Here is a 288,358-nt window from a genome sequence, read left to right on the forward strand (position 1 = left end):
GTTGTTGTAGCACCTCTAGTGTTAATTTCACCAGGAAACTGTGACAAAGCATAAAAAAGGTACGTAAATCTCAGTTTGCAAAAATTTTATTATAGTAACGTTCATTCTATTAGACTAGATTGGACTATCCTGAGCTGTGACTTCAATGGCAGCAGACAAATTTATTTGTCTGCTGGGCAAAGTCCAAAGTCCATTTCTCATATTTATGAACACTCACTCACTCACTCTCTCAAAATTAATCATTTGCAAAACATCTATTTCAATATAATGTAATATTTTTAGGTAATGAAAAAAATATTAGTTTTTTGGCCCAGATGGTGTAGTTAACGCATCTGCCAACAATGGATTACTGGACCATGCAAACCATCCAGACTTTGACAATTAACTTTTAAACTTGCATCTGCACTGCAGTTGTTTCAAAAACCTAGCAATGTATTTGCATACCTATCTTTGTTAAATAAAAACTTTAAGCTTGACTAAGTCAAAAAATTTTATTAAAATAATGGTGATGCTGGGACAGGAATTTCAAGTTTTACACATGTCCATAGTCCGCTCTCCAGTCCAGTGATATAACAAAATAAAAGATTTGCATATATATGATATACGTCCATTGACGTTAAGCTAAACTTTAGATTTATAAAAATTAGCTTAACTTGTGTTGAAAACATAATAATCATTTAAAACAAAGTGACACTTACTGTATTTGTTCAAGTAAATATTTTGCATTGTGATGGTAGTGTTTTGGAATTTTTTTAAATGTCAAAATTTTTATTTAAATTGTATTTCTTATATTGACTATGTTGCCCACTTCAAATGTCCAAATGCCCACCCCAGGATGGTATCCTGTAACAACTCTGTATTTTTAGTGTCCTGCATTTGCATGCATATCAAACAATCTGTCTTTGATTAGTGACTGCTACTTTTTTATTTTCTAGATGCCAAAGGGTGGAGAATTACAAAGAATTCCATGGCAACGTCTGCCCGATGTCACCTGAGAAACTTGAAGGTGAGCATTCCTCATATCATTTATGATACCTGCTAATAAACAAATACTTTGTTGCTACCTGATATTACAACTCTATTTCAGTTTGGGCTTGGCTTGTTTGTGTTTACATTGAGGGTTAATCCATTTCATGTGGTCCAACATAGGTTGCTTTAATAATCATTTTTATTTTCCTAATTTGTTTTTTGAGTGATTACCTTTATGTATTGGTATTGCAAAACCACCAGTTTTTATTTTACTTGGATTAACCACGGCGGCCGTCTATGTGTCATGGCACACGACAAATTTGGGTTCTACAGATGTTTATGAAAACCTCAATATCTCAAGTCTAGAGCACATTACAGGTACATATAAACATTTTGCAAATTTTTGTTCCTTAGACTTAAGTTCTAAGACATAATGTAATGAGATAGATCACTGAAAGTTCCACTTTTAGGGTCAATATATAATGGGAAGGGTTCCTGTCTCAGTCCTATTTATTTAGGTGGTACCTATATTTTCAGGTTTGAGACTGTGGTGTGGGACCAGATAGGAACCTGAAATTATTACAGATATAAGTCCTCTACGGTTGCATTCTGCTGAAAAACTTTTGAGTTTGAGATCCCACTGGTTACAGAGCTAGGGCTAGTTGAAATTTATGGAAAAAATCCTACTTTATTCATGCAATTTGATAAATGATTTGAAAAATATAAGCATAAAAATCAACAGTATTTTACAGTAATTATGTTTATGTTTGGAATACCACAATTTCAAGCTACATGTTTGATAAGAAGCTGTGAGATTTCCTCACTCAGTCTCTCGGAAATGTTGTGGGAGCATCCAAGTAGTCAACTTGGAAGGTGTCAGTTGTCTGAGAACATTGTTAACGGGAATCCACGTTTTGTCCACAGTAGATATCTTTTTTTTTTTTTTCTCCCCAATTTTGCATGCCCAATTCCCAATGCACTCTAAGTCCTTGTGGTGGCATAGTGACTCGCCTTAATCCAGGTGGCGGAGGACGAATCTCAGTTGCCTCTGCGTCTGAGACGTCAATTTGCTCATTTTATATCATGGCTTGTTGAGCACGTTATTGCGGAGACCTAGCGCTTGTGGAGGCTTCACGCTATTCTAACTCACCACGTGCCCCAACGAGAGCGAGAACCCCACATTATAGTGACCACGAGGAGGTTACCCCATGTGACTCTGCCCTCCCTTGCAACCGGTCCAATTTGGTTGCTTAGGAGACCTGGCTGAAGTCACTCAGCATGCCCTGGATTCGAACTCGCGACTCCTGGGGTGGTAGTCAGCGACTTTACTCGCTGAGTTACCCAGGCCCCCATCAATAGATATCTTGAATAATGTTCATGGTCCTTGGATAAGTTTTCCTCGCTGATGTCCTCAACCAAGCCTAACCCCCACTGGTCATCATAGACGCAAGCGACACAGTCAGTATTCCGTTGGATCGGGTGGACAGATTTCATTACTGCATGTTTTTCTTTTTCAGATTAACATTTTTATTGGTTGATTCACAATCATAACACAGAACAAAGCAAAATAAACATGAGCCGAGTCAACCATTTCCCCCTTAACCCCCATTTATTCCCTATGCACCTCCCAGTCCCCTATCCCACCCAACCCCCAACTAGCATTCATGTGGTCTAAGCCTGAGCATACACATATAAACATGAAGACAGAAAAAAAAAAGTTTCTCTCCACATGGCCCTCACTGAGGGCCTTCGAGAAATGTTGTGTATTTGTCCTATTTCTTACTATATGCATCTAATCTGCCAAGCTGTTTGTATGACATCTTTTCGATTTGCCGCTACCCTGCCTAATTTGGTGAACCATTCTTGAAATGTGGGAACGCCAAATTACTTCCATCCTCTAAGAATTATCAGTCTGCCAATCATTACACTAGTTTGGACCCAGCTTTTTGTATATGTGTCACCTACTTTAATAACCGTCTCATCACCCAATATACACTCACCTAAAGGATTATTAGGAACACCATACTAATACTGGGTTTGACCCCCTTTCGCCTTCAGAACTGCCTTAATTCTATGTGGCATTGATTCAACAAGGTGCTGAAAGCATTCTTTAGAAATGTTGGCCCATATTGATAGGATAGCATCTTGCAGTTGATGGAGATTTGTGGGATGCACATCCAGGGCACGAAGCTCCCGTTCCACCACATCCCAAAGATGCTCTATTGGGTTGAGATCTGGTGACTGTGGGGGCCATTTTAGTACAGTGAACTCATTGTCATGTTCAAGAAACCAATTTGAAATGATTCCAGCTTTGTGACATGGTGCATTATCCTGCTGGAAGTAGCCATCAGAGGATGGGTACATGGTGGCCATAAAGGGATGGACATGGTCAGAAACAATGCTCAGGTAGGCCGTGGCATTTAAACGATGCCCAGTTGGCACTAAGGGGCCTAAAGTGTGCCAAGAAAACATCCCTTACACCATTACACCACCACCACCAGCAGCCTGCACAGTGGTAACAAGGCATGATGGATCCATGTTCTCATTCTGTTTACGCCAAATTCTGACTCTACCATCTGAATGTCTCAACAGAAATCGAGACTCATCAGACCAGGCAACATTTTTCCAGTCTTCAACTGTCCAATTTTGGTGAGCTCTTGCAAATTGTAGCCTCTTTTTCCTATTTGTAGTGGAGATGAGTGGTACCAGGTTGGGTCTTCTGCTGTTGTAGCCCATCCGCCTCAAGGTTGTGCGTGTTGTGGCTTCACAAATGCTTTGCTGCATACCTCGGTTGTAACGAGTGGTTATTTCAGGCAAAGTTGCTCTTCTATCAGCTTGAATCAGTCGGCCCATTCTCCTCTGACCTCTAGCATCAACAAGGCATTTTCTCCCACAGGACTGCCGCATACTGGATGTTTTTCCCTTTTCACACCATTCTTTGTAAACCCTAGAAATGGTTGTGCGTGAAAATCCCAGTAACTGAGCAGATTGTGAAATACTCAGACCGGCCCGTCTGGCACCAACAACCATGCCACGCTCAAAATTGCTTAAATCACCTTTCTTTCCCATTCTGACATTCAGTTTGGAGTTCAGGAGATTGTCTTGACCAGGACCACACCCCTAAATGCATTGAAGCAACTGCCATGTGATTGGTTGATTAGATAATTGCATTAAAGAGAAATTGAACAGGTGTTCCTAATAATCCTTTAGGTGAGTGTATATATAACCCTGAAAACAAGGAGTAATAAATACAGATGTATGCAAGGAATTTGCTAACTTTAAAGTCACGAGCCAGGGCATTTGCATTTTTAGCAAAACTCATTTATACATGATGCAATAAACCTTGCAAATTTTAGCAGATCTAGCTATCATCTCTAGTACCTATTTAGCCTATTTTCAATCTGCTTTATTGTAAATTAACATAAGCACTCGACGAATCAATGAAAACTGTATACATCCGTACACAATGTGTGTCAAACTACACAAAAAAGCGTTTTAATGTATAGGTGTTAAAAGCATGCAATTTCAGATCTTTGAGCGCATCGAAGGCTGAGAGAAAAGTTAGAAATAATTATTTAGTTTACTATATAACTGACACATCATGGATGTATTTAAATTATTATTATAAGGTATATTATGTTCCATTATTTCATCAAAGTATGGTCCCATAGCCACAGAGGTCTGGGCTAAGCCCTGAATGTCCACTGACCCTAGCACCACCCCTGGATGTAAAGAAGCTCCTGATGGTACTCGATGAACGGTACAAAACTGACATTTTCTTGTACCTGGAATTCTCTCACACTTATCGACCTTGTCCTTGAGTTTTAGTTCATGAAGTTCAGTTATTTCCTCTCTTTTGACATAGATGTATGTAACTCCCTTAATCTTTTGTTGCAAATGTGGAACATATCTTCAGGGGTGAGGATTGTACCCTCTGTTTACATCAGAAAAATAGATAATCTTTTCTGTACTGGGGAGAGTCTCAGTGATGTGTTCCAAGAAATTATTTTGGAATGTGTGAACTGCAGCTGTGTTGTGTGTTAAATGTATTATTTGTAATGCTTATATTACATCTGTTCTTTTCTAAATACACATGAATAAAGTAGGCTTTTCCCCCTAGATTTCTAATAGACCTACCTCTGCAACCAGTGGAATTTCAAACTCAAACTTTTTACAGCACAATGCTACCATAGTCAACTTATCTGTGATCATTTTGGTTCTTATATGGTCTCCTACCAGATATAATCAATCTGAAATTTAAGGGAAATGTTAAGAAATTGCACTTACCCCCCATAAAAAAGAGAGGTCTCAAACCTGAAATGTTCTGCATGCACAATATTCTTACATCGGTAGCCCCTAAAAAATTTTGGACTGAGACTTAAACCCTTTTCATTATAAATTGACCCTAAAAGTGAAACTTTCAGCCATCTTGATCATTACATTAGGACTTAAGTTATAAGTCTAAGTAACAACAATGTGCAAAATGATTAAATGTATACATGAACTTTGTTATGTGATCTAGTGATCAGTTTTTGTTCCAAGGAGCTAGGACCATTGTAATGAATGCCAAGGTATGAAAGGTGGATCTAATCGCAGCGTTAGAACAGAGACTAAATCCTTCAAACTAAAATCTTAAACCTCCTAGCAACCTCTAGTGGCCACTAGGGTAAATTAGGGAAAAGGGGAAAAAATTGTTCATGTGACGAGCAGGAGGTGGAAGCTCAGTGGGTGGAGCCATAGGAGGCAGAGGCTCCAGGGTGCTGGCCACTGGACGGAGCAAAGGGCTGGTCGACGGCCTCTATGGACTGGAAAGGATAGTCATGGTCACAGGGGACTGGACAGAGCACTGGCAGCACCTGGGAAACAGCCTATGTGGCTGGGAGTGCTGGCAGCACCTGGGGAACGGCCTCCGTGGCCAGGAGCGCTGGCAGCACCTGGGGAACGGCCTCCTTGGCCAGGAGCGCTGGCAGTGACTGGAGAGCATGGGCCCTTCTCCTCCTCCTCCTCCTCTTTTGGATGGCTGGGAGCACTGCTGTGGGAATGACCTCCGAGTCCGAGGACCCTGGCACTGGCACTGGGATGAGGCTTTAGGTGCTGGCTCTGGGACAGATGAGACTTCAGGCGCTGGCTCTGGGATGGACAAAGCAGGCGTGAGCACTAGCTCGCTGACCGTGGCAGTCATGGGTGCTAACTCGTGGTCCATGGTGGTTGTGGTCAGCTGGACCACCGAGTTGGGGACCACTGAATTTGAGACCAGTGGAGCTGGGACCACTTGGTGGTCTGTTAAAGGAATCTGTAAGGAGAGTGTTATGAGAGCCGCATGGGGACTGGAGCAGTACCCCACTTTGTAAGGGGGGAACTTGGCAGTAGGGCATAATCTATACTGTTTCAAAGTAGAGTTAAAACTGTCTCCTTGCAGCCACAACTTGATGGGCTCATTGACGCCAAAATGGAACATGTCCTTAAGCTCCATGTCTCCTCCTCTTAGCATGTTGGTTAGCGCAAAAAACATTTCCACAAATTAGTTAATTGCCGAAGAGTTCTACGTCTTAAAGATCCATGGCTTGGTCAGTTCTTCTATAATGAATGCAAAGGTATGTAATGTGGATCTAATCGCAGCGTTTAATAAAACTCAAAACAGGGGAGTTGCGTGGCTCTATGTGATGTTCGGACTTGTGAACAGCGAGCTCTGCACACTTTGCTAGTTTTAATACTTGTGTCATAAACCGGTGAGAATTGATACACCCTGTTCCATAACTGTTCTTTGAAGACGATATGTCAAATAATTCAAAATCCTCAGGCTCTGGAGACATTAAAAGACACTCACGTGCTCAAGCCTCTGAGAAGCAGGCCGCAAACCCGGGACTCATTTTGGCCAGTGGGGTGAATGAGATTCAGTGTCAACTGTTGAACATATCAGCTAAGCTGACGAAGGTCATATATTTTTGTTATTTTGACATTTTTATGAAAAGGCACATTTTGTTCATTTTGTTCAGATGAAGTAACCCTAAGAAATCCTCTTGACATTGGTGTCTAAAATTGCATGATATTTGTAAAAAAAAAAATATATATATATATATATTTTTTACATATTTTCCCTCTCGTCGCACCACCATCCGCAATCGGCCTTTATCCCTCTAGGAGGCTTAATTAGCCTGATAAGGGACCGGGTGTGTATAATCACAAGGGGAGCCCCCGGCATGACGTACATCCTTCCCCTCTTTCCCTGGGGGTGGGCGTGCCATAAGCCCCTTCTGCCGGCAGGTCATCCCCGTCTACCTGGATGAGGGAGGGGACAAGGGGAGGGAAACAGAAATATTAAAAATGGGGGGGTTACTTCCTGTAATAGTGTAGTACTCCCCAAAAAACATTGTAAAATTTAAGCGAGAGGGAAAAGGCCAACGCGGATCGGCAGTGAAAGAGAGAGGAGAGAGAAGAAAAACACTTGCTCGCCAGTTCTCCGATACGCCGTAGCTTGTTCCTCGGCCACTCCTCTACCCTCTAACGGACGACAGCCGCGCCTCTCCAGGTGGATCGGAGGCAGTCCTCCAGCCCCTGGCGGATGGAACGCCCCGCTGCGTTCTCTGGGAACAGAAGGGGTCTCCCCCGCCCCTGGCAGTGGTTCTCCCGCTCCAGGCGGTCGGCAGTGAGACACTCCCCAATTGCAGTGAGCGGTCCAAGACCCTGCTACGTTTCAGCGGCTGGTAGGGGACTCCTCCGCCCCTGGCAGCGACCCTGACCGCTCCAGGCGGTCGGTTAGGAGCCCCTTCTCCCCTCGCGGTCGACGGCCATTCCTTTGCTTCCAAGCGGGCTCCTCTGTCCCCTGCAGACGGCCGTGGCTGCTCCGTTGGGGTGGATAGTAGTGGCAAGAACTCTACTACGGCGTATCCCTCTTCCTTCCCGGGTTTCGGTAACAGTGTAAAGCAGTTCAATGGAAAGGAGGAGGCGAGAACTGGCCTGTGGATATAACAAATATTTTAATGATGAACTTAAACATAAGACACAAACACATGACGGACATGTCCGTAAAAGATCTCTCGCTCGTCACACCACTGTCCGCAATTGGCCTTTATCCCTCTCGGAGGCTTATTTAGCCTGATAAGGGACCGGGTGTGTATAATCACGATCCGGCCTCCGCCCTGTCACGTTTTTTTTTTTTTACAGATATAAATTGCTTCCCAAAATGTATGAAGCCAACATTAACACACAAACTGCATTTCTACACACCTGTTTGCATTTTAAACAAGATTTTTTTTTAAGATTTTCATAATCTCGGACCAGTGTTATTATCATTAATGAAAACTAACACAACTAAATGAAGAATGAACATTTTCATTAACTAAAATAAAATAAAAAATAACTGAAAAGATTGTTAAAATGAATGAATGAAGTTGTTTTTTTATAAACAGTAGGGTGAATATGGGCAAAGTGGGACACTTTTGAAATTGTTAATTTTTGTCACTTTTAAATTATCCAAATACCTCATAACCTGACATTATCCCCGAATCTGCGATTCGTAAGCGAGGGTGATCGCATCAACAATCCAGTGAGAGAGCCTTTGTTTAGAGACGGACATTCCTTTTGTGCGTCCTCCATAACAAATAAAGAGCTGTTCCGTAGCCTAAACTGATGGGTGCACTCAGCATATGTATGCAATGCCCACACCAGGCATAACATATACATAGATTGTTCTTTATTCAAATTAATGGTGGGGCATAGAAGTCTTGTAAACGAACCACCTGAGCCCTGAAGGGCATTGATAAAACCTTAGTTAAGAAGCCTTTTCTAGGTTTAATGGTGAATTTTGACAGATCTGGACCAAATTCCAGGCATGAGCTGTGAATCGACAGTGCCTGCATGTCACCCACCCATTTAAATAAGGCCAAAGCCAATAGGAGTATGGTCTATAAGGAAAGCACCTGCAGCTCAACAGATTCCAGTAGCTCGAACAGGGAGTTTGTAATTGCCTTCAGCACCAGATTCAAATCCCAAGTCGGCCCCACAGCAGATGCCCAGGTGAGTTTAGAGATGTTACGAGAAAAATAAATCATAAAGTTGGTGCTATAACGTATTCCTTTTGCAAATCCTGAATTCCAACAAACATTAAAGGCTAAAATCAATGTTTATATGGAGACCAACTGGTCCACAGTATCTTCTGTGGGTGTGGCTAGGGAGGCACTTAAGGTGGTTCTTAGGCGTTGGATCAGACAGTATGCCTCATTCATCAAAAAATCCAAAGCACGAGAACTCGTGGAATTGGAAGGGAATATTAAAAGTGGAGAGGCAGAGCTGATGGTCTCAGAATTAACCCAATTGAAATACAGAAATAAAACTATTTTGTCACAGAAGGTGGAGCTTTGGCTATTCAGGGCAAGCTTTTGGCTAGATGTATAAAGCAGAGAGAGTCTTTTTGTACCATTCCCTAAGTGAAATCTGCTGTTGATGAAATTTTTACCTCAGCCATTATTATGATATTAATAATGCTTTTAAAGAATTCTATCTTGATCTTTATTGTTCCACATATTTGTCTACTGATGAAGATATTAGAAACTTTGTGGAACCATTAGAACTCCCTAAACTGACGACTGAGCAAAAACATTATCTTGATTCTGAGATACCCTTGGAGGAGCTTAACAAGGTAATTAAGGCCTTGCCTAAAGGCAAGTCTCAGGGGCCAACTGGCTTTGCTGCTGATTTTTTTAGATCCCTCCAAGACAACCTGAAAAATCTACCTGTGAGGTAAGACTCGAATCAGAGGAGGGTTGACGGTAGAATGCGGTGGTTTACTGTGTTGAAAGCAGCAGACAGATCCAGCAGAATGAGAGCTGATGATTTGGATGCAGCCCTTGCCCATCTTAGAGCTTCAATAAACAGACAGCAGAGACGTTTCCATAGTGTCCATAAAGTTTGAAGCCAGACTGGTTGCTGTCTAGCAGGTTGTTCAGGGAGAGAAAAGAAGACTCTTGGCTGAACATGATTAATTCAAGTGTTTTTGCTTTGAATGAGAGGAAAGAGATCGGCCTGTAGCTTTATAGGAGTGCAGCTTTATAGTAAGGGGTTTCTTAAGGAGGTCTCTTGAGCCTGCTTAAATATTTTAGGAAATCACTTGACTTTGATTTAACTGACAAAAGTTGTTCAAATAATAATGATAATAAAGAGTATTCTATAGTACTTATGCTAGCAAATATTTTTCATGAATTTCAGCTTTAAAAAGACTTTTGTATTTTTTTTACTATTTCGGATATTCACACAAAATAATTTATTGAATACACCTGTACTATGATGAACATGTTTTTTTTTAATATTTTTTCTGTGGACTAACCTTCCGTAGATAGTAATAAAATAAATTGAATTTAAATAATGTCTCATTAAAAGCTGAAATTCTTGAAAAAAAAAAATGTTGGCACTAGTTTGGAACACTCTTTTATTATTTCTTAAACAAAATGAGTATTGAAACAATAAAAAATATTGGATTTTTTAAAAGTTTTATTATATAAATAAAATATTAAATATTATCAATATATTTTTTTAATTGTCCACCAAATCAAGGTCAGTAAAAAGTAAGTCTTGTTATAAGCTGAAATGTTTGAAAAAATAAATGTTGAGATAAGTAGTTTGGAATAATCTTCCAATTAATATGTCTGAAAAATTAAGCAGTGAAACAAATTTGTTTTAAAATATTATTTAAGAAACTTTTGTCCACTAAACCAAATTCAGGTTGTACAACCATCAGTAGCCATTTTGTTGTTATGTGAAAGTAAAACAGGGACGACCCCTTCAGACCCTAATGACTGTGGGAAGTTTCTAAAATTATAAATATATATGTATATATATATTAATTAATATATATTTTAAGTGGAGTGCAGTATGTTCATATGTGACACAATATTTTTTATATATTGTTTTTAAATGAATAATGAAGTTACCCTTACATCTATTTAATGTGCATGGAATGCATTTAATACCTTTTATTAGATAGTTACGCTACTTGACATTTTTAGTGTCATTACATATTTTTTTTTGTAGAAAATGGATTAAATGTTTTAAAAAAAAATATGAAATCAACATGGCCTCAAAGATTATATTCCAACAAACTTGAAACATGTGTTGTAAAATAGAATTTTAAAACATTTCAAATTTTTTACCGATAAATTTACTACCGATATAGTACCAAAAGTGCCTTGAGAAACTATCTTTATAGGCACCTGTGGCAGCGGGGGCGTGGTCAAGCGCCCGTCCGGAAGAGAAAAGCCGTAAGGGCTCCTACACCTGAGCTAAATTATATCTAACACCTGTGTCTAATTTCAGTGAGCACAGGGAGAGCGGCATAAAAGGCAGCCAGAGGGCCTCCAGAGGGCGAGAGAGAAAGTCTGGCGCTAGAAGCGTGCTTCAGTGGCATATCTGTTTAGTGTCAATTCAAAATATATATTAAAAAGCCTCACCTTGAGCCTGGCCTCACGTGTCTTCCTTGGGACGAATACTGTCACAGCACCATATCAAATAATGTTTTATTATTAATATTATTATTGTCTTCTCAGTCTTTAAAATAATTCACTTTAATTCATATATATTTTACATCTGTATTCTGATAGCTTTTGTTCTCTTCTTGTGCTTGTAGGTGATGATGTTGGTGTTTGTGTGTATTCTGGGTCTGACTGATGGAAATTACTTGCAGGATGAGATGGAAGAACCCCACACCAGCATACTAAGACCAACTTCAACCTTTCCAGACCGACACACACTCCAGAAAAACTCAGAGCAGAGGCAGAGCAAAGCAACCTGGGCAGAACTGCATGGTCAGTACCCCATAGACACTGTATCTGAAAGCATATAAGGCCATTACACTTTTTACTCCTGTAAATATTTATTTGGAGAGTGTTGTTTTTGTATATGCACAACTTAAAGTATTGGCTATAAAAAAGCTCAGAAACATTTACACCATTATTGGCCAGGAAAAATATACAGTCTATTGAACACATCCAGTAGTGGGGCATGTTGTTACAATGGGAACCTGCTGTTGTTGACATTGATTTGAGACAAAAACCTTTTTTTTTTTTTTTTTTTTAAGAGTATGAAATACTATCTAAAGTAAAAAAATATATATAAAGTCTACCATCTAGCACAACATTTCTAACATGTATGATGGCTTTTGAATGGCATTTCAGCAATAAAACAATTATGGAACTAAAAAGAAAATTTAGAATCCGCAAAATGCTAGATTAATATAGGGTTTAAAATGAATAATTATATGATCATTACACCCCCCATATCTTAATTGAACTACTGTATGTGTTTGAAACCATCATGGATACCTACTGCTTAAAAAAAACAAGCATTTGTTCAATTGACTTAAATATAACCTTTTTGGCAACTGTCCCATGAGATAACTACCTTTCACTTAAAGGTGCAGTATGTAAGATTCAGAAACCTCTGTTATTAATGTAACTGTGGCCATTAAGTGAACTGCAGCTACCTACCTGTTGCCTGGGGTGTAAAGTAACAAATTACAAATACTCACATTACTGTAATTAACTACTTTTTCCCAAGAATTGTACTTTAAGTTTCAAAATGGTATACTTGAGTTCAAGTGCTGTAACTGTTCTTTTACTGCACTATTTTCCCACCATCTGTGTTTGCTACTTCACTGCTCTGATTTATTTTTATCTATCAACATGATTGGCTAGGGAGAGTCTCGTGACTCTCGTCAAATCAAATCACACATAAAAAAAACTTGAACTGCAGCTGCTGATCTGGCACCAAAGGTGGAGAATTCCTCAAGCACACTTCAACACCTGAACATAACCAGCCGCACCTGGAAGGGCTTTTCGCAGTGAAAAAGGCCAATTGCTTGATCGTGTCATGTGAGTTTATCTTGCTCAAGCCATATATCAACATTAATCCTACCTTTTAATTTTAAGAAACATATCAAGGTAAATTTCCTATTTCTGCTTATTAGATTCTGTGTGTCTGCAACGTAGCCTGTAATTTAACTATCTATCACTGAGATTATTGGGCTGCCGTGAGAGATTAATGCAATGTTATCAATAGGGCTGGGCAATAGAACGATCTAGATTTTTATTAGAAAAAAGAGAGATGTCCTTGATCAAACTTTTAAGTAGTTCTCTATATTTAGCCTATGATCTACATCTAGAACAGGGGTGTTGATTACATCAATCACGATGGCAAGAGCACCACTTGTTGATTTATCTTGATGAAATATAAAATATTAACTTTTTATTTCCTGACGTCTGTCGCTGCGTGCTGTTTGATTGACAGGCGTTTTAGCGCTAATGCGCCTAAATGATCAAATACACTTTATAATTCTGCCAATGCCTGTCTTGATGAGGATTTAATGTAAATGCCGTTGTTTATGTCTAAAGTGAACTTAAACAGTGGGACAAAAAGGGTATTTGCATCAAAATGTTGGACTTGAAGTGTACATGCAACTGAATTGCACACTGTCTAGAAGGCCATGTCATAAAAAAGGCTATTAATCAAACAACAAGGAAATGAGAAATCCAGTCACTACTTTGGCTGAATATCTTTAGTAGCTTTAAAAGTATTAATGTAATAGAATAAAACGGTGACATTTTTAATAATAATATTTTTTTTAAATATTGTTCATTTTTTTTATAATAATGACCCAGATATATAGAGTATAATAAATTACCAGGAAAGCAGAGATGATAAAATTATGTATCATTATTCTCAGCATTTATAAAGATAGAAAAGTATCAGCATTTGCATAGCAATACTTCAGTAGAGCATTCCACCAGTCACAAACTTTTGAAAATTGTGCATCATGCATTAGAATGAGAACACAACTATTTCTTGGCTTAAAAGATACAAGAAATAAATCAATGTGGAACGTATTTCAAAAGGATAATGTCCCCCCCCCCCCATGTGATACGATGTGAAATAATTCACACAAAAATTACATGGATTTACCACTGGAGGCACATGGATTAGACTACTATTATGCTGATTAATGTGATTTGTGGAGCTTCAATATTTTAGCACCGATTGAATTTCAATGTATGGACCAAAAGAGCTGAAATATTCTTCCAAAAATCTTAATTTGTATTCTGCAGAATAATGTCATACACATCCAGGATGGCATGAGGGTGAGTAAATGATGAGAATTTTCATTTTTGGTGAATTATTCCTTTTTAAGCATGATGTAGCCCCGGTTCCAAACAACTTTTCCAATGCCTGCTCTACCTCTATTGTGCAGGGCATGACGTGTGAAGTGATCCTGCTTATTTAGCATTTTTTTGCATTCTTTGCATTGTTTGACCATGTTTTATGTACCACAATAACACTCAGTCTGCATTAAGGGACATTTAGACCCTACACATAAACTGATTTTAATGTAATTGTATTGAAAATAACTTTTAATCTTTTCATTTGTTATCATGTCTCCCTTTTCTTTTTTTTCAGATTAATGTAGTGTTTATCATTGATAAGTGATGTATTTTAAAAGTTGGCATACCGTGTTCATTATAATGGGGCATAGGTTTTGCAACTCTGTACTCAATACTCACTACTCATGAGTACTTTTAAATTAGCTACTCTTTTACTCTTACTTGAGTAGTTTTTAGGATGGCTACTTTTACTCATACAAGTTTTTTTGGGAAGTAACAGTACTTCTACTTGAGTATGATTTTTCAGTACTCTTTCAACCCCTGCCTATTGCTCATGCACACACTCCATAGGGATGTGAGCGAGCGAGCATCCAAAACAGTGACGTAACGTACAAAGAGACTGAACATGATTCCCTGGCATCATGCTGACAGATGCGGTAGCATAATTAAAATTTCACAGTTATGATTGTTTTACTAAAAACGTTGAGACTAAACTAAAGCTACGTATCAGCTAACATAGCTTACTGATACACACATACAGCTACATACTACCAAACTATACCAGACAGTTTGCTGTTGCACTGCTGTTGTATGTTTTGTCATATACTGTATTATGATCAAGAAACCAGTGTATTTGCTTAAATTGATCCAGTATACCTTACTTATAGTATAAAGAGAATATTGTTGAAATTATTATTTGAAAGTTATGAAGCAAGGTAGCTTGCAATTCATCAGCGTTAGCAGGCAAGATCAAGTTAGTTAAAATTACACAGATCAGTCCTTATGGCACTATATTTCACATGCTTTGTAGTTATGTAAGCCTACCTATGCAGAGTTGTGGTGGTGTAGTGGGCTAAAGCACATATCTGTTAATCAGAAGGTCACTGGTTCGAGCCCCACGGCCACCACCATTGTGTCCTTGAGCAAGACACTTAACTCCAGGTTGCTCCGGGGGGATTGTCCATGTAATAAGTGCACTGTAAGTCGCTTTGGATAAAAGCGTCTGCCAAATGCATAAATGTTAAATGTATGTTACCTGTCCAAAAAGAAGAACGCCAATTGAAGGTCGGTTTTGATCCCCAAAACCGAACAAAGGTCCCTTCAGGAATCAAATGCTCTGCTGATGTTCACTCTAGTTTTCGCTCGACCACGATCATGTTCCCTCTTAGCCAGAAGGGATTCAGTAGATAAATGTTTTTTTTTGTTGTTGTTTTGTTTTTTTGGCTTTTTAGATTTTTTGTAAAGACTAATACAATAATTTTTAACCGTATGCGATGGGTAATAGGGAGTCAGTGCAATTGGTGAAGAATAGGAGTGATTTGAGATGATTTCTTGAAATGTATGAAAACATGAGTAGCAGAGTTTTTAACAAGTTGTAAGCAGTGAAGCACTTTCGCAGGTAAACCAGCAAACAGAGAGATACAGAAATCTAAACCATAGGTCATGAAAGCATGGATGACAGTTTCAGCATTTTTAAAGCTTAGTGAAGAACTTAGGCAAGCATTTAAAAGGATTTAACAAGTTGGCTAATATGGACCTCAAAACACAGTGTAGGGTCAAATTGTACACCCAGGTTTCGTATAGTGGGTGAAGACCTAACCAGAAAACCATTTTGGATTTTGGACCAACTAAACAAAATTTCTTTTTTTCTGTTTTCCGTTTTAGAAAGTTTGCTGCCAAGTTATGCCGATCGTGTCCCGGACCAAATCTGTTTTTCCACCGACTTCCATTACTGCTTGCCTCCAAGATCTTAAAGTTTAGATGGCTGCAAACTTTTTAAAACTGAACACAGACAAAACTGAAATTTTGATAGTTAAGTCCATGCTGATGGATGATCTAGATAGAAGCATGTAGATAACAAAAAGAAGGGGACCAAGAACTGATCCTTGAGGTACACCACATGAGACAGAGACGTAGCGAGATTTGTGTTCGTTAATACTGATGTATTGTTGAGATATGAAATTAGACACTGAAAGGCAGTACCAGTAATACAAATACCAGATAGGTGAGTAAGGAGCCCAAAATGGCAAACCATATCAAAGGCTGCGCTATGGTCTAAGAGGACTAGGAGACTGAGTGCACCAGAGTCAGATGAGATAACAATAATGTCACCAACAATAATGTAATGTCTCTTTTTTTTTTTTTTTTTTTTTTTTTTGATTTTGGGGCTAAATGTGTGCTGGATTTGTTTTCTTGACATTCACCCAACACATTAAAGTCACCATTTATCTTCTGAATTAGTTCTGTGTTAAGTCACTGTGACAGTTAGCACCTGTTTCAAGGCAAAATCCTTGCATATCTTCTGTTTTTACAGTATTTTATTTATAACGTTCTGTGCAAATGAAATGTCTGTGTACATTATAAAGCAAAAAAAAAAAAAAAAACGTGTGGAATGCAAAATGGGTTATCTTGTGAGGACATGCGATGATCTCTTTGCATTGAATGGAGTTTCATAACAAAAGTTCGGGAGGAGCGTGTTTGTAGCGCAAAGGTTGATTGGGGTAGGGGCGTGCCTCATTTCGACCCAGACCTGCCCTCCTCCGCACTACAATGCTCATTTAATCCGACCAGTCACATGCCAGAGTAAGCAGCTGCTTACACCCATGCTGCGACGATTCCTAATCTCAGCACACCTTTCTTATCAATTTAGTTGTCCACTTCAAATCATCTAAACTTACTCCATGCAGGTTTTTACGCAGCAAGTCAAGTCTCAAACCTCGAGCCCTCCTCCAGGGACAGCGAGCCAAACAGGTTTACACTATCCTCATTGCAGTATTACATTAACTTGCAAACTACTGAATGCATTACATTGTGACAGATCTACAAAACAATCTACACTCTAATGTGCCAGTCAAACTCTTATGATCAAACTGAAATGATCATGACCAAAGTTTAATTTGATCAAAGGAAAAATTTAAGTATGCCACTTGTTTCCAACATTGCAATTCTTCAGAAGGTTATGCAGAGCAGTAGGTGATACACAAAGTGTGAAACAGCACATGGTGTGAGAGAGTCATATGTAATTCTTATTAGTTCTTTTGGTGTTTAAGAAAAAGGGCATCTATTCTACTTATATTACCTCACCGTGGCTGGGGGAACCAGTTTTGGAACACTCTATAGGCATTGTTGACATGTAAATGTAGGCTGTTTTATTGATGTTTTGAGTTTCTGGACAAGTTATTTTTGCAGTTTTGATTTCGGAAAGTGACAGTATGTTTTCATAGAACATCAAGCTCTTTTATCTAAAAAAAAAAAATAAAATAGATTCCTTATTACTAATAAACGACATGCAGTGTTAACATGACTCCATCAGTTGTGTTATGCAATGCGGTAAACATGATCAGAATGTTTTTAAAACTTTCAGTAGATATACAGTATTTCGGCACAAATTGCATATGTTTGTTCCCAGCTCATGCATGCAATAGAATAGGAATTATCTCAGCACACCCTTCTTATCAATTTTGTGTTCCACTTCAAATAATCCAAACCTACTCCGTGCAGGTTTTGACACAGCAAATTGCTCTCTTGGAAGCTAATTACCCCAATCTTTGCCTGAAGAAAATTTTAATTCATATTCCTAGTTTCTCCTTACTTAGTGACTTGAAGATAAAAACTCTTTAAACGAGATGTAACATGTCAGGGGATGTTCTCAAAGCGGTATACTTCTGCAGCATGAGTTATACAGGATGATAACAGACAAGAGTCATGGCGATATAGTGTCCTGCAAATAACGGCAAGAATTTCACACTGGTGTGAACTCAGTTGAGAGGCATTCGCTGTTACATGATTAGCTATTGAGATGTGAACCAGGGCCACTAATGTTATCACCCTTTTAAATGTCAGTGTTGCATTGCAGTGGGCGGATGTGCTTTATGCAGTGAAAAAGGCTATTTTAATGCTTTAGAGACACCAACTGGAGATGAACTTTTAAAGGAATAGTTCACCCAAAGATTTCCATTTTATCATCAATTACTCATATTTGTGTTGTTTCCAACCTTTCTTTCTTTTGGAAACAACAATACTGTATATCTTTTACAAAATAAAAATTAATTGGGATTGGGGTTATCAAGTTCTAAAAATGACACACACAAAAATAAATAAAATAAAACAACCTATTATTTCTTGTGCATTATATATTGATGTGGTTTGATGGGTTTGTGTGATGAACAGACTGAAATGTAAGTAATTATTCACTGAAAATATAGTGTTGTGTCAGGTTTGACAACAATGATGTTTGGTCACGAGAAAACCAATGACACTAGATATCTTTAGTCAGGTTTTGAACTTATGCAGTATGAGTTTCCATCCATCATTTTTTATGAAATACTGCACAATTTGCAATCAAATCTGTGGATAAAAACCCAACTACTGACACCAAACCTGACTGTGGCAGCGGGGGCGTGGTCAAGCGCCCGTCCAGGAGAGGAAAGCGGTAACGGCGCTTACACCTGAGCTAAATTATGCCTAACACCTGTCTCTAATTCCAGTGAGCACGAGGAGAGCGGCATAAAAGCGGACTCCGAGCCTCCAGTGAGAGAGAGAGAGAAAGCCTAAAAAAGCAACCCAGTGTGCTGCATGTTGTGTTGTGTTAAGAGAAATTAAAAAGCCTACCTTCAGTCCAACCCCGTTTCCTGTGTCCTCCTTGATCGCCCTTCCCGTAACTTTGTTACACTAGTGCCGAAACCCGGGAAAATTACTCTCCAAGCATGGAGCAAGTCGCCCCATAGAGTCCTCCCAGCTGGCGGAAGTCCTCCAGTCCCTCGCGACGTTACATCAAAGCCACCAGCAATCCTTGCTTGAGCTCCGCCAGGACCAAGATCGACGGTTTTTCGAGATCATGCGGGCTCAGGCAGAGGACCGGCTCGCCATCCGGAGCCTCCTCAGCCAGGAGACTGCGTCGGCTACAGCCGCGACCCCGGACACCCGCGCTACGCTACCCCCGCCCATGTTACAGAAGATGGGGGCAGCAGATGATCCTGAGGCCTTCCTCGACTTGTTCGAGCGGACGGCAGAAATCTGGGGCTGGCCGCCCGAACAGTGGGCAGCCCGCCTAATTCCTCTCCTGTCCGGGGAAGCTCAAATCGCGGCACAACAACTGCCGGCGACAAACCTCCCGGCTTACTCTGACCTGAAGAGGGCCATTCTGCAACGGGTCAGTCGGAGCCCGGAAGAGAATCGCCAGCTCTTCCGGGGCATGAAGCTAGAGAAGTCCGATCGCCCGTTCGCGTTTGCTCAACGGCTCCGGGACGCCTGTCTGCGGTAGCTGCTCCATGAAGGATACTAATGCCCGGATCACCCGTTGGTATCTGGCTCTCCAGCCCTTTAAATTCAAGGTGGTCCACAGACCGGGGGTGCAGATGGCTGTCGCTGACTTTCTCTCCAGGAATGGGGGGGAGTGGTAGACAGGCCGGATGGCGCCCCGGCCTGAGTCGGGCGGTGGGGGTATGTGGCAGCGGGGGCGTGGTCAAGCGCCCGTCCGGGAGAGGAAAGCGGTAAGGGCGCTTGCACCTGAGCTAAATTATGCCTAACACCTGTCTCTAATTACAGTAACTTTGTTACACTGACGTAATGTGAATTTTTGTTGAATAACAATTAACATTTTGGTTATGGAGAAATGAACTGTATAACAACTAACAAGTATTTAAACATGCATCAGACATATTAAAGATTATTATGTATTAATATGTAAGATTAACAACATTAGAAACATGAGCTCTTGAAAAAATAGCATAATTCATATACTGAAGTAGCTACCAATATTAGAGTAATTAGAAGTTACTATGTTGTGAATTCCTCATGTTTAGACAGTTTAGGATATTGCGTTACTTGTAAGTTCACCTGTTCATTCCCTTTATTGTCTGTGCAGATGTAAGTTGTAATATTATGTTTATGTTGCAGATATAGCTTATTAATGCCACATATATAGGATGTGTTTGAGTGAGGTAATTAACCCGTTAGTAAAATTCATTGTGCAGGTGTTCAGATCTTGCAGCCCCAACACACAATGACTGGAGGATTTGAATAAATTCTTTCTAGATTTTGTTAAATAAATATTAATCTTTAAATAAATAAACCATGTTAGAGCTTTGTTAATATCTTGCAATATTATTTTTTTTTCTAAATATTTTTGTCAACAGGATGTTTTACATTAAAAACCATCTGATTATTGTCACGTTGCATCTTTTTTTTTTTTTGTCTTGCCTTGGTTATCCGTTCATCAACGAACATTTTTGTCAGTTGTACCATGACGAGATTAACACTGCCCATAGTCACTTCAGTTTGCATGTTTTCTGTCTCATTAGACTCATCCCTGGCTGAGGAGGGTGAGGGACATCGAATCCGGTGGCAGCGTTCCTCTACAAATACCTCCAGTTCAAGGAAATCCCCTAAGAACCGCAAGGAACGTCGTAACCGGACACAAGGTCGCAGCAGCCAGGACTGTCGTTTGGAGAGGAAGGAGATGAGGGTGCGTGACCTTGGGCTTGGATATGACTCGGAAGAAATCGTGATGTTCAAGTACTGTGTGGGGACATGCATGAGTGCCCGCAAGAACTACGACTTGGCCCTGAAAGTGCTGACAGATAATGGCAGTGTTCCAAGCCGCAAGGTGAGCACCCATCCCTGCTGCAGACCAACGCGCTTTGAGACCATCTCGTTCATGGATGCCCAGACAAGTTGGCAGACCATCAAATGGCTTTCAGCAGCGAACTGTAGCTGTGTGGGATGAGAGAGGTAGAGGAAACGCAACCGTTAAAGTCAATCCAAAGTTATGCTTCAATCCAAAGTGGTTCCTTGGATGTTCCTTGGAATTACTCAGAAAGGAAACAGCGATGCTGTGCTCCTGGTGATGCCTGGATGGATGGTGTGGAAGTAGCTAGTGTGGATAGGGTGCAAACACAGCGGGTCTTGTACCATGAGGAACCACTGGAAAAAGGGATGACCTGCAGGGTAGAGGTCATTTGCACTGGTTTTTGAGACTGTAGAGGAGATGCCACATCTTCTCTGACCTCAGCATCTCCATTAGAGAGCCGATAAACATTGATAGAGTCCTCAGATATCTGCTCCGAACTGGAGTTTTATAATTGAAGTAACTTGAAGGGCAACATTTCACATTTCTGCTTTTATAAGGCATTATGAGATTTTAAGAATATCGTGGATACCATGAAGGTTCATTTTAACAGAGCAGAAGGTACTCATCATTTATGGTTTATCAAGAAACATTGTGTCAAAACCAGGCACGATGCAATAAGTTTCCAGCAAATTTCCTGTACATGCTGAACGCGAAGCTACTGCTCAACTTGACACAATTGCAGTCAGTCAGAAGGCGTTTGATGTTTAGAGGTCAACGGTGCCTACCAACTTTTTCATTTGTTTCGGCTCCGGAAGTATTTTTCCCGTTCAATTTTTCATAAGAATTTCAAAAAAATTAAATAGTTATAAGCCATCACCCAAACCAACCAGCTCCAAGGTGAATCACAACATTACAAGCTTCGATTTTAAGTAAACAAGTATTTGAAAATCAGACAAAAAGACAAAGGTACAAGTCTGTGTACTTGATGTTTTTCATGAGGGAATGAACTACAATCCCATGAAGCATTGCGAATGATGTTATTGATTCGAAAATGATTGAAATATATAAAACTATTGATTTAAAGTTGTATATCATAAGTGAAGAAACAATATATTTTAATTTTATGGCAAAATATTCTAATATTTATTCATATTTAAGTAGGTTGAGAGTGTACGGATAGCAATTTGATTGCATAATTCTCAGTTTGTTATGGGAATGAGCGGTCACTGCAGAGCTCTTTTTGCCTGCTTTGCAACGACTCTCTGATTGGTGAATTTAACCCCTCAGGATCATGGCTTGCACTGCTCTTAGTCTGGAATTCTGCTATTAAACATGAATTTAAAAAGTTGAGATGACATGGACTAATGGCTTTAACAGAAGTATATAGCATTGATTAACAACCTTGGAGCTCACAGTAGGTCTGTCTTTAAAGATTTATAAGTTATTGTTAAAATGTGTTTGTCTATGAAGAATATTCATGAGATTTAACTCCCAGCTGTTGATCTCTTGATACAGCTATATGAGCAGGATTTTGGACCAAAAAGATTTATTTGGGCAGGGCTACTGACAGAATGTTCTGTCACTCATTAGAGTTGCAGCTGTTTAGGACACAAATTCAGATTTACATGAAAGACATTTTCTTGATTGCTGTTTTATTGTGTCACGCCTAGTTCTAAGAGTGTCGCAAACTTTTTATTTCTTGCACACTCACAAAACACACACATGCCCAACTAGCTAGGGATCTGGATGTCATATCCATTAACCTCTATTGATGAAATTTGAAGAAATACCTCCTTAACATATGGTGTACTGAACACATCGAACAGTGTCCTGAAAAAAAATATTTTTCAAAGCATTGATCAGCATTGTTATTTTTTAGCAATCACTGCACAAGGAGTTTTCTGTGCATTTTCTATTAGAATGGACCTTAGTCAGAGTAGACAATACTTCACACTTGCATGTGAAACACGTCATCAAAGTGTGAAAAGGGAAACATTTTTTGTTGAAAAACATTTTAACTTCTAAAACTTAATGTAAAACTGAAACTAAATAAAAAATTCAGAAAAAAAAAAAATCAGAAAAAAGCTCAAATAAAATAATGTAATCATAAATAATGAATATATATATATAGTATGTATACTGTGTGTGTGTGTGTGTGTGTGTGTGTGTGTGTGTGTGTATATATATATATATATATATATATATCACAAAAGTGACACTGAAGAAATGACACTTTGCTACAATGTAAAGTAGTGAGTGTAGAGCTTGTATAACTGTCCCCTTGAAATAAGTCAACACACAGCCATTAATGTCTAAACCGCTGGTTACAGAAGTGAGTACACCCCTAAGTGAAAATGTCCAAATTTGTCCCAAAGTGTCAATATTTTGTGTGGCCACCATTATTTTCCTGCACTGCTTTAACCCTCTTGGGCATGGAGTTCACCAGAGCTTCACAGGTTGCCTCTGGAGTCCTCTTCCACTCCTCCATGACGACATCACTGTGCTGGTGGATGTTAGAGACCTTGTGCTCCACCACTTTCCATTTGAGGATGCCCCACAGATGCTCAATATGGTTTAGGTCTGGAGAAATAATAATAATAATAATAATAATAATAAATTTTATTTGTGATCGCTTTTCTGAATACTCAAAGACACTTTACATAAAATCATAAAAGCAGCAAAAACAACATCAAATGGTAAAAACACATCAAACTTAACTACACATTAAAAGCAATTTAAAAAGGTGAGTTTTAGTCAATGATTTGAACGCTAGAAGGTCGGTGCAGTCACAGATTTGTTTTGGGAAAGAGTTCCAAAGTGAGGGGGCAGCTATAGAGAAGGCTCTGTCACCCCAGGTTCGATGCTTTGTCCTGAGAGGTGGAGTCAGGAGGTTGGCGTCAGATGAGCGAAGGCTACGGGATGGGTTGTGGCGGTTAAGCAGGTCAGTGAGGTAGGAAGGGACCTGGTTATGAAGGGCTTTATGTGTGAGGAGGATTTTGAATTGAATTCGTTGTGGGACCGGAAGCCAATGGAGGTTCTGGAGGACAGGGGAAATGTGGTCACCAGTGCGGGTGTGAGTGAGCAGACGAGCAGCAGAATTCTGGATGTACTGGAGTTTATTTAATGTTTTGGTTGAGGTACCGTATAGGATGCTGTTGCAGTAATCGATTCTGGAGGTGATGAAGGCGTGGATGAGGATTTCTGCAGCGGAGAAAGAGAGTGTTGGGCGAAGTCTGGAGATGTTTTTGAGGTGAAAAAAGGCAGTTTTGGTGATTTGTTTTATGTGGTGTCCAAAGGAGAGGTTATTGTCAAAAATAACTCCAAGGTCGTGACTTTGAAGGGATGGAGACACTGTACTGGTGTCAACAGTGACGGAGAAACTGTGAATGGATTCAGTGATAGATTTGGGACCGATGATTATCATATCAGTTTTGTCACAGTTAAGTTTAAGGAAATTGGTTTGCATCCACGAATTAATATCATCGAGACAGTTAGAGAGAGTGGAGTGGGTGGCAGAAGTGATGGATTTGGTGGAGATGTAGAGCTGGATATCATTGCATAGCAGTGAAAGTTAAGACCATGGTGGCGAATGACGTTGCCAAGGGGAAGCAGGTATAATATGAAGAGCAAAGAACCAAGCACTGAGCCCTGGGGGACACCTTGGGACAACGGAGCGGTGGAGGAGGCGCAGCTGTTGATGTGGATGAACTGTTTTCTGTTGGTGAGAAATGCTTGACATGTCGATCACCTTCACCCTCAGCTTCTTTAGCAAGGCAATGGTCGTCTTGGAGTTGTGTTTGTTGTCATTATCATGCTGAAATACTGCCCTGCAGTCCAGTCTCTGAAGGGAGGGGATCATGCTCTGCTTCAGTATGTTACAGTACATGTTGGCATTCATGGTTCCCTCAATGAACTGTAGCTCCCCAGTTCTGGCAACACTCATGCAGCCCCAGACCATGACACTCCCACCACCATGCTTGACTGTAGGCAAGACAAACTTGTCTTTGTACTCCTCACCTGGTTGCTGCCACACACGCTTGACACCATCTGAACCAAATAAGTTTATCTTGGTCTCATCAGACCACAGGACATGGTTCCAGTAATCCATGTCCTTAGTCTGCTTGTCTTCAGCAAACTGTTTTTCGGGCTATCTTGTGCATAATCTTTAGAAGAGGCTTCCTTCTGGGACGACACCCATGCAGACCAATTTGATGCAGTGTGCGGCATATGGTCTGAGCACTGACAGGCTGACCCCCAACCCCTTCAACCTCTGCAGCAATGCTGACAGCACTCATACGTCTATTTCCCAAAGACATCCTCTGGATATGATGCTGAGCACGTGCACTCAACTTCTTTGGTCGACCATTGCGAGGCCTGTTCTGATTGGAACCTGTCCTGTTAAACTGCTGTATGGTCTTGGCCACCGTGCTGCAGCTCAGTGTCAGGGTCTTGGTAATCTTCTTATAGCCTAGGCCATCTTTATGAACAGCAGCCATTCTTTTTTTCAGATCCTCAGAGAGTTCTTTGCCATGAGGTGCCATGTTGAACTTCCAGTGACCAGTATGAGGAAGTGTGAGAGCGATAACACCAAATTTAACACACCTGCTCCCCATTCACACTTGAGACCTTGTAACACTAACAGAGTCACATGACACCGGGGAGGGAAAATGGCTGATTGGGCCCAGTTTGGACATTTTCACTTAGGGGTGTACTCACTTTTGTTGCCAGCAGTTTAGACATTAATGGCTGTGTGTTGAGTTATTTTGAGGGGACAGCAAATTTACACTGTTATACAAGCTGTACACTCACTACTTTACATTGTAGCAAAGTGTCATTTCTTCAGTGTTGTCACATGAAAAGGTATAATCAAATATTTACAAAAATGTAAGGGGTGTACTCACTTTTGATAGATACTGTATATACACACACATACTGTATAAATATACTGTAATATATTTTGTTCCTGTATACAACTTTTACCAAAAACTTTAGTTTAAAAAGTCTATAGTAGTTGATAGTTGACATTTGGCTCCAAAAGACAATTTGAGATGAACATCAAAACTTTCCAATAGAAAATTTTAAAAAATCCTTTTAAAACGTTGATCCCCTTGAAAGTATATTTTGCATCCTGGTCTATCCTGACTTAGGTCCATGGCACTGTAGTGTACCACTTGAACAAACTGTATGTTCTTACAGAGAAAATGTCAACTGTTTTCAAACTATGGTTTCTGGTATTAAGTTCAATGATATACCAAAGCACAGATCACCTCAGGTAGGGAAAGAGGTCAGCAGTAATCCAGCTGTGGCTGGAAATTAAACCTGTGTGGTAAACAAAAGCAAAGATTTCTTCTTTAAAATGTGGTATTGTTAGTTTACACCTCTGCAATCTAAATTGTTCCATTGGGAAGGTCACTCGTCTATTCCGTTTCTCACTGTTACTGATTTAATCACATGGTTTACGTTAAGGTTTACACTTATATAACTTGTAACTCTCTCAGAGACACTATTACTACCTGTTTGCTATAACACGATTACACTAATTCATTAGTGAATCTCAAGAAACCAAAAAAAATAAGATGAAAGGAATTAAAAATTATACTTAATGAAAACAAGCCTATTTATTTATTTTTACATTTTTGGTACAGTTGTTTTGCATCATGACATTTATTTTCATGATATTTAAGCACCCTCCATTCTTGTTACTATAATGAAATCATAATAATAATTATTAAAAATATTATTTAATTTGTAAAGTATTTATACATCATGGTAGGATTTGTTGTATTTCCTTAAATTTCTGCTGATTTAAATTATACAAATCATTGTACTACATTGTTGTTAGAGGAGTATTCCAGGTTCAATATAAGTTAAGCTCAATCGCCCAAAATAAAAAGAGGCGAAAATCAAGGTTACAGTAAGGCACTTGCAATGGAAATGAATGGGTCACATATTTGGAGGGTTTAAAGGCAGAAATATGAAGTTTTATAATTTTGTAAAAGCACTTACATTAATTCTTCTGTCAAAACGCATGTATTATTTGTGCTGTAAAGTTGTTTAAATTGTCATTTTTACAGTCATTTTAGGGTTTTAGGTTTGTTGACATTATATCGTCATGGTAATGAAGTTGTAAAATTGGTTATAACATTACACAGAATTATGTTTACACATATGTCTTTTGGCTATATTTTTGAAAAAGTGAGTATTATAAGTGCCTCGCTGTCACCCAGATTTTTTTTTATAAAAGGAGGGGCAAGTAAAAATTATTTGTTCAATCAACTTTATGCCAACAATGCTGCTGATTGAGCTTAATTTATTGAACCAGGAATATTCCTTTAACCGTACTACAGTTAGTAAATTTACAACAATGAGAATCACCATTGAGAATAATGGTAAATGTAAATTCTTTATATATATATAACTGGATGCATTACAGTAATAAGAATCAGAATCAGCTTTATTGCCAAGTATGCGTAAACATACAAGGAATTTGTCTTGGTGACAGGAGCTTCCAGTGTACAACAATACCAAAAACAGCAGCAAGACATAGGTAATTAAAACAAAAAAGAATAAAAAATAAATAATTATACATATACGTAGATACACTCGCCTTCATACATACCCACATACACACACGTAGTGCAAATGTATTACAATCTGTTATATAAAGAACAGAAATACAGTATATTATGTACAGAGCAATGTAAGTAATGGCAGAAGTGGATATGTTGGGTAATATAAATACATTATTGCACATAATTTAGGGAGAAAATCTGCTTAATTGTTTAAAAATGATTGAGAGATAATAAAACTCACAAATTTTGTTTCCCCCATTGTGTATATTTGGACATTAATCAGAGTAATTGAAAACATTATTCAACAGATTTTGTTTTGAAATTATCTTTTTATTTTCTTGCAGTGTTTTGTTCTCTGTTCTGTGTCTGATAATAATAGATTAAATGTTGAGCTCTTTTCCCAACCTTTTAATAATGTTCGACAGGATATTCATTATATAATTTCTTTATTAAGACACCTCTCACTTTTATATCAAAAGCAATAATGTTGTTTTGATAATTTGGGACGTTTTGGTCAGTTTTGAGGCTTGATCCATTGAGAACTGAGGAAACAGGATTTTATTGTTTGTTGCTGTAGTCTCGAAATCTCATTTTGTTTCCCAGTGACAAAGTACATTTTTTTCCTTAAGGATCCTTTTGAAATATGACATCACTTAACTCTTTGGATGCTATGCATCCCCAGCTTTATTTACAGGAAATGACTGCTATTGTTTGATATATGTATTTATTATAATGTTTTGTGTACATGTTATTATAATTATATTTGTATTATTTATAAAGTGTACAAACCTGGAATTTATTGCTCAGATTTTTTACAAATTATGGATTTAAATAAAAATACAGAGCACCATTTGCGTGAACCAGGTGTTTAACTTTGTTTCATAAACTGTAAGACTTAAGGAAAAGTTCACCCCCAAAATGAAAAATCTTGCGTCACTTTCTCACCCTCATTCCAGATGTGAAGAATATCTCAGTTCTGTAGGTCCATACAATGCAAGTGATTGGTGGCCAGAAATTTGAAGCTCATAAAGCAGATGAAGGCAGCAGAAAAGTAATGCATAAGACTCCAGTGGTTAAATATTGGGCTGAAATATTCTTCTATTACACTATTTGTGTTCAGCAGAAGAAAGAAAGTCATACCCTTCTGGGATGGCATGAGGTGAGTAAATTATGTGAGAATATTAATTTTAGGGTGAACTATCCTTTTCATGTTTATTTGGTTTTCTGGCTAAGAGACATAACAGTTTAGATTGTATTTCAATTGATTCAGTGGAAGTAATTAACATAAATGTATGACAAACTGTTCATTTTACATGGTTAGAAAAACAATATGCCTTATACAGGTAAAAAATGCCCTGAAAATCATTTCAGGGGGCAATGGCAGTGAGGGAACTAATAACAAACTTCCAGTCAAACTTCCCTGACTTATTCTGTCTTCAGGAGTTGATTGACTTCAGTAACAACTGCAATTTATAGCTGTACTGTGCCATCTGCTGGCCGGTTTGTGAAATTGACTCCACGGATTTGAAAAGCTAAGTGGCCTTGAAGGAAAATTTCACCCAAAATGAAAAGTCTCCTAGCTTCCCAGATGTGTATGACTTAATTTCTTCTGCAAAGCACAAACAAAGATTTTTAGAAGAATATCTCAGCTCTGTTGATCCATTCAATGGAAGTGAATGGGTGTGGAAATTTTGAAGCTTGAAAAAGCACATAAATGCAGCATAAAAGTAATCAAAATGACAAGTGGTTAAATCCATGTCTTCTGATCAATATGACAGGTGTGGGTGAGAGAGCTTAATATTTAAGTCCTTTTTTACTATTAGTCTTCAATATCACTTTCACATTTTCTTTTGTGTTTAGCAATTTACATTCTTCATGCATATCGCCACCTATTGGGCAGGGAGGAGAATGTGTAATAAAAAAGGTCTTGAACATTGATCCATTTCTCACCCTCACTTATATCACTGCTGAAGACATGCATTTAACCACTGTATACTTATGGATTACTTTTATGTTACTTTTATGTGATTTGGAGCTGCAAAGTAATGGTACCCATTCACTTGCATCTTATAGACCTATAGAGCTGAGGTATTATTCTAAAAATCTTTTTTTGTATTCTGCAGAAGAAGGAAAGTCATTTACATCTGGGATGGCATGAAGGTGAGTAAATCATGAGAGAATTTTTATTTTTGGGTGAACTTTCCTTGTAAAGATGTTTAAAAGGCTCATTGGTACACTGTAGTCTCTAATAGTAAATCCCATTGGGAATTAATGATTACTTAAATATTTAGCAGCTGTAAAGACAATAAATTCTAGAGAAACTTTAGAAGCAAGAAGCATCTGAGAATGGAATGTATAGCTCTACTTCAAAGTGTTCTCATCAAAAAAATCCTTCTCCTCCATGTCTAGCAATAACAGCTTTGCAGATCCTTGGCATTCTAGCTGTCAGTTTGTCCAGATATTCAGGTGACATTTCACCCCATGCTTCCTGTAGCACTTGCCATAGATGTGGCAGTCTTGTCGGACACTTCTCACACACCTTACAGTCTAGCTGATCTCACAAAAACTCAATGGGGTTAAGATCCATAACACTCTTTTTCAATTATCTGTTGTCCAATGTCTGTGTTTCTTTGCCCACTCTAACCTTTTCTTTTAGTTTTTCTGTTTCAAAAGTGGCTTTTTCTTTGCAATTCTTATCATAAGACATGCACCCCTGAGCCTTCTCTTTACTGTTGTACATGAATCTGGTGTTGAGCTTGTAGAATTCAATGAAGCTGTCAGCTGAGGACATGTGAGGCGTCTATTTCTCAAACTAGAGACTCTGATGTATTATCCTCTTGTTTAGTTGTACATCTGGACTTCCACATCTCATTCTGCCTTTGCTAGTGCCAGTTGTTTCTTTTCGGCAATTTCAAGCATTATAGACATCATTCCTCAAAACAATGATTGACTGACAAGTTTCTAGAGAAAGCTGTTTCTTTTTCTTTTCTTTTTCTTTTCTTTTTCTTTTCTTTTCTTTTTTTTTTTTTTTTTTTTTGCCATTTTAGACCTAATATTGACATTAAGACATGCCAGTCTATTGCATACAGTGGCAACTCAAAAACAAACACGAAGACAATGTTAAGCTTTATGTAATGAATCAAATAGCTTTCAATTGTGTTTGATTTAATGACAAGTGATTTTTGAGTACAAAATTAGTAATTTAACATGATTACTCAAGGATAAGTTGTTGGAGTGACGGCTGCTGGAATGGGGCCTGTCTAGATTTGAAGAAAAAAAATATATATATAACAGCAATGTAATCCAATTGAAATCAGTTAAGTCATTTATTTATTTATAATGTATACAAATTCGTAATATTTATTGAATACTTTTAATTTAAATTTTTTTTTTTTTTTTGCCAACAGTAAAATACAGCCTAAGAAGTTATGGAGGCTGCTTTGGACAAACCAAAGCATATTTTCCTAAATAGATATTCATTATTATTTATAATTAATAGTAAGTTATAATAAATTATTTAAATGATAATTAATCAATAACAAAATATGTATTTATTCAGCTTTTGTTAATGTTTTGTCATGTAATTATTGAAATCAGCTAAACATATAACAAGCTATAAGCCTGTTCTTAAGCTTTATTTTCTTCTTTTGGTGCCATTGGTGACTTAAAAAGTTTTGGCAAATACTATGTAATACAAATACAAATGTGTTAAAATAAAACAAACATTATACTGGCTTCATGTTATTTGTTCTTCCTTTTCTCGTTGTCAGCTGATGACAGAACGTAATTTCTGAAACGCATAAAGTGCAGTTTGCTTCCTGCTCGCCATAGAGGGGTGTATTCTAATCAACGCGCGGGTTTATGAAATACACTATGCAAGTGTTTAAATGTAACCTGATGCATTTTTTAAAATCTATTTTCATCCATTCAGCGTGTGATGATACATTTTAACCATTATAGTTACATTTTACCCTTAGTCATAATTCTGTATGACAGTCGTCTTCATAGCACGTATATGGATTTTTATATGTGTTTTTTATTTAAGACAAATTTAAAATGAAAGATAAAAGTGGAAAAGCTTCAAGTACCTTTTGGAATATTTACCTTTCTCTTCGGTTGCAGAAGACTAATTTGTAACGCTCTCAAACTGCATCATAAAAAAAGATATTACGAATGATTATGTTCTTATTTTGAATTAAACGGAAACATTATTTGTTAGATTTGTGATTTAAATGGATAGTTCACCAAAAATGAAAAATTATCTCATCATTTACTCACCCTCAGGCCATTCCAGATGTGTATGACTTTTCTTCTGCTGTCACAAATTAAGACTTCTAGAAGAATATTTCAGCTCTGTTGGTTCATACAATGCAGGTGAATTGTGACCAGAACTTTGATGCTCCAAAAAGCACAAAGGCAGCATAAAAGTAATCCATACAACTCCAGTAGTTTAATACATGTCTACAGAAGTGATATGAAAAGTGTGGGTAAGAAACAGGTTAATATTTAAGTCCCTTTTTCCTTTTTTCTTCTTTTTTTTAATTTGTACTATCAATCTCCACTTTCACGTTCTTTTGTATTTAGCAATTCACATTCTTCGTGCATATCATCACCTTCTGTTCAGGGCTGGTTAAAGGTGGAGATTTATAGTAATAAAGCAGGGTTCCCGTGCGCCCTGGAAAACCTGAAAACCTGGAATTTTGCAATGCAGTTTTCCAGTCATGGAAAATTAAAAGATTTCATAAATGTCCTGGAAAATAATGATTTGTCCTGGAAAAATTTATTATAACTGTTTGACTGTGTCGCTAACAATGTTTTTGTTACATGTAGTAATGATCGGGATTCGGGATAGGTGTCAAATGCACAAATTTGCATTGCTTTGTCATTGCTGCCAGCTGCGCATTGTGAAGCAACGTCAGGGGTTGATTGTCCTGTCGGGTACATTCTCTGCATATCTGTGACATCTCTGCTTTGCTCTTACAAAATAATTTTATTGATAAAATGCAAAATATGATATTTTTGTTCCAACACATTGTGTTAATGACAAAAGCATTTTTGTATGTTTTAAAGTTGTTAACTTTAGACACTGAAGGTTGTAACGCTGATTTAAAAAAATAAAATAAATTCACACACCAAGGTGGTAGCATGGCGGGTGAAGCAGCCTTTACACGTGTGAATTAATTTTCAATAATTCAACGATTGGAGTCTGCTTATACCGCAATTACCACATTTCCGCAAGGTGGAAAACCTGGACAGAATCAATTAATCCAGTAAAAATTTACATTAGCTCTAAAATGCTGTATGTCATGAAATTTGACATAATTAGGACGAAAATTAATGTTTGAATGCATATTTAATCAAATAAAATTATTAAATGTTTTAAGATTTAATTAAAGCGCAAATGGGTGAGATTTAATTAAATAAACATATAATCTGCATGCGCTGCATGCTTCAAAATAAAATTTTGAAGCCGGCAGCTCAAACAATGAAAACACAGAATTATGAACATCATGTGCACTGTGTGTGTATGTTTGTGGTAGATGCAGGGCTTTACAGTGTGACTGTTTTGCTCGCATTTGCATTTTAATAAAATATATAATGTGCAAATATAAATATTAACCCATTTGCACATGTGCAACAAGTTTAGCTATTGGAAATTCCACAAATGACAGCTATTAACAGCACTGCAACAAAGAACATTTAAAATAAGTCTGATGTCGACTGTGTTATTGCGAAATCTCAAAAGCTCGAACTGCAGCACATGACCTTGGATGAGTTTTCAGGGTCAAGAGAATGTTCCCTCTGTGGCACAATAACCAAAAGATACATCATTAATTTTTAATTAAACTGTTTCTCACCCACATTTATCATATCACTTTTGAAGACTTCGATTTAACCACTGGAGTAATATGGTTACTTTAATGCTGCCTTTATGTGCTTTTTGGAGCTTAAAGGTTTTTGTACACATTCACTTGCATTGTATGGACCTACAGAGCTAAAAAACATCTTCAACATTCTTCAAAAAATCTTTGTGTTTTGAAGAAGAAAGTCATACACATATTGGATGGTATTAGGTTGAGTAAATGATCCGAGAATTGTTTTTTTTTTTGGGTGAACTATCACTTTAATAATTCAAACTGTTGAAGTATCATCACAAACATGTATAATCATAAATATAAGATGTGATGGACTGTATTCACTCCTGCAGATGTCAGATAGGAAGAGAGACTGTCGAGAAAACTACATCTCTCCTTACAGAAAACCCCTGACTCAACTCACATACAGGCCTGTGTGCGTGGATGGAAACGAGCATGTGAGTTTTTTTTTTAGAAAAACAAAAACACTTCAGTTAAAGTCTATTTGAAATGCTGTTTGCAATTTACTTCCATAATGCATTTTCAGATTAAAATGAATATTCAAGGAATTCAAATGTAAATTTAATGCAAGTAAAAACGATATTAGTACTTGCATCTCCCTTAGATTTGAATGTATAAACTGTAATATGGTAATTGACTGACTGATTAATTGTGTCTTGTACAGGAAGCCTTCATTCGCAAGATCTTGTCAAAGCCGTTCAAGGTTCCCATCCCAAATTACACTGGTAAACACAGAACCATGTTATATTCATGGATGCTCTAATGATCTTGGCTTGGCAAATGATCGTTTGCTGGTTTAAGAATGGATCATTCTGTACTTTGTGTGATGGTTATAAAGATGCTTGCGTTGTTTGTGTTTAGGCTTGTTGGGTCTGCGGGCTCTGGGTCTAAGGCGGGCCGGTGTGAGGAAAGCCCTTCATGACCCATTTGAAGATGGAGCTTTGGTTCTATTTGAACCGCCTGCTGTCAGCGCTCATGAGCTCATCAAAGCAGACAAGTCAGTGACATTCTGATGATTTTCATTTGTATTTTTCTACAGGGTTCCTGTTGATTCTTAAGTCTCAATGTCTTAAATTCAGTTTTCCAAAATTTAAGGTCATAAAAAGTCTTTATCTTAAATTATACAACACAATTCTTAATTTTTATTGAAAGAGGTCTTAAATTTGGCGGCGGAATGATGGGAATCGTGATATGACCTAATGTGATTATCAAACTTCAAAAGAATACGATTTAATTACTGATTAACAATTTTTCAATTCACATATTAAACACAGAAAAACAAAACGTATATACACAGAATCAACAATTAACCCCCACTATTACTCCTCCCAACCCCACCCTGGCCCCCAACAATATCCCAGTGGTCATACATGAATATAGATGCACACAAAAAATATAATAATCACACATTGACAACTACACCTCTCTCTCCACTGCCCCTCCATGAGAGCCCTCCAGAAACACCAGATATCCACCCCATTTCCCCACAAATTCTCCAGTCTTCTAAATGACCCTTCTTCAAAGGCTGCCACCCTCCCCATCTCCGAGCACCACTCCTGAAATTAGTGCGCTCCAGCCGACCTCCATCCCCTTAAAACTATCTGTCTGGCAATCATGACACTGGTTGGGACCCAACTCCTGATGTTTCTGTTCTCTACATCGATAACCGTCTCATCGTCCAAAATACAGAGTCTGGGACAAAATGAAACCCGAGTGCCAAATACTCTTAACACACCACCAATGGTTTGGGTCTCCATTCTCTGATTGGCATCGCCAGCAGGTGGGTGTGTCTTTAAGTCTAAGCCTATAAAATCTAGAGGGGGTCCAATAGAATTGATGTAAAATCTTGAATTACATTTATTCATTTGGCAGATGCTTTTATCAAAAGCTGAAAACATAAGCGAATCATCTTATGTAGCGAGACATATGTACGAAAAGTGCCATACTACAAAGCTTTTCTAGCATCAGAATAGCATTCAAAACAGATTTAAGTGCAACAAGTGTTTTTTTTTTTACATAAGAATTACATAAGGCACACCCTTGCATCTCTAGATGCAGACTTGACATTTTTTAGAATCCTAGCCCACACTCCCTCCTTCAATACCAAGTTTAAATCTTTCTCCCATAGTCTCTTGATAGAAGTTAGAGCTCTGTCCCCCAGACTCTGAATGTGTAAATCACTGATTTACAAAAGCAGAAATCACCTCTTTACAAAAGCAGTAATCTCAGAATTTCCTGTTCAATACAAAACCAGGGAGGGGCTCTCTCAGGTGGAAGTGACCAATGAGCCAAATGTCTGCGACCATAATAATGAATGCATAATAATAAAAAAAAAAAATCTTGTGTAGGCCAAGCCCACCTTTGTCAGTCGGCCTATGTAACATAATCTAGGATGCTTACCATTCCAAATGAAGGACATCGCTTTGCTATCAAATAGCTTGAAATAAGAGAAGGGGACATCTAAAGTACAGGGAGAGATTGTAGCAGGTAATTACATTTTGGAAAACAATTCATTTTAATAACATTAACCTTCCCAATCATAGATAAATGTAATGAAGCCCACCTGCCCACATCGCTCAAACCTTTTTATTAAGGGGTCAAAATGAACTCTTAACTAAATCAGACAAATTTGCTGGGAATAAAATGCCCAAGTACTTAATGCCCTGTTTGGGCTGCTAGAAGGCACCCGGCTGGAAAGCTGTTACTGGGCATTATGCTGGCAGAGCCAAAGCTTCAGATTTAGAACAATTTAATCTGTATCCTGAGAATTTAGAAAAGGAATGAATAATTCTGTGGAGGCAAGGCACAGATCTAATGGGGTCAGAGACAAATAAAAACATATCATCTGCGAAAAGCAAAAGCTTACCTCCCGCCACCACCCTTGGAAAATCATCTTCCTTTTTATCGCGGCTGCGAGTTCCAGGGCAAGACAGAACAATAATTGGGAAACAGGGCAACCCTGCCAGGTGCCCCTATCCAGAGTAAAATAATCTGAAATGAATCAATTTGTTTGTACCGCCGCTAACAGGTGTCTATAAAGTAACTTAATCCATCCAATAAAAGTACAGTGCATCCGGAAAGTATTCACAGCGCTTCACTTTTTCCAAATTTTTTTATGTTACAGCCTTATTTCAAAATGGATTAAATTTAATTTTTTTCCTCAAAATTCTACAAACAATATCCCATAATGACAATGTGAAAGAAGTGTGTTTGAAATCTTTGCAAATTTATTAAAATAAAAACAATCACATGTACATAAGTATTTGCTCAATAATTTGTTGAAGCACCTTTGGCACCAATTACAGCCTCAAGTTTTTTTTGAGTATGATGCTACAAGCTTGGCACACCTATTTTTGGGCAGTTTCTCCCATTCTTCTTTGCAGGACATCTCAAGCTCCATCAGGTTGGATGGGAGTGTCGGTGCACAGCCATTTTCAGATCTCTCCAGAGATGTTCAATCGGGTTGAAGTCTGGGCTCTGGCTGGGCCACTCAAGGACATTTACAGAGTTGTCCCGTAGCCACTCCTTTGTTATCTTGGCTGTGTGATTGGGGTCGTTGTCCTGTTGGAAGATGAACCTTGGCCCCAGTCTGAGGTCCAGAGCGCTCTGGAGCAGGTTTTCATCAAGGATATCTCTGTACATTTTGGTTTTCATCAAGGATATCTCTGTACATTGCTGCATTCATCTTTCTCTTGATCCTGACTAGTCACACTGCTGCAGAAAAACATCCCCACAGCATGATGCTGCCACCACCATGCTTCACTGTAGGGATGGTATTGGCCAGGTGATGAGCAGTGTGTGGTTTCCTTCAGACATGACGTTTGGCTTTCAGGCCAAAGAATTCAATATTTGTTTCATCAGACCAGAGAATTTTGTTTCTCATAGTCCTTCAGGTGCCTTTTGGCAAACTCCAGGTAGGCTTTCATGTGCCTTTTACTGAGGAGTAGCTTCCGTCTGGCCACTCTACCATACAGGCCTTATTGGTGGAGTGCTGCAGAGAAGGTTGTTCTTCTGGAAGGTTCTCCTCTCTCCACAGAAAAATACTGGAGCTCTGTCAGAGTGACCATCGGGTTCTTGGTCACCTCCCTGACTAAGGCCCTTCACCCTCGATCACTCAGTTTGGCTGGGCGGCTAGCTGTAGGAGGAGTCCTGGTGGTTCCAAACTTCCATTTACGGGTGATGGAGGCCACTGTGCTCATTGGGACCTCCAATGCTGCAGAATCTTTTCTGTACCCTTCCCCAGATCTGTGCCTCGATACAATCCTGTCTCAGAGGTCTAAAGACAATTCCTTGGACTTCATGGCTTTGTTTATGCTCTGACATGCACCGTTAACTGTGGGACCTTATATAGACAGGTGTGTGCCTTTACATATCATGTCCAATCAACTGAATTTACCACATGTGGACTCTAATCAAGTTGTAGAAACATCTCAAGGATGATCAGTGGAAACAGGATGCACCTGAGCTCAATTTTGAGTGTCATGGCAAAGGCTGTGAACACTTATGTACATGTGATTTTATTTTATTCTTTTAGAAGATTTCAAACAAACTTCTTTCACGTTGACATTATGGAGTATTCTTTGTAGAATTTTGAGGAAAATAATGAATTTAATCAATTTTGGACTAAGGCTGTAACACAACAAAATGTGGAAAAAGTGAAGTGCTGGGAATACTTTCCGGATGCACTGTATTCCTAAAATCTTAAAAAGTTAAATATCAAACACCTTTTCAACGTCAAGTGAGATAGCAGTGACCAGAGTCTGATCATGATATTGATGAAATGCCTAATGTTACCAGAAGAGCTGTGGTCCAGAATAAACGGCATCTTATCTATGTATAAGAGATCGCATAACTATTCTTAATCAGTTAGCCAGAATTTTTGACAATATTTTTACGTCTAGCTGGATCAGAGAAATTGGATGGTAACTCTTACACTCGCTTGGATCTTTGTCCTTTTTAAAAATCATACTGATCCGAAGCTTTCCATTCTTTAATGATTCCGTATAAACTTCTAACAAAAGAGGAGCTAGTTCTGTAGCATAAGATCTAAAAAATTCAGCAGCAAAGCCATCTGGCCCCGGAGACTTGCAAGACCTTAATTACCTCACGAAGCTCTTCCAAGATTATCTCTGAATCAAGAAATCTTTTTTGCTCCGTTGTCAGTTTAGGGAGTTCTAATGGTTCTACAAAATTTCTAATATCTTCATCAGAAGATGAAGATGTGGAACTATAAAGATCAAGATTCTTTAAAAGCATTATTAATATCCATGGCTGCTCCACGAGTTCTTGTGGTTTTGGATTATTTAATGAATGAGGCATACTGTATGATCCGACCCCTAAAAAGCCAGCACTAAAGAAAACCATATCTTCCCAAATTTTTCAGCTTTCTGCTTGGAAAGATGCATTTCTTGAATAAACACCATCATATTTCTTACATTTTAAGAAAATAAATAACCTTCCTTTTTATGGGGTGCCCCAACCAATTCACATTCCACATGGAGGGAGACAATCCACTCATACTAACATTTGACATTTTGACATATAAGAAAAAATAGATTGTGTTTCAAAAACAATTATAAAGGCCACATTCCAACATTAGTGCAACAATAAAACACTAAACTTCCCCCAGAACCAAAAAAAAAAAACAGAAAAAAGAAAACATGCACATTAACTCCGTGCATGACGGCACCAGCCAGCGTCCATCCCTCTAATCTCAAACCGTCTATGTACACCTACGAGAGCCCCCGTGACAACCGTTGGATTGTTCAATTCCAGTGATTCTATACAAATTTTGTAAGACAGAATGACATCTATAAAGAAAGAAAATCTATAAAACAAACTCCAAACAATAGGCGGGATAAAAACAATGAACGTGTTCCTCCATAAAACAAGCTTTAGCTGTTAGCGGAACCAGCACAAAAAATGCTGTTCAGTTTCCTAAGGCAGTCAGATGAATGTTCAGTGAGCCGGCCTTCGACTGTTACGTGAGTGCAACAAATCACCTAATCACTCCATTTTCCTGCAAGTAATACTCCACAAAACAAACTCCAACAAATAGGGGCATAGGCACAATGAATGTGCAGATTCATCCACAACACCGTCTCGAAGGAGTGTTACTAGACAAAACAAACTCTAGCCGTTAGGCAGAACCATTACAAAAAGAAACAAAAAAGGTGCCCAGTTTCCTCTGACTGAATGTCCAGTGAGTCAGGCCCACTCGGCTGCAACATATCACACAATTACTTACTCACTCCACGATGCTTGTGGGGGACATGTAAATTCTTTGCGGCCATCCTTAGCATCTGTTCTCAATTTGGCCGGGAACATCAGTGCAAAAGTGATCTTCCTTTGATGTAAGAGTTTCTTGCTTTCCTTGAATCAATCACGTTTCTCTCTTGTCGAATTCGCAAAGTCTGGGAACAAGAAAATGTTGTGGTTCTTCCAAGAAAGCCTTCCTTTACTCCTCGCCTTGCATAACACAAGATCTTTATTGGATGATCTCCCAGAAATTTGGCCAGAATTTATCGAATTGACTGAGCCGGTACTCTTGAGCTTGCTCGATTTCCATCTTATGGCCTGTTATGTCGAGCAGACTCTGAAAGAGTTCTTCCAGAAATTCCACCATATTCTGAACCTCTGCTCGCTCAGGATTTCTAACAATTTGGACATTATTCCGCCGGTTATGATTCTCCTTATCTTCCTACTTTTCCCAAATGTACTCCAAGTCCACCTTGCTCTTGGTCGCTAGCGGATTAGTAGCTAATTACCTCTGATGACTCCAGATTTCTCAACATCCGCCTCTCTTGTAACCATCTCAGTGAATTTCATCTCCATGGAGTGGCAAAATCGACGTATTACAGCAAGCTCCTCAAAGTCAGCAATGAAGTTCATCAGCATTGCCAACACATTCATCAATTGTTGCCGAATTTCCTTCACCTCACTGGCCACATTGACTCCTGGGCTTGTGGCCTGCTGTTCGGGGGCTTCAGCTAGAGCATGTTTCTTTTAATATTTCCAGAGCCAGTGGATTTGGAATTGTATGAGATTGTCTTCCTTCAAGAATCTGGGTGTATCGAGTCTCACCGGTTTATGACACAATGTATTAAAACTAGCAAAGTGCACAGAGATCGCTGTTCACATGTCTGAACCTCACATGGTGCCATGTGACTCAATATGATTTAATTAACTAAATGCATGCACTGCGTACTTCAGTGTAAAAACGTGGCACTGTATTTTATCCACGCACACGAGGGCTTGTGATTTTCAGCTGTTGCAGAGCAGTTCTCAATCAACAAACCAATTACTAATGATCATCTGTTGATGTACTGTTGATGAAATAGGACAATGTTTACTTTTAATTGTTTATATTGTAATATGTTGTAGTTTAATGTAGGAGTGCACATATATATATCCCTTATTTCAGTAGTTATCAAAGCGTGGGACATATTGCAAGGGGGGCATGGAAGACTGACCTGTCCTCAAATCTCATTCACTTTCACACATTAAAAAAAAATTGGAAAATGCACTAGAATTGATGTGCGCGGGGGCCTGGGTAGCTCGGCGAGTAAAGTTACGAGTTCGAATCCAGGGTGTGCTGAGTAACTCCAGCCTTATCTCCTAAGCAACCAAATTGGCCCGGTTGCTAGGGAGCGTAGAGTCACATGGGGTAACCTCCTCGTGATCGCTATAATGTAGTTCTCGCTCTTGGTGGGGCGCTTGGTGAGTTGTGCATGGATGGACTGTGGAGACATCGCGCATGTGGAGGCTTCACACTATTCTCTGTGGTAACGCTCTCAAAAAGCTGATAAGATGCTCGGATTGACCGTCTCAGTCGCTGAGACAACTGAGACTCCTCCTCCGCCACCCGGATTGAATCACTACACTACCACGAGGACTTGGAGCGCATTGGGAATTGGGGAGAAAAAATTATAAGAACCGATGTGCGCGATTTCATTTCCTCTGCCTTTTCTCCTGCCTTGCTTCTCGCCTGGCACTGGCAGCACGTCCTGCATGCAACTCTTGACAGCCCAAAGTATTGATGTCAGGTTCGCTCATGTAAACAAGGTCATTCATGCATGCGCGCCACTTTCAAATGAGTGAATTGATGCTTAAATTTTGGTCTGTTCCTCACACAACACTATTATATGGATTCAGAAGAATTTAAATCTAAGGCACGAGCGATATAGACAACTTTAATGGCGCTTTTATGTGTGCTTTCGGAGCTTGGACAGCCACACAAACAATCCTCTCTTCCCTCAATCTTGTGTTTCATGGATGGAAAAATACTGATTTTGAATGACGAGGGTGAGTAAATGATGGAAGAATGGTCAGTTTTGTTAAAGTTTCAGTATCATTAATAAGGTGCAATTTATTTTCTAGAGGTCCTCACCGCTACTGAAACAGCGCGTAGACGGCACTGTCACATGATACTTACTTTTTTCAGTGCTGACTAGGATGCAACAAGTGTTTCAAAGGGGGGCGTGACCCGAAAAATTTGAGAATTGGTCGTCTTTGTTTGAATGAGAAGCTGGAAGCAGTGAAGTGCAAACATTTCAAAATAAAAGTCCTCTGTGTATTTCATAGTTAAAGTGCTTTTAAAGTTAAAAGAGCTACGCTATGAATCAAATCCCATAAATCGCATCTTCAATTGAATTCAGTTTGGACTCTTGTAGCCTCTGTGTGGTCCTCCCCATCACAGGAAGGAAAGACTAAGAACATTTAATATAGGCTACCAATTTTAAAAACTATTGGTAGATTAACTGGCTTACTTTCAACACATTATCGAGTAATTACAAAATACAAAATACATTTTAATTTATTTATATAATGGTACATAAACCAATTTTAATGTGATTATATACACTACCGGTCAAAAGTTTTGAAACACTTGACTGAAATGTTTCTCATGATCTTAAAAATCTTTTGATCTGAAGGCGTATGCTTTAATGTTTGAAATTAGTTTTGAAGACAAAAATATAATTGTGCCACCATATTAATGTATTTCATTATAAAACAAAAATATAAAGGTTTTGAAATTGATGTCTTGGACCAAATAATACAGAAAAGCAGCCAATAAGTGCCCAACATAGATGGGAACTACTTCAGTACCGTTTAAAAAACATCCCAGGGTGATGCTTCAAGAAAATGTCAAGATTACATATCTGCAAATTCTAGGCAAAGGGTGACGACTTTGAAGAGGCTAAAATATAACACAGTTTGAATTTATTTTGGAATTCAAAATATAATACCCATAGTTCCCATTTATGTTATTATTCCATAGTTTTGATGACTTTACTATTATTCTAAAATGTGAAGAAAAAAATTATAATTATGAATGAGTACATTTTTCAAAACTTTTGACCGGTAGTGTATGTAGGCCCATGTGTCCCCCTGCCTGTTTAAGAGTCTGTGATTCATGATTTATTTTGAGATTGTGTGGGTTTGTTTTTGCATGGGAATACAGTATTAATTTTATTTGTTCAGGTTTTGGAAAAAGGTCTTAAAAGTATTAAATTTGATTTTAAATACTGTGCTGCAACCCTGCTCTAGTCACGCAACAATGACATGAATCACTTTGTTTTGTCCCGTTTGCAGGGATAAATTACCAGTTCATGTGGTTGTGGACCCAGTTCTCAGCAAAGTGCTTCGCCCCCATCAAAGAGAAGTATGATCTCATTACATACAAATAGTAACCACATTTACATGCAAACCAGAAAGCTGTTTATTGGGAGATAGCTGCTTTTCACCCAAAAATTTAAATTCACATTTTTACTCGACCTCATGATATCCCAGTTGTGTATGACTTTCTTCAGCAGAACACATTTTAAGAAAAATATCTAAGCTCTGTATGCCCTTAAATTGCAAGGTGCTGGTGATCAGATTTTTGAAGCTCCAAAAAGAACATAGTCAGCATAAACGTCATCCATACGATTTCAGCTTCTAAAGCTGCACGATTGCTTTGGTGCGAAAAAGATCAGTATTTAAGTACATTTTAGCTATAATCCATCGTTTCCGGTCAGCAGCAGGAAGCGTGTGTGACAATCTCATTGGCATGTTCACTTTTTACAAGTGAGTAGGAGGAACGCTGTACAGCATCTTAGTTGATTTTGGTATAGATCTGTATTTGTATCTGTTTGTTTATTCGCAATTGTTCGTTTGTGTGCTTATCCTCAATAAACGTGAGATTACGTGCATAACATGCCAACGCAAATACATCAAATAAGAGACTGGGTGAACTCTGCGCTTGCACACTGCTGCTGATCGGAAGTGATGATTTATAGTTAAAAAGGATCTTTTTTTGCACCAAAAGCAATCGTGCATCTTTAGAAGACCTTAATTTCACAGCTGAAATCGTATGGATGATGTTTATGCTGACTGTCTGTGATTTTTGGAGCTTCAAATGTCGGATCACCATCCACTTGCATTTTAAGGGCCTACTGAGCTAAGATACAGTATTTCTAATATATATATATTAGATAATATATTATCTAATATATATATTAGCAAAGCATATTTCCTTGATTTAAATAAACTAGACCAAACATTTTATTAAAGTTCAAAAATGTAATTGATAAAAATAAACACTGTCTCCTACAAATTCAATACATTTAACCTACAATTTTAAGATTTCAATGAAAAGAAAGTTAATATGTTATGCTTTAACTTCCCATGGAACTAATTAAAACATAACTTTTTGTGGAGATAATCACTACTTAAAATGATTTGTATGAATATATTGTCTTGTGTTTTCGTGTAGGGTGTAAAGTTTCTGTGGGACTGTGTGACGGGCAGAAGGATCGTTAACTCATACGGCTGTATTATGGCAGATGAGATGGGACTGGGCAAGACACTGCAGTGCATCGCTCTCATGTGGACTTTACTGAGACAGAGTCCTGATTTCAAACCTGAGATCAACAAGGCTATCGTGGTTTCTCCCTCCAGCCTCGTGCGCAACTGGTACAATGAAGTGGGCAAGTGGCTCGGTGAACGCTTGCAGCCTGTCGCTATCGATGGTGGCTCCAAGGAGGAAATCGACCGTAAACTTGGTATTTAAGTACAATCCCATGAAGCTTTTTAAATGATGTAAGTGAATGAAAAACAAAGGGAATATCAAACTATTAATTTTAGGTTGTTGAATATAATTATAGAAATCATATATTGTATGCTTATTGCAGAATATTCCTGTGCAGAGATAGATAAGTAGTTTAAGTGTAAAGGGAGACCAACTCGAATACTTCACTCACAGTACGTCATGGGAGACGGTCAAACCGTGGCAAATTCGTGGTTCTTTGATTGGTGAAGCATTCTCTGCTGTACCATGGGTAATGTAGTTGTTTACCAGGAATTCCGCTCTCAAACACGCAATTTAAACAATGAATTTGAAATAACCCAGATGGATGTACCATCAATAAATAATCTTGGAGCTCAAAGTAGGTCTGTCTTAAGCTATCGTTGAAAATCAATTAGTCTATGGAAAAATTTAATTGGTTTGTACTTCCGGAACCAGACTGTTGTGCTCTATCAGAATGGTTTTGGCTAAGCTGCTTGCTCATTGTTTTGTTGAGGCGCGTTGCCTGTACAGCTGTAGCGTTGACTGCCCCCTACTGAATAAAGGTGAAACTTCAAGCTTCATTTGCGTATTTTTTACGCATGATTTTTCAAATAATGTATTGCACAAAATGAACCGATTAAATTGACTGGTCTAGAAATTCTTTTTTTTATATATCAAATTAAACTTGTATAATTTCAAAACAAGTATTTTGCTGCTCAAATTAAATGAATATATTTTTACTGGATAATTACACAAAAATACAGATTTTGTATTTATTTTTTTAATTGAATCTTTGTAATGTTGTAGCAGAATTAATATGCCAGTATTTGGCCATTTTGATATTATCAGCATTGGCCAATAACCTTTGTATGCTTGCCAGATTAACAGATGTATAAATGCATGTTTTCCTGTTCAAGTGAATAAATGGTTATTTTTGGAGGATACATAAATGTTCATGTAATTTCAGCATTTTCTCACAGATAGAATCAACATAGGCTATTGAAAAACCCATATTGATCAACCATCAGCCTGCCTCTTCTGACTACTGTTGTTGAATGTCTTCTCATTGCATGTTTATATAAATGTGTTTTTTCTTTCAGAACACTTCATCTCCCAGCATGGTTTGAGGGTACCCACTCCAATTCTGATCATATCCTATGAAACATTCTGTCTGCATGCTGAAGTCCTGCACAAAGGCAAAGTTGGACTGGTTATTTGTGATGAGGTAGCTATTTAAAAAATAATGAATCACATGAGGTTTCTGACGTCATGGACTACTTTATAACTACTTTATTTTAAGAATGTGAAATGTCAGAATAATAGTAGAGAGAATTATTTATTTCAGCTTTTATTTCTTTCATCACATTCCCAGTGAGTCAGAAGGTTACATACACTGTTAGTATTTGGTAGCATTGCCTTTGTTGATATGCAATTTAACCACACTCGGGAGTGATGTCACTCTGTTTACATTTAAATATATAATTTACCCTCTATATATGTAATCAATGTTAACAAATTATACAGCTTTTCAAAGGTCTAAGGGTTCAACATTGATATCTGATCTCTGTTTCAAGATAGCAATACTCCAGAAACAGCAATTTAGTTATTTGTCCCAGGAGTACAAATGAAAACATGCAATATCAAAACGGGACTTCATATATTTGTTATGAAAATGCGATCGCCAAATGAATCCAGTTCGCCACACTTGGGTCATTAAAAAAAACATACAATAGCATTTTTGTCCATTAAAGTGATAAATCTGAGAAATATTGATATATTCTCCATTGTTTACATGAGATCTCGCCTGAAAGAATTACCCTTCGTCATCGTTCTTCAACAAACTGTGCAATCTGAGCAGCATTTATGTTGTAAAACTGTATATTGTCTTGTATATTAGAGTCTCATAAACAAAATGAGCGTGTCTCCAAAGTCTATTTTTTAAAATGCGGTGTAGTTTTATTCAGAATAGCCGAGAAGTGCAGTCAAATTTTGTGCCATCTTGAAAGGCGGAGCCTTAATTTTACTCTGTATACCAGCAGCGATTTTACAGAGAAAAAAAGCTCACAGGAACCTAATTTTTTGTTAGATCATCTTCAAATTTGAAACATTGAAACGGTTGTCTTGGCACTTTTATTATTGTTTTTTTAGATTATAAAAACATGTTCAGCACAAAATATTTCCAATACTATAAACTTCAGCTTCTCTAACTATAAAAAATAACAACATATATTAATTCTGAAACTTGGGAAATAAAGCTCAAAGTGTCTTTCAAAAGATACTACAACTGTGTCCATACTCCAAAGGGTCCAGTAAATACAACCATTAAGTTCAGGTATGTCATTTTCATGGTTTGTGCTCAAAAAGGGTGTGCGTATCAACAGGTTAAATTGTTTAACGTTTTGGGTAATTGTCTATAGGCTTGACATTATTTTCTGGAATTTTCCAAGCAGCTTAAAGGCACAGTTAACTCAGTGTATGTAGACTTCTGACCAACTAGAATTGTGATTATAGTCAATTAAAAGTGAAAATCTGTCTGTAAACAATTGTTGGAAAAATGACTTGTGTCATGCACAAAGTAGATGTCCTGCACGACTTGTCAAAACTATACTTTGCTAATATTAAATCTGTGGAGTGGTTAATTGTTTTAATTGTGATTAGTTTTAATGACTTCATCCTATATGCATGTAAACTTCTGACTTCAACTGTAAGTCTTCAAAAGTCATGGAAATGTCTGTAGTCAATAAAAGTGTCCTAGTTATGCTCAGTGCTACAATATTTAATTTATTAACTATTATTGTTAATTTATTTTTATATATCCTGATTAATTAGTTAAAAGCTGTGGGATTCCTGAAATATTTGTCTTGGACTTCCATTTGGTTTGCCCCATAGTGTGGTGTCTGTTATTTGTTTAGGGTCACAGTCTGAAAAACTCAGACAATCAGACTCAGGCGCTGAATTCTATGAATGCCCAGAGACGGGTGCTGATATCTGGAACTCCCATACAAAACGATTTACTGGAGTATTTCAGTTTGGTGCACTTTGTCAATTCTGGTATACTCGGTAAGATACACCTTGTTGCTGTTTTATGATCCTGTGGAGAATGGAGTTGAAATCCACATTTGTAATTTTTTAATCCTAAATTATATTTTCAGCATAGCAATGCATGAAAGGTTGAATTGAAAAATGTATATGATTTGAAAATATCTTATGATTTCTTTGTATTTGATTTGCATGCAACTTTGCTTTAATAATAGCATGCACTCAAGCTGGCAAGAACAAAACCCCGTCAATCATGTTGTCCAGCATGATTCATGAATGTTCCAAAAAGCCGGATTAAATTTAGAATTTTATTCTCATTTTCAATGAAGGATCAGATTTTGGACCGCACTGTATACTTATGCCACACTGAAGTTGTTGTGTTACTTTGTTTTGATGTCACGTTGTAAGATATTTACTTAATTTAAATGTGTTACACTGTATTCCTTTTGTAAGACTAATGAAATGTATCACTTCTCTCAGGCACAGCTCAGGAGTTCAAGAAACGGTTTGAGATTCCTATACTGAAAGGTCGTGATGCTGATGCCAGCGATAAAGACCGAGCAGCTGGAGAGGAGAAACTTCAAGAACTCATCAGCATTGTGAACAGGTGAGTGCTGCTGAAAACCTTTAATAAAAGATGCCTCTTTACCACACTATACAAATCATTTGAATTATGAAGTGTTTGTCCCGTTAAGGTGTTTGATTCGACGAACGTCAGACATTCTTTCTAAGTATCTGCCTGTGAAGATTGAACAGGTCGTCTGCTGCCGGTAAGTGACTGAAACGATGCTCAAGTTTCTGAAGTAGCACGTAGATCTCAGTTGAAGTGTTGTATTGTATTTCTCTGTCATTGTGTAGTTCATGTCCTCTGTGTGCTGTCAAAGTTTGCTGTAATGTATTATTTTTGTTTCATTTTGTTTTATATTAGCGAGTCTTTGTGAATTTTTCTGCATTGGAAGGTTGAATGAATGGTTGTTTTTTTTGCGTTTTTGTTTGTCAGACTGACTCCTCTGCGGAAAGAGTTGTATAAGTTATTCCTGAAACAGGCCAAACCTGTTGACAGTCTGCAGACTGGCAAAATCAGCGTGTCTTCTCTGTCCTCCATTACATCACTAAAGAAACTCTGCAACCATGAGCGTGGAACTCTTTACCTCTGACCTATTCATCAGTATAAATCTCTTGATTTACTTTTATGACAGTGTTCCAAAAATTGACACTTTAAACATACAAACATGGAACTCTAGCTTCACTGTCTGTGAGTCATAAAGTACTCGTCATGCTCCTTTATTAAATAAAAATCTGATTGGTTGTCTCCCTTTTAGATCCTGCCTTGATTTATGAGAAATGTTTGACAGGAGAGGAGGGTTTTGATGGAGCAGTGGATCTTTTCCCCCAAAATTATTCAACTAAAGCAGTTGAACTCTCTGGTAAGTGGTGTTTGCTTGAGTTTACTGACTTGTTTCTACTATGTTAATGAGCTTGACATTTATATTTTATATATATATATATATATATATATATATATATATATATATAATTTTTTTTTTTTTGTACATCACATAATATTCCTAAATTAATGAAAGAAAATCACACGTGTTGTTCATTTTAGTCAAATACTTCAGTTTAAAAAATACATGGAAATTAAGTCTATAGCTGAAGAATTATGACCGTTACTGACAAAAATAAAACAACATGATATTCAAAATGAAATTACCTGGGCTGCATTTCCCAAAAGCATTGTAAGCCTAATTTGATCGTAGAAGCCATCCGATGCTTTTGGGAAACACAAGCCCTGTAGAGTAACACCGTGCAAGAACTACAAAGGTACATTTGAAATTGGATGCACCATGGACCCCACTGAGCCCAGAGTTGGGGCTGCACCATGGGCTCAGTCCAGAGGTGTAGTGCACCATTGGGCCACTGAGCCAGAGCATAAGCAGCATCATGAGGACCATTAAGCCCAGAGGTGGAGCTGCACAATGGGACCTAGTGCTTCTGTATAATCATGTCCACATATTATTCTTCAATGTCTGGCTATATAGGACATCTCCAGAATGCCTCAGTTTTTGGTACCAAGTCAGTCCATCTTTGCTAGCTTGTTTTGATAGTGGACATTTTCACTCTTGGATTTGATCATTTCAAAATTGGACTGTTTTTGTCTCATTCACTGAATGAGACAAAACAGTCCAATTTAAGCAACTATTTAAAATAGTGTACATAAATAAACAGCAAAATTCATAATAGGGACATTTTCACCCCCACATTTTAAGCTGCTTTAGCATTTTTGCCATATTCAGTGGCATTTTTGGCCCCAAGCCCTTAAAGGGATAGTTTACACCAAAATTAAAATGCAGTTAATAGTTTACTGACCCTTACTGTGTTGTTATAACCCCATATTACTTTTTTTTTTTTTTTCTTGACACACAGGGAGAAATTGTGAAAAAAACATTTTCTCAGTGATGTCATACAGCAGTTTATTGTGACCACCTCTTCAAGCTTCAAAAGCACACAAAAGTATAATTCAGAAGTCTAATAAATGATTCCATGAGACTCATGGTTATAAAACCATTCGTTAAGGTTTGTTGACAAACAAAATGAAATCTAATGTATTTTTTTGTGAAACTGTTGACTGACCATTGCTCTCCTATGCGCGTTCATGAGACTGCAGGAGAGCAGTATCTGTCACGAAACGGAACGCTCAAGTGAAAACTTCTTTATGTAAAAATGGGTCAGCCACAGCAATAGAAACAACAGACCACAACACCACTGCACACAAACCAGAGAACAGAACATACTAAATATGTCTGTTGAGAGAGTTTCTAGTCAGAGAAGAGATGCATTTCTATGCCCAGCCTTATTTGTTACCGAGGGGGGCTGAAGGCGGCTACAGTCACACGGTGTCCTAACCTGATGGAAAATGACACATGATTAAAAATAATATTTTCTATTTTGATCGGAGTTTTGGTCTTAACCAGCCGTGTCCAGTGACGGTATATTCTGTTGATCGCTTGGTTTCTTTTTTCGGCATTGCGCGATTCGCACCAAGCAGCCCTGCCTGCTGTGAAATGGCACCGTTCCAAAAACTTTCTCATAACAGTATATTGAAGGTAGCATCTCACTAGCCATTAAAAAACAACTTTATTTTGGCCAAGAATGTCACACCTGAATGTTTTCGCTGAGGTATGGCTCCCTTCAGTCCAAGGTCTGTCACAAATGCTCAACCATTCAGAATGGAGAAAAGACATTCCCGCCACTATCTCGGTTTGATTGAGTACTCCGTTTAAACAACTGAGGTTGGGCATAGAAATGCATCTATTCTCTGACAGCAAACTCATCAGACAAATTTAGTCATTTCTGTTCTCTGTTTTGTGTTAAGCTGTGTTGTGTCTATTGCTATGGTGGACATGTTTTTAGATAAACAAAATGTGTTTTTGCTTAAACGCCCCCTCTCACGACCAATACTGCTCTCGTGCAGTCTCATGAACACGCAGAGTAGGGCTACAGTCGGTAACAGTTTCACTAAATAATTTTGTTTCTCACCAAAATTCAAGTATGCTTTTATAACAATCATGAGTCTCATGGAATAATTTATTAGATTTCTGAATGAATACTTTTGCATTCTTTTGAAGCTTGAAGAGGTTGTTACCATAAACTGCCACTGTATGACATCACTGAGCACAACATTTTCACAATTTCTCCCATTATTGTAAAAAAAAAAAAAAAAAAAAAATGCCATATGGGTTATAACACAGGGGTGAGTTATTATGACTGACCCCTGTTAATATTTTCAGTGTAACAAGCTGTGTCTTATTTCAGGGAAAATGCTGGTACTGGACTATATCCTAGCGATGACCAGGAGTACAACAAGTGACAAAGTAGTTCTGGTTTCCAACTACACACAGACTTTAGATCTTTTTGAAAAGCTGTGCCGGACCCGGAGGTGAGTGTTTGAACTATAAATCCAACATCTGTATTGTGTCTTTATGCTGTAATGTAGGTGTTGATGTTAAATATTTGTGTCTTAAAATATCAGGTACCTATATGTGAGACTCGATGGAAGAGAGCCAAGATTGTGGAGCGATTCAACAGTCCCTCTGTAAGTCTATTTACTGTTCATACAAGTTATTTTCAGCCTGTGTTATTAGGGAACACAAACACTTTAATTCCTGCCTTACAGAATCCAGAGTTCATTTTCATGCTTAGCAGTAAGGCTGGAGGTTGTGGCCTTAATCTAATTGGTGCAAATCGTTTGGTTATGTTTGATCCTGACTGGAATCCAGCCAATGACGAGCAGGCGATGGCCAGAGTGTGGAGAGACGGACACAAGAAAACCTGCTACATCTACAGACTGCTGTCGGTGAGTTACTGGAGAGCATCCATCATGGGTGGGAGAGATATTTCTTTAGCATTTTAAAGGGGTCATATCATTGCTTATTATACATTTTTCTCTTTGTTCATTCAAGTTTTGTTTTATTTTTTATTTGTGCCACAAACCTTATGACATTCCTCAAATACTTTTTTTTTTTTTGCAAAGTATGCATTCCAAAAGTTAAAAAAGAAAGCTGCAATGAATGCTTAACAAGAAACATACTGCTCATTTTTTTGAACAAGGATAATCACTGTCATGCCTATTATTTAAAACGTGAACAGTAGCCCACTGTAAGTGTTTATGTTATTGATTATTTCCTCTTTCAGACAGGGACCATTGAGGAAAAGATCTTGCAGAGACAGGCTCATAAGAAAGCCTTGAGCAGCTGTGTTGTAGATGAGGAGCAGGATGTGGAAAGACATTTCTCTCTTGGAGAGCTACGAGAGCTTTTCTCACTAAATGAGGACACCATGAGCGACACACACGACAGGTAAAAAAAACATTGATCAACTTAAAGGGATAATTAACATTTTTAGAAGAATATCTCAGCTCTGTAGGTCCATACAATGCAAGTGAATTGTGGCCAAAACTTTGAAGCTCTAATAAGCATAAAAGTAATAATTCAACTGGTTTAACCCATGTCTTCAGAAGAAATATGATAGGTGTGGTGAGAAACAGATCAATATTTACTCCTTATTTACTATGCATTTATCTCCATGCCCTGTAAGTGGCAATATGCAAGAGTAATGCAAATCACCAAAAGAGATTTATATTTAAATGAGATTTATAGATAAAGGACTTAAATATTCATACGTTTCTCACCCACACCTATCATATCGTTTCTGAAGACATGGATTGAACCACTGGAGTTGTATGGATTACATTCATGTTGCCTTTATGTGCTTTGAGCTTCAAAGTTCTCCACCGTTCACTTGCATTCTACAGACCTAAAGAGCTGAAATAGTCTTCTAAAAATATCTTAAGCATTTAAAATGCTTTTTAAAAAATAGGCTTGCTACTGACATGAAGACTGTTCCAAAAGGTTCATATTTATCATGCTGAATATCCTTTTTCCACTCCGAATATACAAATAAATTGGGTTGAGGAACTGTATTTCATGTTAACGGAGTATAATTGCTGTTGATATCAAAGTAATGTGAAACCAATGTTTCACATTTAAAAAGTCTAAGTTCTAAATGTAAATTTTTGGTCAGGTTCCGCTGCAGGCGCTGTGTGAACGGTCGACAGGTACGTCTTCCTCCAGAAGACTCCGACTGCACCAGCGACCTGTCCAACTGGCAGCACTGTGCAGATAAGAGAGGACTGAGAGACCCTGTGCTTCAGGCATCCTGGGACGTGGCCGTCTCGTTTGTCTTTCACCAGCGATCACACGAGGACCAAAGAGGAGTCATCTGAGCATTAAAGTACTGATCTGATCAATTAATACTGAAGACTGTGGATCTGGGAACTTGAGCATGAAAAGAAAACTTCTCTGCTGTACGTTGGGGTCACTTCAGAAGTTCTTGTGTACACAGAGTTATTTTATTTATTCAGTGAACTTTATATTACAAATTTAACAATATGTCATATAATCAGCATCATTAAAAGAGAACTATACGAAACTCTGTATGCTTGTACATTTTAAGTGAAATCAAATTTGTATGTGCTTAAATGTTAATTATCTTGCAAAGGAATCGTTCACCCAAAAATGAAAATTGTCATTCAAAATGTGACCACATCCGTCAAGCTCCGAAAAGGAAGGACATATTTTAACTTTAATTACATACTACTTTTTTTGTTCCAAACCTGTATTTTTCCTTTCGTGAAATACACAAGATTAATTTGTAAAACGTCTACCTATGTTTACTTGCACTATCATGAAAGTGAATAGTTACTGGTCTGTCAAGCTCCAAAAGAAAAACATAAAACCAATCATTGTGACTTGTACACTATATTCCATGTCGAAAGAAGCTATGTAATCACTGCACAAAGAACAGAATAAAATTTAAGTCGTTATTCACTCTCAAATATTAAGCGTTGAATTCAAATACGGCAACTATGCTTACAGATAAAAACTCATTGGTTCTTGTGCCATAACTTAAAATGAATGGTTCACCCAAAATGAAAATTCTCTCATGATTGAAACCCCAGAAATCACTCAAAAGCAAAGTTTTGATCATCGATTTATTGCATTGTATGGACCAAAAGAGATTAAATATTCTTTTAAAAATGAGTAAATGTGAATTTTCATTTTGGAATGAAATATCCCTTTAATGATGCTTTTTCATGGATCCTATTCACTTTTAATATTTGGTAAATTAATAACCCAGTGAAGACTTTTGGAAAAACTCACCTTTTATGTTCCATAAAAGAAAGGCAGTCATATGGGATTGGAGCAACATTAGTGTGAGTACATAATGACAGAATTGTCCTTTTTGGGGTAACCTATTCCTTTAAAGCAGGGGTTTGCAACATTTTTGACATGGTCACATCACACTGATGTGATCGGCCATAGTAGTTCTGGAGTCCCAGTCATCTGTTAATATATTACAGTAAGGGAGGAGCTTTCGCAGAGCTTGACCTTTGACCTCTGGGTCCCGATCCAGTGGATTAAACCGCAGATCCAGCATCAGTCGCTGAACTGGCCTATATGCTTCCAACAGCTGTCCGAACTCCAGAAGTTCAGCAGGCAGAATAAAATTTGAGCTGTATAGACAGATTCAACATTTTAGTACCATGTTTATGGCACTTTTCCACTGCACGTTATGGTTCGACTCGACTTGCCTTACTTTTCGGAGCTTTCTTTTCCACTGCTGTTTAGTGCCGCCTCAACGTGGGTGAGATTATAGGCTGATCGTCAAAGTTGCGCCACCTCTACTGTCGTGACATCATCTTAAACGCGACACTAAAATAAAAATAAACAATAACACGACTGCTAGCTCTTAACTGTTAGCTACTAGCTCATTGTGTTGCATAAAGCAGTTGTTGCATGGTGATTTTACACAAGTGTAACATTTAAATTGGCCTGGTTGTTTTAGAAGCAAGCTTTCCAGTATCTGATCAACTAAATAAAGTGAAGCTTTCAAGCAGAGTATAGAGGCAATGTACCATCCTCCACCACTCTCCCTCCCATTGCTCGCTGGTCTAGATAGCATCCATTTGGTCGAACCACTTCTTTGATGGGTCTGTAGTCACTTTTAAGTTTTTTTTTATTATTTATTTATTTATTTTTTTACTTTTCCCCTACACTGTTGGTAGGTCCGGTGGTAGCCATGTGCGGCCAAAAGCGGAGACACTTCCTGAAAGACTTTTACGTTTTTTTCGTTGATAACGAGAGGAATGTCTGCACCTCGTTTATTGACAACGGTGTGGTTTTGCACACAGCCATTTTCGTATTTTTTTAACACGGAATTTGTGTGAACAAATGATACTGCTATCGCTGTAGCCAACTTAAAAACTAGCGGGTTGATGTACCGTGTTGAAAATCCAGTGACGCTGGTAGTGATGATTCTCTCTGACAAATCAGTGATTTGACGTCACATTTATTATCGGCTTGGCTCACTTGGAACCTCAACCGAGGTGGTACTGAAAAAGTACCAGGTACTATCCACAGTGGAAAATCCCCAAAAAGCGAGCAGAGTCGAGTCAAGTTGTGCAGTGGAAAAGCCCCATTAGTGTGTATGTGCATAGAAATATACAAAAAGGCTTGCAAACCAAAACAGTATTACTGTACCTAAGGTCTAATTTAGCGATTTTGCTGGGGCAACTTCCAGAGAACAGATCAGCAATCTCTATGGCACTTGTTGCTGATGGAAGAAGCACAAAAATGAAAACATGAACATTGTGTCATCATTTACTCACACTCATGTTGTTCCAAATGCCAACAACATTTCTTGTGTGGAACAAAAAATAAGACAGTGGTTTCACATTCATTGTATATTTCTTCCATACAATGAAAGTGAATGGTGACTGAGGCTGTCATTCTGTCTAACATCTGTGTTCCGAGGACAAAGTCGTACGGGTTTGAAACAACATGAGTGATTCAATTATGTCAATTAAAATTTTTGGGTGAACTATCCCTTTATAGGATACTTTAAACCATTATAATATGCAAGTAGCCAGTTATTAAGTTATTATTACTGAGCGAGTTACACAATCTTACTTAGTCGGTTCTGCGCAAGTGTCAGGCTCTGGAGAGAAGAGACCCCTTTTAGCGCCTTTACAAATGGCACCAGGAATTCCTTCTTCACTGTACATTTATCCAGCAGTCTACAGTCTTTAAAGGACAACTCTGTTATAAAACAACAGAGCAAACATTAATTATTACTTTAAAACACGGGTTATCTGTTTTCACTGTATTATGTTTTACCTTCTAACACAGAATTTTCCAGAAGATGAAGAATCTCGTGGTGACACTCAGCCAGGTTTACATCCTCCAGCTTTAATACTTTGAGCACTGGATTAGATTCTGTGAAGAAAAAGAGACATGACCTTAGTGTAACACATAATAATCACTTAACATCAAAATGTGTAGCTTAAAAGCTATTTAGGTTGCAAAACACTTTGTCATACAACATAGCATAGTAATCAGTATACTATCACAAATATTCATTTAATCATTTTCAAATACTATGTGCAAAAAAATATGTCTCTGTGTGAAGTGAAAAATTGAATTTTATCAGGCTCTTCCTCACTTAACGAAGTGTTTGATAAAATTCCATAACTAGCTGGAATGTATGAAGGATGAAATCTTCAAAAACAATAAATAAATATTTAATAAATGCATAAATCCACAAATTCCTGCATTAAAAAAATATATAATTGAATGTGCAAGTTGATATACTGTACAAATAATTACATCTATATACATCAATAAATGCACCCATCAATGTGAAAATAATACAAAGTAAAACATAAATAAATGGTTGGGGAATTTCAAAAATGTTGAAGGAAATTCTAAATTGAAAGTTGTCAAGCGCAGAACTTTTACATTGATCAGCAAATGGTGACATACATTTGTCCTACAGATCTAGAATAAAAAAATCAAGTTTCAACCATTTATGTTTTATATTGTATTATTTTTTTTGCATTGATGGGGTGCATTTGTTTGTATATCTCCTTGCACAATTATTTTTGCATTTATTTATTATTTGTATAGCTTCTCGCACATTTATTTATATATATTTTTATGCATGAATATATGGATTTATTTATTTACCAACATATTTTTGCAGGTTTTTGATTTCCATTGAGGGATATTTATTATGTCAGCAAAGAAACTGTTCTATGTTGATCTTTTTTTTTTTTTCAATTGAAAGTCAAGATTTGATAAAAGCCTGGCTAAAGGTAGGAACTTCTCAAATGTCAGAGCACCTGCTAATGTGTGAAGCAATGGACGCGCATGATGAATTCCAGTGATATGAAGACTACTGAGCTTTGGAGCCCATTTCAGCACCATCAGAAAACTCTCCACTGTCATTGGAACTTCAGTGGATTTGACTGTAAGCTTTTCCAGGCAGAGCACTAGAAACAACAGAGAAATAAAATAATCCTCAAATATATCTGGAAGTGGGGTCTAGGCTCATAACCAAATTTGAAAGATTTGATCCTGCAGATATAGTTTTGGAGTGCAATTGCAACTTCTTTGTCCACAGTTGCACAATTAGGATTTTAAGTTATAGCACGCTGTAGCATCGGAAATTGAGGAAATTTGGCATGTGGCCTCAGAATGTCCTGTTGTCAATTTGTATCAAGTTTGGTTAAGCTTAAATATTGTGCTCACAGGCTAATTAGTCAATCTGGGCCACACCAAATAATGTACTGGCTCGTAATTTCTAAACTATTAAATGAATCGGTTTTCTTTTTACACTTGTTTTTGTCAGGATCATTTCCAAAAGATACATACAAAACTTTATGAAAATTAGACTGATGGCCTGGGACGAGATAAAAACACTGGTAGAAAAATTCTAGCACAAATCAAAATCTGCATGACCAATTGTTTTGGAGGCACACAGAAAATGCTAATTTTATTCTAGCCCTTACAGTTCTGGAGTTTTTAGCAAAAATGTCACCTTGGGAAAAATTCGCAAAATTTGGTACACAGCTGCATCTAAACACCACAAATTTCATGGTCAGCAACACCACAAATACAAACAAAATTTGATAGGCTGCTGGAGGCTGGTTTGTCGAATTAATATTTTCAATATATGTTAATGCATGAATCAAAGAAATTTAAGATGCCAACTTCCTTGATGAAACTGTTGTGGCATAACATGTTGTTGCCCTTTGGGAAGAATTTGATTAAATTTGGCATGCTTTCTCAAAATGTCTTTGTCAAATTTTAACAAGTTTCGACATTGTGTTTAGAAGATATAGGTTGATAAGTGAATGTGTGCCACGCCCAAACATTTCATTGGCTTGTAACTCTAAGTGCTTTGATGAATCAAATTTCTTTTGATAACTTTTTGTCAGGAGGGTCTGTAGATAATTTATACCAAATGGGTTGCACACAAAAATGGTGCATTTAAACATCTCACCCAAATACCTAGTACTTCCTATAGATTTAGATGCAAAACAAATATATGAATTAGCTCCTAGTGAGCTGAGGAGAAAATCACCTGTGTTTGCAGTGAAATGCGACTGCTGCCTCCATGCATTTCTGTCCAGAGGGGGGCAGATCTCCAGTGAAAAGTTCTGAAGGGTCGGACACACGCTCAGCACACTGATAAGGGGAGTGTGACCACATACAAGACTTATACTGAGATCCTTGAGCGAGCAGCCGGGGTTTACAAACAACCGTCTAAGAGACTCCACCAACACTGACATCTCCTTCTCTCTAATGAGCCCTGTACACACAACACAGCTGTTTTGTTTTCATTTTGCATAGGTACAAGACAGTAGCGATTTCTCTGTGTATGCATGTAAAATATTATGAAATGTGAGCTCAAACAATATGTATAGCAGTCATATTTTTAAAGAAACTTGTGTCAAACAGCGACACCCAGAGGATGAAGTATTAGAGGCAGGCAGCATCTCACAAGCCAACCTTAAGTTCATTGCAATATTTGAGCTCCTAAAGCATGGCGTAAATGTGCAAACTATACTGTTGGCGAAAAGTAAAGGGAGGAGAGACATTGGCTCTATTACCGCCGAATCATTCAATTTGCTGTCAATCAATCAATACGATAATCCCCGACTCCAATGCACTCATTCCTTGCAGTAGGTCTCCGGAGATCGCTATGAATGGGACGAACTGATGTAAGTGGAGAAACTACAGTATTTGCACAGTAAACAACTAGCCGAAACAGACGTCACCACTTTTGGTCACATCCAAATCAAAATTAATTTAAAATGACATGAAATGTTGTGCTACTGAACCCCTAGAGCACTTGCTCTTAAATGTGGCAGCTCGTGCCATTACAAAACCGGCAGTGTTTACCAAAGAGTAATGTCAAATGATCAAAAAAGCTTGTAGCTATATTCTTGTAGGAATTGTTTTAAAGTAATTTAAAAACAATAATTATAATACAATGCATACACTTGATGAGTCTTTGATTTGACTTGATTTAATAAACAGTGTTAATATTAACTTACAAAAATACAAGTATTTCATGCTTATTTACAGTGCAAGTTAAAAGGTTGTTCATACAGTATGCCTTCTCATACAGCAATCTGATACATGGCAATTACATATAGACTATATACTAGTTAATTTTGTTTGGGCATATATGTAGGCTACATAGCCTATTCAGATTATAGGAGAATAAACTATGATTTAAGTAAAACGTGTGTTACAAATAGGAAAACAGCCATTTGTAGTAGTTTGTTATTATGTTGTTGCATTTCTGAGCAAGTATGTGACTTTTTTACGTTATATATTTTAATGGAGGCCTTCTTTTATATATCACATGTTGTGATAAATCAGATTTCAGATTTGTATGAGTTTAACCTGAAATCTATGGTAAATGTCAACTGGAACTGAAACAGGAATTTACATTGGACTTCCAAATTGTTGTTTGCGGTTTTTAAATGTTGACCTTTTGAAACATTGCTTTGACATACATGCATACGAGATCAGATGAAGCAGTTTTTATTGGTTGATATTTGGGTTGTTGATTTAACACGTTAATTTAGGGTGGCTGATTATACAAAATATAATTTAAAATAACGCAATTAATAATGTCCTCAGACCGTAATAAGGAATATTCCTACCATTGGTACATTGTGTGTACATTGACACATCCTTAGAAAAACCTTTATGATAAATCTGTCTTGGACAGATTGACAAATTCATTTGCAAAATGGTTTGCTGTGGACTGCAGGCCAATGATAGGCTGATGTTCAATAATAAGCAAATAAACAATATATTGTCTTCTAAAGCCACTCTTTGTATTGTCTTATAAATGCTTTACTCATCTGCCACAATAATGTAATACATTTTAATTATAAGAATATTTTTTTTATTATATTCATTTATAATCGTTTAAATATAACTATTGATATTATTTATTTATTTCAATATTTATTTATTATTATATATTGAATTATTTGAGTTTCTTAGAAAACATTTATATTTGCAGATTAATTCGATTAATTAATCAAAGACTTTTGCACAGTACTCTGTGTGGAGTGCACCTGGCAGTTTAGACTGTCAGATCAACTCTTCTTTTTTTATGGAGGATGCACAAAAGGCATGTCTGTCTCAAAGCAAAGGCTCTCTCACTGTATCGTTCAAACGATCTCCCTCGCTTATGAATCACAGGGCACGAGATGCCCTATTGCCATGAAAGCACATTCAACTAGAAGCATGGCCTCTTCATGGGCATGGACAAACGGTGTGTCCCTTTAGGACATATGCCTTGCAGCAGAATGGACTTCGCAGAACAAGTTCGGAAGGTTTTATAACCTAGACTTGCCGTCCATCGGTTCGCGAGTCCTCTGACTAGAGAGCTTACTATTCCAACACCCAGTGGGTGAGCGCAAGCTCCTTATTACAGGCAGGCTACCTGTTAGAATTTTAATACAACTGCCTGCGCAGGATGCTATCCATTTCACTTCCAATAGAAGTCACAAGCACTTCCAAAAATATATAAACCTCTCTCCCCAACTTCTAGTTACGAAGGGGCTAAATTTATACTGTGTGTTTTATAGGACTCATATAGATCCCTCGACTAAGATTAACTTCCCATCTGGTTTTCACCATGTGGGGTTATTATCCTATACACTTGAGGACATGTTATTATAAATCACCAACCAGCAGGGCCGTAACCTCATATATATATTAGTAATCTAAGTATTTATACCCTGGTGCATCTCGGGGTATGACATCATGTAGTACAAGCACTTGTCACAAAGTTGAGTGAACTGAATATATAGGGAACATCTCGGTTCACTGAGATGAAGGGAACGAGACATTTCGAAACCTGGCAACACTACTACTACAGAGTTGAGGTACGAGCGATTCATTCTTGTCATTCAGTCAGAAACTTCTGAAGAAATGGTGATTTTGTACCCGCTTATATAGGACAAATGCACAATAGCACAAAAAAAATCAGGGCTCAAAACGCTATTACCAATAATAATATTGCCATTATTATACAAGGGCTTCAATTAGGTAATCGGATAAGGAATTCCCAAGCGTTTGTCACAATTTCTCATTCCTTTCATCTCAGGGAACCGAGGTTACACATGTAACCGGAGTAAACATAAATGAGGAAAACCATAATTGTGAACGTGACATCTATTCCTTGGATTTTTTTTTTAAGGAAATGCCAACATTTTCAAGCTATATTTTATCACTGCAAAAGAGAGACTGATGGACTATTTATTTTTAATTTTATGTTAACAATAATACAATTTCCAGAGAGATTAGGAATTACCTGAAAAATATGCACACTTTGTCATAACAGCGCTTTTTTTACATTGTAAGAGTCACATTTATGATACTGTTGTGTTTCAGCGCTGTCACGTCCGTTACATTTTCGAGGTTAAGATTACATCACTAAAACAATATTCATTCAAATAGGTTGATACTTTTTGTACCAAGCTAACTTTTGTTGATGTTGTGTACAAATGGTCTCAATTTTAACACCAATGTTGATGCATTACGGATGTGACCATAGATGCATCATATCAAATCATATGTAATGCATGTCAATGAATCACAAACATCTGCACTTCTTTTTTACTATGATTATTCAGATAGATGACTGACTATTGCTTTGATCTGTGACTTGTTCCAAACTACTGCATTTATAACCAGCATTTGGGAAGGGACCATATTGACAAGCTTTTCAATTTGAACTATAATATGATATACATAATTGCTGCGCTAATCTGTGTATTCCGCTTTGTATTTACTCCAGCCAGAGGGAGAACCACTAAATCGCGACCACGAGGTGGTTACCCCATGTGACTCTACCCTCCCTAGCATCCGGGCCAATCTGGTTGCTTAGGAGACCTGGCTGGAGTCACTCAGCACACCCTGGATTCGAACTTGCGACTCCAGGGGTGGTATAGTCAACGTCAGTACTTGCTGAGCTACCCATGCTCCCAGGAACCTGGAAGCTTGACCTCTGGCCTACTTTCTATAAGACTTGAATTTTGCTAATTTCACCTCTAAAATTTCAGAAAAGAATCTGCCCTTTAAAAATACAGAAAAGAATCTGCCATTTAAAAATACAAATCTATAAAATATACCACAAAAATAATCCAATTTTGTTACATACCATGTCTAGAATTTAAATTCCGAAATTCAAATTCAAAACTATAAAATACACCATGGAAAATGTAATTTTGTTAAATGCCACATGTCTAAAATTCTAATTTAAATCTTTTAGCCATAAATCTAGTTTAATACATGCACTTATTATTTGGAGTCCTAATAATAAGAGTGCATTTCGCAGTTTTTAACATTAGCGATTAATTGATCGGTAATTTCCACAACAATCGATTATGAAAATTGACAGCCCCATTACAGACTGTATAACATTTTGTTATTATTACATGTTATATACGTAGTACAAAACACAAATAATATGTAATTAGAGATCATCAATACAAAATGTGTTTTGCTTTTTTTTAAATGATAATTAATTGCACAAATTCAAAAGAAATTTAAATAACTTAATTCACTATGTTTCTAAATGTTTTCAATGTTTCAGGGTAGCTGGTCTCACAGAACAAATAGCTGGCTTGAGCTATTTATGCTTAAGTGCAATTAGCCATTATTAATGATTAAGGACCATAATTAAAAACCATTTCAAATATTTTGTTTGGAGGTCAATACATACTTACAGTCACTGTGAAGATGTAGTTTGTGAAGGCACAACCACGAAGGCAGAATATGAGACACTGTGGCAAGGACTTCACATTTAGACACTTCAAAATCCAGCGAGTAGATGTGACCTTCAGGACAGCGGCCAGCAGTGATGTTTGAGGATGAAAATGTGCTACATAAAAACTCTGGGTGCTCCTCCATTTCTGACGCTAAACTTTGACGACAACGTTTAGCTGTAGGTTCCTCCTGCACTGTACCACACCTAATGTCAAAGCCCTCTCCTACCGAACAAGGGGCCTCAGCGTGAGATGTCTCTGGTGCCACAGAACGCTGAGAGACCCTGCACCTGGATGTGATCCAGCTTAGAATGGATGGATCTGGACTTCTCCTCAAAACAACTTCACTCACAGACCCATGGTCCATCAGTCGGTGGAGAATAAACAAGACATATCTCCGTCCATGTTTGAGTAGAGAATTAGCATCCAGCAATTTGATGGAAGTCACCCCCTTTTCAAGTGTGGTCAGGATTGGCCGCAGTTCTCCTGATGCAAGTCGGCAGATGTTTCTGGTAGACCCGTGGAGAGAGAGGACTCTCACGTGCTTTGCAGTCATGGAGAGAATAGATGAATCGCTGAGGTTGGAAAGGTATGATCTGCCTTGTCTGATGTGCGTAAACATGACAATGTGAAAGAGTCTCTCCAAACACCTCTGTTTCCAGTCTTGATCAGGCAAAGAAAACTGAAAAACATTAAACTCAAATCAGAATTCACGTTTACTCAAGTAAGTTGCACTTACAAAGAAATTACTTGGGTAGTTTGCTCTGCAGTAAACATATATATATATATATATATATATATATACACAGATTTCCCAATTCAATTTGATTCAGATTTGATTCCATATCAATTCATTCAAGTATATTTCAGTTATAATGTGTATTTTGCTTACATACACACACACATATATATATATATATATATATATATATATATATATATATTTTATATATATATATATATATTTATATATATATATATATATATATATATATATATATATATATATATATATATATATATATATAAAATAATTAATTAATTATACAGGGGACCTTCAAAACTTGGTACATTACTAAAATACTAATTTTACAAATTATATTTGATTTGTTTTTCATAATTTTGGTCACATTTAAGCCTTTTTTAAATGTAAATCCAAGTATTACATCAATAAATGTGTTATTATATTACATATATTATTTTATATGTATATATAGGTTTATTGTTAATACATAATTTATATGAACAAGTATTCACATGATTTGTAGAACACATGCTAAAAATGGTACTGTCGAAAGTTTCCCGAAAGATCACAGAAGTGTGATTTACCACCTTACAACAAATACTGGGTCAAATACTGCATTAGCATAATTAGCCATAATACCAAGTGACTGATAAATCTGAGCCAAAATACAGTAAATCTGATGCCTAACCTTTGACATTAACATATGGCAAGCAGTTTCCCCTCCATTTAAAAAGTTATGCTTTCCCAAATATGCATGCTTATATGGTTAGAAGCATTTTATTATTTGATTTTAGAATTGTTTTTTCCCTGCTGTCCACAGCCACAGAACCATTGTGACAAACTATACTGATAGAGAGTATGTACTTCATATGAACAGAAAGGCCTAAAAACATTTTAATCGGTAATGATTGCAAGAACATAACACTGTACCTTTGATCTGCAGCGCCATGTCTGATCCAAATCTCTCCATATTGATGCCCAAATAGCAGAGGTGGAGATTCCTAAAAATGGTATTAGGACTCAGTGTTATAGTGAGTGTGAAACTCAAACTTGGACTCTGTATACTGTGTCTGTAGAATGAAATATTTGTCTCTGTGTATATGTCAAAGTCCCTTATAAGTCAAGTCAGTCCATACGGCAGCCATCTTTGGCACTCCAGGGAAGCTATTTTCTATGTAAACAAGTGGCATAAAAGTGCAGCTCCAATCAACTTGAATGGGAAAAGACTGAAATCTCCAAAACGGTTGGTCAAGATTACGATCAAAGAACATATTTGAAATCAAAGGTTACATCTGAAAACTATGGTATTATTTTATGCAAACTATAAAAGATAATTTACCCTCACTGGGCAAACAGGCTTCACTTAGTTTGCTTACAAATGATGACGAAATGCAGTGACATTTTTGTTCTACCAATGTGTTCATTTGGTGATATTTCCATGTTCACGCACATCTTTGAAATTCTTGACCTAGGAGAACTCGGCTGGTCGAAGAGCGTTGATGACAGGTTAAAACTAATCGTGGGTGGTGTTTGGATGTGACATTTTTTATTTACAATCACGCATTCCAGCTGAGGAGTTAACTGTCGTTAAAATGGATAACTCTGAAGCCAGTCTCTCAGAGATTGCATGTATGTTTGATGTATACTTTTATTTATATATATATATATATATATATATATATATATATATATATATATATTATACACACACCTAAAGGATTATTAGGAACACCTGTTCAATTTCTCATTAATGCAATTATCTAATCAACCAATCACATGGCAGTTGCTTCAATGCATTTAGGGGTGTGGTCCTGGTCAAGACAATCTCCTGAACTCCAAACTGAATGTCAGAATGGGAAAGAAAGGTGATTTAAGCAATTTTGAGCGTGGCATGGTTGTTGGTGCCAGACGGCCCGGTCTGAGTATTTCACAATCTGCTCAGTTACTGGGATTTTCACGCACAACCATTTCTAGGGTTTACAAAGAATGGTGTGAAAAGGAAAAACATCCAGTATGCGGCAGTCCTGTGGGCTGAAAATGCCTTGTTGATGCTAGAGGTCAGAGGAGAATGGGCCGACTGATTCAAGCTGATAGAAGAGCAACTTTGCCTGAAATAACCACTCATTACAACCGAGGTATGCAGCAAAGCATTTGTGAAGCCACAACACCTACAACCTTGAGGTGGATGGGCTACAACAGCAGAAGACCCCACCGGGTACCACTCATCTCCACTACAAATAGGAAAAAGAGGCTACAATTTGCAAGAGCTCACCAAAATTGGACAGTTGAAGACTGGAAAAATGTTGCCTGGTCTGATGAGTCTCTATTTCAGGGGTTTTCATAAGCTGTAAGCCATAATCATCAAAATTATATCAAATAAAGGCTTGAAATATCTTACTTTGCTTGTAATGAGTCTATATAATATATTAGTTTCACCTTTTAAGTTGAATTACTGAAATTAATGAACTTTTGCACGATATTCTAATTTTTCGAGTTTCACCTGTATATGATTTGCAACACAAACTCTACAAACACAGCGTGGCCAGTCGGCCATGACAAATGAGTAGAGAGAGATTGAAACAGTGGTCCATGGAAAGAAAAACCTGCATTATAGAGCGCAACAGTGACCGCCCACTTTTTCAGCCGTCTGGTTTTGGAAGCATTATCCCCATTCATTTCTTCCATAGACTTTTAATAAAATCCTTCATAAAAGAGTTGTGAGCCATGAACCAAACCAACCAGAGGTGGATCACAAGATTTTTTTTTTTTAAGCAAACACTTATAACACTTAAATTTAAGCCACCTTTGTCATATGACTAAACCATATCAGTTTTCTTGATAAAATGAGATTTGTTCTTCCAAATAAAATTTTATAAAGCTCGATTAATTAATTTGGATACAGAGGAAGATGGGGCTAATGCAATTGCTGGAAAAATAGAAAGGTCTTCTATAAACATGGTTGTTTACCATGAATTACGATATCAAACATGATTTTTAAACAATAAAGTTGAGATAATGCAGACGGATGGCTTCAATGGAAGCATACACCATAGATGAACAACCTCTGAGCATATGGTAGGTTTGTTTTAAAAGGTTTATAAGTTATCATTGAAAATCAATTAGTCTATGGGATAAATTAATGGGATTTTTACTTCCAGAACCAGACTGTTGCACTCTATTGGCTTTACGTGTGTCTGGAGCAGTATGTTAAACACTGTGACATCACCCTCAACAACCTCATTTTGAAACGACATCAAGCGTAGTATAAACGCCGGCTTCATTCGCATAGGTTGCTTTCTAGTTGGGATGGGCGGATCGATCCTAAAATATCGATACTTTCGATACTGATGTCGTATCAATCCTCTCACAAAAACATTGATTCTAACATTTTAAAAAAATAGGGATATTATTATTTGGTTACCATGAACATGAACAATAATAACATGCTTCAAAGTGAAATAAAAGATTAGGCTCTATTAGCAAATACTTGTGCATGATGGGATCTATTTCTTTTTCCGCTCATCTTAACATGCATGGCTGCATTCCATTTCAAATACAGTATGTATCCCCTTCCCTGGCAAACTTCACTCCATCTCATGGACTCGGTTGTACTTCACTGCTTACGTTGCACGAGTGTCCACTACTGTCGGAAGATGTCCAATGTGTTTAACTGGAACCCTTGATCACTTGGAGCATGTTGAAGACTGATGTCAATTTGTGGAATTATTTAGTGATTTTTGCACATGAGAAAACTATTTTTCCAGAGATTGATTTCAGAGGCTTATGTATAAATCTCGTAAATTACATTTTTACAGATTTACACAAACAAAAATAACAAAGTATACATGGGTTATAACTGTATAAACAGTACAAGGTAGTATTATGCAGTTAAATCTAAATATAACTTTTCTAAACTGCTTAATTGACCTAACTTCACTTCCATCATACATTAGAGTTGTGTGGGGGTAGAGTTTATGAAGTGTAATCTGCTGTCACGTCACAATAGAGTTGCATTGTGGGATATAGAGTGGTGGCGGTGTAGTGGTCTAAAGCACAACTGGTAAACTGGTAATCATAAGATCGCTGGTTTGATCCCCACAGCCACCACCATTGTGTCCTTGAGACCAGGTTGCTCCAGGGGGATTGTCCCTGTAATAAGGGCTCTGTAAGTCGCTTTGGATAAAAGCGTCTACCAAATGCATAAATGTAAATGTAAATATAGAGCTGCCTGAAGTGTACATTAGAGTATGCTCGCTCACTCCCTCGTTCAAAATCGAGGGGTTTGAGTTAGGGATGCACCGAAATTTCGGCCGCCGAAAATTTTCGGGCGAAAATGGCACTTTCGGTTTTTGGCCGAAAGAGAGAAAAGGCCGAAAATATGAGCCGAAAATATATACCTCCTCGCCCCGCCCCTCAGTGCTCTGATTTCACTCTGGATCGATCTAGCCTTTATCACGGCGCTACCAAACAAAGGCCGATCATGTCAGCGGTGTGGAAATTCTTCAAAGTTTCTGATAAGGACATCACATTTGCGATCTGCAGTGTTTGTTCAGCAGAACTTTCAAGATTTATATATACACAGAGTACAGCAAGAGATTCTACAGGAAAGCGCCCCGATCCACAGCAGTGCCACAACTAGCGCTGCTACACCACAACTTGAGACGTATCTAGCTGAACTACGCCAGAAGCGACAATCCCCTTGACTACGGTCGCATAAACAAAGACCGCTTTCCTTTGCTTGCGCGGATTGCGCACAGGTATTTATCTGCCCAAGCACTAGCACAGAGAGTGAGAGACTGTTCTGTGCAGAATCTCATGTTCTTGATGAGCTTTCTGACAGGAGAGACTGTCAGAAAGTTTAGCAACTTTTGTTCTTGAAGAGAAACCTGTCACTTGTAGTTAAATAGAAAGCGGTCCAATTTGATGTGTATAGCAATTACATTACACTTGTTCTTCACTTGAGGATACAGCTGTCGTTTACAGTAGAGGTTGGATTTAGTTCAATTACTGCTGTTTTGCACTGTTGTTTTGCACAATAATGTTCACTTAAAGTGTACATATGTTTACATAAACAGAATAGAGCACTGATCTATACATATATTATAGTTAAATATAGATTAGTGGAATAGTGGCTCTCTGCCATTCTGTGTTCTGCCTTTTTGTTTCAATTAAAATTACTGTTGCATATTTAAACTTTTTCAAAGATGCTAGCTAAGTTCATTACTTGACTGTTGTTTTGCATAAAATAGTTTTCTAAAACTTTACATTATTTGGATAATTGTTAATAAAATCTGTAAAATTTGATTTTTACAGAACTGAATGAATAATAATATTTAATAATGTTTTCATATATTTTTTGTCCAATATTGGTGTGTTACTTTCAATAAAAGTGTGATTTATTTTATTGGTTTGTAGTTTTTCAATTCAGATTCATTAAATTCATGAAATTATTGAAAAAGTATAATATTAATACAATTATACACCAAAAAAATAGGTAAAAAAAAAAAGTAGGTCCTAAGTTTCGGTTTTCGGCCAAGTGCATCCTGGATTTTCGGTTTCGGTCCAGAATTTTAATTTCGGTGCATCCCTAGTTTGAGGGTTTGTCAACAGAAACTTCCCTTGCTCAACAGACTTAAAAAATGGCAGTGGGGATTCCCCCAAAGGGAAGTGCTTAGGGGAGTTAGCAAGTGGATGTTAAAAGTGAAGTGGAACACCGATGTTGATGCTGCTCCTAGCCCTCGACTTGTAATTTTTTAAAATGTGTTTGTTTTGTTTATATTCATCTGACCTTTTTCTCTTGATCTGTTTCTCAGCCGTTTGTCTTCCTTGGAGTTTAGAAAGTTTGCATCAGCCAGATTTGCCCTTGCTCTTCTAATTCATTTCCTTCTGGCTCTGCCCCACCCACCATCCTGTGCACGCGCAAGAACCACCCCCTGTTGCTGATTGGCTGGAGTAGTGTTATGTGGATTGGTCTAATCCAATTTGTTTTTGTTCCATAGTATTGAAAACTTGAGTGATGCGTTTTTAAAAAGAAGACAAGAGTTAAATAAAATGTATGAGAATGTTTGTAAGAAAAAACAAGAAATTGATAGTAACATGGATGATGATTTTAATCTCTTTGAGCTAAAAATTGCTATTAGTAATTCAAAGGATACAACACCAGGGAGAGACATGATAAGCTATAGTATGTTAAAAAACTTACCGGATGTAGCCATTAAAGTAATACTGGATGTGTATAACCAGATATGGAGTGAAGGCACCTTACCCAAAGAGTGGAAAAATGCAATAGTGATACCAGTAGCAAAACCAGGTAAAGATGCAACAAAATCTAGTAGTTATAGGCCAATTGCTCTTACATCTACATTATGTAAGGTGATAGAAAAAATGATAGTAAGAAGATTCAATTATTTTTTGGAGAAAAATGAGATTTTGTCATCAGCCCAAAGTGGGTTTAGGAGGAAAAGATCTACAATGGATGCTTTGTTATTATTCGAAAGTGAGGTTAAAAAAGCTTTAACAATGAAAGAATTTCTTGTTGCTGTTTTCTTCGATATTGAAAAGGCATATGACACTTTATGGAGGGAGGGACTATTAATTAAGCTAGATAAAATCGGAGTAGGGGGGAGAATGTACAACTGGATATTGGATTTCTTGTTTAAACGTACATTTCAGGTTAGGATAGGGGAAGAAATCTCAACAATGCATGATATTCTAAATGGGACTCCTCAAGGAAGTGTAATCAGTCCAATTTTATTTAACATAATGATTAATGATATTTATGAAAGAGTTAAACCAAGTATAGGGAAGGCACTGTATGCAGATGATGGTGCAGTGTGGAAAAGAGGTAGGAACTTAGGGAATGTAGTCAAAGGAATACAAGAATCAATAAACGAAGTTGAAAGGTGGTCAGTGGAATGGGGTCTAAAATTTTCAGTATTAAAGACCCAATATATGGTTTTTACTAAGAAAAGAAAAATGGAACAATTGACTTTGGAATTATATGGTCAATTATTAGAAAGAGTGACAGAATTTAAATACCTTGGACTAATATTTGATGGAAAATTAACATGGAATAGACATATTAAGAAAATTGAGAACAAGTGCAAAAGAGTAATAAATTGCATGACTTCAATAGCCAAATATGAGTGGGGAGCAAGGAAAAGCGACTACTACATGTATATCAAGCCTTAATACGGTCTAGTTTAGATTATGGGTGTGCAGTGTATGGTGGTGCAGCAAAATCAGAGCTAAAGAAGTTGGACAACGTACAGGCTAGGGCACTTAGAATCTGTTGTGGAGCAATAAGATCAACCCCTCTAGATGCCATCAGGGTTGAAATGGGGGAGATGCCACTAGATTTAAGAAGGGAAAAGCTTACAATGATGTACTGGGTTAATTTGCAGGGTTGTAATAAGAGTCATTGTACACAAGCAATTTTAAATGACTGTTGGGAATATAAGAAGAATAATGGGAATAGTTTTGGATGGAAGTATAAACAATGGGTTAAGGAATGTGGTCTGGAAAATGTAGTTATTTGTCCCAATATGCCATTAAAAGGGGTATCAATGTGGAATATTCCTGAACCTAATGTTGAAATGAGATTGCTGGAGGATCGGGAGAAAGCAGAAGGAAGATATACTAATAGTTATGAAATCAATGGTTTTATGAGAGAACATTTTTATTCTTGTATACAGATCTATACAGATGGATCTAAAGACCCAGTCGAACAAAAAGTTGGAGTAGGAGTATATATTTCAAAATTTGAGACAAAAATAAGTTTAAGGTTGAGTGATAAAATGTCTGTATATTCAGCAGAACTAACAGCTGTAATAGTAGGACTGCAGTGGTTAGAGCAGACTAAGCCAAATAGGATGGCGACTGCAATTTGCTCAGATTCTGCATCAGCACTTAAAAGTATATTGTCAACAAAAACTGACAGAGAAGACCTGATAGTAGAAATTTATACATTATTATATAGGCTGAACATAGAGGGTATAATTGTATACTTTTGTTGGGTGCCGCACATATTGGGATAGTAGGAAATGAAATTATGGATAAATTAGCAAAAGAAGCGTTAAGGAAAGACTTGGTAGATATTAAGATACCTTTAGGAAGAAATGAAGTTAGATCAATAATTAATAGAGAAATAATAAGATTATGGCAACAAAGATGGGAAAGTAGCAGTACAGGTAGGTGGTATTATAGTATTGTAAAATCAGTAGGGAAAAAAAGGATCGTGCTATGGAAGACATAGAAAGGAAGAGGTAATGATTTCTAGACTAAGGACGGGTCATACAGGGTTAAAATCAACACTGGCATTAATGGGAAAGCATGGAAATGGTATGTGTGATGAATGTGGTATTATTGAAACAGTAGAACATGTGTTTTTTAACTGTAGTAAATATGAAGAACAGCGTAGTGGTCTTTTTAGTAATATAAAGAACAGGCCAGTGAGTATCATGGACCTATTGGGAAAGGGTTTGAGTGATAGACAGAGGTTTAAGGACGTGATAACATTTTTAGAGCTTACAGGTCTAGATCACAGGATCTAGAGCCTGAGGAGGAAGAGCAAGCTCAGATCATCCTGGAGATTGAGGAGCTCAGTGTGGAAGCTGGAGGAGCTGAACACGCAGCGTCAGCTGAAGCTCGGGCTCTGATACTCTGGGATGGTAAAAGTTTTTTTTTTTTTTTTTTTAAATCAGATCCATTACTCATGTGCGCAAAGTATACAGTAGGTGGCGGTAATACTCCAAAGGAGTGAACGGCCATAAAACGAAGAAGAAGAAGAAGAAGAAGAATTTGTTTTTGTCCCATTTACAGAGCCAGGGCTGTGTACAATTACTAGATTTTTCAGCCCACCCACAGAACGGACAGCTAGCAGACTGTGAGGAGATATTTGCAGAATTAAAAAAATATATATATATTGGATTAGAATTACTGAATGCACCTTTAAGGCGGGACTTAATTTTATACATCCTCCATTTTGGAAATTTCGATTTTTCTCATTCAATTTAATAAAAGTATTCTGTCTCGGGCTAAATATTCTCTGGTAAATGTGTATATTGTTGACAATGTAGATTGAGTAAGTGTTAATATATGTATCCTTACCTTTGGTGACAGCAGTTGTTTCAATCTTATCCAGATAATAAATGTTTAGATGTGGCAGTAACTCTTTTAAGAGCGAGACAGGCAGATCTAGATAAGCAAAGTTGGGGAGAAGAATATTATTATTAATACCAAACTCCATTCATGCCATTACATTAAATAATGTTTATAAGTAAAACACTCTTGGTTAGCAAGAACTGCTTCTTGCTATTTTAAAAACCTACCCAAAACCTTTCTCGCCACGATATCCATGTTTTGAGCAACCTTTGCGATGCACATTTGCACCAGCGTTGAACTTCCATGTGAAACTTCCATTTTTACACTGGAGACGGCTGAAATAACCCCTCTTTTTTAATTTTTACCCCTCTGTCTGTGTTTGTTTCCCCGTGATCATGTCCTCATGTGCTTCTGAACTCGTTGGGAGGAGCCACTGGCGTCAAAAAACTATTTCTTCCTCTAGAGGGCGCTTGGCGGCTCACAAAGCCAATTTTCCTATGAGTCGTAATGAAATCTCAACACGCTTTTTGTCTCATTGGATATGTATTTCTGCACTTTACAGAATAATCGTTTCTTATATTAATATCAAGAATTTGCACCTCACATAGAACTGGAAATTTCCCCATAAATCTTTATAAACTGACTTTTTTTTTTTATTATCTAGTGGCCAGCACTATAAAAAATAAATGTGCATGTACCATGAAAAATGTACTAAGCCAGCTTCTTTTTTTAAAAGGACAATTCAAAGTGTACTCGTCCTCCATAAAAAAAAAAGAGTACATGTAACAATTTAAAAAACATTGCAATAAAATTAACATGTCATGGGTATATGGAAAAGGATTATATGAAAATGAAAGTGTAGCATCACAAATAATATTATAGAAAACATTGTACATAGTGCAACAGTTGCATAGTTTGTAATGCTTTCAGATTTTTATTTTTATATATCGTTTTTAATGTCAATTTAAAAAATTTCAAATATGTTTTTTAGTCAATTAAATATATATATATATATATATGATATTTAAATGTGATTAAATAAATAAATCACATACACAATACATCACAATCATGCTACATTTCATTATTATAAATTGAAATACACTTTACAATTACATCAGTTTCTTAAAAATTACAACAACGCCTTGCACCTTTTTCCCATCGCGCTTCATCAGCAGTAAGGACAATTAATTTACACCTAAATAAGGGTAGTATTATAATTGTAAAAGCCGTTGAAGTGAGCATTTTCTCAAATATCATTTAGACACGCCCAAGCAAACACAGAACGTTCCCCTAACATTCTAAGAACATACATTTTAGTTATTTTTTCATAACCACAAATATACGTCCTACATATTTTATATATATTATTTTTAATTTATGCTGCGTGTTCTATATTGTGTGTATTGTATTCTGTACATTGTATATTTTTATTTGCATGTGCATATTAGATATGTAAATTGTGTTGTGTAAATCTGATTTTTATTGTAAATCGTTGTCTCATCACGGTCATGACTGCTATGTTGCTCGACCAATTAGAGATAACTTCCGGATCGCTAAACACCGCCTACTCAGGTCTTCTAACCGCTTCTTTTCTATTACTACGAAAGAAACGGGCATGTTGACTCTTAACTTCCGGGCGGTGATAAAACTGTACAGTAGGACATGTTGCATGCCAATTAAAAAAATACATATCTTAATAATACATATTGCAAGATTATCTAAACATTGTCAACTGACATGTACATTATTCCAATTGCAATAATGTTTTTAATTAAATGTGTTGCCTTTTAGTATAATAGACTAATAATGGATTAGTATACTATTTTAATGCTTTGCTGCTGTGTTCCTCTTGCACACTGAAATAAGTTTAACTAACTTATGGCTAATAAATCTTGAAATTACAGCAGAATTCTTTAGTTTTTTTTTCCCCATTGATATTTAACAATAAGTGCAAATTCTGTGCTGACAACACCTCTTTATTGATCTCCCCAACAGAGGATACGTTATCAGTTATTTCACACAAGAGATTAAAACAGTACAGTTACATACTCATTAACAATTTGGAAAAATGGACAAGTTGAACAACCTATTGGTTACAGTGAATTATGGAATCTAAATCACATTTAAATAATAGAGCACTGTATTTTTTTATTGGCAGACATCATCTATGATGAACAGCATTGAAGATTTCCATTTATTTGATTGATTGGAAGACTTTGTGGGCCACCTGAAGAAAACAAAATGATAAAGATGTTAACCACTTATCACATTTTTTTTTTTCCAAGTATGAATATTTAAAGGACTATTCCAATGTCAATACAAGTTAAGCTTAATTATACAGCAATTGTGGCATAATGTTGATTCCAAAAAAATATTTTGACTTGCCCCTCCTTTTCTTAAAAAAAATAAAAATTAAATTTGAGGTGACAAGTTATAACGGAAGTGGATGGGGGCCAAGTTTAGAATGTCAAAATACTCACTTTTTCAAAAGTATAGCCACAAGACAAACAATGTGTGTATAAACATGATTTTACTTTGATAAAATAACTTACTAACATTTTCTGTTTAAAGTTATAGACAATTTTACAACTTTGCTGCCATGAAAATGTATTGTCAAAAAACCCTAAAATGACAATTTAAACAACTTCACAGCACAAATCATACACAAGTTTTACCAGATGATTTTTAATAAAATGATAAGATTCACATTCATGCCTTTGAACCCTCCAAAAATTGGGCCCTTTCACTTCCATTGTAAGTGCCTCACTATAATCTTGATTTTAAATACATTTTTGTGTTAATAAATATTATGTCACACATGCTGTCAATTGAACTTAACTTATTGAACAAGGAACATTCCTTTAAAGGAGTAGTTTACCCAAAAATGAAAATTCTGTAATTATTTACTTTCATTACTTGTCAGTGAGGTAAATAAAGTAACATCTCAGACTGAAGTGTTTTTGATTTATTAAAAATAACCAGCTCATAAGTCATTAGTCCGGAAATTGGACTACACTGGTTGCGCTGTTCATGCAATTGTTTCAAAAGAATCTGCTCATAAAAGTCATTCATTTAGGAATCAGACTACACTTGTAGTGCTGTAGATTCAAAAGAACCAGCTTACAAGAGTCATTCATTTAGTAATAGGACTACATTTGTAGTAATGTAAATTCAAAAGAATCATCCCTTCCTGAATCGGACTGCAGTGGTCACATTGTATGTTTCGTGCTATAGATTCGAAAAACAGGCTCAAAAGAGTCATTTGTTCAGGGATTAGACAACACAAAGTTGTGCTGTATGTTTCACGCAATAGATTCAAAAGAACCGGCTTACAAGAGTCTTTCGTTTGGGAATTGAACTACATTGTTTTACGCTGTAGATTCAGTGGGGGCAGTGCTGCCACTGAATAGTGCAGCAGAAAACACTGTCAGAATATTTTAATACTGTGCTCTGTCCGAATTGGTGGAACATGCTCATTCAAAAACCATGAACAGAACTAAAAATCATAAAAATCAAATAGTATTGGTATATTTCAAAATTGGAACTAGTTCTTGGTTTCCCAAGCCCACTCAAAACAAATAAAGAATTTCAGTCAAATCAAATGTTTGGTTTCAGAAGACTTGAATACATCTGTCAAGTTGTACTGACTACTTTTGTGGTGTTATTTTTGTCCCCGTGTTAACTTAAATGCTCTTTTTTTATTCCACAGAAAAAAATTATAACTGTGTACAGGTCAGAAAAATTTCCATTTTTGGGTGAAATATTCCTTTAAGTATTTTTTCTTGAGATGCCCTTGTATTGTATGAGTGCTATATGAAGTGTTAAAATGCACCCGACCTGAGGTTAACAGTCTTGTTAAACCCCCCCTTGTGGGTTTTAAACCTATAACCTTTTAGTTACCAGCCTTCGATTTAACCACTAGGCTTACAAGCACCATCACTCACACAGTGGTCGCGAGCGTGCAGGAAGTCAAAGAGCTCCTCTGTGCAATCTTCAGCTGTCTCTGAACGTGAGCCCACCCGTGACTCACAAGCCTCGAGCCGCTCGCGGGCATGAAGGCAATGCTCCGACTGCTCGCACTTCTGCCTCACGGTCTCTAAAGGGTCCTACATGTGAAACAACATTACTACACAAGATTAATTCTCTCATTGCACTGCACAAGAATATTGCACTTTTTGCACCATTTATTCACTTTTTATTTTTGTTGTATATTATTTATTGCACTTCTTTCTATGTAACTTTACCTGAAATTCTTACATTTCCAGAAATTACTGCTAAATGAGTACTACTACTCACTTATAATATGAATTATATTTCAACCCAAAATCAAAAGAAATTATATTTTGGATGAATTAAAATAAAGCCATTTTTGGATTATTAATGTTTCTAGCTTTGTACATTTTTGTTTCATGACATGAGCCAATTTTCCACTCAAACTCTCATTACTGTACAGTAAAAACATACACACATATACACAGTATACACACACACACACACATATATATGAATACTAATATATATATATATATATATATATATATATATACACACACACACACACACACACACACACATACACTCACCTAAAGGATTATTAGGAACACCTGTTCAATTTCTCATTAATGCAATTATCTAATCAACCAATCACATGGCAGTTGCTTCAATGCATTTAGGGGTGTGGTCCTGGTCAAGACAATCTCCTGAACTCCAAACTGAATGTCAGAATGGGAAAGAAAGGTGATTTAAGCAATTTTGAGCGTGGCATGGTTGTTGGTGCCAGACGGGCCGGTCTGAGTATTTCACAATCTGCTCAGTTACTGGGATTTTCACGCACAACCATTTCTAGGGTTTACAAAGAACGGTGTGAAAAGGGAAAAACATCCAGTATGCGGCAGTCCTGTGGGAGAAAATGCCTTGTTGATGCTAGAGGTCAGAGAAGAATGGGCCGACTGATTCAAGCTGATAGAAGAGCAACTTTGCCTGAAATAACCACTCGTTACAACCGAGGTATGCAGCAAGCATTTGTGAAGCCACAACACGCACAACCTTGAGGCGGATGGGCTACAACAGCAGAAGACCCCACCTGGTACCACTCATCTCCACTACAAATAGGAAAAAGAGGCTACAATTTGCAAGAGCTCACCAAAATTGGACAGTTGAAGACTGGAAAAATGTTGCCTGGTCTGATGAGTCTCGATTTCTGTTGAGACATTCAGATGGTAGAGTCAGAATTTGGCGTAAACAGAATGAGAACATGGATCCATCATGCCTTGTTACCACTGTGCAGGCTGCTGGTGGTGGTGGTGTAATTGTGTGGGGGATGTTTTCTTGGCACACTTTAGGCCCCTTAGTGCCAATTGGGCATCGTTTAAATGCCACGGCCTACCTGAGCATTGTTTCTGACCATGTCCATCCCTTTATGGCCACCATGTACCATCCTCTGATGGCTACTTCCAGCAGGATAATGCACCATGTCACAAAGCTGGAATCATTTCAAATTGGTTTCTTGAACATGACAATGAGTTCACTGTACTAAAATGGCCCCCACAGTCACCAGATCTAAACCCAATAGAGCATCTTTGGGATGTGGTGGAACGAGAGCTTCGTGCCCTGGATGTGCATCCCACAAATCTCCATCAACTGCAAGATGCTATCCTATCAATATGGGCCAACATTTCTAAAGAATGCTTTCAGCACCTTGTTGAATCAATGCCACATAGAATTAAGGCAGTTCTGAAGGCGAAAGGGGGTCAACAACAGTATTAGTATGGTGTTCCTAATAATCCTTTAGGTGAGTGTACACTGATCAGCCACAACATTAAAACCATTGACAGGTGAAGCGAATAACATTTATTATCTCATTAAAATTATTATCTCGTTACAATGGCACCTGTCAAGGGGAGGGATATATTAGGCAGCAAGTGAATAGTCAGTTCTTGAATTTCATGAGTTGGAAGCAGGAAAAATGGGCAAGTGTAAGATCTAAGTGACTCTGACAATGGCTAAATTGTGATGGCTAGATGACTGGGTCAGAGCATCTCCAAAATGGCAGGTCATGTGGGGTGTTCCTGGTATGCAGTGCTTAGTACCCACCAAAAGTGTTCATTCTCTTAAAGCAAGTCTAAATATATTATATGTTATTCTCAAGTAAATGTATCTTATTTTAAGGATTTTTGATAAACAAGACAAAAACACTTGATAACAATAGGATTTGTTGCCGTGAATTTCTTTACTGAATTAAATTCTTCCCTTTAATTCATTGAATGTTATTTAAAGGTATTTTTAAAAGAAGATTGTGTCCTCTTTATTGTTAGTAAGCACGTTTAATACAACCTTTAAGTCTGGGCGCAAGCTGAATAATCGGTTAAGAGCTATTGATTAATCATTGCAATAATAGCAGAATAGTTGATTAATCACTCTAGTAATCGTTAGATTAATCAACTATCAAAATAATAGTTAGTTGCAGCCCTACTCTAGAATGTACTCAGAATGGTGCCAAAAACAAAAAGCATCCAGTGAGTGGCAGTTCTGTGTACGGAAATGCCTTGTTGATGAGTTCAACAGAGAATGACCAGACTGGTTCGAACTGACAAAGTCTACAGTAACTCCGATAACCACTCCGTACAGAAGAATAGCACGAGGGGGACCTGTATAATATTAGGTGTATATATATGTGTATATATATATATATATATATATATATATATATAAAATAAATATATATATATATATAAAATAAATATATATAAAAAAATATATATATATATATATATATATATATATATATATATATATATATATATATATATATTATATATATATATATATATATAAATAAATATATATATAAAATAAATATATATATATATTTTTTTTTTTTTTTTTTTATTGGGTCCAGACTGGATGATTTTCAAAACTGTATAATTAATATATATGATAATCCTTAATGCACTCATGAATACCTACATGTACATACAGTTGGTATTAACATGATTAACATAAATTTGCCCATAAAGTTGTATTTATGAAGTATTAATAATAATTTAAGTACACTGACTACAGGGTCAGTCAGGACAAAACCTAAAAGTGAGTGTCTTGATCAAGGGCACAATAGTTATAGTCCTCAAAACATGCACAACGACAAGCTGTGTCGTAAAACATATCAGACACATACCACCATATCTTCCTCTTCTTCTTCTTCCTCCTCATCCTAAACAGAACACAGCATATATATATGAGTGGATATATAGGATATGAGTGTTTACACACACGCAAAAATAAAAGCATATTATCCAACAGTTTGTATAAGCGTCAACGTTGAACCTATGGATTGGGTTTGGCCTCATTAACCATAAACATTTCGAGGTAAAGCGGCTACTTTCCTTAAATCACATTTAAACTTCTTAGCAAGGTTTAATATGCAATTATACCTCGTCTGGCTCTCCGTTCATGATCATTTTGTCCTCAAAAACCATGATTTCAGCCTAGTTTTCCTGAAATAGCCCACTATCCACTGAGACAAGCGCCGCTGGAGGACAGCGTGACACTTTCCGGAAGTTGTTAAAGATGTTCATGCAATGGAGACTGTCCACTTCGACAAACTTCCGGTTCACAGTGTTTGGTCCACCTGAGCGGTAAATGAAAGCGTGTCATGTTCTGCCCGCATCAATATATGTATAGCGTTGCCTATATGTTATAATACTGAATTATACGGAATATTATGGAGAAAGCATTGGAAGGCATTGCATTTGTATTACAGCTTTACTGCCAGAGAAGATTTGCAGAGACGGGCCACTTCTATTTAAATGAAAGGGGAAAAATGGGAATGCCCAGCCATGCAGCCAAGAAGCACTAGCGAGTCTATCAGTGGTCGTGTCCCCTTTTCGTCAATCTCGCGAGATTCTACAGTTCTACAGATTATACAAGGCGTTTTAAATCGCACAGCAACGATGAACGCTAGTAAAATATTATTTTAAATAGTCTATTTTGATAAATAGTCATTCTTGATGATCAATTCAAACTCTAAAATAAATATTTCACATAATAAATTTGATAACTTCATCTTTATTTGTGCTACTGTCAGTCATGAGATATATTAATTATATCTCGACCTTAAAAGAGTGCGAGCTGCGGAACTCGCTTCAACGAGAAGCACTTGCCGCCCATTCTCAAGGTCGTGTCTAGAAGTGAGCCTCTTTCGTCAAATTCTCGCACATTCGCAATCTGTAATAGTCTAAGTATGTGTAACTACGTTCATCAAGTATGTCTGTCAGAAGAATGACCCATAAAGTTAAAGATCAGTTCAAGATGTAATAATGCAAAAGTGCAAAATAAATAAGGAATGCTCATGAGCTATTAATTTTAAACAACATAAGCGTTAATTACATGGTATTAATAAGATAGCAACATATGTTCCCCAGTGTAGCCTGCTATCGATAATGGGCGACGAGCGCTTCGCTTTGCTGCGAGTTAAGTGGTTTGCGCTCTTTTCCAGTAAAATCCCATAGAAAAATGCATACAAATGTGTCCCCACTCAGGATATACACCCACTGAGGTGCGGATGCAATCTTTGTTTATTATTTGTAATTAAAATATAACAATGCATATGGGTGGGTTTGAACCCTAAACCTCTTATGCAACAATTTCTGTACCTCTAAACCACGCAGTAAGATTCCAACTATTGCCGCTGATTGATGTAGTTCTCCACTGACATACAATGACCAACAGTAGCACAAATATAGATGAAGTTATCAAATTTATTATGTGAAAATAAATATATATAAATACAATTCACGCTCTAATATATATATATATATATTAAAGCGTGAATTGATCATCGGAAATGACTATTTATCAAAACAGACTATTTAAAATAATGCTTTACTAACGATCAATGTTGCTGTGCCGACTTCACATGCCATATATAATCTGTAGAATTGTAGAATCTCGCGAGATTGACGAAAGAGGGATCCCTTCTAGATACGACCGCATTGGTAAGCATACCATTTTAAACGCTTTACTGCCCTCTGTTGACGTGGGCCATGAAAAAAAGTATACAGTACGAGTATACAACTTTCTTTTTTGTAATATTTTTTTATATTTATTTATGAGATTTTTTTTATTTAAAATATTCATTTCTTACACCATGATGATTTTAAAATGGAGTGAAAACAGAAAAGCAATTTGTAGTTTTATAATTTCCCAACTGTATATTTTTTTATTCTACTGTTTTTCTTTGGATACTATTTGGGACTATTGTTTTTATTCAAATTTCTTTTGAATGACATTTTGTATAACAATCACATATTCTATGCTGTCTATGATATTCCATTCTGTGCTTGCTGTTCGGCAGTTGTTGGAAAGCATAAAAATAGTGTCTGAAGGAGCGGTTAAAATTAGATTTATTTTTTTAAAATTTAACATTTCTTTGAGTGTTATTGTATGTCCCATCTTGTTGCAACTGTGAGATCCAAATAATAAAAAAAGAAAATTAGATGAACACATAATGCGTGTGTTTTCCCCATCAGAGGGCGTCTCTACAAACAGACAGTTAGAATGCCAAGGATCTGCAAAGCTGTCATTGCTGCACGTGGAGGATTTTTATGATGAGAACTCTTAAGAAGTTCTGACATTTTTTTCAAATTGTAATAATAATACAGTTTCACGTTATTATTGTCCTGGCTGACTACAATGTGATCAGTTGAATGCCACTTTGGTGAATAAAAGTACCAATTTCTTTCCATAAGGGCAAAATCTGTACATAGTTTACATATTTGTTAGTATTTGGTAGTATTGTCTTTAAATTGTTTAACTTCTCACAATAAGTTGCATGAATTTTGTCCCATATTTTCAGACAGAACTGCTGTAACTGAGTCAGGTTTGTAGGTCTCCTTGCTCGCATATGCTTTTTCTGTTCTTTTGCTGTCGATTGAGCTTAACTAGTATTGAACCCGGAATATTCCTTTTAAAGTGTTGTGGACAAGGAATGGACATTTCTATGGTTAATATGTATTTTAATAATTATGCACAGCTCTAAAATGTTGCATTGGTTATAAAAAAAAATCCTTATCTAGAAATCAAGAATGACTGCAATGGTCATGGAAAAAAATCATGCTCATTTACTGGAGCTTTGGCTGTGAAAGTTGCCAATTTAGTTAATGTGGCAAACAGTACGTTGACAAGCCAGACCAAATAAAAGTCAGTACATTTTGGATGGAAATATGTGAAATGATATGGATGTTAACCTGTTATAATCATATGGAAATTTCTCCTTGGAATTTGCCTGTTCGCTTCACAAAGCTGCTATTTATTTGGTACTATTTGAAACCACTCTCTATCCAAGGAACAAGTCGTGGCAAAGGGAAAACACCTAATATTAAATAGTACTGTTTCTAAAATTAGTTTGGTCAGATGAAATAGCTTGAACTCTGTCCTATAGACCTTTACAATAATGTGCAGAAGCCCTTCATCTAAATAGCTTTACAACTCTAATAATTTTATGAACAGCTATTTTTGATTTTCTCAGTGCTTTGCATGATTATATGAAATGCAGCCATTGTGTAAAATCAGGTGTACACCAAGCCTGACCTTTATATAGTTTGCAAAACAAAATGTTTTGACACTACTCATAAACACTTGGATGATACCAAACACCTTTAGCTCCTCAACCAATAAACATTTATGAGAGGTGTCAGTTGACTATCACCTTGTTTACCTCTCTAAGAAAGAGACTTTCCTCATAGTCTATATTTGTAAATGGTGTTGAGCAACGTTTTGAATTCAAAGGAATATTCTGGGTTCAGTAGAATTTAAGCTCAATCGACAGCATTTGTGGCATAATGTTGATTAACACAAAAATGTATTTCGACTCGTCACTCGTTTTTTTAAAGCAAAATCAAGGTTACAGTGAGGCACCTACATAGGAAGTGAATGTGGTAAATTTTTGGAGGGTTTAAACAGAAACGTGAAGCTTAGAAATGTATTAAAGCACTTGCATTAATTCTTCTGTTAACACATGTATTATTTGAGCTGTATAGTTGTTTAAATTGTAATTATTACAGTCATTTAGGGTTTGTAGACATAACATCGTCATGGTACTGAAGTTATAAAATTGGCTATAACTTTACACAGAAAAGGTTATTAAGTGATTTTATCACACTAAAATCATGTTTACACACACATTGTTTATGTCTTGTGGCTATAATTTTGAAAAAGTGAGAATTTTATCATTAAAAAATTGGCCCCCATTCACTTCCATTGTGCCTCACTTTAACCTGGATTTTTGCTTTTTTATTTAAAGAAAAGGAGGGATTCAAATTAAAATTTTGTTGTAATCAATATTATGCCAGAAATGCTGCCAATTGAGCTTAACTTGTATTGAAACCGGAATATTCCTTTAAGAATTGTCTGTTTTTCAATTATTGAGTAAGAATTTGAATTGGCCCCACAGGATGTTGAATAGGTGCAAATTTGGTTCCGGAATTAATTTTCACCATAGGGGAATTGATTTTTAAAGATTACTTTTTAAAGATAAACCTTTAAAAGACAGACAGTCCTACTGTGAGCTCCAAGGTTGTTAATGGATGGTGTATGCTTCTGTTGAAGCCATCAGTCTTATTACCAAAATTTGTGAATGATCCAGTTGAGTTTGTCTCTCTACACTCTCAAATTACTATTTGTATACACTGATAATGATATTTGTATATACCTAATTATTTTGCAATAAACTTAAAATAAATAGTTTCTAAACTTACAATGAACGTTAAGGACATCTTGTACTTTTTGTCTTTTTGTCCAATTTTAAAAGATTTTTTGCTTTGAATTAAAGTATAAAGTGCTTATTAAAATGCTGTGATTCACTTTGAAGATGGTTTGTTTGAGTCATGGCTTAGAAGTCTTTTTAAAAGTATTTTGAGAAACACCAATGAAAAAAATGAATTGGAAAAATAGTTCCAGAGCCAATTAAAAATGGCTTATAAAAGTGGGCAGGCACTATTGCGCTTTATTGGAACTTAAATTGAATTGGCCATGGGATGTCGAAATGGAGTGACATCAAGAGGAATTTATTTAATTACAATTCAAAGAAATTCAACAAAATAAACATGCTTTAGTTTGTTTGGCTCCATTGTAAAGACTTCATGGGAAATTAACCTACACTAAACTACGCTACACTATACTTTTTTGTATTTCATTCCATTTTACTCCCTTGAATTCAAAATGTTTATTTTTATTCGCCATCCAGTTTCCTACCTCAAATTAAATGCAGTTCAAATTCCAGAATCAAATTGTATTTTTAAAAGCCAATATGAATTCAAACCCTACTGTATAACATACACTGCCTGGCTAAAGAAAAATTCATACACTACTGTGGTCAAAAGTATTGGCAGTGACACAAATTTTGTGTTTCGCAAATTTTTATGCTTCAGTTATTGTGATGTTGATTCACACTGTTCATTGTTGGATTATTGTGCGGAGTGATCAGATGCATTTTAATTAATTGCAAAAAGCGTCATTGGCCAAAAAAATTAACTTTATCACAAAAACCCAAATTTCACTGTTTTTGTGGTCCTGGCACAAAATGACCAGCCAACATAATTTCACTAATCATAACAGCATCACCTAGGAGTGTGAATGAGTACTAGTCAGGTGAAATTACTCTATAATTCTGACTGGATTATAAGAGCAGACTGATTGCTATAAAAGGAGGGAAGAAGTGCTTCCAATCATTGTGTTCTTGTTAGCAACGGTTTCCTCTAAAGAAAGATGTGCAGCCATGATCGCTTTGCATCAAAATGGCCATTTACTAGATCATCAAGAACTTCAAGGAGAGATGTTCAACTGCAGTGAAGAAGGCTTCAGGACGTCCCAGAGTGTCCAGCAAGTGCCAGGACCATCTCCTCCTGAGGTGTCAGCTATGATATTGCTCAATATCGGCAGCAGGCTGGTGTGAGTGCATCTGCACACACTGTGAGGCGAAGAGTTTTGGACAATGGCCTGGTGTCAAGAAGGGCAGCAAAGAAGCCACTTCTCTTCAAGAAAAACATAAAGGACAGACTGAAATTCTGCAGGAAATACAAGGATTGGACAGCAGAAGACTGGTGCAAAGATATTTTCTCTAATGAAGTCCCCTTCTGACTGTTTGGGACATCTGGAAAATCGATAGTCGATAGAGTAGAAAAGGTGAACGCTACCATGAGTCCTGTGTCATGCCAACAGTGAAGCATCCTGAGACCATCCATGTGTGGGGTTGCTTTTCATCCAAGGGCGTGGGCTCTCTCACAATTCTGCCCAAAAACATTGCCATGGTATCAAAACATCCTGCAAGAGCAACTTCTCCCAACAATCCTGGAGCAATTCGGTGATTATCTGTGCATTTTCAAGCATTATGGAGCACCATGTCACAAGGCAAGAGTGATAATGAAGTGGCTCGGAGATCATTACATTGACATTTTGGATCCATGGCCAGGCAACTCCCTGGATCTTAATCCCATAGAGAACCTGTGGTCAATCCTCAAAAGGTTAGTGGAAAAGCAGAAGCCCACAAATTGTGATCAACTCCGAACACTAATAAGGCAAGAATGGATCGCCATCAGTCAGGATTCGGACAAGACGCTGATATCCAGCATACCAGAGGGAATTGCAGAGGTTATGAAGAACAAGGGTCAACACTGTAAATATAGACTCTTTGCATAAATTGAATGTTTTTGCAAATAAAAGCCTTTAATACTTATGAAACGCTTATCATTGTTTTCCAGTATACCATAGAAACATTTGAAAAAATTACCTACAAATACTGAAGCAGCAAACTTTGCAAAACACAAAATTTATGTCACTGCCAATTAGGGTTGCAGCGGTATACCGGTTTCACAGTATACCACAGTTTGAAAATTGACAGTTATCATACCATGTACATTTGCTTGTCTTCGGTATTGAGAAATAAATGCAACCGGACGGAGATTCTCACATGCGCGTGCGCATCTCCTTTCCTTCTCGACTGTCTGGCAGACTCATCAACTTGCTCCACACACACATGCAGCAGATGTCAGAGAGAAGCGAGGGGATGGGGTCTGACATGAGTGTGTGAGTTAAAGCAGTGTTTCTCAACTGGTCTGGACTGGGTCGCGGACAGCAGGGCAACAATGCCATGGTAACTTCTCCCATTGAAGATATTTCGGCGGCCACCGGCCGCCCAAGTGATCAACTATTTCAGACTGTGATTTACAGGTGAAACTCGAAAAATTAGAATATCGTGCAAAAGTTCATTAATTTCAGTAATTCAACTTAAAGGGTGAAACTAATATATTATATAGACTCATTACAAGAAAAGTAAGATATTTCAAGCCTTTATTTGATATCATTTTGATGATTATGTCTTACAGCTTATGAAAACCCCAAATTCAGAATCTCAGAAAATTAGAATATTGTGAAAAGGTTCAGTATTGTAGGCTCAAAGTGTCACACTCTAATCAGCTAAACACCTACAAAGGGTTCCTGAGCCTTTAAATGGTCTCTCAGTCTGGTTCAGTTGAATTCACAATCATGGGGAAGACTGCTGACCTGACAGTTGTGCAGAAAACCATCATTGACACCCTCCACAAGGAGGGAAAGCCTCAAAAGGTAATTGCAAAAGAAGTTGGATGTTCTCAAAGTGCTGTATCAAAGCACATTAATAGAAAGTTATGTGGAAGGGAAAAGTGTGGAAGAAAAAGGTGCACAAGCAGCAGGGATGAACGTAGCCTGGAGAGGATTGTCAGGAAAAGGCCATTCAAATGTGTGGGGAGCTTCACAAGGAGTGGACTGAGGCTGGAGTTACTGCATCAAGAGCCACCACACACAGACGGGTCCTGGACATGGGCTTCAAATGTCAAACGTCTTACCTGGGCTAAAGAAAAAAGAACTGGTCTGTTGCTCAGTGGTCCAAAGTCCTCTTTTCTGATGAGAGCAAATTTTGCATCTCATTTGGAAACCAAGGTCCCAGAGTCTGGAGAAAGAGAGGAGAGGCACACAATCCAAGATGCTTGAAGTCCATTGTGAAGTTTCCACAGTCTGTGTTGGTTTGGGGAGCCATGTCATCGGCTGGTGTTGGTCCACTGTGCTTTATTAAGTCCAGAGTCAACGCAGCCGTCTACCGGGACATTTTAGAGCACTTCATGCTTCCTTCAGCAGACAAGCTTTATGGAGATGCTGACTTCATTTTCCAGCAGGACTTGGCACCTGCCCACACTGCCAAAAGTACCAAAACCTGGTTCAATGACCATGGTATTACTGTGCTTGATTGGCCAGCAAACTCGCCTGACCTGAACCCCATAGAGAATCTATGGGGCATTGCCAAGAGAAAGATGAGAGACATGAGACCAAACAATGCAGAAGAGCTGAAGGCCGCTATTGAAGCATCTTGGTCTTCCATAACACCTCAGCAGTGCCACAGGCTGATAGCATCCATGCCACGCCGCATTGAGGCAGTAATTAATGCAAAAGGGGCCCAAACCAAGTACTGAGTACATATGCATGATTATACTTTTCAGAGGGCCGACATTTCTGTATTTAAAATCTTTTTGTTTTATTGATTTCATGTAATATTCAAATTTTCTGAGATTCTGAATTTGGGGTTTTCATAAACTGTAAGCCATAATCATCAAAATTATATCAAATAAAGGCTTGAAATATCTTACTTTGCTTGTAATGAGTCTATATAATATATTAGTTTCACCTTTTAAGTTGAATTACTGAAATTAATGAACTTTTGCACGATATTCTAATTTTTCGAGTTTCACCTGTAATGATAATCTCGCAAACAGCTAAAGACTTCTCATCTGCACTTTCGCGAGTGTAAAGAGCTCGCGCTAATTATCTGCTTTTCTCTCTGGCGCGCGCGTTCAACAACTGAGCTTCCCTCGATATTGCGGAGCGCAGACATCAAAACTGTGACCAATTTCAATTCTAGCGAGACTTTTCTAGTTTAAAGTGTTACGGAGATTGTCAATTCGAACCTCTCAAACAGTAGCAGCCCTGACATGCCAAACAGCACTGAGGAGGAAAAGAGCGCCAAAAATATTAAAAATATATACACACCATCACCTTCACAAATGTGTTTCAGGATTTTACATGAGTAAAAGTAACTGTTATATTTTGACAAAATGTTATAGTTTCATATGAAATAATCTAAAGGTAGAATCTATTAGACCTCATTTTATATCAACAGTGGCAGTTGTAGTTAAAGTTTCAAGATTTGTTTCAGCTAGTATTTATTTTTCACAAATACTGTAATTTATTATTATTATTACTATTATTTAAGACTAGCACACTGACCTAACCATGGTAATGAGGAGCCTTTCCTTTTGTGTAATATAAATATTTAATAGGTAGCCTAACAAACGGGATAATAATGGGCCCATATAAGTAAATATGCTCTTCAATTTTTAAAAGGGGGAGAGAAAACTTCCTTTTGACATCAACAACAAAAATAATGTCACTTGATGCATGTCCTTGTACTAGAAAACCACGAAAGGAAATGGAAATACAACCCATGATACATTAAATACAGGTTATGTTTAATCTATGACAGGTCAACACTTGATTTCCAATGTTTCCTGAAGCAAAACCAGTTGATAAGCACTGAGATAAAGGTACAGACAGGAGCAGTCTGACTGTGTTGTCACGCACCTACAGTATATGTTAACTTTTAATAACCGTATAGGACATTAGCCTACTTCAAAAGCTCACACAGCTGATGTTATTTTTCATTTAGTAGTTCATTTAACATGTAAACGAACATGTTTTAGTTATATAACATGTTATAGTTACATGCAATTTATTTATCATGTTTATAGTTCTGTTAGTTTTCTTATTTTTCTATTTATTTTATTTTCAAAAGGGAGACTTTTTTTTACACATACTTCAATAAAATAAATGGTTTCAAGTTTCAATTATAATAAAGTGTTTGCTCAAAAATAAATAGATAAATAAAATAACCCTTCTGTTTTCACTGATAATAGTAATTGTGTAATACCGTGAAACCGTGATATTTTCTGAGACGGTTATCATACCGTGAAAATCTCAAACCGTTGCAACCCTACTACCAATACCTTTGGCCATGGCTGTACTGTTTCGTTAGACTGCCTTTAGCTTAGATTACGGCGTGTATTTGTCGTAGTATTGTTTTGACAACCATGTGCAACGTGCACGCTGCTGCGGGCTGTGGGAAAGGGGCCCCACTGCGCTGGCATATCAATTACCTAGAGTTGCTGACTGTTTTCTTTGCCCTGCGGAAGTTCCTCCCGTTAGTTCGGGACAAACATGCCCTAGTCAGGTCAGACAGCACCACTGTGGTAGTGTACATAAATCGCCAAGGATATGTTGCGACTTGCCCGTCGTCTCCTCCTTTGGAGCCTCAGGTCGCTGCGTGCCACTCACATCCCCGGCAACCTCAATGTGATATCAAAGACAAGCTTGCCCAGCGGAGAGTGGAGGCTTCACCACAAGTCAATCCAGCTGATTTGGGAACAGTTCGGCAAGGCCCAGGTAGACCTGTTTGCCTCCCGAGAGACCAACCGCTGCCCGCTCTGGTATGCCCGAACAGAGGCTCCCCTCAGGCAGACACACTGGCATCACAGCTGGCCTGTGGGGCTGCGCAAGTACGCATTTCCCCCAGTGAGCCTTCTTGCACAGGTGCTGTGCAAGGTCAGGGAGGACGAGGAACAAGTCACACTAGTGGCTCCCTATTGGCCCACCCGGGCCTGGTTCTCGGACCTCGTACTCCTCGCAACAGCCCCTCCCTGGCGAATCCCCCTGAGGATTCTTTCTCAGGGGCAGGGCACGCTCTGGCACCTGCACCCAGACTCTGTTTACAGTATCCACAGATGTCTGCGTGCATGGATGCAATTTGTGGAGTAGGGTAAGCCACGTAGATGTACCTTTGCCACTATTTTTCATTATATCCTGTTAAATTATATTGGTATTTAAAGGAACAGTTCACCCTTAAAAGAAAATTTTATAATTTGCATAAAAATAAGTGGATGGAAACCCAGCTAATAATGTAAAATCTAACCCAACACTTTTAAAGGTACATTTCTTTTAATTTAAAAAAGCACAAATTAGTTTTGAGAGCTCCAGCGGAGGTTAACAGCTTAAACTTTGGTCTGTTTCTCACGCTAAGCTACCGTATGGCTTCAGAAGACTCTGAATATTTCACACAAGTAGTATCGACAACATTCTTGGTGCTATTCTGGTGCTATTTTTTCTGACACTATGAACAGTTGTTGTATGGAAAAGTGTAACATTTCTGCCTAACATTTTTGTGCTCCACATTTGTGTTCCAACACGAGGATGAGAAAAAATACCTATCTAATTTTCATATTTTGGGTGAACAATTACTTTAATGGCTTATTTATATAATAGAAATTGTCTTTTTTTAAGGTCCATACCAGAATTATGGAATCAACATACAAAAATTGAGGTAGGCTAATTTTAGTGTGTGGTTCATATGAATGCATACATGTTGGAAATGGAGGGAAATATAAATAATGATTGACTGTCTTGTTTTAAATTTGTAGGAATATATTCATGAGGTGCTGGCAGAATGGAGAAGATTGAATGTGGACATTGTGCTTTGCCCGATGCTTGGACCAGCCTACAATTTCTCATACTGTGGCAAACTTTAATTTAACCTAAGTTTACATAATAATTGATCATTAAATCTCTTGATGAATGTATTTTGATGCACAACATTATTACACGCAGTCTGGACAGACAAATTGCTACTCGTTGGAATCTTATCGCATCGCGTTTGGTTATCAAATAAATAAAAAAAAGGTTTGTGCCAATGTTGCAATACATTAATCATGTTCAAACGTTACCTAAAATTACCTGCTAATGTGTTATAAGTGTGAATGTTCAACACAAAGGTAAAACACGTTCTAACAAACATAAATAATAAATATTTAATTTACATTTCTCTAATAATGTGAGTTATAATGCTAGGATCTGCTGTGTCAGTCCTATTCAATCCTTTCTATTCACCTGATTTCACAATTTTGGATAATGCACCTGTGCAGCAATAAAAATTTTAATGCACAATCCACTAGAAAAGTTCTGCACGGTTAAGCTAGACAGTGCAAAATAAAGGTTTTTATATAAGGTTAAAAATCGCAGTGTGACTCAGTGTGATAATCGAACCGTGAGGGCTCCAATTTAATTAAATTGCCTGCTGTGCTGCACTTTTATGCGCTGCTGTTTTGTCTGTAGAGTGTAGTGCTTTCTTAAATACATGTAAACGGGGTCAGTGTTTCACAGTGTTTCTGTACTTGATAAACACAAATTCTATCTATCTGGTGCCCTGAGTGACAGATGTGCTCTGAGTTTGTGTGCTTATGTGCATTATATTTAAAGCAGCTAGGATTTACTTTAATTGCACATTTACGAAATTTCAAATATGTTTGGCTGCTACAAATACAAATCTAAAATAACCCATGACACTGGGTTTTTAGGGACCGAAAGGGAGATGAGAGCATTTTACTGCATTAAAAGCCTGTTGTCAACTCATCTTTAAACAACAGAAACGTCAGTTCCTTAAGTTGGCCTCCAAAACAAAGGCTTGAGGGTTCAACCGGACTGCATAGAAATGCCAGAAGAAAATTTAATTAATAATTATGATATTACAATAAAATAATATTCAAGTTGACTGGGTTTAAAATATATATATATATTTTCATAAAATAATAATGAAAGTTTTGCTGACCCTTTCACAAACTGGACAAAATAAAAATGTACATTGCTGACAGATTCAATGTGATTGTGATGTTTACTCTGTGCTTCAAGTCAAGTGTGAATATTCTTTGTAGAACTGTATTTTTGGTCGGCAGTAGAGAATGGTTAAAACATTATTTCATTTTGTTTAAAATAAAAACTTACAGTTTTTAAAATGTATCATATCACAGCTCAAATATATATCACAGTCGCTATATTTTTCAAAATTGTCGCAATTCGATTTTTTTGTCCAAATTTGTTTAACTCTAGCTAAAATGTGCATGAAAGAAAAAAATGTATTTCTTTATAAAGATTTGGATACATTTAACCTGGAAAACTTTGGCAAATCCAGTAATTATTTGATCCTTAAAAGTACTTGTTGCCTTTGTTTCCTGGCGGAGTGATAAAAAAAAAAACCTGCGTGCGTGGTGGGGGGCCTGAGTAAAGACGCTGACTACCACCCCTGGAGTCGCGAGTTCGAATCCAGGGCATGCTGAGTGACTCCAGTCAGGTCTCCTAAGCAACCAAATTGGCCCGGTTGCTAGGGAAGGTAGCGTTACATGTGGTAACCGTGGGGGAACGTGGTTCGCTCTCGGTGGGACGCATGGTGAGTTGTGCATGGATGCCGCGGAGAATAGCGTAAAGCCTTCACACGCACCATGTTTCAGCAGTAACGCTCTCAACAAGCCAAGTGATATGATTCGCGGATTGACGGTCTCAGACGCGGAGTCAACTGAGATTCGTCCTCCATCACCCGGATTGAGGTAAGTCACTACACCATCATGAGGTCTTAGAGCAAGCGGACAAGCCCCAGACTGCTCCATGCCATGTCAAGCTTCAGTCTGCTCCATGCCATGTCTCAGCCAAGCCCCAGACTGCTCCATACCATGTTACAAGCAAGCCACGGTCCAAGCCCGCCTCTGCTCCACGGTCCAGGCCCCGACTCTGCTTTGTTTATCATCCCCATCAGCTCCGCTCCTCAAGCCTCTCAGGGACCCAACTTTCCATTGGCTATTCCCTGTCCTATGCTCCACACCCTGTCTCACCAGGCCATGTCCCAAGCCCTGTTATTTTGTTTTGGTGCATTGGGAGCCGCCCATAGAGGGGGGGATATGACATGTCTTCATGTCTTTTATTTATTTTTTTATCTAGTTCCTGTTTTATGTCATGTGTTCCCTAGTCATGTGATTCCCTTTTCCCTCATTTGACCTTGTCATGTGTTTCCCCTGTTCATGTGTCTTGTTTTCATTGGTTCATTGGTTGATTACTTCGTTATTAGTATTGTCTTTTCATTGGTTTAAGTTTATTTAGTCTTGTTTATAGTTTAGTCTTGTGATTGGTTGTCTTGTTTACTTGTTAACCATGTCCTTGTATTTAAGCCATCATGTCTTTTGTCAGGTATTTTGAATGTAACTTTGATGTTTTGTGTCAAGTCAAGTTATGTTTTTATTTTATAGTCTAACCAAGTCATGTCAAGTTTAGTTTGGTCAAGTTCTTGTTTATGTTTTGTTCACATTTAGGGTTAGGGTTTCTAGACTTCACAATTCATAATAAACTGCACTTGGGTTCATCTTCACACCATTGTCTCTTCGTCTGCCTGTTGCCAACATCATTACAAATATGCTTATATCTACACATTATCATATGAATGACCAACCACTTGCACATATTTCACTTGAAGCGTGTTCTGAAATCATCCCAGCAGTTGCTTATTACTGATTAACTGTCTGCTTTGTGGCAGAAGGGATTTTGTCACGTCAACAACACTTACATAATAGTGAGGGAAGCTGTCAACTGTCACCTAGAGGCAGTAAATTATCAAAGCCTGACCAATCCAGTTGTGACCCGCACAAGAAGAGACAGTCACAATGTCGAATACAAACAGCTTTATTACATAACAAAGCGTGCAAAGTACAAAAAGGGCAAATCCAGTGAAGAATGGTCAGGGTGAGCGTTAGGTCAAAAGCCGGGGAATCAAGATATAAACAAGGGGGGCAAATCCAAAGAGAGAGGTCGAGGAAGGCGTGGGGTCAAAGCCGGGGTAATCAGAATCAAAACAACGAGTAACACTAAACAGGGGAGCTAGGGGAACACTAGAGTTGGCAAGCTAAGGGGTAAACAAGAGGAGTTCAAAACTAGACGAGACTAGCGGGGGGCAAAGACACGGGAAACTAAACACAATAACCAACCAGCGGGAGACGAATGTGCTGTGATATTTATAGAGACGAGTGCAGGTGTAAACAATGACAGGTGATAGGGACGAGTGCAGGTGTATACAATGAACAGGAGTGCAGATGACGCGAGTGCAGGTGTACATAATGTTCTGGCGATAGAAGTGGGCATGTGAGCCCGAGGGGGGGGGGTAGTGTACGAGCATGTGAGCTCGTAGGAGTAAAACGAGCGTGCAAGCTCGAGCGAGCAAAACGAGCGTAGAAGCTCGAGGGGGCGGAGCGAGGGAGCTGGAAGCGAGCGAGTACGCTCGCGGAGTGCGTGTGTGTGCTCGGTGAAGCAGAGCGTGCGCGTGAGCTGGACGAAGGGGAGCGCGTGTGCGTGCTCGAGGAAGCGGGGATGGGGCAGAGGAGCGGGGTTCGTGACACCAGTAATAGACCTGTTGTCACTCACAATAGCACTCGTCTCTGAATGCCTTTTGCAATGGAAACTTAAATTAATCCGTTTGGTGCAGATATTTTACATTTGTTTTGCAGATGGTATTATTTACTCACCCTCATGTTGAAAATTGTATTTCTTCCTCTTTCCATACAAATAAAAGCAGTTGCCTATGGCTGTTAAGCTGCAAAAATGATAAAAATGCACCGTAGAGGCACAGATCAAGTAGTCCATTAAACTTGTTTGCTGATTTCAAAGTCTTTTGAAGCCATATGTTAGCTTTGTGCAACAAACAGACCAAAATGTAGGAAGATTATCAGACAATAATGGCATTCATTTTGGTATTTTTCTAACACAAAGTTATTGTATGGTTTCAGAACACTCCAGAATCTAACGCACAAATCATGGACTACTTTAATTGCACTTTTTATCATTTTTGTAGATTGAGCATGGAATATAAAAGTCCTATAGGTTTGGAACGACAAGTGTGTGAGTAAATTAAGACTTCATGTCTTGCTGAACTATCCCCTTTAAATCATTAATTTGGTATTTAATGAACCACTGAACTCTCTTTTCTCTCCTCCGCTACTAAAGGTGCTCTCAGTTATACTGTCCTTTTCAACCTGCTGAACTTCCCTGCAGAGGTTGTGCCCATCTCCACAGTAACTGAAGAGGATGAAGCACAACACCATCAGTACAAGAGCAACTTTGTTGATGCGTGGGACAAAGATTTTGTTAAGGTAGGTTTAAAACAATCAAGGCATATTGCTGATGTAACATAAAAGGCATGTAGTATTTTAAGTCTTGTCTGTTTCGACATCCTTTACAATAAAATATGAGTTGCATGCATGAAGGGTGCCACAAGGAGGCAGCATATTCACAGTTACGTAGAGGGGTGTTGGAAGACTGACGTTTATGTTTTATAATATGTTTGATAAAGGGTAGGGGAGCTGTCACGCTCTTCATTCCAGTGAATATTTATCAGAGTGTAGGTTTATTTTTTTAATTAAATTTCTGTATAGGAACATACCTTAAAAGTCTTGACTATAATACATCTAATGAACATTTTCAACATTATCGCCCCCAAAACGTGTGCATTGACCATTTGTGACCAAATAGGGCGGAAAGTTGTCATAATGGCACCTGTCCTTAAACAGCATATTATAGGCTTTTAATTACAATGTAAGAGTGTTTCTTCAAATTCGGGTCATATGTCCCCTGGGATGATTCTTTATTTAAAACACTTTTTTTTTTTCTCATCAAAACTGACTTTATACCAGGCTTTCATCATTTATTTTTGGTGCTTTTTTTCTAATGCCTATTATGTATAGATTTTATTGTTTTAGCCTTGCCGCAGACCCAAGCTTTCAATATTAAACTATGAAAATCCATTATAAGAATACAAATGATTATGTTTAAAACTAATAATAAAAAAAATAGGCAAACATGCACCATTTCAATATTTTGTGTGAAAATAATTTCTTTCAATTGTTGCTAGCACTTTATTTTACAGTACTGTTTTTACGTCCTATATATTACAACAACTACTGTATAGTAATTACTAGGTACTAACAAAACCTAACCCTAACCTTAACCCATAATTAGTACATGTGGTTAGTACACTCAGTACTTTCTTGGGTAAGAACACTGTAAGTATACTAAAAGTACACATACTGGAAAATAAAGTGCAACCCAATTGTTCAAAGATTATGACTGTCCCACAGCTGTGGTGTCATTTCCGCCACAACAAATAATTTTGTCCCTAATAAAGTTTTGTTATTGTACTTGTTAAACAATTGGATGAAAGTGTGCTTCAGGTGAAATAAGGGATATTCTAAGAAAACAGAAAAATCAAGGGAAATATCACTTGTGAGCAGAAAAGTTTTATTGGCCGTTATTTCAAATCAAACTGTAATTTTGCCTAATTAAGCAAAAAGTGTGAAAGTATTATTTAACTATGTGTCCTTAAGAAATTTTTTATTTTAGCTATGAAATTAGTCTTGGTAAGACAAAAGAGTAAGCCATTTTATTTCAAAAGCTTTAAAAATGTAATTTCCATCAGTGTCATTTCCAGCACAGAAAACTACTAAAAAAAAATACAGAATTTGAGAGAAAATTATATAAATCTCTGGTGCTGCATGTACATACACTGTTTTACATACACTGTTGGACATTGTCAGAAAGTAAATAAACTAGCAAGAGAGTTAAAAATGTTTTAACAAGACTTTCTAGAAGTCTACAACACTAAAAGTGCCCGATGTTGAACAAATCCAGAAGTGGTTAAACAATTATGAAACACAAAACAATTCATGAAATTAGTAAAAGTTACTGAAATTCACAAATATATCTGACCATTGTTTTAGCCAACATATTGAAATTAATAAATGAATAACAATTAAAACATATATGACATGCAAAATAACATTGTCCTCTTAATATAATTTACACTTGCTTTAATGTGTCTCAGTGTGTTTTTTCTTGTGTTCACTTGTTTAACCAATAGGTATTTAGGTAATAGGTCATTGCTGTGGCTGGATGAAATGTGTCTGCACTTTATGAGAGAAGTTGAACAACTCACAGCCAAGAACAAACTCTCCAGGCCACATTAATGACGAAACACATACGAGATCTAATATGCCATTCGTTTGTGTATTGATTAAGCATTTGGGTTACAAATACTACGGTTGATGGTTTAATCCCAAACCAGTTATAAACTGATGAGTTGCTCCTTTGGGATTGTTAGAATACTAGAAATCTAACTGGCATCTTTTGATATAAGAAACGTGTGTGTGTGTGTGTGTGTGTGCCTACAGTAATATTATTATGACATCTTTACATTGATCATAATTTAGAATTTAATGTAAGAAGTCAACATTTTATAATTGCCCTATGGTGGTTCATTATAACAGTGTTTGGGAGCAAGTGAAACATATTAACCAGTGTTAGAAATTAACTCCTGCATGAAGGCGCAATATTTGCTCCTTGGTTTTGTTTTGTTTTTTCCCCCATTTTTGGACTCACATCATTGGCATATAATCCAACAAGGGGTGCTGAATTCAAATAATTTTAGTAATAGACCTGTTTTTGTCTGTGTGAAAATAAAATAATGATGCTGGCACCTTTCTAAGTTTTTTATTTATGTATTACCTGTAGTTTTGCTCCAAACCCATAGGTGAAAATTGCCATTTTTGTCCACTCTACAAAAAAAAAATGGATTTCATAATGGATTAGTCCACTGCAATAACAGGTAGGCCTACAGGTTGATAAAATTGACATACTGTTGTCTCTCAAACACAACCCTCACTGGGACACTGGTTTTGTCTGATAATGCATGTACAGTTTGCCATTCAACAGTCAAGTTTTGGTGGCTTTCGTGCTCTCATTCCAAAAACAGGAAGTAGTATAGCCTCTGGACAAGATTCTCTTTTCTCCTGCACCATTCTGCTGCTTTGATTCTTTTCTTTCTGTGTCTCTTTTTGTTCAAGACTCCCCAATACATCACAACCCCCCACCTCGCTTCTGCTACGTTTGAGTTTTCCTTTCTCTCCTTTCTCTCCTTCCTTGGTGAGCTTGCCCCGAGATCCTTATAGCCAAATTGGTTTACATTGGGAAGATATATGCTGTGCAAATGTGCTTAAACACATACAGTAAAAATGCAGTCAGCGCGTATCAGGATTACAGACCAAGTCAGAGGCGGAAAAGAGAGCTGCTGCACGCTGAGTCTGTCTCATCCACTTTCAGGAAGAGCAGAAGAGGATTTAGCATATCCTTGCTTGGCAGTAATTCCTGGAATGATATAATTCTACAGCAACAATAAAAGCCCAGCAGTATTGTGAAACTATTGTTTTGCAGAGTGAGACGTCGGACGGGGTCAGATGGAAGGAGTGCGGCTTTGCAGAGTTTTCAAGTGAGGATTCTCTGGAGTGGAATTATGGGAAATCAGGTTTAAATCTCAGATGTGAGGAATGAATTTGTGCTGAGCGGTTTCTCCTCTTGTCTAAGTGCAGAGTATTCATTTGATGTGTTTAAAGTTTCATGTCACTCATGGCTGGTTTTGAAGGATGCGGCAGCGCAAACTACATTGGACCTGACAGCAAACCCGCACCTCGCAAGTTAAAGTGCAGCAAGGCACACAAGGAGCATTTACATCCTTAAAGACACAACAGCAAAAAACACAGATGAGCAACAACTTGTTTTCTTTTTGATTCGCTACCATGTACTATGAAGGCCAATATCGTCGATATTGATATGTAAGGATAGTCGATATTCGGTAAATAGAGTGTAACATTAAATTATGTAGTCGTAGCCATCTTATGAAACAAAAATTGGTGAGATTTGTGTTAAACTATCTAAAGGTCATGGCTTATTTTATTATTATTATTATTATTATTATTATGTTTAAGTTGGAGAGGATAAAATGTTTGGATTTGGTATATGATGATATTTTATTTTGATCATTTCATTATTTTGAATATACTTCTGTTTCGTTTGAAGTGTAAGTTAAATTTAGAAATCTTTTTTGGTAAAATTTTATCATGTTTCAATAAATGTATTTAATTGTTCAAATTCGACCAGTAGAAGTGAAGTGTGAACCAAAACAATCCCTGTTAATACCAGCCAAACCTACCTTACAAAAATACCAAAACTACATAGCCATGCCCACTGGCCTTACGCATATGACTTATGGCATAGTGCTGCGCTTAACGCTAGCACTTTTAAAGGTGCACTCAGTGTGTGCCATCTTGGACTTACAGTTACACTTAATGGTGTGGATGCGGCATCATTCAAAATCAATAGTTTCAGTTACAGATGCCATTTGTAGAAATTCACTATTCACAATCAGCCATGATTAATTTAGTTGAAGAGTTAAAGTGTCCAATAACAAGACAGTTACTGAGATTAGGCTATTCAGCTGGTCAAGTGATTCTAAAATTTCAGCCCCCATGAGGGCACCCCTGCCCCATGTAGAATAAAATGGCTTTTATAATGTTAATGATATAACTAGAGCCCTCGTCTCTTGTGAGTGGTCATGATTTTATACATATTTTTCAAAATTTCTATAAAGTTCTTTAGGAGTAAAACTTTTAATGGGGAAAAATACTGAATGCACTTTTAAAATAGGAACCCTCTTCTGATTACGAGATTTATTTCACTCACTTTTGGCACCCCCAGCTGGACATTTCACTTCTAAGCTGCAGCAAAACATGTAAAAGGCATGTTATTTTGCAAAAATGGTGCAACGGTCACGTAATGTTCATGAGATTGGGCTGAAAACACCTTAAAGCTAATACGCTAAAAGCCACTAAACTCCAATTTTGATAAGATTTTTTTGTATCTTTGAAGTGTAAATACCTGTTTTTATGCTTCATCTTGCAAAATCTCAATGCCTCCAAAGTGTTAAAAGTCAGACTCTCCCCTTTAATACTTCCCCATTTTACACTCATCCCTGAAGGCTAAAACAAAACTCATACCATGCCATTCAAACAGCCCCTTTTTCACACTCCTTTATGGTTCCACTAAAGGTCTTAGCTGTGCCGCAAAGGAGTGCTGTCACTGTGGAACCTGAGCCCATTGATGAAATGACAGCCAGTGCCAGAATATGATCCTAATCCTGTTCCCAGCATTCTTTATCACACTGCCATCGCAATAACGGCACATATTCAAGCAGCTGTCAACTCACCAAATCCCTATGACGGTGAGCAACCCTGATAGACATCATAGAGCTCAAGAGGACATTAACAGCTTAACAACACACACACACATAGGCAATGCACCCAACCAAAAAAACTGCTCACAACATGTTGGATAAAACTGTGACAGCAGAAATTCACATCTGATCCTCCTGTTTTAGGGTCATTGTTGACCCGGGACAGGTAAAGAATACATTATAAATACAACATAGATTTTGATACTGGAACCAAATGCTGTGACTTTGTCAAGACCATCAAAAAATTTTAATAAAAATACAATTATTTTTTGTAGATAATAGTTTAAGAGAAATAACAATTTAAAACAAATTGTTCTTTCCATTGTCTTAACGGGTCAATATTGACCTGTATGTGAGGAACCAGTTGTGACCTTTTTGACAGACTTTCTGGGTGTAATACAGCTTTAAATATTTTTTTTTCTATAAATCAAATGTGACCTAAAAATATTTGACATTTTCTCAAATGTATCCCCTAGCCCCACACTGTTCTCTAGCTCTCCTACCTGCTCCCCTGTGTAGTGCATCTTTCCCACTCAAACAGGGTTTCTGCTCACATGCACGTCCACACAACGTAAACCCACAGAGAGAGATTTTTTTTTATTTTTTTTACTACAGTAATATTCAGTATATCTCATTGTGGCAGGGCGGAGGGCGGGGCCGGGTCGTTATCCTACACACCCGGTCCCGTATTAGGCTAATTATGCCTCCGTGAGGGTTAAAGGTCAACTGCAGGGGATCGCCACACACATTTTTTACCCTATCATTATACACTTTGGTACCACAGTATAACATATTTTATTAAGAAGGGTGCTGTTGTACACAAATCAAGAATTTATATATATTGAATGGTTTTCAATATGGGTCAAAAATTGATTAATTATCACTAGAACAGTAGTTCCCACAACCTGGTCTCATACAAACACGCTAATACTATTCATACATTTTTTGCGAAATGACTTTTATGTGACTTGTTGTGTGTATCGTGGTATTTTGCTGTACTGAACACTAGAGTCGCTAAAACAATAATTACTTTTATTCACTTTCACACAAATTACGATTAAAACGACAGATTATCAGTAAACATTTACTTTTCTTCCTCTTCCTCACACAATGCTATCTTATGACATCTAAACACTTTTAATATAGCAATGTAACGTAATGTAACGCGGTACATTTTAACGTTTGCATTACATAACCAACTACATTCACAAGCTTGTTCATGTGCGGGCAAATTACACAGTAGTTCAACTGATAGAGCGTTGCATTTGCGATACAAATTATCTAAAATAATGTAAATAATATAAATAAAATGTACTGCATTTAAATGCTATAATGCCAAAAAATGTCGAGTCTGTGACAGGATTGTCCAAACTGAGAGGAAACCGTTCTGTCCATGAGGTTTTCATTGTGGAGGAAAAAAGTAACTATGGTGACGCCTTGCTTCCTTGTTGCAAGTAAATCCTTATTTAATGTAGGCTCTAGTCTGGTCCGAATTTTCTTTTACCTTGCGTTTGTGTTGGCATCTAAGGCTTTGTTCACACAGGCAGAAAAAAATCAGATTTTTTTGGCCAATCTTACTCAAATCCATTTAGGTTTTTGTAGTAGGAAAAAGACACAAAAAATCTGATTTTTACAAGCCTGATCCAAACCACATTCGAAGGTGGTTTGGAATCCGATTAAAATCAGATTTTTCTTAATGCTTCTCAGTCAGATTTCATGTGTTTTTTTCCATCATTTGCTGTGCACGACAGGTTGGTTCATCAGGTGTTGCGATGAGAAGACATGTACTGTTTTCCAAATGGCATAAATGATGCCTTCACAGTGCACTTTGAAGGGAAAACTATAACTATTGCCACACTGTAGGATCGTTACAAGATTACATAAAAAGTAAGTTCAGACTGACAGCTATATTAAACCTTTCAGTCCTCCGACAGTGGAAGAGAAGCTCTTCTGATTGGAACGCACCCGTCATATATACTGTACGATACAGGACAGCAAAGCAGTGCAAACCTCTTTTATAATAATACAGACATTGGCTTTACTTACTGAGAGCCACCAAAGCACGATGAGGTTGTCTCAATGTCTCATGCGAATACGGCACGCTTGAGCATTTTGAGCGTTTTAATACAGGACAGGGGTCCTCTACACTAAACCTAACCAAAATGTCTTAAAAAGCTCTGAAATTAAATATGGAACCTCGTTATTTACTTTGTGGTGCTTCTATAACACTTTCGGCTCACATGTCGTCTCCTGTGCTCTTCAGGACTCCTACCCCATGTCTGTTTCATTGCAAGTGCAATGCTCTGTCAGTTGAGTTACCACGCAATTCAATTGCACTTGAACAAGCTTGTAAATGTAGTCGGTTATGTAAGCTAATGCAAATGTTAAAATGCATCATGCACAGTGGTGGAAAGAGTACTGATGAGACTCCTCACAGTATTTAGTGAGAAATATGATTGATTCAAACACTAAAAGTGGTCATTCTGTATATGTATCATTGTATTATAGTTGTAATAAAGTATTTTTTAACTTTATGGTTATTTAATATATTGAGATATTATTATTATTATTATTAAGTAAATTGTAGCATTTGGTTACATTATGTTTTGTGATTTCTCATACCTTCTTTATATAACATCCATCTCTTGCACACATTTGGCCTCTAGCGGTTGAGGCTTTTCAGACAGATAAACAGCAACACAAGGCAGGGAAGTACAGTACAGCACTGTGAGTGAAAGTGTTACCCTCTAGGAAAGTTTATTTTGAACAAGAGGGGTGAAGCGGTTACGGAATTTAATGCGGGAGTACAATACCGGATATAGCCCGTCTGTGTGCGCGATGGTGCGATGAACCAGACAGCGGGGGAAAAAAACTTTCAGTGAAAAGTCAATAGAAGATCGCAATGTATGTAATTGTAACTATATTATTAATAAAATATGGAAACTCATGGCGTGGACATTTTTTGCCTCCCTATTTTGAATTTCTGGGGTATTTTTGATACTTTTGTTCAGTGGCATTTTTGCCACGAGTCCCCGTTTATTTCCGACACTATTGGCCTTGTATCTTTCTAAGGTATTTAAAGATTGTTTTAGACATATAGTAGCCAGTCCACAAGATATCCCCACATACAGTATATGTGAAAGTACATTGTGTTAATGTTTGACATTTAAAACATTGCCTACCTTAAAAACAAGTGAAGTTTGATCAGACGGTTCCCTCGTACCTGAATGAACGGCACCTTTCCAAAATAAAGTCCAAAAAACAGATTTAGCACTTTTAACTTTCTTCTTCCCAAATACTGAAATATTATGCATTGTTTTTGTACTTTGTAATTGTGGCGAAAAATAAATGTATGAAGTTGAATACTTCTTACTTACTAAACTTAATAAAAAGTAGCCTATAATTATTTATTCTTAAAAAAAAAAGTAGAAAAATGTACTCGAGTAACCTACTGTATTGAGAGTAGTTGTAATTTGTTACTTTTCACGCTATAGTAGGCTAAATGTGTTTCGATGTCATAAGATAGCATTGTGTGTGGTTTTACTTGCGATTTTTGTATGAAAGTGAAAAATGTCATTGTTGTTGTAGCGCTTCTAGTGGTAGATTCACCTGGAAGCTACAGCAATGTGTACAATGAGCCACGAAAAAATCCACTGGCAAAATGATAGGTATAGTAATGTGATTCTAGGCTGAGAAATGGCATAGGAGAAAAGTATTTTAACATTAAAAAAAATAAAGAAAACACATCATATATACTTTTCCTCGATTTTCTTTCTGGAATGTGGATGAAATTAATCTTTTAGAACAACAGCATATAAAGTGAAGTATGGGCTGTTAACAGGTGTTTGAACATGGCCGCTTTTCTCACTCTATTCCTGTGTTTTTGCTCAATTTAATCCTCTGGTATCCTGACCCATGCTAATCTCTTACAGCAGAGAGCCTCTGAGTCACCTGCCAAACCTCTGACAGGTGGGTGGTGACGGTCTCGCTCAAGGTGACCTGGGTGATGGACTCATTTTCTGCCAATGTGTTTTAAGCTCTTCACTGGATCACTTATCAAGATTAACATGTTAAAGATGTGTATGTTTGAAAGACATAGAGAAGGTACATATGTAGAAAACATTTCTCTGTAGCAACCATGTAATGTTTGCTATTGATTTTGTAAATGCTGTACAGGCAATCGAGTGAAAATAGATTAAAAATGCCAATGTTGATCTAAATCTGAGGTTAAATGTGAAGTCCATCAAAGTACCTTAAACAAATATTTACTTAATGCTCTCTAATCCCTCGGCTCTGTGGAATATTGTCTGGTCAATGGTGGTCATTATCACAAAATAAATCCTGACCGGGTGAACAGGACCGATGGGAATGATCAGCTGACTACATTATCACAGTAGTGTGAGAAGACAAAATGTGGGGTAATACGAGAGACATGAAACTAGCACAACTATGTAGGAAATAAGTAGCCTGCTGAAACAACAGTTTAGTGGATCATTAAACTAAAATATTTGATGTCACAATTGACCAGAGAATCAAGTATTCCATTACGAGGGACAACAAAGCATTAAGTCAAAATTTATTTCAGGTACTTTGATGGATTTCACATTTACCCTCAGATTTAGATTGAGCATGCTCCACATGTAAACATTTTTTACATTTCCTTCCTTGCAGTGTTGGGTTAATCTAATTACCCTTTTAATCAATAGTAGTGTAACGCATTACATTTTAAATTCTTGTTATCAGTTACTGACTTTAAATAAAGGTAATCACTTTACTTGGGTTACATTTACTCAAAAATATTATTTATGTATATTACATTCAGAATATGAATTCATATGTTCATATGTATGTCTGTTTGTGTTTCTGTAACAGCTGAAGTATGTGTGACAATAAACAAGGAGGAAAAGTAGACATTATTTTGAATACGTTGAGTGAATTTTTTGAAAAACTGGAAGATCTTGAGAATAGGAGCCGCCGGAATAACATCCGAATTGTTCAATCCTGAGCATGAAGAAGACAGAGATATGGTGAAATTCCTAGACAAACTCTTCCTGAGTCTGCTAGACATAACAGGCCACAAGCTGGAAATCGAGCGAGCTCACGGAGTCCCGGCTCGCAGATATGCTGAGGGAGACAGGCCCCGATCAATTCTGGCCAAATTTCTGAGATCATCCAATAAAGATCTAGTGAAGCAAAGGAAAGCTTTCTTGGAAGAATTACAACATTTTCTTGTTCCGCGAATTTGACAAGAGAAACGTGATTGATTCAAGGAATGCAAGAAACTCTTACATCAATGGAAGATTGCTTTTGCTCTGATGTTCCAGGCCAAATTGAGAATAGATACTAAGGATGGCCGCAAAGTATTTACATGCCCACAACAAGCGATGTCCTTAATAAAGTCAATGAGGTGAGTAAGCCAATTTGGTTTTTCTCATATGGCCTCAAGTGGATCGAATCTGCTCTCTGAGGAGGCTGGGTGTCATTTCGTTTCTTTTTGTGTTGTTCTGCCTAGTGGCTGGAGTATGTTTTAAGAAAAAAGGGTCGCTTTTACACTGAAGTTCCCGGCTAAATTGAGAATAGATTCTAAGGATGGCCGCAAAATATTTCTATGCCTACAACTAGCGATGCCTTTCATAAAATCAGTGGATGGAGGAAGTCATGGTGTGTTACTTCATCTGCTGAACTCTTGGAACAGCAGGCACAGTGATCATTCATTGACTGTCCAAGAAAACTGAACGACTTTATTATACATTTTTATTTTATGTATTTTTTTGTGCTGGTTCCGCTAGTGGATGGAATTTCTTTTGTGGATGAACACACCTTCGAGACAGTTTTGTGAATGAACCTACACGTTCTTTGTGCCTATTTTGCCTATTGGCTGGAGTTTGTTTTATAGATTATTTTCTGTTATGTATTTCTGTCTCACACAATTTATACAGAAACACTGGTCTTTGCAATCTGATGGCAAAGTTGTCGCGGGGACTCTCGTAGGTGTACGTGGACTCTTTGAGTTTATATGGATGGAAGCCAGTTGGTGCTGTTGTGCACACGTTTTTTCTGTTTTTTTCCTGGGAAAGTTTGGGGTGATAGTTGCACTAATGTTGGAATGTTTATAATTTTATTTCTGACACAAAATTTAATTTTTTCTAATATGTCAAAATGTCAAATGTTTACATGAGTGGATTGTCTCTCTCCATGTGGAATGTGAACGGGTTGGGGCACCCCATTAAAAGGAAGGTTATTTATTTTCTTCAACGTAAGAAATATAATATAGTGTTTCCTCAAGAAACGCATCTTTCCCCACAGGAAGAAAATTTGGGAAGATATGGGGTGGACATATTTACTTTAGTGCTGGCACAAGTAAGAGCAGGGCAGTCATTACATAGATAAGTAAACATCTATAATTCAAATGTCTCAAACAGATTAAAGATAAATTAGGTAGAGGCATTATTGTTGTAGCTGAAATTCAGGGGCAAAGGTTGATTTTGGCTAATATTTATGCACTTAACGCTGATGATCAGGGTTTTTTTTTATAGATCTTGAAGGGATGCTGCAAGCCGCTGGTACCCCTCATTATATAATATTGGGAGGAGACTTTAATCTGTTGATGGACTCAGTTCTTGATCATAGTGAAGCAAAAGTGCGCAATCCCCCTAGAGCAACAGTGACGCTTCACAGGATGTATAAAAATCATGGTCTTGCAGATATTTGGAGAATATCTTGTAGGGACTATACATTTTCTTCATCAGTCCATAATATTTATTCTAGAATAGATTTTTTTATAGATTTTTTAAGTCCCTCATTTCATCTGTTGTTGATTACTCAATTGGAACATTTTAATCTCAGATCATGCCCTGATGTGTTTAGAAGTGTTGCCACAGATGGAGAAAAAGAAATCATGTAGTTGGTGCTTTAATTTATCCCTTTTGCAAAATTCTGAATTCCAACAAATGTTAAAGGCTGAAATCAATGTTTATTTGGAGACCAACTGGTCCTCAGTATCCTCTGTGGTTGTGGCTTGGGAGGCACTTAAGACGGTTCTTAGGGGCCAGATCATACAGTATGCCTCATTCATCAAAAAATCCAAAGGACGAGAACTCGTGGAATTACAAAGGAATATTAAAAGTGCCGAGGCACAGCTGAAGTGCTAAATGTCGCCTGATGGCCTAAGACAATTGACCCGATTGAAATACAGATATAATGCTATTTTCTCGTGGAAGGCTGAGTTTTGGGTATTCGGGGCAAGACAGTCATACTTTGAGTCGGGGGACTAAGCAGGGAAGCATTTGGCTAAGTAAATAAAGCAGAGAGTCTTTTTCTACCATTCCCTCAGTGAAATCTGCTGGTGATAAAATATTTACCTCAGCCATTGATATTAATAATGCTTTTAAAGAATTCTATCTTGAGCTCTATAGTTCCACGTCTTCGTCTACAGATGAAGATATTAGAAATTTGTGGAACCATTAGAACTCTCTGAATTGACGATGGAGCAAAAAATGGATTCTGAGATAAACTTGGAGGGGCTTGACGAGGTAATTAAGGCCTGGCCTTCAGGCAAAACTCTGGGGCCAGATGGCTTTGCCACCAAGTTTTTTAGATCTTATGCTACAGAACTTGCTCCACTTTTGTTTGAAGTTTATACAGAATCATTAAAGAATGGAAAGCTTCCGCCAACCATGACACAAGCCTGGATCAGTCTGATTCTTAATAAAGACAAAGATCCAAGCAAGTGTAAAAGTTACCATCCAATTTCCCTGATAGAGCTAGATGTTAAAATATCGTTAAAGATTTTGGCTAACCGATTAAGTAAAGTTATAACATCTCTTAAACATACAGACCAGGTAGGGTTTATTCTGGGCCACAGCTCTTCTGATAACATTAGGCGTCTCATCAATATTATGTGGTCAGTGTTAAATGATCAGACTCTGCCACCACACCTGACGTGAAAAGGCGTTTGATATGGTAGAATGGGATTATTTTACGATTTAAACTTGTTATTGGAGGAGGAAGTGTGGGCTAGTATTCTAAAAAAGGCAAGCCTGCATCTAGAGATGCAATAGTGCGCATTATGCAATTTAAGATTTATTGGACCCCTTCTAAATTGTATAGGCTTGGTCTTAAAGACACACCCACTTGCTGGCGATGCCATTCAGAAGATAGAGATGCACCCATGTTTTTTGGGGGTACTCAATTACTCAAAGTACTCAAATTTCATTCTTCCCCAGACTCTGCATTTTGGGAGATGGGGAGTCATAAATTTGGAGGATAAGTACATACGAAATTGGGTTTTGACCAGTGCAATGATTGGTCGGCAGGTAATTTTAAGTGAATGGAAGTCAGAGGGAGCAGCCTCATTCCCAGAGTGGTGTGAGGAGATTGGGAGGGTGGCTGCTTTCGAGAAGGGGTCGAACAGAAGGATGGGAGTTGGGAATTTTTTCAATAGGAAATGGGGCAACTATTTCGTTTTTAAATTATACTTGATTATTATATTTTCTTTTTTGTTGTTTTAGTTTTGTGTGTGTGTGTGTCTGTGTGTGTGTTTGTCTATATTCTATTGACCAAAGGAGTGTTCGTGGAGGGTCAGGGTGGGGTGGGAGATTGGTAGGGGGAGGGGATATAGTGTGGGTTTAATGTTAAAAGTGATTGATACATTATAATATGTTTTTTCTTTGTGCTAACTTATGAAACAATAAACATTTATAACAATTACATCACTAACGTACGTTCATTCTTCTGTTAAAAATTGTATATCATATAAACTGTAAAGTTGTTTAAATCATATTTTTTTGTTAAATTTAAAATTGTACATATCTTTACACAGAAATGTTTAGTATGGGATTTTATCACAATAAAATCATGTTAACACACAAATTGTTTACTTCTTTTGAAAGTGAGTGTTTTAACGTTTACTGGTTGCCCCATTCACTTCCATTGTAAATGTTTCAATGTAAACCAGATTTTTGCTCTTTTAATAAAAAAGCAGGGTCAAGTCAAAACCAATTTTTGTGGGAACCAACCAACATTATGCCACAAATGCTGTTACTTGTACTGATCCTGGAATATTTCTTTAAAGTCAGAAGTACAGACTTCTGTACTAAAACAAGAAAGCTCTGAGAACATCCACTTATTACTGATACACATTCAGTTAATATATGTGATTTATTCCTTTTCATCTCACTAATAAGTTATTCACATTTATGTATTTAAACAATTCAGAGGAAACCAATAGAATCTAACAAATCACTTGACATGGTTTCAGGAGCATCAGTCCAGGTGCTGCAGAAGTCTCTCATCCATGTGCTTTATATCCCTTTGTAGCAGCCACAGATGCTGAAAACATTTAAACATCTCTTCAAATATACAAACCTTCTAATGAGTTTGTGGACCTGAAACAGCTTAAATGGATGTGAAACAGATGTGCTCTTTTTTATGTTTCCAAGTGTTCTGACCTCTGCCATGCAGCCAGACCAGGAGGAATTTCAAAATGTTTATCTTAACACTTAAAACTTGTCCATTTTCCAAACAGTTTCAAATACTCCATGCTGTATTATAATGAAATAGCTCCATTTTAGGGTGATTTCAGCATGGTAATATGATGTAGATCCTGGACACAAAACGTTCACACGTAGTTCAATCAGAGCTTGTTTCTTCCCCAGTGATTGCATGAAGCTGTGCATTTCTTCTCATCTGAGGTCAATTTGGTAGCATATCCAAGCCTAGTGAGGCAGCATGCTGCTTTGCCCTCAGTCGAAGGTTTTCAATGCTTGTAGCTTTGCTATTTAGGGCCGGAAGAGCCCCGGAGGCCTGCAGCAGTGGACTGCTCCACATTTGCTGGGCTTGAGACAGGGACTGGTAGTAAGACTGACAAGTCAGTGATCCCAGCGGAGACGCCATGTTCACGTTTACGCCCAGGTAGGGTAAGGAAGAGGGTGTGGTCATGTCGAAGGGAGGATAGTGAACGAGGTTGTTGGTGGCAGCCATGTGCTGGCGAAACTGTTCCTGCAGACGGAAAAGACTGAGAGGGGATGATGCATAGGAATTCGTCTGAGCCACCCCGCCGCTGACGCCACTGGAGGAGGGTAAAGCCAGAGAATCAAGCACCACATCTGGGGCAGAAAGGAAGATGACAAGCTGTAATATTGTATACATTTAATTCTAACGTTCTTAAAGGAATAGTTCACCAAAAATGTTAATCCTGACATCATTAAAAGAATATTTCATTTACAAACCCTCATATTTTCTCAAACTTGTTTGATTTCTAAACAATGCAAATGAATGGTGACCACATTTTTAAACTCCAAAACAGCACTAACTCCAAAGGCTGAAAAGATAATCCAAAAAACTCTATGGAACTCCATGTCTTCTGAAGTAACCAATCAATTGGGTGATAGCAGACCAAAATGTAACTCTTTTTTTCACATTACATTTTGACAATTCATTCTCTAGGCACAATCATGATTTCAAGCTCTATTACATTTCCTAGTGGTTGACACATGCGCAGAGCACTAGATGCTAGGAAGTGTAATCAAGCTTAAAATCATGATTGCCAAGGAGGCTGCTGATGTCAAGATATAAAGTGAAAAAGGAGTTATATTTTGGTCTGTTCTCACTGAAAATTTATTAGATTGCTTCAAATAACATGGATTTAGAGTCTTTCTTTGAAATGACAAAAAAAGCATGATAAAAATGTCAAGAAAAAATTTAAGAGTGGACAACAGAGGGCAAGATTTTCAGTAAATTACTTACATTTCAGTCAGTGGGACATAAAACATTTATAGCATTTTTTTGTTCTTGTGGAACCATCCACTTGCACATTAATTAAATGTACGGAGTCAACAAGTGGACAGGGAGAGAATTTAAAAAATAAATTTAAATGTATGATCAATCTTGTGATAACTACGGTTTAACCAAAAATACCATAGTTCAGCTATGGTTACAGTAAAACCTTGGTTAATTTAATTAATCTGGGATGAATAAAGGTAGTGCAAGGGAATCCATAATATCTGTGAGGGAACAATTATTGCAATGGAACGGAACACAAAACCACTTCAGAAGAAATGGATTAAAACACTTCAAGGTTTTAGACCCAGTTGACCTGCATTGTATGGACTTACAGAGCTGAAATATTGTTCTAAAAATCTTCATTTGAGTTCAGCAAAAGTAAATGTCATACACATCTGGGATGGCATGAGAGTGAGTAAATGATGAGACTTTTAATTTTGGGGTCAACTATCCCTTTATCGAGGTTTTAAGTAGATGATTTTACTTTGGGATGTGTGGCAGAGCTCATTTCATGACCACTGGTGGGAAAAGCAATGATAAAGAAAATGACAGAAATTTTAGATAAACATTGTTAAGGTTATATAAAAAAGTAAAAGTTAACAATGTTTTGATGTGAAAGTGTATAATAAAATATAAAACTTAATTCCAAATACTTATAGAGATATTTTCTAGAGAATAATTTTCAATCTGTTTGAAAAACTCTGGGATTTGGTCAAAAGAGGGTCTTCAAATGTTTTACTTCCCAGTTTTGAATATGTTTTGCTTTTAACTAAGGTAGAAGACACCTTTGTTCAAAGGTATAATGTGCCTAGTTTTGTCATCTGTTTTTAAACCCAGTCTTTTCAGTTGTTATTTGCTCAGTTTTCTGTTGAAGTAAGTCAACCTCAGTTCTTTCCCTGTGCTATATGCCTGTATGTTCTTATACTTTTGAGATTATCTGACTTTTCTAACTTCTGGAATTTGTCCCTTATTTTGGTGCCTCTCCATATGGATTGTATACCTTTCTTGTAGTTTTGGAATTGCCTTTTCCCCTAAGACTGATTTGTGCCTTTGTATCTCCTGTTGGATTACCTTTTGTGTTCAGTAAAGACAACCTTTTGAACAACACACTGTCTCTATTTGCATTTGGGTCCAAGAGTTAATGTGTTAATGTGCTAGAGACCTGGGTTTAAGCATCAACTTGGCATCCGTTATAACAAAGTATCATACTTTGCCCATATTCACTCTAATATAACATATATACTTAAAAGAATTTGAGATCTATTATATTTTATTTAGTTTTGGAGTTATGAAAAAGTATTTTAGTTTGTTTTAGTTTTTCCAATAATGTAAGTTTTTATTTTAGTAAATGAAAATCATTTTTGTTTTCGTTAACTATAATAACACCGTTGCAAAACTTATTGCGAGGGAACATAAAACTTTTGTGATGGTATGCAAACTATTGTGAGGGAATGTAAAACTATTGCGAGGGAAAGAAAACTATTGTGAGGGAATGTAAAACTATTGTGAGAGAATGCAAAACTTTTGCGAGGGGAACAACTTATAGTGAGTGAATGCAAAGATATTACAAGGGAACACAATTTGCGAGTGGATGTAAAATTAAATGCAAGGGAGCGTAAACTTTTACAAGGAAATGCAAAACATCATGTGAGGGAACGCAAAATTATTATGAGGGAACGCAAAACTTATTGTGGAGCGCAAAATGTATTCCAAGGATACGCAAAACATATTGTGAGGGAATGCAAAACTATATCAGAAAATAAATTCCCTCACTGTCCTCTAAGGGTTTCCATTGAAATTTTGGTGACATAGTGGATGTTTTGGTTCTCTTACGAGAGGTTCTCTCGTATTGCGTAAGCTAGCTTACGCTACGGGAAAGATTCATCTTTTCTGAGATATTGAAGCCAAAAAATTATCCTTAATTTTTGTATCCATTGTCAACGCAGTGCGGCAGCTGCAGACCTTGAGCGGGCTATCTAGCGAGCTCATAGGTTGCTCTGCGGCAACTGCTGCAGCCTATAGACGAGCTTGGGTGAACTCGCATCCAATGAGAGGCGTCCGCGCGCTCACTGCATCAAAGCCCGCCAAAATGGGCGTGACTAGAGTGCATATAAGCGTAGTTCGTAGGCTGGAACCCTGATTTTCATCTCTTCAGCGAAGCTCTTCGCATCACTGAACTGGAAGCCGCGTCGCCGTTCGAGGGGCATCAAGCAAGCGTGGACAGCGCTCGAAGAAGCCGGCTGTCTTCGCCACCTTCAGCCGTCCTGCGAGCTACGCCATCCGGCGACGTATCCTTTTTAAAAGCAAGCTAGTTCTTAAGAACTTCACAAAAGAGTACGAGCGTCTTTTTTAAGATGCCTCGCTCCACTTGCGCCTCATGCCGCGCTCCTCTCAGCACCGGAGACCGCCACATCATCTGCGCTCTCTGCCTGGGACTGGGGCATGCAGAGCTCGCCCTCGCCGAAGGCGGATGTGATCTCTGCGAGGAGCTGCCGATGTCGACCCTGCGGGCTCGACTCAAAGCGCTCAGGACCGAAGCCGCCGCGCCGCCTTCCGTTCAGCCACGCAGAAAAAAGCACCGCTCTCAAAGGCTGCCGGAAACAATGGTAGAAGCGATTGCCTCGCCGGAGCCCATCCCTCGAGCATCGCCTTCACCCTCCCCACCCACCCGGGACGCGCAGTTGCCGCCGAGCGGCTGCTCTGCTGCCATCTCGGACGAAGAAGCGGAGGATAAGGGCTGTTCCATCATGGCTTCGGACAGCGAGTGGTCAGGCTCCACCGGCCCAGGAATCCAGCAGGACCCGTCGAGTCGGGAACTACACGCCTCACACAGGCGTCGACCGCTCGGCTCAGTGGTCACGCCACTGAGCAGGCACCAACAGACTGACGCTGCTTACAGAGCGCCGCACCGCTACCGGCGTCCTTCCGCGAACTCCGCGAGCTCAAATCATGGAACGCCTCGCCAGGGTCATCCACGCTCCACCTCTTGCTCGTGACGCCACTGAGAAGGCTACTTTCCATCCTCCGTCGAGATGCGTAGCACACCTTTGCCCGCCTCGCGAGATGGCGGTCTAAACCAGTGCTCCCGTCTAAGGCCCGCAGAACAACTTCCGCCTGTGTTGGCTGCGCCTATTCCGCCGCCGGCCAAGCTGCATCTGCTCTGCACTCTATGGCCGTCCTACAGATCCTCCAAGCGGACCTTCTGCGGGAGTGGGATGAGGAAAGTAGGCATCCAGAGGCGGTTGCAGACATACGGAGTGCTACGGACCTCGACCTCCGCGCTACCAAAGCTAAAACCCAAGCTATAGGGAAGTGCATGGCCGTGCTGACTGTGACCGAGAGATATCTGTGGTTAACGCCAGCCGACATGGGAGAAGCAGAGCGCTCTACGTTCCTCAACGCACCGCTCTCTCCATCCGGTCTCTTCGGCTCCGCGGTGAGTGGTATCATTGACCGGTTTCAGAGGTCCAAAAAGCCACACAAGCCATGAATCTCTTTCTGCCTCGTCGCGCTAGCTCCTCTGCAGGCCGCTCACGTGATCAGCCTCCTGCACGAGCCTCTTCACAGCGCCCAGCTCAACAAACTCAGACTTCTCAGCGTCGACAGGGCGGCCGCCCTCGATCGCGCTCAGACAGCCGCCGCAGACCGCCGCCCCCCCGCGGGCCTCGATTTAAGGTAACGCTGAAACCAGAGCAACCGAAGTCTTCCTAACTTTGTTGAACAAACGACGGCTCAGTCCCGCCGCGGCCGGACCACCGTCAAAGCTTTGCCCCCTGTCAGTCCCCTTCTCTCAGGCTACTACAGTGGTGAATTTAGCAGCCAACAAGCCGGTGACACTGCCCGCTTGCCTGCACTCAAACGCCGTTTTCACGGCGACCCAAATAAATCTTGTAAAGAGCAAACATGTCTTATGTGTAGAAAATGTGCCCACAACCCAGTGTTCGCCCCTACACACAAGCATAACACATCCCGTGCCCCTATCAGAGCATGCTCTCATAAAGCGGTTACTGAACCGCTCGAGCGTCAGAGTCAATGAAGGCGCCCACAAATGCGTCTGGCGTGCCCATTCTATGGCCGCTCTGTCACACGACCAGCCCTATGTGTACAAAATGTGCCCACAATCCAGTGTTCACTTCTGCACACAAGCACTGCATGTCTCGTGTCCCCACCAGAGCACGCTCACATAAAGCGGTTACGAACCGCTCGAGCGCTAGAGTCAATAAATGCGCCCACGAATACGTGCGCGCGCCCATTCTCTGCCCGCTCTGTTACACGGCCAGCAAACATTCCTCTGTGTGTAAGTGCTTGCGCATCACGTAACAGATGTGACTCTTTCCCCATTCATTCCAATCGGGAAGTCACTCACAAAACAGCCTGTTCATGCTGTCTCGCGAGCAATCATGCATGAACACACTAAACGATGCTCACACATTTTGTTCAGCTCTGTGTGCGGCAATCAGAGCGAATTGGCCATTCACCCTCTAGCGTTACGCTTCAAAGCGTGGGAAGCTATTCCAGGGATATCAAGCGGGTGTTAAGCACAATACAACAGGGCTATTTGCTACAGTTCGATCGCCGCCCTCCTCGCTTCAGAGCGGCTCGAAACCACTGTGAACACGGAAGCAGCGTGCATGCTTCGTTCAGAAATAGCAAGCCTTCTGTGCAAAAGGGCCATGAGAAAGTGCCACCCTCTCTGAGCGAGTCGGGGCTTTACAGCCGTTATTTTCTTGTTCCCAAGAAAGACGGCGGCCTCAGACCCATATTAGATCTCAGGGTTTTGAACAAGGTGTTTGCAAAAAGACCGTTCAAAATGCTTACAATCAGGAAACTCCTCGCGCATGTGCGCCAGAGGGACTGGTTTATTTCTCTCGATCAGAAAGATGCATACTTTCAGATTCAGATAAATCCCCGTCACAGGCCATTCTTGAGATTCGCCTTCGACGGCCAGGTTTATCAATACACCGTCCTCCCGTTCGGCCTGTCCTTAGCACCCCGTACTTTCACGAAGTGCATGGATGCGGCGCTCGCAACCCTGTGGAGTCAGGCTTTGCGAATTTTGAACTATTTGGACGACTGGCTGATTATGGCACAGTCACATATGGAGCTTCTGTCTCACAGAGCAGTTCTCCTCAGCCATCTGAACAGTTTGGGTCTTGCAGTCAATTGGACCAAGAGCTCACTACAGCCCAGTCAGACAATTTCCTTCCTTGGAATAGAACTAGACTCCGTGGCAATGACGGCTCGCTTATCTAAACAGCGCGCACGCCGTGTTCAGCGACTAGCCGCATCCTTTCAGATGAACAGCCTCACGCCTCTGAAGAAATTCCAGAGAGTGCTAGGTTACATGGCCTCAGCCGCAGCAGTACTTCAGCTGGGTTTACTGCACATGCGCCCGCTTCAGCATTGGCTAAACACCCGGCGTCTCGCCGGGCTTGGGCCACAGGCCGCCAGCCCATCAAGGTGACTCAGACCTGTATATCAGCTCTGCAGCCCTGGACAGTGGCCGAATGGTATCAGCGGGGAGTGACAATGGGAGCTGTATCTCGCCGAAAAGTCATCTCGACAGACGCGTCCAACACGGGTTGGGGCGCGGTCTCGCGAGGGCTCTCCGGTTTTCGGCCTATGGTCAGTTCAGGAAAAGCTTCACATAAATTGTCTGGAAATGATAGCGGTCGAGTACGCGCCGTGCGCTTTCTCCCGGTCATTCAGGGTCACCACGTCCTGGTCCGTTCGGACAACAGATCTGTGGTATCCTACCTAAACCGTCAGGGCGGTGTCAGATCCAGGAACCTCTTCCATCTGACGAAACGCATACTGAGTTGGTCCCAGTGCCACCTGCGCTCGCTGAGGGCGACGCACGTGCCAGGCCACCTGAACGACGGCCCGGACAGACTGTCCAGAGACAATATTCCCCCAGGGGAATGGTCCCTGCACGCTCAAACAGTCCAGACGTTATGGCACCTATTCGGCAGAGCAGAGATAGACCTCTTTGCGTCCAAAGAGAACTCTCACTGCCTAATATTTTTCTCGAAAAGCGAGGACGCGCTGGCCCAGGACTGGCCCAGACGCCCGCTTTACGCCTTCCCTCCCGTCTCGCTATTGCCACAGGTAATGCAGAGGATCAGGGAAACGCGTCACTCGGTGCTCCTCATAGCCCCGCATTGGGAGAATCAGACATGGTTCCCGGAGCTTACGCAGCTGTCACTGACAGCGCTGTGGCCCATCTCAGTGAGAGCAGATCTCCTCTCTCAAGCTCGCGGCACAATCTGGCATCCCCACCCAGAGCGCTGGGCGCTGCATGCGTGGGTGATCAACGACTACCCGTCGCTCTGCCAGAAGGAGTAATAAACACCATCATACACGCTAGAGCCCCTTCCACGAGAAGACTCTATGCGTCAAAATTGTCTGTGTTCTCAAAATGGTGCACCGACAGAGAACTGGACCCGCGGACATGTGGGGTGTCGTCGCTGCTCGTATTCCTACAAGAGCTGCTGGATAAGGGCAGATCCCCATCCACGCTCAAAGTGTATGTGGCGGACGTTGTGGCGTTCGCTGAACCCCTGCACGGCCAGTCATGGGGTAAAAACGAGCTGGTCATCCGCTTCCTCAGGGGAGCTAGAAGGATGAACCCCCGCGCCCCCATCGGTTCCTATCTGGGATCTTTCTATAGTTCTCGAAACTATGAAAGCCCCCCTTTCGAACCACTTCAATCCGTGGATTTGAAATACCTTTCACTCAAAACCGTTTTTCTGACTGCCCTGTCATCATCAGTCAAACGTCTGGGAGACCTTCAAGCGCTGTCTGTCAGTGCTGCGTGTCTTGAGTTTGGACCAAGTGACTCCAAGGTCATTTCAAAGCCTAGACACGGCTATGTTCCCAAGGTGATCGGTACTCCTTTTCAGAGCACAGGTCATTTCCCTATCGGCGCTGCCAGCACCCGATAGCGAACGCGACGCCAATCTCCTTTGCCCGGTCAGAGCACTGAGATTGTATACTGCGCTCCGCCGCTTTCAGACGCTCTGAGCAGCTTTTTGTTTCGCTCGAGGGCGCACCAAAGGTCTCGCCGCCTCGAAACAGACACTATCTAGATGGATAGTGGACGCTATTGCTGCTACATACGCGTCAAAAGGTTTAATTTTTTTAATTAAATTTAATACGCTACAGCTCCCCTGATGAGCTGCACTGATGGGTCACATTCCACACAGACAGGCACCGCCGCTCTGTCGTTCCCTTCCCACTATGTGCTTATGTATTACACAATCAATGACCCGCATTCTTGCCGGCCAAATATTATTTCCCCACTCATAAGGGCTCCCCCGGGTCCCTCCTTAATTCCCTGGGGCTCATACAGTGGATGCTTGGCGCGACGGCGTTGACAATGGGTTCCCGTAGCGTAAGCTAGCTTATGCAATACGAGAGAACCTCTCGTAAGAGAACGTGATCGTTTACCTAACGTAACCTCGGTTCTCTCTAGATGAGGGAACGAGTATTGCGTGGCCGGCCGTGCTTCGCGCCACGGCGACTTTTCGCTTCAGTCAATGAAAACCAGGGTTCCAGCCTACGAACTACGCTTATATGCACTCTAGTCACGCCCATTTTGGCGGGCTTTGATGCAGTGAGCGCGCGGACGCCTCTCATTGGATGCGAGTTCAACCAAGCTCGTCTATAGGCTGCAGCAGTTGCCGCAGAGCAACCTATGAGCTCGCTAGATAGCCCGCTCAAGGTCTGCAGCTGCCGTACTGCGTTGACAATGGATACAAAAATTAAGGATAATTTTTTGGCTTCAATATCTCAGAAAAGATGAATCTTTCCCGTAGTGTAAGCTAGCTTACGCAATACTCGTTCCCTCATCTAGAGAGAACCGAGGTTACGTTAGGTAACCGATACGTTTTTATGTGTTACACTGAGTACATTAGTACTTAGTATTAAAGTAGTTTACTGAGACATTTGTTTAATATAGCTTAGCTTTAAAAATGGTCATAACCATGGATTTCGTAAATTTATTTACATATTTTTTCTCTTCACCCACAGAAAACAAATATATAAATTAAGCAATATAGTCCTCCTATAATAGGTTTCATTTGAATTAATGTGTAATTTATTGAGAGATTATTGAATGGGACTTTTAGAGCAGAAGTTCACACATTCCCTCACAATAGTTTGCTTTCCCTTGAGTGATGATACTGTCACTCAAGTCATCAATGCAGCGGCATCAAACTCTTCAAAGTGAAACACTTTCTTCGCTCCATACAGTGAAAAAAAAAAAAGAATAGTTCCATCATGCAATGTCTTCTTTTAACACCAAGACAAGCTGATAGTTCAAGATTAAAGTCACAGCTCCAACTTCAGGCAGCACGCTGAGGTAAGTTTTGGCTCTAATTCTAACGCAGGCTTTTCTGTGTTATGAGATGGATTGGGCCCTGCAATGGATTGGCGACCTGTCCAGGGTGTCCCCTGCCTTTCGCCCAATGTTAGCTGGGATAGGCTCCAGCCCCCCGCGACCCTGTACACAGGATAAGCGGTTGACGATAGATGGATGGATGGATGGATGGAGATGGATTGGATCTCTCATTATGCCTACAGTCTCTACTCTGGAGCAAGCAGCAGACTTAAAATGAATGGACTGACCACATCTCCATTTGTTTTTATTTAAAAGTTTTGTAATATTATTATGAATATGATATCTTTTGAATATTTTCAGGGTGATTCTGTAACTGGGCTCTTATGCCATAATTTTTAAGTGTACATTTTTAAATCAGTGCGCAATATATCAGTGTGCTTTGTCCCGCATGTCATAAGCAATATTTATGCATTTACTCCGCGCACTCGCGGGGGTACGGAAACTAGCTATATCAGGCATATTAACTGTATAAAGCCATATAAACAACCAAGTTAAGTGTAAATTTCTGCCATTCACGTGATCGTCAACTGGAGTGCAAACAGACAGCATTTCTGTGTGTGCACAGCGAGGTGCGTGAGGCGATCGTATGGCAAAGAAAATGGCTGTGTCCACAATCGTTCACTCATTCACAATTTCCTATATAGTGAATGGCAGTTATTGCACTATATCTCAGCAGTAACTGAACAAAATGAGGGAATTTGGACGAGAGTGTCGGCGATATGGGGGCTGGTGCAGAAACGTAACATATGAAATTTTTAAATACTTATTTGTTATTCTTATTAAATAATATATTAATACAATAAATCTTCATTCTGTTTGTCATTTTTAATATATACTGTGTTAATATAAAGAGTACACACATTTGATGAAATAAAGAGTACATTTTAAAATGTATCTGTATGTTTGGTCTCTCTATATGTTATTTTTATCCAGTAATGATTTGTCAAAAAGTTATTTACTACATTCAGCATGAACTAAAACATTGCAGGAATGAAGAAAGCAGTACACTCCCAGCTCGTACATCTTCCCCATGGTGGACTGTGGGAAATTAGTGGTGGTGGGAGTTGTGGTGGCGTAGTGGGCTAAAGCACATAACTGTTAATCAGAAGGTCGCTGGTTTGATCCCCACGGCCACCACATAGGATTGTCCCTGTAATAAGTGCACTGTAAGTCGCTTTGGATAAAAGCATCAGCCAAACGCATAAATGTAATGTAAATGTAATTAACCGTCATCGAGTGTACTTGAAATGTACACTTGAAATTAGAGTGCATTGTGGGTAAGAATGAGTGAACACAAGTAGGGAAAGAGTCGCTCACTCAGAATTCCGACACTCCTACAAAATGGATAGTGGTGGTTTCAGACACAGCGAGTGTTCCACAATCAGGGTTGGTGCCCTATGTAGGCTACGTACTCTGCATTTATAGAGCGGTGGTACTGCTGTACAGCACTAATTATCTAAATACTTACGAGACTGAAAACTGTTAGTACACTGAAATAAGAATCCACACAGGACTTTAAAAGCTATGAAATAGCAAATGAAGGCAATATATTTCAGCATTATATCAAATGTCTTTGGACATTTTAAAATTTTCACTGTAATAATTACTAGAAATGTTCTCTTCTTATTGACAAATTCATCCAGATCTGACAAGAGCCCTTAAAGGGTTAGTTCAGCCAAAAATTAAAATTCTCATTATTTACTCACCCTCATGCAGCCCCAGATGTGTATGACTTTCTTTCTTCTGCTGAACTCAAATGAAGATTTTTAGAAGAATTTCTCAGCTCTGTAGGTCCATACAATGCAAGTGAAAGGGTGGCAACATTTTAAAGCTAAACAAACAAACACAAGTCAGCATAAAATAATCCATAAAAATCCAATGGTTAAATCAATATCTTCAGAAGTGATGTGATAGGTGTGGATAAGCAGAGAACAGATCACATTCACATTCTTCTTGTGTTTTTGGTGATTCACATTCTTCTCTGTATATCCCCTGCTGTCTAGCAAAAAATGACAAATATTGATCTGTTTCTCACCCACACCTTATCATATCTCTTCTGAAGACATGGATTAAACCACTGGAGTCTTATGGATTACTTTAATACTGCCTTTAAAATTTGGCCTACACAGCTAAAATAATCTTTTAAAAATCTGAATTTGTGTTCTGCAGAAGAAAGGAAGTCATACTCATCTGGGATGGCATGAGTGTGAGTAAATGATGAGAGAATTTTCATTTTTGGGTAAGCTATCTCTTTAAAGTGATAGCTCAGCCATAATTTAATATTCTGTCATAATTTATCTACCCTCATGGTGTTCCAAACCAGTGTGAGGCATTGTATAATGTGGAACACAAAATATGTTATACAGAATGTTAGGGACTAACAGTCTCTGTCACCATTCAATTTCAAAATATATATATTAAAAAAACATTCACTGAATTACTGTAAATAGTGACTATTAGTGAGCATTCTGTCTAATATCTCCTTATTGTGTTGCATAGAAAAAAGAAAGTCATACAAGTTTGAAACAACATGATTGTGAATGATGACAGAATTTCCATTAATAATAATCAAAATTCTGTTGTATATGTTCATTGTGTATTATGTAATGGAATATTGGGGAGTTAACGTCTATTATGTCATTTGTGAAAGAAACTACTTGTGTACTCTATTAATTGGATACTTTCTTACACTTACTCAAGTAATTATTTATGTTAGTACTTTTACTTCAACTTGAGTAATTATTTTTTGGAAGTAATTGTACTTTTACTTGAGTACAGTTTGCCTACTCTACCCACCTCTGCCGACAAATGTGACCTCAGGAGGATGCATTCTTCGAAATGAGACACAGCCAACGTCTGGTTAAAAAAATAAATGCAACCAGATTTGAGGTTGTCACAATCAGTCTTAAGACTCGTGAGCACCAATGGCATAATCGCTGAGTCTCTGATGTCAAACTCGTGTCATTATGTTTGAGGCACTACATTTTTAATGTGTTACAATGGCTGTGTCTCGTTTGGAAGGCTTTATCCTCCGGAGGTCGCATTTGTCGGATGCATACGTCATTGAGGCTGTCTCGTTTCAGAAAAGCATGTAGGACTCTTCAAATGCATCCTTCGAATGCAACCTTCTTTCATGGGAATTTGGAGGATGCATGAGGTGTGTCCTTCGTGGGAACGCACAACCCACAATTCTTTGCTTCAACGGAAATACGGCAATTTGCCAGTAAATATGATGTTCAAATGCAAGGAATGTTAATTCACAAGTTGAAGTACCTCAGTAGATGGGGGCAGAGTATATAATATGTATAATTATATTAATATATAATTAAAATAAAGTATTAGACTAAAAGTAAACCTGTAAAATCTATTTTCTTTTCTATTTACATCATTACATCTCCTAAAATGTACCTTGTGCATTCCCTTCCATAGAGACTTTGTTCACTTCTCACTCAAAGTGCTCTCACTTAGTAAAGAGTGGCATGCTGTCATAGCAACCATGTTACATTCCATTTCCTTTTGTCCTACGAAACCCGTCTCATTTAAACAAGGCTTGTTTAAAGGAAGACACAGCATACTGCAGCCTTCAAAGGTTTCATCCTACCTAGCACGCAGCCTTCGAAAGGAGACTCAGCCAATTAAACTTGCGCTGGATGTGTTACAGTGGTGACCATGATCGATGACTAAAAACGTACATTTAGGTTTGTTCTTCACATAAAATGATTGTAAGACCTGGAATGAAACAGGTCACTTCAGCAGTGCAGGATGTGTACAGACAGATTAAATAGACAGATAAACAACAGATCAAATATTAACCACTGTGAATAAATGTTGCTGATTTCAAATTAAATGAAAATCACACCCCCATCATATCTCACAAGGACAAAATTGTACACCAACATTGTGGCAGCGGGGGCGTGGTCAAGCGCCCGTCCGGGAGAGAAAAGCGGTAAGGGCGCTCACACCTGAGCTAAATGATGACTAACACCTGTCTCTAATTTCAGTAACATGAGGAGAGCGGCATAAAAGGGCAGGAGTGACAGAGCACGAGAGGGAGAACCCGACCCAGAAAGCTGAACCCTTGCACGTTGTCAAACAAAAGAGAGAAAAATAAACTTACCCCTTAAGTTGACGCTTGTGTCTGTCCCGCCCTTGAACAGTGCTACAGTGGTGCAGAAACCCGGACTATTTTTTTTTTTTTGTGATGGAACCAAGTCAGCCCGTAGAGTCCTCCCAGCTGGCGGAAATCCTCCAGTCCCTCGCTAATCTCCATCAGGGCCACCAACAAACCCTGCTTGAGCTCCGCAGGATCAAGATCGGCGGTTCTTTGAGGTCATGCGGGCTCAGGCAGAGGACCGACTCGCTATCCGGAGCCTCCTCAGCCAGGAGGCTGCGCCAGCATCAGCCGCGACCCGACACCAGCGCCACGCTGCCCCCGCCCATGTTACAGAAGATGGGGGTGGCAGATGATCCAGAGGCCTTCCTCGACTTGTTCGAGAGGACGGCTGACATCTGGGGCTGGCCGCCCGAACAGTGGGCAGCCCGCCTAATTCCTCTCCTGTCCGGGAAGCACAGCTCGCGGCGCAACAACTGCCAACGACGAGCCTCCTGGCTTACTCCAACCTAAAGAGGGCCATCCTGCAGCGGGTTGGTCGGAGCCCGGAAGAGAATCGCCAGCTCTTCCGAGCATGAAGATGGAGAAGTCCGACCGCCCGCTTGCGCTTGTTCAACGGCTCCGGACGCCTGTCGGCGGTGGCTGCTCGCGGGGACCGCGACGTCGAGGGAGTCATCGATCAGGTGGTACTGGAGCAATTCACGCAAAACCTGCCCAGGAGAACGGCGGAATGGGTCCAGTGCCACCGCCCGGCGCCGCTGGAGGCAGCTGTTCAGCTCATGGAGGACCACCTGGCGGCGATACCAAGGACAGATGAGCCCTCCCCTCTCTCCCCTTCCCCTGTGTCTTCCCCTGTTTTCCCCCTGTTCCCTCTCGCTCTGCTCTCTCCCCAGGTCCCGCTCCTGCCCCCGCCAGGCGTGGAGGATACAGTCGACCTGCTTCCCGGTCGTGGGAGAACCCGAGCAACCCTTCCCCGCCTTTCAGTCGCTCTCCTCCTCAGGTGGTGGCGCTCGCCAGCACGGGTGCGGCCGTGGCGCCTGGGCCGGTCTGCTGGAGGTGCGGGGACCCGACCACTTCCGGATCAGTGTCCGCTGATGGAGGTGGGGACGGTGGTGCGGGTCTCCGATGTCCCGCAGGCTGCCCCGGTCGGGCTGGAGCGCATCGGATCCCGGTAAGGATCCAGGGGGTACATACCAAGCTTTGATGGATACCGGCTGTAATCAGACCACCATCCACCAACGCTTGGTTCAACCCGGGCTTTGGGCACAGCTAAACGAGTGAGGGTGAGGTGTGTGCATGGGGATGTTCACAAGTATCCCTTGGTGACTCTGGCGATTAAATTCGGGAGAAAAGCATAGTGTGGAGGCAGCGGTTAGTTCCGCCTCACCCATCCGCTAATCTTGGGTACTGATTGGCCAAATTTTAGAAATGTATTAGAGGGAGTCTGTGCGGATGGGTCCTGCATGAAAGTAAAGAGATGTGTGATGTGCGATGCTTTGGCGGGGAGGCGGAGCTGGGCCGCCCTCGGCTGCTCCGAAGTGACGAGGGAAGGGGCTGAGGGTCACCCTCCCTCAGGGAGTTCCCTGAGGGGACTTCCCCTGGAGCAGTCGCCGATGAAACCCTTAAACACGCTTTGACCAAGTGAGAGTAATCGATGGTCAACAACTCCGCCGGGTGTCGCCATTTCATATCCGTATTTTTCAGTTATTAAAGATCGGTTGTATAGAGTGACGTAGGACGCTCAAACAAAGGAGGAGGTGACACAATTGTTGATTCCACGGAGCCGCCGAAATGGTTTTCCAGGCGCTCACTATAATCCTATGGCCGGTCACCTGGGGAACGGAAAACACTTTTCCGCCTAATAGCCCGCTTCTATTGGCCGGGCATTGGCGGCGACGCCCGCAGGTGGTGTGCGGCGCGTCGCGAATGTCAGCTGGTAAACCCACCGCCACCCCAAAAGCGCTTTGCGCTCTTCCATTGATCGAGGTTCCTTCGAGAGAATTGGAATGGACCTCGCCGGGCCATTAGAACGGACGCCACGCGGACATCGCTTTGTGTTAGTCCTGGTGGATTACGCAACGCTGTATCCGGAAGCAGTGCCTCTGAGCAACATCTCAGCACGCAGTGTTGCAGGGGCACTCTTCAAGATAATCTCCGGTGGGGGTTCCGAAACAAATCCTCACCGATCAAGGCACTACATTTATGTCACGTAACACTTCGCGAACTTTACGAATTGTTGGGCATTAAGTCGATTCACGACTAGCGTGTACCATCCTCAGACGGATGGGCTGGTGGAACGATTTAATAAAACGCTAAAAAATATGATTCAGTAAATTGCGCACGCAAGACGCTTAGGAATTGGGATAAGTGGCTGGACCCCTGTTATTTGCAGTACGAGAGGTTCCGCAAGCCTCCACGGGATTTTCCCCATTTGAGCTGCTATACGGACGACGCTCACGCTGGGTCCTCGACGCCATCCGTGAAACTTGGGAGGAGGGACCTTCCAATGCCAAAAATGAAATTCAATACGTTCTTGATCTTAGAGCAAAACTCCATACACTGGGGCAATTAACACAGGAGAATTTGCTCCAGGCTCAAGAACGCCAACGCCGGCTGTATGACAGGGGTGCTCAGCTACGGAATTTGCACCGGAGATAAAGTGCTTGTATTACTCCCAACATCGAAGCTCAAAATTACTCGCCAAGTGGCAAGGACCCTTTGAGGTCACACGACGAGTAGGGGACCTCGATTATGAAGTTAAGCTGCATCGATAGAGGGGCGCTAGCCAAATATATCACCTCAACCTCCTAAAATTGTGGAGGGAAGAGGCGGCCTCTGTGACGCTGGCAACGGTAGTTCCGAGAGGGCGGAGCTCGGACCGGAGGTAAACAAAGCCTGCGATCCTAACACCCCGGTTCCGTGTGGAGACCACCTCTCACCACGCCAACTCGCAGAGGTTTCCGAACTGCAAAAGGAGTTTGCGGACGTGTTCTCTCCTCTACCGGGCCGCATAGACATCATACAACACCACATCGAGACCGAGCCGGGCGTAGTGGTACGCTGTCGCTCTTATCGCTTGCCCGAACATAAAAAAAATAGTTCGAAGAATTGGACGCGATGCTGGACATGGGAGTAATAGAAGAATCTCACAGCGATTGGTCCAGTCCGGTTGTCCTTGTTCCCAAGAGCGACGGGTCTGTCCGCTTCTGTGTGGATTATAGAAAAGTCAACGCGGTGTCTAAATTTGACGCCGCACTCCAATGCCCCGTGGTTGATGAACTGCTCGATCGGTTAGGTTCTGCTCGGTTTTATTCGACCTTGGATCTAACGAAGGGTTATTGGCAGATCCCCTTGACACCAATATCCCGCGGAAAAACGGCCTTCACCACGCCGCTCGGATTACACCAATTCGCGGACGCTTCCTTTCGGTTTGTTCGGGCACCAGCCACGCTTTCAGCGTCTCATGGATAGGATCCTCAGACCGCATACTGCTTACGCCGCTGCTTATCTAGATGATATCATCATTTATAGCAATGATTGGCAGCGCACATGCAACATCTGAGGGCCGCCCTGAGATCGCTACGGCAGGCGGGCTCACGGCAAACCCAAAAAAGTGCGCGGTTGGGCGTGTGAAGGTACGGTATCTGGGGTTCCACTTGGGTCATGGCCAGGTGCGACCCCAAATTGACAAGACCATGGGCGATTGCGACTTGCCCTAGACCCAAGACCAAAAAGGGGGTGAGGCAGTTCCTGGGGCTGGCTGGCTATTACAGAAGATTTGTGCCTAATTATTCGGATGTCACCAGCCCGCTGACTGACCTTACTAAAAAGGGGGCTCCAGATCCGGTCCAATGGTCGGAGCAGTGCCAACAGGCGCTTATACAGATTAAAGCTGCACTTTGTGGGGGCCGCTTTGCATGCACCTGACTTCTCTCTCCTTTTGTTTTACAGACGGACGCTTCAGACAGAGGGCTGGGGGCCGTACTCGCAGGTGGTGGAGGGAGAGGAGCTCGGTGCTGTACATTAGCCGAAACTCTCCTTGAGGGAGACTAAGTACAGCACCGTGAGAGAAGGAGTGTCTGGCCATCAAGTGGGCGGTCCTCACCCTCCGATACTACCTGCTGGGGCGGGCCTTCACCCTCTGCTCGGATCACGCCCCACTCCAGTGGCTCCACCGCATGAAGGATACTAACGCCCGGATCACCCGTTGGTATCTGGCTCTCCAGCCCTTTAAATTTAAGGTGGTCCACAGGCCGGGGTGCAGATGGCTGCCGCTGACTTCCTCTCCAGAAATGGGGAGTGGTAGGCAGGTCGGATGACGCCCCGCCTGAGTCGGGCGGTGGGGGTATGTGGCAGCGGGGCGTGGTCAAGCGCCCGTCCGGGAGAGAAAGCGGTAAGGGCGCCACACCTGAGCTAAATGATGACTAACACCTGTCTCTAATTTCAGTAACATGAGGAGAGCGGCATAAAAGGGCAGGAGTGACAGAGCACGAGAGGGAGAACCCGACCCAGAAAGCGTAACCCTTGCACGTTGTCAAACAAAAGAGAGAAAAATAAACTTACCCCTTAAGTTGACGTTTGTGTCTGTCCCGTCCTTGAACAGTGCTACAAACATATAATTAAACAATGCTAAAATGCCCATTGTGTCAGTCAGCTGACATCAAAGGTTTCACGTTGAAAAGAACGTATTTGCCGGATGCATTGTCAAACTGACGCCATAGGGCGCTTTTGACGTATGTAGATTGACGTGCTGGGCTTTTGCACAAGTGTCAGTCTTTGACGCCTTGGAAGTGAAAACGTGTTGTTGAAATGGGTGGCCAGTACATTCTTCCTTTTTGCGTTTGATGGATGAAAGAAATTTAAACAGGTTTGAAACAACAGGAGGCTGAGTCAATGATGACAGAATTAACATTTATGGGTAAACTGCTCCCTTTTTAGTATTGTGAAGGAAAATGTACATAAATATATATATACCTGATTTGGGGCTGAGTGTTTTGCAGGATGGCGAACTTCCGTCTGTCACCAGGGGTGGACCAGCCACTTTTGGTTCTTCTTTGACAGACAATGATTCATCTTCTTTGTCAATAATGTCCTCAGCTCCTGACTCCGCCCCTGACTGTTCCGGTGAGGTGACATTAACCTCCTCATTCAGCTCACAGGAAGGGGGACATGTGAGGCCACTCCCCTCTGAAGGGGAGGGCGGAGCTTGAGATTCAATGAGCAGAGCATCTCCATTCCCATCTTCTGGAGTGCCCTCTGCCCCAGCTTCCTTCAACCGCTGAAGCTGCTCTTTCTGCAAGCTGCGTTGCTTCTTGCGGAACTTTGCACGCCGGTTTTTAAACCAAACCTGTTAGAAATTAGAAGAAATTTTCATTTGTGAATGTTTGGTCAGCTCAGCTATAATTAAAACAATAAGGGAAATCAACCTGCGAATTGCTTACTTATCATTTTCTCTGCTTATGAAGACAGAACTGGAGAAAGTGTTGTAATTTCTAATACTTGTGATTGGCTATCATCAGGTGTATGTCTGTGACCTCACTCCAGGTGGTGGGTGGGTTTATGTTTCTGTGAACTCACCTGGACTCGAGCTTCAGGTAGGTTGGTGCACATGGCCAGGCGTTCACGCATGACCACGTCAGGGTAGTGAGACTTCTGGAAGGTTTTTTCCAGAGCCTCCAACTGCTGGGCGGTAAAGGCCGTGCGGCTGCGACGCTGTTTCCTGTGATGAGAGCCGTACCGCGCCTCCAAGATGATATCTGAAAATATGTAGCAATTGAGGGTGATGAATATCTATCTATCTATCTACAGAGTTCCCACTCTTTTCAACCAATGAATTTCCATGAATTTCCCATGAATTAAAGATAATTTCCATGCCCAAACATTTTAGCCTTCCATTCTGGGAATGGCACCAAAATCACATAATTGCAAATTTGTAAACAACAACAAAAGAAAGAAAACACACACACACACACACACACACACACACACACACACACACCATTGTTTGATAAAAGCTAAACTGAAAACCTTTCATTTTAAATTGAATCCATACAAACACATTGCGTGAATCCTAAAATGGGTGGGGATTAGCGACACATCATTGTCTCTAATGGTGCTTTCACGCTTGGTTCGATTGCTTGGACCACACCCAAGTTTGTTTCCTTGTCTCTCCCTCTGGCGCCGCTGTGAGTAGCAACAAATGGCAGCTGTTTACCATTGTAACTAGGCAACAACTCAAGAAGACATCAGTTTAGCTGTGTTATTAAAGTATTCATCTCTTTGGATTAACCACCAAAACTTTACATGCACAAAGCAACACTTGTGTTTGTCTCCTGTGAATGCATTGAATGTGCAATAATGTTCTGAAAATTAGCGTTTGTCTACCGTGAGCTCGCGTGGATGCATTGCAAGAGCTATGTGAGCAAGAATAATGTGAGCTGCTCTCTGAAGGGGATTTGTTTAGACACAGGCAGGTGAGAGAAATGCATTATACCATAATAATTGCGATCGAGAGCCTGCAAAGATGCAAAGTATACATCATCGCAAGCGGTTTACCTTAGGGCTGGGCGATAGGACAATGTTATCGCATATCGACGATATCTTACAAAGAACCCGATGCTGATTGTGACACTCAATTGACCGAAGATGATCGACAATATCGGGAAATGAAAAACGTCTCGGTTACCTACGTACCCTTGGTTCCCTGAGACGAAGGGAATGAGACATTGCGTAGTAATGCATATGGGGAGGTCCTTCATACACGACCATTTTTAAACCCCTCTATAATAACGCCAATATTCTAATATTGGCTATGGTGTTTGAGCCTGTTTTGGTGTGAAACTGACCGCTATAAAAACAGGCGCACAGACACCATTTCCTCAGAAAATCTGACTGAGAACAAGGAGCGCATCGCTTATGCCTCAAGAACTCTGAGTCTTGTAGTGCGGCTAGTGTTCACAATGTCTCGTTCCCTTCATCTCAGGGAACCGAGGTTACGTATGTAACCGAGACGTTCCCTTACGACTCAGTCCACTTGACATTGCGTAGCAACACATATGAGGAACAGAATCCCATCATGCTGCACTACACAACATAACTTCCCCGAGAGGAAACATGGCAGCACAGTCTTATGGGATGACGACCGACATGAGCATGCCGTAGTGAGTGATCCTTGTGATGACCAGGAGAAGAGTGCTCATAACAAATATATTAACTATAGTCATATAGTATAATTAAGGGCATAAGTATATATATTATTCATTTGGCTAATGAATAGCAAGTGCTCTAAACAGAAAGGACTTGTGAAGAAAGACACATTATGTCTAGGTTGTAAAACCTCGCTAATGTGTTTTGAGAGCACCATCCTGCTGCAAAACATATGTCTTGTAAGGACACACAATTCGTCCATGCCGATGAGGAGGCCATGCCTCTTGGTGTGCTTTAACACCAATTCGTCAGAAGGTGCACCACCTACGCTTTGAAGGGTGTTGTCAGGACCTTGGGTACATAGTCTTTCCTGGGTTTAACAGTGGCTCTTGAAAGACCAGGGCCAAACTCGACATGAATTGTCGACTGATAATACATGAATGTCACCTACCCGTTTTACTGAGGCCAGAGCCAGCAGTAGTGCTGTCTTAACGGAGAGCATGAACAAATCAACATAGTCCAAAGCCTCGAATTGTGGCCCTGCAAGAGCATTTAGGACTAAAGTTAAGTCCCAAGTTGGGAATGTAGCCGGCCGAGGTGGGTTTAATCATCTTGCTCCTTTTAGGTACTTTATGATTAAATCATGCTTGCCTATTGAGGTGCCGGTTTCATGTGCGTGATACGCAGATATAGTTGCCACATACACTTTGAGCGTTGACGGGGTGAGTCCAGTGCATACCTGTCAACATTTGGTTTTCAAAATCTCTTCATGCTGTAAGAGGTAGGCTCATGCTGTTAAGTGTACTGCACGTGTTAAGTGTATTATTTACACTGCAATACCCATAAATGAAAACATAACTTAATTTATTAATATTTCTTAATTTTTTTATTTGTCATTTTATTACAACAAAACATCACAGTTTTTAACACTGGTACAAACACATAACACTGTGGTACAAACTAATTTAACACATTTATTTACAGTTCATTCCTTGAGCATCAATAACTGTCTCTCTTTTGTAAACATAAGTACAGTATGTTTTGTAAACATGAATATGTGCTCACTTCTTTTTTGAAGTGTTGTAATTGTATGTGGCAGATTTAGCTGCTCTCACTGCCCTCTTGGACAGAGTGTATTTTGAAACCAAACCGGTGTGGTTTATTTTGCAGGATAGGAGAGAGCAAAGAGTGCTGTTATTCATGCTCATGCGATTTTCTGTAACTCTCTGTCTGTCCTTTCGTGATGAAGGATGAGATGGCCTGTGTGCCCTTACTTGCCTCTTCTGCGCGATGGTGCCGCTGTGTTTTAATGTGCTGGCTAATGTCATTTTTCCCGCCGTGGCCTACATTAAAATCAATGCGACATACCTTACAAAAAGCGTGGAGGTTGTCTATATGACTGGGTAAGATGCACGTAAATTGTTGCGTCCAACATTGTTGAAATTTACAACTGTACTTCAGTTTCTTTGCGGGGACACCGCCTTCATCTGCCATCATGTCTATCGGCTCGCTTTCGGGTTAAACTTTCAGCGACTGCGCAACTGGGTTATACTAGGTTGCCAGGTTGAGGTGACAAATGGGTTGAAGTTGTAAATGGTGTGTGGATTGTGTGAATATAATGCATTTAATACAATCTGGCAACTGATCAACATTAGACAAACATATTGGTCCGATTAATAATAATAATTGGCGATTATTCATAAAGGAGTTTGGGCCATGCAAATTACGGGAGTTTCTCGGGAGAAATAACAAACTGGGAGGGGTCCGGGAGATAGGGCTAAAAAACGGGAGAAACCCGAGAAAAACGGGAGTGTTGACAGGTATGGTCCAGCGTCAAATCGCTCTTGAAGAAATATTCGAATTTCATGTATGGGGCAGTTTACTGGGTCCTTGCTGTGTAAGAGACACCAATCAAGGAACACCTTCCATTATTGTGCATAGGGGCGTCTAGTGGACGGTGCTCTGGCTTGTAAAATGGTGTTTATCACTGAACGTGTCATTTCTGGTACATGTAGTGCACTCCATTCAGGGGCCACACATGCGTGTTCCACAGCTGGGGCTGGGGATGCCAGATCGTACATTGCTACTGAGAGAGGAGATCCTTCCACAGGTCGCGCGCCAGGACTTGAATAGTTCGTTTTGAACTTCGGGGAACAATTGTGTGGGATGCTGCCGTTTGATGGCGTTCGGACTGCTGGAAACATTCATCGAGGCGAGACTGTTCAGGTTCCTCTGGGGGAAACCAGTCAGGGTGAAGCTCTTCATCTGCCCTTGTAAGGACGCGGAGCATCTCTCTGTCAGTGGCGTGTGCGCGTTCCTCGTCCTCGATGGGGGGGAGGGACAGTAGCATCATCCACTGACTATTTGCCTGATGCAGCGAGAGACATGACATTGTCAACTTCCCCAGCATCAGATCTGCCAAACAAGACAAGGCCGCATGCTCCTTCAGAGGGCCGGAGCTCGTCTCGCTCATAGCGTACTGGGAAACATGTGCTTCATGGAGATTGAGGGGATTGTGGGGCCCCTCAAATTAATTCTGCTCGACCTTGTGGCCCCGCCGTGCCTCCTCATGTGAACCATCGGGTATCACAGAAGAGGCGGGTGGGAGGGTGCAAGATGCTGAATTATCCCTCAGAAGCGATTGCGATTCATGAGCAAAGCGACTTGAGACTCATGTCCTCACAGTGAGGACAGTCTTTCTCCATGAGAGCTGACTCTGTGTGGGTGCAGCCTAGACAGATAACACAGCTCTCATGCTTTTCTGATGGCGGGATGTGTCTCTTGCATAAGGAACACTTACGGAACGGCATCTTGAAAAATACACAAATACGTAAGTGACTCTTTTAGATATTATATAAATATCACACAAATACAATTGCTTTTTAAAGGATACTCTACACCTGCCGACATGCTGCAGAGGATCAGGATGCTGAGGTCCGTTCACCAGCGAAGCGTCAAGCGGCGAGGTGGAGAGATGTTCGCCTGAGCATTGCAGGGGAGCAGAGAGTCTTCTCGCTGCCGTGAAGATTCCGTCCGCTGACGTGTGTGTATCGATGGCAAAGGGTAGAGGGCTTCGAGACAAGAGATGATCGCTGTCTTGAAGGAAGAAATTCTGAGGAAATGTTTTTCTGTTTTTATAGTGGTCGGTTTCGCACCAAAACAGACCGGGCTCAAACACCATAGCCAATATTAGAATATTGGTGTTATTATAGAGAGGTTTTAAATAGGTTGTGTATGAAGGCACTCCCCATATGCGTTACTACGCAATGTCAAGTGGACTGAGTCGTAAGGGAACCAAGGATCTAGGAAGTCAGCAAATATATTAAACAGTAGCCCAGGTTGTGAAACTAGCATCCGCTACTTGCAAAATGCGATGAGGCTGAATCCAGTTCATGCGCAAGTAATTTTACTCATCTACCCGCAACAGGCGGGCAACCTGTAAGACGTCTCGGAGTGTCACATGACAAGGAATGCTGTTAGAAACAAAGACGCACGCTTGAAGAAACACACTTATTATATTTTTAAGAACAGTCTAAGATAAGCCTTCAGTGCTTGTGTCTGATTCGATGTTTGTTCAGAGGAGTGCAGCACGAGCCTGTCTCGTGGAACAAGCACACGTAAAGAGTTTTCACATTTTTTTTCTGTTTCATTCCTCTGAAAACTGTTTGCAATAATAATGTCCTCTATAAGAATGCTGCAAATGATCTAAGATCATCTCAGGAGGTGCTGTGAGTTTAGTTTGCTTTATTTCCACAGACCAGTTTGCGCTTAACATGCATTGTAAACGCAACTATACAGGTTCAGTAATATATTTCTTTGTATTAAAGAAACAAAGACGAAAGTGATTAAATCATATAATAATACAAATATAAATTTAGCAGCATTATTTTGGGAACACAAGGGAATTTATTAGGCTTTATTATTATGACTGTAATTATCTTTACATTTATAATTTTCTTTAGTTCTTAATCTTTAGGCTATTAGTAATTTCCACCTGTTGTCATTGAGGTATACTTGCCTGATGGCAAATATGGCAGTTGGAGACAGTGAATGTTTGGATTTGGGGAGGTGGTTACGATTTTTATAGTTATTTTATATTATTATTTTAATTTAGTTTAAAGTGCAATTTGAATTTAGATATGTCTTTTGTTTATGTTTTTTGTGTTTTGATAAATTAATTTAAAATTAATTTTCACCAACCCTCAGCAGGGGGGTTGATGATATAATCATATAGTTATATCTTTGAGGCGCTTATCACTAAAATATGTTTTACATATCGCCCAGCCCTAGTTCACTTCTATCATTTGGTATGACTACAATCATATAAGCAGGGAATTGTACTGGAGTTCACATGAACTGTACCCCAGGCCACTTTTTCAAGTAGACTCAGGTGCAGTTCCCGGGTGTGCGGAAAACAGTGTTCACATTATCCAAACGAACCAAACTTTAATGTCATTCGAACCCAGGTGTGCACAAAATGTGCTGTCATGTATTCTAAATAACATGATATTTTTTAAACTCTTCACCACGTGTTTTTAATCCAGTGCAACGTAACACCCTGGTTAAATATTTTAGAGCAATAAATAAAAATATGTTAACTATAAAAAAACTAAATCCAGGCCAGGAAATCACAATTTCAAAATTCCCTGATACTTCCAGGTTTTCCATGACCATGGGAACCCTGTATCTATCCATTCATCCATCCATCCATCCATCCATCCATCCATCCATCCTTCCATCCATCCATTTATCTGTGTTTTCAAAAGTATGACATAACACAAATGGAAGTGGAGTGTGACTGGTTGTGTACAGTCAGTCATAATGCTTATTTTTTTATTTTAACTTGGGTGAATATGGGTAAATTGGGACAGTTTTAGAAATGTTGTCATATGACCATTTTGTCAATGCCATATGACCTGGTGTTTTACCTTGAAATCTTGGGATGTATCTTACCTTAGTCAAAAGCAAAAAAATAAGAAATAGGCTACTAGCCTAAATATTAGAAATAACCTTTAAATACTTTCTTTTGACAAATCCCCTGAACTTTTAAGGCAATACTGATTAAGTGGGACACTTCATTTTCCATTTTAAATAAGCTAGACCTGTAAATAGCCTATTGTTAAGTTTACAAAATAGTTATTTAAAAAATAAACCAGTTTAACTCTCCCACTAATCCCATATTCACCCTCTTTTTGTCAAGATGTCAAAGTTGCCTTATATTTGTTATTACCCCCTTTTTACATCGTCAAATCATTTTTTTTTTTTTTACAACAGCGACAAAATTATTTAGTCTAAAAAAGGATGCTATCCTCACCTGCCAGTCTCTCCGCGAGCGTGAGCGCGTGCACGGAGGGCCGGTATTCGGGAGCGTGCTGCGCGTGCTGTGAGGCCTGTTGATGCAGGTTGTACATGGCGCTCAGAGAGTTCATGGCGTGCAGAGAGTAGCCGTTTACCCCGTAGTGCTGCATCACGTCCCTCTGATAACTACAGATGAGTCAGAAAATTACTGACGTGTCTAAAATAATAATTTAACGTCAAACTTTATGAGTTCACGGTGTTTTTGAGGTTGCAGTTTGGTTTTCATGTTAGCGGCGCTCCACATAGGATTTTGATGGTCATGTTCCTAACACATAGGTCTATAATGCTCATAAGATAACTACATTTAGAAAAAGAAAAAAAAAAAAAACGAATAACCATATCTATCTGGCCCAAAAAGTTATTATTATTTTTTTTTAGCCTTAATAAGTGCTCAACTTCTAAAGTTTGTCTATTAATATGAATAATTTATTTCTTAATAAATCAATATATATAGGCCTATATGTTACAAAATAATAAGGAAAATTTAAATATATTTCTAAATATTTCACCTTCATATTAATATATTTGTTGATACACAGCATTTAGCCTACGCATTTCAATTTCTTAACAAAATTAATTGAACATTTATTAATCTTTAATAAACAAATGAAAGTTCAATAATTTATTTTGTTAAACATTATCAATTTTATGGAATTTTATTAGGAAATTGAAATGCATAAATTTTAAAATGATAAAATATTTTTTGAGTGTACAATTGTCTTTATAATGTCTAACTCAGATTTTTCTTGCGAACACTCAAAAAATCCTATATTAATAGATCTGAATTTTTATTTATTAAAAAAAAATGATGCCATTGAATACAAAAAGGCCTAACTGTTTTTATCTGTCCTCTTTTTAAGCAAATATCACATAATAATATATTTGCCTTTTGACATTCACATCTTTATCAAACAGAAAAAAAATTATCTGGCACTATATTTTTTAAATTCTGTAATTTTATTTTAAATTAAATTTTTATTGACGCATGTTTTTGTTCAGTTTACAAGCAGCCATGACGATCACTGGATTGGGGTTTGTCCAATTCAATATGTAGTAGATGTTGATAATTCATTTGAGGAATGTAACAAATATTTGCCAATTATATTCATTTCTACGCATTCTCTTTAACAAGGACGAAGTGCCTAGGGCATATATGGTTAGATGTCAGTCTTTCAAATAATGAGAACTGCCTCCCTTATAATGGGATGCGATAAACAACAATATAGATAATATAACATTAATATTAGGATATAAAAATGCTATTACACATGCACTATAACTTATTTATGACTAATAGTGGTTGCATGCAAGTTTGTTGTTGTATAACTCACTTTAATGATATACGGCACATTTTAATCTGAAACCTTGAATTTTAGGGTTATTTGCTCATTTCTCTGAGCCTACACAAGAAAGATGTATAAGGAATTGACCCTTGTCAAGCAGTGATCTCCATTTAATCGCTCAATGGCTACAGTGGGAATAATCTCTTTATTGGTCATTAGTATTATTTGAGGCAAGAATAATTCTAAGCAGCCTGAGGGTTTTGGATTTAGTGTTCACTAAAGAGCCCGTTGGCATTTGTGTCACTGACACCATCTCGTCCCCAAGACAATTCCCCAATGTCATCATATTCCAGCCACATGGGAATATTTTAATTCGGCTGAACAAAAAGTGCTTTGCTAAACATTTACTTAGCCCTCCCAGCGTTAAACTCAATTGGTGCGCGGTCTCGGTGGCGTTTTCTTCCATCGTCTCGGGGCTGCTGTTGGCGGAGATGTAGGCTATGCATGCTGGTCCCATTGTGCCGCGTCTGAAGTCGGCTGTCATGTCCGGTCTGACATGGGACGACAGTTAGTTTGCGTTTGTACCCGTATAAAATAAGAAAGACTTGGTTTGACGACATGGTGAATGATGATGTTGATGATGATGATGATTATTATTATTATTATTATCAAGATTTAACAATCCGTCACAATTTCTCTCAACCTGGCATTGCTGACACAGCAACATGCCTTTTAGTAAGTTATATACATTATTACACAGAGAAAGATTACGCCTAAAATATACAGCAACATTTTTTTTTATAAAGGTTTTGAATTAAAAGCTAAATATTCGGGTAACACATTAGTATTAAATAGGCTAACTTTCAATCAGAAGTCATAAACAAAATGTATTTCTTGGCATTACTTAAATGTGCGTTCAAAAGTAAATATAGAATAAAATCATGAGATTTTACGAATCAAACTTTATGATGTGCTCATGCAACATCCAAATAAACTAGTTTGATTCAAGCCAGAAATATTAGGCTATTTAAATTCACTGATTCAACCAGACTACATTATATACCTAAATTATGTGAAATGTGCGTATAACTATAGGCCTAAAATTGAATAGCAAGAAATAAATCATCCATTTATTATGGGGACATTTTTCCCCAATATTTTGAATTTTGGGGGCATTTTGGTCACGTTTGGTGAGCCCTGGTTATTTTCCGAGCTTGCATGCTCGGTGGCACATTTTTTTTATTCTTATAGTTTCCTAATAGCGTTGTTTAAAGCCTTTTAAACATTCTCACTTTTTATTAGACTTTTTAACACGCAATATTTCAACAGGCCTCAAATCTAATTCTAAAAAACTCTTGAATTTGTCCTGTTATACGTTAACACAGGCAAAACAGTCTATTTTAACATTTGAAAACAGCTTTTAAGATTTTTTTTACAGACTCATATGAATATTAAAAATGCAGTTACTCACCTCTATGAGAAGTTTTCCCCTTCTAAAAAATTTCAGTCGCAATGCAACTAACAATTTTGCGAAATTGAACAGAAGTGATTGTTTCACAGTTTCCAGACAGATCAGAATCCTGTTGGAACTCAAAAGTATCCGCGACTGTTTACAACTAGGCTACTCTGTTCTGAAGAATTTTTCATGTTAGTCCACAAAAATATCACTGCCGCCTCCGGTCAGAGCACGAAGAACTCCCGCCCATCCAACCAATGAGGAAGAATATGAGATCACGGTAGAATCTTAGTGGCCAATTTCACTGTCAGTCAGAGTTTTTACAGTCTCCATGAGCTTATCTTACAGTCTTCATCAGGCATCTTCTGTCTTATGTTATAAAATATGAGTGACCCAATCAATCAATAAGACATTAGGAATTATAACCTTATATCATAATTTTTTTTTAGATATTTTAATAGCTAACCTTTTTACTGCCTTAACTAGGCATAACATGCCTATAATAGTTAATATATTAACATATTAATATATAATAGTAACATATACATAATAGTTAACATATTAATTCAATTTTATGATCTGTAAGAATTTTGTCATGTGGATATTATAGCCGATTTTTAAACAATAAAATACGCGGTAAAACCAAATTTACCACTTAGAAACAGGGCCAGTTGTGCTACTTAGAAAAAGAAAAAACTTAAACATTATACATTTCAGGCTGTAATGTTAAGTATAAAATATAATGCCTTAAGACGAAGCTGGGGCGGGAAAAACGAATTCAGCGTGTATTATTTGCATTACATCTCTGACAAGCTGTTTTCAAGAGGGACCGAAGGAAAGAAGGTGGAGAGAAAAAGAGATCTCTAATAGATGGCAGAATTTTTCCCGGCCTGGAGGATTTAGAGAGACAAGACGCCATCTCAGCCTTTAAAAAAAGTCTTAAAATGACGGATGGTAAGAGGATTAAAACAATAATGCCCTCTCCTTCAAGGTTTTTTTTTTATTTTTTATTTTTTTATTTTTTTAAGATTTCTTCTTCCAAAGAAAAAACATTAAGGCTAGAATTAAGAAGTGGTGCTTTAATGTAAAGCTTGCATATTTTGTTGAAATGCTGGAAAAAAAATTGTCTTGGGGAAATGGAAATGGTCACATTTTGCTGTGATTTTAAAACTTACATGCCGCTTGTTGATGGCTGAAGCGCAGACCTGAAAAAAGTAGGCTATAGGCTATCACTTTTTGATGTTTTGAATTCTTCCTTTTACCTGTAAACGAATCGCAAAAAAGATGAGCTACAATAATAACAATAATAATAATACTAATAATAATGTTGTACACATCTGTATGCGAGTATGTTCTGATGAACTTTTGAATCGAGAGAAGTTAAATAGCAAATGGGGGTAGGCCTATATTTGATATGTGTATCTTAGTAAGGACCGTTTCAAACTATTTTAAAAACGTGTTTAAAAGTTTAAATTGTCTACTGGTTAATGGGTTCATGTAGCGCTATAGTCGGCTACTCCGGCTATGGCCAAGAAGTCTCACTTTTCCCGCCAAAATAGTTTTCGTCAGAAATTTTCTTCAGACCTTTCGTTATATGCCAACCGCCATACATTTTCAGAAGAAGAAGGGTAAGAAGACTCGTCGTCAGTTGTACAGCCTTCAATATTGTCCTAAGTGACATCTGGCCTCCTGACCAACAAAACTGAATGCACGTAAGTTAAGTAAGTTTCGTGCTCTGGGGTGCCTCACAGTTTTTAGTTGCTGGGTAGCAAGCAACAAAAATAAACAAAATATTGTTAACAATCTAGATTATGTATGATGTGAAGTGAACACACAAGCGAGAAAATGAAGCAGGGATTTGTCTATTAATACTGTAGATTTTGAGAAATATTGGAACCTAAATGTAATTTTTGCGTGGACTGATGTGGTCAATTGCGTATGTTTTGCCAATTGCTTGTAGTATATTCGTTATGATCAGTAATACAAAATGAGGCTACTAGTTGATATGAACCTTTGAGAGTTGAATAGTAGCTAATGATAAACAAGATTTTTTTTTTACATTTTCTGAAGAAAACTGTGCTTGAAAAGTGGTGCTTGTTCAAACAAAACTTGTCAACATGATGCTAGTGAATGTGTTGTGGGTGGTTGCCAAGGCATTGCTAGATTTTTTTAGCACCTTGGGGTTGTTAAGATGTTCTGAATGGTTGTAAGGCCATTGCTAGCTAGTTGCCACACGATTGAAGATACCATTCCTGTCCAGAGCACACACGTGGGATGTGTTTATACCCAGATCTCACAGTGAAATCAGAAACAGTAGATTGACCTTTCTTTAGCCAAAATTGGTATGCGCTTACTGAAATGTGAAACACTGCCCCCAGTGGCCAAAGCAGTATGTGTTGTTGGGCGTAGGTGTGAGCTCCATTTTCCAGGTGAAATGTCCACAAGGAGTGACAAAAGTGAGTTGTGAAGTTAGTTGTTTTCAGTAATACAGTGAGGAGGAATGCATATTTTTATAAACTGTACCCCCAAACCAAACCAAACACCAAACTGAAACCTAACCATCAGTGGAGTAAGTGTAATGTTAGAGTGAAAAATCCAATCTCAGAATCACACTTGTCACTGATTATGCAAATGATATTAGTTTCTGGTTTCAATGCAGGATTGAACCAGGTCTCCCATGCTGCTGACATGTTGTGCTTCTGGTAGTACCACAGGGGTAGATAAACTTGCTGGAGCCAATGCAAAAATGTCTGATAGGAGATGAGGCTTGTCAATGAGTCGGCATAATGTGGCCGATCCTAGGGTACCGGGACTCTCGGAAACAACATGCAGACTTTCCGTGTGATCATGTTAGTGTTAATGCACTGAGGATGACACTTTCCATTCTTTAACACATTATTACTTGATTTGATGGAGGAAGTGGTTTTAAAATGTGGCTCTTGTTAACAAAAGGAATTTGTCTTGACTCCTGAATTGGCTTAGGTTGAGTACTAGGGGTGTGATGAGATCTCGTGCTACGAGATCTCATCGTGCTTGGGGGTAAGAGCACGCTGCTCTCGCGTTGCAGCAGGGTTGGTGCGAGCACCGCGATTTGCTTTAACAGGCAAAGTGCTTTGCGCTCGCATCGCTTGCTTCTGGGAGTCAGCACTCACGGAAAAAAAAAAAGATAGTTCGTGGGGCTCTTGCATGGATTTGGCTGAGGAGCAAGAGACGGGTTGATCCCTTTCTCTCGCTCTCTCCCCAAACCCAGCTGGTCCTTCACATGATCTCGAAGCGCGTTCCGACACTTCTTCGGATCATGAGGAGGATCGCGATTCTCTTTCTGCCTCCGAGCTTTCCGTCCATGATAAAAATTCTGCGGAGGAATTGCTCGATGTTGTTACTCGTGCGGTTGCCAGATTGGACTGGCCACGTGAAAAAGAGACCCCCAAACCCTCCAAATTAGGGGATAGATTTTATCTTCCAGTCTAAGAATAGGAACGCCTCATGAGTCCCTTCCCTTCTTTGATAACCTCCATTCAGTGATGCCTAAGATCGGAGAGACGCTTGCGGGCTATCTCTCGCCGGGCTCGGCATCGTCACTTAAGAAGCCCTGTCTCCTCTCAAAGCCTTGTAGGACAACCTCCACTTTAGTGGGAAGGGTTTATCAAGCAGCAGGTCAGGCTGGTGCTGCTCTGCAGACTATGCTGTTTTACAGGCGTACCAGGCTGACCTCCTAGATGACCTGAGTGTGGGTTCTGCGCTTGACGAGCAAGCCTCAGACCCGCCTCGGTCTTGTCTGAAGTGAGGCTCAAAAGCAAAGCGTGGCGAGTCGTGCTCCTCCTCCCAGGGATTGGGGACAGTCTCGCCACCTTCACCAGCCCCTGAAGCAAGATCTCAGGACAATATTTTCTAGTAAGAGAAAACCCTGACGGTCTTGCGCCTAGATTAGGGGGTAGCTCCCCTCGGGACAGGGCGCGTGCTTCACTTCCCCCCTCCCGGTACCCCCTCGAAGCCCCTTCATTCCCGCCACCTCTTGGTGTTTCGGGTTGCAGAGGCTTCCATCAAAATTGGGTGTTTTCGCTGTTCCTAAATTTTATTCAGGATGCGAAACACTCGACAACCCCTCAACAGGAAGTGTTAAAATCTATACCATCTCAGAGATCCTGGCAGCGTGGAAACTTCTGCCAGATATATTCTTCTCTGTGGGGCGTCAGGATTTAAATCTCTCGCCGCTTTTCCGTGTTTCAACAGCGTGTTCTCACTACCATAAACCAGATTTATTTTTTATGTAAAAAAAAAAAAAATGTCCTGGTTAAAGGGGCCATGGTATGTGTTCCCCTTCCAGAGAGAGAGTTAGGTTATTACACTAAATACTTCCCGTATCCCATGGAGGGTGGGGTGTGGCGTCTGGCTTAGATCTTAAAGCTTGAACTACCCGTGGGTGTTCAAGTCCTAGATGATGCCTATCAAGACGGTTGTGTCTCAAGCCCTACAACTCGTTTGGCTGGTCACCATCGATCTTATGACGCACTTCTATACTTCATTTAGAAGTTCTGCCACAACATGGAAAGTTCCTGAGGTTCACTTCTGGGGGCGAAGTCTTCCAGTGTCAGGTTCATTCACTCGGCCTAGCCCTTTTTACCTGCACATTCACAATGCATGATGTAGCGCTGGCTCCTTGTGACTCCAGGGCATCTGCATTCTGAATTATGTAGACGACTGGCTGATCCTAGCGCAGTTCCAGGAACTGGCAGTTCAGCACAGGGACATCGTCTTAGCTCATCTGTTTCTCTGGGGTTGAGGCTCAATGCCAAGAAAAGCATCCTCTCTCCCACTCAGAACACTGTCTATCGGGGCATTGTATGGAGTTCAATCACAATGCGGGCACAACTGTCTCCCGCTAGGATTGAGTCCATTCTGATCACCCTGAGCAAAGTCAGGCTAGGTCAAGGTTGCACTGTTATCAGTATCAACGATTTCCGGGTCTCAGGACGACTGCGTCTTCGGTGATCCCTCTGGACCTTCTGCTCATGAGACCGTTTTTGTTGTGGCCCAAAGCCAGGGGATTTCTTCCAAGGGCCAAAACACCTAGGCTAATAAGGGTTACGTGCCTCAGGCTTCGTTCCCTTTCTATGTGGTTCAGACCAGTCACTCAGGTCAGTTATATCCCTGGATGCCCGTATGTGGGAGCAGATTTACTGTCCAGACAGAAAATACCAACGGGGGAGTTAAGAACTCCACCCTAAGGTAGTAGTTGCCCAGAGTTCGCCAGCAAGGGTTTTTGCCTCTTACTGATAACACTGTGCTGGCCGAACAGGGCTTGGTTCTCGGAGCTAATTTCTTCCCTCGACGGCTCGCCTTGGGCGATTCCGAACAGGAAGGATCTTCTATCTCAGGCACAGGGCAATATTTCATCCCTGCCCCGAATTGTGGAGTCTTTCATGTTTGGCCCCTAAGGGTACCAACTGAGGGACACAGGGCTGTCTCCTGAGGTTATCGAGACCTTTTTAAATGTCGGGCTTTTTCCACTTGGAACAAGTTTGGGTGAGATCTTAGGGCAGAAGAGGACCTCTTTATGAATAACGCAATGTCTCCTCTACTTCTTCCTAAAATTACCCAGCCCCCTTGAGTCTGGACGTTAAGACACATACATGACCCAGAATGCGTCTGTATGCATTTCTTTCCCCGGTTTCTCTGCTCCCGGGAGTCTTGGCAATGTTCACCAGCAAGGGTCTCCTATTAATGGCGCTGCACTGGCCGAACAGGATATGTTTATTTGAGTTAATACCTCTCCTCGACGGCTCGCCTTGGGCGATTCCGAACAGGGAGGACCTTCTCATCCTTGGCCCGAATTGTGAAACCTTTCATGTCTGGCCCCTAAGGGTACCAAATGAGATTCACAGGGTTTTCTCTTGAGGTTATCAAGACCATTTCAAGTGCTAGGGCTCCCTCCACTTGGAACTGATCTGGGTAGATTTTACAGGGCAGAAGAGGACCTCTTCGCCTCTGTTGATAGCGCAATGTCTCCGCTACTTCTCCCCAAGTCGCCCAGCCCCCCCCCCCAGTAGTGAGTGCTGATCGTAGTAACTCATACATAGCACAAATGCACCTGCATGCGTTTCCTTCTACTAAAGTTAAATTAAAGAACCAGCTAACTGCCAGTTTGCTTCAGTTCTGGATTTTCTGTAGAAAGAACTGTCAGTGGGCACTTCACGGTTCTATGTGGCCACTGCGGTTTGCCTCGGCTTGGTGGGCGGGGTGCCCTCAAAGAGGCATCCTCATTATTGCCCGGACCTACGAGGCACGCAGTCAAGCTTCACCAGTAGGTTTTAGGGCGCACTCTACCAGAGGGCTCTCCTCCTCTAAAACCTTGGCTAGAGGTCTCCCTCTGCAGCAAGTTTGTGATGCGGCAGGTTGTCCTCGCTGCACACATTCATTAGATTTTTATAGTTTGGATGTTCTGCCACTCCGGGCTCTTATGCCCTTGAGTTGACATGTCAAGCTCATGTCTGGACAAGTTTGTGATGTGGCAGGCTGGTCCTCTCCGCTCACATTCATCAGTTTTTATAGCAAGTTTGTGTTGCGATAGGGTTCTCTTCGCACACATTCATCGAACTTTATGGGTTAGATGCTTTGCTACTCCGGACTCTTATGTCCTTGAGTTGACATCTCAGCCCATGCCTAAACAAGTTTGTGATGCGGCAGGTTGTCCTCCCCGCACACATTCATTGGACTTTTTTAGTTTGGATGTTCTGCACTCCGGGCTCTTATGCCCTTGAGTCGACATCTCAGCTCATGCCTGAACAAGTTTGTGATGCGGCAGGCTGGTCCTCTCCGCTCATATTCATCAGTTTTTATGACAAGTTTGTGGTGTGATAGGGTTCTCTTCGCACACATTCATCGAACCTTATTTGTTAGATGCTTTGCTACTCCGGACTCTTATGTCCTTGAGTCGACATCTCAGCCCATGCCTAAACAAGTTTGTGATGCGGCAGGTTGTCCTCTCCGCACACATTTATTGGACTTTTATAGTTTGGATGTTCTGCACTCCGGGCTCTTATGCCCTTGAGTCGACATCTCAGCTCATGCCTGAACAAGTTTGTGATGTGGCAGGCTGGTCGTCTCCGCACACATTCATCAAAATGTAATGGTTTAGATGTTTATGCTACTCCGGGCTTTTATACCCTTGAGTCGACATCTCAAGCTCATGTCTGAGACCTCTCGCATTTTTGTGAGTACACTGCACAACTGTAGTGGTCCGGACAGCCCCCAGTGCGGTGGCGTAGGTATTGCGTTCCCCATAGCACTTAGGAAAAGCGCAGCATCATAGTGAAGCTTTTTGTAAAGGGAACGTCTGGTGTTACATGTGTAACCCTTGTTCCCTGAAAAAAGCGAAACGATATGCTGCGATTCTTTGCCGCACTGGGACGTCCCAGGACTGCTCTTCAAAAAGAAGTATCTGACGACACCTGGTGACGTATCCATTTATAGCCTGGCCACAGGTGCATCTAATGATTACATCAGCTGAGGCTATAAATTCCGGTCAATGTTCACTGACGTGTTACACACATTATTTCAGCTCGGTCACAACTAGGATTGTTCCCCATAGCGCTTAGCAAAAGCGCAGCATCTCGTTCCGCTTTTTTCAGGGAACAAGGGTTACACATGTAACCCGAGACGTTTCATGTGCATTTATTTATTTAGCCTATTTGGAAAGTAGTCTTGTTATAAGATGCATAATGAGCAGTCAGACAGTCATTAATTATAATATAAACAACAACAGAACTTTGCGTCTGGGTTTATTTTGCAAAAACATTACATTATCCCTTATTTATAACTCTAAAATCATGTGAACACACATATTGTTTACGTCTTGTGGCTATACTTTTGAAACAGTGGTATATTAACAATTACGGATTGGCCCCATTCACTTCCATTGCAAGTGCCTCACTGTAATCCAGATAATCACAGCATTTTTTATAGAAAAAGAGGGAGTTCTACATAAAAGGTCCCGAAGCAAAACCAGTTGAGAACGGCTGTACTAAACAACCTGGTGGGTCAGTGACTGCATTTCTGCTGCATTTGAGGACTAATACTATGTCTAGTTTAGGCCATGAATTTTGCACCTGTTCCATTCCTGAGATGTATTTCTGCAACCAATATAAATCTTAAATATGATTTCCTCCTAAATCTCCCCCTCAGTGACCACTTTAAAAATCTAGCAATGATGGTTCCCATTTTCTCCCACACACAAAATATTCCACGAGAGAGCCATTATGTTCCTGATTCTTTCCTTCAGAAGCATATTGAGGTAAAGATTGAGCTGATGGAGACCAACTGAGGCCATGCAATGACTCTGGAGTCTAAACACAGCCAAACTTACAGTCCAATACCTCAAGCAAGCAGCTTCAACTGAACTCTTTGTTTTCAGTTTTCTATAAAACAGGTCTAAGTCTAATTAGCACAAACCCATCAGCATACTACTTACTCGAGAGCTTATCCAAATAATCATCTGAAGCACTTGATATTATTTTTTTATAATTGTTTCAATGTTTTACACCTCAATGGCTTGCACCTCCATAAATTGAACATCTGAGAATATAACATTAAATCTGTGTGGTTTAGGATTCAGAATTAGTCTGTGCACAAATTAGGGGATAATGGTCTTGAGAAGCTGGTCTTTATGCTTTGATTAGAAATTGATTACAGAGGTTAAGCACAGAGGAGAGGAGAGCAGTCTAGCCAGACCAGCAAGCCTTTGTGATATAATCCCTGAGGGAACATTTTAATATTTAAGAGTTATATAACATAAGTGACGTGTTTGTCTCAGAAGCTTTTAAATTACTTCAAAATGTGAAGTTCCAGACTGATCGCACTGTCACTTCAGCAACTTGAGATTGTAAATTCGTTAGCTGAAATGCCCCAGTGGCCAAAGCTGGAAGTGTTGTCGAATGTATGAGCAAATGTGAGCTTCAGTTTCTAGGTGAAATGTCTTGGGGAATTAGCTGGAATTAAATAAGTATTTTCGTAATTATGTAGTCACATTTCATGGCTCCATCCAAAACTAGGGAAATGCTGCCACCGGAGGCTATATACGGAGGATGGAAGGGATCAAGGCATGTCCGAATCCAATGTTTGATTCACATCCAGCCTACTGAGATTCCGCTGGAATGAAGGTCACAACGAAAGACTTCATTCTGTTGTAGCCTAATTAATTATTTCACTCATAGTACAAGAAATATTCAAACACGAGTCTGAGTTTCACTCATACCATTGATTACTAGCCGTATATTGTGTGTGAATGTGTATAACTGACTACAGGGATTCTGTAGTGGCATCAGTGCAGTCAAGGCTGTCAAACCACTGATCAAGTGTGTCTAAATCCATCACAGATGCAAACATAGATTGAACCTCCAACTAGGGCCCTCGTTGGGTTCAACTAAGCATGTAATGAGTGAGAGCGACCTGTTATCCAGTGGACCACCGGAGAACACACACACACACACACACACACACACACACACACACACACACACACACACACACACACACACACGTTGTGTTTCCATGTTTTATGGGGACTTTCCATAGATATAATGGTTTTTATACTGTACAAACTTTATATTCTATCCCCTAAACCTAACCCCTAAACCTAACCCTCACAGAAAACTTTCTGCATTATTACATTTTCAAAAAACATAATTTAGAATGATTTATTAGCTGTTTTCCTCATGGGGACCGACAAAATGTCCCCACAAGGTCAAACATTTCGGGTTTTACTATCCTTATGAGGACATTTGGTCCCCACAAAGTGATAAATACACGCTCACACGTACACACACACAAACACACACACACACATGCTTGCCTAAACACAGATAATCCCTGTAGCTCACTGTGGCAGTAGGGTGTGAGTGAACAGAAAAGTGATGGATGGGTTTGTCTACTTAATTTTCCCCCAATGATCAATTGATTTGCTGCCCGGAGCAGCTCCACAGTCCAGCTTTTGACCGAGACGGTGGTCCCAATATTATTACTAATGAATGAAACCCATCTGAGGTCAGTACAAATTATTTCCACATGCAATGCTCTCATGTGCTGTTTTTCTTCCATTCAAAAGTTTCAAAATAATTTTTGATGGAAGCAATTGTTCAGGACAAGCACAGCATGATAGTATGCCATTCCATAAAACACATTCCAGCGGTCAACATTTACAAGGGTGTCTAGTTTTTAGGAGCTCTTAGAAAACAGTATGTGATGCATGTAGATACTGTTGGACAATGTTAGAAGATACATTTTTAAAAATGATTGAGAATATGAAATTATTTTAATGAGACTTTAAATTCTAGAAGTCCATAGTGCACTGTTATAGTGCCTGAAGTTGAAGAAACATCCTTATATATTCAGCTAAAGCTAACTGTTTTTCCAAATAATATCACTTTATAGTCCTATAAGTACTTAGTTGGTCAATAGTGTGTGGCAACCACTGAAACACTGAATAGGGCAGGAAATATTGAAGGGCCTGTCATTTTTTTTTTTTTAAAGCTAATAGCCTTTAATGTAAGTATACCTGCCACAAACAGGATTTGCTGTTGCTATGTTGTTAGGGGGTGGGACTCTCACAAGTTTTATTAAATCAAATTATGAATAATTGACAAATAATTGGAATGCATAAATCTTAAAAACAGGCTAAAATATTTGCGTGTAGAGGCCTCAATAGACATAAACTTAAAGCAAAAAAAAAAACTGTGGAGCTAGACACTGACCTTAACCAAAAGGAATCAGTCTCGGCATGGTTAGGGATAACTGAATATTTGAACAATTAACCAAGAATCAATTTGAGGACCAGATCAGATACATTGACTTTTCTTTAGGTTTATGCAGTGTCTGGTCAGTCACTTTCAGACTAAATGTCAATTTGTCAAAATCCCCTTTTCTCCCAATTTGGAATGCCCAACTATCCCACTACTTAGTAGGTCTTCGTGGTACGGTTACTCACTTCAATCCGGGTGGTGAAGGACAAGTCTCAGTTGCCTCTGCATCTGAGACAGTCAATAAGCACATCTTATCATGTGGCTCGCTGTGCATGACTCCACGGAGACTCACAGAACGGGAGGCTCATGCTACTCTCCGCAATCCACGCACTACTTACCACAAGCCCCACTGAGAGCGAGAACCCCTAATCACGACCACGACAAGCTTATCCCATGTGACTCTACCCTCCCTAGCAACTGGGCCAATTTGGTTGCTTAGGAGACCTGGCTGGAGTCACTCAGCACGGCCTGATTCGAACTTAAGACTCCAGGGGTGGTAGTCAGAGTCAATACTTGCTGAGCTACCCAGGCCCCCTATGGTATTTTTCTTGAATTACATTACTTTTTTTGCATTTGTATTCACACATGCATTTCAACACTGTAATTCTCAGGATTACACATAATGTTACGTTTATACATTTGGCAGATGCGTTTAATTAACTTACAATGCATTCAAGATATTCATTTAATCAGTATCTGTTCTCTTGGAATTTAACTCACAACCTTGGGGTTTCTAGCACTACCACAAATGTGTGTGTGTGTATATATATATATATATATATATATATATATATATATATATATATATATATATATATATATATATATATGTGTGTGTGTGTGTGTGTGTGTGTGTGTGTGTGTGTGTGTGTGTACCCCCCAGTTTGAACAAGCCACAGCTTTTTAAATAAGGCAGGGAATAATCTGTTTCCACTGTGCTGCGAGATCCTGCAGGGATTTGCAGAATCATTCACCCGTGACACAGATCTACATAATTTTAACTTTCTCCCCATTCCTTCCCATGATTCTCCTGCTGTCAATTTAGATACTGTTAAAACTGATTTGGGTTCCCTAATCTGACGGTATTTCTTACACAAATCTCTAATATTCTAAGCAGATTATTTCATTTGTAATTGATTGAGTGCATTTCCTGGTGTGCCACATCAAAGTTGCTGAATTGAAGATGCATTTAATAGCAAGAGCATGCAGAAAAGAGAAGAGAGAGCCAAGAGCTTGACTCCCATGGTGTGGGAAATGAAGCTCACAGTCTTTTCTTAAGAAATCAAGAAGCAATAATGACCTATGAAATCACAAAGGGGCACTGACATTGGGCCGGCAGCGACAGTGCACTTCTTGTGGATTAAGTATAGTTATGATATAATCCAGTTTATGCAATACATGATCTACTAAACCCATATAATGAAAACAAAGAAAAAAAAAAAAAGAAAAAGGAAAGTCTGTACAAATAAGTAAAAAAATATTTCTGGTTCAATACAAGTTAAGCAAATGACAGCATTTGTGGCATAATGTTGATTATCACAAATTTGTTTTCCAATTTGTTACACTTACGATCACTTACAAAGCACTTATTGTACATCTCTGGAGGCAGCAGGCTCTATGGAGGTAGAAAAGGATCAAGCCACTTCCGAATCCTATGTTCATGTCACATCCTGTCTACTGAGATACCTTCATCTGATCGATTTTTGAAGGCAGAATGCAGTGCTGTGAAAAAGTCAGCACCCCATCCTGATTTCTTCTGTTTTTGTGTATATCTCATGTAAATTCTTTAAAACATTCAACACAAACAAAGGTAATCTGAGAAAAAATACAGTTTTCAAATGATAATGTTATTTAATGAAGCAAAAAGTTATCCATTATCAACTGGGCATGTGTGAAAAAGTATTTTTCACAGCCACAACATTAAAACCACCTGCCTAATATTGTGTAGGTCTACCTCGTGCCGCAAAACAGTGCCAATCTGCATCTCAGAATAGCATCTCACATCTCACAATGCACACACTCATTCTACGAGCACACTTTTCAAGGATTGCCCCGCGCCAATGGCGAGCATGCTTCTCAATCATACATTCCCGCTGCTGCAGCCAGTGCCAGGATCCTCGACATCCACTGTGACTGCTCCTATTATTTGTATTTATTTATTTATTTTATATTTCTCCCCTTTTCTCCCCAATTTGGAATGCCCAATTCCCAATGTGCTCTAAGACCTCTTGGTGGCGTAGTGACTTGCCTCAATCCGGGTTGAGGAGGACGAATCTCAGTTGCCTCCGCGTCTGAGACTGTCAATCCACGCATCTCATCACGTGGCTTGTTGAGTGAGTTACCGCTGAGACCTAGCACGTGTGGAAGCTTCATGCTATTCTCCGTGGCATCCACGCACAATCCACCATGTGCCCCACTGAGAGCAAGAACCACATTATAGCAACCACGTGGAGGTTAACCCAACATGACTCACCCTAGCAACAGGGCCAATTGATTGCTTATGAATCATGACCGGAGTCACTTAGCATGCCCTGAAATCTCAGTTGGGATATTACGATGTCTAGGCAAGACTTGAATACATTTAACTTCAAGTTACTTTCATCATCTGCCAAACGCACATCCTGACAGATTTCATTGAAATGGTGCATTGTCCTTCTTATTCTTTCATCCTCAAAGCTTTGATTAATTCCACATCAGCGATGGCAATGTCAAGTAATTCTGTAGCTTTGCCTGCAGCATTTTTGAAATGACATTGATCTGTGAACTATGATAAAAACAAAGTCAAACCTTTCCATCAGCCTTCTTAAAGGCATGGCCTTGTTGCACTCATCTGCCTTTTTTCTGGTAAGTGAAATCTTGGTCAGGGCATTCATCACATCAACATCTGATTGCAGAAACATCGTTATCGCATGATGCCCATCTAGTAGCATACAGTCTCTTCAGCATGACACTGCAGGTGGGTTTCTCCGCCATCTCATGCTGTAAATTCTACCTCTTTATGCTGTGCCTAAAGAAAACATAACATTTTTCCATGGTGTCATAAAACTTTGTCAGCTCAGTTACTGACTTAAGTGAATCATTGAGGATAATTTTTAAATTATGGGCAGCGCAATGTACATACGTGGCATTTGGCTGTCTCTCTTGTTTCCTTGCCTGAACTCCTATGCAAATACCACTTATATTCGAGACCCCATCAAACCCTTGGCCATGGCATTTTGCAATGTCCAGACCCTTTTTCTCAACAGAAGTATAATTTCTTTGGCTATTGTGCAGGCGGATGAGTCAGGTATTTGTCAGAATCCCATTGAAAAAAAATTGAAAAAAAAGAGATCTGAATCCTTTCAAGTCCAGATGTAAGTTATAAAAAATAAAACATTGGTTTCTTTTCTACTGAAGACTTGAAGACTGGAATTACTGTTAATTTTGCTGCTACATTATTCAGTATACTAGTTAATAATAAATTGTTTCTTAATAAGCTATACATTTATATTGAAATAATGTGTTGTTCAAGGTTTTAAAGAATACTTCCAATTAGTTCCACACAATAATGAAAGATATTCTAAACAGATTATGCAAAAAACAACACTGGGATCGGTATCGGCTGATACTGAGATTTCCGGTATTGGAATCGGATCGGTAGAGAAAAAGTAGTATCGGAGCATCCCTACATTAAATGTTGTTTTTTCATTCAGTATCGGCTTGCTTTCCCAACTTAGTTACCGTTATTGGCAAAATCCTATATCAGTCGACCTCTACTTTAAATACATCATGGGTGGTATCCATAATCACTGCGTAAAATGGCATAGACTTGATTTCACTGATAATTTCTTTCTGAACAGACTCTAAGAGAATATTTCTCAGTTCATTCTAGATTTCTGGGCTGAGATGCTTCATGGACCCAGTAGGACGATTGAGGAGCTCCTTCAACAAGGGATCATACTTAGCAAGTAAATCAGTGATGGAAATAAAATTATCTTTGTTGTCCCATTAACTGTTTTTGAAGTATCCCCGAAATGCAAGGTTGATTGATTTGAGAGTTAAAGTGACTTTAATGATTCTGTCAAGAAAACTTCCTGATGGATTTGCTTGTCTGACTCCTCGTCAATAGTGCCATGCAATCGTCACTGATCATAAATGCAGCAAGTCATTTTATTTGACAGGGTCTGCCATGTTCTTATTCCTTGCATCCATGCAGCACTGTAACTTTAATGAGAACGGTCTGCAAATGGCCAGCATGGTTCACATTAAGCTGCATCTTGTGTAGGCGAGTAACACAGCCAGAATCGTGGTAGATGAATGCCAGCTTTTGTTGTGATGGATTAAAACTAGTCGAAAAGTACCGGCCTCCTTGTAGTGGATCTCTAGGGAAAGGGCGAGAGGGTTTGCATGAACCTTGGGACACAATAAAATGCTTTACTTGCCCATCTCTCAGTATTTCTGGATAATTTCCTTTATCTGTTGGAAAGTCCACTTACGAGTTTGCCCAGAGTATCCAGCTCTGGTCTCTTCAGCAGCTACTTCATTGTTCCCTGACACCTGGAATTCCACCGTGCAGCCAACTACATTGTTGTTCTCATCTGAAGCACTGCAACGGCTAATATTAGCTGGCAAAACATCCCTCTCACCTTCTAAATTAGTGTCACTGGGGCGAGGACGACACAAAAAAACAATACATTTTGGGTAGTTTTTGTGTCACAGCTACCTTCTCCGCCCTATTTTTCCTCTTTATGGCCCCGCTTTTATGTTTATATTTATTATCCATTCTTAATGACTTTCTTTTCAACTAGCTAGCTACCAACCTCTCGCAACGTAATTTTTTTAAATGTATTTGGCGTAACCATGTAAACGTGGCTTCAAAAAACATGCCACTGCAAATAACCTCAAATCTACGGTGGCTCAGGGCTGCACAAAAATGTATAACGCAAAGGACATATACCACTGCACAAGGAAATTTACAGAAAACAAATATTTTTAATCAATGAATTTTAATTCTTGTGTCTAACTCAATGCAGGGGAGATGATGAGTCAACTGAGCTGGTTCCGGTACGCTGCTTTGGCAATGATGAAAAAATTATGTCACTGCCCCATTAGTGCGGGCCCCAATCCACATGGGCCGTATGCACCTGCATACCATGCATATTTAGATGCTACAACGCTGCCTATGATACTTTTCACACCGGGTGTGACAAATCATCCAAAGACAATCTGAAAAGTTTTCTTATGGAGAGCAGTCTGATTTTGTTTTCTTTGTACTGCGAAGAAAACTGAACGACCAATGAGAAAAGTGCTTTTAGTCATGTGTCCTGAGAAGTTGCAGCCACAAAAGAATGTTGGTGGAGCCACTGAACTAAAAATTACTTAGCAAACCAACATTAAACACCTAAAGAACAACTAGGAACCAAAGTGTTTTAAAATGGCCAGCACACTCTCATGGCAAAATCGTCAGGATTCGTATGACTTTTCTAAATTTGGCTAATCCGTATGATATCGTGCAACTGCACTCATTTAAATTCCTACGACTTTCACTACAGCCAATGACGTTGAAGGACATCGTTTCTATCTAATACCTGACAATTACTTGCTTCTGTCACACACAACAGCTTCCTATCATGTTCACACACGCTACTGATTGGTTAAGTTTGGATAAGGGGTTTGGGTAAGGGCATAATATTAATAAGTATGTCCTTAACGCCTCGTGCACAGAACTCGCACATCTGCATTAGACATCTGGGAATTTGCACGTGATGAAGTCATATGAGTTATGCAAACAACATCGTGCGAGACATACAAAATAGCCAACTCGTAAATTATGTAAGAATTTTCATGAAATCGCGTTGTAAATGGCACAGCTGCTATAAAAATGTGGAGAGGTATAATGGCAAGGAATTGCAGAAAAAAATCTGAATCAATGGTGAGTTTGAATTAAATGTAGGCTATTTTAAGTAGTCTTGTGATTATAAAATTGTAAGCAGGCTTTTTAATAACATTTTCATTAACTAATGTGTTGTGCAGTGGAGGACGTGAAATTAAATTGGATAAAATTGCACTGTACTTTAATACAAATTGTTTTCCATTAAATGCTACCTATTGTTCCGGTGTGAATTTGCTGAATATACCTTTTGTCGGCATTGTATCTCATAAATTCGTTCCAGATCTGGTTTGAATAGGCCTGAACTGTTAAATACTCATCCAGTGTCACCTCTGTCTTCAGAGCACATGCACAATACTGAGACCAATTTTCGTCCGATTACCAAATACACGTGCTGGATAAAGACAAGCTACAATCACATTACTTAGAACTGTTTGTCGACTTTGCAAAAATTGGACTGACGAATTCAGACTGACTTTTTAACATTACATTTTTAAAAGACAAATTATTGTTGAAGTCCGACTGAAATCATTCTATCTGCCCCCATACATGAGTAGCACGCTCTGGGTCTTCATTAACTCAGTAAAGAGAGGAGACTGGAACACATTTTCAGAATATGGTAGTCAATTTGCTGATCAGTTCTGAGGGAAATTAGTTTTGACAGTGAGAAGGATCCCCCCATTTCAACAGGGCCATGGCCATATGGGATCATAATCCTCTTAGTGCCTATCCTTATTTAACACCTCTCCAAATGACATGAATGCTTTAAAAAAAATATATATATATATATATATATATATATATATATATATATATATATTATCAACCAAATAGAATCCTGGGCCCTTTACTGTACAGAATGTGTATTTAACATCTGGTTTTGTGACAATTGTGTCTAAGACTTTTTTAAACTAAAATACGTGTGTAAAATGTGCACGACGGAATCCCGCAGGGCGCAGCATCATGAGAGCTTGCATAAACTGCCGCCGGTGTCCCCTCTAATCTAGCTTCTTCTAGACTTTCTGCCCTGTCACTATACAAGAACTGTAATACTGTGATTTTTTTTGCTTATTTCATTTTATTCTGGAAAGGAGCCATTCATTCAGGTACGAGGGAACCATCTGAACATGTTTATCCACTGCTCAAACTTCACTTTTTTAAAGGTAGGCAATGTTTTAAATGTGTCAAACATTAATACAATGTAGTTTGACATATATGTGGGGATATCTTGTTTACTAGCTACTATATGTGTAAAACAACCTTTTAAATACCTTAGAAGGATTCAATGCCAATAGTGTCAGAAATGAACCACCATTTCCACCGGAATTAACAAAAATATCCCCGAAATTCAAAATATGGAGGTAAAAAATGCCCACACCACAAGTTCCTGTATTTTATTAATAATATTTGATATAGTTACAATTACATACATTGTGATCTTCTTTTGACTTTTCACTGAACATAATTTTTTTCCGCTGTCTGGTTCCTCGTACCACCGCGCATCAGTCCGCATCAGTTCCGTATTGTACTCCCGTGTTAAATTCCGTAACCCCTCTTGTTCAAAATAAACTGTCCTAGCGGGTAACACTTTCACTCACAGTGCTGTAATGTACTTCCCTGCCTTGTGTTGCTGTTTATCTGTCTGAAAAGCCTCACCCGTTAGAGGCCAAAAGTGTGCAAGTGATGGTTTTTATATAAAGAATGTATGAGAAATCACAAAACATAATGTAACCAAGTGCTACAATTTACTTAATAATATCTCAAAATATTAAATAACCATAATGTAAAAAATACTTTATTACAACTGTAATACAATAATACATATACAGAACAACCACTTTTAGTGTTTGAATCAAACCTATTTCTCACTAAACACTGTATGAAATTTTAATTTTTGCCTTATTTTATTCAGTTGGCATGTAGGAGTTGATAAAAGTTTGCTTAATAATCTCATTCCATATCTGGATAATTGCTGCTATAACATAGATGATACATTTCCTTCTCTGTGATATTGCATTAAATTATTTTTGTACAGTACTGTATGAAAACTTTATAGCCAAAATACTTGGACATACATGAATGAGAATAAATCTGAAATAGGAATGTGTTTCAGTCACAATGCACATTATGTCGTTTAGAGACGATTTAGAAACATTTAGAATGTTACATATGGCCATTACTATTTAAATATATTTTGTATTCTTAAAATGTTCTGTTTGTCCAAGAATCCTCTTGCAGCAATGCAGGTCTTTGGCATTTAAAAGCTGCTAGTTTAGGACCTGTGAGGAGTCTGTTTCTCAAACTAAAGACTGTGATTTACTTGTCTTTTTGTTGTGCATCTGGGCCGTCCACTTTCCACTCTATCCTGGTTAGAGATAATTTTTTCAAAACAGTAATGCATGGAATAGTCGTCATCTCTCTAAAACAATAAACTTTAAGAGAAAATAGAATTTCAAGAGAAATGTTTTTCTTTTAGCCTATTTTAAATTTGACTTTCAAGTGTAAAGCAACTTGTGAAACTCAATACCTCAGCAAATGGGGTTCCACATGGTAGCGCAACCATTTTCTATTGTTCTAATAATAAGAAAATCTTTAGTACCAAATTAGCAATTTACAATGCTTTTGTAAGGAATAGGTGACACAGTATATTTTTGTCATCATGGGTAAAGGAAAAATGTAATAAATACCACTTTAAACAGTTATTTCAAACCATAAAAATAATTTGCAATTAATGATTTTGGCGGTATTGTTTATCAATTTAATACAACCTTGGCGAAAGAATGCATAAATGTATTTTAAGAACAAAAATGTCTATGTTCTAAAAATGGAAGCATATACACTATATAACATAAATTTCATAAAGAAACTTGTAACATAATTACTTTTTGTTTACTCTTACTTGAGTCATAATATTTCGCAGTACTTCTACTTGTACTCAAGTGAATTAATTCTTCAGAAGCAGTACTTTTACTTAAGTTAAAAAAGTCAGGACTCTTTCCACCACTAATACTGTATATACCTGTACTTCAGTTTACCCACTGAACGAATATGCCCCTTCACTGAACTAGTCGGCAATTTTGTTCATGTCATGAATGAACTGAATATACTGGTAAACTTGTTTGTGACCGACATGAATGAATCAGTCATCATTAATGATGATCTGCATGGAGCTGGTTGTCGTTCGTTCATATCCTGAATGAAAAGAGGCCGGATGAATTATGATTAAAATTGAGTGATGACCACACATTACAATGATATAAGAACATTATTGAAACTCATAATTATTTTTAGGCTAGTATTGTCATCCTTTTTTTAAATAGCTTGATAAAAATGTGTGCTCAGCAGTTCACAGATATTATATGCTTTGTTGCCATTAGTAGGGAAAGGCTTATGATGCTTTAGTTCTCTGCAGTGCTGAAGTCTCTTAACAGAATTTTAATAAAGGATATTTAGACTTGTTCTGGTTGAGAATGACTGCATTCAATTCAATACAATTACTTGATGATCATTTGGCATCATCTGTAGGCACAAAGGCGAAATTGACAATATGGTGAGTGAACAAATCAATGAACAAATCGTAACTATTTTTTTTGGTGAACAAAAATCAAAAGAATCGAGTCACTGGAATGAATAAAATTCACTACCTCTAGTCCAACTTGACCAAAGGGGACACAGATCACACTAATGGTGACATCACACGAAACAACGGTTTGCAACAAAACAACATAATCCTGCAAAAGAACTAAAACCTCTACGAATTCTTAATAACAACTATTTAAATTCCCCCATATGTTGCCTTTGATCAATGAAACATAATTAAATAATTGAAGTACAAGGCATTGTATGTGTTCTCCACAGCCTCAATTCTGGACCCAATAGTTTGAGTTATTAACACATAAAATCTTAAATCAATAGATTTTTATGAAAAATAAGTCCAAGGAACTTAGATATTTATGTTACACAGTTTATGCAAAACTGGACATTTCAAGTCATGTTTAATCAAGACAACACTGCACCTAAACCTAACCATTTTAATAATGTAAATAAACGTAACAGGCAGATACATTTTTAAGATCTGTAATTTATTAATTAGTGTCAAAAAAACAGTTCAAAAGTATTCCAAACGACAATGTGGTGCATTCGAAGTGCTCTCTGACGCATACAATAGCTTTTAAATATCTCATTCAAACAAATACATCACCCGGGATACGCATGTCGCAATGTGTCACAAGATGTAACACTTCTTGAGGTGCCAATTTTTTATCCTTTTGTGTGGGATTTCACTCTTTCATCAGATGGAGATGAAGATCACTGAATAAAGATTACAATTTTGTTCTGTTCCTCACACTATCAGATGGCTTCTGAAAACTTGGATTAAAATGCATGAATAGAATGGATTAGTTTTATGGTGCTTTTGTGGTAAAAATAATTTGAGCCACAGCATATTCTGAATACTCCTTTTGTGTCCCAAGACAAACATAATACAAATTAAATGATTAAATACTGATCAAAAGATGACAAAATTTTTATTCATTTTAACATTTTGAAGTTTAGGCTTTGTTAAAGTTATAAAAACCTTTGAAACTAGCCAAATATGGTACCAGAAATCACACCATCAAAACAGAATGAAATCGACATAATGTCAAATTAGCTAAATGTGTCAACTGTAATGTTATTGCATTGACCATTTCATTAATCTCATTTATTATGAATACAATAAAATGAACAGATTAATTTAACAAATTCAATATTCATGGATTCAATAAGGATTCGTAAACATTTGTATGTCTCTAAAGTTGTTCAAATGTAAAATGATTTATGTTTTAGATGCAGTCATAAGCAAATGTTCATGTGCTAGAACCACATTTCACTTGGTTCTACTTTATTCCTACTTTAAGAATTTATACAAATACTCATGAGATCACATTGGTTTTGCTGAGCAATTGTAGACAGGGGAGCATTTGGGAAGTCTTTATTTTTGCACAAGCGTAGCAGGAATCCTTCAAAGAGGATTTTGTTTTCCTCATAAAAAGTTTTTAATAACAATTAACTGATAAACATACAATAAATGTATTATTTTTGCAGTGAAATGTCCCTCAGTGATCCTGGTAGAGCTGTCAGAACTGTTTCTTAAGGCCTCGATATACTTCCTACGAAATTGAAGAATGAATGGGTGTGACGTCATATAGAGCAAAATCTGTCCAAAAAGAACATGTTTTTGCATTTGTTTCGGTGGTTTGAAACAGCTCGCTGGGGTGAACTTTTACGAAAAATTCTTATCGGCTGCTAAACATCTTACTGCCATTGGTCCACGGCATCAGTAGGTGTGACCTGGAGCTCCTCCTACATTGAGGCCAGTGGCTAATTTTGTTTACGTTGTTCAGTGAGTCAAAATATTTCAACATGAACACATCGATGTGCAGTGTTATTAGCGTGCTGGTGCAAATTTACCTATAGTACATCTGTACGATCATTTGCTTAAGAGACATTTCAAGAACAAGTCATGTGATTTATTTTATTTTTTGTCATGAATCAAATCTTCTCAAATACTCTCAAATGACCATTCACCAGTAGCGATTTCTCAGTGCCAGCAAAGCCTTCTCTGCTGGAATAACATGCCAAAAAAAATCACCTTTTTGCCTATACATTTTTAATTGCTTTCCACTCTTAATTAATCTACAAACAATAAAGACAAACAAAAAGTTTATACAGTCAGAATTCATTCCTTGATGCTTACAAGGGAAGTGTGACAATTGTTTCACAAATTACATGCCTGAAGCAACATGTGAGTCTGAGCTCCACACTTTCAGGCCTTCAGAATTTCTGCAGAATCCCTCTACAGTGTAAATGAATAGGCATCTAAAGTCAGATTGTCAGATTCATCAGCCAATCAGATTGATTTGTTTGTTATTGGTGGGTGTGGTCTTTAGGATATGTCTTGATCGAGGCTGGCTTTGAGTGATGCAATCATGCTTTAAGTGCATAATTTGAAAGCGAAGAGCGTGAGATCTTGCTGACGAGTCAGCTGTCATCACTGCTGGTATTGCCATAGAAAAAGAGATTCTTATGGATTTAAAAACACAAGATGTTGTGCATGATTGTGCGATTTATAAATTAAACAGGAAAGGAGGACTGATTTTCACTTTAAGCTAATTGGTAACTGCTTTTTGCATTGTTATAGCAACATCAGGAGTTTTCTAAGTGTAATTTAGGCTGCTGGTGCATTCTGTGTCAGATTAAGTTTTGAAAAGTAAGTTGTAAAGGATTTTACAACTTCCAAGTGCAATGGAATGCATCTTTAAGTCAGAATTACAACTTATAGGCTCGTGCAGAAATTCTCAACTCTGATTTCACAGAGATGCAGGTGCATGATGTCACATAAACATGTCGACACTATAAAATTAAGTGACAAAGTAAGTGATAAACATTCACTTTATTAAGTAAAATCGATAAATGATTTTGTTTCCCAAGCTTGTTTAACAAACGCTTACAGAAACAGGTGTATAAAACATGGTAAATAATAATCTCTTCTGCATAGCAGAATTGTTTATCAGTTGGGTTGCTAGGAGACATCTCTAATGAGAGTCAAAACCCTGCTAAACTAAAGCATAAAGTCATTGATAAAACATTTTGAAGGTGTTACATGTAGCATCCTCATATTTAAATGTACTTCTAAATGCCTCCCACATCGGTGTGGCAGGTGTCTGAACCTTCGGAAACATTATATATACCATTGCTCGGCTGTTTAGAACTTCTTTTTATCTCTGAACAAAGAACGAAGAATAACTTCTACGGAAGTATATCGAGGCCTTTAGGGTTAATTCTGTTGGTGTTAAATTCCTTATATACTTCCTGCCCATCCTAAGCTAGTGTGAGGACTGTATTATCAGGGTCTTGTCAGAATGTCACACCTTCACTAAAAATAACTGCAGTTTGCCTTCACTTTGACCTGCAATGGCATCATCTAGAAGCACGCTCTCATTCTCACACACACACTTGCTTGAAGAATTATTGCATTGCCACTTTGATATTCACCCAGAAGACCTTGAGAAGTCTTGAGTTTTGAGCGACCACGGCATGTTATACAGAAGAACTAACAAGGGTTTTAAGTTACTGTAAATGGCAGTAAAGGTTAAAATACACAAGAAAATGTGAAAGTCTTTTGTCTCATCCTCACAGGAATCTCTGGTTTTGTAATCTCTCACACCTTCTTTTCATAAAAGCGCCTGAGATTTTCGCACTGTTCTGTTTGAGTTCATATTTACTGAACCTCTCGTACGGAGCGAGAGAGACATGCACTTTCTTTGTATCTGTCAGAGACAAACACCTCTTTTTTCACCTGTTTTGCTGTCTTTTTACCTCTTTCTGTTTTTACTGATGTCTGTTTTACTGATGATTTTTACTTATTTCATTGTAGATTGGAAAGTACATATTTTTGAGTCTGTAGTAAGACAGTATGGTAGTACTGGGACGTAAAACTATGATGTAAATTGGGTCTGGAACCACAAAGCCCTTTGTTGCATACAGTTTTGTAACAATTATGGAAAGGAGGAAGCTGGGGCTGGCTTGACAAAACATGTAGACATTTATTGTTGCACTCTTCAGTCGCACACAATAAGGCCACATTTCAGCAGTACACAAAAGGACACGCAGATACACACAGACAGCTTCTCTCCTCAAATACTCCCGCTGCCCCTCACTGGAATGCTAGACCATTGTGGCACACAGATGGAGCTCATTCACCCCTTATCCTTCCGGCCTCACTCTGCCCAGATGCCGCTCAGCCCCGCCCTGCTCGCACTAGTATATTTCTTGTATACAAGTGTTAGCATCTAGCTAAATTGATTTCCTTAACAGTCAGTTGCTTACCATCAACATTACACAGCATTCACAATCCATTTCACTTATTTACTGTGATATGGCATATTTCTAAAACCTTAATCTTATCAGGAATTTACTGGATCAAAGAGGTCAAAGTATAGCTAGTTAGCGTTGTGCACTTATCCTCTGTTGATAGATGTTATAACTCAATATTTTGAATATGCATGATATTATTGCAAATATTTTCTGTCGATATCAAATTTGATGTAGGTGATTTATATTGGTGATTTTAAAACGCTATTTATGTGGCCACTTAATTTGCTAAAGAGAGTGTCATTAGACTGATTTCACAATCCTTCAGTGCTGCACAATTAATCAAAATAACTTCAAAATCACAACATGGCCATACAGTATATGATTAATAAACTGCAAAAGGCAGCAATTTAATTAAATGAATACAAGGACTGTATGTGCTTCTGAATGATTGAGTGATGAATGAGTGATGCTCTGTTCCTTCACTGGGCTCATCATGATACACTGTTTTTTAGCACTCCCTGAGTGGTTTGTATTGTGAAAGCAAAGAACCGTAGGTTAAATAATTTGCACAATTCCAAATGTTTGTAACCGCTTTAAGTTGTTGCACAAATCTTAAATCACAACAATCACAGAAAAGGAGATGACAGTGTTTCACTAGATCATTGAAAGGTTCAGTAGCGCTCTTCAGGATGTAGTCCAAAAACTGGGAAGTGAGTTAGCATCGTCAATCCATGGGTCTCCTAAGATTTTCTTCTATGGGTTTTTAAAGGATAGTTTTGAGTTCTTGAGTAAAATTAGGTTCTTGGTAAACATTACTTGAAGATACTTGGATGTTTTGTTCTACAGAATAAATGACAAATATTCATACCCCAAAAGTACAATAGAAGCCACCATGTTCATTTTTAAATATGTTGCTAACCAGAGACCAACTTTATATTAGGTGTCTTTAACTACTATGTACTCTAGAATTTGAGACCATGTACCTATTTTATATATACAGAACGTGTTGTTGCATTGTACTTGCTGTTAACCTTACTGTACCTGTATTTAATTACATCTGTGATGACAATGTTATATGTTTCACCCTAACCCTACCACAACCCTTATCCTAATTCTAAACCTACCCGTACCTCAACCTCAGTAGCAGCAAATGTGAATCTTTTGAGAATTTTGTAGAAAAACACGTAGTTACACAATAAATACATTGCATTGTATTCAATGTTAGTACATAGTTGTTAGAGACATCTAATAGACCCTAACCAGATTACTAGATTAGGACTTCAGTGGCTTTCTGTTTCATCAGCGATGTTCCCTCACATGCTTGTGGTAAATTGTAGTCCTTATTTAGTAACTTTGTTGTATTGAACTTGTATAATTTTTCTGGCTAGGTTGCAAATTAGTGAGTGCTATAATCTCTATGTGCAATGCATCTTTTTTTTAGTCTTTTAACTGAAATTATGTATTTTGTACTATCCCTCTACATATAAACTCATTCAAGACAACAGTGAAGTATTTGGAAATATTTTAATATTTAAAAAAAAATTTTCATGGCATTTTATCCCTGTGCAATATTTTATAAAGGTTTTAAAGCATTAAATGGAGTCATACATTCATATTTTATTATATGATTCCGAGTTAAATACACTTGTAAATAAATATTTGCATATAGCAAAATTCCATCAAATTTGAGTAATCTTTAACAATAGAAAACTAAATATTTTAAGATTTATTTATTTAATTTTCTTAAAAATGACACAATTAAATAGATGGAAGTTTGTTTGAAAATGAAATGCATAAATCTTAAAATAAGCTAAAATATTTTTTTTTTTTTGGAGTTAAATTAATAAATGAGAAAAAGTTGTATGTTGTGGCAGTGGGGGCGTGGTCAAGCGCCCGTCTGGGAGAGAAAAGTGGTAAGGGCGCTTACACCTGAGCTAAATTATTTCTAACACCTGTGTCTAATTGCAGTAGCATGAGGAGAGCGGCATAAAAAGCAGCAAACGGAGAGCCTCGAGAGGGAGAGCCCGACACCAAGCCCAGAAAAACGAACTGTGTTATATTATTGTGTGAAAGTGAAAAAAGATTAAAGAAACCTTACTTTTGATGCTGTTTCCTGTCCCTTCCTTAGTGGAAAGTCTTACACTGGTGCCGAAACCCGGAAAAAAGGAATTTTTTTTTTCAAGCTATGGAAAAGAGTCGCCCCATAGAGTCCTCCCAGCTGGCGGAAGTCCTCCAGTCCCTCGCTACACTCCATCAAAGACACCAACAATCCCTGCTTGAGCTCCGGCAAGACCAGGATCGTCGGTTCTTCGAAATCATGCGGGCTCAAGCAGAGGACCGGAGCCTCCTCAGCCAGGAGGCCGCTCCAGCCGCAGCCGCGACACCGGACACCTGCGCCACACTGCCCCCGCCCGTGTTACAGAAGTTGGGGCCGGCAGATGATCCAGAGGCGTTCGTCGGTTTATTTGAACGCACGGCGGAAATTTTGGGTTGGCCACAAGACCAGTGGGCAGCCCGCCTAGTCCCTCTCTTGTCCGGGGAAGCACAACTCCCGTGCAACAACTGCCGGCAACAAGCCTCCTGGCCTATGCAGACCTGAGGAAAGCCATCCTGCAACGGGTTGGTCGGAGCCCAGAAGAAAATCGCCAGCTCTTCCGGGCTATGAAACTGGATAAGTCCGACCGGCCGTTTGCGTTCGCCCAGCGGCTCCGTGATGCCTGTCGGAGGTGGCTGCTTGCGGGGGACCGCGACGTCGAGGGACTTGTCGATCAGGTGGTACTGGAGCAGTTTGTTCAGCGCTTGCCCAGGAGAACGGCGGAGTGGGTCCAGTGCCACCGCCCGGCGTCGCTGGAGGAGGCCGTTCGTCTGGCGGAGGACCACATGGCGGCGATTCCGAGAGCGGATGAGCTCTCTCTCTCTCTCTCCCTTCCCCGTGTCTTCCCCTGTTTTTTCCCTCCCCTGTGCCCTCTTGCTCTGCTCTCTCCCCAGGGCCCGTTCCTGCCCCACGCAGGCGTGGAGGATTCCCGAGATCAACTTCCCGGCCTTGGGAGAACCCGCCTACCCCTTCTCCGTCCTTCAGCTGCTCTCCTCCTCAGGTGGGGGCGCCCGCCAGCACGGGTGCGGCCGTGGCGCCTGGGCCGGCCTGCTGGAGGTGCGGAGACCCGGACCACTTCCAGGATCAGTGTCCGCTGATGGAGGTGGGGACGGTGGTGCGGGTCTCCGACGTCCCGCAGGCTGCCCCCGATCGGGCTGGAGCGTACCGTATTCCAGTAAGGATCCAGGGGGGTACATACCAAGCATTGCTGGATACAGGCTGTAATCAGACCACCATCCACCAACGCTTGGTTCAACCCGGGGCTTTGGGCTCAGCTAAACAGGTGAGGGTGAGGTGTGTGCATGGGGATGTTCACAAGTATCCCATGGTGACTTTGGCGATCAAATTCCGGGGAGAAAAACATAGTGTAGAGGCAGCGGTTAGTTCCCGCCTCACCCATCCGCTAATCTTGGGTACTGATTGGCCGAATTTTAGAAATTTATTGGAGGGAGTTTGTGCGGATGGGTCCTGCATGAAAGTGAAGAGATGTGTGATGTGTGATGCTTTGGCGGGGGAGGCGGAGCCGGGGCCGTCCTCGGCTGCTCCGAATGACGAGGGAAGGGGCGAGGTTGTCACCCCTCCTCTCAGGGAATTCCCGGAGGGGGACTTCCCCTTGGAGCAGTCGCGGGATGAAACCCTTAAGCACGCTTTTGACCAAGTGAGAGTAATCGATGGTCAACAACTCCGGCCGGGCGTTGCCGTTTCATATCCATATTTTTTGGTTATTAAAGATCGGTTGTACAGAGTGACGCAGGACGCTCAAACAAAGGAGGAGGTGACACAATTATTGATTCCATGGAGCTGCCGGGAAATGGTTTTCCAGGCGGCTCACTATAATCCTATGGCCGGTCACCTAGGGGAAAGGAAGACACTTCTCCGTCTAATAGCCCGTTTCTATTGGCCGGGCATTGGCGGCGACATCCGCAGGTGGTGTGCGGCGTGCCGCGAATATCAGCTGGTAAACCCACCGGCCACCCCAAAAGCGCCTTTGCGCCCCTTCCATTGATTGAGGTTCCCTTTGAGAGAATTGGAATGGACCTCGTCGGGCCATTAGAACGGACGGCACGCGGACATCGCTTTGTGTTAGTCCTGGTGGATTACGCAACGCGATATCCGGAAGCAGTGCCTTTGAGCAACATCTCAGCACGTAGTGTTGCCGGGGCACTCTTCAAGATAATCTCCCGGGTGGGGGTTCCGAAAGAAATCCTCACCGACCAAGGCACTACTTTTATGTCATGAACACTTCGCAAACTTTACGAACTCTTGGGCATTAAGTCTATTCGCACTAGCGTGTACCATCCTCAGACAGATGGACTAGTGGAACGATTTAATAAAACGCTCAAAAATATGATTCGTAAATTCGTACACGAAGACGCTAGGAATTGGGATAAGTGGCTGGACCCCCTGTTATTCGCAGTACGAGAGGTCCCGCAAGCCTCCACAGGGTTTTCCCCATTCGAGCTGCTGTACGGACGATGCCCACGCGGGGTCCTCGACGTCATCCGTGAAGCTTGGGAGGAGGGACCTTCTAATAGTAAAAATGAAATTCAATACGTTCTTGATCTTCGGGCAAAGCTCCATACACTGGGGCGACTAACACAGGAGAATTTGCTCCAGGCTCAAGAACGCAAATGCCGGCTGTATGACAGGGGTGCTCAGCTACGGGAATTTGCGCCGGGAGATAAAGTCCCAACATCGAGTAAAGAGTATTACTCCCAACATCGAGCTCGAAATTACTCGCCAAGTGGCAAGGACCCTTTGAGGTCACACGACGAGTAGGGGATCTCGATTATGAGGTTAAACGTACCGATAGATTGGGGCGCGCGTCAAATATATCACCTCAACCTCCTGAAATTGTGGAGAGAAGAGGCGGCCTCTGTGATGTTGGCAACGGTAGTTCCGGAGAGGGCGGAGCTCGGACCGGAGGTAAACAAAGCCTGCAATCCTAACACTCTGGTTCCTTGTGGAGACCACCTCTCGCCGCGCCAACTCGCAGAGGTTTCCGAACTACAAAAAGAGTTTGCAGACGTGTTTTCTCCTCTACCGGGCCGCACAAATGTCATACAACACCACATCGAGACCGAGCCGGGTGTGGTGGTACGTTGCCGCCCCTATCGCTTGCCCGAACATAAAAAGAAAGTAGTTCGGGAAGAATTGGACGCGATGCTTGAGATGGGAGTAATAGAAGAATCCCACAGCGATTGGTCCAGCCCGGTCGTCCTTGTTCCCAAGAGCGACGGGTCTGTACCTTTCTGTGTGGATTATAGAAAGGTCAACGCGGTGTCCAAATTTGATGCGTACCCAATGCCCCGTGTTGACGAACTGCTCGATCGGTTAGGTACTGCTCGGTTTTATTCGACCTTGGATCTAACGAAGGGTTATTGGCAGATCCCCTTGACACCAATATCCCGCGAAAAAACGGCCTTCACCACGCCGTTTGGATTACACCAATTCGTGACGCTTCCTTTCGGTTTGTTCGGGGCACCAGCCACGTTTCGGCGTCTCATGGATAGGATCCTCAGACCGCATACTGCTTACGCCACTGCCTATCTAGACGATATCATCATTTATAGCAATGATTGGCAGCGGCACATGCAACATCTGAGGGCCGTCCTGAGATCGCTGCGGCGGGCGGGGCTCACGGCAAACCCGAAAAAGTGCGTGGTTGGGTGTGTGGAGGTACGGTATCTGGGGTTCCACTTGGGTCATGGCCAGGTGCGTCCCCAAATTGACAAGACCACGGCGATTGCGACTTGCCCTAGACCCAAGACCAAAAAGGGGGTGAGGCAGTTCCTGGGGCTGGCTGGCTATTACAGAAGATTTGTGCCTAATTATTCGGATGTCACCAGCCCGCTGACTGACCTCACTAAAAAGGGGGCTCCAGATCCGGTCCAATGCTCGGAGCAGTGCCAACAGGCGTTTACACAGATTAAAGCTGCACTTTGTGCGGGGCCGCTTTTGCATGCACCTGACTTCTCTCTCCCTTTTGTTTTGCAGACGGACGCTTCAGACAGAGGGCTGGGGGCCGTACTCTCGCAGGTGGTGGAGGGAGAGGAGCGCCCGGTGCTGTACATTAGCCGGAAGCTCTCCTTGAGGGAGACTAAGTACAGCACCGTAGAGAAGGAGTGTCTGGCCATCAAGTGGGCGGTCCTCACCCTCCAATACTACCTGCTGGGGCGGGCCTTCACCCTCTGCTCGGATCATGCCCCACTGCAGTGGCTCCACCGCATGAAAGATACTAATGCCCGGATCACCCGTTGGTATCTGGCCCTCCAGGGTTCAAGGTGGTCCACAGACCGGGGGTGCATATGGCTGCCGCTGACTTCCTCTCCAGAAATGGGGGGGGGAGTGGTAGGCAGGCCGGATGACGCCCCGGCCTGAGTCGGGCGGTGACGGTATGTGGCAGCGGGGGCGTGGTCAAGCGCCCGTCTGGGAGAGAAAAGCGGTAAGGGCGCTTACACCTGAGCTAAATTATGTCTAACACCTGTGTCTAATTGCAGTAGCATGAGGAGAGCTGCATAAAAAGCAGCAAACGGAGAGCCTCGAGAGGGAGAGCCCGACACCAAGCCCAGAAAAACGAACTGTGTTATATTATTGTGTGAAAGTGAAAAAAGATTAAAGAAACCTTACTTTTGATGCTGTTTCCTGTCCCTTCCTTAGTGGAAAGTCTTACATATGTGTATTAAGTACATATTCATCTTAAAAAGAATGACAGTTTGTAAAAAAGGACTTGTCATAATCCTGACGAAAACAGACTAAACCAGAAAATTAAATAGTTAATTTCAAGTATTTGTGACAATTAATCGTCAGCCAAATTTCAGGATTGGGTCTGCCCTACTTCAAGTTCTGGAAAAGTTGAAGGAGAACAGTCTCATTTAATATGGAAAATATTAGCCCAAAAAGCATGTACAAAGCATGCATTTTTTGGAAATTTACATTAGCAATAGTATACCATCCAGGCACCATTTCTATACCATCCAGACATACTATTTCTAACATGCTATGTTTTAGGATGCACACATCTAAAGCTTGCATAATATATTGTATATATTGAATTGGTATGCAGCCATTATATTCGCTTATTCAGTTTAGTTGTTTAGAGAACAAATGAGAGAACTGAATAAATAACCCATACTGTAGGAGGCGCTACACTGGCAGGGGACATTGGCAAGGAACCTCAGTCTATAGAACCATTAATTCCCCAGAGTATGATCGCCAGGGCGACACTGTCTGTGGGGACAGAGATACTCAGTGCGGGACTCCACCCCCTTCTTTCAGAGTCTGCGGGGAGCTTTGCAATGGCGTTATAAAAGAAGATTAGGTTTCCTCCCAAGAGCAAAGTTCCTTAAACAGTATCGGTGTGCCTCTCAGTCTCCTGGTCACTAACAGTGAGGAGGTGGGTATTTATTATGCACACACACACCAGCACGCCCAGTGTGACCAGGGTCATCTTGTACATTTATGTTTCAAAAGCTGCTGTCATGTGATTATTGAGTCAACTCAATGCTCAACTCTCATGGCTCTCGTGTGAGGTGGCAAGATATTTTTAAACGGGCCACTTCAGAGCATAGATATATAATGTGCTTTTGCTCTTGCATGTAGCTTTTGCGTATGTAATCCTAATTACTGTGTGATTGAAGACGCCACATGAGTGAACAAATCAGTAGTTGTCGCACAGAGAAGGAAAACTGTGAATATACTGCATCTATGATCTTTTTTATATATATATATAACAGGGGCAGAAATTAACCAGGGGTTGGGGCAAAACATGCAGACAGGCTGTGTCAGTCAGCAAAATAACACGATTGATACTGCTTTGGCAGGGTTTGGAAAAATAGACAAAATAGAAACAGGCCATACTGTGTCTAATATGCAAGTTAGTCAATTTTATGTCTTGTTTAACATAGAAATATATTATATAAAATAATTCTATTCCAGGTCTATCTAGTGACGGGTTTGTACCATTGCAGTTCAAGTACCAATACCATGTGATGTGCATTTAAGGGATTTTAGTCGGAAAGACCAGACCCATTTTGCAATTTTATATTTCTCTCTCACTTTTACTTACTAGTGAAGGCAGGAATCTTTTTAATAACAAATACAACAAAATTAAGAACAAAGCTACGCATAAGGTGTGTAAATAATGTGTTATCTATATTATCATTCAATGTACATTCAAGCACGTTGTGTCAGCATGGTGAGAGAACTGGGCTCATATCCACCTTGAAATGGATGTTATCGCATTCGCTTAATCAGTAATGAGCGTGATTGCCATTTCATTTTTACTCCACTAATGGTTAGGTTTAGGTTTTGATTTGGGGATAGAGTCCATGACTGTCGAGTGAACTAGAGTTCACTGTATTACATCCTGTACAGCCGAAAGGAACTCTCTTCACAACTAGTTTTTGGCAACCTCTCCTTGACATAAATGGAGCTCACACATGCCCATACACCCTAAAACACTTACCGCCATTGCCTCTGGGGGCAGTGTTTTAAATTTCAGCTACCGCCAGGCCGCACAAGTGCCTCAAGGCCTGAACTTCAGCTGACTGACCAGCATCGGTGAGGGAATGAAAGCAACATTTGCTGTGCACAGACCTGCTAAATGTGTGTATTACACATTTGAGTCCATGCAGCGACATTATGGATATTAAAGTGGATGAAGGGGAGTGGGAAATGAAGGCAATGCTAGCCTTGTTAATGCTAGTTCGTAGTGGTTTGCACAGTGGAAGGAATGATATATAATGGATGTATAATACAATGGTATGATCATTATTGCAAAATAAATAGTTTGTTTACACAGAACACATTCTTGCGCCTGCATCTTTTAATATTTTTTCTATGTAAATTTGTGCTAAATCAGACTGATCACACTGTGAACATAGCAATAGTGAAATTGGTCTGTTTACTGAAATTCTTTAACACAGTAACCTTACACTGTAACCCAAATCCCAACCCTAACCCTAACCTTCAGTGACTTAATTTTCTGACAAAATCGTTTTCAGGCAAGCACTAACATATTTAATAAAACATTGCTGACCCATCTTAAATAAGACTACATTGCAGATTTACCTCTCTCATATTTTAAATGAGCCTGACTGGAGTGAAATGTTCCTGGAGCAGGAGGGTCTGGGACAAGTGGCCGTTGGCCACCCAGGTCATCTCGACTAGCACTGAGGCTGCAGTGGCTACAGTTTGATTAAGTGTAGAGCAGGTTTTAGGGCTTTAATCTGACATGCAGGCAGGTTAATGAAGCTCTGCGGGCAGAAGTTTACACCCTACCTGTGAACCGCATGTGACAGAATAAGGTTTACCATCTCTGGTTAAATCCCTGGATTCCCCCCACCAACCTAAGCTTACCTGCTGACAACTGTGACACCACCACACCTCCTGCATGAAACTTCAAACAACATCATACATACGGTTTACTTTAACTCTTTATTACAGTTTAATTCAGTCCAAATTGTATATAATAATAATAAAACAATTGTGATGACTTGGTGGTTGCCAGTCCTAAAGTCACTACAATTCTAGAGGTTGCCAAGGTATAAGGTGCCCTGATTGCTTTTAATGCAATGCTTTGTGGTTACAAGGACATCCTGAGTGGTTGCTAGGGTGTTAATTGCTACAGTATGTGGTTGCTGAATGGCCCAAGTGAAAAGATCTCACCCCCAAGCCCCTATAATATTCTGGTCCCTACACATGACTTGGGTCCATATGAGAATTCTAGAAGCCACCCGTTCCGTTTTATTATTTCGATCGTTTTATTCAATTTTCCATTTTGTCATCAAGCCATTGTATGTCCAGTTGCTTCGAAAAGTAACACCTCACCTAAAAATAATTAATAGTAATTATAATTACAAAACTAATCAAGTTAAAAATGATCAAACAAACATCTAATAACAAGGGCTGTCACTCGATTAAAATGTTTAACATGCCAATCAAATAATTGCAAATATCTTTTTGTTTTTGTAATTAACATTTTTTATTGAATCATCTAATGAAAAGCAAAACATATACAAACAGAATCAATCCATGGGTTGTGTCTCTATCTTCTGATTGACATCACCAGCAGGTGGGTGAGTCTTTGAGACCAAGCCTATACAATCTAGAGGGTGTCCAATAGACTCCATGTAAAATCTTTAATTGCATAAGGTGAACCCTTGCATTTCTGCATGTAGACATGATGTTATTTAGAATCCTAGACCACACTCCCTCCTCCAATACCAAGTTTAGATCTTTCTCCCATAATCTCTTTAAAGAAGTGGAAGTTCCATCCCCCAGACTCTGGATTAGCAGGGAGTAATAATTGCAAATATGAATATTAGCTGAGAAAGACCTCCAAAATAAGGTTATTCAATATAAACAATACATAATCATTTAAATAATGTAAAAAATAATATATTGGGGGGAGTCACGTGACGCCATGTGAGGTTTGGACGTGTGAACAGCGAGCTCTGCGCACTTTGCTGGTTTTAATACTTTTTTGTCATAAACCGGTGAGATTCGATACACCCTGATTCTTAACTGTTCTAGGAAGACAATATGTCAAAGAATTCAAAATCCTCATTCTTCGAAGACATTAAAAGACACTTACGTGCTCAAGCTGATGCCCCTCCAGAGGCCTCGAGCCTAGGACTCAATTTGGACAGTGTGGTGGGAGAGATTCAGCGTCAACTGTTGAATATGTCGGTAATACTGACGAAGGTCATTGCTGACTTAGAGGATCTTGCTGTAATATGTCGACTGGCCTCTGGAGACGAAATTCTCTGAGTTGGTTACAAGAGTGATGGATGTTGAGAAAGGGATCGATTATCTGGAGTCATCGAAGAAGGAATTAGCTGTTAACCTGCTAGTGACCAAGGTGGACTTGGAACGTGTTTGGGAAAAGTTGGAAGACTTAGAGAATTGTAACCGGTGAAACAACATCTGAATTGTTGGAATTCCTGATCGAGCAAAGTGTTAGAATACAGAATGGAGGATTTTCTGGATGGGCTCTTCCGGAGTCTGCTCGACATACAGGCCATAAGCTGGAAATCGAGCGAGCTCACAGAGTTCTGGCTCAGAGATCCACTGAGGGAGACAAGCCCTGATCAATTCTGGCTAAAGATCATCTGATAAAGATCTTGTGTTACGTGATGCGAGAAGTAAAGGAAGGCTTTCTTTGAAGAACCACAATATTTTCTTGTTCCATGACTTTGTGAATTCGTCAAGAGAGAAACGTGATCGATTCAAGGAATGCAGACATATAGACACCCCGTAGTGGCATTACAAACAAATTTCAGAATATTTTACTATGGATAGAGGCACCCGGAAGGGTTGCCCTCTTTTCCCATTATTGTTCTGTCTTCTCCTGGAGCCATTAGCAGCCGCAATAAGAAAGAAAGATTGGGGGGGGGGGGGGGGCCTAGGTAGAGGTGGTGGTGGCATAGTGGCTAAAGCACAGGGCTGTTAATCAGATGGTCCTTGGTTCGAACCCCGCGGCCACCACCATTGTGCCCTTGAGCAAGGCACTTAACTCCAAGTTGCTCCGGGGGGATTGTCCCTGTAATAATTGCACTGTAAGTCGCTTTGGATAAAAGCGTCTGCCAAATGCATAAATGTAAATGTTAATGTAGGTAAAGATGCTGGCTAGCATCTAGCATTGTCGCAATTTCAAATCCAGGGCGTTCTGAGTGACACCAGTCAGCAACCAATTGTCCTGGTTGCTTGGATGGATAGAGTCACGTTGGGTTAACCTCCTCGTGGGCGCTATAATGTGGTTCTCTTGGTGGGTCTCGTGTGTGGATGCTGCGGAGATTAGCGTGAAGCCTCCACATGTGTCTCCGCGGTAAAGCGCTCAACAAGCCACATGATAAGATGTGCAGGCTGACAGTTTCAGACACGGACGCAACTGAGATTCGTCCTCTGCCACCTGGTTTGAAAAGGGAAGAAACTAAAAAAAAAAGATAAAAAGAAATGAGAATGATTTTCCGGGGGGATGGCAGGAGGTGTGGCGCATAAGCTTCTGCTTTATGCAGATGATATTTTATTATTTGTCAATTTGTTTGTCCCAGCCAATTTTTACCCTTTAATAAAAAGGTTTTTGTGCGATGTAGGCAGGTGGGCTTCATTACATTTATCTGTGATTGGGAAGGTTAATGTTATTAAAATTAAATATATTCTACCTGCATACTACCTGCTACAGTCTCTTCCTATAGATGTCCCCTTGTCTTATTTCAAGCAATTTGATACTTCGCATAGCGAAGTCCTTCATTTGGAATGGGAAACATCCCAGATTACATTTCAGTAAGCTGCATAGGCCGATTGACAAAGGTGGGCTAGGCCAACCCAAGATTTTTGTATTATTGTGTGTTTGGTCTCAGACAGTTGGCTCATTGGTTGCTTCCATCTATCAAACTAAATTACACCCTGTTATCTCGCATTTGCACTCGGTATGGACAAAAGTGTCAAGAGTGTATAAATTTGACATTTATTAAAAAATAAATGTAAGCATTTGTCACCCCAAATGATGTATTAATAAGTCCCCTTTCTGTACTATTTTTGGGAGTAGCATACACCCCCCTAAAGTATTAGATACTCTAAGAGTGGTGATTACTGCCTTTGGAAAAGGCCATGAGTCATCAGTGTATTACTCCTTGCTAATTCAGAGTCTGGGGGACGGAGCTTCAATGTCTCTCAAGAGATTATGGGAGAAAGATTTAAACTTGGTATTGGAGGAGGGAGAGTGGGCTAGGATTCTAAAGAACATCAAGTCTGCATCTAAAGACGCAAGTGTGCGCCTTATGCAATTCAAGATTTTACATAGATTCTATTGGACCCCCCTCTAGATTGTATAGGATTGGTCTTAAAGAGACACCCACCTGCTGGCTATGCTAATCAGAGGATGGAGACATAACCCATGTCTTTTGGGGTTGTGTTAAAATCCAGGAGTTTTGGTTGAAGGTTCAGAGTTTTGTATGTGAGGTGATGGGCACTCGGGTTTAGTTTTACCCCAGACTCAGTGTTTTGGGTGATGGGGTGGTCACCGATGTTGAGAATAGACACATAAAGAGTTGGGTCCTGACCAGTGTCATGATCACCAGACAGATACTTTTAAGGCGATGGAGGTCAGCTGGAGTGTCCTCATTTCAGGAGTGGTGCTCGGAGATGGGGCGGGTGGTGGCCTTTGAAGAAGGTTCATTAAGAAGGCTGGGGAAGTTGAACATGATTGTGGAGAAATGGGGTGGATATCTGACATTTTTGGATGTGTGATTATTATTAGGTGGGGTTGGGGATTGGGAGGGCTTCAGAAAGACACTTTAAGAGCAACTGGTTTTCAGTGTCATAAACGCAGAGTTTTTAGGAAACTGTTTCAAGTTAAAAATAGTTTAAACCTTGATGCATTCTGTTTTGCTTTGGCCAGTTGTCAAGAATGTGTCCCGGCTGACTGCCTCCTGCTGACGTGGTGCATTAAAACACTACACGTACTCCAAAAAAAATTACTTTTATTGCAGAGAGCTTGATTAATTGCGTAACACTTCATTAAAAGTCCAGGTTGTAAGAGTCAGAAACCCTTGTTATTAATGACACCTATGGCCATTAAGTGAACTGCAGCCAGCTACCTGTTGCTCGTGTTCGCACTCATGCACACATTTCATAGGGATGCGTGCGAGTGAGCATCGGCCAAAACAATGACGTAACATACAAAGAGACTGAATGTGATTCACCAGCATCATGCTGACAGATGAGGTAGCATAATTAAAATTACACATTTATGTTTTACTACAAACTTTGAGACTGTATATTATATTTGACTCTCCAGTGCTGGAATAGGGCTGAAACAAAGTGTGGATATAGGTCTGGCTATGCGAGACTGTAGTTTAAAGTAATCACTTTTCTTTTCATGATACATTGACTGCATTTATATGACAAATGTATACAATAAATATAGCTAGCTAGCCAGCTTTTTCAATAGCTGTTAGCTAAATTTGGTGGATGATGACAGTAGCTGTTTATTAATAAATATATTATAATTAATTTGACATAATTCATAAGTCATTTTGATACTTCGATGCGCTACAGTTTTATATATAATTATAATAATACAATGTGTATATTTTCTGTATAACCAAGATACGTTTCACTAATGAATGGGTGATTTTGCATTATCTTGAACATTGTCTAGCATTCAATCCTTATGGCACTCACGTGCTTTGAACTTATGTGAACTTACCTGTACAATAAGAAGAACGCCAGTTCTTCTTATTAGGAAGGAAGGTCTCTCCTGGAATCAAATGCCCTGTCAATGTTCAATCTAGTTTTCCCTCGACCACGATCACGTTCCCAATTAGCCAGATGGGATTCAGTAGATACATTTTTTTTTTTGGCTTACTCGGAGTTTGTGTAGGAGCTGGTGTTGTGCTGTGAGCCGGCCATTTGCTGGATTCCATCTCTAAGGTAACGTTACTTAGTGTTGCAGACTGTTTGTTGTCGCTGTTGAATAGCGGAAGAGAAGCACTGAGGCAAGGCTCTCGGGAACTCGTTACAAGCCGTTCACACATTGGCAAAAAAAAATTGTGACAAAAAATTTTAAATTGTTACATATGTTCAATAATTAATCACACCAAATGAATGTGTTAAATAAACAGCCCTACTAGTAACATAAAATATGTTAAAACTATATTGAAAGTGGCATTAAAATTGTCTTAAAATTAAAACAGAATTTGCTCTGTATATTTTCTTACACTTTTACAAATTATTTTCCCCCTTTAAATAAGTCTCAATAGCTTTACACTACTTCTCTGTATTGCCACTACTCTTTTATGAATTTGTTCATTGATTTATTTAACAAGTAAAAAAAAAAACAATATATATATATATATATATATATATATATATATATATATATATATATATATATATATATATATAGTCAAAACAATAGTTTTCCTATGCATCTATCTTATGTTAACATGCAATTTTAAGGATAAAGTGCATGAAGTAAAATTAGGTTACATATTAATAAAACACTGACTTTTGGAAGAGATGCATGGTGGGAACTGTGGTATATAGATCCTTATTTTCCAAAAGATGTCACTCCAGTTCCTAAAAACTTGTCAAACAGAACAAGAGTAACACAGGATATGAGAATAGCAATGGAATGTAGGTTACTCTAAATGTACCTGCCTCATTTTTACTGTGTAAAGTGTCCCCTGCCTCCCTAGTGACTTGATGGATGCAGAAGTAGGACACACCGTTGGGAGGAGAGCACAGTTTGGAGGCACCTCTACCTCCTTTGGTTTGGTTCAGGAGGGGGTTCATCTAATCTTTACCGATCCTCTTGGGTCTTGGATTTATAAAGTCCTAGCAATCTTGGATTCTCAAATCCGTTGTGATTTTGTGGGTCTGTGAGGGTGCAGGGTGGCGTAGGGCTGTTTGTGATGTCCTTTAGAAAAAAAGCTTACTGGTTCAGTTGAAGAAACATGGGGCGCTAATGTGAAGATTTAGGACTTTCTGTGCGGCTTGGCCTCCTCTAAGCGCTGTTTGCTTGAGCTGTTTTTGGGGTCCTGCTCATTCTAAACCCAGATTAATATTCTTTTATATCCAGCAGCCCAGACACACACTACTGTTGGACTAAGCCCCCTCCCTCTAAACACACCCTGTACACACATACCTTCTTTTTGGCCATAAACATCTCCAGTATTTAATCCATAGCTTCTCATCTTTCCTGTTATCTGTTGCCAGTAAGCCTCTTTCTCATGGGTTATTTCCATATGGCGAGCATCAGGAATTGCAGTAGTATTTGCAGTGTTTCACTCAAGTGCCTTGAACTCTTTTTTTGTTCAATTTAGAAGATTAAAATAACAAATATAAGAATAGTTCACCTAAAACTGAAAACCAGTGACTCACATTACATACTTACCCGGTCTTCTGTGAAACACACAACAGGGTGTCTGAGCTGCTCTATTCCATACAAGGAAAGTGGATAGTGATTTGTACTGCCAAGCTACAAAAGGACAAAAAAGCACCATTATAGAATCAGAAAAGTAGTCTGTACTTGTGTGCTATATTCCACATTCTGTGTCTGAAGTCATGAGATAACTTTAAATTAAGTTGTTGTTCACAGATCACAATCTTGACTTCTGCCGTAGTTCTCAAGTCTCACCCAAAACCAATTAGATCCCTTCAGAAGACCTTGATTAATCCACTGGAGACATGTCTTTTGTGTTGCCTTTATGTGCCTTTTGGAGCTTCATATTTCTAGCCACCAGTCATTGTATTGCATGGACCTACACAGCAGAAATATTCTTGTTTACTCAAAAATGAAAATTCTGTCATCATTTACTCACACTCATGCCATCCCATATGTGTTTTATTTTCTTCTGCTGAACACAAACGAAGATTTTTAGAAGAATACCTCAGCTCTGTAGGTCCGTACAATCCAAGTGAATGGTGACCTGAATTTTTTGTTTTACTACAGAGTAGCATTACGTACATGACAACATGTGAATGCAACTAAAAAGATATTAAGAAAACTGAGAAGGAGCATCATATATATATATATATATATATATATATATATATATATATATATTAGTTTTCAGATTTAGATTTCACACAATACACAAATGTGACATTTTATTTTCACATTTCTCTTTTGATCCTTTTAATCACATTTTACCTTGTGTACAACTTTCACATTCTATCAATGCATATGATTTATATGATAATTTTTAATACTGATACTGTTTTCACTATTTGAAATGTCATGCAAATTTCACAATGTATGATTGTGCCTTTTAAATATGTATAACTTTTTTTTTTTACGTGTTTGTTTATATGCACTTGTTCGATTTACATTGAGTTTACATTGATATGAGTAACAAGCGCTTAATTGGTTCTGTCTCTTTAAGAGAATGGCTTCCCTGAGCAAGTGTTTATGGTTGAATGAGTGTAAAGCACATTAATGAGAGAGAAGTTGCATGCCCCCCCCCCACCCCCCCCTCTCATCTGTGCAATGTATGATTAGAAATAATATTTATTTTTATCTTTTTGACAACTACAACTGACTGTAAATAACAGAACGGATTTTAAAATAGACATGAAATGCAAAATGGGGTACATTGGTCTCGTCTTTGGATACAAAATATGGAACAAAGCAAAAGGAAACTTACTTGTATAATTGTATTGACTAGCTTGAAGAAATATTTTTTGTACAAGAGGATCTCAAATTTAAATCTCTCGAGTTTGCAACTCTGAAATTCTAACAGACGTCCAACAGGCATGTTAGTGGTAGGCTTGTTTTAAAACGGACAATGTTGTGAAAAATAATGTTGTGAAAAGTTGAACCAAAGTCAAAGAGTTGACATCGTTAAATGTAATGTAATTTCAAGGCTCCACTAAAGTGATGGAGACAGTGTGATCATGACAGATCCGGACCCACTGCATCCAAATAAGTAAAATTTCCTTCAGGGCTGGCACTCACAAGACACAACATGCTGTAAAAGATTAGGCTGGCTATGTAATTGCCAGTGTTTTATTCATTAAAAGGATCATGCCACTCAGGTTCTTCATAAACTCTACACAACTCAAGCTCTAATGTGTCTAATAAAATTTATAATTCAGTTGCATAGTGCGAAGTGTTGTTGCATATGTGAGGGATTTACTTGCTATGTAGAGTGCTGAGGGAGTTGAATTTAAAGTAAAAAAGGACAAAAAAAAAAATGTCTGTTTCTCACCCACACCTATCATATCTCTTTTGAAGACATGGATTTAACAACTGGAGTTTTATGGGTTACTTGTATGCTGCCTTTACGTGCTTTTTAGAGCTTCAAATATTTAGTCACCATTCACGTGCATTGTATGGACCTACAGAGCTGACATATTCTTCTAAAAATCATTTTTAATAATTTGTGTTCTGCAGAAGAAAGAAAGTCATACACATCTGGAATAACATGAGGCTGGGTGAGAAATAATGAGTGAGTTCTCATTTTTGATTGAACTATTCCTTTAACCATGATTTTAAAAACAATGTTTGTACAATGGAAAAAGAAAATATATGAGTTTGGAATGTTATTTTTTATTTTTATTAAAGTGTTGGATAGGAGGCTAGCTAAAATTTTATGCCTGCATTGTATCAATTTGAAATTCTGTTTGATTCTATGGGAATAAACGTTGTACCTTTTCATACAAGCCAAGTTGTATGATATCAAGTTGTATGAAGTTGTCAAGAGACTAGGTTGGAATGTGATGTGTTTCTTTGTGTTTACACTTTGCTTAACTATAAAAATCATGTTGCGTGGCTTCCGGAAAGCACAAGTTTGTGAGTTTTCTTTTTCTTTTTCTCTTCTTTTAATGGAAGACATAATACAGCTAATGATACGGCAGCAGCCTGCAGCTGTCAGCGAGATAAAACCTCAACCAGCATCTTGTGGAGCAGTTTACAGCTGAGAAAGAACCGTTCAGTGCCTCAGATATCACAGCCGCTCAGCATAAAAGCCTCTTCCCTTTCCGCTTTGTCTTCCCTTTTGCTTTCTCACTCACTTTTCTCTTCTCCAGAGTTAAGTCACAGAGATAAAGAAGAAACAAACTGAGGAGAAAGAGGATGAGTTTTAGCGACGCTCTAAACCAATTACCTAACTGTCTTTTATCCGCTATATGCTTTAGTGTCTTCTTGATCTGCTTTGAATCTCACGAAATCCCTCCCTGAGATAACAAACAAATGTATCAGAGCAGCGTATTGGTGAAAAGCCTTCTGGCATGGGGACATAAAGAGTGCTGGCTCTGGTGTGAGATTTCATTTGTACAAAGAATGCATATAAGGGAGACTGGGATAGTTGTCACATTTGAACCGTTAAGTCAATTTCTTTATAGGCACATATGTCTTTTAAAGTTTTGGCCACAAAAAAAGACATATTTGTATCGTTAATTCCCAGGAATTTTTTTTACAATTAATTTAACACATATTGACCTTTTTTATAACCAATAGTGGGGTAAGTTGTCACAACATAAACCTGCAATTTAATATTCTATTATAGCCCTTTCAGCAAAGTTATTATGAAAACATCATAAAGAATCACAAACAATTCATGAAAAAAAAGGTAACAAACAAAAACAGCAATCCATTTCTTGGCCAACAGGTATAGAAAAAAAAAATATAAAAATATGAATAATATACTGTATATACACCGATCAGCCACAAAATTAAAACCACCTGTCTAATATTGTGTAGGTGCCCCTCGTGCCACAAAAACAGAGCCAACCCGCATCTCAGAATAGCATTCTGAGATTATATTTTTCTCACCACAGTTGTACAGAGTGGTTATCTGAGTTACCATAGACTTTGTCAGGTCGAACCATTCTGGCCATTCTCTGTTGATCACTCTCATCAACAAGGCGTTTCCATCCGCAAAACAGCCCCTCACTGGATGTTTTTTGTTTTTGGCACCATTCGGCAGTAAATTCTAGAGACAGTTGTGTGTGAATATCCCAGAAGATCAGAAGTTACAGAAATACTCAAACCAGCCAATCTGGACCAACAAATATGCCACGGTCCAATCACTGAGATCACATGTTTTCCTCATTTTGATGGTTGATGTGAACATTAACTGAAGCTTCTGACCCATATCTGCATGATTTTATGCACTGCACTGCTGCCACACGATTGGCTGATTAGATGATCGCATGGATGATTGTTGGTGCCAGACAGGCTGGTTTGAGTATTTCTGTAACTGCTGATCTCCTGGGATTTTCACACACAACAGTCTCTAGAATTTACTCAAAATGGTGGCAAAAACAAAAGATCGAGTGAGCGGCAGTTCTGTGGACGGAAATGCATTGTTGATGAGAGAGGTCAACAGAGAATGGCCAGCCTGGTTCGAACCGACAGAGTCTACAGTGACTTAGATAATCACTCTGTTCAATTGTGGTGAAAAGAATAAAATGCTATTCTGAGATGCTGGTTGGCGCTATTTTGGCAGCACACGGGAGACCTACACAATATTAGGCAGGTGGTTTTAATGTTGTGGCTGATCGGCATATATATATATATATATATATATATATATATATATATATATATATATACAGTATATATATATATATATATATATATATATATATATATATATATATATATATATAATAAATTACAATGTATAAAGCACACTTGTGATTTTGTATATAGCATACATATAGGTAATGAAGTGTATTTTTACATTGACATTATTTTTATGACAGTTATGCACATCCTACCCCCCCCCAAATTCTCATTCCCGTGATGCAAAAAAGATGGCCATTATGATATTCTCATTGCCGTAATGTCTAAAAAAAGATTAGATATTATAAGATATTATTTAAATTGCAAAGTTTTTATACATTATTGGTATTCCCTTGGTACTGCCTTTAATTTTTGCTGATTTAAATGTTAAAAATCATTGTACAAGAGCATCTTTTTGTTTACTATAATACAGTAAAAGATTACTGTTATAGTAATGAGAATCATCATTGCAAACAATGGAAATAGTGAAAGTAAAACACCCTGGTGTGTTAGCATACATTTGTTTTGTTTTGGGTTTTTGTTTGTAACAAGTATAATTTCAGATTTTTTATTTTATTTATTTGGGGTTAAATATGACCAGGAAATCACCTAAACAGAATCACCCACCTGCTTTTACAAAACTATGAATATACAACAATTTGAGTTTGAAGGATATAATTCACCAAAAATATCCTAATTTATGACAGCTTGAACTAGGTTTTTGAACCCAACATACAACACCACTGCTAGAGAAAAAAGCAGTTGTTTATTTAGGCTTTTCACTCAAAGCCTCATAATTACACATTTCCAAATTATATAAATGTATATGTTTTGTGTTCCAAAGGCAATCTATTGATTTCTTTGCAATAGGGTGGGCCATGTGGGTTACAGGGGATAAACTCTTGTCACTGATTGTCTCTGTTGTAGATAAATTAAGTTCAGAATTAAAAAGCAAAAAAGGTGAATTGGAGATTCTCATTCCCTTTAAAGCCAGTGGTGAATCTGGTATTTAAAACAATTAATCTCTCTATGAAATAATCACACAATGGTGGTCATTCTTATCAGATTAACTGCAAAAACATTTAGAACAGTTTTGTTTCTGTGTAGCCTGAGGCAAAAGGGCAGAACAATTGAGGTGATGGGTTAAGAGTAGTTTTAATCTGAAGATGTCTCACCCTGGAATATAATATGCCTGGAAACCAAGAGGCATGTGAGGAAAGAATGTTTTGAATTAGTTAAACTCATGAAAGAATCACACTTTGAAATACAGTGTCTTTAACTCTCATTATAATTCTCCCCAAAATGAAAATTCTGTCATTTTTTACACACCCATATTTTATTCCAAATCTGTATGCTGTAATTGTTTCTTCAAAAAGTTTTGAAGAATCTTAACAAATCTCTTTTTCATACAATGACCGAGGGACCATAAAAAAGTTGCATATATAAAAAAATAAAATAATTGTAGTCAATATGACCTGTGCGCTATATTCCAAGTCTTCTGAAGTTATACTATAGCTTATGTGAGAAACACACTGGAAACAAATGACCAGTAAGATTAACTTATGGTTATTTTTATTATATATTATATTTATATTATTAAGTTTTTGCTCAAGCAAATTTGAGTAAAAAGTCAAATCTACTTAACTTTGTGACATAATATTGATTATATTATTTTTAAAGTGAGTGAGTTCACCTTCTGTCACTCACTCTAAGTTGTGTCGACTGTAGTGACACAAGGGGCTTCTTTCGGGAGCCTCGAATACCACTGAATATGAAATAGGCCAATGCCAAATTGTCGAACAGAATTTGCATGTCCCGCCCCCGGACATATGGGTATAAAAGGCGGGGATCGTGCATCTGTTCAGTCAGATTCTTTCTTCGGAGCTGAGCGGTTGTGTGTTCAGTGAGCAGAAAAACTCACTACTGTTCCACTCACCTCTAAGAGAGCTTTGCTGTTGGATCTACGGCCCATTGTCAGCGGCTTTCTCCCTCCTCTGCACGCCAGTGCAGTCCAGGCCCCTGGGTGCTTCGACAGCTTCCTAAAAGAGCAAAAAACTCCTCTAAAAGAGTATTAGCAGATGGAGGCCATCCAACATCTTACCTCGGCACCGGACTACATCCAGAGTTCTGAGGACGCCTCACTAGGACCTCCTCCTCAGTCACGAACCCACCCCCTACAGGGTACGTGGAGCACAGTAAGTGCTTTGAGTTTTTTCTAAGCACACATGCCTCAGGACGCAACTTTGCCTCCCGAAGCAACACTACCTGCTCCCCGCTGCTGCGAAGCCCCACCAGGTATGTCAAAAACGATCGTCCCCTTATTGCCCCTCGCACAGAGCATGGATGCATGGCTTACACTTTCTAACCCGTCGCGCTGGCTGGCCAGGACCATCCGACTCGGCTACGTGATTAAATTCGCCAGGCGTCCACCCGTTTCAGCTGCATAAGCCCCACTTTGGTGCACCGCAATAAGCCAGCACCCTGCACGCGGAAGATACCCTTTTGCAAAAGGATGTGATAGAGCCTGTCCCTCCAGCTGAGATGGAGAAGGGTTTCTACAGCCCTTACTTCATGGTACCCAAAAAAGGAGGTGGGTTGAGACCAATCTTGGATCTGCGAGTTCTCAATCGGGCTCTGCACAAACTCCCGTTCAAGATGCTCATGCAAAAACACATTCTAACATGCGTCCGGCATCAAGATTGGTTCGCAGCAGTAGACCTGAAGGACGTGTACTTTTACGTCTCAATTTTTCCCCGACACCGACACTTTCTACGGTTCGCATTCGAGGGCTGGGTGTACCAGTACAAGGTCCTCCCCTTCGGCCTGTCCCTGTCCCCTTGTGTCTTCACGAAAGTCGCAGAGGCCGCCCTTGCCCCGCTAAGGGAAGTGGGCATACGCATACTCAACTACCTCGATGACTGGCTGATCCAGCTCACTCTCGAGAAGCACTATGCGCTCACAGGGACCAGGTGCTCAGGCACCTCAGCCGTCTAGGGCTTCAGGTCAACTGGGAAAAGAGCAAGCTCTCCCCGGTTCAGAGCATCTCTTTTCTCGGCATGTAGTTAGCCTCACAAATGAGTGCGCGCAGTCAGTGCTGAACTGCCTCTCGTTGTTCAAAGTAGGCACTGCGGTCCCTCTAAAACAGTTCCAGAGGCTCCTGGGGAATATGGCATCCTCAGCCGTAGTAGCGCCGCTAGGGTTAATGCATATGAGACCGTTTCAGCACTGGCTCCAGACTCAAGTCGCGAGATGGGCATGGCGCCGCGGCACATATCGTATGATATTCACCCTTGGACAGACCTCTGTTTTCTGCGGACAGGAGTCCCCCTGCAACAGGTGTTCAGATGCATCGTGGTCACAACAGATGCCTCCAAACAGGGTTGGGGCACCATGTGCAACGGACGACAGCACCTCCCTGTCAAATTCCCCTGAGGAAAGACCTTCTTTCTCTGGGACAGGGGCACCCTCTGGCATCTGCACCCAGACCTCTGGAACCTCCCTGTCTGGCCCCTGGACGGGATTTGGAAGATCTGAGTGGTCTACCACCAGCTGTCATAGACACAATCAACCAAGACAGAGCTCCCTCTACCAGGCCGCTTTACACCCTAAATTGGCGTCTGTTTGCAAATTGGTGTTCATCCCGATCTGAAGACCTGCAGAGGTGCGCAGTCGGGTCAGAGCTCTCATTCCTGCAGGGAAAGCAGCTGTCCCCCTCCACCTTGAAGGTGTATGTAGCCGCTATAGTGGCCCACCACGATGCAGTGGACGGTAAGTCCCTAGGGAAGCACGACCTGATCATCAGGTTTCTAAGAGGCACCCGGAGATTGAATCCTCCCAGGCCATGCCTGTTCCCCTCATGGGATCCCTCCGTGGTCCTTCCGGGCCTTCAGAGAACCCCCTTCAAGCCGCTAGAGTCAGTCGAGCTAAGTACCCTCTCCCAGAATACGGTCCTCCTGATTGCTCTCACTTCCATCAAGAGGGTTGGAGACCTGCAAGCGTTCTCTGTCAGTGATACTTGCCTGGAGTTCAGTCGGGCAGATGCTCATTTCATCCTAAGACCTTGACTGGGCTATGTGCCTAAGGTTCCTACGACCCCTTTCAGAGACCAGATAGTCAACCTGCAAGCGCTGCCCTGGGAGGAGGCAGACCCAGCCTTATCGTTGCTATGTCCGGTATGAGCTTTGCGTACCTATTTGGACCACACCCAGATCTTTAGTCTCTCTGAGCAGCTCTTTATTTGCTTTGGTGGATAGAGTAAAGGGAACGCTGTCTCCAAACAGAGGCTTGACCACTGGGTTGTCAACACCATCATATTGGCCTATCAGATCCAGGCCGTGCCCGCCCCCTTGCGGATTCGAGTACACTCTACAAGGAGTGTGGCATCCTCAGCGGTTGGCCTGATCCCATGCTTGTCACGTCACTTGTTCCCACCCCTCAAGGGAAAACCTTGCTTGGATGCCAGGAACCTAATAAAAACAATATGATGACTAAGTTGGGCGTGGGGTAAGGTTACGTTGGCATTGTCTGATGCCCATGCTCCTTTGGCACGCTACAGCTTGCTGCACCAGCATCAGCAGATCACGTAACACGGTTCAGTGTAGGTGGCGCTATTGAATAGGAACCCCTTTTGTCACTACAATCGACACAACTTCAAGTGAGCGACAGAAGGGGAACGTCTACATTACTAGTATAACCCCGTTCCCTGATGGAGGGAACAAGACGCTGTGTCCCCCTTGCCACAACACTGTACCAAGCCGCTGTAATGGCCAAACCTTATTCTCGGCTCCTCAGTGCAGAACCTGACTGAACAGATGCACGATCCCTGCCTTTTATACCCGTATGTCTGGGGGCGGGACATTCAAATTCTGGTCGGCAATTTGGCATTGTCCTTTTTTATATTCAGAGGCTCCCGAAAGAAGCCCCTTGTGTCACTACAATCGACACAATGTCTCGTTCCCTCCATCAGGGAACGGGGGATACACTAATAACCTAGACATAAGTTTTACATTTCAGTTAATACAGTAACTTGTACTTGCCAATCTAATGTACAGAGTACATAAATAAACAGTAAACTAGAATTAAAAACTTTTGTAGAATCGTTCACATTTTGAACTCTTATTACAAAACACATTTAATCACATGACATATGGTAGCCTTCCACAGGAAAGTTTATCATGTAATCTAGCATCATTTTGCATAACTTGCAAAAGAATCAAGATACAGAGCTGCACATGCAGACCTCAAAATTTGGTGCACAAAACACAATGACGGCAACAATCAACATAATTTTTTTTCATCATGAATGGGTAGAAAATTAACTTTTGGTCTTACAAAACAAAAAGTTACCAAACATAACAACAAAGTCTACAATAAAATCTGTGTAAATAAGCTTGCAAACAATGAAACCATACTCGCTCATTAATTATTCAAGCCCAGAGCATGCTGGGAACCAGCCTTGAAAAGTTAAGTAAAATATATTCATTTTATTTACCTATGAAATTTACTCCAATTAGTGAATACATAAACTGCCTGGCCAAAAAAATAAAGTCAGTTTGGATTTAAATATGCAGAAACTTAAGAGCCTATGATTAGATCATTATTGCAGTGATTAATATGATTCAGCTGGCAACAATTATTTTAATCCTAACTGATGCAGTGTGTAGCTTCTCATTTCTTAGACAACCATGTTGGAAGACGTATCCCGTGGTCCATGGTCCATGCTTGGTACATAAATCGTAGAACTCACGGCTATGTTTAATAGTAAAAGAAAGAGCATTTCCACATGCAGAATGTAACGAGAACAGGATTGGGACTAAACTGCTGTGTGGCCACAAGAAAGCCACTTGTTAGTGAGGCTAATCGGAAAGAAATTACTTCAATTTGCTAGGGAGCATAAAGATTGGACTATGGAGCATGTGGTCTGATAAGTCCAGATTTACCCTATTCCAAAGTGATGGGGGTATCAGGGTAAAAAGGGAAGTGCATGAAGCAATGCATCTGGTTCAACTCTCCCTTCATTAATATAAGATATCGGCCAAAAATGAATGCAACTCTGGATGGAAATAAATGTTGTGACATTGTATAAGGTTATCAAAACAATGCCACGATAAATGTGCTCCATAATCAAAGCTAAATTCGGTGAAGATGCATTGTAATGGTTACAAACAATCGTAATTAATATTTATTATAAGCTACTACAGCATACATTTTAAAGCCTGGTCCATGAAATTTATGTGGGTATTGCTAAGTTTTTGCAAAACGTCATTTGCGTGGTGTATTACACGTTTGGCTGCGGTTTGAAAGTAAAATGTCCAACTGAGGGCTCCAAAAAAGTGAAATGAGGTTGTATTCGGACAAACCTTTGAAGGTGGATTTGGAGTAAAACGTATGTCCCATAACAAAACCTTTAGCTTAAACCAAACCACTAGTATTTTTAAATATAAATGAGACAATAAAAAGACAACCTAACCCAAACGAACCCCTAAACTCAACTGAATAGTTTTTAAAAATGCACTAGAGTAATAAAAAGTACATTTTCTGTGGTGTTATGTTTCAACTTGCGTTATTGAGCGGTCTTGAACTTATGTTTGGGTTCTAAGTCCAGTGACGTTGGGTTTTTAGTCCAGTGCAGTACAATGTGAGCTAAAGAATTAAGTGCATTTAAGTAGGAGGGTATAATACAAGCATAAAAAAAAATCATGTTTTTCAAGCTATGCGTTAGAGAAAAAGTGTTGATATCATAACATAGTATGAGTAATAGAGAGAAAAATAAGTGTTTATAAAGTCCTCATCAGCTTTTGACGTTATGATCTATGTGAATGTGAATATACACAGTTGTTACGCCTCCAGTGTTCATTTCATATAGAAACTGCATTGATTCATATCTGGAGACACGTTTATGGATTTTTAAAAAAATGTATATAGAGTCATGTTTCACTATGAAACCAGGTTGAAATTTTAACATGTTTGAATTGACTACAAATGTAGAATTTACTTAATATTTTCAATTTACCACTTTAATTTATTCAATATAGAAAGTATATTGAATAACATTGAATGTTAAACATTTATAACAGAAATCATGTGATGCATGAAAACTCAGCATGGATGCAACACTTAACCAAAAAGTGGCAAAACTAACCGGCTAGCCAAGAAGTCAACTAGTTGGTGCATTCCCTAATTGACACCAAAATGCCACTGGTTCTCGCATGTGTCATAAACAAAATGACATGTCAGTTTGAATTTACAGAACCACAAATTAGATTTGAGAGCTTTATCAGAGGTGAAGAAACATGACTTGAATTTAATTGTTCAATTGTACTTGTAATTGTACTTAAAAACTGACCCGAACATGCCTGAAACGGTTTGTTGAATCCTGTTGGGCTAGGTTCGGGTGGTAATGCTCAAATGAAAATGAGCTGCATTAAGAATCTTCAAAACTTATTTTGTGTTCCATGGAAAAAATAACAGCCTAGAGCTTTGTAATGACAAGAGAGGGAATAAATAATAACATCATTTTTGTGTAAAATGTTCCTTTATGTCTTGCTAGTTAAATTCAAACATCATAAACACATCCAATTTCATCTTCCGAGACCTCTTGCTTTTGTGTCTGTCTCTCCCAGGGAAATCTGAGAAAATAGGTGTCATTAATAACAGTTTCACTCTTCCACCCCGTGTGTGTGGTTCATCAGCTCCACTGTGCTCTCCTGGAGCAAGCCATGCTCTCTAAGATGTCACACAATTACCTCTTAGGTGCTCAAACAAATAGACAGACCTGGCAAGTGACATCAATTCAACCCTGTCACAGGTGATTGAGTTTAGTCATTAAGTCAGGGCCAATGATGCTACCTGTCAGTAAAGAGAATGAGGGTTTGTCATCAGAGAATGCAATAGACTCCTATTAATACAGAAACTGAACATTTTCAAGCGGTAAAGATGGAAATACATTCTGCTTGTTTTTTTGCAATCTTTTGGGTCATGTAGTTACAACCCTGGAAAACAGGTTCGTTTGGAGTAAAGATTGTGCAGAGCAAGTTAGCTGTGTTTACATGCATGACAATTCAGATTAATACAGTTAATACAATTTGATCATATTCTGTCCCATGTAACCTGATTGCTATAACCCAATTAATAATGTGGTTTCTGAAAATCTGAATAAAACTGACAAGCTGACAAATGCCTATATACTTTGAATTAAGTCACCATATTCACACCCAGTCAAGAATATATGGCCATATATGAACAAAAATGAAAGTTTCTTCAATGTTGGGCACTTTTAGCATTGTAGAATTCTAGAAAGTCTAGAAACTCTCACTAATTAATTTAATATGTTATGCCAGTTTTGTCTGTTTTTATGAAAGTCAAGAAATTCCCAACACAGTACCATTTCCAGAACATCTCAAATTCTGGATTGAGTTTAATAGCATTCTGTGCAGGTAGAAATGAAACTTTTAACTAACTTTTTTGAATAAAACATTCTGACAACTTTGTCTTGCTAAAATGTATTTTATAGCAAAAATGTTCGTTATTCTAAATAATTCTAAATAAATAATTTAATTCATGTCATAAATAATCCCAATTAAATAATATTTTCACACTTTTGCGATCATTTTGACAATGTAAAAATGAAATGGTTTATGTTTATTTCATTCTTGGTTTAGATGATCATAGTTTTACACATGTAATAATTTGTATGTTTAAAATGGATTTTCATAGTTTAATATTGATAGTCTGGGTCTGGGACAAGGTTAAAACTGTCAAATCTAGACATTAAAGTAATTTGAAAAGTACCAAAAATAAATTACGAAGGCCTGGTATAAAGTTACCAAGTCCGTTTTAATGTGACCATAACAAAAAGAAAAAAGTTAAAATCTGTTAGTTTTTATATAAATCAACCCCTGGGATATGAATATGTCCTATTTTGAGGAAACACACATACATAAAAATATAGTTTATTTATATATATATATGAACATTTATGTACATGTAAACATTTCTTTATGATTTGGGGAAATGTACTATATGTTACACATATGAAAATGGTAGTAATTCAAATTGATGTTGCATGTACTGTATGTACAAGTACAATACTTAAAATATGCATAACATTTTCCAATTAGGTCAATATTCTGGCTAAGCCTTTATTGTGAAATTGATGTTTACATGCTCCACAGACTCCTCAGAACCGGCCTGCCGGAAGTCTACTGTCGAGTGCATGGTGGCATGGTGCCGTGTGTTATGTATGACCTTGTCTTGTTTTACCGTTGCCCCTTTGTTTTCCATTTTTGTCCCTTTTGTTATTCCATAGTTTTCACTTTTGTCCCTTTTGTAGCTCCACAGTCTTCTTGTTAGCGTTCGTGTTTTCTGTCATTGTTTTCACCTGTCCTCATTAGTTTGCCATTTGCTTCTGTTTGTCATCTCGTTATCTTGTTTTGAGTTCTGTTTGTTCATTGGCCCCTTTGTCCCTTGTTCATGTATTTATCCCCCCGGTTTTTGGTTCAGTCCTTGTCTATCGTTGAATGTTTGTTAATGTAGTTAGCCTGGTCTGTGTTCCCTGCCCTAGTTCTCTGTTCATGTTTATTTCCCCATTGAGGGTTTTCCTTTGTGTTTTGTTTATAATAAAGAAAGCTGCATTTGGATCCTCAACCTTCATCTGCCTTCGTTGTCATTCATTCGTGACAGAACGATAGACCCAAAACAATGGATCCAGCGGTTCTGCGAGCAAGCTGCCGTCTGCTCAGCCTTAGGCAGGGAAACCGTCCGGTGGAGGACCACATCCGTGATTTCCTCGCGATTGCGAGTGCCACCGAATTCCCTGACTCCGACCTGGTGGTGTTTTTTCAGGCCAACCTGGATTGTGCGCTCCAGGAGCGGTTACCACCGTCGACGCGCGGCTGGACGCTCCTCGAGTTCATTGAAGAGACTCTGCTGGTCTGCGCTTCACCGTTCACTGTGGGCATAATCGAGGAGAACCCTGCCACTCCTCCCACAGTGGTAACCCTCCATTCCCCAGTGGTTCGTCCCTTCACGCCTGCCTTGGTCAGCGAGCCAGCGTGGCCCTCTTCATCTGCCCGGAGGAGGGAGAGAAGACGGGCTTCCGCCTTCCGGCCCACGCCTGCCCCGGTCTTTGAGCCTGTGCCCACGCCTGCCCCGGTCTTCGAGCCTGAGCCTCGACCGTCCCCGAGCCAGCGCCTGTAGCCTCAAATGTCAATGAGCCAGTGTCGATAGCCTCAAACGTCCCTGAGCCAGCGCCTGTAGCCTCGACCGTCCCTGAGCCAGCGCCTGTAGCCTCGACCGTCCCTGAGCCAGCGCCTGTAGCCTCGACCGTCCCTGAGCCAGCGCCTGTAGCCTCGACCGTCCCTGAGCCAGCGCCTGTAGCCTCGACCGTCCCTGAGCCAGCGCCTGTAGCCTCGACCGTCCCTGAGCCAGCGCCTGTAGCCTCGACCGTCCCTGAGCCAGCGCCTGTAGCCTCGACCGTCCCTGAGCCAGCGCCTGTAGCCTCGACCGTCCCTGAGCCAGCGTCTGTAGCCATGACCGTCCAAGCGCCAACGCCTCCCGAGCTTTCCAGAGCTCTGCCTCCCGAGCTTTCCAGAGCTCCGCCTCCTGAACGTTCCAGGGCTCCGCCTCTCGAGCTTTCCAGGGCTCCGCCTCTCGAGCTTTCCAGGGCTCCGCCTTCCGAGCTTTCCAGAGCTCCGCCTTCCAAGCTTCCCAGAGCTCCGCCTTCCGAGCCTCCCGAGCTTTCCAGAGCTCCGCCTCCCGAGCTTTCCAGAGCTCCGCCTCCCGAGCTTTCCAGAGCTCCGCCTCCCGAGCTTCCCAGAGCTCCGCCTTCCGAGCCTCCCGAGCTTCCCAGAGCTCCACCTTCCGAGCCTCCCGAGCTTTCCAGAGCTCCGCCTTCCGAGCTTTCCAGAGCTTCGCCTACCGAGTCTTCCAGGGCTCCTCTCGAGCTTCCCAGAGCTCCGCCTCTCGAGCTTCCCAGAGCTCTGCCTCCCGAGCCTCTCGAGCCTCCCAGGGCTCCACCCCTCAAGTCTCTCGAGCCTCCTACGGCTCCGCCTCTCGAGCCTCCTACGGCTCCACCTCCCGAGCCTCCTTCGGCTCCGCCTTCAGAGCCTCCTATGGCTCTGCTCCCAGAGACTCCAGAGCATCCAATGGCTCCGCTTCCAACGCCTCCTGACCCGGCCCCTGTCCTGTGGCCTCCTCCCGGGCCCCCTGACCCAGTCCCTGTCCTGTGGCCTCCTCCCAGGGCCCCTGACCCTGTTCCTGACCTGTGCCCTCCTCCCAGGCCTCCTGACCCAGCCCCTGTCCTGTGGCCTTCCCCCAGGACTTCCTGCCTGCCCTCTGTGCCCCCTTGGACTTCCTGCCTGCCCATCTGTGCCCCCTTGGACTTCCTGCCTGCCCTTTGTGCCCCCCTGAACTTCCTGCCTGCTCTCGTGCCTCCCCTGGTCTGCCCGTCTGCTCCTGGTGTTTTTTTTTTTGTTTTTTTTCTTTGTGTTTCTTTTATTTCGGATCGTCTGGGATCCGATCCTTTGAGGGGGGCTATGTTGACCTTGTATATGTATGACCTTGTCTTGTTTTACCGTTGCCCCTTTGTTTTCCATTTTTGTCCCTTTTGTTATTCCATAGTTTTCACTTTTGTCCCTTTTGTAGCTCCACAGTCTTCTTGTTCGTGTTTTCTGTCATTGTTTTCACCTGTCCTCATTAGTTTGCCATTTGCTTCTGTTTGTCATTTGCTTCTGTTTGTCATCTCGTTATCTTGTTTTGAGTTCTGTTTGTTCATTGGCCCCTTTGTCCCTTGTTCATGTATTTATACCCCGGTTTTTGGTTCAGTCCTTGTCTATCGTTGAATGTTTGTTAATGTAGTTAGCCTGGTCTGTGTTCCCTGCCCTAGTTCTCTGTTAATTTTTATTTCCCCATTGAGGGTTTTCCTTTGTGTTTTGTTTATAATAAAGAAAGCTGCATTTGGATCCTCAACCTTCGTCTGCCTTCATTGTCATTCATTCGTGACACCGTGACTATAGGTGTTTGGCGCCAGACCACCGTGAGAACAGCATGTGGGGGCACCGGTTAGGTGACCGAAGGAGTGAGGGAAGAGCTCTCTTTTTCCTGGTAATGTGGGTACCACAACCCGGGCGGTATTCTTAATACAATTTTGACTTATATTTTACTAATATGAAGCAAGGACTAAAACAGAAATGTTTTGGTTATAAATAAATGTAACTGGTTAAAAACAAAATAAAAGGATGGTTAATAACGCTCTTTTTAAAATTCCAGTACTCTGCGCAAAGGGTGGGTTATGTACCAGTTTCAGTGTTTCCAGATTTCGCTAGAGAATCAAGGCACTTCTTTTTGAAAAACTTTAAGGTATAAGGGACTTTGCTGAGTGACTCCAGCTAGGTCTCCTCAGCAACCAAATTGACCCGGTTGCTAGGGAAGGTAAAGTCACATGGGGTAACCTCCTCATGGTTGCTATAATGTGGTTCGCTCTCAATGTGGCACGTGGTGAGTTGTGCGTGGATTCCACAGAGAATAGCGTGACGCCTCCACACTACAAAAATAATATCAACGACCAATAAGAAGCAGTGATCATTTCTCTTTTCATGCACATTTTGACAGCAGACCACAAGTCAACCATGCAAGCAGAGTTCTTGAGCAGAGCATGCATGCAAACAGGCTGAGAGCGCTGAAACATGCTAGAGGCCGTAGGACATTATCAGCAAAATTATATTGTCAGTGGCTGATGTAAATTGCAGGGCGACACATTCAACAGTCATGGCTGAGTGGCTGCAGCACGTCGGGACCATGACACTGACAAATGGAATATTTTGAAGGGCTTAATCACAGGAAATGGAGTTCTGCCTGAAGGTGACATACACACAATCCCACCACAAGCCACCGCTCCAATGGCCACAGAAATAAAACTGATTGTCTGGGCTGCTCACTCAATCTTGCTTTCTTCAAACCGCTAGCTTTCCCAACACACACCACTTTTCACTTACCGTAAGCAGAGCGAGGACTGAAATAGAAAGAGACGTTCATCTGATTCAATAAATCAAAACTCATCGTAATATTTACTCCATCCCAGAGGGATTTTGTGTCTCAGTTTTGTTTCCTTTACTTGTCAACTTTGTATTAGAATGATGTTTCTCCGAAATTCCATAGGAGAAATAAACACAGAATCAAATGAGACCATTATTTGCATTCAGTTAAAGTATTGAGAGTGTCAGAGTTCAGTCACAAAGACAATAAAAACATAATCAACAGTAGTGGCTGAACCCTGACAAATAGTGATTCATTGAAATACATTATACAAAATAAAAACAAATAAGTCAGAAACTACAATTAATTTAACATGCCAACTGCTATAGGGAGGAATGAGTTTCTAAATCTTTTTGATATTCTCTGAGGCATTCTATATATATGGCCTGAAGGCAGGAGATCAGATTCATTATAAAGTGGATGGTCAGGCAAATCAAGTATTAAATACACTTTCTCTCTTACTCAGTTGTTATAGATTTAATTAAACTGAGCTTGTTGCACTCCAATCAGCAGTTTTAACAAGCTTTATCAGCCTGTTCCCCGTCTGTCGCTCACTCGACGTTGTGTCGAATGAAGCAACACTAGGGGTCTTTCTTGAAGGCCTCGGTTACCTTGGTTACCTCTTAACTTGGGAAAAGGCCAATGAGAAATTGGCAGACATAATTTGCATGTCCCTCTCCCTCCACTGTCCTCTAAGAGCATTGCTGCTGGATCCTACGGTGCATTACCAGTGGCTTTCTCCCTTCTCTGCACGCTAGTGCAGTCCACGCCCCTGAGCGCTTCGTCAGCTTTTCCTCAAAGAGCAAATAGACCTTTAAAAGAGTATATTTCCTCTAAAAGAGTGTACACATTGGCGTTGAATGTCTTTTTAAAGACGCGTCTTTTTAAAGATGTCTTTCCGCTTTTGTGTAGTTCCTGGATGCTGCAGATATCTCTCCGCTTCTGACGGTCATAACGGTGTCTGGGCTGCGATCATATGCAGACAGCATTTTATGAATGCATCATGTTCTCAGTGCGAGAACATAACCATGGCAACATTTCAGTCGCGGCTTTCTTTCCTCCGAGAGAAAGCCACTTTAGCTGCTCTCGCGCTGCTCCTCCATCCTACGGGATTGGGGCCGGCGCGGCTGGCGATGATGGCGATTTGGGGAGTACAACTGGCTCAGTTTCGCCGGGTAAATCCTCACGAACCACCTGCCCCCAGAGACCAGCTCACCCCATGGCCAGTCTGATGTCTCCCTCAGACCCCGTGAGCTGGAAGATGATTTCACCGCTGCATCAGAGAGTGTCACAGCGGGGTCTGATGCTGTGACCAGGTCCCAACTCATCTGGGCTGCCACCTTCGGGTCTGCTCGTCCAGTCTGAGCCTGACGCACAGATGTCCGCTATGCTTGTCTGGGCCACCATAAGTGTGGGGCTGGACCCACGTCTTCCATGGGCAGTCCCCTCTGTCCCCCGGTCGCTGCATTTGTAGCAACTCCTCCCTCTCAGCAGGTAGTATCTACCACCGCACCACTTCCACATGTGGCCTGAAAACGCCACATTTAACTGCAGGCGAGTAAATTTTAACTGCCTGCCCGCACCTGCATCAGCAGCTCACGTACACGGTTCAGCGCATGTCGTGATTTAATAAGGACCCCTAGTGTCGCTTCATTCGACACAACGTCGAGATGAACGACAGACGGGGAACGTCTAGGTTACTGTTGTAACCTCCGTTCCATGATGGAGGAAATGAGACGTTGTGTCCCCCCGGCCACGACGCTGAACCGAGCCACTGTAACGGCCGAACCTTATTTTCGGCTCCTTAGTGCAAAACCTGACTAAACAGATGCACGATTCCCTCCTTTTATACCCGTATGTCCGGGGGAGGGACATGAAAATTCTGTCTGCCAATTTCTCATTGGCCTTTTCTCAAGTTCAGAGGTAACCGAGGCCTTCAAGAAAGACCCCTAGTGTTGCTTCATTCGACACAATGTCTTGGATCCCTCCATCAGGGAACGGAGGCTACAACAGTAACCTAGACGTTTTTACTAGTCATTGTAATGCTATTAAACCATACCACACCACAACACAGTAAGAGTTAATAGATTCGATGACACTCTTGTAAAACAATGCCATTAAATCATAATACATTTATATCTTAAAATAATTAACATTTCTTTAAGAAAACGGCACTTCTGTATCTTCTTACAGACAGCATCAGTATTAAGGTCAAAATCTAAATTAAATTTGTTATCAAAAATTGTTCCCAAATACTTATATTCAGATACAGTGTGTGTCAATATTCATCCCTCGTATACTTGTGGGTAACAGAGGCGACAGACCTTCCAAAGTCTATCATATCTTTTGTCTTGGATGTATTTATTTTCAAACAAAAACTTACACCAAGAAGCAAAGTCCTCCACCACTAAAAACTGTAATTTTATCTTTCTGCTTTTCAACAACTTACTCTTCACCAATTAGTTTCTCTGACTTTATTCATGAATCTACCGATACTAAGTTATGGCTAGCAAGAGCTTTTGCTGTGTATTCTTCAGAGTACCATAACCACTACCTGAAAATGAACACAATTCACCAATATGATGTCTGTGATTAAAAAAGTTGGGGTTTTATGATCTTAAAGTTGGAAAGAGTGGATGTTATAATGGTTTTGATAATGATAGTTTGTGGCCCTGAGCGGTGTATATCTGTACTGTGTCTGGGGCAGGAATAAACCTCTCAGAGTCAGAAACGGGCTATGCTTTATTAGGTGGCTAAGAGTTGCCGTCTGATGCTGGACGTGCAGATGGAGAGCCCCTTAGTAGCTCTTCATCATTGCTGTTACCCACTGTGAAAGAGCGAGGTAGACCCATGTCAGTTGTTAATAATTTCCAAGTGTGTCTGACTCGTTCTCTGTAGATCAATGATAATTACCAGCATGACATGAGAACAATTATTACAATACAGGATCAGAGGCTGCAGGGGAAAGCTTGGAGCTTGATAGAGCATGAGTTATGGCTCTAGTAGGGCCCACATGGGCATTGGTCGTGAAGCAAGCTGTTGTACATGGTTATATGACAGTTTACAGCACAATATAAAGCCTAACATTTGAGGGCCAAAGAAAAGCAAGGAAAGAAGGGCCTGTCTCTGAGTCCTGTTTTACAGATAGTGTGTCTTTGGCGCTTGAGCATGTATTAATTTTGGCACCCATGTTAACATGTTACTGTTACGCGTGCAGACAGCGAAGGCAGACGAGGAGAGCGTGTCTAAATGCAAGCTTACTTTATTATAAACAGATAAACAAATAAACACAAAGAAAAAACCCACAATGGGGAAATAAACACAAGACAGAGGAAACGGGCAGGAAACACATACCAGGCTAACAACACTCAACGAACGACAAGGAGTGAACAAAAAGCAGGGCTTAAATACACAGTGAGAGATGACTGAATAAGACACAGGTGAGAACAATGAACAAAATGGCAGTGATGATGGCAGGTGGATTCTGGGAAGTGTAGTTCTTTAACAATGACAAGTGAACATGAAGACTAACAAAGAGACTAAGGGGCTACACAAGGGACAAAAGTGAAAACTAAGGAATGCAAAGGTGACAAAAATGGCAGACAGAGGGCAACAGTGAAACAAGACAAGGAATTCCTAACAGTTACACTATTCATATTGCATGCAGCACTGAAAGTAGCTGAGTGCTGAGCAGATTTCTTTAACAGAAAACATGTTTAAAATTCACTATAAATCTATTTATCAACACATTCTTTTGCAGACAAGTACAATTGAAAACATCGCCCATGTTTTCAGCCACCTTGGTTCTGGAAGTGTTTTTCCCAAAACATTTAGGGATTTCACAAAACATTTCAAAGCCATGAACAAATCAACCAGTTCCGAGGTGAATCACAACATCACAAACTTTGATTTTAAGCAAAAAAAGTACTTGTAAATTGGAAAAAAAAATGCAAAGGCACAAGACTGTGTACTTCATGTCTTTCGTGAGGGAATGAAATACGCTCCCATGAAGCATTGTGAATAACGTAATAGAAATAAAACATAGGAAACTTACAACTGTGGTTTTTAAGTGGCTTATAAGTATAAAAATAATATATTTGGTGTTGTTTTATTTAAAAAAAAGAATTTGCAAAATATTCAGATATTTGCAAATATATATTATAATGGGTAGTCACAGTATAGCTCTTTTGGTGTGCTTTGGTCACTTCAGTTCTCTGATTGGTGGATTGTTTGCCCTTAGGATCATGGGTAGTTCTTGTCCAGAAATTCCTCTGTTAAACATTTTTATTTTTAAATTAAGTTGAAATAACGCAGACTGATCACTTCAACAGAAGCATATACAATCAATTTACATTCAACCATCAATCTTGGAAGTCACTGTAGGTTTGGATGTCACTTTCTATGTAGGTTTCTATGTACTAGAACATATTTGATGTTTAATATACAATTTTGTGGAGTAGGTTTTTGGACCAATGAGATTTCACTGTGGGCAGAGCTAACCAGAGCAACTCTGGACTGAAAAAATGTGCAGTAGATCATCGGTTACCGCAGTTTGTTAGGACAAATTGTAAGGGGCCATTCACCACGAATGCGTCCTTGCGCTAAAAAAACTTGAGGCAGCGCCACAAATCTAGCAGAATGCAAGTGTGTCCGGGTGCTTTTTTAAACGTTTAGTTTGTTTTTAATGTAAAAAATGTGGCGCTCCTGCACGAGACTCTGAAAAAACTGTCAGGCATGGCACAATGTTTAAAGAAGTCCAACTAGCTCATGTTTACAAGGAAATCAACAGATGTAAAAACGTGTTTGGTGGGAACAGCCCCTAAGTAACAGCGAACAGCTTTTTTTGTGTTCAGACCTTTACTTATTTTATAAGCGGACCATAGTAAAAAAATATAAAATCTATAAAATGACTTTAATATACCTGGTTGATAAGTAAAGGAGCTCTCAAACACACACATCCTCTTATTCCTTATTTTTATGCTGTGTTTGGCAGGTCTCATCTTCCCTTTGATTTCGTAAGACTGCTTTTCCTGATGGTGTGTGTGTGTGTGTGTGTGTGTGTGTGTGTGTGTGTGTGTGTGTGTGTGTGTGTGTGTGTGTGTTTTTATCCAGTCGGACCTGTAATCATAATCTATCACAGGAAACTTCACAGAATCAATTACCCCAACCCTCATCCTGTGAACGAAGACGATTCCCCCTGACTTGAGCCACAAACACCTTCTATCACGAGTCATTTTGCCTCCTTAACACCCGACTTCTCTTTCCTGAGCCCGGATAGGTTTGACTGTAAGCCTCTAAAAAGTTGACAATCCAAAAGCGCTCCCCCCTTCTTGCTCTCACCGCAGCCCTTCTCGACTTTCAGCCTGTCATGAAAGAAAGCTGGATTTGTTTTCCTCCACAGTTGATAGCAGCACCTGTTATGGCATTTCATCCCCAATTAAATAAACAGTCTTTTAGAATCGTCTACAGAAAAGACTCCTGTAAATAGACGCACCCACAGAGGAAGCCGGCAGCTCAACATTTTCCTTTGTCCCGTGGAAAATGAACCTCTGAAGAGAATTCATTGTGGCTCTGTTGTTTTTAAACTTGGCCGCTTCGCACAAAAGGAAACGTAAACCTGGCTCTCTCCTCTCCTCTCGGCTAAAGTGGCTCTCCGGCTGGAACAAACACCTCATTCAGGGGTCAAATTTAATCCACTCCGCCTCAAGCTTTTGTATTCAGATTAGAGAGTAAGGAGGATTTGCAGCAGCTCGAAGCCTCTTGTTAAAAGGCTGTGTTTCCCACTTAACTTGCAATTTACCTGTCACTTAAGCCTTAAGTGGAGATGGAGCTCACCTCTTCAAAAGAGGTTCAAGGTTTTCTTCTTTTCTCTTAACAAGTGCTTTCTCTACTGTTTACTGTACAGAGACAGAGAGTGATTAGAAGAATCAAATCAAATCGGGTGTTTGGAACAAGCAAGAAAATGTCTGAATAAAGCATACAAATATTAAAACACAGACTTTTGAATAACATTTTTATTTAACCATTTATATAACCATTTAACAATGGTTCTGGGCCATGAATATCCATAGAACAGAACAGAACATTTTAAATTCACTTTTTAGCTCTGACTTGGACTTGGCTGCATTATTTTTGTTTGAGTAACTTTTGATGTGGCATGTTTCAATCCTGAGAACCGGAACCGATTGGCACAAAATGGAAGTTGTATCCACTGACGAAGCCACTGTTGCTCTTTTTAGTACAATGTAAAAAATAAGGTACCAAGCGTCAAGCCGTGAAGGCTGTGGGGAGGACGGAGGGTTCCAGTCCAACCCGATGCTCACGGCAGCCCAGGAAAGCATGTCGGCCATCTGCGCATCAGCCTCAGGTGACACACCAGAAGGTGACAGACCAGTCAAGTCTTCTGCATCAGACACCTGGACGCTCTCCGATTCAGTGGCGACATCATCATCCAGCACAGGGGGCTCGAGGGAGAAGGCGGGCTGGCCGTGAGGCGAGCCGCCCTCACCTCGAGCCCTGACGGAAACAAGTGAGCGTGCTGGGGGGCAGGTGGTTCGTGGAGAAGTACCCGGCAAATCCGAGCCCGCTGCCATCCCCAAATCGCCTCCATCGCCAACCGGGTCGTCCTCAATCCTGTGGGAAGAAGGAGCGACATGGTGGGGCGGCTGAAGTGGCATTCACTTTGAGAAATGAAAGCCGCGACCGCAAAATTGAATGGTCATATTTTAGCAGTGAGTAAATGTACAGTCCACAAACGCTGCCTCGGTGTGATCGCTGCCCAGACACACGAGGCAGTGTCTATAACTGTCAGGTTTGGAGAGCTATAGAAACTACACAGAGGCGGAAGGCCATCTTTAAAAAGAAGCGTCCTGAAAAGGACGTTCAACGCCTGCTGTGCATTACTCTTTTAAGAATGAAAAATACTCTCTTTTAGAGGGGAAAATACTTCTCTTTTAGAGGGTATGCACTCTTTACAGAAGCGCTGTCAAAGCGCCCAGGTGTGTGAACTGCACAGCGTGCAGAGAAGGAGAACTCAACTGGAAACATGCCGTAGATCTAACAGCAATGCTCTGATGGAGGTGAGTGGAGCAGTAGTGAAATTCAGCTTGCTGCTGCACAACCGCTTGGCTCCGAAGAAAAAATCTGACTGACAGACGCACATCTGCTTCCCTTTATACCCGTGTGTCCGGGGGCAGGACATACAAATTCTGCAAATTTTTCATTGTCCTTTTCTCAAATCCAGAGGTACGCGAGGCTCTCATAAAAGACCCCTTGTGTCACTACAATCGACACCCCTGCTGTCCTCTTTCTCTCTGCTCACCATCATTACACCATGTCCATTTGGTCTTGCAAACATCACCCCTGAAATAGTTGAGAAAACCTTCCCCTTTTCTCATAACTTCTTAATTCCTCTTACTTTACCCAGTCTAACTCTTCTCAGTTTGCACCTCTTCTTTGTCTTGTTTTTCTTCTTCCTCTTCTTCCTCATTGTTTGTTTGTTCTGAATTTTCATATTTGACCCCTTTTATAAATAGCAAGTTCTTGATTGTTGAGTTGTTTTGTGAATTGCTTTTTTTTTGCTGTGTGCATTACTAACACTTCAGATATCCATATAAAGGGATTTGACAACCTGGCATGTGCATTTGAGAATATGACTTTAATTTAGTTATCTGTTTTGAAAGCATGAATCTTGGATCTTTCAAAGTGAAATTGGAAACAGTAGGTTTAATTTTCTTTACCTTAAATCGGTCTGTGCTTACCGAAATTCAAAACACTGCTCCCAGTGGCCAAAGCAGCAAGTGTTGTTGGCCATATAGGCAAGTGTGAGCTTCATTTTCCAGGGGAAATGTCCACAGAGGGGCGCTAAAAGCTAGTTGTTTTCAGCTGTACAGGCTGTAATAGAGTGAAAAGGAATGCATATTTTATGAATTGTGCCTGCTAACCCAACCTAAACCTCAAAACCTAAACATATCATCAGAAGAGTAAAAATATTATGTTAGAGGGAAATGCAGCCTCTTAATCACGCTCGTCACTGATGCAAACGTGATTACTTCCTGGCTTCAACATGGGACCTGAACACGGGTCTCCCATGCTGCTGACGCAACGTGCTTACGGTCGCACAACACGAAAAGGTATACATGCTTGAGCCGATGCAAAAATGTCTTATGGGAGATGGTGCTTTTCAGGGAGTCAGCATATGAGATCATGTAGGACTTAAGAAGGTAACTCTATCACCCCCTGAAGTACTGCAGTTTGTTATAGCCACAGTAAGGGCGAGTTATTGCTGCATCAGGGAATGCTGCGTTTGCATTGATTTTAAGCTTTTGCTGCAATGCACTCCACTGTAGGCATCCGTTGACAAATGGGAATCTTTGAGATGCAAGACTAGTTGCAATGTGAAATCTAAAAAACATGACGGACTAACTCAAAAATGCAATGGATTCATTCCCTGTCCTTTATTATCTTTCTCTGTCAGGCTAAAAAGATAGTAATTGTGGAGGGAGAGCCTGGAGAAGAGTTTCAGTGTTTACAGGTACATTGTCATTAAGTTATATTTTAAAAAGCCCTCTCTATCCATGACTGCCTCTTCTCTGTGTAGTAAACACCTTCCAAACAGACCTGACGTACTCCCATGCATCAAACGCTCTTTCCCTAGTGTGTAAGTGCCCTGACACAAGAGCGCACATTAAGCACATCAGCTGCGCATTGGCAATGCTTTCTGCACACCCGCGTAAAGTATGCACATGACTACTTTTAGGGGGTTGTTGTCTGTTATAAATAAATAATTAAAAACAACAGTCAATGGGGCCATATATATATATATATATATATATATATATATATATATATATATATATATATATAGATAGATATTTTTTTTTTTTTTATAATAAATTACAAAAATGTAATACAAAAATTAAATGTGGTTCAACAAAATACATAAAATGGAATACGGAAATTAAATAAGATACAATGAAATACGGTAGAGGATAATGTCAAAAGAAAACACAAACAGGGCATTAGCCTACCCATATGCTTCTGCATCCTCCTCCACATGACGCGTGACCTTACCAACAAGCTTACGTCATCCCTCTCATGAGCGCGTGTCACAGAGATGTATGGAAGCCAACATTTGGAGTTATAAAGTATATAAGCATTGTTTTGTTGCTAAAAATAATTTATTTGTTGAGTGGATAATTTTGATGCGCCCTGTGGCAGCGGGGGCGTGGTCAAGCGCCCGTCCGGGAGAGAAAAGCGGTAAGGGCGCTTTCACCTGAGCTAAATTATGTCTAACACCTGTCTCTAATTTCAGTGAGCACAGGGAGAGTGGCATAAAAGGGCAGTGAGAGGGCCTCCAGGGGCAGAGAGTGTGACACGTCAGTCCAGTGTTGACGTATGCTGCATGAGAGAGCTACATATTATTACGAAGTTTATGTTTGAAGAGCGATTCCTGTTGACTGTGAGCACTGTTGTGTGTCAATTAAAGCCTTACCTTGTGGTGAAGACTTGTTTCCTGTCCTCCTTCATGTGAGGGGTGTTACACTGGTGCAGAAACCCGGGAATTTAAAGGAAACAACATTCCAAGCATGGAAAGTGGTCGCCCCATAGAGTCCTCCCAGCTGGCAGAAGTCCTCCAGTCCCTCGCGATGCTGCATCAAGGCCACCAGCAATCCCTGCTTGAGATCCAAGATCGCCGGTTTTTCAAAATCATGCGGGCTCAGGCAGAGGACCGGCTCGCCATCCGGAGCCTCCTCAGCCAGGAGGCCGCGTCGGCCACAACCGCGACCCCGGACACCCGCGCTATGCTGCCCCCCATGCTACAGAAGATGGGGGCAGCAGATGATCCTGAGGCCTTCCTCGATTTGTTCGAGCGCTCAGCAGAAATCTGGGGCTGGCCCCTCGAACAGTGGGCAGCCCACCTGATTCCCCTCCTGTCCGGGGAAGATCAACTTGCGGCACAGCAGCTGCCGGCGATGAAACTCCTGGCCTACGCCGATCTGAAGAGGTCTATTCTGCAGCGGGTCGGTCGGAGCCCGGAAGAGAATCGCCAGCTCTTCCGGGGCATGAAATTAGAAATGTCCGATCGCCCGTTCGCGTTCACTCAAAGGCTCCGGGACGCCTGTCGGAGGTGGCTGCTCGCGGGGGACCGCGACATCGAGGGAGTAATCGACCAGGTGGTACTGGAACAGTTCCTTCAACGGCTGCCTCGGAAGACGGTGGGGTGGGTCCAGTGCCATCGCCCGGCGTCACTGGAGGAAGCTGTTCGGCTGGCGGAGGACCACTTGGCGGCGATCCCGAGGGCGGACGAGCCCTCTTCTTCTCTCTCTCTTTCCCCTTCCCTTGTGTCTGCCCCTGCCCTCTCCCCCTCCCCTATGTTCTCTCCTTCTGTTCTCTCCCCAGGGCCCGTTCCTGCCCCGCGCAGGCGTGGAGGGTTCCAGAGACCAGCTTCCCGGCCTTGGGAGAATGTACCCTCCCATTCCCGTCATTCAGCCGCTCTCCTCCTCAGGTGGGAGCGCCCGCCAGCACAAGTGCGGCCGCAGCGCCTGGGCCGGCCTGTTGGAGGTCGCGGAGACCCGGACCACTTCCGGGATCAGTGTCCGCTGATGGAGGTGGGGGCGGTGGTGCGGGTCTCCGGCGTCCCGCAGGCTGCCCCCAATCGGGCTGGAGCATACCGGATTCTGGTAAGGATCAGGGGGGGTATTTACCAAGCTTTGCTGGATACCGGCTGCAATCAGACCACCATCCACCAATGCTTGGTTCAACCCGGGGCTTTGGGTTTAGCTAAACTGGTGAGGGTGAGGTGTGTGCATGGGGATGTTCACAAGTATCCCATGGTGACTTTGGCGATTAAATTCAGGGGAAGAAACCATAGTGTGGAGGCAGCGGTTAGTTCCCGCCTCACTCATCCGCTAATCTTGGGTACCGATTGGCCGAGTTTTAAAGATATTTTGGAGGGTATTTGCGCGGATGGGTCCTGCATAAAGAGGTGTGCGGTGTGCGATGCTCTGGCAGGGGAGGCGGAGCCGGGGCCCTCCTCGGCTGCTCTGAATGACGAGGGAAGGGGCGAGGTGGCCACCCCTCCTCTCAGGGAATTCCCTGAGGGGGACTTCCCTCTAGAGAAGTCGCGAGACGAAACCCTTAAACATGCTCTTGACCAAGTGAGAGTAATTGATGGTCAACAGCTTCGGCCGGGCATCGCCATTTCATACCCGTATTTTGCCATGATTAAAGATCGTCTATATAGAGTGACGCAGGATGCTCAAACAAAAGAGGAAGTGACCCAATTGTTGATTCCACGGAGCCGCCTGGAAAATCACTATAATCCTATGGCCGGTCACCTAGGGGAACGAAAAACACTTCTCTGTCTAATAGCCCGTTTCTATAGGCCGGGCATTGGCGGTGACGTCCGCAGGTGGTGTGCGGCGTGCCGTGAATGTCACCATTGATCGAGGTCCCCTTCGAAAGAATTGGGATGGACCTCGTCAGGCCATTAGAACGGACAGCATGCGGGCATCGCTTCGTGTTAGTCCTAGTGGATTATGCGAGGCGATATCCGGAAGCAGTGCCTCTGAGCAACATCTCCGCACGTAGTGTTGCAGGGGCACTCTTCAAGATAATCTCCCGGGTGGGGATTCCGAAAGAAATCCTCACCGATCAAGGCACGACTTTTATGTCACGAACACTCCGCGAACTTAAGAGCTTTTGGGCATTAAGTCGATTCGCACTAGCGTTTACCATCCGCAGACTGATGGCCTAGTGGAACGATTTAATAAAACGCTCAAGAACATGATTCGTAAATTCGTACACGATGACGCTAGAAATTGGGATAAGTGGCTGGACCCCCTGTTGTTTGCAGTACGAGAGGTCCCACAAGCCTCCACAGGGTTCTCCCCATTTGAGCTGCTGTACGGGCGACGCCAACGTGGGGTCCTCGACGTCATCCACGAAGCTTGGGAGGAGGGACCTTCTAATAGCAAAAATGAAATTCAGTACGTTCTTGATCTTAGAGCAAAACTCCACACACTGGGGCGACTAACACAGGAGAATTTGCTCCAGGCTCAAGAACGCCAACGCCGGCTGTATGACAGGGATGCTCGGCTACGGGAATTTGCACCGGGAGATAAGGTACTTGTATTGCTCCCAACGTCGAGCTCTAAATTACTCGCCAAGTGGCAAGGACCCTTTGAGGTCACACGACGAGTTGGGGATCTCGATTATGAGGTTAAGCGTACCGATAGAGGGGGCGCGCGGCAAATATATCACCTCAACCTCCTGAAATTGTGGAGGGAAGAGGCGGCCTCTGTGACGTTGGCCACGGTAGTTCCGGAGAGGGCGGAGCTCGGACCGGAGGTAAACAAAGCCCACAGTCACAACACTCCAGTTACTTGTGGAGACCACCTCTCACCGCGTCAACTCACAGAGGTTTCCAATTTACAAAAGGAATTTGCAGATGTGTTTTCCCCTCTACCGGGCCGTACAAACATCATACAGCACCACATCGAGACCGAACTGGGCGTGGTGGTACGGTGCCGCCCCTATCGCTTACCCGAACATAAAAAGAAAATAGTCCGGGAGGAATTAGATGTGATGCTCGATATGGGCGTAATAGAGGAATCCCACAGCGATTGGTCCAGCCCGGTTGGTCCAGCCCGGTTGTTCTTGTTCCTAAGAGCGATGGGTCTGTTCGATTCTGTGTGGATTACAGAAAAGTCAACGCGGTGTCTAAATTTGAGGCGTACCCAATGCCCCGTGTTGATGAACTGCTCGATCAGTTAGGTACTGCTCGTTTTTATTCGACCTTGGATTTAACGAAGGGTTATTGACAGATTCCCTTGACACCAATGTCCTGTGAGAAAACCGCCTTCACTACGCCGTTTGGATTACACCAATTTGTGACAATTCCTTTCGGTTTGTTTGGGGCACCAGCCACGTTTCAGCGTCTTATGGATAGGATCCTCAGACCTCACACCACTTACACCGCTGCCTATTTAGATGATATCATCATTTATAGCAATGACTGGCAGCGGCACATGCAACATCTGAGGGCCGTCCTGAAATCGCTGTGGCGGGCGGGGCTCACAGAAAATCCTAAGAAGTGCGCGATTGGGCGTGTGGAGGTACGGTATCTTGGGTCATGGCCAGGTTTCCCCAAATTGACAAAACCGAGGCGATTGTGACTTGCCCTAGACCCAAGACCAAAAAGGGGGTGAGGCAATTCCTGGGGCTGGCTGGCTATTATAGGAGGTTTGTGCCTAATTATTCGGATGTCACCAGCCCGCTGACTGACCTCACTAAAAAGGGGGCTCCAGATCCGGTCCAGTGGTCGGAGCAGTGCCAACAGGCGTTTATGCAGATTAAAGCCGCACTTTGTGGGGGGCCGCTTCTTCATGCACCTGACTTCTCTCTCCCTTTTGTATTGCAGACGGACGCTTCAGACTTAGGGCTGGGGGCCGTACTCTCGCAGGTGGTGGAGGGGGAGGAGCGCCCGGTGCTGTACATTAGCCGTAAGCTCTCCTTAATGGAGACTAAGTACAGCACCGTGGAGAAGGAGTGTTTGGCCATCAAGTGGGCGGTCCTCACCCTCCCTTACTACCTGCTGGGGCGGGCCTTCACCCTCTGCTCGGATCACGCCCCACTGCAGTGGCTCCATCGCATGAAAGATACTAACGCCCGGATCACCCGTTGGTATCTAGCTCTCCAGCCCTTTAAATTCAAGGTGGTCCACAGACCGGGGGTGCAGATGGCTGTCGCCGACTTCCTCTCCAGAAATGGGGGGTAGGCAGGCCGGATGACGCCCCGGCCTGAGTCGGGTGGTGGGGGTATGTGGCAGCGGGGGCGTGGTCAAGCGCCCGTCCGGGAGAGAAAATCGGTAAGGGTGCTTTCACCTGAGCTAAATTATGTCTTACACCTGTCTCTAATTTCAGTGAGCATGGGGAGAGCGGCATAAAAGGGCAGCGAGAGGGCCTCCAGGGGCAGAGAGTGTGACACGTCAGTCCAGTGTTGACGTATGCTGCATGAGAGAGCTACATATTATTACGAAGTTTATGTTTGAAGAGCGATTCCTGTTGACTGTGAGCACTGTTGTGTGTCAATTAAAGCCTTACCTTGTGGTGAAGACTTGTTTCCTGTCCTCCTTCATGTGAGGGGTGTTACACACCCTAAATATGCATTTTGGACCATCAAAAAATGGAGTACATTCACTTGCATTGTTTAAAGGAGGAGGCCTGGAATTAAATTAAAAAAAAATTAAATTCTGTTTTGATGAAGAAAGAAACTAAGATACATCTTGGATTATGCCTGAGGGTAGCATAGGAGTAAATTATCAGCAAAAAATGTTTTGGGTGAAGTATTCCTTTAAGGACATATACAACAGTTTAAACCTTACGATTCTCATTATTTTGAAAACACTCTGGGCTACAAACCATCAAACAAGATATGATTAATATAAAATGTACACACCCAGTTCTTGCACGTGTGCATCAGAATGTAGACAAACTCCACACATGCATTCCATATGCATCATTCTAAAATAATCCATAACAAACACTACATTTTAACATATGACTTTTGTGAACACATATTTAATGCAGTTTATGAGCATTTTGTATAAAATGATATATTTACTCAAAGAATTATCAACCGATGAACAAAACTTGAGCTCTCTTGCATAATGTATTCTGTCACATTCTAACCAGCTCTGTGTAACACAGCAGACATAGCAAAACTCTTAAAGGGGCCACGTCCAATTTATGACCCCGTCAAAAAACAAGTGTGTGTGTGTGGACACTTTCTCTACTTGTTTGTAATTTCCTAATTTGTTTGGCTCCTCACTGTTCTTATCCATTAAATTATTTTGTAAAATCAGGAGGCCTCAGGGCCACAGTGCTCCAGGTCTGCTTCAGAACTGGATAAATTAGTATTTTTCCATAATTCATAGCTTGCTCACATGACTGATACCCCTGAGGACTGGGAGATGCTAAAAGACAAGAGAAAACATGAGCGTTTTTGGTTTTATGAATGAAATACATCCTCAAAACATCTTTGTCTACAACATCTGTAATTGACTTTTTTTTTATTTTTATTTTTTTAAAGATGGGGATAAGTTGACGTGAAATGAATAGATAAATCAGCTGATAGAATATGATGTCAAACTTGTTTTAATACATTTATCCAAACCTGGTATTTCCTCCCTTAGTGTTTAATATAGTCCTATTCTGAAATGAGATTAACATAATTGTGGGAAGAAAATGTGCCATTTGTTATTACAATAGGCATGTCAGATCCTTCAGTTTTCTTTATGCATTTGTTTGTATGCTCATTGCAAAAACTGTAATAGAAAGTGGATCTAAAAAGAGAAAGAGAAAAATCAAGGAGACCATTACATTTGTCCACAATGCCACTTTTTGTATGCAAATTTCATAATATTTTATCTAAGACTTTTCTGCAATCTAATAAAAACATTGCTACGGTATGATGATATGTCGACCTTCACTTGACTAGAACAATCATTAGGATGATATAATATATTTAGCCTCAAACTGATTTCAGGAGGCAATAATGATATATTTAATGACATTTTACTCCATTATTTTCCCATTGTACAGAGTGTCTGCTTGTTCCTGGATGCTGGATGCTGGTGTCGAAATGTGGGTACGTCATTTAGCCATTTGGGGACGGATGCCTCACTTTGTGTCTGTATTACTCTAATGGTTTCTGTGCAATCACTGACAAAACATAAGAAAGATCAGTACACCATCCTTCATATGTGATCCAATGTAAGATAAGTGTTAGAATAGAATATTATTCATATAATAGTGTTATCCCCTCCAATGTCATTATGTTGAAACGTTGTTTGGAAAAGCGTTTTGTTTTTTCTGTGTGTCAAAATGTTTTTTAAATATATTTATATTTTGTATAATTACTTTTCCTCATAGGATCACTTTTCAACTATTTTATTATGCAATTAAGGGGATGAGTGCATTTATTGCATATGTATAGGGGATGGTTGTATGTTCTTTTCAAACACCTAATTTTTTTTAAATTCTGTGCTCCAATCTAAAATTCAAATAATACGTTTTCCTAATAGCTGTTGGGTAAACAAGTGAACACAATAAGGTAAATGCTCTGATTTGGGAGCATGTTGTCACAAAAGGTAAATGTGTGTTCAATCTTCTTAAATCTTTTGTTCTTAAATTGTAATTGTTTTTTCCCTGTGTAATAACAGTGGAATGTTCAATGGCATGTGGAAATGTTCAGTTTGTAACCACGTTTTTAAGGCATTTGCCTAAATAGAAATTGACTTTCAAAAATAAACCTGGCTTAATATATATCTTGGAGTAAAAAGTAAAACAAAATGCTACTATGCATGACGTACATATCACAAAATTAATCTGAAAACTGCTTTTGTGGTAGAATTCCTATACCAATTTAACGGACCCTGATTAGACCTTTGTTCAGTCTTATAAGAATACACCTGAAAACATATTTTTGTGTTTATACCATTTTAAGCTTATTTTGTCAGCTTTTAAAATGCGAGATAAAGATTAAAAGGAACAATTAAAAAAATGTCACAATCAGTGGTTGAGAGATTCTAGTTTGCCTTAAATTGGGGAGTTTCTGCCACACACAATGAGTAGTAACAAGGGGGCCTTAAGGGTGTGCTATAGGGGTCCGCAAAAACGAACAAACAAAGAAAATGAAACTGTGAAAAAAGTATAAAATTAAAAAAAAAAAAAAAACAATTATAAATTAAAGTGTAAAATAGCTAACATTTAGCATATTTAAAATTATTTTGGTTACATTATTTTATCTGAAGACTGATTTGAAACCATGACACTAATTGTGATTACTATTGACAGCCCTAATTTTTAACAGTAAGAAATCAAACAAATTTGCATATAGTATTATGAAAAATATATTTCTCATTTATTTCAAAGAGTTAATCTCTCTCCTTCCTTACTATCAAGAATTGTTTGTACTTGTGATTTATTTTTCTAGGGAGATTTTCCTCGCCACACATTCTTTTTCGCGTTTTTCCCCAATGTCCCCTGAAACAATGTTTATTGTGAAAAGCAGTATATAAATTTATTTAATTTAAAAAAAAAATATCTTTAGATTTATAGATCTAAAATTAACATTGGACAGAAAATATATTTATTTTAAGGTAGCCTTCTATTTATTTGTTTTTATTTCTTTTTTGACCAGTGCAAAAGCAACATAGAAATTCTAATTAAAAACACATTTTATTTCCCATTTAAAAAAATTTTTTTTTATTCAACAGCATGTTATCTTTATAACATTTTAGGAAGGAGAACATCAAATTGGCAACAAAAAGTTTGAAAACCTCTAATAGTATAGTATAACTAAAATGTTAAAAAAAAAACAAGGTTTTGCTGCCCTCTGCTGGTGGATATAAATACAACATATAAATACAACTGTGTAGAATCACCTCTACTAGGACAAAGTGTAAACTTGAGGGGGACTGATTCTTCTCCTTCCATCTATTTTAATTATGTAAGGTGAAGTATACTTTCTGCGCTTGATGGGAGTGGTGCTTGTTGTGAATTCTTCATGTTTGATGGCTTGAATAGTTTTTGTAGGTCTAGAGACGGTTCCAGATGTTGAATAGCGCTGCTACGCTAGTGACGTAGATACGACGTAAATTACACATAAAGAATAATAAAAATACGCATAAATACGAGTTAATCCGTTAACTTTTCATCTGTGCGCTAATAAACTACCCGAAGAAGCCTGCTGATAAAGCAGCTGCATTTTTTTAATCTTGATACGTTTTATTTGGCCTATTTTATGTAGGCCTATTGTATTTATAATTATCAACAGTACGTCAGAATTTGGATGTTATGTTTAGCAAACTTGAATCGATTGAAGTGTAGGATGAGTATAGGCTATTCTGTTTTATATTGACAATTAGATATTAAAGACACTCAATACAATGCTGAAAAAAGCTAGTATCTCAGGCTAACCAGCTAAAAGTGTCCACAAACCCTGTAAAATGAGCCAACTGACCATTATTATTCAAGTTTAATTAGTACATTCCATTAATATTGTTAATACAATCGTATAGAGAATTAATGTATATATATTTATTCCTTAATTTTTTTTCAGAAACTATTCTATAATCCATTAGACATATTCTGTACCTGTGACTGCATATTGCCTGAAGAACCTTGAGCCCGAGACAAACCACTTGTATATGAATGGGAGAAATGGGAACACCCAATATGGTATGCTCATTAGCTGAACCAGACTGCTTTATTTTTCGATTTTAGACCAGATTTGAATGCTTGTTGGAAATTTGTACTTTGATCATAATCTTGACCAACTGTTATAGAGATGTTGGTCTTTCCACATTCATGTTGATAGGTGCTATACTAGCTGTCCCACTAGTAACCATAGAAAATAGCTGCGCTGGAGAGTTCCTTAGATGGCTGTAGCACAAATGGTGCAGGCCAAATTGCACACATGTATGCTTGCTCGCACGTAAGAACTTCTGAACGGTGAATCTTGAATCTGTCAGTTCTTGCGAGATAATGCAAATGCACAAGCGTCAAGTGCGTTAAGTCACAAGCTTCTCTCATGAATGCGCATAGGAGAGCTGGGTGGAAGTGAAGATTTTTGGTGAATAAGGACTGAATTTTTGCATTGTCTCTCACCAAAAGCTATCACATCTCTTCAGAAGACGTGGAACCACTCAAATCATATGGATTACTTTTATACTGCACTGATGTCTTTTTTGGAGCTTGAAAGTGATGGACACTATTGACTTACATTGTATGGACAAAAACACCTCAATACGAGTTTACGGCAGCATGGGGGTGAGTAAATTATAATTAACACTGCATGCCACTGAAATCAACCAGGTGAGGTCATACACTGACAACAACAGATGGTGAGTGGTTCTTCTCATTTGAAGCAGGGCAGTAAAATATGGTACACCTTTTAAATTTTTTAAGGTAATATACTGTATGCTATAGCATCTAATAATATATTACACACTTATGCATCTCTGCATGAATGCCGTGGCCTATATTTTCTTAGAGAACATCGCTCAGAATGGATTTAGTGTGGTTCTTTTCAGCTCTCCTCACTGTAAATTTTGTCATCATCAGCATGAAGCAGAATTTATGTTTCTGCTCGAGTTTTCTTGTTTGATTTTACCTTGGCATGCTTTGAAGAGCACATGCTTTGATGTTGCAGCTCTTTGTCCTCTCAGTTCTTTATGATCTACAGTGGTGAAGTGTTTCTTCACAGGATACAACAATGCTGTACATCACTGCATGTCAGGATGTCAACATGACAAGTGATCTCTGCTGGAGATTTCCCATGCATCATTTTGGCATTTTTGAGAGACAGCTCAACATGGACAGGTAATGCAGCAAAGTTCCTAGTTTAAATTTTCTACATCATTTTTGAAATTATTTGAAATCAATTAACACTTTCATGGGCACAGTCCTTTGTGGCATTTATTTTTATTTATTTATTTTACAAATGTCACTGTTAATGTATGATCACGTTTTCCAAAAATTACAGTATTATAGATTTAAATTAATTATTGGTTTGTGCACTACCAGTCAAAACTTTGGACATACCCACTCATTCTGTTGTACTATTTTCCACATTTTAGAATGTCTCAGTTACTGATGTAACCTCCGTTCCATGATTGAGGGAACGAGATGTTGTGTCGATGTAGTGACATTAGGAGTTCGCTCTTGAGAGCCCCAATAACCTCTGATTTATTCAGAAAGGCCAATGAGAATTGTTGAGAGGAATTTGCATGCCACTCTCTGCCCCGGGCATACGGGAATAAAAGGAGATGGCGTGCACCACTCATTCAGATTTGTGCTGAGGAGCCGAGAGAGAGTCCAGGCCATGTCAGCAGTCGTTTCAGCACTGTGGCAGGAGGGACACAAAGTCTCGTTTCCTCCATCAGGAAACGGAGGTTACATCAATAACCAAGACGTTCTCTGTCTGTCACTCACTCAACGTTGTGTCGATGTAGTGACACTAGGGGTCCCTATACTAAACATGATTGCAGCAAGCATGCCATCATGTTGTGACCTTCCAGCATGTCAGGTAAGGTGCCTCCCTGGTCCCGTTAAGGGTGGGAGGAGAGCATTTACCTAGGCTACTGGTAAATGGCCTGTTCTGATTTCTGTATTAAGCAATTTTCCGCCGAGCACCTGACAAAATAGCGCTGGGGAAGTGCTCTTCCCTCTCCTGGAGGAAGAGCACTACGGAGACCATATCCTACCAGAGGGAGGTTAACATGTTGAGAATACCTCACATGGACTTACCGACCGGGAAGTTTGCATATGGAATGAAACCACTGGGGAGGACCCTATCTATGGCCTTCATCTGCTGAACTGAACTGATGGGATGAAGTCCTCGACAATGTCACGAAAAAGCCCCCCTTCGAAGATTGGCGCATCGAGAAAGTAAACCTTCTCTGCCTCACGCATCTCCGCAAGGTTGAGCCATAGGTGTTGCTCTTGGACCACCAAGGTGGACATCATCCGACCCAGGGTGCATGCCGTGACTTTAGTTACTCGGAGAGCGAGGTCGGTCACTGTGTGCAGTTCGTTCATCAGCCTCGGGTCGGTCCTACCATCCTGCAATCTTTAAGTGCCTTGGCCTGGTGGACCTGCAGGATGGCCATGGCATGCAGGGTGGAGGCGGCCTGGCCTGCGGCATTGTAATCCTTCGCACTAATGATGAAGTAAACTTACAAGCCTTGGAAGGCAGCCTTGGTCGGTTCCTCTAGGTGGCTGGGATTTGCGGGTATAAGTGCACTGCCACAGAGCGCTCTACCTGGGGGAGCTCGACATATCCCTTGGCCAGCCCGACATCAAGGGTAGTCAGGGTGGACGAGCATGCAAAGCATGTATGGGTAGAGAAAGGCACCTTCCATGACTTTGTGAGCTCCTTGTGCACTTCTAGGTAGAACTCAGAAACCAATCGTCCAGCCACGAATGCTCAGGGCAGGACAGAGTGTTCCACTCAAGCCTGATGTTCGCAGCTGCCTGGGCAAGCACACCTGCTAACTCAGCGTCTGCTTCATCCTGAGCTCTACTGCCCGAGGGCGGGATTGCAGTAGACTCATCCGTTTCTGAAAGCAACAGCCCACCACCCGTCCTCATTGCAAGTCCTGAATGAGACATTAAATCCACCCTGAGGTGGACAGCCTGCCTCGCTCATGAATTCTAATGGGCAGAACGAGCATGTTGGGGGATGGGAGGTCCGCAGGGACTGAGCCGGTGGATAGACTCCCATGGCCGCCCCCAAATCGGCCACGGTGCTCGCCACCCCTGCCGCCTCAACTGCTTCAACACAGGATGGACTGGTTTGGGGAGCAGCCGCGCTGACTCTCTGCCTCACAAAGATAATTTTTTTTATTAAAAAACTTTATTTATTAGGGGTGCGGCGGTAAGTCCTGCCCTTCGAAGGGGGGGAGCTCTACAAGCACAGCAATCGTGGCAGATCTGCCCAAGGGAGACGTGGGTCTACGAAAGGGAGACCATGCCACGGGAGATACATCATAGGAGGTTACTGGGGTAACCGATACCTGTGGAGCACTTACTCAGTACAGGCTATGTTAGCACATGTACTGGGTCTGACTACGAATTCCTCCACTGAATTTATGAGCCAGAGGGCCAGGAGGAAGGACATCAAGGGTTCACAGATCGTGAACATGCATGGAAGAGAAGAGTGCACGGCTTCACCTCGTGGAGGGGAAAGGCGCTATATGCAAGCTGTACACCCGGCCAGCTGCCCCGCATTATGAAACTTACCTGTTCGCACCTGAAAGAACACGGGACGAAACCGGCTCAGCACAAAGATTGTAAAATCTTGAAGCTATTGGATGTTGCCCAGCGCACTGCTCTACAGTTATCTGCTAGAGAGGTGCCATTGGTCAGTGCCCACGAGGATGCCAGACTCCTTGTAGAGTGTGCTCGTATTACCCAAAGGGGCGGGCATGGCCTGGGCCTGGTAAGCCAACACAATGTCATTCATGACCCAGTGGACAAGCTGCTGTTTGGGGACAGCGTTCCATTTCCACTGTCCACCAAAGCAGGCAAAGAGCTGCACCGGACACAGCAACGATAAGGCTGGGTCTGCCTTCTCCTGGGGCAGCTTCGCTTGCAGGCTCACCACGTTCCCACTTTGGGGACGTGGGAACCTTGGGCAGATAGCTCGGTCGGGACCTCAGGATCACGTGAGAGTCTGATAGAGCATGTTTCGCTGACAGAGAATGCTTGCCAGTCCCCGACCCTCTTGATGGAAGTGAGCAAGGTTAGGAGGGCGGACTTTAATGAGACTGCCTTTAACTCAACTGACTCTAGGGCTCGAACGGGGCTCTCCAAAGGCCCAGAGGACCACGGAGAGATCCCATGAGGGAAGAGGCACAGCCTAGGAGGATTCTACCTCCTCGTGCCTCTCAGGAACCTGATGATCAAGTTGTGTTTCCCTAAAAACTTACCATCTCTCTCTCTCTCTCTCTCTCTCTCTCTCTCTCTCTCTCTCTCATATATATATATATATATATATATATATATATATATTTATATAAAATATAGTGGCTACAAACACCTTCAAGGTGAGGGTGGACAGTTGCCCCCCCCCCCCCAGCCTCTCCTGCAGGAAGGAAAGCACTGATATGACTTTCTGGGGGTCTTGGCATCAAGAAGAACACCACTTAGCGAACACATGCCACTTCAGGGTATACAGCTACCTTGTAGAAGGAGCTCCAGCCTGAGCGATAGACCACTTAAGTCTTCTGCCTCCCATCCAGGGACCAGATGTAGAAATTCCAGAGGTCTAGGCATGGGTGCCAGATGGAGCCCTGTCCCTGAAAAAGAAGATCCTTCCTCAGGAGAATTTTCCAGGGAGGTGCTGTCATGAGGGGCATGAGGTCCGAGAACTGGGTGGGCCAATACAGCGCCACAAGGGTGATTTGTTCCTCATCCTCCCCGACCTTGCAGAATGTCTGTGCAAGTAGGCTCACTGGGGGAATGCACATTTGTGCAGCCCCCGGGGCCAGCTGTGTGCCAGCATGTCTGTTCTGAGGAGAGCTCCCATCAGGGCATACCAGAGCGGGCAGTGGAAGGAATTCTCGGGAAGCAAACAGGTCTACCTGTGCTTGAAGAATCGACTTCAAATCAGCTGGACCACCTGGGGGTGGAGTCTCCACTCTCCCCTTAGCGTCACCTGCCACAATAATGCATCCGCTGTGACATTGAGGTTGCCGGGTGTGTGAGTGAGTGGCCTGCAGCGACCTGAGTCACCGCTTACTCCAGAGGAGGAGGTGATGGGCGAGTTGCGACATGTGATGAGAGCGTAAACTGACTTTATAGTTTATATAAGCCACTGTCGCTGTATTGTCCATCCGACCAACACGTTCATGCTCTGGATCGATGGCAAGAGCCTCCGCAGGGCAAGATGTACTGCGGTAGTTGACGTGCCAACACAGGCGTGGTCCTGTCCAGGAACCGGCGGCTGCTTGCCCATTGCACAGGGCGCCTCAGCCTGACTTGGAGGCATCTGTCTTAACCATGACACACCTGGACACTTGGGGGACTCCAGCCCACAGGAACGCAATGTCTGTCCAAGGGCTGAAGAGGCAACGGCAGGCGGACATGATAGCCACGTGATGTGTGCCACGGCGCCATGCGTAGCTCTGGACTCGAGAATGAACGTTGAGACTCAGTCTATTGATTGACTACACTCTTGAAATTGAATACATAGAAGATTACCCAAAGGGGCGGGCATGGCCTGGGCCTGGTAAGCCAACACAATGTCATTCATGACCCAGTGGACAAGCTGCTGTTTGGGGACAGCGTTCCATTGCCAACAAAAGCCTTCATTAGCCAATTAACAAGGACAATTGCATCTATGTGAACTTCTGCAATTATTACTGGATGGACATCTTAATCTTACAGTTCATACAAAATCTTTGTTTAAACACTGTCCCTTAACACTTAGTTTAAAATACATAAGCAATATTGGCATTATATTCATGATGTTAGCCAGAGGGGAACTGGCCCCCACATTGAGTCTGATTTCCCCCAAGGTTATTTTTCTCCCATTAAACAACATCTTATGGAGTTTTGTGTTCCTTGCCACAGTCGCCTTCGGCTTGCTCACTGGGGTCATAAATACAATTATTATTGAATTACTTATATTTAAACACAATTCACAATCGTATTTTATCTAATTACACAATGATGACTCATAGACATTATAGACATTACAGTTTTATCTTCTATTAATACCTGATCTTCTGTAAAGCTGATTTGAAACGATGTGTGTTGTGAAAGGCGCTATACAACTAAAAATAACTTGACTTGACTAACTCCATACTTTTCTGAACCGGGGCGTGCTTGCTCTTTTCCCAGTTGACCCAAAGCCATAAACGGGTGAGGTGCATGAGCACCAGGTCCCTGTGTGCATCTTCGGGGTAATTGACTATGTGAATGGCCACTTCCCTTAACTGGGCAAGGGCTGCCTCTGTGACCTTCGTGAAGATGCAAGGGGACAAGGACAGGCCGAAAGGGGAGGACCTTGTTCTGATATGCCCTACCATCGAACCGTAGGAAGGGTCTGTGTCGAAGTAAATTCGAGATGTGAAAGTACACGTCCTTCAGATCTACTGCCGCAAACCATTCTTGATGCCGGATGCACGACAAAATATGCTTCACATACGGGAGTCTGTGCAAGGCTGGTTCAGAACTCGCAGGTCTAGGATTGGCCACAACCCACCGCCCTTCTTCGGAACGATGAAGTAAAGGCTGTAAATCCCTTGCCTCACCTCGGCTGGAGGGACAGGCTCTATGGCACTTTTTTTCAGAAGGGCCACGATCTCCAAAAGAGATATTAGGCTGGCACTGAGGCGAACTGCCTGACTTATCCCAGAACTGGACGGGAGCAAACGAGCATACAGGGGAATGAGCAGTCCGTGGGGGATTACCCGGCAGAACCGTACTCATAGAAGCCCCCGAATCACCTTCAGCGTCAACCGGGGTGGCCTCATATCCGTAGGTAGAAGGACCAGCGGAGGGGACAGCTGAAGTTGCTTTCCCCCGGAAGAAGGAAAGCCGCGACCGCAACATTACCATGGTCATGTTCTTCTTAAATTTTCTCATTTCTGGGTGAACTGTCCATTTAATACACTATTACAGGGTGATCAAGGGTCACATTGCATGACAGGCCCAAGGGGATATCCTGGAGAAGGAATCCCAGGGGCAAATGTCTGTGGATTTGTTACATTATATAAACTGAATAAACATTCATACAGTGTTATTATCAGGCTGATCTGTGTTCCTCAGGGTGATCGTGGAGCTCAGGACAAGAGAGCGATGAAAGCAGTCAAAGGTGATTTGGGAGATCCTGGAGTTCCTGGACAAAACAGTTAGTAAACATCATGTGAAACAGTTATGAACAGGCTATCTTCCAAACCCTAGTGAGCTGCCTAACCAGTTTAAAGGGTCAAGAGCTGACTGGTAAGCACGGGCAGTTGGCCAGATTGTTGACTTATACAGCCATTTTTAGGAATGGTGCCAACATAAAGGCTGTTTAAAACCGTAAACAAAAAAAATAAAACAATTTTTTGGTATTATTCATGATGATTTGATTCTATTGACAGCCCTAGTTTTAACTGTAAGAAATAATAATAACAAATTTGCATATAGGTTTGTGATAAAAAAATATATAATTATTTATGTTAGGAATGGGTGTCCTTCACAAGGGGATCATCATATTTGGGGGTCCTGTCTAGTGTAGGCCATTTCCTTTTCTTGAATATTTTGAGACATTTTTGATGATTTGATTGATCAAGTTTTCTTCCAGGGTAGACCGGGAATAAATGGAGAGTCAGGACTAATGGTATTGTAACGATGCAGACGAGGAGTGGGATCCAAACGCAGATTTTTAATGGAAAAACAAAAGATGAACAGGGTAACTCGGTGAAACAAAAACACAGGGAACAAATAAAACGTCCATGAAGGGAAACCAAAATATAAACAAGAGAAAACATCCACGAAGGGCACGGGCAGGAACACATGCAAGGACATACATTACATTTAACAACTGACAACGAATGAACAAACAACAGGGCTTAAATACACAAAGGATGATGATTAAATGAAACACAGGTGAGAACAATGAAGCTGGCAGTGATGAGGGCAGGGAATTATGGGAAGTGTAGTCCGGGACAGATGACAATGGAGAAACACAACTAAACACAACTAAAATTTAATTAGATTTTTTTTTTTTTAGAGGGACGAGATAATCGGAATGATCAGGGAGATTTGTGGTATGACTCTTTTTCACATGTCATAAAGGAAAAGCTCACCTAAACATGTACATTTTGTTATTATTTATTCAACATTTAATTTCGAACCTGAATTTTTAAAGAATCTTTACGAGGGCTCCTTCTGACATAGCAGGATATAAACTGGAAATCGAGCGAGCTCACAGGGTTCTTGTCGGAGGGAGGCAGGCCCCGATAAATTCTGGCAAAATGTCTGAAATCGTCTTATAAAGAACTTGTGTTATGTGAGGTGAGGAGTAAATGAAGGCTTTCTTGGAAAAACGACAGCACAAAGAAACTTTAACATCAATGGATGGTCGCTTTGGACTGAAATTCCCAGCTAAATTATGAACAGATGCTACGGAGCGCCGTAAAACATTCACATGCTCACAGCAAGCGATGTCCTTCATAAAGTCAATGGAGTAAATCATCTTGTGGTTCTCACTTTGCAGCCGAGTGGACTGGCTCACTGAACATTCACTTGACTGTTTGTTTTTTTTGTGCCTAGCGGCTGGAGTTTCAGGACAGTTTTATGGATAAATCTACACACACTTTGTACTTATTCCTCCTATTGGCTGGAGTTTGAGTATTTCTTGCAAAGACATTGGAGTGATTAAGTCCTTTGCTTGCACTCATGTTGCAGCCAAGTGGACTGGCTCACTGAACATTTGCTTGATTGTTTGAAGAATCGGTGCGCTTTTTTATGCTGGTTCAACTAGCGGCTGCCGCTTATTTTGTAGAATAACACACCTTCAGGACAGTTTTATTGATGAATCACCACGCTCTTTGTGCTTAGTCCGCGTATTGGCTGGAGTTTATTTTGTAGAGTAACACACCTTCAGGACAGTTTCATGGATGAATCTACACACTCTTTGTGTTTATGCTGGCTATTGGCTGGAGTTTGTTTTATACATTTATCTTTTACTGTGTAATTCTATCTCACAAAATTTGTATAGAACACCGGACTTGAGCAATCCAATGGCAAGGTTGTCACGGGGGCTCTCGTAGGAGTGCATGGACTGTTTAAGTTTGGAGGGATGGACACAAGTTGGCGCTGTCGTGCGTTGGGTTAATGCGCATGTTTTTCTTTTTTCTATTTGTTTTGTTCTGGGGGAAGTTCGGGTTTTGATGGTTGCAGCAATGTTGGAATGTGGTCTTTATAATCTTGTTTTTGACACACAATCTATTTTTTCTTATATGTCAAAATGTCGAATGAGTGGATTGTCTCTCTCCACGTGGAATGTGAATGGGTTGGGGCACCCCATAAAAAGAAGGAAAGTTAATTCTCTTCTTAAGCGTAAGAAATACGATACGATATAGTGTTTCTTAAAGAAATAAAAAAAATAAAGACTTTTCTCTACAAGAAGCTGAAAATTTTGGAAACATATGGGGTGGGCATTTGTTTTATAGTGCTGGCTCGAGTAAGAGCACAAGAGTCATTACGCTGATAAGTAAACATCTAGAATTTAAATGTCTCAAACAGAGTAAAGATAAATTAGGAAGAGTCATTATTGTCAATATTGCTGAAACTCAGATAAAAAGTCTTATTTTGACTAATATGTATGCACCTAACGTTGATGATCAGGGCTTTTTTATAGATCTTGAATGGATGTTGCAAGCTGCTGGCACCCCTCATGATATAATATTGGGAGGAGACTTTAGTCTTTTGATGGACTCAGTCCTTGACACTTCCCAGAATGTGTAAAAATCTTGGTCTAAAATATATTTGGAGACTTCTGAACACATCTGTTAGGGACTTTTTTCATCAGTCCATAAGATTTACTCTAGAATATGTATTTTATATACAGTCTATACCTAAGTCCCTCATTTAATCAGTTGTAGATTGCTTAATTGGAAACATTCTATTTCATAGTCTCAGATCACCCCCTGTTTTGTTTAGAAGAGTTGCCACACACAGAGAAAAATAAATCATATAGTTGCCACTTTAATGTATCCCTTTTGCAAAATCCTGAATTCCAACAAATGCTTAAGACTGAAACCAATGTCTCTATGGAGACCAACTGATCCTCTGTATCCTCTGTGAGCGTGGCTTGAGAGGCATTTAAGGCAGTTCTTAGGGGGTCGAGGGACAATGCTGGGAAGCTTCTAGCTATATATTTAAAACAGAGAGAGTATTTTTCTACCATTGCCATTGCTGATCTCTATAGTTCCAAATCTTTGTCTACTGATCAGGATATTAGAAACTTTGTGAAACCATTAGAACTTCCTAAACTGATGACTGAGCAAAGGAATTCTCTTGATTCTGAGATAACCTTGGAGGAGCTTAGCAAGGTAATGATGGCCTTGCCTACAGGCCAGATGGCTTTGCCGATGAGTTTTTTAGATCGTATGCTACAGAACTGACTCCACTTTTGCTAGAAGTTTATACAGAATCATTAAAGAATGGAAACTTCTGCAAACCATGACGCAAGCCCAGATTCTTAAAAAGGACAAAGATCCAAGCGAGTGTAATAGTTTCCAATTTCCCTGATCCAGCTAGACATTAAAATATTGTCAAAAATGTTGGTAACTGATTGGCAATTCAGGTGATGTTATTCGATATTTTTAAGAACATTATCATTGTTTTGACATTCCTGTTTAACTCTTATTAAGACTACTACTAAAATAATCTGAAATCTTATATAAATAGTGCTGACTGACAGCCTAGAATTTTGGTGGGTAATTTATGTAAAACGTCAGTTGTCTTAAGTGAATGATAACAGATAATTGCATTTGGTTGCAAGATTAGATTTGTGCAATAAGACTTGCAGTGTAAATGCAGCCTTAGTTGTTTTTTGTTCCTTTTTGGAACATGACAGACAGTAATTTTGCACTGTCATTGTATGATGAGAGATGCATAAAAAAATTTCTTTTGTATTCTACTGAAAAATAACTGCACACAGGTTTGAAACAATATAAGGGTGAGTTAATTAATTAATGATAGAATTTTTATTTCAGAGTGAATTATTCCTTAAACATTATTTTACGATATATTAAGTAAAATGTTTATGTAAACATTTAAGTAAAATTGTCTTTCAGGCTGTGGAGTCAAATGTAAAGAACGCCCTATGGAGCTTGTGTTTGTGATCGACAGTTCAGGGAGCGTTGGACCTGAAAACTTTGAGATCATAAAGGACTTTATTGCCGCGCTAGTCGAAAGACTCACCATACATGGGCTCTACCATCCGCAAAGCAACTCCGGAAGCATTCTACAGCGACAGGACATCAGTGAGGAAGATGGCCATCATCATCACAGATGGACAGATAGATAAAAGGGAGCCAGTAAAGCTAGATATTGCAGTTAGGGTGGCGCTTGTAGCAAACATTGAGATGCATGCACTGGGAATCATTAACATACGACATAGGCTGCATTTCTCCAGGAGCGTAATCTGATTGCGTTAGACCCTGACAGTGAACACATTTACTACCTTGATGACTTCAACACCATGCCAGGTAATACAACTGCTAAGAATTATAAATAAGTATTTATATATATATATATATATATATATATATATATATATATATATATATATATATATATACACACATAGCGTAAAACAAATTGTGTTAATAGCAGAATTCCTTTTAAAGAACTACACTACCCACAATCCTGGAGCAAGATCCACCAATCAGAAATGTTGCTGTTCCTTACACTCTCAAACTATTTGTTTATTTGTACAGTATATATATGAATATTTAGCAATAAACTAAATTAGATTGTTTTGATACTGATTACAAATGCTGCATTCCAGACAAAGTGTTATGATTGAATGGGAGGGAATGCAGGCGAAGGCAGACGGGAGGTTTGGATCTAAGTGCGGCTTTATTGCAACAACAAAATTAAACAAACTCAGGAACAAATGAAAAAGTCCACGATGGGAAAAAACTAAACTCAAACACAAAATAACACACAGCTGAACACAGGTTGACAAAACATCCACGAAGGGCAGGGTTACCTCGAACGAACACGAGTGACAAGAGTAAACATCGGCACGAACATGAAACGTCAACGATCGACAAATGAGAGGAGGAACAACAGGGTTTAAATAGACAGACACGAAGATGACAAAATAACAAACAGGTGCGGACAATAACACTGTGACGGCAGTGATGCGGGCCGGGAATGACGGGAAGTGTAGTTCATACAAGGACAGTGAAACACGGAGCGGACAACAAGGAAAACGTGACATGGAACGTGATCAGTGAAACAGAAAACACGGGGCAGACAACAAGGGATCGTAACACAAAGTCAGAGGTGTTGAAATTTTCCACCTCGACCTCAGAGCATTCCAGTCAATCACACATCACGGTTACGCGAATACATTCCTAATGCATAAACACATGCACAGCCTTCCAGATGCTAGCTAGCTAGCTATTTAGTAGCTATTTCATTAGCAAAATAGCTATAAAAAAGCATAGACATTGTTTGATACACAAACAATTCCTCTTAAAATCCTCTTGTATAATGCATATACAGACATTTCCTGCAGTGAAAATACTTAAAAGTTTTTTTATGCCACAAAACCCAGCTCTGGTTTATGCTCGGAGGTCACGCCATCTTGGAAATTACGTCAAATGATGCTACTCGCTGAAGTTTGGGGTTCATCGATCTACCCCGATTTCACATGTCAGATGTCCGACTTCAAGCGTTCGGTGTTGTCTGGAGCAGAATCTGTCAATAGTTTTTTATTGTACCATTGTTTCTGATTTGATTACATTATTCACAATGTTTCATGAGCTCTTTTTTCAGATTTTCAAAAACTTTTTTGCTTCCAAGAAATGTTGTTGGTTTGGTTTATGGCTTCGAACTCTTCATTAAAGAATTATTAGAAATCCCTATGGAGAAAATCAATGGCAAAAAACATCTCCAGAACCCAGACTATCACAGCTGTGTTCTCCCAATCAAGAGACCCAAAGTGTACTAACCTCGTCTTTGTTTGGACCAAAGTATCTCCCCTCCCACTTTCTTGAGTAACAGTGTTCTTCACAGAGTGTGTTCCAGTTTTCTGTCTGTTGCCTTCAAATATGTCAGTCCCGTAATTATACCCGCCATTACCATTGATATGGTATGGTTCCATTTTGGAAACCATTGATGCAATTGAAGATAATTGGTCCGTTTTCATCGTCACAGAGCTGACTGACTAGTTGACTGACAAAGCTGTATGAGAGACAACAAAGGAATATTTTACAAGATTAGAAAAAAAAAATACATCTAAAGAAACTATATATATATATATATATATATATATATATATATATATATATATATATATATATATATATATATATATTAGGGCTGTCAATCGATGAAAATATTTTATCAAATTAATTACATGGTGTCCCGATTAATTAATCGAGTCCCTGCTGCCACAAAGGTTTTTATGGATGAGATGGGCGATGAATATGAATTTGTGTTGGGAGATCTCTCTAAGAAGTCCAACCACATCCATTCTTACTTCTGAGACAAAGTCTTGTGTATTGTTAACCTCTGAGAGTACTTAGGTGATGTCCTTGTCTGAAGTCAGAATAACCGATATAATACCTAAATATGATGCAAATGAATGGGTCAGCAAAATGAACCATTCATCATTGGTCAAGTAAGCGCTTTCATCTCTCACCCTTGTAATTGAGAGATACAGTAGGCTTTATGATGAATTTATACAACGTGCCATAGATGTCAAAGAAAACTTTGAAAGCTTGCTCAACTGACAATGCATGAGTGACAACCAGATGAAACTGGTGATTGAAACAATGAACGTATTTCTCTGTCCAGTCGCCCTTGTAAAACCTTCTGCACACCACCATTCTTTCTGGACATGAGTGAAACTCCATCATAGACCTGGCTCAAAATCTTAGATGGGGACAGGCCAGCTTTAGTCAGTGCTGCCAATATTGTGTCAGTCAATATTTGAGCATCCCTTGCATCAGCAATAGCTATTGTTAGCAGCCGTTCATTTGTCTCATACGTTTCTGAGACAAAACAAATGACTATCCATATATTTTCCAATCCTGTTGGATCTCGAGTTCCATCTACCTTTATAGTGTGCCATGCATCACCGATTTCTTTGACGATTTCCTCTGTGACATTACTGCTCATAATTCCAATGAGTTCATTCTGAATATCATGAGACATATACGTAGCATTACATTGGACAGATTTTATGATGTCAGCTAATATAGCGTCTTTGCTCACTTTGCTCCTCTTAAAAGTAACTGGTGTCTTACAAAGAACACAATCACATCGATAATAGAAGATATGTAGTACTTGTTCCTCTTCAGTTGCTCATTGTTTACGAGTGTGGATATTTCTCTGCCTCTGTCCTTGTGTCTCTCTCGCTACATCTACATGGCTTGGCAGACAAGGTGTTCTTCTCATGTCACATGCCTATGGAATCCCTTTCCCATTTCCATTGCATGTTTCCAATGGCTGCACCCAGTAACTTTGAAAGTGGTGTCAACTGTATTTCCCAAAAGGCATACATTTTGGCAGGGATAACAGAACGCTGTATCACTTAAAACGCTATACTCCAGCCACTCTCTATTCACAAACAAAGAGCTCACAAATGAGCGCTTTATGTCTTGAAACAGACGACTGGGGTATTTCACTAGGATAACTTGGTTTGGCTTGGAGATGCCAAGATCTTCTGGAGGCCCAACTTTAGATGCAGTAAAGTCTGATGCTGTAGAATGGGGGCTGCTCCTATCCCTATGATTGTTAAGCTTGACATAACTGCTAGTCTAATCAACAGTGCTGCAGCTAGAGTCTGCCGGTGTCTGATGACTCTGTCTCTATGGTGTCAATAAAAGTGTCACCAGAATTACTTCTACTTGCCTTATAATATTTTGATCTGTTGTTACAGTTCTGTTGTGTTGTTGAGGTTTTTTTTATGGAGGCTACCATTGGAAAGCCATTTTCTTAAATCCATTTCCTTTGAGCCTCTGATTGAATATGGCGGGCTGCATTAAGAAGAGCGTTGAGTCAGACAATGTAACTCCCACCCCTAAATTTAACCTGATTCAGTGATAGGGATTCAGCAATTTCAATCAGGATTAATTTGCTTTATTTATTTATTTTATTTTACTAAGTAGTTGCATATTTAGGCTGTCAATCAGAAAGTAAGACACATTTAAAAGATAGTAACTAAATTATAAAAATTGGTTCAAGTACAACATTTTAACTGAGGGGGCACATTTGTCTGGCTGAGGGGGCACTGCCCCCTGGTGACACCCCTAACTAACCCCCCACCCCCCACAGCACAATACTACTATACATATACAACACACATGCATGTTGGAGTACTGGGGAAAAGAGAATTTAGCTAAAACAAGTACAAATGTAGATTGTGCACAGGGTATGAGCATTTACAAGATGTGCAAAGAATTGTGCATAAGACTCTGGTGAACATCTTGCTATGTACTTCCACATATATTCATGATCAACATCTAACCTGTTAAACTTTTTTTTTGTGCTTTTTTTAATGCTAAATATGCAAGAAACGCTTCAATGAGATGTCAGTTTCAGACCTTTTTAAATGAATAGTTTACCCCAAAATTTGAATTGTGCCATAATTGAGTTTGTAGCGCTTAGACGAAAGCCATTGTGATTCTCTTGTAGCGCTCTTGAACTTGAAACAGACACAAGAAAAATAACTTGCATTTAATTTTCATTGAATGGCTTCAGAAGTCTTGGAATATGTTTCACGAGCCACATGGGCTACTTTTATAGTACTTTTGGGTCATTTTTGGGGTAATTTTAAAGATTTAAAGTGAGTCACTTTACAGTGATATTGTATTGAAAAGACGGAGAAAGAAATTAATTAAAACATCTTTTATGTTCCGCATACGTGTTTGGAACGACATGAGCATGAGTAAATTCTGAAGAAAAAAAAATGGGTGAACTATTCCTTTAAGATCTGAAAAGACCACAACCAGTAGAGCTTTGAACAAGCAGAATTGTACAATGTCATAGATACATAATATTGAGTAAGTGAATTAGTATTTTTTTTTATACTTATTTAATAAATTAAATGTGGTCTTTAAGAGCTAATGATATCAATATAACTTTTTTATAAATAAAAATTTATATAAATATACATTTTGTGTCGTATGTTCATTTGTAATAAAATATTTTTAAGTGGTTGAATAGATTAGCTGTTCCGCTTTCAACAAATCCAGTATAAAGTGAATTATTCTGTAACACTAAATAAGAGCGCTGATATATACTCATGGTATGTTGCATCTTTAAGCTCAGTGAGGGTTTTTCCGGCCTTTCACTGAACTCTGGTTTTGATTATGGTAGATTTGTTTTTTATTTAAGATTTCTTATGAAGTTTCTAAAGGCAAGAATTCAGACATTTTGCTAACTTCAACCACACGCAGTCTCTCCAAAACCTCGCCCTCAAAAGACATCAGCCAACCCAATATCAGCAAACATGATTTCTAATCAGAGAGCATTTTCAGATTGGTTAGTTTACTAATTGGCTAAAAAAACTTGGGCCACTCTCGACTCTTTTGCTGTTTACGGAACATAGGGCTGTCATAGAAACAGGTGAGATTACTCACAAAACCTATTTCAGTGCTAAAAAATCATCATCAATTTTTAAATGAAATTTTCCCTAAACAACTCCCCATCTGCCATTGATCAGAAAAACAGTTGCTATAAAATCAGAGGGTTATTCATTCATCTATTCATTCATTGAACATTTTGAGCTAAAAGATGGCATAGAGTTTTACAAGCCTGACGTAATTCAAAGCCAGACAGATGAAATATAATAATTGGGGCAAAACAACCACACACAACTGAGAAATCAGACTCAAAAATAAATGTAATGCCGTAATGTACTCTATTGAAAAATCTGTCAGTAAACTGGTATGTGTAAGTAATTTACCAAAACAATGAAACAACAAGCAGAAAATACTGTCTGTACTGCCTGATAGATATCAGTGTCATGAGATATCACACCTGTAGCTGTGACAGCTCTAGGCTCTAAAGAAAAACAAGTTATGGAGAGCATTTCCAAAAGCCTCTGTTTTCGTTAAACGTATTTGTGTGGACGTAGCCTTTTCTGGACATTTACATTTATCATTTCAACAGACACTTTTCACCATATTTACTTACAAATGAGGAATGCTATAACATAAGTGATTCATCCTAAGCATAAAGTTTAGTTTATTTCTCTTTGTATTGTAGATTACCTTGTGTCTAGGAAGTATTAGCCTAATCCAATGTTTCCCAACCTTTTTTGCCGTAACTATCCACATAGCACCATCAGTAAGGCTAAATTACTCCATCAACAAAAAACAAAGATGTGTGTCAAAGACTATATAATTTTACATTATCATTAATATTGATTATTATCCATTTTTCACTTACTCCTTACATATGAAAGAAATAGTCTCTTAGCTAATGCTGTTAATTATACAGGGGTAATTCTAACTTGGTACATTAGGAAATATTAATTGTAAAAATGTAATCATTAGTTTTTCATAATTTTGGTCACAATTTAGCTTTTGAAAAATATATGTATTCCATGGATTCCATCAATAAATATGTCTTAAAATTACATACCGTATGTTTTATTACATGTTTATTGTTTATATGCATAATTTACACTAAAATGGTACTGTCTCTTTAATACTCCTGGGGGCAGTTGAGCACATATTAAAGAGAGAGAATTTGGATGGTTTCTTTAGTGCATACCTTCTATGTTTGATTAGAATTAATGTTTCCTTTTTTGTTACTACTACTTTTTTGACTGTAAAGAACAGAGGCAGTATTTTTTTAAAAACATAATTAAATGATAAATGGATTGCATGGATCTTAGGGTCAAACCTAACTTTTACTCTCCACACAGTGAAAAGATCTCAGTGCCAAACTTCACATAGAGTAAAAGATCAGTACCAGAATTGTTCAAATAAAGATCGCAATTAATTGAAAAATCTATATTTTTACCTATCCTTAATTTTATAATTTTTATTTGAAGCCATATTTGTGATTTTATTAGATTCAGCATAGTTCATCCAGTTCTTTTCATATACCATCTGGAACCTGGGAATCACTGGCCTAATCTTTTGCTTAATTTGCACACTTGTGGTTTCTTAATGTACAATATAGGAGTGGTTCCTGCCAATGTGACTAACTATTTTTACATTTATAGTTTTATTTGAGTTGTTGAAAGTCCCTTCTTTCAGGATCTGGCATATGAATAATAAGGCACCAGGTGGTTGAGGCAGCTGAAAATGGCTCATCGCCTGTTGTAGTCGCAGCTGTCTAGCTACTGCTAGTGCTGCATTTGTGTGGTGAATTTGACAAATAGACAGATTCCCACATAGAAACTGGGACCAGAAACTCATACAAACAATTCCTACATATAAACTGTTAGAATACTTGTTATTCACTTTCAATTGAAAAAACTTGCAGATTCATGGATCTCCTCTGATCTTTATGTGTCCTGTCCCGCTGTGACAGCTGACGTCTAGGCACTGGCCTGACCCACTATCTCCCTTTCCACTATCCCCCTCTTCACAGCTAAAATTGAGGGATGACAGAGGCAGTGGGGGTGTACAAGAGTGGGAGGGTTATATTTAGAATGGCAGGATTAAATAACATCCCCTTCAGCCTGGGAATCTTTTCAGCACTCTGTCTTTTTCCAACCCGGACTGTGTGGCAAGCAGACCTGCGGCCACCTTATCTAATTTTTCTTCTCTAGTCCTCCAATTCCCATCACAAAACACAATATCATGGATCCAAAAGCCATTAAGGAGGAACTGCGGCTGTTCCAGAGCACCTTGCTTCAGGATGGATTGAAGGAACTCTTGAATGAGAACAAGTTTGTGGACTGCACTTTGAAAATTGGTGACCGCTGCTTTCCTTGCCACCGCTTGATAATGGCTGCCTGCAGCCCCTACTTCAGAGAGCTGTTCTTCTCAGAGGACGGCAAGGAGAAGGAAAGTGGCAAGGAAGTGGTTCTGGATGATGTAGATCCCACCATCATGGATATGATCATCCAATACTTGTACTCTGCTGAGATTGACTTGACGGACGACAACGTTCAGGAGATATTTGCTGTGGCGAACCGTTTCCAGATACCCTCAATATTTACAGTATGTGTGAATTATCTCCAGAAGAAGCTGTCCTTGTCCAATTGTCTTGCCGTCTTCAGGCTTGGCCTGGTCCTCAGCGTTCCCAGACTTGCCATAGCTGCACGTGACTACATTGCAGACCGCTTTGAAACTGTGGCTGCTGAGGAGGAGTTCCTTCAGTTGGCACCCCATGAGCTCTTGGCCCTGATTGGCGGAGACACGCTCAACGTGGAAAAAGAGGAATTTGTGTTTGAGTCAGTGATGAAGTGGGTGCGCAGCGACAAGGCGAAGCGTGCCAAGAGTCTAGGGGAAGCGTTTGAGTGCATCCGCTTCCGTCTGCTTCCTGAAAAGTACTTCAGGGAGAAGGTTGAGACCGATGACATCATCAAGGCTGATCCAGAACTCTTGAAGAAGCTGCAAGTCATCAAAGATGCCTTTGGAGGTAAACTCCCAGAGAAGAAGATGGAGAAGAAGGAAGGTGAGGTAAACGGTGAGGCTGGAGGAGAAGAAGAGGAGTTGTTTCCAGGGTACTTGAATGATAACCGTAGATTGGGGATGTATGGACGAGATCTGATCCTCATGATCAATGACACAGCAGCAGTGGCATACGATGTGGGTGAGAACGAGTGTTTTCTGGCTGCCATGTCAGAGCAGGTGCCAAAGAACCATGTGAGTCTTTCCACCAAGAAGAACCAGCTTTATATCGTCGGTGGCCTGTTTGTTGATGAAGAAAGCAAAGAGTCTCCTCTGCAGTGCTACTTCTACCAGGTACATTATCAAATGAACTCTCAAAAAACTAATTACTTTGGTTTTTTCAAACATCATGCTGTTGGATTCATCAATTAGCCTGAAAATGCATGCTGGTATTTTCAACTTTAATTTGTACACAAGAAAATTGGTACCTTTTAAGGTACAAGTGCCATCATTGGGGTGATACCTTCTAGGGAGGTTTTTTGAACCTCTAGTTACATAATTGTACCCCAAGACCCTGTTGAGTACCTTTAAAGGTACATTTATATTTTGTTCTGGGAACAAACATTTACCTGTACCTTTTTCCTCTTAAGGATAAAATTATGTACCCCAAAACTCTAACTGGATGTACAAAAATGGATCCCTTGAGGGGTATCACTCCAGTTACAGCTCATATACCTTAAAAGGTACAGTTTAGTACTTTTTTCTTAGTGTAAACAGAATCAAAATCATATTTTGATTTTCTGTGGTTGACCCCAGCCAATTACAACTCACTGTTTAGAGAGTTTTAAAATGTTGTTTGTAGTGTGAAATATGTCATTCCTGGCAAATTTGAAAAGCATTTAATTTTTGTCCTGTTGTTGCAGCTGGACAGTCTTGCGGCTGAATGGAGGGCCATGCCCCCTATGCCCAGCCCCCGATGCCTGTTCAGTTTGGGTGAATGTGAGAACTTGCTATTCGCCATAGCTGGCAAAGACCTGCAGACCAACGAGTCTCTTGATTCAGTCATGTGCTACGACACTGAGTATGACATTTCAATTCAGCTGATCTTTTCTTATATAAGTCAGTGTGTCTTTATTTCACAAACAATTGAACTTCTCCTTTCTCTTTCTGTCCAACTGTCTAGCTGTACAAGTAGGTATGGGCTCAGACTTGGTGTTTTAATATTTCATGTCATTACAGAAAGATGAAATGGAGTGAGACCAAAAAACTTCCTCTGCATATTCATGGCCATGCAGTTGTCTCACATAACAACCTTGTGTACTGCATTGGAGGAAAGACAGATGACAAGTAAGTGTGTGTGTGTAAGTGAAATCAGTGGAGTTGGAGAACATATGGTGTAGTTTGCAGCTGTCAATGCTATGTCAAAGTTCCCTGTGACAGTCTCAACAATCCTCTCTACAGTTTGAGAACTTTTTTTTATTTGAAAATGTATGGTCAGCATGGACATATGGTCAGCATGGACACTTTACCAAAGATTGCACTAATATACAATATTTAATATTTTTGTAGGCTAATAATATTAACATTTATTATAAATATATACATTATTTCTGGCAAAATACCATAGTTACTACTACAGTTAATGTTACTACATTAACTGTCAGGTATATTTCTGTAAGGGTGCTGATTTGTGGAATGAAAAGCTTGTAATTACCATTGTGAATGGAACAATGTTTTCCTGTTTACCTTGTCATTGTAGTTTAATATGACGGGCTGTTTAATCATGTTTCAGCTAGCTTCAGCACAGAGCCTTTAAGTGTCTCAAATCAGATATGTTTATAACAGAGAATTCTGTGTCAAATTCAAATGGGTCACACGCAACTTGCACTGTGTTAACCTTGGGTCAGCACGCTGCAAGCTCAGAGCAGGTTCTTCAGTTTAGTGAGAACTGTCCTGCATTTACTCTGCTCTGCCCGGCAAATGCGCTGCGCAGCTTCAGGTAGCGCCATTTCATCACACTCTTGTAGTATTTGCGGACAATAAAGAATCAAGCCAACTGTCTAAACAAAATTATACATGCATGCAGACACTCAAAGGAGTTTTAAACTGCTTTTTTTTTTTTTTTTTCAGTTGTACATAGCATCAGAATTTATTTTTGAATATGAAAAATTGACCAATGTCCAGACCTCAGTGACCTCATAGCTGGTTATGGCCATGGTTACAACAAAATATGGTAGAGGCTAATTCCAAAAGAAAATACAAACAGGTCATTAGCCTACCTGTATGCTTCAGCATACATCACCATAATACATGCTTATATCATTCACTGCATTTTATATATTTAAGTACTTGCTTAAATCACTCAAAGCATTCCATGCATTTCTAAACAGGCTTTAAGAACAGTTCAAACAATACAATTCTCATTATACAGGTCCTTCTCAAAAAATTAGCATATTGTGATAAAGGTCATTATTTTCCATAATGTAATGATAAAAATTAAACTTTCATATATTTTAGATTCATTGCACACCAACTGAAATATTTCAGGTCTTTTATTGTTTTAATACTGATGATTTTGGCATACAGCTCATGAAAACCCAAAATTCCTATCTCAAAAAATTAGCATATTTCATCCGACCAATAAAAGAAGTGTTTTTAATACCAAAAAAAATTAAACCTTCAAATAATTATGTTCAGTTATGCACTCAATACTTGGTCGGGAATCCTTTTGCAGAAATGACTGCTTCAATGCGGCGTGGCATGGAGGCAATCAGCCTTTGGCACTGCTGAGGTGTTATGGAGGCCCAGGATGCTTCGATAGCGGCAATTAAGCTCATCCAGAGTGTTGGGTCTTGCGTCTCTCAACTTTCTCTTCACAATATCCCACAGATTCTCTATGGGGTTCAGGTCAGGAGAGTTGGCAGGCCAATTGAGCACAGTAATACCATGGTCAGTAAACCATTTACCAGTGGTTTTGGCACTGTGAGCAGGTGCCAGGTCATGCTGAAAAATGAAATCTTCATCTCCATAAAGGTTTTCAGCAGATGGAGGCATGAAGTGCTCCAAAATCTCCTGATAGCTAGCTGCATTGACCCTGTCCTTGATAAAACACAGTGGACCAACACCAGCAGCTGACATGGCACCCCAGACCATCACTGACTGTGGGTACTTGACACTGGACTTCAGGCATTTTGGCATTTCCTTCTCCCCAGTCTTCCTCCAGACTCTGGCACCTTGATTTCCAAATGACATGCAAAATTAGCTTTCATCCGAAAAAAGTACTTTGGACCACTGAGCAACAGTCCAGTGCTGCTTCTCTGTAGCCCAGGTCAGGCGCTTCTGCCGCTGTTTCTGGTTCAAAAGTGGCTTGACCTGGGGAATGTGGGGATGTTTCTACTCCAGACTCAGTCCACTGCTTCCGCAGGTCCCCCAAGGTCTGGAATCGGTCCTTCTCCACAATCTTCCTCAGGTTCCGGTCACCTCTTCTCGTTGTGCAGCGTTTTTTGCCACACTTTTGCCTTCCCACTGAGGTACCTTGATACAGCACTCTGGGAACAGCCTATTTGTTCAGAAATTTCTTTCTGTGTCTTACCCTCTTGCTTGAGGGTGTCAATGATGGCCTTCTGGACAGCAGTCAGGTCGGCAGTCTTACCCATGATTGCGGTTTTGAGTAATGAAACAGGCTGGGAGTTTTTAAAAGCCTCAGGAATCTTTTGCAGGTGTTTAGAGTTAATTAGTTGATTCAGATGATTAGGTTAATAGCTTGTTTAGAGACCCTTTTCATGATATGCTAATTTTTTGAGATAGGAATTTTGGGTTTTCATGAGCTGTATGCCAAAATCATCAGTATTAAAACAATAAAAGACCTGAAATATTTCAGTTGGTGTGCAATGAATCTAAAATATATGAAAGTTTAATTTTTATCATTACATTATGGAAAATAATGACCTTTATCACAATATGCTAATTTTTTGAGAAGGACCTGAACATATTTTCACACACAACACGCATCACACCTATTCACAAATCTGGAAAACACTCTGGGCTATAAATCTTTAAATAAGATATGATTAATATTAAATTTACATACCCAGTCCTCACATGTGTACCAAAATGTGGTCAAAATCCACACATGCAATCTATATGCATCCTTAAAAAAACAACCCATAAAAAACACTACATTTTATATTATGACTTTCCTGAACACATATTTTATGCAATTTAACAACATTTTGTGTAGAATTTTATATCTACCCAAAGAATTCTCAACAGATGAACAAAACCAAGAGCTCTCTTGCATAGTGTAGGTTCTCACATTTCTAACATGAGATAGTGCTGGAAAGCAGGTGTGGCAAAACTCCAGTGTTGGAAAACTCTTAAAGGGGACACATTTATCATTGTCACGATTACCCTGGTGACCACTAGGTGTCATCATGTCCATCCATCCATCCATCGTCAACCGCTTATCCTGTGTACAGGGTCGCGGGGTGTCATCATGTATTTATGTTTATTGTTCTCTGTCTGTCTCGTGGTTTGATTGTGGGTTTTGTAGTTCTTGTCATTGTCTTTGTTTCATTGGTTCATGTGATTATTAGTCCCAGGTGATCCTTGTTTCCTCTTTGCCCCTTGTGTATTTAATCCCTTGGTTTTCTTGTGTTCTTTGTCAGTTGTTACCCTTCATGGACGTAACGGTTTGTTCTGATTTCATGTTTTAGTTTTCTGTGTTTAATTTCCTGAGTTTTATTAAATAAGCCTGCATTTAGATCCTCTTTCGCTTGAGTCCCTGCAAACGTTACAATGATTTTGGTCACATTATAGCTCTTTAAATGTAGTCCATTAATTACTATGAAATCTTGAAATTGCATATATTAAATTCCATACAGTTGAAGTCAGAAGTTTACATACACTCAGTTTTAATGAAGTCATTAAAACAAATTTTTTAACCACTCCATTGATTTAATATTAAAAAACTAGCAAACAAGCATTAGCAAACAATTCGGGTTTACATACAAACAAGTTAACTGTGCCTATAAGCAACTTGGAAAATTCCAGAAAATAATGTCAAGCCATTAGACAATTAGCTTCTGATAGGAGGTGTCCTGAATTGGAGGTGTACCCATGGATGTATTATAAGGCCTACTTTCAAACTCAGTGCCTCTTTGCTTGACATCATGGGAAAATCAAAATAAATCAGCCAAGACCTCAGAAAAACAATTGTGGACCTCCACAAGTCTGGTTCATCCTGTGGAGCAATTTCCATTTGCCTGAAGGTACCACGTTTATCTGTACAAACAATTGTATGCAAGTATAAGCACTATGGGACCTCGCAGCCGGGGTTGGGGAGTAACATAATACATGTAATGGAATTGTGTATTTAAAGTGCAAAATAAAAGTAACTGTATTTCACTACAGTTATTAAATACACTACATAGTAATTTAAATAATTGGTAATTAGAATACAGATATATTCAATAAGTATTTTGATTACTGAAGAGATTGCTTAACATTTTATTGTCATTTGTTTCATTTAATATTTAGTACTTTTAGAAGGAAAAGATTTAAACATATTAATGATGTGATACAAAATGCATTTGAACAGCGGTGAAACACTTTCTTATGATGTGTTACATTCATACGAGCAGACAGAGAAGTACGTTTGAAGTTTTGAGCAGAAGAAATAGAAATAAATGTTGTGTAACATGTATTTTGTTTTACTGTACTGGCAGATATTTTAAAGTCAAAACAAGTGAAAAAATAGACGTGCTGAAGAAGTAATCCAAAGTATTTCGAATATGTTACTGACCTTGAGTAATCTAATGGAATATGTTACAAATAACATATTACAGCATGTATTCTGTAATCTGTAGTGGAATACATTTCAAAAGTGACCCTCCCAATCCTGCCCACAGCCATCATAATACTCAAGAAGGAGCCACATTCTGTCTCTTAGAGACAGAAGAATGCAAATCAATCCCACAACAACAGAAAAAAGACCTGGTGAAGATGATGGAGGAAACATGTAGACAATATCTATATCCATATAAAAGCCAGATTACAGTTTGCATGTGCACATGAGGACAAAAATCTGACTTTTTGGAGAAATGTCCTCTGGTCTAATGAAACAATTATGACCATAGTTATGTTTGGAGGAAAAAGGGTGAGGCTTGAAAGCCAAAGAACACCATTCCAACCGTGAAGCATGGGGGAGGCAGCACCATGTTGTGGGGGTGCTTTGCTGCAGGAGGGACTGGTGCATTTCACAAAATAGATGGCATCATGAGGAAAGAAAATTAGGTGGATATATTGAAGCAACATCTCAAGACATCAGCCAGGAAGTTAAAGCTTGGTTGAAAATGGGTCTTCCAAATGGGCAATGACCACAAGCTTACCTCCAAAGTTGTGGCAAAATGGCTTAAGGACAACAAATTCAAGGTATTGGAGTGGCCATCACAAAGCACTGATCTCAATCCGAATATTTGTGGGCAGAACTGAAAAAGCATGTGCGTGCAAGGAGGCTGTAAACTGGTTTGGTTGGAGTGATGGAGGAGTCAGGAGACAATGAGGTAGGTTCAAGGTTAGTACTTTAATGTTGTACTTTGTCACACACACGACGGTAACCGTCGTTACAATTATATTTCTCTTCCGACGGCACAGGTTTCCACTCTGGCTGTCGTGCTTCACGCACCCACTCTCTCCCTCTCTCGACATTTGGCGTCCCTTAAATGTCTCTCTCCGTATCACTATAACAAGACACAGGTGTTAGAGGTAATTACAAACCAGGTGACAAGCCTTACCGCTCTCTCTCTCTCCCGCAGACCGACACATGACCACGCCCCCCATGCCACATGCCCCCACCGCTGACTCAGGCTGGGGCAACATCCGGCCTGCCCACTCCCCCCCCATTTCTGGAGAGAAAGTCAGCCACAACCATCTGCGCCCCCAGCCTGTGGAACACCTTGAACTTAAAGGGCTGGAGAGCCAGATACCAACGGGTGATCCGCACGTTAGTATCCTTCATGCGGTGGAGCCACTGCAGAGGGGCGTGATCGGAACAGAGGGCGAAGGCCCGCCCCAGCAGGTAGCAGCGGAGCGTCAGAACCGCCCACTTAATCGCAAGACACTCCTTTTCGATGGTGCTATATTTCGTCTCCCTGAAGGAGAGCTTGCGACTAATAAACAGTACCGGTCGTTCCTCCCCTCCGACCACCTGCGAGAGCACTGCGCCCAGCCCCCTGTCAGATGCATCAGTCTGCAAAATAAAGGGGAGAGAGAAATCAGGTGCATGTAAAAGCGGCCCCCCACACAGTGCAGATTTTACCTTAAGGAAGGCCTGTTGGCACGACTCTGTCCACTGGACCGGATCGGGAACCCCCTTTTTAGTAAGGTCAGTCAGCGGGCTGGTGACATCAGAATAACTAGGCACAAACCTTCGGTAGTAGCCAGCCAGCCCCAAAAACTGCCTTACCCCCTTTTTGGTCTTGGGTGCCGGGCATGCTGCGATCGCTGCGGTTTTGTCAACCTGTGGACGCACCTGCCCGTGACCCAAGTGGAACCCCAGATACCAAACTTCCACACATCCAATTGCACACTTCCTCGGGTTTGCCGTGAGTCCCGCCCGCCTCAGCGCTATCAGAACAGCCCTCAGATGTTGCATATGCCGCCGCCAGTCATTACTGTAAATTATAATGTCATCTAGATATGCGGCGGCATATGCCATGTGCGGTCTGAGGATCTTATCCATAAGGCACTGAAACGTGGCCGGGGCTCCAAACAAGCCGAACGGAAGTGTTACAAATTGGTGTAATCCGAACGGTATTGAAAAAGCGTTTTTTTCTCTGGACATTGGCGTTAAAGGGATCTGCCAATACCCCTTCATTAAGTCCAGTGTCGAGTAAAATTGAGCCGCGCCCAACCGATCGAGTAACTCGTCAATACGCGGCACTGGATATGCGTGAAATTTGGACACCGCGTTCACTTTCCCATAGTCAACACAGAAGCGGACCGAGCCATCGCTCTTTGGTACCAGGACTACCGGGCTGGCCCAATCACTGTGCGACTCTTGTATTACCCCCATTTCGAGCATTGCCTCTAATTCCCCCCTAACAACCTTTTTCTTGTGCTCCGGGAGGCGATAGGGCCGGCTACGAACCACCACGCCCGGGGTGGTCTCGATATGGTGTTCTATGAGGTTTGTGCGACCGGGCAGGAGAGAAAACACGTCTGCGAACTCCGCTTGCAGCCTCGCAACATCTGTCAGCTGCGACAGCGAGAGGTGGTCTCCGCAAGGGACCGGAGTAAATTAATTTGCTTTGAGCAATATCTCCGGTCCGAGCTCCGCCTTCTCCGGAACCGCCGTCGCCAAGGCTACAGGTACCGCCTCCCTCCATGGTTTGAGGAGGTTGAGGTGGTACGTTTGACGTGCCCCTCTCCTATCCGTTCGCTTAACCTCATAATCGAGATCTCCAACTCGTCGCGTGACCTCAAAGGGTCCTTGCCACTTGGCGAGTAATTTGGAGCTCGAGGTGGGCAGTAACACAAGTACTTTATCTCCCTGTGAAAATTCCCTTAGCCGAGTGCCCCTGTCGTACAGTCGGCGTTGGTGTTCTTGCGCTTGGAGCAAGTTCTCCTGTGTTACCCGTCCCAAAGTGTGGAGTTTTTGCTCGAAGGTCAAGAACGTATTGAATTTGGTTTTTGCTATCCGAAGGTCCCTCCTCCCAAGCTTCCCGTATGACGTCAAGCACGCCCGTGGCTGGCGCCCATACAGTAGTTCAAACGGAGAAAAGCCGGTAGAGGCTTGTGGGACCTCTCGTACTGCAAACAGCAGGGGTTCGAGCCACTTATCCCAGTTTTTAGCATCTTCGTGTACGAACTTACGAATCATGTTTTTCAAGGTCTTATTAAATCGTTCCACCAATCCATCGGTCTGCGGGTGGTAGACGCTGGTACGAATCGACTTAATGCCTAATAATTCATATAGTTCGCGAAGTGTACGTGACATGAATGTTGTGCCTTGATCTGTGAGGATTTCCTTTGGAATCCCCACTCGGGAGATAATTCTGAAGAGTGCCTCCGCAACACTGCGTGCTGAGATTTTGCGTAGAGGCACTGCTTCCGGATATCGCGTTGCATAGTCCACCAGAACTAACACAAAGTGATGCCCGCGTGCAGTCTTTTCTAATGGCCCAACGAGATCCATTCCAATTCTGTCGAAGGGGATCTCGATCAACGAGAGCGGGCGCAATGGCGCTTTTGGGGTGGCCGGTGGGTTCACCAACTGACATTCCCGGCACGCCACTTGCGAACGTCCCCGTGAATGCCCGGCCAAAAGAAACGGGCCATTATACGTTTCAAAGACTTTTCGTGACCTAAGTGGCCGGCCATTGGATTATAGTGAGCCGCCTGGAAGAGTGTTTCCCGACGGCTCTTCGGTACTAACAGCTGTGTTGTAACCTCTTTGGTTGGAGTGATGGAGGAGTCAGGAGACAACGAGGTAGGTTCAAGGTTAGTACTTTAATGTTGTACTTTGTCACACACACGACGGTAACCGTCGTTACAATTATATTTCTCTTCCGACAGGGCACAGGTTTCCACTCTGGCTGTCGTGCTTCACGCACCCACTCTCTCCCTCTCTCGACATTTGGCGTCCCTTAAATGTCTCTCTCCGTATCACTATAACAAGACACAGGTGTTAGAGGTAATTACAAACCAGGTGACAAGCCTTACCGCTCTCTCTCTCTCCCGCAGACCGACACATGACCACGCCCCCCATGCCACAGAGGCCTACAAACCTAACTCAGTTACACAGTTCTGTCTGGATGAATGGGCCAAATTTCCAGCAACTTATTGAGAGAAGCTTGGGGATGACTTTTTAAAAAGATTGACCCAAGTTAAACAATATAAAGGCAATGCTACCAAATACTAACAAAGTGTATGAAAACTTCTGACCCACAGGGAATGTGATGAAAGAAATAAAAGCTGGAGTACATCATTCTCTCTACTATTATTTTCACATTCTCAAAATAAATTAGTGATCCTAACTGACCTTTTCTATGATTAAATGTCAGGAATTGTAAAAACTGAGCTTAAATGTATTTGGCTAAAGTGTATGTAAACTTCTGACTTCAACTGTATATACATTTTTATTTAATATGTATAATTTATACCATAATTAAGTATCTGCATTAACATGTATAATAAGAAATAGTTAAAACGGTAATTTTGGTTGAGCTCAGCATTTTCTTTAATGCATCTGTGCAACAGTATGCGTGATTCGAAAAATACTAAAAAGGATATTAAAGGAGACTTTATACAGGTGAAACTCGAAAAATTAGAATATCGTGCAAAAGTTCATTAATTTCAGTAATTCAACTTAAAAGGTGAAACTAATATATTATATAGACTCATTACAAGCAAAGTAAGATATTTCAAGCCTTTATTTGATATAATTTTGATGATTATGGCTTACAGCTTATGAAAACCCCAAATTCAGAATCTCAGAAAATTAGAATATTGTGAAAAGGTTCAGTATTGTAGGCTCAAAGTGTCACACTCTAATCAGCTAAACACCTGAAAAGGGTTCCTGAGCCTTTAAATGGTCTCTCAGTCTGGTTCAGTTGAATTCACAATCATGGGGAAGACTGCTGACCTGACAGTTGTGCAGAAAACCATCATTGACATAAATTTGGGAAAGCCTCAAAAGGTAATTGCAAAAGAAGTTGGATGTTCTCAAAGTGCTGTATCAAAGCACATTAATAGAAAGTTAAGTGGAAGGGAAAAGTGTGGAAGAAAAAGGTGCACAAGCAGCAGGGATGACCGTAGCCTGGAGAGGATTGTCAGGAAAAGGCCATTCAAATGTGTGGGGGAGCTTCACAAGGAGTGGACTGAGGCTGGAGTTACTGCATCAAGAGCCACCACACACAGACGGGTCCTGGACATGGGCTTCAAATGTCAAATGTCTTACCTGGGCTAAAGAAAAAAAGAACTGGTCTGTTGCTCAGTGGTCCAAAGTCCTCTTTTCTGATGAGAGCAAATTTTGCATCTCATTTGGAAACCAAGGTCCCAGAGTCTGGAGGAAGAATGGAGAGGCACACAATCCAAGATGCTTGAAGTCCAGTGTGAAGTTTCCACAGTCTGTGTTGGTTTGGGGAGCCATGTCATCGGCTGGTGTTGGTCCACTGTGCTTTATTAAGTCCAGAGTCAACGCAGCCGTCTACCGGGACATTTTAGAGCACTTCATGCTTCCTTCAGCAGACAAGCTTTATGGAGATGCTGACTTCATTTTCCAGCAGGACTTGGCACCTGCCCACACTGCCAAAAGTACCAAAACCTGGTTCAATGACCATGGTATTACTGTGCTTGATTGGCCAGCAAACTCGCCTGACCTGAACCCCATAGAGAATCTATGGGGCATTGCCAAGAGAAAGATGAGAGACATGAGACCAAACAATGCAGAAGAGCTGAAGGCCACTATTGAAGCATCTTGGTCTTCCATAACACCTCAGCAGTGCCACAGGCTGATAGCATCCATGCCACGCCGCATTGAGGCAGTAATTAATGCAAAGGGGCCCAAACCAAGTACTGAGTACATATGCATGATTATACTTTTCAGAGGGCTGACATTTCTGTATTTAAAATCCTTTTTTTTATTGATTTCATGTAATATTCTAATTTTCTGAGATTCTGAATTTGGGGTTTTCATAAGCTGTAAGCCATAATCATCAAAATTATATCAAATAAAGGCTTGAAATATCTTACTTTGCTTGTAATGAGTCTATATAATATATTAGTTTCACCTTTTAAGTTGAATTACTGAAATTAATGAACTTTTGCACGATATTCTAATTTTTCGAGTTTCACCTGTATAGTGACAAATGGATTTCGTGGAGATCGTCTTTGGACATGTATTCAAACCAAACCAGTTAAAAGATCTCGATGCTGGACTTTGCATAAGAGTAAGTGTGTGTCTCAATCAGCTCCCTATGTCGTAAATCAGTATATCGTGAACACTAATTCAGGCACTGGCAAGGGTGTTCATCCACTGAACATTGGGACACTTATGACAGTCACCTGTTATGCGGTAATGAGCTCGCACATTGAAGCACAGCTGCAATTAATCAACAGCGTTGCAGTATAAATGACCCTATCATTAATTTTCTATGAAGATATTCAAATGTACAGTGTTGTTATGAAAGATAAATAAATAAAATAAATACAAATATAAATTACCTTTTAAAACTTTTAACATCTCAAATATTTAAAACATTGTTCCCTGTCATGGTAATTCTGAATGAAAAACATTACAAACAACATCTCTTTTAAAGAGAAAATAAGACTTGGACTTCTTGGTTTTACACTTGGGTTCGTCTTCTAACATCTTGAGAGACTTCAGAAGACATAATAAAGTTTACGGTAAGGGAACATAGTGAGCAACGATTCTCCCTGGTTTTTACGGTGCATTGAGGGATTTTTTAGGGATCGAACATTTCAGTGCACTGTTGGTATTTTATTAAAAAATTTTCCCCTCCTCTTTTCTCCCCAATTTGGAATGCCCAATGCACTCTAAGAGGCATAGTGACACCTCAATCCGGGTGGTGAAGAACAAATCACAGTTGCCTCCATGTCTAAGACCGTCAATTTGCGCATCTTATCACGTGGCTTGTTGAGTGTGTTACCGTGTTGACGTAGTGCGTGTGGAGGCTTCTCTCTATTCTCCATGCACAACACACCATGTGCCACACTGAGAGCGAGAACCATATTTAAGCGACCACAAGGAGGTAACCTCAAGTGACTCTACCCTCCCTAGCAACCGGGCCAATTTGGTTGCTTAGGAGACCTGGCTGGAGTCACTCAGCACACCCTGGATTCGAACTCGTGCATCCAGGGGTGGTGCACTGGTGTTTTACTAAGTATATATTTTGCGATTGAGACAAATGGCTCCCTGATTAGTAACCTGACTACTGAACTAAGGAGCTGATTGAGATGCACCCTATATTAAAAGATTTTACAGAGGATTTTAAGAAAACAATACTGGAAATGTTCAAATGAAGACTGCGATTAATCAGAAAATCCATATTTTACCCAGCCCTAATCCCTGTTATAATTTTTTGGAAATAATTTTTGTGCACCTCTTGGAACCTGTTTATGTACCTCTGGTGTGAAATGGTATTTGCAATACTTCCAGAATGTGACATATTTTGTGTGAAACAGGATATTCAATGGATATAAGAACTTTATTTTATCCATCAGGAATTTATTGGATCATGAAATACTGGGCATTCCACTCCAAAACGGAGGTTTTTGAAAAATAACAGGGCTTGGTGATGGAAACTAATTTCAGTGCCAGAGCAAGTTATAAAAAATTTTGGAACAACATGCACCGATGAATCCCAATAAGACCAGGAATTTATATTAAGAAAGTAAATAGGGTTAATGTTAATTTCATGTTGATTTTAGCCTGTTAAAAAAAGTGTCAACAATAGTAGATTAAATGACCACAGAAATCCTCTCTCTTTCCTCTCTCTCAGCAAAGCTATCAATAAAATGTTTGTGTACAACCACAAGCAGTCAGAATGGCGCGAACTGGCAGCGATGAAGACGTCAAGAGCTATGTTTGGTGCTGCAGTTCATAAAGGAAAAATTATCGTTACCGGAGGAGTGAATGAAGATGGTCTCATTGCTTTATCTGAAGTCTACGATTTTGGAACAAACAAGTAAGTATTCAATATAGTTGCCTCATGAATAGTGTAATTGAACAAAGACTAAACTACTGCATCAGCTATATACAGCTCATTATATGCAACATTGTAAAAAGATGGCAAGGGATGATGTCAGAGACAGTTTAGTAGAAATGTAGCACTATTAATTTGAATGGGTGAAATGAAAACAGCCATTGGATGTAGAAAAGGAAGTCCCATCTTACAGGTAAAAGAGCCAATCACCTTTTAGATACGTACATTGCCTGAAGTGGTGTTCCATGACAGAATTTACAGAGGAGGGATATATATTAATTAGTATCGAAAAATCAAACCAATAAAACATTACAGTGGGTCTAAATATAAAATATTATGATATGGGGTTTTTTTTGCGGGTGATTGTGCTCCCGTACACATACAGATGATGTCCTCTCCCTGAGATCCTAAAATAGACTTGGTAACTACAGATGTGATATAACTCTTTCCAATCACCAACTCAAAACTTGTAATCACAACAAATGAATGGAACTAATGACACAGCTCATTCCATTACATGTACAGTATCTATTTGCCTAATAGCCTATTGTATTTGTAGACGAACTCCATCCTTCACTGCTTCATTTTGTCAGATATATACAGTATATGATCATGTTGTTCAGTCTTTCAAATATTTTTTTTAGATCTTCCAATAATCACCTATTGTGTTGTCCACAAGTAGTCTTGGAGCGTTAACGTGATACTGCAAGCTGATTGGCTTGAATGGTTACCTCTGATAATGATTGGTTATGAACGTGGAAGGAGGCAATTTCATTTTGCCTCCGTTTGGCACGTTTGGCACTTTTTTTGGGTGCTTTTTGAATGGAAGCTGATAAAGGTGTATCCATTTTAATTGGTCAGTTTACAAATGGGAGGAGGCATTATACTGTCAGCCTCCTCTAGCATTCATACCGATTCATACAGTAATTTAAACTCACTTGTATACTGCACATGAAAGACAAATATATAGAAAAACGCTGCCGCTGATCGCCTGTCAGTCAACTCAAGAACGTGGATGCTCGTTAGCTGAACCAACCTGAAAAATAGTTCATTTTTTGTGTGATCTGAGCTAAAGAAGCACAATATATAATACAATTGTTGTCAGAAAAGGGGCAAGACAAAATACATTTTTTGTGGTTATCAGTATTATGCCACAAAAGCTGTTGTTTGAGCTTTATTTTTATTGAAACCGGAATATTCCTTTGAGTATAATTATCATTAATTTATATTGTGTCTTTACTCCCAGGTGGGACACATTCACAGAGTTTCCTCAGGAGCGCAGCTCTGTGAATCTCGTGAGCACAGGTGGATACCTCTATGCAGTTGGTGGCTTTGCAATTGTAGAGCTGGAGGACAAAAACATTGGACCCTCCGAGATCACTGACATCTGGCAGTAAGTCCCACCGGCTGATTCTATCTCCAGTTGCATGAGCTTATGAGGCATTCACATGTATGTAAAAGAAAACAACCACACATTCAGCATTTGCGTCATCCAACCAATAAATCTCCAAAAAAATAAATAAAAAAAAATTCACTCAAAATCAATCAGATTCCAAAAGGATTTGAAACCTACCAAAAAGACCCCCAGCTGAATAAAGCTGGAAGTACTTTTCTAGAAGTAAAAAAAAGCTTATTTTTTCCTTGAAGTATATTTATTGCTGTTTTCATAGGTATGAAGAGGACAAGAAGTCATGGAATGGTATGATAAGAGAGATGCGCTACGCCTCTGGTTCCTCCTGCGTTGGAATGCGTCTAAATGCTGCTAGAATGCCCAAACTCTAAAGGACGCCACTCTCTCCATTGAGAAGCTAAGGGAACTAAGGGATTCTGGGTTTCCTTGGGGTTTTTACTTTTACATTTTAGACACAACACTGTTGTTATGAAATGTGTGTTATGAAATACATTTCTGTATTGGTAATAATATAATAGAAATAAACTCAAGTTCTCTAAAACTAGGTAATGTATGTGCAATTATTTTTATTAATAAACATTTTTAAACCACACCAACTTAATTTTGGCTTACTTGTGGCTTTATATAGCAGATTTATTTAGTTTATTTGCTTGAAAGCTGCAAAACAAAGAACTGTGTGCTGTGGAAGTTAATGTGCTACTGGGTTGCTGAATGTATTTCCTACCTGGGTAAATGTGAATGCATGTGAATTTGAGTGTTTGCAACAGCAAGATAGTGATGAGAAAGTGAACATTCTGTCATAATGTCCATGCTGCTTTTTTCCATATAGTGAAAGCATACAATGACCAGTGGTTCTAAATTCCCCAAAACATCAAAAAGTACCAAAATGTGCACTCTCTTACGCATCTTGCAGATTATGCTGCAATGGATCTGAATCTTTGCTGGATCTTCTGATGACGATGATGATGCAGATAGGGACTAGTTAAGAAGGAAGGCTTTTTTTTGTTCTCATGAGCATAGGCATCACTAGACAGAACAAGAAAGAATAACATGCTCAACCAAATGCAAACAGATTTGTGTATTACTAGACTGATGTGACTGTTTGTGCAATTTTTCACCAGTTTTTCACAGTTATAGATAATGTCCGCAAAAGCCAGTCACCCCAATCGTTGGGCACTTTTGAATGCAACTGATATGCTCAAGAGCTCAGACACACTGAAACCTTATCCTGTAAGGAGAAGATGCTTGACTGAATCACTGTGTGATTTCTTTATATTAAAAATAAAACTTAATCTAATGAATGGGAGAAGCTCAGATCTTGAGTTGTTGACAAAAATAAATGCATCATACACTATTTTCTATGTTATGGCTCACCAAATCCAAAAACTAAAGTTAGATATATAACCTTTGAAGGCTACTAGCTTCCAATGAATGATGAATCACTAATCTGTCATAGAAAGTAACATTAAAACAAAGAGTTCACCACTTTGGCAAAACAACTCTATTATGCCCACTTGAGAGAAACTAGTCAAATTCAAGTTAACAGAATACAAACCAAGGAATTATTATTATCGTTATTATTTATGTTGTAGTGTTATAGGAGCTTCACTGTAAAAAAAATAATAAATACAATTCAATTAAATTTACAGTAAAATACCGGCAGTTGTGGTTACCAGAAATGTACCATAAAAAAATAAGGTGACCAAGTTTAGGGATTAACGGGATGTAAGTGATTTTACTCTTCACTTCTGTTGATATAATTAAATGATATAAACTTTGTACGCTATCAATCTGGAACTATAAAAGTCTGCTTTTTGCATAACTGATACATACCGAAACATATTCACAGAAAATATAATGAAATGTGGCTGGTCACGCAAGGACTTCTTGAAACGCTCGATCATTGTTTTTTCTCTTGTCAAACATATACATTTTTACCTTTAATTATATGGTAAAATCATCTAACGCATCTAAAAAAAAAAAATGTTTTATAATACTTTACCATACAATTACATGTATTGTCTTGTTTAATATATTATATTTTACCATATAAGTTATGGTAACTAATCAATTAACCTTTTTAATGTAGCAATTTTACATTCTTTTAACATTGAAATTACAGACTTAATTTTTTTTAGTGTTTTATTTACTGTGACGGCAACAAAAAGAGCTCTTAAAAGTGATATGAAGCTTAAATTAGCCAATCACTTATCATAGGAGCGAAATAGCTCATCTAAAGAAACGTAAATGAGAGACATCAGGGAAATAAACAATATAGTTGTATTATAAATTATTGCAGTAATCATACAGCAAGTGCAATTTATAAATACAGAAAATGTAATTCATTGTAAAACAGTTTATATAGAAAATGAATAACAGTCTGATTGTTAACGGAAACAAAAACTACGTAAAAATATTTTCATTGACTGAAATAAAATGTATATTATAATTCTAATATAACATAATTAGACAAACTAAATATGCATTTTAATGACTTTAAATGACCACAAATTCATACTATTAAGTAATTGAATAAAAACATTAAAATTAATCCAAGCTGAGATTGAATGTGTGTAACAAACGTGTGTTTCTCCACTTGATGGTTCAGCTCGATCACTGCAAAACAACACAACAAAGAGCTTCACTTCCATTTCAAAATTTAATATCAGACTGAAAGGCTTTGGGTGAAATTAATCTGACATGTAAGTGGAGGTCACCCCAGCAACAGGGATTCGTCTGATGATGACTGATTATGGAGCCCTTGTCAACAGCAACTCATCAAAATATTATTTCACCTTGTTGTTGTATAAATTGGGCTCCAGTTGAGACCAAGTTGGACTGTTTTAAGCTGTTTCTTTGCTCACTTTACTGTTGTCCTATGTCTGCACATGTAAATGCCAAAATCTATAAAAACAAAGTTTATATATTTTCCGTTATTTATTAGGTCCACACTCAAATAAAACAGGTTGAGGTCAAAATAAAACAGGGCGAAACACACCAGGCTGAAACTAAACTAATGACACTAATATGACATGCACCAACCACACATTGTAAAAACAATCCTGTTAAATGTACGGTAAAAAACTGGCAGCTGTGATTGCCAGAAATTCACAGTAAAAATAGAGTAACCACGTTTCAGGCTTTATGGGATGTAATTTTGATGCCTGTATATTTTACGGTGCATTACCGTCTTTATATTATTAAATAATAAACTTGCTATATTAACCTTCTGAAAATGCAAAAATTAGATTTTCACTTTATAATGTATTGTTAATCAATGTTGTAATTACAAAAGGATGACATGAAGTTCATCAATAGAGGCCCTTCCTGGAACAATGACCAATAAACATGTAGAGACAGTTAGTCTCAGTTACTGTCGTAACCTCCGTTCCCTGATGGAGGGAACAAGATGTTGTATTGACACTAGGGGTCTATCTCGAGAGCCCGAGACATCTTCAGATCTTTGAGAAAAGGCCAATGAGAATTGGCGAGTAGAATTTGCATGCCACTCCCCCGACATACGGGTATAAAAGGGAGGCTGGAATGCGGATTCATTCAGGTTTTTGCACTGAGGAGCCAAGACAAGGTCATTACAGCGGTGTAGTTCAGCCTGTGGCAAGAGGGACACGGAGGTTACGACAGTAACCGAGACGTTCCCCTTCTGTCACTCACTCAACGTTGTGTCGATGTAGGGACACTAGGGGTCCCTATATGAATGCGATGCAGGTGTACGCAAGCTACTGTGGGCGTAGGAACAGATGCACTCGCACAGCAAGTAGCCTCCCAGACACCCCAGAACGTCATGTAATTCCCAACAACCCTGATGGGGGGGGTTAAGAAGACGTAGTATCTAGTATTGGAGCAGGTTGCGCCAGCCGCAGCCTTTTCTCTCGCAGAGTTTTTCTCTCCACAGAATCTTAGATTCGGCTGGGGCCTTTAAATGCTCATAAAACGTGCAGGGGAAGGCATTCTTTTCCATTCCTATTCTTTCAGGGGGAAAAGATCCCGTGGAGGCCACACCCTGCCCTGAAAGGGAGGGTAAAAAAGTGGCAAATATGTCATATGGTCCTAAGGCCGCACATGGAAGAGGCGTGGCAGTAGGTCCTGCCATTCATAAAGGGAGGAGCTCTACAAACGCAGCGACCGGGGCAGAGAGGAATCTGCCAAGGGAGATGCGTGTCTACAGAAAAATGTACTTACCCCAGTGCAGGGCATGTTAGCACACGTACTGGGTCTGACTACAAATTCCTCCGCTGAACACGTGAACCAGAGGGCTAGGAGGAAAGACATCCATTGTTCAAAAATCGGGAACATGCATGGGAGAGAAGGGCGCACAGCTACACCTTCGTGGAGGGGAAAGGCGCTATACACAAGCGGTACACCCAGTCAGCTGCCCCGCGTAACAAACTTACCTGTTCATACCTGAAAGAACCCAGTCCACGATCCAGTGGGCAAGCCTATGTTTGGAGACAGCATTCCCTTTCCGCTGTCCACCGAAGCAGACAAAGAGCTGCTCAGGGTGTCTAAAGCTCTGCATGCGATCCAAATAGATGTGCAAAGCACGCACCGGACACAGCAACGATAAAGCTGGGTCTGCCTCCTCCAGCCTAGAAGGACCACAGAGAGGTCCCATGAGGGAAGAGGCACGGCCTAGAGGGTACAACCTCCTGGCACCTCTCAGGAACCTGATGAACGGGTTGTGCTTACCAAGAGACTTACCTTCAACAGCATCGTGGTGAGTTGCTATAGCAGCTACAAGATCTTGAGAGTGGAGGGGGACAGCCGACCCTCCAATTCTCTTCCAGCAAGGAAAGCACTGACCTGACTGTGCAGCTCTGGGGGTCTTTGCTTACAGGAAGAACACAACTTAGCGAACACACGCCACTTCAGGAACTGTAGCTACCTTGTAGAAGGAGCCCTGGTCTGAGTGATCATGTAAACAACTGTGGACGGTAGACAACAGGGAACAGACATGGAGATTCCAGAGGTCTGGGCATGGGTGCCGGATGGTACCCTGTCGCGAGGTGCGTGAGGTCTGAGAACCAGGTCTGGGTGAGCCAATATGGCACCACAAGGGTGACTTTTTCCTCGTCCTCCCTGACATTGCACAGAACCTGAACCATGTAACACTGTTATTCTGTGTATTTATTAATATACAAAAATATGGAATGGTACATGTTTTATATATAAAAAATTCTATATATTTACTTTAATGAAACATAGTGATAAAATATGTGGGTCAACTAAAAAAGGCAACTAACTTTTAAAAATTAAAAAGTCTAATAGTGGTTGGAGAATTGTGATGGGGTTGAGATGAAAAGTAAAAATAAAATATTTAAAAAAGTAAAAATTCCATGTTGAAATATTACAGAATCCCAGGAATGACCCAATTATAAAAGTATTTTATTTAAAAAAAAATATTTTTTTTTTGTTAAAGTCCCTACAGGCACATCATAAAATTGTAAAAAATATTGTAAAAAATTTGGGCTAACCGATTGGGTAAAGTTATGACATCTCTTATACATACAGATCAGGTGGGGTTTATTCGGGGCCACAGATCTTCTGATAACATTAGGCTCAGACTCCAGTCTTTGTCATCTCACTTGATGCCGGAAAGGCATTTGATATGGTAGAATGGGAAACCTTTTTAAGATTTTGGAAATATTCAGTTTCAGGAATACTTTAATTGGATGGATCAGTTTAGTTCATAGATACCCGTTAGTGGCGGTATAAACAAATGGATTAATTTCAGATTGTTTTACACGATAAGAAAGGAGAACGTTTTTCCAGGGGTGATGGCAGGGGGTTGTGACACATAAGCTTCTGCTTTACGCAGATGATATTTCATTATTTGTCTCTGACCTTTCTAGATCTATGCCTTACCTACCTTAATACATTTTCTTCTGATGACATTTTTTATTGATTCGTACATATTATAACAAAGAAAAACTAAACATATATACACACTGAATCCCATTTAACCCCCACTATTACCCCTCCCCACTCACCAACCCCAACCCGCCCCTCAACAAACATCCCTGTGGTCGCATATAAGCAAACACACACACACACACACACACACACACACACACACACACACACACACACACACACACCTCCTCGAAAGCTGCCACCCTCCCCATTTCCATGCACCACTACCGAAATGAGGGTGCTCCAGCTGACCTCCATCCCCTTAAAACCATCAGTCTAAAATGCAGGGCTGGACTTGTAATCTGGCATACCGGGCATTTTCCCAGTGGGCCGACGAACTGGCCATCCGGTGAGTCGGCCGCAAAAGGGGCCGAATGGGCCACGATAATCTAAAATGAGCTGCTGTGTTATGCAGAAAGGACAGTGAATTGGGTTCCTACATCATCGTCTTCATCATCGTCATTGCCAACATCGTTACACAATTGCTTAAGACTGTGAACCTGGTCCCACTTTAAACTTTATTTGATGCACAATATTCAACCTGGTATTTGTCCATTTGTTTTTTCTAATGTACATTATCAAATTTATGTCTGTACACTTGTATTCATTTTCATGCATTTTTTTTTTTAACCCTGGCAATAAAAAATGCTTTATTTTTGTATTTTCTATATTTAATTTATAATTCTGTATACTGGAAAATAAAGTGCAACGCAAATTCTCTTCATGTGCATTTTAAAGAAAGATTCCACTTTTGTCAAGCAAACATTTCACAGAAAAGTGTGTCATGTTTTAAGTAAAAAACAAGCAAACAAACAAAGCAGAAAAACATACAGTACCAGGACCACAAACACATTTTGTGCACCCTATTCGTTCTTCTTTGCTGGGTGTAGCCTATTTTCCAAATTGTATAGGGTAAAATGGGGCTAAAATCCCCCCCGTGGTAAAAGGCACTTTTGATTTTTTTTTCCTCCCAAAACACTGAACAGAAGAAGAAGAAAAAACTAAAGTCCTTACTTTAACACCCATTTGTCATTGTGCACTGCTAAATATTCCAGATCCATGAGATCATTGTGTACAGTGTCTAAAGTTTGATTTTGAGGCAATTTGATGTTGCAAATTTATGTAGTAAGAATTCCTCAAGAATTAGAATTCTATTTCAAAAGAAAATACTTAATCATCTTTTTCTGTTTTGTTCAAGCCAGGTGATCAAATAAAAAATAAATTCATCTAATTTTCCTTGATCTTTTGACATATTAGATGTCATTGTACTGTACTATAAAAACATACTGTAAGTTTCAGAACTAAAAACTTCCTCACTGCAGAAACAGCATTTGGCAAAACCAAGCTGTCAAAACGACTTGTCCTCTACTTCCTCCACATTGTGATGTCACACTGTGGTAGACATTTGCATCTGACCGCCTCCAAAACACATCAACGCTATGGATGTTTCACCCCGATACACTCTTATATCGATTCCCTTGGCCTGCGATCAGATATTTGCAATACTTCAAAGTCTGCTGCGATCAATATTCATATATTATGTGCCTATTATACACAATCAATGTTTATGTTTGCCCTCAAATGCAACCAAATTATAATTTTTATATTTTATTGAGCTCCCCGAAAAGGGCAAATTTAGTATTCACCGTGCTCTCTCTGTCTAAGATGTCTGTTTCTGCGTCTTTCTGCTGTTCTTCGTCGCTACTCCTCATTAACTCCTCCAAAACACTCTCAACACCACAAAAACTCCTCTTCAGTCGACGATCCATGATGTAGATTGTTAGATATAATGTTAGAATAAATCTGCGCGTTGAAACGAGCTCCGTGTAGCAAAACAATGGTAAAAACTGTGTGCGCTGTGCGTAAAATGACGAAGAGCGCACGAGTGGACGCACTTGTATTAGACCTATGTATTAGACAGATCTTCTGAGGTAAACTAAGCAAACTGTCAATCACTGCAATCGTGTTTTAGTTGGTTAACACTCCCATCCATCAAAATTTTGCTGACCAGACATTGGGTGGCTTTTATCCAATCAAAAACCGAGGTGCGAGAGTGACAGGTCCCGCAGCCTGTTGTTGCGCTCCCTTAATATTTTGGTCATTACAGAGCCTGTGATTGAAGGAGAGAAACAGGGAATGGCTCATTTTATCGGAAACAGTCCAAACTACGGGGGAGAGATGGTTTTTGAACATTGGAATACAAATTAGAATCGATATTTCATTGAAAGTGAACATGATGGATTACTCTAACTGGAAGCGCTCATGAAAACTGAGGAGGATATTTCGTTTTTTCCCTATTTTTTTGTTGTTTTGGATTAAAAAGTGGGATGCATTTTGAAGAGTAGACCCTTACATTGAAATGTATGCTGGTGTTTCTTGGATTCGTCCGAACTGATCTGAACCATAGGAGATGAAAGATGAGTATTGCCGTTCATTTTGTTCATATTTACAGGGTCGGTCTGTCAGCATTTAATTTAACCCTTTCCTCTCTGGTGTATTGATTGCAAAAACAAGTTCAGAACGTGATTTTTGAGTGTTTTAGCTATCAAATGATGCATAGTTTATGATAGTTGATTGAATATTTGTTATAAAACAAAGGTAATAAAATTATAAACACGCCCCCACGGCCCGCCCACGCCCCCCTGCGGGTTAAAAATAAAAAAAATCGATATTTACGCATTATATCGATAACATTGATTGGTTATTGGATCGTTACCCCCCTAATCAACACCTACTTTACCTTATCACTTCCATAACCCCGCCCAGTAGTGGTGAGCAGTGAGATGGCAGGTCAGTCAAGAGCAGAGAACCAATCAGAACAGTGGGCGTTTACTGGCAAAGTGTTTCTGACCGACGGTAAGAATATGTGTAAAACATTATAATTCTTCACAAATATATAACTGTTTTTGTGCAAAAAAACTTTACTAATATCATAAGTGAACCTCAAGTAACTACTGTCCCTATATTTACATGATATTACAATAACTCCCATGGGGACCAAATGTGGGAAAAAGGCACCCTATAGTCACTTTTTTTTAATAAAATGAATTTGAATCAAAACAACCTTCCGTTGTTATTTCTTTCAACACAAAGCATGTTGCTCCATCAACATTCAATAAAAATACATAGATATATTTTCAATCTTGATACACGCTGTGTCCAGAAACAAGCAAATTCTCCTTAAGGTGTGCCTTAAGCCTGTTGTAGATGTTATCAAAATTGAAATAACACAAATCAAAGAATTTAAATGATAATTTTACAAGTATCTTTTAATCAAAACCATCTTTAAAGTAGCCACCCTCTGCCTAGACTACAGCTTTGCACACTCCATTCATTATCTTTACAAACTTCATTAGACCCTGTTGATGCTTTTTAAAGGGGGAATTCCAATCTATGCTTGACACTTGCTAAATGATTTTGATTCACTATCCACCCAGACTCATTCAAGAAATTCACCCACAAGCAAAATGTTTATTTTGTTCGATTTTAAGCATCTCACCCTCATAAGCACCCTCAGATCATGGTCCTGATGAAGCATACTATGTTACGTTTCAATACGACAAACTGTTGCCGAGATAGCCTCACTTTCTGTTTTATGTTGACCTTGTTAAATTATAAACAAAATCTAAATTCTGTATTATTCATTCTGTGCAGATCAGTCTGGAGATCTTTTTGAGCCCTTGTTTAAGCAAATTGGGCAAAGTTTGAAGGAATAGTAGAAAAAAAAACAATAAATGTCATAATCCAAGATGGCGGCAACTGTAATGGCGGAGCTTTAATAAAACAAACATGCAAGTTAAAGATATGCGCAAAATAGGTGAATTTTTTAACTGGTGGTGGCGCCACCTATAGTGCATCCTAGCAACCACAAATTTGGCATGGAAGCTATTTGTGCCCAGTAGGAGAAACCAATCCCTCGTGTGACATTTAATACCATGCCGTTATGAATTTAAGACTTAAAGTCGAAAGGGGCATTCAAAGGGATAAATCACCCAAAAATGACAAATCTCTCATCATTTACTCACCCTCATGCTATCCCAGATGTGTATGACTTGCTTTCTTCTGCAGAACACAAAGATTCTTAAAAGAACATTTCAGCTCTTTACAATGAACGGCACAAAAGTGAATGGGTGTCAACATTTTAACAATCCAAAAAGCACATAACGGCATTATAAAAGTAATCCATATAACTCCAGTTTTTTTATTCCATGACTTCAGAAGTGATATTATAGTTGTGGGTGAGAAACAGATCAAGTCATCTCCTTGCCAAGTAGGAGACAACATGCATGAAGAATATGAATCACCAAACACACAAGAACGTGAAAGTAAATGTTAAATTGGAGAATTTACATTAAAAATGGACTCATGTTTGTTTCTCACCCACAGTTAAAATAATGTATAACTTCTTAAGACATTGATTTAACCACTTGAGTTTTATGGATTACTTTTATTCTGATTTATGTGATATTTGTCACCCATTCACTTGCATTGTATGGCCCAAAATATCTGAGAAATTCTTCTAAAAATCATAATTTGAGTTCAGCAGATTGAAGGAAGTCATACACATATGGGATGGCATGAGGGTGAGTAAATGATGAGAGAATTTCATTTTCGGTTGAACTATTCCTTTTAAGACTTAATTTTTTTCCAGACCTGCTGGAACCATGTTAAATATATTAAGGCTAATTTTACTTAAGAAACAGACATCTCTATCAATAGGACATATGAAGCCATGTTTTCAGGTTCAGTATCGATTTTATTTCTCAAATTCAACAGAGTCTACAATGTCAAATGTGATCTCTTTACAAACATAAAGCCCTTATAAAATTCCAATCATGTCCCAAACAAACCCCTTTTAAAAAACAGATCAAGACAAAAACTTAAGAGAAAAAGAAAATATTTTTAATAAGGAAATTTTGTCCTCACTAATGTTAGTTATGACTGGATATGAGCGATGAAAATTAGAGAACACAAATGAAAAGACAAAAGCAACAAATGAGGATTTTGCCGTCTGTATCAAGTCAAGAAGAGAAATATCCAGGAATTTATGACCAGGGCATGTCCAGTTTACAAGATGACTAAAATAAACCAAAAGTCTCTTTGCATCGATTATTGTACAGCAAAACATGAATAAAATTAAGTAAATGCAGAATATCAATCACTGTCACTGGAACTAGAGTCCTTTTTCTTTGAGTCTTTTCTTGGGCTTTTCGATTTGTCCTTCGCCCTCTCTTTTGATTTTGGGCTCTCATTCCTTTTTCTTTTCTTCAGTTTATCCCCATCACTCTCAGAATCGCTGCTTCCACTGTGGGTCTTCTTCCTTTTCCTGTTGCTGCTCTGTCTATCATCCCTATCTTTGCTCCGATTTCTCTGTGAGGAACGTTCTTTCGAGCCCCTGTCTCTCCCTCTGGTCTCTTTGCTCTTCGACTCATCCGTATTCTTCCTATTTCTGTCTTCTGCATCTCTTCTACGGTCCCGAGTCCGGTCTCGCTCTCTGCTTCTGGACCAGCGAGACGATCTTTGGTCTCGGCTGCTGCTATGATGTCTGACGTGCCCACTGTTGCGTGATTGGCCACGCTGACCGCGACTCATCGAGCTGGACCTCCGTGTGGCATGGCGGCCCTTTTCTCTGCTTTCCGATCTGTCGCGTCGCTGCTCTCCATTCTTTTTCTTTTCCATCTCCTTTTTATTCTCCTTTTCATTACCTTCAGAATATTGTTTGGTCCTTTCCTTGCTCTTGTCATCTTGTTCTTTCTTGTCTCGTACTTTGGTGTCTTTCTTGTCCTTGCTGCTCGAGCATACCAGTTTGTCATCTGCATTGCTGCTTTTTTCATCCTTCTCTCTCTTTTTTTCTTTACTCTTGCTTCGGCTGCGAGCTTTCTTCTTTTCTCCATCCACATCAGTCTTTTTGCGAGCGTCATTGTCTCTGCTCTTCGAGCAATGTCTCTCCCTCTTCCTCTCTCTTCCTCTCGAAGGACTGTGCGATTTATTGCGTTTTTCTTTCTTGTCTCTGTCAGAGTCTTTTTTTTTGCTTCTTCCTGTCCTGCCGATTTGTTCTCATTGACAGCTGGCTTGGTGGCTTCTGGCTTTTCTTCTGACATATCTCCTCTGAAAAGACAAACAAATAACATAAAGAACTTAATTTCAAATGAATAGTAATACTTCATATGCTTGAGCGCATTCATATCAAATTACCTAAAATCATGATTTTTATAATTGAATACAAAGATAAAAAGTTTATTTCCTAGCATATAGAATTTCCTAAAATAGTTCAAGCTGAATACCAAAATCATTATTTGCACACCCTCCCCATGTCATTTTAAACCTGTATGCTTGTTCCAAGCCCTTAAGACATTTAAATACATACAGTGCATCCGGAAAGTATTCACAGCACTTCACTTTTTCCACATTTTGTTATGTTACAGCCTTATTTCAAAAGAGATTAAATGCAATATTTTCCTCAAAATTCTACAAACAATACCCCATATGACAATGTGAAAGAAGTTCGTTTGAAATCTCTGCAAATTTATATAAAAAAATAAATCACATGTACATAAGTATTCACAGCCTTTGCTCAATACTTTTTTGAAGCACCTTTGGCACCAATTACAGCCTGAAGTCTTTTTTTGTATGATGCTACAAGCTTGGCCCACCTATTTTAGGGCAGTTTCTCCCATTCTTCTTTGCAGGACCTCTCAAGCTCCATCAAGTTGGATGGGGAGCGTAGGTGCACAGCCATTTTCAGATCTCTCCAGAGATGTTCAATCAGGTTCAAGTCTTGGCTCTGGCTGGGCCACTCAAGGACATTCACAGAGTTGTCCCGTAGCCACTCCTTTTTTATCTTGGCTTAGGGTCGTAGTCCTGTTGGAAGAGGAACCTTCGCTACAGTCTGAGGTCCAGAGCGCTCCGAAGCAGGTTTTCATTAAGGATGTCTCTGTACACTGCTGCATTCATCTTTCCCTTGATCCTGACTAGTCTCCCAGTTCCTGCCGCTGAAAAACATCCCCACAGCATGATGCTGCCACCACCATGCTTCACTGTAGGGATGTTATTGGCCAGGTGATGAGCGGTGCCTGGTTTCCTTCAATTTCCTTCCTTGCCATTCAGGCCAAAGAGTTCAATCTTTCACCATGAAAAACAAAATTCTCTGGTCTGATGAAACAGAGTCCTTCAGGTGCCTTTTGGCAAACTCCAAGTGGGCTTTCATGTGCCTTTTACTGAGGAGTGGCTTCCGTCTGGCCACTCTACCATACAGGCCTGATTGGTGGAATGCCGCAGAGATGGTGGTTCTTCTGGAAGGTTCTCCTCTCTCCACAGAGAAATGCTGGAGCTCTGTCAGAGTGACCATCGGGTTCTTAGTCACCTCCCTGACTAAGGCCCTTCTCCCCTAATCACTCAGTTTGGCCAGGTGGCCAGCTCTAGGAAGAGTCCTGGTGGTTCCAAACTTCTTCCATTTATGGATGGAGGCCACTGTGCTCATTGGGACCTTCAATGCTGCAGATATTTTCCTGTACCCTTCCCCAGATCTGTGCCTCAATACAATCCTGTCTCGGAGGTCTACAGACAATTCCTTGGACTTCGTGGCTTGGTTTGTCCTCTGACATGCACTGTTAACTGTGGGAACTTATATAGACAGGTGTGTGCCTTTCCAAATCATATCCACAATCAACTGAATTTACCACAGATGGACTCCAATCAAGTTGTAGAAACAACTCAAGGATGATCAGTGGAAACAGGATGCACCTGAGCTCAATTTTAAGTGTCATGGCAAAGGGTGTGAATACTTATGTACATGTGATTTTTTTTTTTTTTTTTATAAATTTGCAAAGATTTCAAACAAACCTTTTTCACATTGTCATTGTGGGGTATTGTTTGTAGAACTTTGAGGAAAATATTGAATTGAATCCATTTTGGAATAAGGCTGTAACAACAAAATGTGGAAAAAGTGAAGCGCTGTGAATACTTTCCGGATGCACTGTATACAGTATATGAATGATAGCTTCATAAATCAATTTTCACTAGTAAATGCTTATGCTTGATATAAGGAATGGAATTACTAATAAGTAAAAATGCTCATTTATCAAATCAGTAATTACATTTGCACTAATAAAAACGTTAATTCTTGTCATAAATAAAAGATTACTCGCAGAAATAAATTCTTGATGCCAGAATTCTTGATATCTGTAATTGCATGTTCATAGCAGAATTTTACAATTATGTCATTTAATCCTATTTATTGATTTTTTATTTTTTTTTACTTAACCTCTTACACTTTTCACGGACTAATTTCATAACAATGGACTCATTTTACAGATAATACCCTAAATTCTAAGAAGTGATTGCAATAATTAATAAATAACATTGTATATGTTTACAATCTAATGATAAATATATTTATCATTTAAAAAAATTGTATGTCTTAAGTTTAAAAGCATGCCATTTCAGTTCTATGTCCTCAACTTTCAAGCAAAAAGTCTTACTCCACTGGATGGCAGCAAGTACTATTAAAAAAAAAGAATATGTCCTCCATCACCTTCCCTCACATTATACTGATCTGAAATGTATGTGGTGCTTGAACGCATTTTAGTCCTCACCCACAAACAAGAATTCTTCAACGGTTTTGTTGAATAGCAGAGAATCCCATCTTCACAATGATGTGTAACATTTAATCTTCTATAGATGAGAACCTATTTTGCTGATAATTTGTTTCTCATATTTTTTCAACCGGACTTCATATTTTGTTCTAAATATTATTTTTTTTACAACATTGGATTATTCACCCTAGCAAGCTAACCAACAAGTAAACAAGTGATTTCTTTAACTAATTTTAAAGTCAACAACCCAAGGTAAGATTTAATATAAAGTTAGAGGCTTGAAATTTGGGGATTACAGATTAGTTGTTATCAAAGAAAAGAGACACTGGCATTTTATGCCTTACTGAAATAATATATCACTGTGATGCATTTGAAAATAATTCAAACTGTGGACAACAAATTAAACTATGCATTCACATTCCTGAGAATGATAGCTTTCATTTGATATATGACTTGTCTATTTAAGTGCTATGTGAAAGACTTTTATATTAATTTAAACATTTCTACAACTTAACCTCCAAGTGGTGCTAATTTGTGACAAATGATTTTGGGCCTTATTTTTTTTATTTTATGTAACTAAACACAAATGTAATGGAGTTCTCTGAAAAGTTCTAAGCTTTCAAATGATACCATATATGATAAACTTGTGCATCCAGGGACTTCAGGGTTTTAAGTGTTAAAATGCCTTGCCATATAACGCTTCCCCACGGACCCGCAGAGTTTAAAAGTCCATTCCTTATATCATAATTCAATTACAATTTGGTATTCTTATTTTTATCTGTAATTTGGTTTTCACTAGTGGCAATGACAATTTCTGATATCTGCAATAAGCTTGTAGTTAGTAAGAAAGCCTTAAGATATCTTAAATTACACTCCAATTTCCAATTACAATCCATTACCAGATATCTGAAATATTGAACCTAACATGCTAAAATTCATTTATAGATAAATATTTATAATTTTTCACTAGTTGTACTTTCATTTTGTTGATAAAAGGAATGGATATTTGTACTAGTAACAATTATTGACATATAAATAATTTTTACAAGTAAAAAAAGTGCACCGCTGACATGTGAAATTGGAGATTTCAACTAGTATAAAAATTAAGATATCTGTAATTGCATTTTGAATAGGAGTAAGACAGATCATTGTTAAATAATGCAGTTACAGATAATTTGTTTACTAGTTGAAATTCCATTTTTGATATCAAGAACATGCATTTTGTGAGCAATAACTTATATCAAGTATTAACATTTTAACTAATGAAAAATGAAACTTTCTCTAGCAGTAATTAAATTCCTAATTTCCTGTTGATCTCTTTAATTCATATCCTGTAAATGAATAAAAGTAAATTAGTCTTGCCATAATATGCTATTATTTTTCCATTCATCATGAAAGGAAAAATGTACGCAGTTATTTTTCATTCAATTGCATTGAGTCCGGAACAAGTCGAGTCGATAATATTCACCTTTGCCAAAGGTCTGCAATCTTAGTGGTGAACGTGGTTAGATTCCAAAAAGTATTGATTTTTAGAAGTCATTTGGACTATTTTTAAGGTGCTTATGGTGTTTTGTCATCCTTTTTGGAGCTCGAAAGCTGTGGATACAATGAAATTTCATTGTATGGAAAAGAGTTAATTGATTTTCCTTTTGTGTTCCACAAGAAATAACAGCATCATAACAGAGCATAATGGAGAGTAAATGACAGGATTTTCATTTTACCCTTCATTACATATTATACATCAGTTTTAAAATGAATGCTAATATTGCATCCAATATTCATGTAAAGTTAACATAACATTTGATCCATCGTTCTTGGGTGGAAGAGGTGTTGGCTTTGGCTTTGGCTTTCTGTGTCCTTTGCATTTCCTGCCGCCAGTGTGGAGGTGTCTCACTGCGTCGAGACCGGTCCCATGACCGTGAACGTGATCGAGATGGTGTCCGATAGCGCTGCAGAAGAGATCAATAGCCAAAGAAAGACACAAATAAAAACACAAGATTATTTGTTTAAAAAAAAAAAAAAAAAAACATTGAAATACCTTAATGCAAATGTCAAGATATATAAGATATTTAAAAAAAACAAATGATGCAAGAGCTTGTCTCAGCAGTTGTTCATCACATTAACTATGAACCTGTTCCACTAATGTTTGACAACTAAAAAAAGTGTCCAAATACTTCATCTTCCTTTGAACAGAATCTTTTTACCAATAACAGACATCTTATACATTGATACATTTTAAGTGTGGCTTATCAGTCCATATATTCACATCACTCTCACTTCAAAACAAACACTAATTTTCTCACCCTGGGACCTCTTCCTTTAATTATTTGCCCTGACCTGGTCATCACCAGTCTTTTGCGATTTGGCCTGGAGTTCGCCATAGGTCTGGAATGTTACAAAGTGTTTAGAAGATGACACATCTGAAGACATTTCATCAGTCATTGCCAATAAATTATCCTGGACAATTATTTTTTACATAATCTCCTACCGCTCTCTTTCTCTCTCCCTGTCTCTCTCTTTCTCTCTCTGCCTCTCTCTCCCAGAGTCCTCCTTGCGCTGGTCTATGCCTCGCTCTTCTTTGGCATTCTGGGGGCTTTGTCTCATTAGGAAGCAGTTTTCTGGAACAGGCGGGACTTCCTCAGGGCGGATGGATGACATTGGTTGGGCATCAGCCTCTTCAGACCTACACAGAAAGACACGACTGTGGTATATTACAAATGTTCCTGGTATTTAAATGTTTATATCTATCTCAAAAGGTTTGGACACAAAACTGAATTTATGTTTCCAATTACCTTAAAAGGCTTTTGGCTGGCACTGAAATGTTTAAAATCTGATTTGTATACAAATATAAATTGTGCATACATGTGAATTTCTATACCAAACAAAAATATTTATTTAAAAATTAAATGAGTTGGAGCAGACAGTGAAGGAAAAGCAGTCATGTGTGAAGCATACATTTGAATTCTTTGAATACAGTTAAAAAAGCATCCCAAGATTAAGTTAGTTGACAGAACGCCCAAATTGTGGTGCATATCTAGACAAACTGGGTGGCTACTTGAAGAAACTCGTATATACATTTTCATAGATTTATTTTTTTATTGGGTTACACTCACTACATAAACCCCATACTTTCATTTGTTTTATTGTATAGTTTCTATGACTTTATCGTCATTCTAAAATGCGGAAAACAGCAATAATAAAGACTGAGTACACTAAAAGACACTTTTGAAAGGTTGTGCATGAAGTAATGTTTTCAAGAAACTTTGAAGCATTTAATCTGAAGATATAAAATAACATGCAGTATTTAAATTATGCTCTTTGTGTGTAAATTGAGGATGTATTTGTCAAGTACCCCTTTTCTTTGAGTTTCTGTTCCTTTTTCTTGTGTTTCTTCTCGTCCTTCTGTTTCTCCTCTGGGTCTGTGGAGCTGTCTGAGGAAGACTTCCTCTCAATGGAAGACTGACGTTTCTTCTCTTTCTTTACTGGACAACATACATTTTAACAATGCAATAAAACACACTTTTATTATTTGTTTTATGTTACTGTCTCATTGTGGCCCATAGGCCACGTATCACCCATCAGGCTGTCATGATTATTATATTTTAACTGACAATGAATTGTCATACAAATATTTGCGATTAACGATAGAATTGTCTGTTTAGATTAAGTCACTTACAGTGCAAGCTGTGAGTGTAATACATATGCTTTTAGAATAAATTTTTTTATTCCTATTTAACATAGTCATATAATAAAATAGGGACATTTATTTTCCTTTAAAGGAGTCATGACATGAGGCATCAAACATTCCTTGATCTTTCAACATATAAGAGGTCATTGTACTATAAAAACATAACTTATGTCAGAACTCAAAACTTCCTCCTCACTGCAAAAACAGCATATGTTGAAACAAAGCAGCCAAAAAGACTTGTTTTCTACTTTCTCCACATTGTAGTACACATTTGCATCTGACCGCCTCGACAAAACATAACCGGCTACTTACCTTATAACTTCCATAGCTCTGCCCAGTAGAGGTGAACAGTGAGAGAGTGAATCATAACAGTGGGCATTAACTGTCAAGTGTTCAAGGAGAAGCAGCACCAAAACTGAGCGTTTTTGACAGAGGTGCAGAATGAGGCTGGAAAATGATTTGGTTTTACAAACAAATAGCTGTTTTTGTGTCAACCTCAAGGAACATTAAAATAATTAAAAAAAAAAACAGCATGTCATGACCCCTTTAAGGTTGTGAAATATTTTTCCTTATATGGTGTCAGGTGCGCTCACTGATCTGAATGAGAGAAGAGGAAGATATTCAGTGAATTAAGACTTATTAAGAATTACATTTTAGTTTGTGCCTGACATAAGCCATCGTACGACTTCAGAAGAGTTGAATTATAGTGCACAAGCGATATTAATTACTTTTGTGGTGTTTCTATGTGCTTTTGGAGCTTAACCATAATTCTCTCATCCCTCATCCTTGTGTTCCACTGACAAAAAAAAAAGTAATACAAATTTTGAAGGACAAGAGGGTAAGCAATGATGACAGAAGCTTTTTCTAATGCAGTTTCACTTATTCTGTTTATATATGTTAGGGGTTAATTATTTATATATATATATATATATATATATATATATATATATATATATATATATATATATATATATACACACACACACACACACACAGAGAGAGAGAGAGAGAGAGAGAGAGAGAGATTTAATATCCACAAATGTGGAAATTTTCCTTTGGCTTCTCACAAGAAAGAAAAATTAGTACACATACACAAGTAGGATACAGACAGCAATCATAATCAAACAACAACATTAAACAAGCGCCTAATAAAAATAATCATGATCACATAAAAGCTACCCTTACATCCTTTCATTCAGTGCTCTAACTGCCATTGATATAAAATATTTAAGAGATTTGGGGACCCTATACCTTCTTCTAGATGGGAGCATTAGAAATTCAGTGTAAAGTGAGTGTGTGGAATCTGATATAACTCACGGTGTATGTACATTAAAAAAATTATATAACTAAAATGCAGGGGCAACTAGTAGGCCTAGTGATCATTTTGATATATTTTTTTTAAACCGTATATTTGAAGAATGTTGAAAAAAAAATGCTACAGTTCTTCCATACAGTAAACAAAACAAACATGAGGAAAGTTTGAAATGTCACCTTTAGATTTTGGAATTAGTTCCCCACAGTTGAGCACTTTGACCTCGACGCAGGGTTGGCTGTTGGGGTCCGTCTTCTGACTCTCGATCATCTGGATCACCTCCTGGCCGGAGATCACCTGACCAAACACCACATTAATTCTGGGGGGGGGGGGACATTTAACAATTTTAAACACTGTGCTCAGAGCACATACATAGTGCATAGACAGTACTAATGTACATGTAGCACCAACAAGTGCTGCAAACTATTAGCTTATTAAAAAATAACACTATATTCTTCTATAATCATGTTATATTTCATATTAGAGGTAGTCAGTTTTTAGGCCTACATATTAATCTGTGCTGATAGTTGCTTTTTATCAGCAACAATCTATGCTGACAGTTTTTTATTCCTCCATGTTTCTCTGTGGCCGGCGCTGGAGGACTGACTTACAGTATTCATCCACAATTTTATACTCGCTTCAATTTCCAATCAAATCAAAATGGCCAAATTTGCATTAAATCAAGGACATTAAAAGAATGTCTATGACTACATGGAAACATGCCTCTCAGCACATACTGTACATCAGGTATCAAACTTCATATCTATCTTGTGAATAATAATAAAAAATATCACCTGCTGCAATACATTTATATATACAGTATATTCAACATCTTTAATATGGTGAATATACATTATAGGCTATAAAAAGCTTAATTTGGTAGTAAATACTTAAAAATAGAGCACTGTAAATGGAGCCAAGTCTCTTTCATTCCAAAATAAGAGTTTGTAAATAAATAAGTGCATTTCGTGTTTGTTAACTCTTTCCCCGCCAAACACGGAATTTTCCGTGTTTTATGAAAAAACGCTTCCCCGCCAAACACGGAATTTTCCGGGTTTCCGTGTTTTAGGTGTTATACGGTAAGGAAGACCCCTGCGCATGTTTTGAAAGAGTACGCAACTCTTTGATCAAAGAAACAGACTGCGATCGTCTCAAACATGAAGAAGTGGAGTATGAGAAGCTCAAAATATCAGACATAAACATGCCTTTTTCTCAGCTTTTTGTCTGAAATGTTGTTTTTTGACAAAACCTACCTCTGTTCAAGTCGCAATAAAAAAAGAACATATGAAGATAAAATAAAATCTTTTTTTTTGCCTAAAAGCAGAGGCCCAGATCTTTATTTTGATATATAGCATCTTCATATATTCACGGAAGAAAATATTCTGCGGGCCATTAAAATTTAGCGAAAATCGTCAAAAACCCTGGCGGTGGCTGGCAACTTTTTTTAAAAAACGCTGGCGGGGAAAGAGTTAATAGCCCTGCATTATGCTCCAAATCTTTCTTTTTTTTTCTGGTAAATTTTTTGGGTTGCAAAATACACAGCTTCTTGGATTTTAATCATTTTGGACTCTTGTAGCCTCCATGTCTGTGCTCATCGTAATAAGGAATAATTAAGAAAGTTTTTTTTTTTTTACATTCTATAAATCAATTTTAAAAAGTATCGGCAGATTGATAGTTTATTGAATTTTCCCACCACCTTAGTTATCATATAGACCTCTACGCGTACATTCTGAAAGCTTTGATACTTAAACGAAAAGGCATTACCCATCCAAGTGAGGAGATGGTTTTGTAGTTCTATGGTCAGGGACACAAAACAGTGAGGTAGAATGTAAATATAAATCTAATGAACACAAAAACAGTGATTAATGCACACCATAAATCCATTTGTGACATTGTCATATGCTGTTCACAACTAAACCAATGCACCGAGGACATTTACACTCATTAAACATCAAGAACATTTTTACTGATTATCCTCTCCATTATCCAATGCGACAGTAACGATGCACCATTTAGAGGTCAGTGTGCCAGACTCACATAAAGAATTGTGAGCCATTGGTGTCTTTCCCTCGGTTTGCCATTGACAGCAGGAAGTCCTTGTTGTGTTTCATTGAGAAGCTTTCATCTAGAAGAGATGGAAATTTGAATATTGAAATGTTGAAGAAAAAAAAAGCCGTCATACTTTAACCAATTAATTTCAATGAGCTTTCTAGTCGTTTGTGATCACTGGAAGTGATTTTCATCCAGCAAAATTTTTAAATTCTTAATTTATCCAGGCTGTCCATTAACTATATAAATTTATGTAGGCTGGTGAAGTAAACACCCACCATCAAAGAAACCGCCATATATGGATTCACCACCTCTGCCATTTCCTGTTATGACAAATAAATAATTTATTATGATTTCAAACAGCAAATACAATTACGCATTGATATGAAGCAACAGACAGCAGTACCTTCACTGAAGTCTCCTCCTTGTATCATGAAATCCTTCACTATCCTGTGGAACAGACATCCTTTGTAGTACAACGGTTTCTGAGTGGTTATGCCAATTCCTTTCTCACCTGTATAAAGAGCACTTAGTTTAATTTATTAAGGAATATACAGAACACACACCACTAAGCATTCAAACTAGGGCTGGGCGACGTGACAATGTAATCGGATATTAAAGATCACAATTGCGAACAGATGATGATCGACAATATTGGGAAATGGCAAAACCATGGATCTGGGAAGTCGCCAAATATATTAAATAGTGGCCAGGGTGTGAAACTAGCACACGCAAAACACGACGTCAAGTGTGATGGCAGTGACCGGAGACTGATCATTCACCACTGACCACATAATATTGATGAAACGCCTAATGTTAGAGGATCTGCGGCTGCATGTATAAGAGATGATATAACTTTACTTAATTGTTTAGCCACATTTTTTTTCTACAAATGTTAACGTCTAGTGTTGTGGTTTCTGCCCAATTTGTGAAAAATCACTCAAAGTCTTAAGGAGTTTTTGATTTCAGAAGAATAGACTTTATTATCAGACCATAAAGCAGAGTTGCCTGCAGAACAACTGAAGCATCTCTGGGTTTTTGTTCACTTAAATACATGTCGTCTAACAAGGTGGGGCTATTCCAAACATGTCACCATTATCCAATTCCTTGACTCTGGTATGATTATTTTAGGAAGTAGACAGGAGACACATGTGGAAGAGCCTCACCATATATTTTCTCAGCAGTCATGAGCACATATGTGAGGCTATTCCGGTTCCTGCACAGGCCTCTAATAACACCACCACACCCACCCCCACACACACAAAATAATTGTAGAATAAAATGACACTGATTATACTTGATTAATGTATACTTCACTTCATAAAAATACACCACACTAGCTGGATCAGGGAAATTGGACGGTAACTCTTACATTCGCTTGGATCTTTGTCCTTTTTAAGAATCAGACTGATCCATGTCACAGTTGGCAGAAGCTTTCCAATCTTTAATAATTCTGAATAAACTTCTGAAAAAACTGGAACCAGTTCTGTAGCATAAGATCTAAAAAATTTTGCGGCAAAGCCATCTGGCCCCGGAGCCTTGCCTGTAGGTAGGGTCTTAATTACCTCGTCAAGCTCCTCTAAGGTTATCTCAGAATCAAGGCAATTATTTTGCTCTGTCATTAGTTTAGGGAGTTCTAATGGTTCCACAAAGTTTCTAATATCTTCATCAGTAGACGAAGACATGGAACTATAAAGATCAAGATAGAATTCTTTAAAAGCATTATTAATATCAATGGCCGAGGTAAATATTTCACCACCAGCAGATTTCACTGAGGGAATGGTATATATCTAGCAAAAAGCTTCACTGCTTTATCCCCTGACTCAAAATATGACTGTCTTTCTTTCTCTGTACTTTTAATATTCTCTTCCAACTGCACAAGATCTTGTGCTTTATATTTTTTGATGTATGAGGAATACTGTATGATCTGACCCCTAAGCACCGCCTTCCCAAGCAACGCCCACAGAGTATACCGAGGACCAGTTGGTCTCCATATAGACATTGATTTCAGCCTTAAACATAAGTTGGAAATCAGGATTTTATCTATATAGAATATAGAATAAATCTAATGAACTAATGAAAAAGTGTATATTCCCTACCAGATGGGTTCAAAAGTCTCCAAATATCTGTGACACTTCACAGGATGTGTAACAAATGTGTAAAAAGTCTTAATGTTGCTCTAGGGGGCTTGCACAATTTTGCTTCACTGTGATCAAGGATTGAGTTAATCAATAAAGTCTCCTCCCAATATTATCTCATGAGTGCCAGAGGTTTGCAACATACCTTCAAGATCTATAAAAAAGTCCTGATCATCACTGTTGGGTGCGTAAATATTAGCAAAAATCAACATTTGCCCCTGAATTTCTGTTAAAACAATAATGACTCGTTCTACTTTATCTTTAATCTGTTTGAGACTTTTGAATTGTAGGTGTTTACTTAGTGTAATGACTGCCCTTCTCTTACTTGAGCCAGCACTAAAGAAAACATGTCCACAAGATGTGTTTTTTGAAGAAACATTATATCATATTTCTTACATTTAAGAACTCCCCACGACAACTTTACCATCAGATTGCTCAAATCCGGTGCTTCTGTGCAAATTTTGTGAGACAGAATTACATAAAAGAAAATAATCTATAAAACAAACTCCATCCAATAGGCAGAATAAACACAAATAACATGTAGATAAATTTACAAAACTGTATCAAAAGTGTGTTACTCCACAAAAAAAAACTCCAGCCGCTAGCAGAACCAGCACAAATAAACAAATAAAAATAAATAAATATTCAAGCCGTTTAGATTCCTCGGACAATCAAACAAATGTTCAGTGAGCTGGCTGTTCATGTTGGTTACATTTCAATAAGTTACATAGACCAACTGAGAAAAAAGGTTTAGGCCTCCCCAAAATGTTGTTTTATTACTATGCTTTTAATCTCAGAAACTTGGCCTATTGGTCTCTTCCACTTGAGTGTGCCGCTATTTAATACAACATTGAACAAGCAGTACTTACCCCAAATCTCACCATCGCAAAGTCTTTTGGTCAAATTGTCTACCCCAACCAGAAACCATGGGTTAACGGCGATGTTCGCACAGCACTTAATGCGCGGACCTCCGCTTTTAATTCTGGGAACGAGGAGGAGCATAAACAAGCCAGTTATGCCCTCCGTAACACTATCAGAGCAGCCAAACGCCAGGCACAAAATTGAAGGACAGTTCAACAGAACCGAATCTAGAAGTATGTGGCAGGGAATTAACATCATCACAGACTACAAAGGGAATAAAAACTCTGCCGTGAACACCGCTGCCTCTCTCCCGGATGAGCTTAATACATTTTATGCTCATTTAGAGTAAAATAACACCTCCCTCGCGGAGAGAACACTCGTGGCCGACGCTACAGAGGATGGTTCACTCTCCGTCTCGGTTGCGGATGTAACACAATCCTTCTGACAATTGAACATCCATAAAGCCACAGGTCCAGACGGCATTCCGAGCTGTGTCAGAGCATGCGCAAACCAACTGGCTGGTGTTTTTACGTCTGTCTGTTGTCCCCACATGCTTCAAAACGTCCACCATTGTGCCTGTACAAAAGCAATCAAAAATCACTTGTTTAAATGACTGGTGTCCTGTTGCTCTGACCCCAATCATCAGCAAATGCTTTGAGAGGCTAATCAGAGATCACATCTGCTATGTGCTGCCCACCTCACTGGACCCATTGCAGTTTGCCTACCGCAACAACTGCACCACTGATGATGCCATTGCATCTACAATACACACTGCTCTTTCCCACCTGGAAAAAAGGAACACTATGTGAGAATTCTGTTTGTAGGCTACAGCGCAGCATTCAACACCATAGTGCCCTCGAAGCTTGATGTGAAACTCCGGGCTCTGGGCTTAAACAGCTCTCTGTGCAGCTGGATACTGAACTTCCTGTCAGGCAGACTTCAGGTGGTTAGAATGGGCAGCAACATCTCATCACGGACCCTCAACACTGGAGCCTCACAGGGCTATATTCTCAGCCCACTCCTGTATTCCCTATACAAACATGACTGTGTGGCAACACATAGGTCCAATGCCATCATTAAGACTGCTGGCGATACGACGGTGGTAGGTTTGATCACTGACAATGATGAAACGGCCTAAAGAGAGGAGGTGCACACAAGACTTTCACCCACTGCTGCACTTGTGTATATGGTCGTGTGACAAAGTGATTTGATTTTGATTTATGAAAATGTTAAAAGCAAGACGATGTCAGACAAGTATCGCAATACCCCTTTTCTTGCGTATAAGATCTTTTAGACAGAGGAGTGATATAAAGCAGGGTTTCTCAACCACAGGGTTGTCTGCTGGGTTTCTTTCATGAGTACAAATTACCAATTAGGACAGAAATGTACATTTGCATTGTTTAGAGAAAACGTTTTATAATTTAAAATACTGAATATTAGTTTATCATCAAAAATGTATACCACAGGCTTTTGCGGTTTAACAATGACTTAAGACCATATTGTGATTCTGATGTTATTTTAATTAATAGTGAAGCACTGAAGCGTCATAAAAACAGTTTAATTACAGGCATTTTAGGAATCGTAGTGGCCAAGTAAAAACTGCACTTAAATCATTAAGATATTGATGATATTGCTTAATTTGATATCGCCAGCAAAATCATCATGATTATACCTTGATATTCAAAATATCCCAATGCAAGTTCAAACAGTCCATTGAAATTAATTCATAAATGTTTTATTTAATTTTTAATTGTGTTCATGATTATTTAAACTAGATTTTTTTCTGTATTTTACTTTATTAAACATCAAAAAAATAATAATAATAATTTTTGCAACAAAAGCTGTTAGATAATAATTTATAGAGCCCGATTGAAGAAAAAGGAAACTAAGCCATTTCAGCGCAAATACATGGGTCATTCATGGGATTCGATAATATATTGAGATATCAAATATCAATAAAAGCCTGAAAATAATAGTCTTGTAATTTTTAAGCCCCAATTAATTCCACTTCATATATCCCATATCAGAAAAATAAGTCAATTTCCTTTTCTAAAACTTTACCTGTGCATAAGCAGCGGAAGTTTTCACAAGTCTTGGGACACACATCAGAGAAGAGTTTGATGACCACCCGACCCGCTGCACAAAAGAAAACGAGCAGGAAGAACATGTCAAACAAGGAAATACATACCACATCTCCAGATATTTTAAATAACGTGTATATATGTACCAGGCACATTACTGATGCCGATGTCAAAGAAGCAGCGAGGACGCTGCGCATTCACCCCCATTGTACTGTATGTTAGAAAAAAAAAAAAAAACATAAGACAGGCACTAGTACAGCAACACATCTGTGTGTACAGTCTCAGCACAGTTTCAAAAACTTCTACTACACAGTATAAGAACACAACAATTTTTGTACGTATGACAATATAGCACAGTTCTCTACTGGTGAATTTCATGTCCAGGTCACAAAAACTAGCATTTCGCATAAACAAAATTAAGCTATTGTTTATTTTCATGACAGTTAAAATCTATTATTTGTCAATAGAGCTGGGATGCTTCATCGACACAATCGACGTCATCGATTACAAAAATACGCCGATTTGCATAACATACGTCAGTGCGTCGCAATGGAATAATGAAAATGGCATCACAAGGTTTAAGCATGGATTCCACGAAGAACAATCTGCAGCTAAAAAAAAAAACTTGCCCATGATGATCTAAAGCGTGGGAGTATTTTAGCCAGAGACCCAACGATGTGGTGCTGTGTAAGATATGCAAAATGGAAATGGCTTATCACAGCCGTACAACCGCCATGAACGAACACTTGAAGCGAAAGCATCCCAGAACACTTGTCAAGATGGCAGCACCGTAAGTACTGTTTACTTTTTGTCCCCACCCAAACATGATATAGTATTACAACATGTGTTTCTGTTAGTAGTAGTCACTTAAAATATATTTTCTAAATGTTTCCTCCTCGCCCCCATGTTAAAAGTAATTTCTGCACCGCGAGTACATTTTTCGCTATGCGACCAAAAAAACGTCTGTTATTAGCCACTGGCAAGTAAATTTTAACATTTCACTCGCCAGTGATGGAGTTGTGTAGTGTTCGAGGCCCCTTTACTGAATAAAAAGCAGTTGGTTATAAGTTAGATTCAGCCTAGTCTTTCCCTGCATGTCTCATGAGCTGGAGGAAAAAGCACTTGTGTCTCATTTGAATTTGAACTTGAATTAAACATTTTGTTAAATTTATTTTGTTGGATTGCTAAATGTAGATTGCACATTCAGTTTACTCAAATTGAACACATTCTTTCTTAAAAAGTAATCTACATTTAGCAATCCAACAACAAAATAAATTAAACAAATGTAAAATTCAAGTCACTTTCAGGAGGAATATCAAAACATTGTGCAACCTCGAGTTTAGCAGTCCAACATAAAATCTCTCCAAAATAAAATGAATGTTGGACTGTAAAATGGAGATTACGTTAAAACAGGGCTATTTTTGTTGCAGAATAATACCCTGCAGTGCACACTTTGTTTCTTGTTCATTTGTTTGTGTTTAAGAGAAGATAATTTATTAAAATATTGAAATATGAGACACATTTTTTATAATTTATTTTGGGTAGGGCTGGGATAAACGATTATTTTTTAAACGATTAATCTAGCGATTTATTTTTTCGATGCATGGATTAATCTAACGATTCATTTTTTAAGTCCGATTCGATTTCGATTCAATTAATCGACTTGTGACAACACCGGTAATACCGGTTTCATCGGGGGTGGGGGTGTATAAAATGTTAAAAAATCAATCAATCATAATACGGCATTTTTGTCTGACAAAGTAGTCAGGAGAGAGAAGATTAACGTCGGTGGATTTGAATTTGAATAATGGATAGTAGGCTACTGTACTGACATCTTTCCGCGGTTAAAACAACAGTCCTTCTGATGTAGGCTACACTCATGTTTAGCCTATTTGATGCTATAAATTAACCAAGGAAAAGATGATCGGTTCACGAGCAGCTTTAACTGAGGCAATCTGTCACGACACATTAAAGAGCCACAAAATAGTAGGCCTATTTATGGTTTAATTTTCTTTGAATGACCAAATTTGATAGTTGAGACTTTATTAAATGTTACCTGCTTGGTCCTGTCTGTCAGCACGTTTTCAGTGTCCTCTATGTATTTTTCACGACATTCATAGCTATAAGCGCATTATTAATAGCTATAGCTGAAAACTTTAGGTGTCGACAACGTATTATAGCCTACTCCAACATCGAGTGCAAAGTGGGGAGTTGAAAAAAAACTTACGGTTCTCTGTCATCTGCAGCTGCTCCCGGGTGGCGCCTCTTCAGATGCTGGTGCATTGCCGTGGTGCTAGAATGGAAGGCCATCTCCATTTTGCAAAGACGACATATCACGGAATTGTTTCCTTTTAAATTAAAGAATTCCCATACTTTAGAGGAACGAGTGCATGCCGCCTTGCACTTCTGATAGTCTGAGGAGCCACTCGTGTTGCTACTACTCGCCGGCATCTTTGTTTTGGGTCCGACGAATCGACGCGCATATTTTGCGTCGACGTCCCAGCCCTAATTTTGGGTTAATTAATAGTTATATTAATCAAGAAATAATCATAAAAAAAATATTTAGAAAAATCTGCAAATTAGTCGTTAGATTAATCGACTAATCGAAAAAAATAATCGTTAGATTAATTGATAAAACAATAATCGTTATGTGCAGCCCTATTTGTCAATTATTAAGTCACTGACAAATAAGTTTGAGGTGATGCAAATAAATCTAGTTTAAATTTCAAAGCAATGTAATCTGAGTCCATGTTGGTTTCATTAACGTTTGGAACACATAGTATCTCTCTTAAATACTATGTCTTAAAAAATGACATGGAGTAACCATCAAGTAAAATACACTTAAATGCTTTCTTTGCACATTCAATACTTGAGATAGTATGCAACTTGATTATTAATTTAAATAACTTTTTGAAACGTACTTTTCAAATAGAAAACATTTTGACCTGCATGTATCAAAATCAAATTTCATTTTCTTATTTCACTGCTTATCTTTTTACGAATTAATAATAAAAATGATTCTGCACAATCTGGACAACTCAACATTCCTTCTTATCACTCTTTCGCTCAATAATTTCAGCTTTTAACTTAGAAATTTGTTTTACCATCTCTGCATGGTTACACATCATGACATTTGTTTAATTTGAGCACCAGAAAGAAAAGAAGAAAAAAAAATCTCAAAATGACTTTGAACTCAGTAATGCAAAACATGTTCATCATGTAAGAGGTGTATATGTACGTCATTATTTTGAGTGAATTGCTTTTGTAATGCATTTTTGAATGCTTATTAGTTATTATATTCCTTATAAATACTAATGGCATTACATAAATGAAATCATGGAATTTCCTAATACTTTAATAGCAAATACTTTACATAGACTTACATAGTTTATGCAGACTCTATGCAGCCTTTTAAAGTACAAAATCACATGTAAATCATTCTCAGTGCCTTCACTTTTAGCAGAATATGACCAAAGGCAGAGGTCTCATTGCTTACTTCCAGCAAGCAAACAAAAAAGTAAAAAGCGACTAACCCATAGAGTGTGACTTGTGCATATAATACAGCAAATAATCAACTTCAATATAAAAACACAAGCTTAAAACTTTTGTTTTCATGATTTTGCATGCGTTCTAGAGCGTCACACTACACAATGCCTCAGTCGGGTGCAGTTTCAATCTCTTCCCGTCACACGCTCATAAACGTGGCACTGACCGAAGAGAGAAATGCCATTTTTGTAGTTTGTTTATGATGCACTTCCAAATTATTTGAACTATAATTTAAACTGCATTAAAGATATAATGCCAGATTGTTTGCTTTTTAGATGCTCTGACATGAAGGTGGGCCTATTGCTTAAGTGAATGCCAGATCCGGCTCTGCTTTATTTCACGATTACATTGCATCTGTATTTCCTTATTTAGCATTTTTCCATTATAATTCTGTTATATTTTGAGATCTACATCACCTGAAGCTGTTTGGAAAGTTTAGAGTTCTTCTCGACATGTGCTATCTTCCTCTCCTCAGTTAGGCGCGAGCTGCTGTGCTCCTCTCTCGAGTCATCATTAGAGTTTCATTTGATCTCATGTTACGGTAATTGAGATCAAACGACTATTTGAAAAAAAAAAAAATGTTTTATCGTCGATGTTGTTGATAACGTTGACTAATCATTTCAGCCCTATCATTTATTCATCCCTTTAAAGTCAACACAGCTCATTTTTTTTAAACGTATCTAGTTTGTTGTTGGATGACAAGTGGAGCATCCGGTCCAATTTGTATAATGTGATTCTTTCTACTTCTGTCTGCTTGTTTTACATCCGTCGTCTTCAGTCAGTCATTTAAATGCTGCCAAACAGCCGATTTAATTAGCTTTTTTGATGGATATGAGTCTGGTAAATGTTATATTTTAGAATTTGTAAAATGCAATATGTAATATTGTTTCGGTACTACATCATAAAATGACCATAATATGTCATTAGAGAATTAGGAATCAAGTTGAAATACTGGCTTCGCCGATAACAATGCTACAGCCAGTATATTGTAGCCTACTTTGAAGTTTCCATTCCGCCGTTTCTGTTTGTTTTGGCATGTGTGATCCTACCCACTGCCCACTCACCAGTAGTATTTTGACACCGCCGCGCGTAGCCAGATTTGAACAAGTTTGCAGGAAAAAAATCTGCGTGCTGCAGCCATGGAAGCCAGCAAACAAACTGGATCAGAAAATAACAGATTCCACACCACCTAAAAATCCTTGCCATCCATCTAAAAACCACCATGACCAGAGGCGTAGGAAAACAAGGATAAATATTGGAGATGCCTTTGGAAGATGGAGATAGCTTAAAGCCAAGAAATCTTTTAAAAACCTCATGAGCATTGAGTCTGGGGTGGGCCAGACAACTCTCCAATATTTTTAATTTGGACTGCATACCCATTTCAAACGTTTGTTGTCAATCTTACATATAGCACCTTTAAGCTTCGGTTTCACGTGAATTGAAAGTTCACGTTCAGTTTGTGACATCTGGCCATTAGAGCACCACGCGTCCACAGTCCGTAACCATAGCAACAGCTCCAGTACCACCACAGACACAAGATTTTTCCCATTTAGGCTTATAAAAATATTATACATTTATACATTATACATAACATTTTTGCCATGTGTAAATAAAGTATTTCATGGTTTTTTAACCGTGAATTCTAAATTCTTATGGTTAAATTAACTGTGATATTTTTAATCGCGGTTAATAGTAAAACTGTAAAATTCTGTTATCCCTAATTCAATTCATACTCTTAAATATTTATAAACTGTATCATATCAAACATTCCGAAAAATCATTAGGGTTAATGTTTCAGAGAAAAAAATTACCTTTTCAGAAAATTGCCTGTCTGCTTTCCTTACCATGAAAAACAACTGATCATTTCTATTTGCAACTTTAACATCTTCATTGACTCCATATATGACTCCATTCATGTTTTCTAAATTCATACGAAATGTTTGTGTGGATAACAGACCTACAGACCTAAATTACACGTCGTCAGCCACTGATTGACTTGAGTTTTATTCCTGCAGGGGGCGCTAGACACTTCAAAGCCGAATCCTCCATTAATCTGCATTTAAATCTAAGAATGCTTTATACATTTGGCGACATTTTACACTTGATAGTTATTTTTAATAAAAACTGATAATTGAAACGATTTATACCTGTGAATGAAAATCCACCTTAGCATTATCTATAAAAGCGTTTCTAAAAATCCTCATCCAGTAATTATAAACGACTGTTAGTTCATGCATCCAAGTTTGCCAATGCTGAGAAAATTAACAGAGTGTGACACTGCCGTCTAGTTGGATGATACCAACTTTTACAACAGAGATGGGACTTCAAAAGCATCTCTTTGTGTTCCTCAGAAGAAAGTCATACAGGTTTAGACTAAAATCAGAGTGAGAAAATGTTAACATAATTTCAATTTCAATTTTTTTTTTTTTTTTACATTACACTGTCTCATGTGTTAAGATTGAAAATAGTTTAATATTACATGCATTTTTTATTTCAATAAAGGTTCTGAAAATCAGGCCTAGTTGTAGTTTGTGGTCTCTCCTGGGAAATAATTACATTTTCTCATTGATTGTTGTTGCCTGATAGGAAATGCAATCAAATTAGTTTGTAATTTACTGAATGTGTGCTTAAATTTGTGATTTCTAAAGAAACAGGGAAGGGGAACAGACAGACAAGATTCCAGCCATGTAGTGTAACTGGGATTTGTGTTTTGACCACATACAAAAATGACTTAACATTCACCGACATACAGAGTAATAACTGCAATGTGATCTTGCTTTTCAAAAAAAAATTTTTGAGAATGTTGAGTAAATATTTAATGCCTTCTATCCTCTGTAATTTCATTTAAATGCTTTTTAAGTGGCTATAAATAACACCAAATAAATAGATCAAATTAAAGTAATCAGATTAGATTATCAGGAAACCAATGGAGTGCTTACTCCAGGTAGGGAAGGAGGTATTGCCCCAATTGAAGAAGCTCAATCCTTCGCTCTATCGCACCATTGTCATGAAAAGAGAGCTGAGCCAGAAGGCAAAGCTCTCGATCTACCGGTCATTTTTTGTTTCTACCCTCACCTATGTTCATGACCGAAAGAACTAGGTCGCGAGTACAAGCAGCCGAAATGGACTTCCTCAGATGGGTGGCGGGCTTCTCCCTTAGAGATAGGGTGAGGAGCTCAGTCATCCGTGAGGATGGTTTGGGCATCTAGTAAGGATGCCCCCTGGCCGCCTCCCTATAGGGAGGTGTTTCAGGCACGTCCAGCTGGGAGGAGGCCTCAGGGAAGACCCAGGATTAGGTGGAAAGATTACATCTCCACACTGGCCTGGGAACACCTCGGGGTCCCCCAGTCAGAGCTGGTTAATGTGGCTCGGGATAGGGAAGTTTGGGGCCTCCAAGCTGGAGCAGCTGCCCCCCCTCGACCCGACTTCGGATAAGCGGTTGAAGACGGATGGATGGATGGAGATTAGATTATCCAAAATGTGTTATTTAGTCTTACTAGTCTTAGTTATTTGGAATGCCCAATTCCCAATGCGCTCTAAATCCTCGTTGTGGCATTGCGACTCGCCTCAATCCGGTTCTCGCTTCTTGGTCCCGAAACTCGAGAGGGAGGATGGATGCCCGTTGTGGAGTCCTCGACACTGCTGTCCACCCAGGGGAATGCCACTACCATCCGCCGAGGGACGGAGTAGCCTGACCGCCCGGATGCGGAGAATGGCTGCCATCCACGTGGCGAGTGGTGGTGGTGTAGTGGTCTAAAGCACATAACTGGTAATCAGAAGGACACTGGTTCGAACCCCACAGCCACCACCATTGTGTCCTTGAGCAAGGCACTTAACTCCAGGTTGCTCCAGGGGGATTGTCCCTGTAATAAGTGCACTGTAAGTCGCTTTGGATAAAAGCGTCTGCCAAATGCATAAATGTAAATGTAAATGAGTGTATATGCTGTATATGCCTTCCCTGCCCACGCAAACCTCAGTCAGCATGGTTTAGAAGGATGGGCAGAAAATATTTTCTGAATCAACCATGAAATTACGTGTCACTCCCATGACTCTGTCGCAGTGCTGATCTAGGGGGGTGGTTTGTAGGCTTTGCCCACCAAATTATCCCTATATACCCCCCAAGTTATCCTTCCAGTATGCCATGATGCAAGTGAAGCACTTGGCATCATGGCGCTCACCATAACCCTAACGCGATTGCGCTGGAGAAACACTTGCGCAACACCATTAACAACACTGGCACACAAGGAAGGAGACTCAGTTAAACTCGGTTATGGTAAGGGGCATTACATTTCCGACACGCTTTAAGCGATTGACCAATCATAACAGACTGGGCCAGCTGACCAATCACCGCAGATTAGCGTCACGCAAAGGAGGGGTTTGGAAAAATGAGTTGTTGAACGAATCATTTGGGAGTCGGTGAGCAAATCAGGTAAACATAAATGCATATTATAAGACCACATAAGTGTTTTTTGTCATTGCATGCATGTAAAACTGTTGTTGGGGACTCCCAAAACAATATTAGGACATTTTAAATGCCATAATAGGTGCCCTTTAAAAAAGGTTTCTGGATGACTTTGAATACTATTTGGTAATGGGAGTTGACTGACATGGGAGAAAACTTTTTGCTGCTGTCTTGGCCCTCTGAAATACAGTGTTTAAATACAGTGATCATTATGGTGTTACTGCTTTACTGCTAAAGTGACAGTGTAATTACTGGAATGATACCAACATACAGTCAGCAGGGGTCGTCATGTCTCCATAACTAGAGCACAAACATCAATGTCTTTCACTGCAATTTATGCATACTAGATTCAGACCTTCCTCATTGTTTTTTTGTTTTTATTTCTATTTAAAGACAATATTTTTTAAGGAGAACATGGTTGTGGTCTTACCTGTTTTGCCTTTGTATAAGGAGATACAAATTCATTTATCTGTGTGTTGTTTTTCCCAAGGTGTAGGAAACATTATAACTGAGGAAGACGAGTTATTTCACTTTTAGAAATAACTAAATTGCTTTTTGACTTTCCCACATTTTGCTTGGCTATTTTGTTGTATTTAGATTAGTAGTAGTGGTGATGTTTTAGCATATGTTGTTTAGAAAAAAAGATCAGTGACCAAGTCATCAGTGAAGTGACACAAGCTTCTGAATTTTTCGGGTACGATCATGTTTGACATGGTTATTAATGATTTTTTTGTGGTGTACTTTCATACGCAACTGCTTGAGTCTGTCTACACTGCACGCATCGACATGAATACTCTAAACTGTTTATATGATATTTAAATTCTCTCATCATTCACTTTAGTGGATGACAGATTTATCACTGAGGCCGATAAATCGGCTGATATTCTGACTTTTTTAATTATCCCCATCGGCCGATAAATGCTTCCATTTAGCCTATAATTTGTTTTAGCCTGCCAAAAATTGCCTGCTTGCATGTGAAGTGTCTGAGACATGTAAACAACCAGTCACGGTTCGTTTTGTTGTTATGTGCCTTTGTGATGCTAAAATGATAGACCGGTGTGCAACACAGCCTCATTTAAACGGTCCACATATCAGAGGTAGACGTGTTTGAACTCACGTTAAAGTGCTCACCTGTTTCATTCTCCCTCTCTCTCCTCAATAATTCCCTGTAACTTTTAACTGTCTTGTCTAATGATAAAAAGGCAAATATCGATAAAACTAAAATCATATAGCATCTGCAAATATGCCTATATCTCATTTAAACAGATGTAATAAACCAACCTCATACAACTTGAGCAGATCCAGCGTCCTATGGAGCGCTCATATATCTTTCTCTGAAGCATGTATTCTAATTGTCTCTCCTCAACAGTTCCAATATCAATAAAACTTCTATTATATACCATCTGCAAATATAAACAAATATAAACGGCCATGTAAACTGTTTGTGCTGGAGCCGCAGGAGCACATAAGAGCAACTTCAAGGCTTTGTCCGAATCCAGGAAAATGCTGCCTCCGGAGACTGTATACAGAGGTACAATGAAAATAAAGTGCATTACAGTTCCATTCATTCAAAACAGATGTCAGTTAAGACATTAACTGATTAGGCAGCAAGGTAGCAAATCAGTTGCATACGTTTTCGGATGCAGCCTAAGGTAAAAGCGTATCACGTGTGCTATATGTAAATGTCTTATTCAATATGCACTAGTGTTGTGCGATCTTCTCCATAGTCAGATCATCCTATCGTCAGCCTGTGAGATCGCCAATACACAATATTATCGCGCGTGGGGTAATAGTTTACTTATTTTCTCAGTTATCATTGTCCATCATTTTGCAAGCAAAGATGGAGTTGGTGATAAAGAAAAATGTCACGTCACCTATTTGGCAATATTTCGCTTTTATACCAGACGTAAAATGCGAGCCTGTGGATATCACAAACTTTGCCCAAGAGTTGTGCGGGTGAAAGAGTCTCAAACCACAAAACTATTTACATTTGCGTGCCCACCACCCTGCTGAGGCTGCTAAGCTAGCACCAAGAGAAGCTGTGGTCGGCAAAGATCAAAGTCAGCCATCTATCATCAGAGCTTTTGCAAAAAGCACTAAGTACAAACGAAGCAGTGAAAGGTAGGCCCAGTGCACAGCATCTGTCTCCAAGTATATCGCAAAGGAGATGGTCTCCTGTCATATAGTTGAGTAGAGAACTACTCCAAACCTTTGACAAACAGTACGAGCTGCCGGGAGGCAAGTACTTCGCCAACACTGCTATCCCTAATCTATACAATAAAACGAGAAAGAGCATCACTAAAGATTTGAAAGCAACTGACTTTGTCGCTTTGACCACAGACATGTGGGCTGATAGAGGTCATGCACGATTGGGACATAGAAGAGAGTCATGCATCACTACTGACAATGGGGCCAATATTGTTGCGGCCATACGAGGGCTCAAATGACCATGGCTAAACTGTTTTGGCCATAACTTGAATGTGGCAGTAAATTATTCACTACAGAAGGAGAAAGCAAAAACTGATTGAGCTTTTGGCATCTGTCACTGCACTAAAAGCGCATTCTCTCATAACTGGCAGAGACAACGAGAGCTTTGCAAGGCGTAGGAACAGCTTAATCTACCTCAACATTGATAACGGTATATCAATCTTAATTTATTGGCTTAATATTTCTCGTAGGCCATACATTGATGTTAATGTCAATGTCAGTCATAGACTAGAAATAGCCTAATCCTAATAGTACGTTAATTAATGACAATATTAGGTGAATTATTATTATTATCATTGTAGGATTGTTCAACTCATTTGGGGATCAATGTATGCCATGATAATTAAAATTCTGGAACAATCAAAATGTGTTTTGCTGATGACAAGAGCCATCACACACTCCCAAATGTGACTTGGCAGGACATTGCTGTACTACAGGCTGCCAAGGATGGGTTGAAGCCTGTCGCAGAATTTACTGATGTTTTATCAGCTGAGAATTATGTGACATTCTCATCTCTGCTGCCCATGCTGCATCTTATGAAGGATATCCTGAAGGAGGAGGAGACTGAGTAAGGTATTTTATGATGTTTGCGCATCAACTGAACAGTGTTGTCGTCATATTTCGAGTCTAGTTTCTCCAAGATCCCCTTTTAATTTCTGCCATCATCGAAATATGACAACAACACTGTTCAGTTGATGCACAAAGCAACCCTCCCTGACCCACGCTATAAGGGGGACCACATCGATGCCACACACCTTGATGTGATCAAAAGTCAGCTTGAGGTTGAGATGGTGGCATACTGGAAGGATAAAATTAAGCCACATGTACGCATCAGAGTGGAAGATGAGGAGGAGGAGGAAGAAAAAGTAGTGGGTGCAGTAGCTGAAAAGCAGCCGTCTAAGAGGACCAAAACACTGGGCCGTCTTTTGGGCAGAGTGAAGCAGTCTATGTCCACAATCCCCGCAGACCAGCGAGGAAAATCGGAAATCA

At 39.7% G+C, this 288,358-nt stretch overlaps 5 protein-coding genes, 1 long non-coding RNA gene and 1 pseudogene across 6 annotated transcripts; 3 read left to right on the forward strand and 4 right to left on the reverse strand.

Annotated features, from left to right (window-relative positions):
- Window positions 1-11,757: 11,757 nt before the first annotated feature.
- On the forward strand, window positions 11,758-53,226 carry LOC127653523 (DNA repair and recombination protein RAD54-like). Its single transcript, XM_052140213.1, is given in 18 exon segments — window positions 11,758-11,765; window positions 33,685-33,789; window positions 34,017-34,077; window positions 34,214-34,349; window positions 42,947-43,016; window positions 44,109-44,397; window positions 45,503-45,627; window positions 47,315-47,462; window positions 47,922-48,048; window positions 48,137-48,211; window positions 48,442-48,578; window positions 48,764-48,868; window positions 51,258-51,381; window positions 51,475-51,497; window positions 51,500-51,537; window positions 51,619-51,798; window positions 52,137-52,300; window positions 53,025-53,226. Coding segments are annotated over 18 exon segments (2,112 nt in total). The 5' UTR covers window positions 11,758-11,762.
- Window positions 53,227-53,326: 100 nt separating this feature from the next.
- lrrc41 (leucine rich repeat containing 41) lies at window positions 53,327-73,401 on the reverse strand. The gene is made up of 10 exons (XM_052140214.1): window positions 73,219-73,401; window positions 72,998-73,084; window positions 64,820-64,890; window positions 63,106-63,826; window positions 58,428-58,655; window positions 57,184-57,333; window positions 56,180-56,278; window positions 55,973-56,101; window positions 55,544-55,616; window positions 53,327-54,516 (listed from the first exon to the last, which is right to left on the reverse strand). The coding sequence occupies exons 1-10, from the start codon at window positions 73,307-73,309 to the stop codon at window positions 54,297-54,299; spliced, it is 1,869 nt and encodes a 622-aa protein (XP_051996174.1). The 5' UTR covers window positions 73,310-73,401; the 3' UTR covers window positions 53,327-54,296.
- Window positions 73,402-74,949: 1,548 nt separating this feature from the next.
- On the reverse strand, window positions 74,950-80,582 carry LOC127653562 (cytochrome b-c1 complex subunit 6, mitochondrial-like). The gene is made up of 4 exons (XM_052140265.1): window positions 80,425-80,582; window positions 80,169-80,204; window positions 76,939-77,100; window positions 74,950-75,221 (listed from the first exon to the last, which is right to left on the reverse strand). The coding sequence occupies exons 1-4, from the start codon at window positions 80,467-80,469 to the stop codon at window positions 75,189-75,191; spliced, it is 276 nt and encodes a 91-aa protein (XP_051996225.1). The 5' UTR covers window positions 80,470-80,582; the 3' UTR covers window positions 74,950-75,188.
- Window positions 80,583-95,975: 15,393 nt separating this feature from the next.
- LOC127654298 (uncharacterized) lies at window positions 95,976-109,623 on the forward strand. Its single transcript, XR_007971913.1, has 3 exons — window positions 95,976-96,084; window positions 104,984-105,155; window positions 105,924-109,623. It is a non-coding gene; the product is annotated as an uncharacterized LOC127654298 (long non-coding RNA).
- Window positions 109,624-110,744: 1,121 nt separating this feature from the next.
- Window positions 110,745-139,737, reverse strand: LOC127654355 (diencephalon/mesencephalon homeobox protein 1-B-like). The gene is made up of 8 exons (XM_052141492.1): window positions 139,604-139,737; window positions 136,806-136,975; window positions 134,216-134,222; window positions 129,923-130,109; window positions 129,320-129,692; window positions 128,408-128,424; window positions 125,074-125,113; window positions 110,745-111,091 (listed from the first exon to the last, which is right to left on the reverse strand). Exons 2-8 carry the CDS (start codon window positions 136,957-136,959, stop codon window positions 110,745-110,747), a joined length of 1,125 nt encoding a protein of 374 aa, XP_051997452.1. The 5' UTR covers window positions 136,960-136,975; window positions 139,604-139,737.
- A 94,493-nt stretch (window positions 139,738-234,230) lies between these two features.
- Window positions 234,231-250,763, forward strand: LOC127654100 (kelch-like protein 41b). Its single transcript, XM_052141089.1, has 6 exons — window positions 234,231-235,435; window positions 236,005-236,162; window positions 236,321-236,428; window positions 248,605-248,790; window positions 250,055-250,201; window positions 250,479-250,763. The coding sequence occupies exons 1-6, from the start codon at window positions 234,326-234,328 to the stop codon at window positions 250,588-250,590; spliced, it is 1,821 nt and encodes a 606-aa protein (XP_051997049.1). The 5' UTR covers window positions 234,231-234,325; the 3' UTR covers window positions 250,591-250,763.
- A 10,175-nt stretch (window positions 250,764-260,938) lies between these two features.
- Window positions 260,939-279,323, reverse strand: LOC127654303 (peptidyl-prolyl cis-trans isomerase G-like; annotated as a pseudogene).
- Window positions 279,324-288,358: the final 9,035 nt, after the last annotated feature.

The sequence above is a fragment of the Xyrauchen texanus genome, chromosome 13, assembly GCF_025860055.1.
Source record: "Xyrauchen texanus isolate HMW12.3.18 chromosome 13, RBS_HiC_50CHRs, whole genome shotgun sequence".
Taxonomy (NCBI): Eukaryota; Metazoa; Chordata; class Actinopteri; order Cypriniformes; family Catostomidae; genus Xyrauchen; species Xyrauchen texanus.

Bases quoted from the DNA above. Each gene is read 5' to 3' on its own strand.
- lrrc41 (XM_052140214.1), bottom strand. From the start codon at position 73,309: ATGGAAGTTTCACATGGAAGTTCAACGCTGGTGCAAATGTGCATCGCA. The intron at 73,085-73,218 runs GTAGGTTTTTAA...TTGCTTATCTAG, and splicing joins CGTGGCGAGAAAGGTTTTGG to ATCTGCCTGTCTCGCTCTTA. The intron at 56,102-56,179 runs GTAAAACATAAT...GTTTTATAACAG, and splicing joins GGAAAATTCTGTGTTAGAAG to AGTTGTCCTTTAAAGACTGT.
- LOC127653562 (XM_052140265.1), bottom strand. From the start codon at position 80,469: ATGGTTTTTGAGGACAAAATGATCATGAACGGAGAGCCAGACGAG. The intron at 80,205-80,424 runs GTATAATTGCAT...TGTTCTGTTTAG, and splicing joins TGAACGGAGAGCCAGACGAG to GATGAGGAGGAAGAAGAAGA. The intron at 77,101-80,168 runs GTATGTGTCTGA...TTTCACATGTAG, and splicing joins AAGAAGAGGAAGATATGGTG to GACCCTTTAGAGACCGTGAG.
- LOC127654355 (XM_052141492.1), bottom strand. From the start codon at position 136,959: ATGCAGCACTACGGGGTAAACGGCTACTCTCTGCACGCCATGAACTCT. The intron at 129,693-129,922 runs GTGAGTTCACAG...AATTTCTAACAG, and splicing joins TACCTGAAGCTCGAGTCCAG to GTTTGGTTTAAAAACCGGCG. The intron at 111,092-125,073 runs CGCCGTTCTCCT...TGGCTCAGACGA, and splicing joins CGGTGGCACTGGACCCATTC to ATTCCTATGCATCATCCCCT.
- LOC127654100 (XM_052141089.1), top strand. From the start codon at position 234,326: ATGGATCCAAAAGCCATTAAGGAGGAACTGCGGCTGTTCCAGAGCACC. The intron at 248,791-250,054 runs GTAAGTATTCAA...CTTTACTCCCAG, and splicing joins TACGATTTTGGAACAAACAA to GTGGGACACATTCACAGAGT. The intron at 250,202-250,478 runs GTAAGTCCCACC...CTGTTTTCATAG, and splicing joins GAGATCACTGACATCTGGCA to GTATGAAGAGGACAAGAAGT.